Raw genomic sequence first — 288,358 nt, forward strand, 5'->3', positions numbered from 1 at the left:
GTGACCAAAGATTCAATGTCCATTTAGGAATCAGATGGCAGAGGGGGAGAAGCTGTTCCTGAATCACTGAGTGTGTGCCTCCAGGCTTCTGTATCCCCTACCTGATGGTAACAGTGAGAAAAGGGCATGCCCTGGATGCTGGATGTCCTTAATAATGGACGCTGACTTTCTGAGACACCATTCCCTAAAGATGTTTTGGGTATTTTGTAGGCTAATATCCAAGATGGAGCTGACTAGATTAATGACACGAACCTTATGACAGTATTTGGAAGTTCCCTCCATCTAGGGAGCAAGCATCTGTTTGGAACTGGGGTGGTGGGGGAGAGGTGGCAGGATGGAAACTATGGAGAATATGCGACAAGTACAGTTATTCAGATTGTTGCAAAGCTGAAACATTAGATCTTATGCAATGTTTTTACGTTAATTTCAAGCAAAGAATCTACTGTGTGACTTTCATTTACATCACAGATTGAAAATGCCAAAGCATTTTCCAGTTGATTCTTTTTTATTGCTACCTTAGTTTACCATTTAATGTGTTTTATTGTTTTCTTAATAAAAGAGAATTCCTCCATTACTCTTATAACTTTATTGTAATAGTCCCAAAAACTCTTCATTTTGCAATGCTAACCTCACTGGCTATCTCTGTCAATTTGCCTCTAAGTCCAGTTCAGCCAGAACCCATGTATTAAGTTCTACCCAGTTCTGCCCGGAGAGTACTCTCATCTTTGTTGACCTCCAATCAATTTGTCTGTGCCAGTGTATTTACTTTGGAATCCCCCAAGATGATTGCAGATTCATCTACGAGCTTTGCTCAGCTCCACTCACTGCAGCCTCCATGAGCCTCATGACCCAAACACACTCTCTATCCAACCAAATACCGACTTTTGGCAATTTCCCAGTCCTTCCAGACCACTCATTAACACAAAACCTTGTGACTCTTACTCCAGAATCTGCTTACTAAATCCCCTAACTTTTAGCATCACTTCCCAGCACGAAATATTTAATTAAAGCATACCTCTTTAACTGGGGATTAGGACTCTTGTGCTATGTTTAGTAACTGAGCTCTTTTGGGTGCATCAACATCAAAGTTTTCTGGTTGCTGTCAATGCTGGAAATGATTCCGATGATTGCATTGTATACCATTCCAATTCACAAACCTGTGCATCTCTGCACTATTCCTAACTCACTTTTCTAAAATTACATTTTTTGCACAAACCTCCTATGGAATATTTAAAAAAAAACACGCACACATATTTTCTCAGTACTTTAGATGTTACTTTAAATGTCACAGATTATAGTTTGTGGAAAAGTCCAATTACAGTAAATTTAATAAAAGCTTCTTGTTACCACAAGGTTCAGTTCAGAAAGAACTAATTCTTTTTGTAACTTATAATAGAAACCAGATACTCTTCAAATACTGATGCATCAGGACTAGACTGGAAGAATTCATGTACAGTCATTGTAGGAGACTTGCTAGTGCCATATTAATATATAACGTTAAACTTTAAAAGTGTCCCCAAGGGAATTCATGGCAATCTGCTATTTGTGCCACATATGGTGAAAATTGATAGTTATCATGGTCACTATTTGTGTTGACTTAACAATGTTCTTTTTTGAAAAAAGAATGAAGCATTTTCATTCTAATTGGGGGAAATAATTCCTAATTTTAGGCTCTTTAAAAGCTATAGAAAACTTTAACTGGTGAGTAAGGACTTTATACAATGTCTGTCTCACTCCTCTCTGAAGGGTCTGCTTCTTATGCGGCATTCAGCCAGACAGTGCCACACAAGAACCATCATCAAGAATCATAATATTTATGTGATGTTGCTTGAATGTAAAAGCTAGTGATACAATAATGTCTTTTATTACATATATCATCTGTGGACATATGGACTCCAAAAGTTTCCTGACATGGGGTAATTTGTGGGTTTTTTTAATTATTAGCAGAAAATATTTACTAAGGAACTTGAAGGGGAGAACTAGCATACATTTAATGGGGGGGATTATTTTGTTAAATGCTGCTTATAGGGAATATAGTATAAAGAGACAAGTATTGAGCATTACTTGACAAATTTAGATGTATTTATTGGATGCCATTTATTTCAACAACAAAGGATCTAATGGGTTAACAATGCACATAACTTAAAAATAATTATCACTTTGTGATAATGCAGATAAGAAGTTGATTCACATGAAAAAGAACATTTACAATATGTTAATTTTATATTCACATTGTCAATAATGCAAAAACACAATTATTCTTCATTTCACCAAAGGCAGAAATTTGTGCTTTCTGACGAGGCACTATGAAAGAAAGTTTGTTTTCAAATAGATAATATATGACAGGTGATGAATAAATAGACATACGTATATGCATTGTACTTTTAAAATCTGGCAAGACTATAGGCTAAAATGCCCACAGATTCACTTAAAATCACTGCACTTCTTGCAGTACAACAAAACTGAATAGGCAAGACTTAGCATCGACAATTTCCAGTACATATTTTGGTTAAAATATTACAAAACAAAGTGTCCTTATTAATGGAACAGTTTGTACAAAGTTAGCAGATGTAATTGGGTTTGGGAACTCTCATGTCACAATAAACTACACATAAAAAGAGAAATGCTAATTATTAGTCTATTTACCACAGCGGCAGTTCTTCTGTGATCATGTCTGTTAAAGATAAAGATCTGTATGAGAGCAGCTTCTTCTACTGTGCTAGCCTATATCCATTAACATCTGTTCATCCCTGAATAAATTCACTGCTGCTTAAGATCAAGTCTCCTGTTGGCAATCCTGAGATAAATTAGCTTGGGTTCCACTCCATGTCAAAGTAGGTGATCGTTTTGTCTTCCCATTTGAAATTTATTATTTCTAGCAGTTCATTTAATAAAAGTCACATCATATCTGAAGTTCTGTTGAAATTAAATATACCTTAAGATAAAAAACAGGAACGTTGTTAACACTTCCAACATGTTGAAAACATTGGGGAGAAATGTAGATCTGGTAGCATAGCTAAAGACAGAGGCAGAGGATCAAAGACCTGAATTCTGATTCAAGGCCATTAATCTGTTTCTCCCTCAAAGTGGCTGCCTGGCTTGCTGGCTATCTCCAGGGTTTTCTGTTTCGATTTTAGATTTCCAGCACCTTCAGGTTTTGGTTTTGCTTTATAGCAGGAGAGACTGCTGTTGCTTTCTTTAGAGGTGTTGCATGGTATCAGCGGTTACCAGCATTCAAGGGCATGGCATTCACTACATCTCTTTCCTGCTGGCAGTAGGCAGTGGATTGGGTTAGGGAATGTTAATAAGGAAAGATGAATGCATAAATGTTCCTCTTTGCACATATTTTAATTTTTTTTTGTTTAATAAACTGTCAATTTAAACAAAAGTACTGCAGACTGTGACCTCATTAAGCTTTTTGTTTGGATGGTCTGGTATGGCGTACATTCATATATACGGCACCCAGTGCTCACACTCAAGTTTGTCACACAAGTCAATGACAGAGGTTATATGAGAGGGCAGTAGGTGGTTCCTGCTGCAGGCTCGTGGCAAAATCAGTTTTGCTTCCATCCAGAGCTGACAGTCCAGCTCACACCTACATCTAGCCTCAAACAACTGAGCTGATATTCAGCAGCAGGAAGGTTGCTCATCAGTTCTATCTAAGTCATCTTGAAATCCTTGCAAATGTATTGCTGGCTGATCTTTCCCCCGATTATTTTACAAGTGTTTGGTCCTCTTAAGAGTTCTCGAAAGTAATTGAAGTCCACAGGGAGCAGTTTGGCAGGCTCTGGCGGGCTGGCTTTAGGCCACAACATAAATCAGTAGCTCCCAGGGCCAAAACATTGCCTTCTTCATGATGATTCATGATGGGGAGAATGTACACAGAGCATACAGTGCAGAGTTAGCAAGCTGCTAAAGAAGGGAGACAGAATGGGTGCTGAAGAGGAGACCATACCTCCCCATTGTACTCTCGGACTAAATCTGCTACGTGGACCATGCAGAAAATTCTCATTCTCATTGGAACCTGCCACTTGTTCAGGCCATAACCCCAATTTGCAGTGCATGTCTGCGGGTACTTCCCCAGAAGCCACTGAGGTCAACAGGACCGCTAACAGACTTGCGTTGCATCCCTTTCAGGCCAGAGTTGGAGACATTCGCAACACCTCTCAGTCTGATGTCAACTGCTGTGGAAGGACTCTGTTGCTGCTCTCATTGCATAGCGAGAGAGCAAGGGAGAGGTGGTGAAGGTTGGTGGGAGGAAGGTGTCAGGACTTTTCCTATCCAGGAATCACAAAGCAGAGAACATGGCCTTGAGGTACACTTACATAGATGTACTGTACACCTGTCTGCTCTGAAGTGCACCACATCCAGGAGGGATAACCTTTCCCCAGTGTTCGGTAGCAGGCAATGCAGCTAATGTTTGGTATCCTCTTGGGCCTGCCTGACCCAAGCCAAACCCAGGGCTTTCTGCTAAAGGCTTTGAAGCCCGGCCCACATGCATGTGGGCAGCGAGTACACAAGTGAGCTACACTGCCACAGGAATGTTGCTAAAAGCTGACCCTTTCCACACAGTGGCACCCCTTGCATCGCCTGCAGAGCCCTGTGACACTCGCAGCCAAGTGTCTCAGTCCGTGCAGGCTGTGCAGTCTTGTTGTGCTGCAGCCGCAGGCTTCGCCAGCAGCAACGTAGCAATTGGGAGAAGGAGCGGGAGGAACCAATGCAGACGGGGACAACTCGATTGAACCGCGTCTCCGGATAATGCAATGACTAGTTGCCATTCATCAACCGTCCCACATCTTTCCTTCTGTAACTGGCCGCATTTCGATACAATGCACAAATAAACACACTAAACCTACCAAATAGATTTATACATGCAGGGAAGCTATATAGCACCTCCTGAGCACATGCTTTGCATCTCATGCTTTTGCCCGACAGGGTGCTACCATGCACTGCTCCCCTCGCGAGCGTAGCAGGGATGGCGAAGAGCGGCTTGACCCCGACCACTTCACGGTGTCAGCAACGTGGCTGCAGATTGCACCTTCAGGTCACGTGCAGGCCGGCAGCTGGGCTTCCCTTTGCTCTGCCCCGGTTGCAGGACACACCCTGTGTAACAGAACCAAGGCAGATCCTACCTCAAAGTTAACCTCCAGGTTAACCCCACTGTGCTGGTGGCTGTGGATACGACAGTAAGTGATGTTCTCCCTTTGCTATCACTCTCTTCCTTGTCTTATACCAACGACTGGCAGTTCTCGGCTATGTAAAGTGAGGGGGACATGGTTATGTCATGGTGCTTGTCTATCCGAAGAGATTGTGGAGTGGGACACCTGAAGGAGAATACTGGTGACATCAGACCTGTGGTAACAGCTGTTCTAAATGCAGTTTCTTCCACACTGTGCACACTGTGTTATGTGTTTTGGATGGTGTTCCCTACACAGAGAGTGGCTGATGGAGCATCCAAGTTGGGCACTGTGGTGTGAGGCACACAGTGGGAGGATGACAGGAACCTTTAAATGTGGTGTTGCTGATTGACGTCAGGTAAGTGGACGGTGTGATGAATTGAGCAATATCTGCCCCCAATGGTACTGCCGACAGGAAAAAAAATGTGAAGAAGCGTTTTCTGCCTTTGACCACACTGGGAAGTGGTAAAAAAAAGGGTGTGCATGTATGAGAGAAACAGAGAGACGGACAGACAGACTGACCTGACAGAGACAAGGACAAAGCAGGGGAAGACAAATCTCTCGACTGAATGAATTCAGAATTTGAATCTTGGAATCACTTAATCAATTCTGCACCAATCCAAAAGCATTGCTTTAAGGTAACAGAGGGCAATTATGATGAACATGTTGGCTATGAAATGAACTAAACATTCTTAATGTCCTACTGTTTTTTTAACTTTGGAAATAGTTCATTCACAACCATGCACCAAGCATATAGACTACAATATGGAGGTTTTACATATTAGTCTATATGCATTAAAACATCTCTCCAAAACCAGCAAGTCTCAAACTAATTATTGTGCAATTGATTATTATTATCTAATCAATGCCCTATTTATTAATGTTTTTCTTTTTCCTGATTAACTCATGTGGTTACTTCAATCCTATTTGCACATATCTCCATTCTGATTCGAACTGCAGTGTCCCTGGGCATTACTGAAATCCACACATCCCTCTTTTGACAAAATATAATACTTGGTGCAAATGATACAGCTACCAGATTCACACAGCACCGAACAACAAATCTGTAAAATTAACCATGTTCCAAAGATATATTTTGTGTTTGCTGATTTTGTTTTCTCTTTTGGCAGTGGTGTTTTCCTCTTCTTGAGAAAAGTTCAAACCCCAAATATTTTATGGTCATGTGACAGGCAGCCAAGTTAAAAAAAAATCAGAACAAACTGAGAAAATAAATAGGAATTACAAAAGCTTAAAGTCACCACACCCCCTTTGCAGACAGCTTTGCTTGAGCCAAAACAATTCATCATAAAGTGATTCTGAGGACAAATCTAGGTAAATCTTCATTTTACATTTCAATGAAAATCAGAGAACTTTTGTATGGAGAGATTTGTCCTAGGCAAGTTCTGAGAAAGTGTTCTTTTCCAATTTGACCCCAGTGTTCCTTTATTTAAGTCTTAGTGCAGGATTAAGTTAGTGAACAAACTTTGGAGTTAGTTTAATCTTTCCCAGTCTGTAAGACTCAAAACGTCTGTGGAAAAAAAATTATTTCTGAAATTCCTCACCAAGGCAACATTAGATTACACCTGCATATTGAATACTGTCGTACATCAAATGCACTTAATGCATAACGCAAAGCTGCACATTGAATTGTCAACAAGCTTTTATGTAGGTATGCATTTGTGGGTGTTTCACATTATTTCTGGTCGAGCTCTGGAGGTTTGGCTTTGGTTTTGCTGAGGTTTTCCTCTCCCGCCTCCATGGAGTACATCTCAGAACCTTCCTCACTGTCGTTCTCCTCAGGCTCTGTGAGCAACTCTTCATCCTTATATTCCGCAACATCTATTGTGGTTCCCAAGTGCTCTTTTAATTTACCATGATGCTTAACATGGTATCGCTGGTTCTGAAAAAATTTGATAATGGTGTGCTTGGGCAAATCCAGCTGGGCAGAAAGGGTCTGGATAGCCTCTTGGTCAGGGTACAGGCCCACGTCATGGATGAAGCTCTGAAGGATGCCCAATGCCTCCACGGAGATCTTAGTACGTGACCTGGGTTTTTTGGCACAGTTATCCTCAGCAGCAGCTTGTGGCTGAGTGCCTTTCTCCTCTCGAGGGGGTGAACTCTCCTTCGCAGACTGGGATTGCTGTCTGTGCAGTGCCTAAATTATTGAAGAAACACAAAATTACTTTCTGACCCAGTTCGTGTTGTTTATTCTTTATCATAAGCACTTCATCAGGGCAAAGAGATTTTTGCTTCTCTGCCTTTGATTTGGACTTTCTTCATTTTAATTGTAATGCAGTTGGCTAGGAGTCATTTACACAAATGGTCCTGTAATCATTCAGTACTTCAATACAGTAATACTATTACGTGAACTAGATCAGCTGGTAAAAAAGGTGGTCAAGTATTACGGACTGGTCCACCTTTGGATTCGATATTTAATCCCGTTTGCACAGACTGATGGCATGGCAGTGAAACTTATCCTTGGGTCTTAGCTAAATTTAATTTCCTTTCAGAAGCTGCAATTATCCCAGTGGAGCTCCCTAACCTAATCCCCTCCCCCATCTCCACGCTGCTTTAAGAACAGCTCCATATGCCTTGGCCCACAGAACGGAATGTTCCCATCACAAGTTTAGGATTGTTTGATTGTAATTTTGTGACTGATTTTTTTTTTGTGTGTGCTGTGGCTTCTCCCTTCCCGGACCTGTGACTCCTCACCTGTTCTCACGCTGAAGTACAAATGATACATCCCCTGTCCAACTAGAGTTTTGATTTTACATTTCATTTCAATGATCGGTGAATGAGCTCCACTGCTGTGAGTGATACCTAAAGATGGCAAGAGCTATGATTATCTGAATCAGTAATATATAATTAGAAGGAAGCCCTTTGCTTTTCTTGCCTTCAGTATATATTCACTCAGATTTTACACGTTCCTCCTTAGCTGTGTCTTTCATATTGTTCCCAGAATCTGACCTGAAATCTCCAGCAGTTTACAAAATGTAGCATAGCTTTGGGACTTGATTCCTAGGAATACAGGCTGCAGAGCCAAGCAAGAGAACTTGCCCTCGGACTGCAGGAAGTAGGTGTTAATCACATGCTGGGGGAGCTCAGCAGGAAAAGAGTACAGTCAACATTTCAGGCCGAGGTCCTTTGACTGTACTCTTCTCCATAGATGCTGCCTGGCCTGCTGAGATTCCCTAGAATTTTATGTGTGTTGATTGGATTTCCAGCAACTGCAGATTGTCTCTTGGAAGCTGGTGTTAATCAGTGTAGTGGGACTATATTTCTACCAATCAAAGCACTTGACCCATGGCCTGATGTGGGTCAAAGTCATCACACTGGATACTCCCAGATACGGTCCTGACAGTGAGATACAGTGGACAACTTAGTGGTAACAGATTAGCCCAACCTTATTGTCACCAAGTATGCCAGGGTGTTCATTTCCAGACAGAGTAATAGATCACCAACATGCACATCTTCAGTGCTTTATAAAAACTCAGGGCTCAGAAAAACTCAGAAAATATTAGGACAGGCAACTGTAAGTTTGGTCAAACCATGAGAGAAGTGAAATTTGAAAAGGTGGAATGGCTTAAGCCAAAGTGAGTGCAGAGAGAGTGGAATGGATAACATATGACTAGTGAGTGTTTGATGGTTAGTGTTAACTTATTTGAGTCTGTTTTGTTCTTCATGATTCCAGGACTCTTGGAAACACCAAAACCCTGGAGGGTGGTTAGGATGGCGAAGATGACAGACAGAATAGAACACAAACATAGGTCAGTTTTAGGTTCATGGCATGAGGATAATTCCAGTACTTTGTACAGTCTCTCTTCTGAGACCAGATATCTCAGTGTGGAAATCAGTTTTAAATGAGTCAATGACAAACTGCCTCCCCACCAACAGTGTTCCACCATGTCACAACTGAGGACGTGGAAGAAAAATCTTTCTATCAGAATTACTTTCAAATTTTGTTGAGTTTTCCTCAACAAACTCTGCTTTTGTAAAGCAACCAATTTAATCCTGCCTTTGCTAATTGTACAGCTGTATGAATTTTGTTCATAGTTCAGAAGTGACATTGTCTCTATGCACCCAAGGGCCAAGAGAAAGGGCAGAGGGTTTGGAAATTGACAAATAATTCTTCTCATGGAGGGCTAGAAAGGTTGGAAAATCATCATCCTGGTTTGTCTCTCACAGTGTTGAGATGGACCTAGGACTTGGCAAATTATCCGATCACTAACTAAAACTGCATTAGATAGATAATATCTGAGGAGAGTGGGATAAATAGCTGATGCAAAGCGCTTTGAAATAACTGATACCAGATTATAGAGACAACTTCCAGGCTGGGAATGGGCTCTGTTTGTACAAAAGTCCATAAGCCAATTTTGTCCATAATTTGGAAAATACACAAAAAGCACTAGAAATGGTAAATATACCTAGAAGTAATGTAATGAATGGCATCAAAAACACATAAGATTGATAAAAAGGAACAATTACCACAAGCAGAGAGAGAGAGGGACGTCAACTGTTTATTCCGTCCCTAGATGCTGCCTGATTTGCTGTGTTCCTCCAGCACTCCATGTGTGTTGCTCAAGATTTACAGCCTCTGCAGAACTTCACATGTTTAGAGCTCGTCTGTTGCTTGTAGGAACAAACATATGTATGGATATATGTTGGACTTTTAAATTTAATAATCTGAAGGGAGCTTGATCATACATAGGGTTCTATGTACATTAGATGGGCATTTTAACCACAGGCGGCCTTTACAGTAATTTCTGCACAACTACAACATCATTGCATTTACATACCATCTGAACGAAACATCCCAGAGGCTTCACACAGGGGTGCTATTGCATAAAATTGCCACTGAAGCATAACAGATGACATTAAGATTGGTGACTGAAGTTTGGTATACGATGTCAAAGTGCTTTGCTGTCTCTGAGAGATTTCTGGGGGGCAGCGAACACTGGCATCAAAGCAAGAAGGCTGTGGAGGGTGCTGGAAGCCGATGTTTGACTCCATTTGCTGATTTAAACTTCATTATCGTGTGGGGAAAGGGGTACTTGGGGGCCGATGTTCTTGTTGCATTTCATGCGGGGGGGGGGTGATAATCATTATGCCATTTCACCATGGGAAACATCCTTTCCACATCTACCTTGTCCAGGCCTTTCAACATTCGAAAGATTTCAATGAGATCCTCCTTCATTCTTCTGAATTCCAGCTAGCATAGACCCAGCGCCTTCAAACGTTTCTCATATGGTAACCCTTTCATTCCTGAAATCATCCTTGTGAACCTCCTCTGGACCCTCTCCAATTCCAGCACATCTTTTCGAAGATGAGGGGCCCAAAACTGTTCACAATACTCAAGGTGAGGTCTCAGCAGTGCCTTATAAAGCCTCAGTATTAAATCCTTGCTCTTGTATTCCAGACCTATTGAAATGAATGCTAACATGGCATTTGCCCTCCTCACCACCAACTCAGCCTGCAAGTTAACCTTCAGGGTGTTCTGCAAAAGGGCTCCCAAATCCCTTTGTATCTCAGATTGTTGGATGTTCTCCCCATTTAGAAAATAGTCTGCACATGTACTTCTACTACCAACTATATGACCATGCATTTTCCAACATTGTATTTCATTTGCTACTTTCTTGCCCATCCTTTTGCATTTTATCTGTTTCCTCAACACTACCTGCCCCTCCACCAATCTTCGTATCATCTGCAAACTTGGTAACAAAGCCATCTATTCCATTACCAAAATCATTTATATACAGCATAAAAAATAGTGGTCCCAACACCGACACTGCGGAACACCACTAGTCACTGGCCGCAACCAGAAAAGAATCTTTTTATTCCCACTCGCTGCCTCCTACCAATCAGCCAATTCTCTAACCATGTGAGTAACTTTCCCATAATACCATGGTAAAGGTAAGCAGCCTCATGGGTGGCACCTTGCCAAAGACCTCCAGAAAGTCCAAATATACAACATCTACTGCATTTATCCATCCTAGTAATCTCCTGAAAGAATTACAACAGGTTCATCAGGCAGGAATTTCCCTGAAGGAAACCATGCTGACTTTGTACTATCTTGTCCTGTGTCACCATGTATTCCATCACCTCATCCTTAACAATTGACTCCAACATCTTCCCAACCACTGAGGTCAGGCTAACTGGTCTAAAATTTCCTTTCTGCTGCCTTCCTCCTTTCTTAAAGAGTGCAGTGACATTTGCAATTTTCCAGTCCTCTGGCACCATGCCAGAGTCCAGTGATCTTTGAAAGATCATTTCCAATGCCACCACAATCTCTAATGCTATCTGTTTCAGAACCCTAGGGTGCAGTTCCTCTGGTCTGGGTGACTTATGTACCTTTAGGTCTTTCAACTTTTTGAGCACCTTCTCTCTTGTAACAGTAATTGCACCCACTTCTCTTCCTTCACACACCACAACATCAGCCATGCTGCTAGTGTCATCCACAGTGAAGACTGACACAAAATACTCAGTTCATCAGCCATTTCCTTGTCCCCTATTATTATTTCTCTTGCCTCACTTTCTAGTGGTCATATATCCATTCGCATTTCTCTTTTATTTTTAACATACTTGAAGAAACTTTTTACTATTCACTCTGATATTGTTTGCTAGCTTGCTTTCATATTTCATCTTTTCCCTTCTAGTGATTCTTCTAACTGTTCTCTGCAGGCTTTTAAAAACTTCACAATCTTCTATCTTTGCTATATTTGCTTTGTTGTATTCCCTTTCTTTTGCTTTTACAATAGCTTTGACTTCCCTTGACAGCCACGGTTGTACTATCTTACAATTTGAGTATTTCTTCATTTTTGGAATACACATGTCCTGAACCTTCCTCATTTTTCCCAGAAACGCACATCATTGCTGCCCTGATGACATCCCGGCCAGCGGCTCCTTCCAATTTACTTTGACCAACTCCTCTCTCATACTACTGTAATTTCCTTTACTCCACTGAAATACTGCTACATCAGACTTTATGTTCTCCCTATCAAATTTCAAGCTGAACCCAATCATATTGTCATCACTGGTTCCCAAGGGTTCTTTTACCTTCAGCTCCTAATCGCCTCCGGTTCATTACATAACACCCAATTCAATATAGCTGATCCCCTAATAGGCTCAACGACAAACTGCTCTAAAAGGCTATCTCTTGGCATTCTACAAACTCACTCTCTTGAGATCCATTACCAACGTGATTTTCCCAATCGACCTGTATGTTAAAATCTCCCATGACTACCATAACATTGGCCTTTTGACTCGCCTTTTCTATTTTCAGTTGTAACCTGTGGTCTACCTCCCAGCCACTGTCGGGAGGCCTGTATATAACTGCCAACAATGCCCTTTTACCCTTGCAGTTTTTTAACTGAACCCACAAGGATTCAACATCTTCCGATCCTATGTCACATCTTTCTACTGATTTGATGCCATTCTTTACCAGCAGAGCCACACCACCTCCTCTGCCTACCTTCATATCTCTCCGATATAATGTGTAACCTTGGACATTCAGCTGCCAACTACAACCATCCTTCAGCCACGATTCAGTGATGGCTACAACGTCATACCTGGCAGTCTGCAATAGTGCAACAAGATCATCCACCTTACTTCTTATAACTCCGGGCATTTAGATACAACACCTTGAATACTGAATTTGCTATCCTTTCTGATTCTGCATCCCTAATGATACGCTACTCAGCTTGTAGGCTGCAACTAAGTCCCATCACCTGCTTGCCCTTCCTGACAATCTGACTGCACGCTATCTTTACTTGTTAATCATCCATCGTGTCCTGAGTCTCTTCACTCTGGTTCCAACCCCCGCTGCCAAGTTAGTTTAAACCCTCCCAACAGCTCTCCCCAACATGAATACCCATTCCACTCAGTGCTTGTCCAACAGTCCATCGCAGTTTTGGTCTGACAACAATCACCATAAGTAGCCATTAAAGGAACAGCCAGATTCCACATAGAGGTCAGTTATTACAAAAACATCCTAAACTTGGTACTCAACTCTGGAACTGACTTCATGCTCGTTGTGAAAGACTTGTTAATAAAAGTTGTTTAACTGCATGGTAAGTATTGCTGGGCTTCCCTGCAGGTTCATCATATTTAAATGAACATTGCCAGTTCTTGGTATTTCTTACTGCTGTGTGGCGAGATGTTATGGTTGTCACAAGTAACTCAGCAGCTGGTCTCTGAAGCCACCCCTTGAAGAGGGAAGAAAAAGTATAAACAACACGTTTCTGGGGAATGTTGATACTGAATGAGTAAATCCTGCAATGACAGGAGTGGGAGGAGGTACGTCTGAGCAACTTGACTGGCTGGTTACGAACAGTCCCTCATGTTTATTGTACATAAGTGGTATGAAATACCCCCACTCCTTGCCCCGGAGGCACAACCAGGCAGTACTGGCAGGAAGTGTTCAGGTCAATGCAGTCATCAAATCCCCATCCTTTGGGAAAGTTTGCAGGATATCTGTGCTCATTCTGCTTGCTCTTGTAGATCAAATTAAAGGTGTGCGATGTCTTCTCTCTGTGATTACAGCAGACAGCACCGATCTACGGGGTGTGGTAGGGATGGTGTGAGGGAGCTAAGGGCAACAATGAATGATCAGCTGCAACAAGGACCCAACTTCACTGCAGCATCATCAAACAAAAAACTGATAATGGGGCAAGTCAGAAATTTTATTTTCATTCACTTCCAGGATCTGGACATCGCAGACAAGACAAATTTATCGTCCTAGAGGAATCAGTCAATATTTCGGGCCAGCAAACGTCATCAGTTCAGATGAAGGATCTTGGTCCGGAATGTCAACTGTTCACCCTTTTCCATAGATCGTGCCTGACCTGTTGAGTTCCTCCAGCATTTTGTGTGTGTTGCTTTGATTTCCAGCATCTGCAGATTTTCTCTTGTTTGAAATTTATTATCATTCCTTTATTGCCCCTGAGAAGAAGGTGGTGAAGCACCGCTTGAACCACTGGTGAATTTTCTCTTGTAGTGTGTCGGGGCGGTGGGGTGGGGGGTGGGGGGGGGGGGAGGGGAGGCTGGCCATTTTAGTGGCAAAGGCACAGGGAAGAGTTCCAGGATTTAGATTTAATACCAATGAAAGACGTGATGTTTTTCCAAATTAGGATGGTGTGTGATGTTGAGGAGCTGCTGTTCCCAAACCCTTGGTGACTGAGGTTAGAGGTTTGGGAGGTGCTGTCAGAACAGCCACGGTGCACCGTGTGCCAGCAGCGGTGGGAACTTATGTTTAAAGTGATAGATGGTTCCGGGGTGGAGGCTATTTTCCCCTCATTTCCTCTCGGGGTCCAACCAAAGGTGCACTTTTGAAAATGTGTTTTGTATGATTGTAAGACTATACTGTACTCCGCTACAGTAGGTCTACCACATCACTCGTGTGTTCATTGTTCGGAGCTGCTGCCCGGGGTGTCAAAGGAGCCAGCAGATGAGTCGGAAAAGGAGAAGCTGACGCTCTGCTGAGAGAAGGAGGAGCTGGTGGTCATCCAGGAGAAGGAGGAGCTGGTGGTCATCCAGGAGAAGGAGGAGCTGGTGGTCATCCAGGAGAAGGAGAAGCTGGGGGTCGGCCAGGAGAAGGACTAGCTGGTGGTCATCCAGGAGAAGGAGTAGCTGGTGGTCATCCAGGAGAAGGAGAAGCTGGTGGTCATCCAGGAGAAGGAGGAGCTGGGGGTCGGCCAGGAGAAGGAGAAGCTGGAGGTCGTCCAGGAGAAGGAGAAGCTGGTGGTCATCCAGGAGAAGGAGGAGCTGGGGGTCGGCCAGGAGAAGGAGGAGCTGGTGGTCATCCAGGAGAAGGAGGAGCTGGTGGTCATCCAGGAGAAGGAGAAGCTGGAGGTCGGCCAGGAGAAGGAGGAGCTGGTGGTCATCCAGGAGAAGGAGGAGCTGGTGGTCATCCAGGAGAAGGAGAAGCTGGGGGTCATCCAGGAGAAGGACTAGCTGGTGGTCATCCAGGAGAAGGAGTAGCTGGAGGTCGTCCAGGAGAAGGAGAAGCTGGTGGTCATCCAGGAGAAGGAGAAGCTGGTGGTCATCCAGGAGAAGGAGAAGCTGGTGGTCATCCAGGAGAAGGACTAGCTGGTGGTCATCCAGGAGAAGGAGGAGCTGGTGGTCATCCAGGAGAAGGACTAGCTGGTGGTCATCCAGGAGAAGGACTAGCTGGTGGTCATCCAGGAGAAGGACTAGCTGGTGGTCATCCAGGAGAAGGAGAAGCTGGGGGTCGGCCAGGAGAAGGACTAGCTGGTGGTCATCCAGGAGAAGGACTAGCTGGTGGTCATCCAGGAGAAGGACTAGCTGGTGGTCATCCAGGAGAAGGAGGAGCTGGAGGTCGGCCAGGAGAAAGACTAGCTGGGGGTCGGCCAGGAGAAGGAGGAGCTGGGGGTTGGCCAGGAGAAGGACTAGCTGGGGGTCGGCCAGGAGAAAGACTAGCTGGGGGTCGGCCAGGAGAAGGAGAAGCTGGGGGTCGGCCAGGAGAAGGAGGAGCTGGGGGTCGGCCAGGAGAAGGAGAAGCTGGAGGTCGGCCAGGAGAAGGAGGAGCTGGGGGTCGGCCAGGAGAAGGAGGAGCTGGGGGTCGGCCAGGAGAAGGAGAAGCTGGGGGTCGGCCAGGAGAAGGAGGAGCTGGGGGTCAGCCAGGAGAAGGAGAAGCTGGGGGTCGGCCAGGAGAAGGAGAAGCTGGAGGTCGGCCAGGAGAAAGACTAGCTGGGGGTCGGCCAGGAGAAGGAGGAGCTGGGGGTCGGCTAGGAGAAGGAGAAGCTGGGGGTCGGCCAGGAGAAAGACTAGCTGGGGGTCGGCCAGGAGAAGGAGGAGCTGGGGGTCGGCCAGGAGAAGGAGGAGCTGGGGGTCGGCCAGGAGAAGGAGAAGACAGTAAGCGCGTTGGAGAAGGAGAGGCCAGCAGCCGGGTGGGAAAAGGAGAAGCCGGCAGTCAGGCTGGAGAAAGTTCAGAGGAGCAGACTGCACTGCTGCCTGCTACTCAAAGACATCGTTGTTGGTGCACCAAAGCAGTGTTCCGTGTAACCACGAGTGACTGTCTTGGACCTTTCTCATGCAATCACAAGACCCTGTTGAACACTGATAATGTGAGGTGCTGCAGGCCTGTTTCCTTGTTTGGTGGTGAGACAGGTGATGAGGCAGTAGCGTGGCCTCGGTTGTAGCGAGCTCTAGACCTCAAGTGGGCTTGCCTGATGCTGCAGTCCAGGTGAGACAATGCTGAAGGAGGTGTAGCATGAAGTCTGTGCTCATTTTGGAGCCGGCCTCTCCCATCGGTGCTTTTCTCCAGTGTTCAACTGGGAGAAGGACAGGCTGGATCGCCAGGAACTGTACCATCAAGTTGCATGTTACTCAGGCTCTTGTGTTCTCTTGTGTAACAATATGTGTTTCTCTCTCTCTTGCTATTTTGAACGTATATTATGCACTTGGGCCCCAGAGGAATGCTGTCTTTTTCGACTATATCCATGTATGGTCTGAATGATAATTAAATTTTGATTTGATTTGATTATGTCAATTTTTTGTGGGGCTGTTAGTGCTGCAATCATCCCGACAAGTAGAAAGTAATCCATTACAGTTCTGATTTGTAGGTGGTAAATGCTAGAATGGCTTAGGAGTGTCAGGAAGTGAGTCATTGGCTGCATTACCCTGCCTCTGAATTGTTCTTATAGCTACAGGATTTATGTGGTTGGTGTAGATAAATGACTGCCACCGCCACCCCCACCCCCCAAAAGACGCTGATGGCGAGGGGCTCTGTGATCAAAATGGCATTGAATGTAGAGGGTAGATTATTAGATGCTCTCTGTTAGCCATTGCCTAACAATTCTGTTACACTAATATTACTTTTCATTTATCAGGCCATTCCTGAATCTTCTCTAGGCCTTGCTATATGCATGTATGGGCTTCTTTGTGACAGAAAATTTGCAAATGGAAGTTGGGTGTCCATGGCTGTGCCTTGAACACCCCCCAGAGCAACCTCTGCTGTGATCTCCTGAGACAGAGATGGTCAATCTCCAATAACCAGAACCACTTCCTTTTGCCCAAGGTTTGACTCTAATGACTGCAGTGTGATGCCCATTGACTTCAAATAATGGCACTTTGATGCCACATTGGTCAAATGCTGCCTTGGTGTCAAGAACACCCATTCTAACCTCACCTTCAGAGTCCTTATGGTTGCAAATACTTCCACCAATTTTTTAAAACGCACACATTTTAAGGCCTTGCTATTGATCAGGATGGGAACGTGCTTGGAACCTCTTTCACCTGTTGGCTGTTTAGTTGCCCACCACCATTCAGGACTAGATGTGGCAGGTCTGAACTGATCCGCTAGTTGTGAGACCATTTATCTCCATATATTCATGCTGCTTTTGTTTTTTAGCATGCAATCTAACCTATACTGCAGCTTCACTAGGCTAGCACATCATCATTGGCATGTTCCTCATCCTGCTCTCAATATGACCGTCTACACTCTTCTCTAACCCAGGGGTGATCCCTGGCTTTATAGTCATGCTAGAGTGAGGGAAATGTCAGGCCAGGAGGTCACAAATGGTGATGGCAGTCATTCCTGATGGTCCACAGCACCTCATGGGTGCCCAGTTTTCAGCTGTTGGATCCATTTTGAGTTCTTCCTATTTAGCTTATTTGTAGTTTAACATTAAACAATGGATTGTATTCCCAGTGTGACGGCAGGATTCTGTCTCTGCAAGGACTAAGTGGTAGTCACATCACAATTCTATCACGAATAAAAGCATTTCCCTCTGGTAGCTCGGCGGCAGTGAGGTCAGGTTGGCTGATCCTTCATGATACCTGCCTCAAATTCAGATTAGCCATGTCCAAGAGTCATCTAGGTTGATCTGTCAAACCACTTGATGATGACACTGAAGTTCCCCAACCACAGCACATTCTGTGCTCCCCTTAGTGCTTTTTACAAGAGTTGTTCAACATGAGGGAGCACTGATTCATCAGTTGAGAGGGAATGGTAGGTAGAAATCAAGAGGTTTTCCTGTCTGTGTTTGACCAATATTGGTGCAAACAAGCAAAAGCTTGTTAAACTTAACTGGTATGACCTGGTTTAAGAGAGGAAAGAGCGACGGAGAAACAACGAGGTTGAAGAGGGAATTCCTGAGCTTACGAATCAAGTAGCTGAAGGCACGATTGCTAATGGTTGAGCAATTAAATCCAGGATTTTCAGGAGGCTCGGCAAAATCCGGGCTGCAAAGAGTTCGAGGAGATTATAGTGATGTTGGGGAGCAAAGGCATTGACGGATGGTACAGCAAGAGTGACAATTTTAAAATTGTTACCCAATTCATTTGGAAAACCATTGCACCAGTAGGCAGTATCAGGACATCAGCCCAAGAGATGAGGACTGTCTTGCATTTATAGAATTGTTTTCCTTCAATCAGTGACTGAAAATATTTAACATCCATTTTATTACTGTTGGGCATGATTAATCTTGAAATTCTGAAAATGCCATGAGTGACCTTTGAGTAACAAAACAGACAACATTTAAAGAAATAAGATGATCTGTTGATCTCTTCAATAACCACACCCAGGATCTCCAAGTGAACCAAGCAAAGGAAAACACTATACCCTCAAGATAATTACATAAAGAAAAATATCAACATTACATCCCAGGAAGATAATGCCTGAAAGACAATGCCAAAATTGAAAGAAAATATCAACATTACATCCCAGGAAGATAATGCCTGAAAGACAATGCCAAAATTGAAAGAAAATATCAACATTATATCCCAGGAAGCAGGAGATCTGAATGCAATAATGTATGAGGGTCCTCAAAGACAATCATACCCCAATGTCCTCAAGAAAATCATATTTCCGCAGAGTGTATCTCCAACAATGCTAGGTACTCCAACGAGCTCTATACAAACAAAGGCTAGCACCTTCCAGTGAACCTTACAACAGAACAACATACAAAAAATGCTGGAACAATTCAGCAGGTCCTGTTGAAACTTCTCAGCCCAAATGTCAACCGTTTGTTCCCCTCCTTAGATACTGTGTTCTCCTCCATTGACCTGCTGTGTTTTCTCCAGCATTTTGTCATACCGCTCAAGATTTTAAGCATGGTCAGAACCTTTTGTGTCAACTTTATCATGGAAATGAACAGGATTTACAGAGTGTCATTAGTCAGAAGTGTAACTTGTTTCACACATACCATATTGACAGTAAAAATTCATGATGAAGCTATGTACATCATCCTTTAGGGTTTGAGGAGGTAACTGTCAATCCACACACATGACTAACACAACTGACTCCTGGCAGCATGCTGCCCTTCCCTGCCACAATGCACAAAGATCCAATGGAACACCAGAAAGGCATCAATCACTTAAGTTTGGAAGATATTTCTATTTATTTTCTGTATCAGATGTGCAGTCTGATGAGTACCGTGAGGTGACTCATGAATACTGAACACATACATGTATGGTGTACGATCTTGTATTATGTGTTCCATTCACCCAAGAACCTGGCCCAAAACTGGAATCTACATCCATCACATTACCCACAACGAAACTCCTATCCATGGGAATGATTTTTTCCCTTTTTTTCTGTTTTTTCCTGTATTTTCCTTTTGGATTTCAAACAGCAATGGCTGTGTAATTTTTCTCTTGTTTTCTAGTGACAAGAGGATAAGCTGAGACAGAGCCTCATCAGCATTTCTCATTGTTGTGATGAAACTCTTAATAAGTGCGGAATAAAGATAAGTTACAGAGGGTTTCACTATGGCAGTATGTGGACTGCAACTTTTCCCTTCTTTCTCTCACTCTTTTGCATATAATTGACATAATCTTCACACGCTGGAGGTCAAGGTTCTCTAGTAGAAAGGAGGAAGGAGGGAGATTGCAACATCCAGTAGAACATCACATAAATGGATTTGGCTTCAGGACTTTATTCTGAAAGGCACTGGAGTTTCAATAAGAAACTTCAATGCGATTCCAACCAAATTTGCTAAACAGTTTTCAAACAGTTCTCTCAAATCCAGTGTTGATGGCAGTGAGGCATACTACCAAAAGGAGACAAAGGGTTGCCAATTGCATCTTTAAGTAATCAACAAAAATATTGGGTGTTGCCAAAATAATTCAATAACTGCATTTAAAACCCTGGAGGAATCATCACAAGATTGGATTTATTCAAATTGTGGAGAGAAGGTGTTGTGTAATTGAAGACAAAGATTTCAGCCTGGTGTAGACGCTGCGTGCATTTTGTTTTTAGGCAGAGCTGCTGTACTGTGAGTGAAATTCCCTTCTTATGTTATTTGTCCCAAAATCACGGGCGTGGTAATAGTTAAGAAATTATTTATATATGCATGAGACAAATGAAGAGTGAGGGCTGCGCATTTTCTCCTTCAATAGCCATGAGTCGCTAAACCCATTTGGTAAAAATGAAATGTGACCCTTAACTAATAATGTACCAGGAGTACACTGATTGAAAAAAGATAAGAGGGGAAAAGAAATGAGATAAAGGGGATAATGTGCTGAAAACCACAATTAAAAGCAGCTGGGAGCCATGTGTGAAATGCCCGCAGGGAAGGAAGTAAGATATTGAATGATTACATTTAGGAAAGTTGTAATATGTACTGGAATTGTGTCAGTGATCTGGATTACTTTTCATACAAAGTGGGTTACTATGGAATTTTATATATGAAATAAGGAACAATCAGCGGGTGGCTTCCAATTTTATTTTGCAGGTGGGGTTGTTCTCTCTTAAAGGAGATTTCAAAGTGATGAGTGCTGAATTTCAAATTAAATTCAGGTGACTTCTTGCTTTAAACTTGGATGGGGGGAGAGTTGGGGGGGGGAACTATCATAAAACATTTTCAATATGACTCCCATAACCCAGCCTCACGTGTTCCTGCCACATGTGTGGTCTGGTGGGTTGGTGGTGGTTCATGATTGGTGCAATTTCACTTCTAACAGTTGCATGGCTTAACCCACTCAAACCTCGTTTGTGGCTCAATTAAAATCTGAGAGTCACATTCATTGGATTGTTTATGTTTAATCCTCTCTAATGAATCTGGTGTAAATGGAATACATTTCCATAAGAAATGTAAATGCATATATCATTTTGACATGGGATTGATTTGGATTTATGCCACGGCCCTTGTCATTCAAGAGAACCAAGTAGATTACATGAGGTTTGAGTGTTTATTTCAAGTGAATCTGAATCTTTACCATCATCCATTTTATGCATCTACATTGCCAATCTAGGCAAATGTTAATATACATTTTAGATCTGTCATTGCCCCAAGTGTGTTAGAATGGAGCATCTCATAGCTTTTTGTACAAAAGCCATTGCATTATAGAAGTGAAGGAGGACAGTCGACTCAAGAGTACATGTCAGCTTTTTCTCAACAAATTCAATCAATCCTATTCACCACTTCCTCCATTGTCCCATAAATGTTTTACCTTAAATACTTATCTAACTTCCTTTTGAAAAAGTACTTTCCAGGTGAAGACTATGTGCTGCTTAACAAGCCTTATCCTCAACACTACACTCTTTAAATCTGTATCACTGGTCTTTGGCCTTTCTCATCTCCATTTAACTCATCTAAACTTACTAAGATATTGTCCACTATAATAAATATTCTCTCAACTTCCACTGGCCCAAAAAGAATAATTGACATCAGCCATAGTATTTTTCTAGGAGAACTTTGTTGTATTCCTAAAGAGCTGGCTGGCCAGGGCCTAACAATGCTTTTATAAAGTTTAAATATAACCTCTTTGCTTTTGTGATCTGTGCATATACAATGCAGCTATAACTACTTTCTCAAAGTCTCAGCCATCTTCAATGACTATGCAAGTGTACAACCAGATCCCAGTGCTCCTGCACTCCTCTGGAATTGTCCCATTTAGTGCAGGTTGTCCCTCTTCCTCCTTCCTATAAAACAGACCAATTCTCTTCTTTGGATTTCATCCGTCATGTGCCCATGCACCTCATCATTTTGAAGACTACCGCTATCTTCCATATCTTTTACTACATTTCCAACCTTCGGGCCATTAGCAGATTTGGAAATATTATCCCACTGATCTATCGATGTATGATCAAAAGCACTGACTCCTGGGGAATGCCATGATCTATGTCTCTCTAGCCTGCAAAGTATTTCAGCTCTGCTCTTTGCCTCCATGAATTCATCATTTGACTGGACCCCAATCTGTTCCTCCTCTTCCCTTTGTGCCTGTTCACCATTCAGATCCAAACGTGAAGGAATCCCTTTTGTATTTATTGGGGCTGCTCTTCATGTCCGTAACCCAGCCTCTTATCTGTGCTGCCAACAATTGTTTTTCATAGGCTTTAATTTTTTTTAACAAGCTCTTTACAGGAGAATGCTTTCATATGGCAGTTACTACATAAGCTTAAGTAATCTTCTCTGTTACCTTGTTAGGAAGCTCAATTAGAAAAATCAACTTGCCTTGAACATCTGCCCTCTTCTTCTCCTCACCTGCCCATAAACTCCCTCTGGAACCTCTCCTCCTTCCACGATCCACTCTCCTTTCCTATCATATTCCTTCAGCCCTTCACCTCTTCCACTGTCACCTCCTAAATTCTTACTTCAATCTCCCCACTCACCCAACTTCCTCTCTCGCCTGGTTTTGCTTATCACCTGCTAGTTTGTACTCCATCTCCTTTCTTCACCGTCTTATTCTGGTGTCTGCTCCTTTCCTCTCCACTCTTGATGGACAGTCTCAGCCTAAAACATCAACTGTTTATTACCCTCCATAGATGCTGCCTGACCTGGAGTTCCTCCAGTATTTTGTTTATTGTTGTTGATTTACAGCATCTGCAGAATCCCTTGTGTTATTGTTGTTTATCATTTTTATTAATTTAGACTTCTTTAAGTGACTGTACTTTCCCTGAAGATTATTTAGAAATACTTCCCCATTCCTGGAGTAAAACTGACAGATAAATAGTTGTTGAGTTTTTTTCTTGCATCTCACTTTGAAGAAAGATCCAATACATGTCATTGTCTGGTCTCCTGCCACAATTCCTGCTTCTTGGAAAGACTGGGAGGCCTTAGTTAACCACACTTTAATTTCCACATTCAGTTCTCAAAATGATGTAGAACGTATCATACCCAGACCAGATGACATCCACTTTTCACATAGACTATCATTCCAATATTTCATCTGCCCCATCTATTTCCTATGCCTCCCTTCTTTACTAAATGGCAGCATTCCATTCCTTGGTAAATACAGTACATATATAAAATAAGTATTTCTGCTTTACCCTCCTGACCAGTTCTCTCCTCTTCGTAACCTTTCATTGTTAGGATATTTACAGAGGATTCCATTTTGTCTTAGCTAATAATATGTCGTGACACATTCTGCTTGTCCTTCTTGTTTCTATTTTGCTTCCCCTCTAACTTATCTGGATTTGCTAATTTTATACTTTCCCACAGTCCTCAGCTCAGAAAATTGTTTGCACTGGAAGTATGCACAAATAGTGGATTGAAGGGTTCAGGGACTTTGGATTCATAACAAGGCATTGGGAATCAGGGATGCAGAAAGAAAGGAAGAATAGAGAAGAAATAGGCTAAATAAAGTCAAATTAGAGGTAGAAAGGGATATAGACTGTAAAAATGATTGGCAGAGGAAAGTCAAAAGAGACAGAAAGGTAAAAAATTCCAAATATTAATTTTTTAATATCTCTTTTTACAAATTTCATAATTAGAGCATATTGATGTTCTTAAACACCAGTGCTAACTTTCAGCAGTGGGTTTATTTGGTGATTGATTCATGACTTGATTGTTTGATTGTCCATCATATTTGCTAATGGCGGTTATGTTTGTGCAGTTCTGTTGAGCGACATAGATGTCCACAATAAGGACATGAAAACTGTCTTGGATCTGGAAGTGGAGCTGCTGCTATTCTTTCCTTCTTTGTTGGGCAGCAATTAGTACTGCTCGACGTCTCTCCTCCAGGTTATTGTGAGCGGTTCTAACCGTGGATCGCCAGCCACACTGGTCTAGCATAATCTGTTCCAGCCATTTTAGTACAAGCCCAGCATGTGCAATCTTTTCTTTATTGCAGTCTTTGGAGTTCTTATGGGGCTCACCATACACTAACCGCTTGGAGATTCGGGAATCCTTCATGTGGATGACATGCCCTGACCACTGAAGCTGTGCTTTTACCATCATGGCCTGAACACTCATTATCCCTGCCTTGTCGAGGACCTCTCATCTCATCCCTAGGTTTAACTGGTAAATTATGTAGAGTTGCTTGGAATTCACACGAGGTTAATTTTGAGCTGCTATTCTCATCGGGTTTATGGGAACACTGTAAATTCTTCAGCATTTCAATTTCACCAAGGTATAGTTGAAACTTCTCCCCTACCACGTAATCTCAAAACTTCTAATTCAGTGTTAGTTGGGAGTTAAATCAGTTATCGGAAAATAACTTGTGCCAAAAGGGAGCAAATAGATGGAGGATATCCAATGACAAAACATAGGAAGCAGTTATTCCAAAAGTGACAATAACTGAATAATTCAAATAACAGCAATGTGAGTCAATTGTATCTGAGTTTGTCAGAAGCAATGTCATCATAGAAAAGCACCAGAGATTTTCTGGTTCACCATGCACAGGTCTGTATTGTGCTGTTTACTACTAAGTATTTTCTTCAATATATAGCTGGATTCAATAATGAAGTTTTAAAAAAATGTAAATTTAATTAATTTGACGTTATTGTATGCTGGTGGATTGAAAATGCAAAGGATGTTCCAAAAGTGCTGACATTTCATTTGTATTTCAAATGCCATTTGTGATGACCAGTACGTTTGAGTTAAAAGATAATTAAAGTTACATTTTCAGTTATAGACATAAATATTTTAGTATCTATTTTAGAGTTTAGCTTTGTTTGAGACTGAAGACCTTTAGTAGGTTTCTGTGGAGTTTAGTTTCGTTTGAGACCTCGTGTCAGACAGAGGAGCAGATTGCCTTTGAGGAAGGAGGTAAACTGCTCTTTGAGGTGGATGCAAAAGCTTTCACTGCACTGGTGCAATGGAGAGCAAGTGCAATCCCCCCACAGTCTTGGGAAACATTTACTCATCTCCCTTACCCCACACCCCAACAACATCACAAAAGAAGGCAGTTCCTTACCAGGCTGATTCCTGTCCTATCTTGCTGTGCACACATTGGCTGTCAGTTTTTATCCCTACAATGACTACCCTTCAGGCAGTAGTGAACTGGTTGTTAAATGCTTTAGGATGATCAGGGGCTTTGAAGACAATGATAGAAATGCAAATTATAGGATTGTAGAGCCACACAGCACAGAAATAGGCCAATCAGTCCACTCTATTCATGCCAGTCTCCAGGAATCCACATTCCCCATTCCATTTACCAGTATTTGATTCACAGCCTCCTTGACAAGCATTTCAAGTGCCTGACAGGTACTTTTCAAATGTTGTGAGAATATTTTCCTCCACTAATTCATCAGGCAGAATGCTTGGTGGCAACCATACTCTGGGTGATTTTTTCCCCCTCCAATTCCTTCTAATTTCTTTCTCTTCATATTAAACCTGTGCCCTCTGGTTTTAACTGCCACTGTTATGGAGAAACGTTTCTTTCTATCTATTCCATCTATGCCCCTCACAATTGCATATACTCCATCACATCCTCTTTCAGCCTTCTCCATTGCAAGAGAAAGACAGCCTATCCAGCCTCTCCTAAAAACTGACATGCCCCATCCCTGTGAATCCCCTCTGCACCCTCTCCAGTGTAAACCTACCCTCCTATTGTGTGAAAATCAGAACAACACACACTACTTCACCTGTGGCCTAACTAAAGTCTTTTATTTCTTCACGACTGCTGCTTGCTAACTTTAAGAGCTATTTTTTCTCAGTGTTTTCAGTGAAGTGACTTTGGTAGGTAGAGGTTAGGAGAACAGGCCCAGGACCATCACCTTCATAAAGAATCAACCATTGATTAACAAAATAAAATTACTGCGTGAGTAATTTATTTATAAATGTAACTGCTATGCATGAGCCAGCAAAGAACACAACTGGTACTCTCATATATGTGAAATTCCAGATTTCACCATTGCTGTTTGCAGCCTTGTTTTACTGGAACACTTTGCTAATTTACGGCTGTGCTTTGTAGTCAAGATTCAGGAAGCAGAGCCATTGCATACTGCATGACACGGCTGTCTGCCTCCATATGAGGCAGGGACCGAGGGCACTAACAGCTGTACCCACACCACCTCGAATAAGACTGCCTTCTTCCATATCTACTTGTGAGCAATCCACTCGTTCACTGATACAGCTGATGCAGCTATCGTAATGATTTAAAACCTTAATCTGGTGATTCATTTTTGTTCACTTACAGAGATCCAGCACATCTTGCAAGCCAGCCTCCCCTCCGTTAACTCCATCTACGCTTCCCGCTGCCTTGGGAAAGCAGCCAACACAATCAACGATCCCTCCTATCCTATTATTTGCTCTTCTCCCCTCTCCCACTGGGCAGATGATACAAATGTTTGAAAGTACATAGCACTAGATTAAGGATAGTTTCAATCCCACTGTAACTAGATTCTTGAGTGAACCTCTCATACTCTGAAGATAAATTCTTGATCTCCCAGTATACCATGTTAACACCCTTGCACTTCATTTGTCTAACTGCACTGCACTTTCTCTGTAGCTGCAGCATCATATTCTGCATTCTGTTCCCTTTTTTACCCCCTCAATGTACTTTGGTATGGCATGACCTGCCTGGATGGTGTGCAAACGAGCTTTATCATGTTCTCTTACTATACATGATAGTGATAATAAACCAATATTCCAATCTGCATTATTGTCAACCCTCCCTTTCCCAACACAAAATAGCTCACCTTTAAGCATCCTCCTTCAGCTGGAAGTGTGGGTGAATGGGTCACTGACTCTCTTATGACTGCCGATCCCAGTGGCACTCCGTGCTCAGCTGATCTAATGTGGGCTTGCTACAGAAGGAAACAGAAGGCCAGGATTTACCCTTGAGTTGACAATGGCTTCATGAGGAGACCCACCAGGTGGCTGATTGGGAGCAGGCAGAACTTAACGCAGTCAGCCAGCGGAAGTGGTCCTCTTATCTCAATGTACCTTCAAAGTAAAACCATTACCTGATACATCAGCAATTTCATTGCCTCATCAAACCAGACTTTCACTTCATGCAGAAAAAGGGACATGGGCTAACAGACAGGGTATCTGCTTTTGAAGTACACATCAGTAATCAATTATGTCAATGAGTTGTAATTGACAGTGACAGTAAGAATATTTTACATGCTCACCTATCATACTTTTTTTCTGTAAAAAGTACTTTCCTTTGTATTCCCCTTGAAAGGTATATTCCATACAGCCATCCCACCACTCTTCCTGCTACAATCAGCAGGTTGTCTGATCTATACATATGTGGTGAAGATACATTGACTGATTGCAAAAAGGCCTGGTATAGAAACACCAATGCCATTAAATGGAAAAGCCTACAAAAGTAGTTGCTATGGCCCAGTCCATCTTGGGTAAAGCCCTTGCCTCCATTGAGACATCTACACAGAGTGAAGTCACGAGAAAGCAGCATCCATTGTCAAGGACCCCCACCATCCAGGTCACGCTCTCTTCTCACGCTATCAGGAAGAAGGTACACGAGCCACAGGACCCACACCACCAGGGTCAGGAACAGTTATTACCATCAACCATCGAGCTCATGAACCAGAGGGGATAACTTCACTCACCCATCACTGAATTGCTCCTACAAACTATGGACTCACATTCACATTACATCATGTTCTTGATATTCATTGCTTGCTTGCTTGCTTGTTTGTTTGTTTGTTTGTTTGTTTGTTTGTTTGTTTGTTTAGCTATCTATCTATTTATTTATTTATTTATTTATCTATTTATTTATTTATTTATTTATTTTTCTTAGCTCCAGCTGGTAAAACCTGAGGTATGGGCATATCCAAGCACGCTCATTTGTCAATTGCTAGGAACTTTCCAACTATTCTAGCAGTGTTTAGTGTTGTGGCTTTCTGAAGATTTACATAGATTTTACTGTGTAGCCCAAATTGTTTAATGCTATTGTGTAGTGCCTTTGGGGTGGCACCAGTTGTGGATATTACTGTCGGAACAATGGATACCTTGTACACGAGGTAAAGTCTTTCAGTTTCCTTTTCTAATTCAGCATATTCCTGGCATTTTTCACTTTTTGGTTTCTATAAGTTATGTGTGGTTGAAAAGGCTACATCTATTAAACAGTTCTTGCTTGTTTATCCTATGTTATTATATCCGGAGGGTTATTACAGATTGTCCTATTTGTAATGACTGATTGGTCATATATAATTTGTGGTATTCTGACTCTAAAGCTGGATCACGCTTGTATTTATAGTAAGGTGTGATTTCTTTTATGAGTTTCTAGTTTACGACAAGTTTTTGATTAATGATGTGTGCCACTTGATTGAGCCTGTGTAAGTAATCAGATTGAGTTAAACTTGTACAGGACCCTGTAATGTGTTGGGTTGCTTCTGGTTTTTCTTGGCATTATCTACATTTATCATCTTGAATTTGTTGATTTTTTATTACGTATTTTTGATATTTTTGTGTTAACCATCTGGTCCTGTATTGCCACAAGGAACTGTTGTGTTTCGGGGAAGAGATCTTCAACTCCGAACCAGGCGTTCAACGCTTTCTTGTTGGCATCAAATCTGCTCAGTTCATGGGGATGTCTTCCCTGGAGGGTCATGCTCTTCCACTGGTTAACTTTTTCTTCTATAATGATAATGTCTTCATTTTCTGGGTTGTGCTCTCATTTAAGTTTAGTAGTGTGTACTTCTTAGCAGAATTGCATATGCTTGCACAGAGCGCTGATTCCTGTTTTTGTTGATCAAAATAGATCCATATTATTATTATTATTATTATTGTTTTTCTTTTTTGAATTTGCAGTTGGTTGTCTTTTGCAGATTGATTGTTTGCCCATGCTATTGGGTGAGGTCTTTCATTGATTCTGTTTGTGTTTCATGGACTTACTGTGTATGCCTGCAAAAAATGAAACTCAGGGTTGTATATAGTGACATATATGAACTTTGAGCGAACCACATATTTCTCCCTCTCCCTCTCACACACACACAAACTTTTTTTAAATAGTAGTGAAATTGTTCCTTAGCAAACAGTAACAGAAGAATACTACCTGGATAACTTAGCCAGTGTAGTGAATTCATATTAATAGAGTTAACAATCCAAACTCAAACTACAGCAAATGCTGGAAGCTGAACTAAAAATAAATACTGGAAATACTCAGCAGTTCGAGCAGCATTGGTGAAGAAAGAAACAGAGTTAAAGCTTTGGATCAGTGCTCTTTCAGTTTAGAAGATACGTCTATAATTTTATATTATACATCAAGTTCACTGTAAAAACTGATCTAACGCACACTGGGGAAAATTAACTACTGATTGATTCAAAGATTTTCTTATTTCATTAAATTATCATTCATAAAGTTTTACACAGAAAGTTACCTACATAATGTTGCATATTGGTCTGTGGAGCACTGGTTGACCGCTACAATCCCAGAGCATGACATTGTTTAACTGGGCACTGGGCAGTAGAAGGTGGACTGCAGGATACTGGGACACAAAATACATCTATATGAGTGACCTATAATAGAATCAGAGTTATACAGCATGGAAACAGGGTCTTTGCACAAACAAGTCCACAACAATTCTGTTGTCTACTTGAGCTAGCCCCACTTTCCCCACATTTGGCTCATAGCCCCCAAACTTTTCCTATCCATGAAATTACCTAAATGTGTTTTGACGTGCGATTGGACAGAAGATTGGCACCAAAGTACAAAGACTGCACACTCAGTTAATAGATGTTATTGCTACATTTATAGAAATGCTCGCAAATAAACTTCTATTAATAATTACTCAGAAATCACTAAGCTTAAGGTCTAATAACATTTGATGTTCCATTTCCAATAGTCCATGTGCTAATAATAACAGAAACTTCTAATGGTTACTTTAAAAGAGGAAAAGTAACATTTTAATAAAGAGAGAACTCATGTAAGAATGGCAAGAGTATTGAGATGATGGGAACACTATTTGCTCCAACTCACACTGCGTGCTGACTTGGACGCACATCATTCCTTCATTTCAACTGTGACAACATCCTGAAACCTGCTATCGAACAGTATGACAGCACCATCATCATAAATATTTCAGTGCTCCACTGCCTTACAGAAGGTTACTTTATAGAAAGTAAGGTCAGAGGATAAAAAGGAGCTTGCAACATCACATTACCCAAGAACAAAACAATCAAAATAAACAGTATTTCTGTAAGAATAGGTTTGGGTTCACATAGGTGTGAAATATATTCTAAGACAATGTGATTCAATTTACACTCCCACTTTGCATTCTACACTTGGTGAAACAAGCTAGTTGCTGGAAGACCGTGGATATTCGAAGATTGCCGAGACTGAAATAACATGACATTTTGTTAGGTGAAGGTATTGAATGATATGGCGTGAAATGCATTCATTGTAGCTCAGGCTCAGATCATTTGTGGTTGAACTTGGATAGGAGCTGCTCTGGGGTCTACCTGGCCTACTCCTGTTCAACACATCAGCAGTATTAGAACATAGAACAACAGTACAATTCTCCTGAAATGCTTTCTCCGCGTATCAAGTTCGGGCTTCCGCAGTTTTTACAAAAGTAATTTCACCACTTTAATTCAAGTAAATAATTTATTACAATTAACAATTATCTACAGTTGATGAGAATTAACAAAATTAATTACAATCGGGATGGCACAGTAGCATGGTGGTTAGTGTAATGCTATCACGGCACAGCAATCACCGACGAGAGTTCAAATCCTGCTGTTGCCTGAAGCAGTTGGTACATTGTCAGGGCTTTCCTCAGAGAGCTCTAGTTCCTCCGAAAGACATGCGGTTAGGGTCAGAGAGCTCTAGTTCCTTCGAAAGACATGCGGTTAGGGTCAGTGAGTCTAGTTTCATCCGGTTAGGGTCAGTGAGTCTAGTTCCTCCGAAAGACATGCGGTTAGGATCAGTGAGTCTAGTTCCTCCGAAAGACATGCGGTTAGGATCAGTGAGTCTAGTTCCTCCGAAAGACATGCGGTTAGGATCAGTGAGTCTAGTTTCCTCCGAAAGACATGCGGTTAGGGTCAGTGAGTCTAGTTTCCTCCGAAAGACATGCGGTTAGGGTCAGTGAGTCTAGTTTCTCTGAAAGACATGCGGTTAGGGTCAGTGAGTCTAGTTCCTCCGAAAGACATGCGGTTAGGGTCAGTGAGTCTAGTTTCTCCGAAAGACATGCGGTTAGGGTCAGTGAGTCTAGTTTCTCCGAAAGACATGCGGTTAGGGTCAGTGAGTCTAGTTCCTCCGAAAGACATGCGGTTAGGGTCAGTGAGTCTAGTTTCTCCAAAAGACATGCGGTTAGGGTCAGTGAGTCTAGTTTCTCCGAAAGACATGCGGTTAGGATCAGTGAGTCTAGTTTCTCCGAAAGACATGCGGTTAGGATCAGTGAGTCTAGTTACTCCGAAAGACATGCGGTTAGGGTCAGTGAGTCTAGTTTCTCCGAAAGACATGCGGTTAGGGTCAGTGAGTCTAGTTTCATCCGGTTAGGATCAGTGAGTCTAGTTTCTCCGAAAGACATGCGGTTAGGGTCAGTGAGTCTAGTTTCATCCGGTTAGGATCAGTGAGTCTAGTTTCTCCGAAAGACATGCGGTTAGGGTCAGTGAGTCTAGTTTCATCCGGTTAGGATCAGTGAGTCTAGTTTCTCCGAAAGACATGCGGTTAGGATCAGTGAGTCTAGTTTCTCCGAAAGACATGCGGTTAGGGTCAGTGAGTCTAGTTTCTCCGAAAGACATGCGGTTAGGGTCAGTGAGTCTAGTTTCTCCGAAAGACATGCGGTTAGGGTCAGTGAGTCTAGTTTCTCCGAAAGACATGCGGTTAGGGTCAGTGAGTCTAGTTTCTCCGAAAGACATGCGGTTAGGGTCAGTGAGTCTAGTTTCTCCGAAAGACATGCGGTTAGGGTCAGTGAGTCTAGTTTCTCCGAAAGACATGCGGTTAGGGTCAGTGAGCTCTGCGCTTGCTATGTTGGAATCAGAAGAATGACATTGCCTGAAGGCTGCCCAGCACCATCACAGATTCAAAGGACATTTATTATCAAAGTATGTATCCTTGTTGGTTTAATTTCACAGTGTGTTTCAATGTACTTTTGATGACTAAAGCTAATCTAATCTAAGGTGACATAGCTCTTGTCAATGAAGCTAAACAATGGTTCATCATCTGATCTTTTATTTATTACACACGCACAATGCTGGAGGAACTCTGCAGGCCCGGCAGCATCTATGGAAAAGAATAAACTATCGATGTTTCAGGCCGAGATCCTCCACCAGAACTGGACACATTTCTCCTTCTCATTTACTGGTTTGGCCTCATTGTGGTGAATCCTGTCATTAAAATTATAACCAGTTTGTGACCTTACCACACAGATGGGAGAGATAAAGTGAAGGCCTAGTTTGTAACGAAAGCAGCAAACTTGTCATTTACAACACAGGGGTGGCAGAGGAATATAAATCTGATTTTATATTTCAAGACATTTATATTTATATCTTTTGCACAGACAATTTTGATGAAGGGCTTATTACTTTTAGTAGTTAGCAATCAGTTGACCAGTGATAAGTACAGATAACCTTAAGGGTAGAAATGGAGGAAAGCAAAGATTTTAGAGGTTTGGACACTGGGCCACAGAGGAGAGTCTGTGAGGTTTAAGGGAACAAGGATGAGAATTTTTAAATCAAGTTGACAATTCCCTTGGTGCAAAGGGGTTCACCAGGATGTTGCCTGGATTAGAAAGTATTAACTATAAAAGAGTTTAAGTTGAACTTGGATTGTTTACTCTGCAGCACTGGAGGATGAGGAGGCTTATTAGCAATATATAGAGTTATGAAAAGCATCAATAGGGTAATTGTACTCTTTTTGTCCAAGTTGGAAATGTCAAAAACTACAAGGCATAGATTTAGGGTGAGAGAGTGAAGTTTGAAGGCTATTTGTGAGGCACTTTTTTTTTACACCGAGCATTGTGGATGCCAAGAGAGTGGTTGAGCAGACAGGATAGCAGCAGTTAAGATGTTCTAAGACAGACACATGAACAAGCAGAGAATAGGGGGGGACACAGACCATATGCAGGCAGACAGGATCAAGGCTGAGACGGTGGGTCAAAGTACATGTTCCTTGTCTGCACTTCTCTACGTTCTATGTTCTGCAAATTATTGTACATTTCCAAATTTTTAGTTTAAATCAGCCTTATTGCCACAAGTTCTGCAAATAATAATTGATGGTATCAAATGTTTTCAAAAAATAAAACTGGTTCTATATTTATATTTATAGCTCATTCTAGTTAATGCATTTTGCTTGTGTCTCAAAGGCTACAGTAAAACTGGGTCCTCAAATGCAGCCACATAACACACTAGTTAAAAAGATGCAACTGCAAAGATGTAGTTGTACTAGTTGAAGTCATAGAACATAGAACTATACTGCCAGGAATAGGCCCTTCGGCCCACAATGTCTGTACTGAACACAACGCTAAATCTCTTCTGTCTGCACGTGATCCACGTCCCCCTCACCATTCCAATTTCCCTCTCTTCTTGTACCTCCTTACCTGTCCATCACCTCCCCCTGGTGCTCCTTTTCTTTCTTCCATGGCCTTCTGTCCACTCCTATCGGATTTCCCCTTCTCCAGCCCTGTATCTCTTTCACCAATCAACTTCCCAGCTCTTTACTTCATCTCTCCCCCTCCCTCCTCCCCCCCCCATTTCACCTTGTGTTTCTTCATCCCTTCCCTCCACTTTCTAACTCTGACTCCTCATCTTTTTTTTCTCCAGTCCTGATGAAGGGTCTCAGACAGAAATGTTAAAAATGCTCTTTTCATAGATGCTGCCTGGCCTGCTGAGTTCCTCCAGCATTTTGTTGTGCTGCTTGGATTTCCAGCATCCGCAAATTTTCTATTGTTTATGGTATCTTACTGTTTGCTAATTATTAAATGATCCAGCATAGAATGAAGACAATTTATCCATCACATCTTCAGCACAGCTATCCAATTAGTATCACTCACTTTGAACCTGCAAATATTTTTTTCTTCAAGTATTTATCCAATGTTCTTTTGCTCATACAGAATCAGCTTTAACTACACTGTGATGTATGAGTTAGGAAGCACTACTTAAGATTGGTGATTGACTATTTCCTACCTGATGAAAATGTGTCAGGTTGTTATTCTGACACTGTACTTACAATCTTTTGACAGTGATTTCTCTTATAAGCAGACACATCTGCCTGATAGTCCTAGGTTAAGTGAGGTATGTAATACCTCACAGTAGAAAGAGAATCTGTATATAATAGCTCATTGCATTAAACATTCTCAAGTAATTTCTAAATTGTTTAGCAATATCCACATAAACTTCAACAAAGCTATTCGCAAGCTCAAACTTCTCTGTTCTAAGACCACCACCAGCTCCTCCATCAGAACTCCCTTTTCACCAGTACCATTTTAATTAATCAGCAGCCTTAATATTCTTCATTAAGATAGTCTACTCCACACATGAGCACCATGCAGCAAATAGGCCTCAATCTGTGTTTTATAAACAAAAGCAAAATACTGCAAATGGCAACAAATCAGAAAATGTTGGAAAGATCATACTCATGTGAGAGAACAGAGGTGACATTTGATGAATCTCAGTAAAAGTTAAGGATGTTACAGGTTTTAAGGACAAACAGGACAGGGAAAAAGGGGATGGGAGGAAATATGAGAAAAAAAACTTGGCAGTGTATTTGACTATACTCTTTCTTCAGAAGCAATAAGGAATAGATAGTAAATACAGGCATTGTGATATTAAAAAAAATCTATGACTCAATAAGTAAATAAAAGATTGGCAGGAAATGATTAAAAGGGAAAATGGACAATGGTTGGTGCAAGGCAATAAAAGGCTGCAATGGGACAAGAAAAACAAGACAAATCTGGAGGAGCTGCAAATGACAACAGCAGAAGCACGTACAGTAACCACGGCCTGAGATACGCCTGCAGTGGACTGTTGTTGAGGGCAGGATAGAATCCAAAAGCCCTCAAGGTCAACATCAAATTCAGAGAGCTACAAAAGTTACAGTTTCAACATCCTTTCATCAGAAGCAGATAAGATTAATCAAGTTTAAATTTAGAGAACATGGGAGGGAAGGACAGAATAAACGAGAAGATCTTTGTTCACATGGACGACAGAAAAAGTTAAATGGCAAAAAGGATGGTAACACAGGCAAAAGGGAATAGTAATGGGGCAGGTAAAGGAACAAAGTTGGGGCAGGGCAAGGTGAAAATGGGGATGGCAGAATCATCAGAGGAAATTGCTGAACTCGGCTGAGTCCAGAAGTCCGCAATTTGCTCTTTGGCAAAGACTGATTAGTTGTTCATATAGCTTATTGCTAGCATCAATGGAACATGACAGGAGAGCAGAGACAGAGAGGTCAGAATGGGAGAATTAAAACAACCAATGTGTGGTCATGTTCACTGACGTGCCCCTGAAAGAAGTCACAACCAGAACCTTAAGTGGTTGTGTGGAGATGATCAAACCATAAGCAGAAAATGCTGAATACTAAGTTGAAAAATGTGCACATAACTCATTGTTTCATCTGGAAGAAGTTTACTGGAGTCTGGGTATTAGAGAGAAAGGAGATAAATGATTTTGTGTGACACTTCCAATGCTTTTGTGGGATGGTGTCATGGGGAAGATACTGAGAGTTGATTCTGACGGAAATGTAGATCTGGGTACAGTGCTTTTGCACTGTTGATGGAAGAGGGAATGGATGATATATCAATGACAGAAACTGTGAGATGGCAGAAGTGGAGAAGAAAGGTCCCACTGAACACTCAGCTGGAAGCAGAACTCTGCCTTGGTGCTACAAGGAAGGTGTGATGGCAGAGCTGTGGGAAATGGGAGAAGATGGTTGATGACCCATCAGAAAGACCGGAATAAAGTCCCAAAACTGATTACAAGAGAAATATATCACAAGCACTGCTTGAAACCAGTGGAGGAAACTCTTGCTAGATCATGATGGTCTGATGGGGTATTGGGATCTTGGCTGAAAGAGAAGCAGATAGGTAGTCATGAAGTCAGCTTTCACCTTCTACAAATTAAAGTTGTTTTTCAGAATGACATCAGCAAGGTAGTTGTTAACTGTTTAATGGAATATCAGGATGGGGCCTGAGAGGCTACAGAGATGCTAGTTCTTGGGAGGGGGATTAGTACACATGAGGTAGCGAAACTGGAAAGATCGAGGCCATGCTGGCACTTCCAGATGAACAGATGCAGAGGAAGAGAACTCAGAGGGAGCTTTGAATTGGAATGAGGGCTCTGGCAGTCTGCTGGACAGGGAAATGTCTCCAGGTCAGAGAAATAGAGATGGAGGCAGAAATAGCAGCAAGACGCCTTGACAAAGGGAACTGGCATCATGAACCTGAAGCACTAATTGGGCCTCACTCTCTCCACAGTTGCTGCTTCCTGGTATTTCCAGAATTCTGTGCTTTCATTGTGGCAGGACAGTTCACCATTGTGCCAAGCAGCACATGCATTAGGACACCTCCGTCTGCAGGTCCCCTTCCAAGCTGCATGCATTGCTCTGATGTCAATTCCAATTCCTGCTCAGGAGCACTCTTGGACCAACCTCAGCAGAAACACCACAGTGGCTCAAGAAGTAGCTCACCACCTCTTAAGGAAGGGCAATAAATAGTGCTTTGCATGGAAGGCACAGATCTCAACAATTAACAAAGAACTGCATGCATATTCTTATATGCTGTGAAATTATGTCTATGCTTCACAAAGAATATTTTATTAAACTACTTTTCCCTTTAAAGGAGCTGTGAAAAATATTTATGCCCTCTAATTAGCTAACTTATTACTAACTGGAAAGATATTGCAAAGGTATAAGCTTTTGTAGTCAATCTATTATACTTGCATGAAGTATCTTCTTAAACTTTTAAAATACTTCATTCTAGTTGCTCTTGACTTCTCCCTTCTATTTTGTATTTATTTCTTGTCTTTTCTCCCTTCCATTTTGTTGTCCACAAATTATAGAACTGTTCCCCAGGGCTTTGGGCAGAACTTGGACACCATCGTTTCCAGTAAGAAAGTGGTTGGCAACTTGTAGAGCTGGCCATGATCTTCACTGGATGACCAAAATCTCGGAATAAGCAGAAATCATCCAATGTTCATTGAGAGCTGTGCTGTCCAGGCAAAGCAGCAATGTTCCAGCAGCTCTGACATGGTCACTTGACAGAGGATTGCTTCTACAGACAAAAGCACAGAGATAATTAATGGTTCATAAGTGCCAACGGGCACTCGCCTGGGTTCCAGCTATGCCTGCCTTTTAGTCAGGTATGCTGAATAGACTATGTTCCCCAACTTTTTCTACACTAAATTGACGACTGCATTGGTGCTGCTTACTGCACCCATGTGGAGCTCGTCAACTCCATCAAATCTGCCTCCAACTTCCACCCTCGCACCTTCGTGATTCCCATGTTCATTCATCCCTTCCCACTGATCTCTCTCCTGGCACTTATCCCTGCAAGCATTACAAGTGCTACACCTGCCTCTCTACCTCCTCCTTCACTACCAATCAGGGACCCAAACAGTCCTTTCAGATGAGATGATACTTCACCTGTGAGTCTGTTGGGGTCATCTACTGTATCCGGCGCTCCTGGTGTAGCCTCTTGTAATTCGATGAGACCCAACATAGATTGGGAGACTGCTTCACCAAACCCTACACTTCACCCTCCAGAAAAAGCAGGATCTCCCAGTGGCCACCCATTTTAATTCCACTTCCCATTCCGACATGCCAGTCCATGGCCTACACTACTGTCGTGATGAAGCCACACTCAAGTTGGAGGAGCAACACCTTATATTCCATCTGGGTAGCCTCCAACCTGATGGCATGAACATTGATGAAGATGATTTTAGATTGTCACATGAACACGGAAGGGATGAAGGGAGATGGATGATAAACAGGAGCTGGGCATTTAGTATGAATTGGCATCAAGATTGGCACAACATTGTGGGCTGAATGGCCGGTCTAATGACTATGTTCTTCAAACAAGTATTGCGTGGTAATCAAGAATTAACTACCCAGGAGTAACAGATGATCTCTTTAAAAGGCTCAAAAGGAGTGACTTCTCCAAAAGGAATCAAACACCTGAAACACCATCTGAGCATAAGCACATCCCATCATTTGTATCATTGAATCAAACTTGGACCGGAATTCACTGTTACAGATCGAACCCACCACCATCACACTTGCAGCAGCTCAAACTGTTCCATGGTAGTTACAGAAAACAAAGGGGTTTGGCATCAGCACCAACAGCAGCCAACAACAATTAACTTTTACACCTGAAATATTTTCGGCGGCATATGATTATGAAGAAAAAGATTTGGAATTTTCTCATTTTCAGATCTTAGGTCAGGTGCTTATACAATCCAGTATACAATCCAAAGACACAAGTAGCAAGCAGGCTTTTGGCCAGTTACATTTGTGCCGATCCTTAACCATCCATTTACACTAATCCAACATTAATCTCATTTCTTATTCTCCTTACATTCTCACCAAATCCCCACTCACTTATACATTTAAGGCAATTTACAGAGGACAATTAACCTCCCAACATGCACAGCTTTTTAAAGAAGGAGGAAACTAGAGCACAGGGGAAAATCCAGACAGTCACCGGAGTCTTTGGTGTTTTGAGGTCGTTGTCCTTCTAGCCGTTTGCTTGGCATTTTAAGCATGCATTAACCTATGTATTTTAATTGATTAATGCCTAAAAGAAAATAAACCTAAGATGAATCCCTTCTAGGGAACTTATCAACAATTAGCAACTATACCCCTGTAAAACAATGGAGGTTATTTTAACTTGGGTCACAGGATACAATAGGCCTTACTGCATTGAGTTACCTGCCTAATTTCATCCAGTAATAATACTGAAAGAGGAAGAATAATGCGTAATTTCTCATGGGCAAACAAAATTCATCATAGTCCTGACAAACTGCATTCCATCCATCAATGCATGGAATTTTGTTGTTATAAAGACAATACAACATAGTTAACAATCAGAACATAGGATGGAGAAAAACATTGAAAATATGACAGTGGGAAAAGCTTGGAAATTGAAAGCGGGCAGAAGAGCTTGTGTGGTGATGGAGCTGGGAACAGTATCTTCTAAATATGACAAAGCATGGCTCAGAATGCTTGGCAGAAGTCCTAGTTTGTAAATAAGCTATTGAAATGCCTCAGTTATAAATTAGAGGTTAAACTTTAACAGCAGTGGTTGATATATCCTTATAAAAACTGTTTAAAATTCACACCCTCAACACTCATATTATGCACAGCTGTGTGCAAGTGTGCAAACCGAAATCAAGTTGTGTGCTGTACCCATGGCAGCTTCAGCCACAGGCTGGGTCCCGGCTGGAGTTTCACATTTTCCCCTCCAAGTCCAGATCCAGTGGTGGCCTCCAACTTTGTCACGATTTACTGCTCCACAAAACAATTCTACCTATTCCCTGGATCTTTGGTCTCATGAGAATAACTTAAACCGTGTGGCCTTCACTATTCTACTCTTCAACCTATGTCTACTTGCCCGCTGTATCATCCTCAAAATTTCAATAGCGCCTTGCCAGTCCTTCAAACTACTACAATTATCATAGCTATTTTGACATTAGGTCTGAACTCCCTCCTATTGTCTCCTCTCTATTTGCTGTCCACTTTCATGACAAATGCCTCCCACTGAAGCCCACGGAGTTACCGGTGGAATATCTCATTGGATCTATACCTGTCCTATTGTTCTATACCTGTGTATTGTTCTTTGGCAACATCAGCTCGACAAGAGCTCGAAATACATGCTAACGACAACAATTCTGACATCTCGGGAGGATGTGTGCAAGGCCTTTGATGAATACACTGCAGTTGTTTTCACACAAGAAGAGGGATGTTGCCAGTGCTGTGGTTAAGAAGGACGAGTGTGAAATTTTAGATAAAATATTATAGTGAAAGAGGTGGTAATGAAGGATTTAGAATCTTTGAATATGGATAAATCACCTGGCTCAGTTGAGTATACCCAGGCTGTTGAAACACAGGTGGAAATTCTGGAGACCCTGACGACCATTTTCATTTATCGCTGGCCATAGGCATAATGCCAAATGATTGGAGGTACACTAACATTAGGGTACCTTAGTCAGAGGGTGGTAAATCTGTGGAGAAATTACTTTAGTCAGAGGGTGGTAAATCTGTGGAATTTGTTGCCACAAGAGGCTGTGGAGGCTAAGTCATTGGGTGCATTTAAGGCAGAGATAGATAGGTTCTTGATTAGCCAGGGTATCAAAGGGTATGAGGAGAAGGCAGGGAAGTGGGGATGACTGGAAGAATTGGATCAGCCCATGATTGAATGGCGGAGTAGACTCGATGGGCCATATGGCCTACTTCTGCTCCTATATCTGATGGTCTTATGGTCTAACATACCATAGTTTACAAAAGCAGGAAGGAAGAGACAAATAATTGCAGGTCACGTTAACTTTGCATTGGGCTAATTATTGGAATCCCATTATAGGCACACAGTGTACAGATCAGCATGGATTAACTCTTAGCAAGGATTTATCAGTAACAACATAAGAAATATGTGCAGGAATAGGCCAAATGGTCCTCTGAGTCTGCTTCACCATTGAGTAAGATCATGACTGACCCCGCCATAGACTCGGTTCCACTTACTTGCCTTTACCCCATAATGCTTAATTCCCCTACTATGCAAAAATCTATCTGTCTCTTAAATATATTTAATGAGATAGACCCTACTGTTTCTTGGGCAAAGAATTCCACAGATCCACTAGTCTCTGGGGAAAACAGTTCCTCCTCGTCTCCATTCTGTCTACTCCCACAAGTCGTGGTGCTATCTCCTCAAGTTCTAGTCTCACCTACCTGTGAAGACAACTTTTCTGTTTCTATCTTATCTATCTCTGTCATTATTTTCTATAAGATCCCTGCACATGGCCTAAGTGCTACAGCTGCCCATGTACATCCTCCCTCACCCCCTGTCAGGACCCTAGACAGTCTTCCCTGGCGAGGCAACACTTCACCCGTGAATCTGCTGGGATCATCTAGTGTGTCCAATGCTCCCGATGCAGCCTCCTCTACATTGCTAACGACCATCATAAATTGGAGGACTACGTCTTTGAGCACCTCCACACCATTCGCCACAATTGGCACTTCCTGGTGGCCAAACATTTTAATTCCCATTCCTGTTCTGACATGTCGGTTCATGTCACGCCTCCCCTCAGCGTGGAGGAGCAACACCTATATTCCATCTGGGTATTCCATCTCCAACTTGATGGTTTGCATATCGATTTCTCCTTCAGGTAAACAACTTTCACCCCCACGTCCTCTATTCCCCACTCTGACCATTTACCTCTTCTCACCTGCCAATTACTTTCCCCTGGGTCCCCTCCTCTCCCATTTCTCCTATGGTCCATTCTCTTCTCCCATCAGATTCCTTCTTCTCCAGCCCTTGACTTTTCCCATCCACCTGGTTTCACCTGTCTCTTTCCAACTCACCTCCTTCTGGTCCACTCCACCTTTTTATTCTGCCATCTTCCCCCTTCCTTCTCAGTCCTGAAAAAGTCTCTTCCCAAAATGTTGACCATCTATTTACTTCCATAGATGCTGCCTGATATGCTGAGTTCCTCTAGTAGTTTGTGTAAGTTGCTTTGGATTTCCAGCATCTACAGACTTTGTTGTGTTTATAAGATTCCCTCTCTTTCTTCCGAATCCCAGCAAGTATGGTCCCAGGAGACTCACCACAGGCTAAACCCAGTGAACCCCCTCTACATCATGTCTAAAGAATGTAAGGATTTTATCTGATTGACATGATTGAACTATGGTCTTTGAGGGCAATGCATTTGACATAGTCAATATGGATTTTAGCAAGGCAAGATCCCATATGTTCAAAAATGTAAAAGCCTATGAGATTCAAGAAAGAATACCAAACAGAGTCCAAAATTTGCAGAGTGACATTAGGCAATGGGATGTGGTTGAAGTGTATTTATCAGAATGGAAGTGTGTTACCAGTACAGTTCCACAGGTCTGACTATTTGGGTTACACAAAGTACGCTACAGATGCTGTGGTCGAATCAAGACATACAAATAAGCTGGAGGAACTCAGCAGGTCGGGCATCATCTGTTGAAAGGAGTAGTCAACGTTTCAGGCCGAGACCCTTCGTCAGGACTGAAGAAAGGGGGGCAGTGGCCCTATAAAGAAGGTGGGGGAGGGTGAAATGTGCCAGGTGAAAAACCAATCAGAGGAAAGAGAAAGGAGTGGGGGAGGGGGAGCAGGGAGGGGACAGGCAGGAGAGGTGAAGAAGGGGAAAGCACTATGGGTAGTAGAAGAAAGCAGAGTCATGAGAGAGGTGATAGGCAGCTAGAAGAGGAGACAGCGTGAAGGTGGGATGGGGGAAGGGAGAGGGAGGGAATTACTAGAAGTTGGAGAATTCAATGTTCATACCAAGGGGCTGGAGACTACCCAGACGGTATATGAGGTGTTGCTCCTCCAACCGGAGTTTGGCCTCATCATGGCAGTAGAGGAGGCCATGTATGGACATATCCGAATGGGAATGTGAAGGAGAGTTGAAGTGAGTGGCAACCGGGAGATCCTGTCTGTTGTGGCGGACGGAGCAGAGGTGCTCGAGGAAGCGCTCCCCCAATCTGTGTTGGGTCTCGCCAATGTAGAGGAAGATGCACCGGGAGCACTGGATGCAATAGATTACCGCAACAGACTCGCAAGCGAAGTGTTGCCTCACCTGGAAGGCCTGTTTGGGGCCCTGAATGGTGGTAAGATATGAGGTGTAGGGACAGGTGTAGCACTTACGCTTGCAGGTATAAGTGCCGGGTGGGAGATCCATGGGGAGGGACGTGTGGACCTGGTCGTCACGGAGGGAATGATCCCTGTGAAAAGCAGAGAGGGGTAGAGAGGGAAAGATATCCTTAGTGGTGGGGTCCTGTTGAAGGTGGCGGAAGTTGCGGAAGGTAATATGCTCGATCTGGAGGCTGGTGGGGTGATAAGTGGGGACAAGGGGAACACGGTCTCTGTTGTGGTGACGGGAGGATGGGGTGAGGGCTGTAGTGCGGGAAATGGAGGAGATGCGGGTGAGGGCATAATTGATGACGGCAGAAGGGAAACCATGATTCTTAAAGAAAAAGGACATTTGGGATGTCCTGGAACAGAAAGCCTCATTCTTGGAGCAGATGTGGTGGAGACGGAGGAACTGGGAATAGGGAATAGAATTTTTGCATTTGGCAGGGTGGGAAGAGGTATAATCAAGGTAGTTATGGGAGTCTGTGGGTTTATAGAAGATGTCAGTAGACAGTCTATCTCCAGAGATGGAGACCGAGAGATCGAGAAAGGGGAGAGAAGTACCCAAGATGGACCAAGTGAATTTGAGGGCTGGTTGAAAGTTAGAGGCAAAGTCGATGAAATTGACGAGCTCAGCATGGGTGCAGGAAGCAGCACCAATGTAGTCGTCAATGTATCGAAGGAAAAGTTGGGGAGCAGTACCAGTATAGATTTGGAGCATAGACCGTTCCACATAACCCATAAAGAGGCAGGCATAGCTAGGGCCCATGTGAGTGCCCATAGCTACACCCTTGGTCTGAAGAAAGTGGGAAAAGCCGAAAGAGAAGTTATTAAGTCTGAGTACCAGTTCCACCAACCTGAGGAGTGTGGTGGTGTTGGGGAACTGGTGAGGTCTATTGTCCAGAAAGTAGCAGAGGGCTTTGAGGCCTTCTTGATGGGGAATTGAAGTGTATAAGGATTGACTATTTGGGTTCTTTCTTTCAGTAATCTTTCATGATCTTCATCTAAATGTAGGAGACGATATGAAGAAAATGATACAATAAATGATCTTCTGGTAGATAGTTGTTGTTGGGGTTAAATACTGCACTTAGTGCTCCTGGTAAGGCCTCCTTTATATTGGTGAGACCTGACATAGATTGGGCGACAAAGATGTGCAAAGAGTGGGAAATTGTAGCTATGTGGAAAGGTTGAAAAGGTTAGGGCTGAAAGGAGGAAGCTTAGGATACAATTAATTAAGATCTATAAAACTCTGAGGGATCCAGACAGTACTACTGGTTAGGGCTCATTTACCCTAACAGAGAGGATCGTAAGTCAGGTACATAGATTTACGTTAACAAGGAGAAAATTAGAAGGGAGTAGAGATATACTGAACTCAATAAGTGATAACGGTCTGGAACTCACTGACCAAATGGATGGGAAGGCAAAAAACCTTATGCATTTAAAATGCATGTTGATATGTACCAGAGATCTGTGACCGGCAAGACTACACGCGTAGTGCAGGATTACAGATTAGACAGTGCCACTTGCTCCCCCGGCACTGATATGATGGGCCAAATGGCTTCTTTCCATGTCAAAAATGTTCTATTACTGCATGATTCTATCACCAACTTTCAGATTCCTTCAGCCATCTATCAATGGTCATACTTCCTTGTTCCACATTACCTGTCGTGGAGAAATTTCCTCAAAATAATTCATGGGGAGACAGAATCCATTATTTTCAGTCTGCAACATAAATCCCTTTCTGAAGGTATAGAATCCATGCCTGTTCGTTGTAAATGTCTGCAACTGACCTAGGCTCTTTTCTACCTCAGTGTCAATGTGTAGCCCTGTTAAGAGGTTTAGACCCATGTACACACATCATTAGTAAGACTGCCTATTTTCACTTCCATATCTTCAGACAATTTTTTGCCTGCTTCAGTTGCTAAACCTTTAGGAATACGGAATACCATTTCTCTGTATATATTTTACTGTTCCATTGTATTTCTGGTCAATCTTGCTCACTTTATCCTGAATAAAATTGGAGGCATCCAAGACCCTGCCTCCTGTGCCCTAAGCCTTGTAACCATCACTGGCTCCCAGTTAAGAACCCCATAACCTTAAAAATTCTCATCCTTGCTTCAAATTGCTTCATGATTTTCCCCATCTCTGAAAACACTTATAATCCCTTGAGAAATTTTCACTCCTCCAATCTGACTTCGTGTTTAATCTTATTTTTAACCAATCCATAATAGGATGCCATTTTTTCAGCTACCAAGGCCTTAGGCCCTTAAATAGCTTCCTTAAACCTTTTGGCCTCTCTGGTTCTCCTTCCCCCTTTAAAGAAGCTCCAGAAGACTTATCTCTTTGAACAATCTTGTTGTCATCTACACAAAATATCTCCTTATATGGCTTTGTGTCAAATCTTGTCTGATTATGCTTCTGTGAAGCACCGGGGATTATCTGCTACAATAAAAAAGCAGCATACAAACACAGGTTTACTATTGCCTTTGCCACAATTCCTGGGGAAAACTGCACATTCATACACTGAAACCACATTGTAAAACAGTATTAATGTTCAGTTCGGTGGACTAATGATAAGAATCCCAAAGAATTTAGATGCAACCATTTGATTAGTGGCATCATATCATACTGAAATGTTAGTGTCAACAAATTTCCACCGTAAATGTAACATAGTCTGCTGAATGGTTCCTGACAGTCACCAGCCATATTAAGGTTGTGTTCAATTAGCTTAATATCACCCAAGCATTCTTTGGTTTATAGCAAATAAACGTTTGGAATTGACTTCTACAAAGACGCTATTTTAAGTGCTGATGGAAATGTGCCATTTTATACTGGTCTCATTAGCCAAAAGAAAGATTCCACCCAATAAAACAGTTCTCAGCAAGTTTTCTGAACTTTAGGCTAAACCACCAATCTGGACGTAGACAAGCAAATAGGACAAGAAGCCTGAAAATGCTTCTGTTGCAGACAGCCATTGCTGAAGAGAGTAACATCAAGGTTTCAAAAGAAACAAAAGAGGAAACAATTCTTATGCCATCTTAAATTTTCAAATGACCGGGTTTTATAAATCAATTAGATATGCTTTAACTAAACTGTTTTTTATGCAATAGCCCTTCCACCCTGTACTCCCTCCCACCGCATCAACCACTCACCAATAAACTGCAAAAGATATTCTTGGTATAGTGACAGGGTACACACAGCAAGGATGCAATGGTCAAACCTAGCTGAGACCTTTCTAAAAAAAATTCCAATTTGAAACCTGAAATCTACAGAGAGAAACTAGTAATTACTAGCAAGGGCGTGTTATATGAAGGATATTGACTTCTTTGGCACAATGACAACATTGGGTGCATCGTGCTCCAAGTGGCTGAGTATTTCAAAGTGCTTTAAGATATTCAGTCATCTAACTTGAAAATGCAAATTTATTTGGCCAAGATGACTATGATTAAACAGAACAAAATGAAAATATTAACACAGGCAAAGCGGTTCAGCCTGATATCTGATCAGCTAATCACAGTTAGATAGCGCTCAGACAGAAAAGGGAGGCATTGGATAAAAAAATACTTTTTCATACATTAACTCCAACCAGGCCATTTTGTGAGCTTTCATTATAATTGTGTGCTTGAGCTATCACCGTTGGTCCCACTTTTCTTCCTCCTTTATGATTTATGCATGTTTCTGTTAAAGCCAGACCATGGAACATATGCAGATTTTCCACATCTTTTTGAATGATTTTCCTTCACACATCACTTTGGATTTGTGTTGTGTGTACATACATGTGCACGTGCCTTGTCAACAGCTAATTTTAAATCACTCAGACAAGCGTGCTCAACTTTTTCCTTTTCACTTCAGCTTTCATTCATGAACTTAACAGTGGAGCACCGCATCTCAATGTCTGAGCTATAAAAAGATTGCTCAGTAAGCCTGGCAGTCAGAGGGTTAAAGAAACAGTGTAATGGGGAGCAATTTCAAGAATTTGGCATTTCCTCATAAACTCCACAAAGCAATATCTCCGTTTGATCTAATAAACAATTTACAAAGTGAAAAGCAGATAAACTGGTCAGGAAAGAACACTTCAACTCCATTAGAACAGTCGCTGAACAGATTGTAAAATGGCTCCAAAAGTTTAAATTTAATTGAACAGTAAAGGCCACTTTAATTAAAACGCTGTCAAATAGGATTGGATTAAATCACAGCACATAGAAGAACTAAATAAGCCAAGTTTATTCAGTAACCAGAAATCCTACTTTTATTGAATGAGTCTGAGGATGACCTAACATTCCTGGTCCAAAGGAGTGTAACCCTGTCTCTTAAATCAACTCTGCTATAAAATGTTGTGTTATCTTTGTAGGACAATATACATTCAAATAAGAATGGTGGAGGAAGCTGTTAATGTGGGAAATATTAATGAGTCAGAGGGATCTTAGTAACATGAACAGTGTGATAGAATATTCTCTAGGTACCTGGAGAACTGTATCTCAACCAACACTCAAGAAACTTGACACCTTCTAGAACAAAATAGACCACTTCACTGGCACCTTATCCTGAACACAATTGCAGTTTCTACCATATTCTTCACAAGAAGCTGAGAAGCCATTTCAGTTCATCAAGTACGTAAAAAGCATAAGAAATAGGAGTACGAGTAGGCCATTTGGTCCATCAAGTCTGCTCCACCATTCAATAAGCTTATGGCTGAACTAGCTGTGGACTCAGCTCCTTTTCCCAACAGCTCTTAATTCCCCAACTATGCAAAAATCTATCTAACTGTGTCTTAAATATATTTAATGTGGTAGCTTTAATTGTTTTCCTGGACAGAGAATTCCATAGGTTCACTGCTTCCTGCATCCTAAACCTACTCCCATCCTACTTCAGGCTAAGTTGACTAATTCTTGACTCACTAACCAGTGGAAATAATTTTCCTACTTCTATGCCTTTCATAGCTTTATATGTTTTTATAAGATCCCCAATTATTATTCTGAATTCCAGCAAGTTTTGTCACAGGCCACTCAATTTCTTCTCATAGTATAACCCTGATATCTTTGGAATCAAATCAGGAAACCTCATCTGCCCCACTTCCAAAGCCAGTACATCTTTCCTCAAGTAAGGAAAACAAAAAATGCACACAGTACTCCAGGTGCAACCTTACCAATATCCTGTACAGCTGCAGCAAAACCTCTAGCAACCAAAGCCAACATTCCATTTACCTTTTTGATAGCCTGTTGCACCTGCAAACCAAACATTTGCAATTCATGCACTAGCACTCCCAAGTCCTTCTGCATGATAGCATGCTGCAATTTTTCACCATTTAAATCATAATCTGATCTATTTTTTCTTCCAAAGTGGCTAGCCTCACATTTGCCGACTACCACATCCTTACCCCCTCGCTTAACCTATCTACATCTCTCTGCATTCTCTGCACGATTTCCTTTTCCAATCAATTTAGTCATCAGTAAACTTAGATACTCTACACTCGGTCCCCTCTGCCAAGTTGTTAATGTATATCATAAACTGTTGTGGGCTCAGCACCGATCCCTACTTGCCACTGATTGCCAACCAGAGAAACACCCACTTATTCCAACTCTCTGCCTTCTATTGGTTAACCAATCCTCTGTCCATGCTAATACATTACTCCAACTCCATGCACCCTTATATTACAGGCAAGTCTTCGCAGACTTGCAGAAGTGTCTGCTGACTCAAACAATCCTATTACACATTAATTTTCCCTGTAACTATCTTCTCACACTCTCACCACTCCCTCCAGATTCTACAATAATGAATTCTATAATTCCCAGTAACCTGATTCCTTCATCTCTATCCGTCATCTATCTGAAACACTAGATCAAAAATATTTTTCTCCTTTTTCCATCTTTGTTCCTGCCTGGGAGTGGTGGGCACGTCCAGCCTGACCTGCTGGTCTTATCCTCCTGCTCTGCATTTTGCAACTCCCACATTCTTTTGTTTAGATTCTTTAATATTATGTTCTCACCATCTAACTTCTCCCACTCACTCACTGACCAGATAACTTTGTTTACAACTTATCTCCATGGCCACCGTGCCTTTACCCTGTCAGTGGCATCCCCTCTCCCACCCTCCCTGCTGTTTTTCGAGATTCATTTATCTCCTTTTCAGTTCCGAAGGAGGATCTCTAACCTGAAGTGTTGGCTCGGTTTCACTTTACGCAGATGCGGCCTGGGTTGGTGAGTTTGGGTGGCTGTTGACTGGAATGTGATCACAGGGTGCTAGGGCGTGAAGGGCCGCTTCCTGTGCTGAGTCTAATACTCTATGAAAGGCTGGCTTTTTGTAGTCTGGCAGTTACAAACTGCCACTAGTAAAAATGGTACACACTATAATAATAAAATGCAGCCGTTCATAAAATAGTTTTAAGGCTGTGCCTCGCTTTGAGAAGGTTATGTCTGCCACAGAGGTGACCCTCTATCAGAGAAACATTTGCTTCCTTTCACGAGCTCTCTGTCAACCGTAAGTGTTGTCAGCAGGCTATACATTCTACCAACTGGGCCACCTCTGACCCTAAAACCTTGTTGCCTTGCAAAGACACTAGCAAGCTTTAACATAGTTACAGTCAGGATTTCAATCAGTTAGTTGCTGTGGTTTGATCTCAATGAGTTTTAAAGCATCTTTTAAATTAGCTTTCAAATAATGCCTCGCTGTAAATTAAAGGCATCTTGCATTTCAACAAAAGCTGTAAATAGGCTGATTATTTATTCCTTTTTGCAGGACATTTTTTGCTCTTTGAAGTAATCCATTCATGAACTAACACCTACACGGAGTGTTGTTGCAGGAAAGCTGCATCCATCATCGATGTCCCCCACCATCCAGGTCCATGCTCTCTTCTCTCTGATGACATCAGGAAGAAGGTACAGGAGCCTCAGGACTCACACCACCAGGTTCAGGTATAGTTATCACCACTCAACTATTGGGCTCCTGAACCAGAGGGGGTAACTTCACTGAACTTCACTGGCCACATTACTGGAGTGTTCCCACAACCTATCGAATCACTTTCAAGGACTCTTGAACATGATATTTGTTGCTTATTTATTTATTAATAATAATTATTTATTTTTCTTTTTGTATTTACACAGTTTGCTGTCTTCTGCACATTGATTGTTTGCCTATCCTGGTAGGGGTGGTCTTTCATTGATTCTGTTGTGTTTCTTGTATTTACTGTGAATTCCTGCAAGAAAATGAATCTCAGGGTTGTACATGATGACATATATATACTTTGATATAAAATGAACTTTGAACTTTGAAATTTAAAGTGTGCTTCAAGGACCTAATTTCAAAGGACTATTTTAAAGACTATCCAAATAACATATAGCCAAACTATAACAGGAAAGAAATTCCATAGCAACCACGTAGCACTTTACAAAAAGTAACCCTTGCATTTGTTTACAAACGTTTGACTTTGCAATGCCTATAGACAATAGACAATAGACAATAGGTGCAGAAGTGACCATTCGGCCCTTCGAGCCTGCACCGCCATTTTGAGATCATGGCTGATCATCTACTATCAATACCTGGTTCCGGCCTTGTCCCCATATCCCTTGATTCCCCTATCCATAAGATACCTATCTAGCAAAATAACAATCAAATATACACTCAGTGGCCACTTTATTAGGTACCTCCTGTACCTAATGAAGTGGTCACAGAATGGACGTCCATTCTCTTCTGCTGTTGTAGACTATCCACTTCAAGGTTCAGAGTGCTGTGCATTCAGAGAAGCTCTTCTGTACACCATTGTTGTAATGCATGGTTATTTGAGTTACTGTCACCTTCCTGTCAGCTTGAACCAATCTGGCCATTCTCCTCTCATCTCTCCCATTACCAAGGAGTTTAAGCCCACAGATTTGCTGCTCACTGGATTTTTATTGACTTCTACACCACTCTCTAACTCTAGAGACTGTTGTGCATGAAAACCCCAGGAGATAAGCAGTTTCTGAGATACTCAAACCACCCTGTCTGGCACCAATAATCATTCCACAGTCAAAGTGACAGTGTCTTTAATATTTCAGTAATAGTTGAGAGTTGAGTAATATTGTAAATATATTGTTTGATTAAGCATCCTTTGTTGTTTAAGTAATTCATTACATGTTAAATATAAAAGAACATGTATGGCATACCATTATACAACCACTTCATAGGTATGGACCTTATGTAAAGCAAAAACAAACTGAGACGTTATTCCGGGGTCTATATTCTTATTTTGATTAGTTTTCTGTTTTGGACTTACAAAACATAACAGTGGCGAACACAAGATGATTACCTACCTGTTGAAGTGCCAAGAGACGTTCACATTTAAAAAGTGCACTAAGAAACGGCACAGTAAAAAAAGACAGCACAGCACATGTTTCACTTAAAGGGACAGACATGGCCGAGTTTAAAAAAAAGGTAGGAAACCGATAAATTAATGGGTTCATAAACAGTGGATACCATGTGATAATAATCATAAATTTTAAAACGCAGAAATAGCTGGCTACATCGGCGAGATAGACACATTTGATGACACAAGGGATTACTGATTATTGTATATTGAGCAAATTGAGCAGTAGTTTGAAGCAAATTAAATAGCCAATGAGAAGCGGGTGCCAATTTTTCTGAGTGCATTGGACTCAAAGTTTGACTGCTCCAACCAAACCAGAAGAAATAAGCTTTGCTCAAATCATGAAAGTAATGCAGGAACATTTAGAACTGAAACCATTGTTGATTGCGGAACACTTTAGGTTTCGTAAGCAGAATCAAAAGGAATGGGAGTCCATTTCAGCTTATGTAGCTGAATTGAAGAAGTTGTCTGAGCATTGTCAGTTCAGTGATGGGCTTAATGACGTACTGAAAGATCACTTAGTTGGTGGAACCTTACAAGAAAGCATTCAAAAATGGCTCCTAAAAAGCACAACTTTTTAAAGGAGCTGTAGAAATAGCTGTACTGATGGAAACATCAGACAACTGAGTTGCAGTCAGGAATGAAAGTGATCACAAACATCTGAAAAGAAGCCAGTCTGGCCAAACAAATGCTCTTCCTGTTGCTGCAGGGGCTCGCATACACCAGACCGATGCAGGCTTAAAGACAAAACTTGCAGAAATGCAACAAAGTATGACACATAGAAAGAGCATGTCAGGCAGACAAACATAGATGGACTACACAGGGAAGTGTAGTTAAAACGTTAAAATGTCAAGTTGCAGTTTCAAAAAGAGCACTAGTCTGCATGCTACTGATGAAACATCTGATAACGATGAGAGTGACTCAGGACTGGGTAGCCTCGAGAATATGGCTTACACCAGAAGTGAACGGCAAATTAATTAAAATGGATTTGGACACCCGCTCAGCTGTTACACACATTCCATAACATAAGTTTGAACAGCATTTCAAGGATACTAAACCAAAGTCCGCAGATATCCAACGAAGAACTTATACTAAAGAAAAGATAATGGCATTTGTAACTGTGAAATATGACAACCAACAAGGCTTGTATGTGTAACAACAGGAGGGCCGGCATTGTGGGGCCATGTGTGGCTAAGACAACTACAACTTGATTGAAGATCCATTCAGCATTTTCATGCTACATCCCCTACAATAAAGCCAACAGAAAGTGAATTAAGAAAGGTACTGGATGATGCCACAACTGCCTCATGATGTACACCAGGAACCACTGCCCAACAGAGGGCAAACAGGTGTTGGTGCCAGCCTCTGTGCCTCTGGTTGGAAAGCATATTGGACCAAGGAAGGATCGTGCTGCTCAGAGGAATCATGAAAGTGATGAAAGCAGTAATCTGACTTCAACACTTTTTGTAGGCAGTGTATCTGAGAAAGCTTCTGATATGTTAATTAGGCAATTACTTGCAAAATATGGCTTGATTGTAAACTGGAAGAGAGTTCACAGAACTTTAGGAAAGTTGTAAATATTCGGCTTCTGTGAGTATAAAGAACCAGAATCTACTCTGCATGTATTCAGATTATTGCATGAGCTTCAAGTGGGAGACAAAAAGCTGCTTGTAAAAGTAGATGCAAAGACCAAAGCACACCTGGATGAATGGAAGATCAAAAAGAAAGGAGTTAAGGAGAAAACAGAGGGTTCATCATATGATGTTGTGGACAAGGAACCAAAGAGGAGAGATCAGATTGTAAAGGGACTAATAGATGGATTTTAAACATGAGAAAGTCTGCAGATGCTGTATATTCAAAACAATATGCACAAAATGTTAGAGGAACTCAGCAGGTCAGGCAGCATCTATGGAAATTAATAAACAGTCATTGTTTCGGGCTGAGACACTTCTTCAGGACCTATGTTGCCCACAGAAATGGTTGTAGTTGGACTACTGTTTTCATCACTTTCACGATCCCTGTGAACAGCATGGTCCATCGGTCCAAAATGCTTTCCAATCAGAGGCACAGAGGTTGACACCAATGCCTGTTTGCCCTCTGTTGGGCAATGGTTCATGGTGTGCAACATCAAGACAGTTGTGGCAGGGTCTTTGCCTGAAACATTGACTATCTATTCCTTACCGTAGATGCTGCCTGACCTGCTGAGTTCCTCCAACATTTTGTGTGTGTTGCAATAGAAGGATTAATAAGAGAATACTCCATAAGTGCAACTTCCCAAGATCAAGATGCACATCCTAAGAAGAAGAAAAAGGATAAGATGATGATGACATAAGTGTTATGGAAATGAAAGGAGATGAACAAGAGCTAATTTCTCAAAAAATTAGCAAGTGCAGAGATACCCATGGGAAACAAGGAGAAGAAAAAGGAAGATGAGAAAAAAAAGACAAGAAGTTGAAAAGGAGAGAAGAGATCGAGTGGAAGAATGTGAGTGAGAAAGAGAAAGGCATGAAGGACAGAAGGAATGCGGTAACAAAAAAGAGTGAGATAGAGAGAGAAAAAAAGCTGGGACTGGGATAGAAGCAAGAATCAAAAAGCCAAGAAAAGAAGAAAGGTGTCCAGAGCTGTCAGAACCACTTCCTTCAGTCTCAGAGTCAACTTCTACAACCACCCAGAACCTGAGATGGTTTCACAGCCACAAGTCTCACCTGCCAAGCAGAGTGACCTCCCTTGTCAGGAAAAATGTTATCCCAAAAGAGTAAAAAATCCTCCACAGTGATTAAATCTTTAAACCTGAATGAGATAATTTAAAATTTACTATGCTGTAGATGTAGTTGTATTATATAGTATATTGTATATATAGTTGAGAGGTATTCTATATTGAGTTGTAGCTAAGCAGAGAGTAGTGTTGTGTATTTAATATTTCAGTAATATTTCAGCCACAGCTCTACAAACCATCCTTGCACATCTGGAGAAGAAGGATGCTTATGTAAGAATGCTGTTCTTGGATTACAGTTCAGCACTCAACACCATAATTCCCTCCAGGCTCGACAAGAAGCTCAGAGACGTCGGCCTTCACCCTGCCTTGTGTAGCTGGATCCTGGATTTCCTGTCAGTTCATCAGCAAGTGGTTAACAATGGGCTCCCTTCCCTCTGACCCTCAACACAAGAGCCCCCAGGACTGTGTCCTAAGCCCCCTCCTTTACTCTCTGTATACACATGACTGTGTCACCACCCACAGTTCCAATCTGCTAATTAAATTTGCTGATGATACTACAGTAATTGGCCTTATCTCAAATAATAATGAGGCAGCCTACAGAGAAGAAGTTATCATGCTGACACAGTGCTGTCAACAAAACATCTCCCTCAACATCACAAAAACAAAGGAGCTGGTTGTGGATTACAGGAGGAATGGAGACAGGCTGACCCCTATTGACATCAATGGATCTGGGGTTGAGAGAGTGAACAGCTTTAAATTCCTCGGCATAAACATCACTGATGACCTCAGCTGATCTGTACATACAGGATGTGTGGTGAAAAAGGCACAATAGTGCCTCTTTCACCTCAGAAGTTTAGCATGGACCCCCAAATCCTAAGAACTTTCTACAGCAGTACAATTGAGAACATCCTGACTGGCTGCATCACTGCCTGGTTTGGGAACTGTACTTCCCTCAATCGCAGAACTCTGCAGAAAGTGGTGCAGACAGCCCAGCACATCTGTAGATGTGAACTTCTCAATATTCAGGACATTTACAAAGACAGATGTATAAAAAGGGCCCAAAGGATCACTGGGGACCCAAGTCCCCAAGACCCAAGACCAACCACAAACACTTCCAGCTGCTACCATCCGGGAAATGGTACCACAGCTAAAAAACTAGGATCAACAGGTTCTGGGACAGCTTCTTCTACCAGGCCATCAGACTGATTAATTCATGCTGACACAACTGTATTTCTATGTTATGTTGACTGTCCTGTTGTACATACTATTTATTATAAATTATTATAAATTTCACATTGCCCTTTTAGATGGAGATGTAATGTAAAGATTTTTATTCCCCAGCATATGAAGGATGTAAGTAATAGAAGTCAATTCAATTAATATGTTTATTTATCTCCATAGATGCTGCCTGACCTGCAGAGTTCCTCCGGCATTTTGTGTGTGTTGCTTTGTAAGTATATTGTTTGATTAAGCATTCTTTGTTGTTTAAATAATTAAGTGTTATATGTAAAAGTGCATGCATGGCATACATAATCGGGCCACCACGTCATACATACATGCCTTGCTTAATGTAAAAATGAAATTAAAGCATTATTCCAGGTTCTGTGTACTTGTTTTGAATAGATTTATGTTTCAGAATTTCAAAACAACAAAAGTCAATCAGATCACATTTCTTCCCCATTCTGATGTTTGGTCTGAACAAAAACTGATCTCCTTGACAATGACCGCATGCTTTTATGCACTGATTTGCTGCCACATGATTGGCTGATTAGATATTTGCCTTAATGAGTAGGTGTAGAGGTATACCTAATAAAGTGACCAGTGAGTGTATGTGACCTCATTTATTTAATTTTTCTGTATGTGAAGTGATTCATTTGGCCAGTCTATGCCAGGGGTCACCAACCTTTTTTCGCATCGCGGACCGGCTTAATATTGACAATATTCTTGTGGACTGGCCGACGGTGGGTTGGGGGGGGTGGGGTGTTAATCACAACCAGAATATAGGTGATAAGTCAACTATAAGTCACTTATAAGTGGCTAATACACTCAATTTTGTTTCTAAAAGGGCTTATCTAACAAATTTAATATTAAACACACAGCACATATTTTCCTCGCATGAACATATAAAACCATTGTAACACACCAGTGAGAGGACAAGGTAAGGGCCGGAGGTCCCTGTGCCGGGGCTGTGGCGGTCGCAGTCCAGAGCGAGCAAGGAGTGCAACAGGGTGCGTGCCCGCACCCCCTTGTAGGTAGGTAGGATTTATCGGCCAACTAAAGTTTGGCTCGAGGGATGACTTTCAGTAGATCGCAGCGAGGTAGCTGCTCTGCTACTTATGAAACCCTGAACCCAAGTGAGGTCGTCTGCGAATATTTTAGCACCGGGTTCCCCACGAACATTCGGTGTGGTAAACAGGTTTAGAGGCGGTGCCCATCTGTCCGCGCTCCAGGCCAGTAGCAACGGCACTTCTTGTCGGCCGCACAAGGCCACCCAGTGATCCCTGGCACGCGGGTATCACTGCGTTTAGGCAACTGATGACCTCGCATGGGTAATGACTTCATGTGTGTAATGACCAGTCACGTGTGTTCAAGTTCAACAGTGGGCGTGACAGGGAATGAGGAAAGATGCAGCTGACTCATATCATTTCATATCGCCAGATCATATTGTTTCCTCGCAGCCTGGTAGCACATGCTTTGCGGCCCGGTGGTTGGGGACCACTGGTCTATGCCACGAAAGACTAAAGAATGCACAATCTATTTCCAGCTCTGTAGTCAGTTGAAAAAGAGGCAGTTGCTATCTGGAAAATGATTACAATATAATGCCAAAAAGGAATTGCTTGCAAATTTAGCCATTGGGAATCACACACAACTTTCTTTACCATGAGGATGGTAACTGGGTGAAAAATATACTTTCACTACGAGGATACATTTGCACTTGCAGAACAGAGAACATTGATCATGGTTTCATCAGAGTACTACCTGTGGTCCATAAGTAACAATGTGGCTTTGAACTGTAAACATTATGCTGTGTGAGGTGCTCCTGTAGGTAAAGTTAATATTGTGAAACAATTTCCTAATACTTTAACGTGGATGTTTGCTTCCTCTGCAAACCCAGTTCCTAGTCTGATTTGGGGAATTTGGCTCCATTCTTTTCATTTTGTGCCACATCATTTCCAAAGATAAAGTGCCAGTGGTGTCCCAGTGTCAGCCTTCATTCAACATCCAATAGGAAGCACACCCCTACCTGGCATTTGCCAAGTTCCAACACGAGCAATGAAGTAACCAACATGAAATGGGTACCCACTCTCTTGACAGGCAACTATACTACAGATTCATCTCAAAAGCACCGATAACCTACGAGTCTCACTATCCATTACCCAGAAGCTGAGGAAGTTGCTAAGTTTTTCTTCAACATGGGCACTAGATAGTGAACTAGCAATCTGCTTCATTTGGATGAGTAATGAGCTGTATGGTACTGGTCAATATACTTGTGTGAGCTTGTCTGAATACCTTCTAAATCTTTACCAACAGTTTCTGCTCCACGTGTTCTGATTTTCTTCTTCAATTGTCCCCTTTTGAATTTCACTGATATCCTCTGTAGTCTGATTTGTGAACCTCTTCAGGTTTGTTTCTGACTGCATGAAATACAATTCCACCAAGAACCAACTTGTAAATAGTTCCCTGGGTCCAAATGGCAGAACCTCAATTCAGTGTCCAGTTCGTTACACTGTATTCTTAAAACATGTAACATGTACAGCACTCAACAGGCTTTTTGCTGCAGTACCAGCTCGTACACAGCACAGCAACAGATGCTTCAGACTTTACCAAACATGATTACCTCTTCCACCTGTCATAGAAAACCTCTTTAACCCTACCTGGCTTCATCTGTCATTGGGCCAATCCTTCCCCTCCCCCACACCCTTACTCTCATTTCATTCCAGTCCTCATGAAGAGTCTCAGCCCAAAACATCAACTGCATAATCCTCCCACAGACGTTGCCTGACCGCCCTATTTTCTCCAGCACTGAGTTTGTCAACCTAAATGCCTTCTGTCTGTTCATGATCTATATCCTTACATAGTCACATTTAATTGTCTTTGCTTTCACCACTACACCTGGCAGCCCATTTCAGGCATCCACCATATTTTTTGCTGTTAAAATCTTGCCTCACACATCTGCTTTAAACATTTACCCTTCCTACCATAAATGCTTATAGTCTGGTACTTTATATTTCTACCCCAGGGGAAAAGATTCTGACAGTCTATCCTAACTATACTGAACCCCTCAAAACATCACAGTTCCCAAGAACTGGCAAGGCAATAACGATGGATGGTGAACCCATGTCTACTTGGCCTATTGCAGCTGAAGCCAGATTTCTGCAGACAGCCTACCCAAACCACATTGTTCACTGCATTATCACCACAATAAAAGCTAATACTGGGAGTGGCTGGCACTAGTTGAAGTTAATTGCATAATTTAAAGACAGCCAACTCCTCTTAAAGGGGAGGTGAGCCGTGGGTGAAGTTAAAAGCAAAATCTTGGAGGAAGTCAGCAGATCAAACAGCAACCATGGAGGGGAAAGGAATTGTCAACTTTCTGAGTCAAGACGCTGCATCAGGACTGAGAGAGGAAAGAGTAGATAGCCAGTGTCAAGAGGAGAGGGTTAAGTCATTGTTGGACATTGGGGAGAAGGGTTGTGGTGGCTGGTGAAGGATGATGGGAAGATGGAGCAAGTGTGGGAAGGGGAGGGGTGGAGTTGGGAAACAACTTGGGAGGTGGAAGAAAAGTGGAGGCAAACAAGGAGAAACAAAGGCAAATGGTGTCAGGGTGGGGAAAATGTGAGTAAAGATAGAGACAGCTGCTGGAGGAAGTTAAGCAGGGACATACAGGTGACCAGTGCTGGAATCTGATGAGTAAGGAATGTGATAATTGAAACCATTAAGCGAGAGATTGAAGGGCAGATGTACCCAGATGAGGGAGGGGATTAGATGAGTAAAATATGTAGGTGGGAGGTGGATAACCCAGAAGGCAGAGGATTATTACAAAGGGAACAAATTGAGAGGATGTTTGATGGATGGGATTTTTTTTTTGGGGGGGGAGAAGGAGAAAGAAAGAAGGAAAGAATAAAGAATGCTGTTGGACACAGGATGTAAGGGTTCCCTGAAACTGGAAAACTTGGTGTTCATACCACTAGGTTGTACACTATGTAGTCAGAATAGAAGAGGCTATTCTTTTAGCAAGCATTTGGGCCTCACATTGGCAGTGGAGAAAGTGGAGGATGGACAGGGTAGTGTAGGAATATGAAGGGGCTTGGAAGTGATCTACAACCAGGAGACAGGGCCGGCTATTGCAGACTGAGCATAGGTGTTCTCCAAACTGGTTGCAGAGTCTGTACTCAGTCTCATCAATGTAGGAAAAGGTCATCAGGATCACTGAGCACAGTAGATAAGGTTGGAGGAGCTGCCTGAGCTGGAAGATCCCATGATGGTGATGAGGAGGGGGAGATGCAAGTGCAAGTGTTGTACTTCCTACACTCTCTGGGGCAAGTGTGTGTAGAGAGGGAAAAACGGACCAGGGAGTCAAGAAAGTGGAAAGCAGAGTGGAGGGGAGGATGTGGCATGCACTGGGATCTGGTAGCAATGATACAGGACAGATCTGTCCAGAAATGGAAAAAGCAAGGGACAGAGTGTTAACAGTTTTTGAGGCTGTACTGTCATCCCTGGCTCTTTAGGCAAGAGGAGGAGAGATTCCCTATTTCTAAAGGGGGTCCAGCACCCCCCACCATCTGCAACCTCATCACGGCACACAATCAAAAGGTTGTGGGAGGAGAGATGGGTGGCTGGTGCCAGAAGTCAAGCCCCAATACATGTGGATGGGTACCAGAGTGCTCCAAGTGACTCAATAACTTGACACACAAGATCAAGGTCAGTGAATGCATCACAAAAAGGCCACATATCAGAAACATTGTACAGTTTGTCATTTTCTGACTACCTGCCAACAATCTGGACTCCAATTAGTTAATTTATTTTCATCTATTCAATGAAAGACTCATTCTGTATGCTCTATTGTACCCTTATACACTGAGCACTGCTGCAGCCTCATGGCCATATCCCACACCCTGCACACATTGCTTGCTATCTTGCCATTGAACCAATAGAAAGAAATGAGTAAAAACTTGAAGATGTGAAGGACTATTTGTCGGTGCCCAGCATCGCATGGAGTATGACTGGCCTTCCAATAGGTTGAAGAAAAGGTTAGTCGAATTTGTTGCTTACTTACTCATTTCTACATCTGAGACACCACAGTGTCGAGATTGAGGTTCAAAGCAGTTTGGAAACAAGAGCTGTGATGCACTTGCCATTTGTGAATGTTAGACCTGAAGACCTAGGAGCAGAATTAGGCCACTCAGCCCATCAAGTCTGCTCAGCCATTCCATCAGGTCTGTTTTGTTATTCCAGTCAATGCCTCTCCTGCCTTCTCCACATTATCTTTGATGCCCTAACCAAGAACCTTTAAATACACTCAATGACTTGGCCTACGCAATATTCTGCTACAGGCAGTAAGGAGCACATAACTAGCAGGAAATGCTATTCCACTCCAGGGAAGAACTCAGAGCCTAAAGGAGAGCTGAACCACTGAATGCCAACCCATACATACTGATCAACAGCAACTCATCTGGAATGCATTCTGGGAACGTTCAGATTTACTGCATAAAATTAATCAGAGGACAAAGGCATCATGAGGGGAATTCTACCACTGTGCAAAAGAATACAAATGCATACAAGTTGACAGCCTGGTTTAAAATGATTTAAAAAGAGTGCAGACAGGTTGGAATGGGGAGAAGCTTGATTGGGTGTTGTTTGAAGATGGACTCTTGCTGGAGTTACTAAGGCGTCACAGTTTAAAAGATATCTCTGCAAGGTTATGTGACAATGATAAATTGCCAATGTCATAGTTGTTTCGTGTTTCCTCCTAATCTACAGAATCCATGCAATGTTGCAGGACATATCAGCGGCCTCATGGATGAGAAGGGGCTCTAATAGTTGGAATGGTGATTATTGGTATGGGTGATCAGCAGGGTGATGGCTGGTAGATAGTTCAATCGGCATGGTGATGATTGGTGCTCATATAAGAAAGGGATTGATCGTTGGTGTTCAGAGATTTGGCCCAGGTGTAGACAACCAGGAAGGATGACAACTGGTGCTCATGTGAGACAGGATAAGATTACTTGCATGAATGTGTCAGGTCAGTGAGAATGGGTGCCTGAATTACAGGGTACCACAAAGGCTGGTACTCAATTGGGAAGGGGTCGGGTGCACGGTGTGGTGGCATTTCTTGCGTGCAATGGGACATTGATGGGCGCTGCATGTGTGGGTTAGGACATTGATAGTTGGTGCTTCATTGGGATGTGACACTGGTGCTCATGAAGTTGTATATTGTAATGAGACTATAAATGTTGTTTTAGTAGAATGAGATGGTTATTGTGCTCAGACAGGCTGGGTCATTTGTTGCTGGTGCTTGAATGATGCTGCTATTTGGTTGGGTCAAGAAAATGATTGTTTATACTTGACTGGTGGGGATGGTGATGGTTAGTGCTCAGGTTGGAAGGGGAGGTTAAGGGTTGTTGATATAAGAAGACCGGGTTGGTAAGAAGGGGATTGATGGTTGGTGCTTGAATTGCAAACACTCATAGCTATCTGAGAGAAAAAAGTTTCACCTCATCAATGTCTCAAATGGGTGACGAACTACTTTTAAATAGTCACTAAATTCTCCCTTAAGAGGAAACATCACCACATCCCCCTTGTCAAGACCATTCAGGATCTCATACATTTCAATCAAATCCCTTCTCACTCTTCTAAGTTTCAGCAGGTACAAGATTAGCCTGTCTAACTGTTCCTCATAAGACAGCCCATCTGATTTGAGTATCAGTCGAGAGATTTCAACTGCTTCCAATGTATTACCATCCTTCCCACGGTAAGGAGACAAATGCTATATCCAGTATCCAGATATGGCCTCAAGAACAGAAGCTTAATCTTCCTTTCTTTATTCAGTTCTTCAGTAATAAACAATTGCATTCTGATAACTTCCTTCCTTACCTGCAGTACCTGCTAACTCACCGTACACTAGGTGCACAAATCCCTAAGGATCTCTGAGCTTTACAGTCTCTCACCTTGGAGATAGCTTACTTCTACCCAAATTAAATACTTCATTTTTTCTTCTTAAACTTATGTTTTCATCAAAACTTAATTTCCTACCTCTCTTTGAAAATTTAGCCTCTGTACATTCAGTGCTTTCATCAAAGTAATCTATTTAAATGGAAAAGCACTGAGGCCCCAGAACTGATCTTCATAGCACACCGCTCATTATATTGTGCCAACCAGAGAAGGGTCTATTTACATTTGTTGTTTCCTATAACAAAACCAAACTTCTGTTCACACCGATATGTCATTACATACACCATGAGGTTTTATTTTCTGTAATAATCTATGATGCTGCACCTTATGAAATGCCATCTGGAGGTCTATGTGTAGTGCATCCACCCGGCCCAATGAAGAGTCTGCTGGAGGAACTCGATGGGTCAAGCAGGATTTGTGTGAGGAATGGAATTGTTGACATCTCAGGTCAAAACCCTGCATCAGGACTCTGTTCCCCTTTATCCACAGCACAAATTACTTCTTCAAGCAACTCCAATAAAATTGTCAAGCATAAATCCCCTTTCACAAAACCATGTTGACTTTGCCTGAGTACCTAATGGCTTCTGATTTTTTACCAACAGCAAATTTTAAGCTAACTCATCTGTAGTTTCCTGAACAAAGGAATGATATTTGCTATTCTCCATTCTAATAGAACCTGATGGAAATGAGGGAACTTCTGAAAATTTAAACTAATGCATCAACTATCTTACTAACCACTTCTTTTAAGACCTTGGCCTGAGGTCCTTCTTGTCAGCCCACTACTCCAACAAATTGCTCAATATCACTACCCTAATAATCAGAGCCTTCTGATTACATCTTTCCTTCCATCTCCAGGTTTGGAGCTGCTTTTGAGATGTTACTTGTATATTGAAGGTTGATGCAAAATAGCTGTTTGCTTTATGCATCATCTTTGTTTCTCATTATTAACTCCACTGACTCACTTTCTATCAGGGCAACAAACACCTAGTATTTTCTTTATATTTGTAGAAACTCTGACTGACTGTTCTTATATTTTTGGTTAACTTTAGCCTATACTCTAATTCCTCAGTTCTTATTAATCAATTAGTCATTCATACTGTTTATTGTACATTCTGTCCAAACTTCTGACCCACGGCCTGTCTTCATGCAACTAGTTTACTCTGGCAAATTCACATTCAGTGCTCTAACCTTCATCGAGCAAAAGGCTTAAGCCTCCCACATTTGCATCAGAATTGTTTTATTTATTTAATGCAGGGCTTTACCTGAGCTGTGCTCCTATAAATGATCCAGTCTTCCACTGGACAGTTCTCCAGAATGCACATTACTGCATCAATATTTGACTTTATGCCACATTCCCCTTGCCCATCAGCTTGTTATTTCAGGGTTGCAGCTGCGACCTCTTATTATTGCTTAAGTAATCTCATTACAGAAGTGCAGATCCTGTTAGGTATTAATAGGAAAATAATGAAATTGCATTTAATGAGCTTTGTTTCTGGTTCACCACTTCTATTATCCCTATTTTCTGGTTCTCAATCAGGAAATCTTGCCTGATGCAAAATCTATAACAACTTAGAAGATGGCACTTGGTTACTTTGGGTGGAGATGGAGCACAACCTTTAAAAAGCTACCACAATGTTCCTTCAGCCTCTGACTCAGCTTTCTAAGGAGCACCACAAAAAAAACCACCTACTTGTGGTTTTATTTCTCAATAGTGAACTTTTGTGCATTTCTCGATGAATGGTGGTGACGCGCAGAGTTGGTGAATTTGGCTTCTTTATCATTTAATGGGGTTGGTGAATGAGTTTGCTGATTCCACTGTGGAAATGAAACAGTTTCGACAAGTAAGGGCAGTGAGAAAATTATCGGTAATGTAAAATGGGTGATCTTGTTTCAATCAATATCCTGCCCATTCTTTAACTCAATTACCTTGCAACACCAGGCAGACCATGTAACTCCCAGCTGATGCAGTAATGCCCATTTAGAACACCAACCAAGGTATATTTCTATTCAATATTTTATGAAGTAGAGTCATTCCACAGAAATAGGCCCTTCCACCCATGTTCATGCAGACTTCTCTACCCACCTACACCAATCCAAATCGCTCACATTAAGTCTGTATCATTCTGAGCTTCCTAGTTAGGTGTCCGTCTAAATGTCTTTTAATGTAGCGGTTATATTTAAATCCATTACCTCCTCTTGACAAGTTCCAGACTTCAACCAGTCTCTGTGTAAAACATGTAAAATAAGAACTTGGGAGAGTATTTTGGGAACAGATTTTCTCTGGGAAATGTACAATGGTAATGTGAAGGTTGTTTCAGTAGCACTTGAGTGGGTTTTTGAGTAAGTTCATCCCATTGAGGAGGGAAAGGATGGTAGGATGAAATGAAAGGTGGAACGAGAGGAAAAAGGAAGCATACTTAAGGTTTAGGAAACAAGGATCAGACTGAGTTTTTAAAAGTTATAAGTTAGTCAGGAAAGGAGCTTAAGAAGGGACTTAGGAAAGCTAGAAGGAAGCATGAGAAAGCCTTTGCAAATAGGATAAAGGAAGACGCCAAGACATTCTACACATATGTGAAGAACAGGAGGATGACTAGAGTGCAGGTGGAAGCAATCTTGGATAGAAAAGAAAATGCACATGAAGTCGAAGGAGGTAGGGGAGGTTCTTAATGAATACTTTGCGTCAGTACTCACCAGTGAGAAGAACCTTAAGGAACATGAGGTCAGCATAGAATAGGCTTATTTGCTGAGGTTAAGAGTGTGGATTTTTTTCTGAAAAACATTAGGACAGATGAGCCTTCAGACCAAATGGGATATATCCCAGGTTGATATGGGAAGAGATTGCTGCACTGGTGCTGATGATCTCTGCAGCCTCACTGCCCACAGGAGTTGTACAGATGATTGGAGAGTAACAAATGTTATTCCTTTGTTCAAGATTTGTAGAGCCTTACATCAGTGGTGGACAAACTAATGGAGAGGACTCTTAGAGACAAGACATATGAACATTTGGAGAAGCATAGTCTGATTAGCAATAGTCAGCATGGCTTTGTGAGGGGCAGATTATGCCACACAAGTGTGATTGACTTCTTTGAAGAAGTGACAAAACAAAATAAAGAAGGTGTGGTGGTGGATGTGGTTTGTATGGATTTTAGGAAGGTGTTTGACAAGGTTCGCCATGGTAGGCCCATTCAGACAGTCACGAAGCATGTAGATTCAAAACTGGCTTTCCCACAGAAGGCAGAGGATAGTAATAAAAGGAGTGTATTCTACCTGGAAATTAGTGACCAGTGGTGTTCTGCAGATATCAGTTCTGGAACTCCTGCTCTTTGTGATGTTTATAAATGACTTGGATAATGAAGTAGAGGGTAGATTAGTAAATTTGTAGAAGACACAAAGATTGGTGGTGTTGTGTATAGTGTTGAGGGTTGTCGTGGGTTACAGGATGCAGGGTTGGGCTAAGAGGTGGTAAATGGAGTTCAACCTGGAAAATGGTAATGCAGTATATTTTGAAAGGTTGAACTTGAAGGCAAAGTACTGTGTAAGGTTAATGACAGGATTCTTAACAATGTGTAAGGAACAGAGGGTCTTCTGGTCCAAGTCCATAGATCCCTCAAAGTTGCCACACAAGCTGATAGGATGGTTAAGAAGACATATGGTGTGTCAGCCTTCATTAGTCCGGGATAGTCCAAAAGCTATGTGGAAAGTTGCAGCTTGATAAATCTCCGATTAGACCACAGTTCTGCTCATCTCATTATTGGGAGGATTTAGAAGCTTTGGAGAGGGTACAGAGGAGATTTACCAGGATGTTGCCTGGATTAGAGAACATGTTTTATGAGAAAAGGTTGAGCAAGTTACTGCATGGAATGCACTACCAGAGATGGTGGTAGAGAGAGATACTGTACATTGGGAGCATTTAAGAGAACCTTAGAAATGCACATGGATAGAAGAAGAATGGAAAGCTATGTGGAAGGGAGTGTTAGAATGATCTTGGAGAAAGTTAAAATATCAGCACAATATTGTGGGCCAAACAGCCAAATGTTTGGCCAAATGTGGGCCAAATGTTCTATGTTCCTCTCCAAACCTTTTCAAAACTGCTCCTTTTCACCTTAAACTTAAACCACTTTGTTTTCAATAACTCCACCATGGGGAAAAAAAGATTCTGCCTATCTCCCCTACGTAACCCATCTAAATTTTATAAATGCTCATCTGGTCACCCCTCAATCTCCTTAGCTCCAAGGAAAAGAAGGCTAGCCTCTCCAATCTCTCCTCATAACTAGTCTTCCAATCCAGACAACATCCTGGTGATTCTGCCCTGCGTTCTCTCCAGTGTAATCACGGCAGGTTATCCTTGTTTAGTTATCAACCTAAATAGTCCTACTGCTGAATGAAATCCTTTCCATTTCAGTTAGCCAGAACTGACATCAGATTTGCCACAATTATTTTCATCCTTTCTCCAGCAGGTCCAGGACTGAGTCTGCCCAAACCACCAGCGGGCAAAAGTTCGTATTTAAGCCCCAGGTGAAGGAGGACAATCCACATCCTGTCATAGGTTTCTGAGTTATACCTTACGATTTTCTTTGCCAACATATCCCCCTGGTAATGTGCAGTGTTGTTGGCTACTGGACTGAGGGAGCTAGTTCAGTGACAATGCTATTGTGTTGTAACCATGACCTTTATGTTTCTAGTCATCTGTCACTTTAATTCCCAGCACATTCTGAATCCACTCTCCACCTTCTGAATGCGCAATGATTTCTGGTTAATGATCCTCCAGAGCCAACCTCTGACAGTCTTGATGAAGGGTCTCATCCTGAAATGTCAACTGCTTATTCTCCTCCATAGATGCCACCTGACCTGCTGAGTTCCTCCAGCATCTTATGTGTATTGCTCTGGATACCCAGCACCTGTAAAATCTCCTGCCTTTATTCTTTTGACGGTTTACCAAGTTCCATTTTTCATTTAATCTCTTCTCCCTGGGGACCAGCCTTTCCAGCTGTTCACCTGCCTTACTCCCTTGCATCTGCAAACTTCGCACATTTTGACTCACATTTTTTTCAAGATTTGCTGAAAGATCATTGATTTGAAATGTCATTTCAGTTTCCTGCTTAACATATACTGCCTGATTTATTGAGTATTTCCAGTATTTTCCTTATCTATTGCCTTCCTTATTGTCAACATAGTACATAACCCATCAGACACATCACCAGTAAAGTGAAGCGTCCATGCATTAAGGGTCACAATAGCAAGATTTTCCAGTCATGTTCAGCCTTAGACCTGACGTCTCACACAGAGAATTACCTTAAGAGCTAAATCAGCACAAAGGGTTATCCCACCTGGATAGGCTCTGGGGACAGCTGGACAACGTGCTGCAAACGTTCATTGTGATGATGCCGTGATTCCTCCTCATAGACAATATCCCTCTCAGCTTGAGGAAGACTCAGGAAGCGTAGGATAGTGCACAGGTTCTCCCACAAGGTTCTGTTCTCTGGAGTCGGGTTTTCTTTCCAGCGGAGCAGCTCACACAACCAGCCCTGAGGCAGAAAGATGGAGGTATGAGATGAAGCCTTTGAGGGGAAAATTGTAATGTTCCACGCTTACACCAAAAGTAGTAATCTATTTCAATCTGTCAAGCCTATGAGTTAAAAAATTGCTCTGCACATCACAAACTCTGGACAGCTGTTCAAGATAGATATAAGTACTAAAGAAACAGTGTTCTGGGTAGAAATTGCTTCAGAGTCTACAGGCAGTCAACTTGAGAAATTGCAGGTCACAATGAAACTAAATCAATAAATCAGTTAATTTTGTTTGCCGTGCAAATAATGCTTGGTTTATCAATATTTTAACACAGATTGACTACACTCCCAAATGAATTTTCAATGATGATTTCTTTTTGACAATTTGATGCAATTACAATTTAGCAAGGTGAAAGAGAAGTGTGTTTTTCATCAAGCCGCCTCATCTTACAATGTGACTTTAATTGAACACAAAGTGAAGATGGCCTTTTGGAGGGAGTCCAACATGGAGGTAGCCACAGAGACTACATAATAACAATATTTTATGGGCTGTTTCAAAAAGATGCAATTATCTCCCCGCCCCAAGAGTTGGGCACAAGTCATTTCTGGCTCACAGTTTCGGTTTGCTTCATCAATTATTGCATCATATAGTTTAACCACGCACCCCAAATCAAAACTATTATTAATCCAAAACATCAAAGGCTGTTATACCTTTACATGTTCTTTATTTACAACTTTGCACTTCTTCATACCATTGCTTTAGTAACTCTGTTCCATGCAGTCTTGCATTGACTTGTATGGTCAGACATATATTATGCACACATTTCTCCTCCACAGGAACAGCGATATGAAATACAAGCAGTTCCCTGTTTACGACTGGATCCCGTTCCTTGGAACTGTGTGTAACCCAAACCCTTTGTAAGTCAGAAATGAACAAAACCGTGCATGCGAGAGGATCCCAGAGACAGCTGTGGCGGGAGAGTGGCCACCAGTTAATCTCAGCGACTCCTTGGCTGAGCAAGTGAGTCTCCTCAGCTCTCCTATCTCAGCTCAGCTCAACCTAGCCCACGACAGTTTGCGGGCTGGAGTGAGGAAGAAACTCGGCCGAAGAAACAGCCATCAAATCCAACCCCGTCCATCCCACAGGTCTTCAAAATGATCATTCAAATGTACAAGATATCCATCTGTTGGGCATTCTTAATCTGGGAGAGCCTAGATTGGTGGCTATCTAAGCACTGGATGTCTAATCTTTCCCAGCAAGTACTCAGGCTTATAAAGATTAACCTTTGATTTTAATGTGATATTTGCCTTATGAGAAATCTCCTCCCTACTTTATATGTCTATTTTTAACTGTGGTTATGATAAAGTGACTTTAAAAAATATTTGCTTACTCACTGGCAACTAATGATACCATTTTACTTAGAAACCCCCCAATTATGTTAAATATACTGCACAGAGTCTTAATAATATTTGCAATGGTCCTATCCAGTATGAGGAGAACTCTCCTGTACTTGGGGTCTGATTTTCAAACTCCACAAAATGCATGTTGCAAATACATAATCATCACCCCAAAATTTTACAATACATTGTATGTATACCACACATCATCATCACCACAAAAAATTTACAATATATTGTATGTATACTACACAGATTTCTTGGGGGGGGGGGGAAGAGCAGGCCATTCATTCCTTACGACTCCTGCAGTTTGATACATCATGGCTGAAATGAGGTCAAGTCCATTAAAATGACTCTAATTCAGAATTATTTTCACTCTTTTGGAGCTGGGAATTCCAATTCACCACTCTAAGGGGATAAAGGTTCAATTTTTCCAAAATCCTGTGACTTTATGTTAATCTTTAATGGTCTCGCTCTAATCTTAAGATTTGTGACAACTTGTCATGTATTCCGTACGAGGGGAAAATCTATCTATTGGACCTTTATTTGATTTTAAGTAGAACCGATCGAATTATTCATGAAGCTACTGTAATTAAGGAATTGCAAAACAATTTTATAGCACCTGCCGTCAATATGTATCTCCTTTAGCTCTAGTGGTATTCAGGCGAATCTGTCCTGTGTGACTGATACATCCATCCTGAGACCCTGGATCTACCTGTGACTGTCAGAACACAGTACTTTAGCCACTGTTCAGCTGAAGTATTTTTTCCACTCCATCCTTTCAGATAAACCATATACAACTCATTAGCCTGGTTACATCTGCCTCTGGCAAATCAGAATCAGGTTTACTATCACTTTCTACGTCGATTTGCTGCAGCAGTTCAATGCAAAGAGGTAAAATAAATAAATGATGCAAAAAAGAATAATGAGGGCAGGTTCTTGTCCTCTCCAGAATGTCTAATCTCTTGGTATTAAGAATTTTTTTCTTGTGAACAATATCAATTATCTCACTCTTTTCCACATTGGATTCCATCTGCCACAAACCCTCTCACTGACATGATATATCTATGTCCCTTTGTAATCTACAAAAGAAAAGTAAAACAGTTGCCACACATCTGAAATAAAGAACACACCAACAGAAACAGAATTAACGTTTCAGGCCAGTGGCCTTTAATGAGCAACTTCCTATGTAAGGCTTCTGATTTGTTTCTCTGCTGTTAGCTCCCCAGCTACAGAGAGGCATAGGGATTTAAGTACATAGTTCCCTGAAAGTGGTGAGACAGAGGGACAAGGCAGTGAAGTGTTTAGCTTCATCAGTCATGGCATTGAGAACAGGAGTTGGGATGTCATACTGCAACTGTACAAATTGTTGGAGAGACCACATTACAGGAAGAATGTCATTATGCTGAAAAGGGTATAAAAAGGATTCACAAGGCTGTTACCAGGACTGGATGGCTTAAGTTACGGTATGAGGAGAGGCTGGTTAAGCTGTAGGTCGTTTTCCTTAGGCAAAGGAGGCTGAGAGGTGAGGTTGAGGTCATGTATACCCTTCATCCACATGAAGGGTCTCGACCAAAAGCATCGACTGTCCATTTCCCTGGCCAACTGAGTTCCTCCAGCCGCTCATTGTTAAATCTGCTCAGTTCACTATCCCGTGATACTCAGGGAGATGCAGAGGGCCTGTGAGATCTATGAAATCATGCCCAAACAATTACAGGAGAAGACAGTGGTTGGGGGTGTTGGGGAATTGAAAATACTAAAAGACAGTTGAATAGTAACAGAAGAACCATACATGTCATTACAGATGAGATACAGAGGCACAGCTTGCTGACACCAGAGAACAGAATTTACAAATCCTTCTGATAGAATTCTGTGAAATTGGAGCCTAACTCATAAATGTATAACAAACAGCGCAAATTTATTCCCTCTATTTCCAACTGATAAACCTTTATGACAGTTTTTCTGATGAAAATCTGTGTTGATGCACAGCCAAGCATCCGAGAAATCACATTGACAAGTTCGGCAATGACTTGACAGTGATGGGACTCATCACCCACAACGATGAGACGGCCTACAGAGAGGAGGTGGAAGAGCTCGAAACCTGGTGCCAGGCAAATACCTCTTCTGCAATGGCAACTCAACAAAAGAGATGGTTACAGACTTCAGGAGAACTCTCATCGCTCTTTACGTCAACGGCACAGCAGTGGAAATTGAGCAGTTTCAAATTCCTGAGCATGCACATCACGCACAACCTTTCATTGTCCCCGAACACATTATACACAATCAGGAAAGCTAATCAATGCCTCGACTTTCTAAGTAGGTTGAAGAGAGCTGGATTATGTATGTCTATACTCACTTCATTCTACAGATGTACAGTTGAAAGCATCCTGTCAGGCTGCGTCACGGCTCGGCGCGGAAGCTACACTGCGGTGGACTGGAAGACTCTACAGCTGGTAGTCAAAAGTGCTCGACGCATCCCCAGCACCAGCTTATCCGCCATCAAGGGCATATATTCAGAAAGGTGCCAGGAAAAGGCCAGAGTATCATGAAGGATCCCACCCACCCTGCTCCACCATGGACTGTTTGCCCCACTCCCATCAATACGCAGCATATATGCCTGGACCACCAGACTCAAAAACAGTTACTTTCCCCAAGCAGTGAGGCTGATCAACACTTGCACTCACGAACCCACCCCTCCACACCCCCAAACACAACTACTTTATCATTTTTTGTCCGTCACCTTATGTACAGACAATCCTGTGCCTACAATCCATCTATGTCTATAAGCTATATTTTTTTAGTATGTATTTATACTTATTGTGGGCTTTTTCGTGCTGCATTGGATCTGGAGTAACAATTATTTAATTCTCGTTTACATTTGCGTACTGAAAATGATATTAAACAACCTTAAATCTTGATTAGTTTCAGTAACACCTCTGTTAAATTTGGCAAGATTAGGAGTAAAGACCAAGAGCTGGGAAGTGGGATGAGGTCCATTTTGAGTGTGCAGGATCAAGTGGTCTTGCTGGGGCTTTAGTTGTCATGATTTTATGGCTCACTGCCAGCATTTGCCCTGTAGGAATTGAGGGTGATGATAATGTGAATCTGCAGAGGGAAGGATGTTGACTTCAAGCTTAGACTTCAGTTATGCTCTTGGATTTCATGAAGTTAATTCATATAATAGTAATAACTGGGATTTCAGAGCTAGTAATCAACCCTGTTGTACAATTAAAGCTTTGTCCTAACTGTCAGACCAGGTATTAGAGAATGTTAGTTAGCAGAGAGAAAGAGAAGCAGTGAGTTGGCTAAGACTCTTGTTGTCAGGAAGTAATCACCCTTATGATGGTAACAGTAATAAACAAGCAATCAACAAAAATTGCAAGTTGTATTTTTATTTAATAGGTTAAGATAATTCCAAATTTTGTGCTGTTTGGATATTCCCAGGGAAGCATACTAGACAAACTAATGTTGATTGACTCCGGAAGATATCCAACTTGGTGAAAGTTGCTCTTTGGACTGCTTGAAACTTGTTGGTTTTCCAGTGCAACGAGATGTGCACAAGTACATGCTGTGGACTGACACATTCTGCAGTACAGATGTACGTGCTGAGGAACGCAATGCAAAGACTCTGTGGGGAAGGACCACAGCTCAGCACTGGATAGCGAAACAACCACTCAAGCATTTCACTGAGGCAATATTTAACAATGAAATATTAGGGACTTTGACACATTTCAAGGGAATGTATTGAATTGCTTGGTACAATGAATGTAGATAATGGCATATCACAATTGTATTTGCTTATATACCTTTTGAACAAAATATATTTTTGATAAACAAGTGCCTTCATGGAAACTATATGTAACATACACCGTACAAAGCAAATTTGAATGATAACAATATAATAATATTATTGTTCTATTTGTGGGAATTTGCCAGTTCTTTTCCAAATATGCAGGTACAAATTTTAATAATTTTTAATTATCATCAGGCGTGATCATAATACCAAACTACATTTTAATCTTGCATATTCAAAAAAATTCTCCCAAACATGCACCTTGAGTGTACCGTGTAAGGAAAAGTATCACATTAGTGATGCTGTAAACATATTGCCACTTCAAAAAAATCAATCTCTGTAATTCAATTAGGAAATCAAGATAAAAAATATTCATATGATGTTTATATCCCCAAGTGAAAGATCCATCTCAATTACTACCAAGATAAAGATGGAGTTAATTCTGAAATGCTAATACGTAGCATTAAAAACTGCAGTTTAAGATGAAAAGACTGAAATAAAAAAATTTCAAAAATAGCAAGATAATTCAGCAGGTTGCAAATATTCACTGTAATTTTGTATAATTCCCTACTTAATGGGGAAAAAATTCCTCCTATGTAATGCCTTATGCACTGGAAACAAACTAAGGAGAGATGCCTTTGTCTCATGAAACGCCGTCTAGTCTTCCACACATTGAAATGTTGTGGATATATCAGTTCCACAGAGGCAATGGGTAATAGAAAGATGTTTACCTAAACGTGATGTGAAATGTTCAGTAGCATTCAGATTTTTCAAATAATTTGCCCAATATCTTCAATCTTTTTTTAAAATGTATCCCCTTTTTTCTGGCAATGTATCTTCCTTTTTAGTTATAATTTATTGTTTTGCATATAGCTTAGGAATTGGTATTGTGATACCAGTGTGGGAATGATTGCCAACGTAAATAATGTTTCTTGCACATGATAAGAATTTCTATTATAATATGCAATCATTTCCAGTGGACAGTACAAACCATCTGCAAGTCGGAAGGAGGCAGCGAATCAAGATACAGTGGTGGGGTGATATCCAACTTGGGCTTTGAAAACCTGATGGTAATGTTAAAGAGCAGGCAAGAAGACTTCTCTCCTATAACTGCAAATCTGATGTACTTTCAGTATAACATTATATTACTTTGTCAAGGTTTTGAACATCTGCATGGTATAAATCACATCTCTTTGTAAAGAGGGAAGTGCAGGTAATGTACAGGAGAGGGAATACCCTCTGTCAGCCACAATAACATCAAGCATCATGCTTGTCTTTGCTAATGATCACAGCCACAATTATCACTACAGGAAATTCACAGTGCAATCATTTTCCTCGCTCTGAAATGGGGACAACTCTTTTTCCCTTATAAGGGAGACAGCGAGAGCCTATGGTATGTCAAATTACTGGGTGAACGAGTAGTCTTTGGGGCACTGCAAGTCTGTCTTTATTGATGCTTTGCTGCACGCTTGCGTGTTCGGTGGAGGGTGCCAATGCTTTTTGCTGATGGGGGGGTTGTTGCTTGTGCATGAGAGGGGGCTTTGGGGTTCTATCATTTAACTGTCATTCATTCTTTGGGGCACTCCTCTGTTTTCGTGGATGTTTTCGAAGAAAAAGAATTTCAGGACGTATTCTGTATATGTATGTTTCTCTGACATTAAATGTACCTGTTGAAACCTATTGAAACATCTAATAGAAAAGCAGCCTATATTAACATAAAGTCGGGTATGGCCAACATTCCCCACACTCACAGAGTTTAAAGACTCTAAAGAGACGAGAGAATTACATTGTGTGGGAAATGATAGGTCATCCAAAGAATAATTTGCATCCCCTGTTCAATGCACTTTGCAGAGCCACAGGTGGACTACAGCAGAGAAGGGTAAATTAACTTGGTTTACAATGTGGAGATCACCAAGGAAGAATAAATATGAAATAAGAAGATACAAGAAGTGTTGTGAGACCTATTACATAAATGAGCCAAATTGGACTAATCAATAAGTTTGTTTAAAAGAAATCTCAATTGTGCATTCCCCGTGAAACTTTTGTATAATTGGTTACTACTGAGGTACCCCACCCTCCCAGAGTGAATTTCTCAAACAGATGGGTTCTTTGTACATGAGTGGATTGCATAGTTTATGCCCAGTGATTTAATATTGCCAGAGTTTCAAAAAAAATAAGATTAAATATTTATACCAATGAAACAACTCAATACTATGTATTTGTGTTGATTAAAATCTTGCAATGAACCCTGAAATAAAAACTGAGCAAAAATTTGTCCATGATTGCTGATGCTAATTGACTTCCAAAATGGTCAACAGATCTGAATTTGGGAAGCAGAATATAGTTCTGGGCCTTATGATATTGTATAGGTTTAAGCAAAATTTCTAAACTCAATATTCTTACAGTGGAAATTAAATAACTTTAAAATGTACACTTCTATTCTTAGTAAATTATGTATGGAAAAAAGTGGCATATTTTGATAAACATTTATGTAATGTATATTTTGATTGTCACTATGTGCATCATTTCACCCCTGCCAAATTCCTCCTGCAACATACATCGAGAAAACAAGCTGTTCATGTAAAGTTGTTGCAATGTAACTCACTCACGATTGGGATAACTTCACATGAGTATTTCCCATAATGCATTTGTTTGGAGGCATTTATGCCATTAGGAGCACAACATACTGAATAACATTGCCATGGGAATACTTATCTAATTATCCACTAACCTCTAAACCTGCTTCGCCTAAAGACATTTGCATGACATCATGGGAGATTATTTAATATTTGAGTGTTTGGGTCACACTTCAAATATCATACTGTTGTGCAAATTTCTACAGTGAACCTTAAAATGCAAGTCTGAACAAGTGGAAGAGAGACAGTCATTTTCCACTGAATAATAGAGGCAAAAGCTTTGCCAAGAAATTAATTCCTGGTAATGATAAGTGCAACATATGGTACTGAAAATCTTTACTGAAATCCCAACAATGGAACTGAATTTTGGAGCCAGAGTGAAAACTTCTATTGCTTCTATAAACTGTGTTTGTAGATATTTGCATTTCTATAGCACCTCACAGGATATGCTTGAAAATAATTCATGAAGAGAAAGTAATACTCTGACCTCTTACTAACCTGCAGATTAGCCTAATTGAACCTCCAATCGGTTGAGCAATGCCGTGCACTCTAGGTGCTTAAAGGGATATATCAACATACATACAGCTGTAATGTGACAAAAGATCACCATACCAGTGCAGATTTTGTTGACAAATATTCTGAATGATGCATATGGTTTTTTGTCTACAAGTTGGCCATCATTAATTTGGTGAGGAAGAGGTACCCTGTGAATTGCTCACTGATAGTACAGGGTAGATACTCTTAATACTGATATAATTGTTAATGACTGCTGATCGATTTCTCCATCAGAATGTGAACTTTTGCCAGTGCAGTTTCATTCCTTCAAATTATAAATTGTTTAAAAAATAGCTTCAGAAATATCAAATTTTGCTTTTTTGTTACTTTTCCTTTCAGTCTCTTCTCTCTCAACTAGTTTCTTCACCTCATAGTTTCTCTTTTCATGCCTAATTTGACATGATTAATATGACATTGAATTTCCTTGATCTTATTGAAATTCTGTTTCAATTCTATCAGTTATTTTCTTAGTACTTCACCCTTATTTTTTTATAAAAAAGCATATTTCTCTCATCACTTGCCAAGATCCCAGATGTTCTTTTGCCCTCACAGAGCCATTAAGAGCAAATATCTGCAGTAACTATTCATGAGGGTGAAGGTATGCACGTATGAACTCATAGTCATGCTGCAAGATCTCTGCACTAACAAAATCTGGTCCATTGAGTGTTACATGGTCAAATATTGTGGCCTCATAAGACGACTAATCCGTCATCTTCTCACAAGCAGCACCAAAGGAAGTTACATATGATTTAAACATTTTACTTAAATCTGGTTATCACCTTGTTGGTGCTTGTGGGGCTTTTCTTAGACATTTGGCTGTCATGCCCCCTTACCTCACAACAAAGACTGCACTTCAAAAGTGGCCCTGAAGTACTTTGACAGAAATTAAAGGACTTGCATTTTTATACTAGCTTTCACAACCTCAGGATATCTCGAAGTTCAGTGCCCAGCTGTTGCATTATGGGATTGTGGTGTACAAGCTTTCACATTAAGTAATGTGACACTAATCGTCAAATACATTCTGAAGAGATATTTATTTAGAGATAAGTAACGCACCTGCTTTTCTTTAAACCAATACTACTGGTTCGAAGAAAACCAATGCAGGGACCACTTCCTTAAAGAGCATGCAGGAAACCTAAGTAAAACTGATAGAGGTGGGGAGAAGGTTCCACAGTAGTGTAGTGGTTAGGGCAACTTGGTGCTATTACAGTTTGGGGCATTGGAATTTAGAGTTCGGTCCTGGCTTCCTCTGTAAGGAGTTTTTGTACATCTTCCCTGTGGAATGCATGTGATTTCTCCAAACGCTCTGGTTTCCTCCCACATTTTAAAGACGTATCAGGTAGGTTAATTGGTCATTGTAAATTGGTCCATGACTAGGTTCAGGTTGTCAGGACAGTGTGGCTCAATGGGCTGAAAGGAAATACTCCACACTGTATCTTCAAATAAATAAACTATGACATCTTTTATTTTTACCTTTGTGATGTCCTGAGGATGTGGCAGAGTTTATCCATTTTTTAACTCCCTTGATAGGACTCAACTCTGATTATGACTGAGGTATCACAACTGCCTCTCAGCTTTTATTTCATCATCCGGTGACACAACTCCTTCAGCTGACTGAAAACTGGGCTTACCAAAACTTATGCCACACCGTAGTAATCATCAATCACGTTTCATAAATGGAAGGTTTTTAGCGCCTCTTTCCTTCTGGATTTAAATCGCTCTGAAAAAAAAAGGCCAAAAGATTTGCTCCACCCTCCCCTCACCTCTATCAGTTTTAGTTCAGATTCCTGTGTGCTTTTTAACGACTAGTGAACACTGCATTATCAAGGTGTAGTGCTCACAATTCAGTATGGGCAAATGCTGTAACAGAGAGTAGCACATGGAGCTATTTTTTTTGGGACTTTCGAATAGTTTGGTGCATCTAATATCACTTTCACAAAGTTACTTCGAAGTTTTGTATTAAAGCTGAGACATAAAAGATTGGCATGTTGTACTTCGGACGGTTGTTTGATGTGTTGATGGGACAGAGTGGATGGAAGAAGCCAAAAGTGATGGGATTGCATTTAACATTGAAAATATCATGCGGCTGGACGAAACATCCCTGGATGTAAAAGGCTGTTCACCATGGCTGTAATGCAGAACTTATGAAATATCAGTACTAATCCCAGCATCAGCAGGCCCTTTATTGTTTGACTTGTTCTTGTCTCTCCCTACAGCAGAAATACAGAGATTTGATTATCTCTGCTGCAGCAGCCAAGATAGCAACACCAGCTGTTCGCATTGTGCAGCCTCATCCTCACAGCCTACATGTTAATAACCTGATCATTCCATTTTCTCCTTCAACTGCCGGCTGCAGCACGTAGGAGAGACAAAACCTTCTTCCATCTGCAGCAGCTGTAGGAACTGAACTGTGAAGCCACTGGGGATTTATAAACTAATCTGTAACACAACACTGCCTTGTTTTTACATGTACAGGCCAGATTCACACAAACCTGAACTGCTCTCTTCAAGCAAAGAAACAGGCGAAGTAACAATGCCTGCAAACAATCTAAAACCAGGAAACCGCCACAGTACTTTGTTCTGCCTTTCCTCCCGTCACACCCCCACCCCCAACCCATCAGTGCCCTGTGGAGGGGTCACTCATACTATGAACTTTTACTTCACATTCTCTGGCTATTAATAAAGACAGAGTGGAGAGTTTAAAAATAAATGAGTATTAAGCTAACTTTAGAAGTTCCTGTCAAGAACTGGGGATGCCAGATGTGCACCTTGTCCCACCTGAAAGAAGAAGAGGGTCAGTCACACTTGCAGCTGATGGGCAAGGTTTTCAATCAGCCCCAAGACGACACTGTGCGAGGGCTGCACATTGAATGTAAACCTATGCAAAATAAATCACTTGTAATTTGCAGCGGTGGCTTCTTTTTAAAAGAGCATGCTGCAGGTCTCAGTGTGCATTTTGTATCTTCTGTCAACTGATTTTAAGAAAGAAGGTATTCAATTTGTCCCCAACATGGTAGGTCCTGACCTTGGAGCTATTAAGAGGCAGATTATGTGCAAGTGTGACCATGTGTGCAGGCGTGTGTAAACAAAATTATTATCTGGCAAAAGAGGCACCAGCCAGGATTCAGATTCAATGACATCATGATAATCGAGGAATTCCCTAATGGGAAACCTAATGGCATCTTTTTGGGAAGTCTAATATTCAAGGTGAAGTAGATTCACAGTAATTAGAGGATTATTAATCCTGTTTTCCCCTAAAGTATTTGCATGACTGATCAGATTAAAGGATCTACATTTCAACAACATGCCCTTCCCAAAAGAGCTGGTGAAATTTGTGACAAAGCACAGACTCTGACATATTGAGCTGTGTGTATCCAGCTGGTGTTCTAATCACCTGTATTAATTTACTGATCTGCTTTATTTTTTCATTTTCAAAAATAATTAAAAATGCTTTGCAGGCAGAGCATTCCTGAATAAGACGATGCTCTTGGAACCAGAGCCGAGAACTCGCCCACTACAGTATAAGACAGCAGCTCCTCTGCGAACGGGACGGAGTTCGAACTCCTGAGGGCTCTGGGCCCAAGTGCAATATGCAGATCTTCAGTGTGAAACAAAGAGTGGCATATTTAATGGATTTGGATGAATTACTCTGTTTACTCTATGGGGTGTTCTGAATAAGCACCCAGTGCTGTGGATGGTGTTACTGGGTGGCTCATGTGGAACAGAATAATGGCATTTCACACCTGTGATTGAATGTTTTGCCTGCTTTTACTGGTGTGAAATACTTCTCTTAGTCATGTGAAATGATCACTCATGCTCAGAAAACAAAACCAAGCAAAATACATAAGCATTATTACAACTAAGAGGTCTGCATAAGTTACCCATTTGTAGAACTGAAATTCTTTTAATGTGGGAATTTCACTGGATGAAGCAGTGAATCTGCATTCAACAACAACAAGGATTTGCCATTATATATTACCTTTGTAAAAAGAGGCCAATGTTCACACACACATATAGTATAGACCTTTTATGGTCTCAGATATCCCAAAGCATCTTGCAGAAAATACAAAAATCTTGAGGCTTGGGCAATTTTCATACAGCAGGTTCCCAAAGAAAGGCACGAGGTAACAACCAAACAAATGTTTCAGTGGTTGAAGAGCACTCAGAAGAATTCCCTCCTTTTGGAATACTACAAACAACAGAATCCTACTAGGAAGACAGACAGGACACAGATTACTGAGTGTCTCGTCAACACTTCCAACAGTCATGACCTTCCCTCAGTATAACCGGCAAACTGCAGGGCTGAGATTCAAACACCCAACTTTCTGACTCAAGGAGTTACAGTATGATAATGAAGCTACCCTGAGGAGTTTGACGAGAGGAAATTTGACCTTGGGCCAAAGGAGGAAGTAGGAAAACTGATTTAGTCAAAATGGTGGCTTTTAAGGTGAGCTACAAAAAAATGGGTGAGAGGGGCAGTGGAGACATTTGTAAGGATAACTTTAGCGCTCACAGCCCAAATAATAAAGGCTATATCTGGTACATACAGTAGATTATCAAATACCTTGACAGTGGCAAGCAAGTAGAATGCTATATCACAGCTCCAGTGCCACGTGTTGAACCCTGACCTTGTGTGATTTATTTATTCAGAAATACGGTGTGGGGTAGGTCCTCACAGTAATTCAAGCCATACTGCTCAGCAAACCCCTGATAACCCTGATTTAACCCCAGCCCAATCTTGGGACAAATTACAATGACCGATTGATTTACCCAGTACGTCTTTGGACTGTGGGAGGAAACTGGAGCACCCGGGGAAAATCCACACGTTCCTCGAGAGGATGTACAGATACTCCTTACAGAGGATGCCGGGATTGAACTCTGAACTCCAGTGTCCTGAGCTGTAACAGAATCATGCTAACCACTACACTACCGTGGCACCCGGCCACGTCTGCGCATTCTCCCTGTGACCACCAGGGTTTCTTCTGAATGCTCTGGTTTCCTCCTACATCCCAAAAGACATGGGGCTCTGTAAACTGCTCCTGGTGTGTTTGGATCAGACCTCAATTGATGGGAATGTGAGTAAAGAAAAATTCAGATCAAAGCTGTATTGATGTCAACAGGCACAACATCACCAGATTATAAGATAAAATACGATGAGTTTTATTCATCACATGTACATTGAAATAGTGATTTGTTGTTTACGTCAAAGCAAATCAGTGAGGATTGAGCTTCCAGTGCCAACATAGCAAGCCCAGAACTCACTGACCATAATCGTATGCCTTTGGAATGTGGGAGGAAACCAGAGCACCCGGAGGAAACCCATGCACTCATGGGCCAAATGTATAAATTCCTTACAGACTGCAGTGATAATCAAACCCCGACCCTACAGCTAGGGCAGTAAAGAGATGTGCTATTCTCTATTGAGTGCAGACAAAGTGATTCAAATGGGTCTGCTTCCATGCTGTATCTGTCTTTGACCCTGTGCATGGTTCCCTGGGCTAAAGTAAAGCCAAATTGGGGAATGGTCTGAAGTGGTGAAAATAAGGAAGATGAAGACAAGTAGGAGTTTGAGTGGAGGAAAGACATTTATAAATTACTAGCCAATGATTGTAGGCCAACAAATACACTGTTGATGGTCGATGGACTGGATAGATGTGGGACAGAACATGGAAAGTAAGGGTGGATGGTTATAACTTTATGGTGGTTGATGTGAGTTGGGAGAACATTGAAATGGTCAAGTGGGAGAGACCAAAGAATGGATGAGTATTTTAGACAATGGCTGTGTTCTTTCCAATACTTGTTAGGTAATCCTTCCCAAACTACCTACTGAACAAGCAGAGTGAAAGCACTGAGAGAACGGTGCCGTCAAAAATGCTGACATGTGGAAATCTGGTACTTGGGTGACCTTACTGAGGGCAGCATGAGGCATAATATGTCAGAGGGGCTATTGTCTTGGTTTTGCTGTGTGAGTGAGAAGAGAATCTACAGCTGACTATGACTTGGAAGGCAAGAGTGAAAGCAATCTAGGGTAGTCATAATTAACTAGACAACGGATGAGTGGTACTGGAGTGGGAGGATGTAGTCAAGTATCCTACAACATAGATTAGAACAAAGAATAGTACAACAAAGGGACAAGCCCATGATATTGGTCAAATAATTAAGCTAATGGATGCCTAATTAAACTCATTCCTTCTGCCTGCACATGGTCCATATCCCCCCAATCTCTGCATATTCACTTGCATATGTGAATATACAGAGAATATAAGAAACTTTAACATGCCTCTATCATATCTACCTCCACCACCACTTCTGCCAGTGTATTCCTAACACCCACCACTCTTGTTAAAAAATTCCCTACAAACCTTTGAATTTTCTTCCTCTCACCTTAAAAGCACTTTCTCTACAATAAGACATATTGACCCTGAGAGAGACAAAAAAAGATACTGGCTGTCTGCTCTATCTATGTCGCTTCGAACAGGTCTCTTCTCAGCCCCCGCCACTGCAGAGAAGACAACCCAAATTTGCCTAGGTCAAAAAGAATGAAGATGGATAATACACCTCGCTTGCAGTCACTACTATGGCGTTTATAGCTTGCCATTTATTGGTGCCAAGATTACAAGCCTTAATAAGAGAGGGAGGTCAAATAAGGGAGATGCATCAACATGAATTTGGAAGGGATTTAGTGGCTGATGATAAAGCCGCAGTTTGAAAGGAGTAAGGGATCTGCCTGGGCATTTTCTGTTGGGGTTTTGTCAAGGTTTTAAAGATATCAAAGGAAAGGAGACCTTTTACAACGGAAGGGATTAGATTACCCGAAGTTTGGGGGAAATAGGATCTATAGAATGAGAGTTATATGAGTTCATCTTCACTCTAAAACATAAGGTTAGAAGGTCATGAGTTCTGGGCTGGGACATGGCTAGGATGTCGAGTGGAAAGTCATTCAAATATCCTGCTGACACATGGGCATCATCAGTGTGAATGGAGTTCTGGGCTGGGGCATAGACCGTTTTAACTCTCCGGCCTCATTACAAGTTGGCAGAGCCACCTTCTACCCAATGCCAGAAGTGAAAAGCACCAACGATCCGATGGAACTGTCCCCTGGAATAAAAACCAGGGCTTAGAAGGAGTTCCCTATGTTACTCATACAAGATAAAACCAAGGCTGGGGAAACTCAACATCACCTTGTTGGTCCCAGGAGCCCTTCATGATCCAAAAGGGGGTTTCATTAAAATCTAGCAAAAAATAGGTAAGGTGTGTGGGTTCTTTGGTAACACAACAAGCATGTGCCATCATCAGATTTGATCTCACGAGTGCCTCTTGATGTCCTGAGATAAAATTGCACTGCTGAACCAATGTTTTTGAAATGTAAAGACACCCTGTGTGTGAATAGAAGGGAGCTGTGAGTTACAATGGCTGGCTACAGGAAAGCAAGGCAAAGCATCTGCTAATACATGGCCTGCACCCTGTTCCCCACTCTCGGCTGGCCATTTGAACACAATATCCCCACTCAACTTACAGGGCAGCACGGAATATTAGAAAACAGGGAGATCCATTCTGATTTAATACAAGTGCCACTGTTCATTTTAGATAATTACTATAGCAAATCTACAGCCACTTTAATTACTATTTTTCTTCTACCATGCTATTTTCTTCAAACGTCTGCTTTCTTCTAAATGTTAGGATGCAGCCCTGCCAGAATTGAGTTGCAAGACGATGATGACCAATTTTGCAGATTACTCAGAACAAAGTCTGGTTTGTTCTGAGGTGAACATTATCTGATTGGTCTCACTCAATATCTGAGAAAGGTGATTAAAGGCAACAGACACAAGGTAATGATACAAATACAAACCCCAATAAATTACTGCTTGTATTGTTGCTCAACTAACTACGCACTGACTACAGTGACGACTACACAAGCCTCCCTGACTTGGTCTTAGGCGGAAACGGGCGAGGCAAGGTAGGTTTAGGTTTCAGATTTTCCTGTTATTTGAGGAAAGGGGGAAGTATGAGTGTGAGGGCAGCTTGTTGTTCTCGGTGTCGGATGTGGGAGTCCTGGAGTCTCCTGGCCTCCCGGACGTCCATATCTGTGCTGCGTGCACCGAGCTGCAGCTCCGAAGGGACCGTGTTAGGGAACTGGAGCTGCAGCTCGATGACCTTCGTCTGGTCAGGGAGAGTGAGGAGTTGATAGAGAGGAGTTACAGGCAGGTGGTCACACCAGGGCCAGGGGAGGCAGACAGCTGGGTCACGGTTAGGAGAGGGAAGGGGAAGAGTCAGGTACTAGAGAGTACCCCTGTGGCTGTACCCCTTGACAATAAGTACTCCTGTTTGAGTACTGTTCGGGGGGACAGCCTACCTGGGGGAAGCGACAGTGGCCGTGCATCTGGCACAGAGTTCGGCCCTGTGGCTCAGAAGGGTAGGGAAAGGAAGAGGAAGGCAGTAGTAATAGGGAACTCGATAGTTAGGGGGTCAGATAGGAGATTCTGTGGACGCAGTCAGGAGACCCGGATGGTAGTTTGCCTCCCTGGTACCAGGGTCAAGGATGTTTCTGATCGCGTCCAAGATATCCTGAAGTGGGAGGGTGAGGAACCAGAGGTCGTGGTACATATAGGTACCAATGACACAGGTAGGAAAAGGGAAGAGGTCCTAAAAGGAGAATATAGGGAGTTAGGAAGGCAGTTGAGAAGAAGGACCGCAAAGGTAGTAATCTCGGGTTTACTGCCTGTGCCACATGACAGTGAGAGTAGGAATGGAATGAGGTGGAGAATAAATACGTGGCTGAGTGATTGGAGCGGGGGCAGGGATTCAAGTTTCTGGATCATTGGGACCTCTTTTGGGTCAGGTGTGACCTGTACAAAAAGGACGGGTTACACTTGAATCCCAGGGGGACCAATATCCTGGCGGGGAGATTTGCTAAGGCTTCTGGGGAGACTTTAAACAAGAATGGTTGGGGGGTGGGAATCAAATTGAAGAGACTAGGGGAGAGGAGGTTAGTTCACAAATAGAGAAAGCTGGTAGACAGTGTGTGAGGGAGGATAGGCAGGTGACACAGAAGGGGAGCGCTCAGACCGAAGATGTAGGGGAGAAGGAAGAAAAAGATAATAAAGTTGATCGCATCGTTAGGGATAAACAGAGAGGAAGGGGTGGAGAATTTCTTAAGTGCATCTATTTTAATGCTAGGAGCATTGTAAGAAAGGTGGATGAGCTTGGAGCATGGATTGATACCTGGAAATATGATGTTGCAGCTATTAGTGAAACATGGTTGCAGGAGGGGTGTGATTGGCAACTAAATATTCCTGGATTTCGTTGCTTCAGGTGTGATAGAATCGGAGGGGCAAGAGGAGGAGGTGTTGCATTGCTTGTCTGAGAAAATATTACAGCGGTGCTTTGGCAGGATAGATTAGAGAGCTCATCTAGGGAGACTATTTGGGTGGAATTGAGGAATGGGAAAGGTGTAGTAACACTTATAGGGGTGTATTATAGATCACCTAATGGGGAGTGAAAATTGGAGGAGTAAATTTGTAAGGAGATAGCAGATATTTGTAGTAAGCACAAGGTTGTGATTGTGGGAGATTTTAATTTTTCACACATAGACTGGGAAGCCCATTCTGTAAACTGGCTGGATGGTTTGGAGTTTGTAAAATGTGTGCAGGATAGTTTTTTGCAGCAATACATAGAGGTACTGACTAGAGAAGGGGCAGTGTTGGATCTCCTGTTAGGGAGTGAGATAGGTCAGGTGACAGATGTATGTGTTGGGGAGCACTTTGGGTCCAGTGATCACAATACCATTAGTTTCAATATAATTATGGAGAAGGATAAGACTGGACCCAGGGTTGAGATTTTTGATTGGGGAAAGGCTAACTTTGAGGAGATGCGAAAGGACTTAGAAGGAGTGGATTGGGACAATTTGTTTTATGGGAAGGATGTAATAGAGAAATTGAGGTAATTTAAAGGTGAAATTCTGAGGGTACAGAATCTTTATGTTCCTGTTAGGTTGAAAGGAAAGGTTAAAAGTTTGAGAGAGCCATGATTTTCAAGGGATATTGGAAACTTGGTTAGGAAAAAGAGAAATATCTACAATAAATATAGGCAGCATGGAGTATATGAGGTGCTCAAGGAATATAAAGAATGTAGGAAGAATCTTAAGAAAGAAATTAGAAAAGCTAAAAGAAGATACAAGGTTGCTTTGGCAAGTAAGGTGAAAATAAATCCAAAGGGTTTCTACAGTTATATTAATAGCAAAAGGATAGTGAGGGATAAAACTGGTCCCTTAGAGAATCAGAGTGGACAGCTATGTGTGGAGCTGAAAGAGATGGGGGAGATTTTGAATAATTTCTTTTCTTCAGTATTCACTAAGGAGAAGGATATTGAATTGTGTAAGGTAAGGGAAACAAGTAGGGAAGTTATGGAAACTATGACAATTAAAGAGGAGGAAGTATTGGCACTTTTAAGGAATATAAAAGTGGATAAATCTCCAGATCCTGACAGGATATTCCCTAGGACCTTGAGGGAAGTTGGTACAGAAATAGCAGGGGCTCTGACAGAAATATTTCAGATGTCATTAGAAACGGGGATGGTGCCAGCGGATTGGCGTATTGCTCATGTGGTTCCATTGTTTAAAAAGGGTTCTAAGAGTAAATCTAGCAATTATAGGCCTGTTAGTTTGACGTCAATGGTGGGTAGATTAAGGGAAAGTATTCTTAGAGATGGTATATATAATTATCTGGATAGACAGGGTCTGATTAGGAATAGTCAGCATAGATTTGTGTGTGGAAGGTCATGTTTGACAAATCTTATTGAATTTTTTTAAGAGGTTACGAGGAAAGTTCACGAGGGTAAAGCAGTCTATATGGACTTCAGAAAGGCCTTTGACAAGGTTCCACACGGAAGGTTACTTAGGAAGGTTCAATCGTTAGGTATTAATATTGAAGTAGTAAAATGGATTCAACAGTGGCTGGATGGGAGATGCCAGAGAGTAGTGGTGGATAACTGTTTGTCAGGTTGGAGGCCAGTGACTAGTGGTGTGCCTCAGGGATCTGTACTGGGTCCAATGTTGTTTGTTATATACATTAATGATCTGGATGAGGTGTTAAGTATGCAGATGGTACTAAGGTAGATGGCGTTGTGGATAAGGAAGTAGGTTTTCAAAGCTTGCAGTGAGATTTAGGCCAGTTAGAAGAGTGGGCTTAACGATGGCAGATGGAGTTTAATGCTGATAAGTGTGAGGTGCTATATTTTGGTAGGAATAATCCAAATAGGACATACATGGTAAATGGCAGGGCATTGAAAAATGCAGTAGAACAGAGTGATCTAGGAATAATGGTGCATAGTTCCCTGAAGGTGGAATCTCATGTGGATAGGGTGGTGAAGAAACTTTTGGTATGCTGGCCTTTATAAATCAGAGCATTGAGTATAGGAATTGGGATGTAATGTTAAAATTGTACAAGGCATTGGTAAGGCCGAATTTGGAGTATTGTGTACAGTTCTGGTCACCAAATTATAGGAAAGATATCAACAAAATAGAGAGAGTACAGAGAAGATTTACTAGAATGTTACCTGGGTTTCAGCACCTAAGTTACAGGGAAAGGTTGAACAAGTTAGGTCTTTATTCTTTGGAGCATAGAAGGTTGGAGGGGACTTGTTAGAGGTATTTAAAATAATGAGGGGGATAGATCGAGTTGACGTGGATAGGCTTTTTCCATTGAGAGTAGGGGAGATTCAAACAAGAGGACATGATTTGAGAGTTAAGGGGCAAAAGTTTAAGGGTAACACGAGGGGGAATTTCTTTACTCAGAGAGTGGTAGCTGTGTGGAATGAGCTTCCAGTAGAAGTGGTAGAGGCAGGTTCGGTATTGTTATTTAAAGTAAAACTGGATAGGTATATGGACAGGAAAGGAATGGAGGGTTATGGGCTGAGTGCGGGTCAGTGGGACTAGGTGATTGTAAGCGTAGGCATGGACAAGAAGGGCCGAGATGGCCTGTTTCTGTGCTGTAATTGTTATATGGTTATAAGGCATGCTGAAATAGTAAGACCAATCTGGTGGCTAAAGGTTTCTTGTTGATATAACATTTGATAAGCAAATACCCTAGCAATACTCAGTATAATTAATGGAGTGCATTTTTTTTGTATCTGTTCACAATACCAATCAATGATAGTGAAAGTTTTGCCTTCTGGCTGGAAAAATCTAAGTTTGTCCTAACTAAGCAACAAGAGTCAACAATGGATTCCATTTCCAGGCCATTTTCTATCTTATGCATCCATTTTGTAATGTTTAATTTTGCAGTGTAGTGTTGACTAAGTAGGGAGCTTCCTGAGTCTTTGTTCACCTAAAACCTCACTGCATAGTTCAGTCTTTGGAGAGGGGCTCCAAGCCTGAATCCAATCAGATAAAAACCCCCTTAACAAATTATGAAAAGTTAGTAAAGTAAGTCTCAGAATCAGAATCAAGTTTATTCACGGCATGTGTCATGAAATTTGTTAACTTAGCAGCAATTCAATGCAATGCATAACATAGAAGAAAAAAATCATAAATAAGTAAAGCACTTACAGTATACATATATTGAATAGGTTAAAAATTGTGCCAAAAACAGAAGTAATATAGAGTTAAAAAGTGAGGTAGTGTTCACGGGTTCAATGTCCAATAAACAGGTTTAGGTGAAGCAGTAGTGCTGTACTAAGTTGCCCTATTACTTTGTTTCTACTTGTTCATACTATTTGCTGAATTGATGAAGTTTACCATTTCCACTTTGAAAACTGTACGTTGTTCACACAATCCTCAGTTATGTTGGCCTGGGTGGATGTTTGCATGTAGTTGCCAGAGCTAGACAGGGCATGAACCATCTCATCTATTAACTCCCGGAACCAATGAGACTGGTGATTTGCTGACAAATATGCCACTGAGCTGCAGTGAGTGTCAGGATCCCTCAGGATATCTCTCAATCAAGTTCCCCTTCACTCTTCCGAACACTAATGAATATAAGCCCAGCTTGTCCAGCCCCTCTTCCTAACACAACCCAACCATTATGTATCATCCAGTAAACCTTCTCCACACCTTCTCTTAGCTGCTTCCATTGCATCTATACTTAGGCTTCCAATTTTGTTTTACACTCCTCTTAATACTTCTGACAAACCAGGGCTTGGAAATGAGGTAAATAACCTTCCCAATGGGATGCAACACTATAACACTCCTATACAAGTTGCACCCTTGACACACACACACACACACACACACACACACACACACACACACACACACACACACACACACACACACACACACACACACACACACACACACACACACACACACACACACACACACACCCCCCCCCCCATCCAATTCACAATTCTCCAGACTCACGCCATGTCCAATTAGTAGTTTGCAGCCTACACCCAATCCAATCCACATCATACCTGGTTTCCAATACATGAGAGCCACACACAATCTGGCCCTCACTACATTCCATAAAGACCAAGTCATTTACACTATGTCTGATGTACAGTCTAGTCCTGTTTACATACGCTGTTCAATTTACAATGTGCAAGTTACATCATGTCTGAGTTAAATCTTACCATGTGACAAATTTATGTCATTTAATTTCAACGCCATCTGACCTATATGTACTTCAATCCACTCTACTTTCTCACAATTTACACCCTCTGACTGTTTACTCCTTTCCATACATGCTGCCTGGCCTGCTGAGTTCCTGCAGCATTTTCTGTGTGTTGCCTTGGATTTCCAGAATCTGCACAATATCTTGTTTGCGTCACTGATTTAAATCATGTGTTACATGCTATGCTATTCAAATCTCACGGTCTGAATGGCACCTCACAAATCTATCCTTAAAGTGTATGCCCAGGGTTGAGTAGTCAGTGAATTCAGTCAGGGGTCTGGCTCTAGATAACAGTGGCAATACTCAAAATAATTCCTTCATGATTCCTTGGATATCCCTCAAGCATACTAGTGCTCCTATTAAGGTCATCTGGTGGATAGAGATCTGTTGTAGATCCAGTGGCGATTCTAACAGAGAAGACATATAGCCAATATGATGCAAAGTTGAGGACCAAAAGTGAAATCTCTAAGGCTAAGTGGCATGGTTTCACTGTTAAATACCTTTGTTTCATATGCAAATGAGGAATCAGTAGGCTGAAAGATTTTACGGTCTCCTTCAGAAACCGTCTGCTCATCCGTGTTAATTCTACAGTTTGCAAGGTTGACAACCTGTACCGATGGACGTGGGAGCACATCGCTGCTGGCCTGTCGCTCGTACAGGTCATGCTATGGGTGACGTGTCTGGTGGCTTTTCACCTCCACCTACCCCTTCCTTTCACTGTAGTTCAGCCAGGGTAGGTGCAGGAACTGGTGTTAATGTTTCCCACAACTTGACAGAAGTGGAAATAGTTATGAGCAGCCCTTTCTGCACTATTGGTATCGGTCGTGGTGTACACACTAATCCTGGAAAACCTTAAGCTGACATTGAAGACACTAAGCACTGTGATCAACAGTCACTAAACAGTGCACCCTGATTCCTTCCCAATCCTGGTGGGGACCTTCAACTGGGTCTGATTGAAGAAGTTTCTAACAAACTATCACCAAGATGTCAGCTATGGAACCAGAGAAGCCAACACACTTAATCACTGTTACACCACCATCAAGAATGCTTACTGTGCCATCTCATGCCCACACTGACACTTTGGCAAATCTGCTCACATGGCTGTACTTCTACTCCCAGCATACAGGCAAAGACTGAGGACCACAGCACCAATGGTAACTACTGCAGAAGTATGGTCAGGGGAAGCAGGCGACTGCTTTAAGTCAGTGGACTAGACCAAATTCAGGGATTCACCTTCAGATCTGAATGAATATGCCTCAGCTGTCACTGACTTCATTGAGACCTGCATGAATGAATGTGCGTCTTTGAAAACACACTGAGTTCTCCCAAACCAGAAGCCTCACATGAACCAGACCTGCAGTCAGCTGAAGGCTGGAACTATGGCAATCAAGACTGGTGATCCAGAATCCTACGAGAAGTCCAGGTATGCTTCTGCAAATCCCAACAGTATCTGGTGACACTATTATCCCTGACTTGGAAGCCAATGTGAGAACATCCTTCAAGAGGGTGAACCCTCGCAAGGCGTCAGGCCCCAATGGTGTACTTGGCCAGGTTCTAAAAACTAATGCAGACCAACTGGCAGGAATGTTCAAGGATATTTTCAACCTCTCACTGCTACGGTCTGAGGTTCCTACCTGATTCAAAAGGGCAGAATCATACCAGTGCCCAAAAAGAGAAGGAGCCTCAATGACTGTCACTAGGTAGCACTCACACTTTATGATTATGAAGCACATTGAGAGATTAGTTATGGCTGGAATTAACTCCTGTCTGAACAAGGACCTGGACCCACTGTAATTCACTTACCACTACAACAGGTCTACAGTGGCTGCAATATCTCTGGCTCTCCACTCTACTTTGGAGCACCTCGTCAACAGCAGACCATACAGCAAGCTGCTGTTTATTGATTAGTATGTCACCAAAGACTTTTGCAGACTTCCACAGATGTACATTGGAGAGCATTCTGACTGGTGGTGTCAAGGCCCGATATGAAGGCTCCAATGCACGGTCTGCTGAAGGCCCCAGAGGGCCGGTGACTCAGCCAGCACTATCCTCAAAGATGTCTTGAAGAAATGATGCCTTAGGAAGGCACCATCCATCACTAAAACCCCTCACCATCCAGAGCATGCCCTCAATTACTCACATCAGGGTGAGGTACAGGAGCCTGAAGATCCATACTCAACGATGCAGAAACAGCTTCTTCCACTCCACATTAGATTTTGGAACAGTCCATGAACATAACCTTGCTATTCATGCACTATTTATTTATTTTATAATTTAGAGTAATTTTATGTCTTTCCACTGTACTGCTACTGAAAAGCAAAAAATAGCACATCATATAAGACAGTGATAATTAACGTGATTCTGATGCTACACCTCCATGACAAAAATTGGCAAAATATCCCTGTGGGTAGATGATTGAAGAGGAAAAGGCAGGTACTGTAGGTGGAGCTAAATCCATGGACAGATATCAGGCATGATGTTTTTGAATGGCCTATCCTGCTCCTATTTCTTATGTTCTTACGTGTTGCTGTAGATTCCAGTACCTGCAGTCTCTTGTGTCTCTGGAAACACACTGCAGGTCAGGCAGCATCCATAGGAAAAGTAACTGGCTAATGGCTCATGTACAAGACCCTCCAATTCTGACAAAAAGTCCTTGACTTCAAAAGTTTATCTTTCCACAGATGCCTCATCGCCTGCTGGAGGACTCCAGCATTTTCTGTTTCAGATGAACAAAGTGCAACCTCCTGAGAGTCCATTGGGCGATGTGGAGATGGTTAGAAATGTGAAATCAGAAACATCAAGTGACCAGCAGAAGAACATTGTGCATTGAGGGTGAAAAGGAGCGCTAGACAAAAGTTGGTATGATCCCAACATGAGCTATTGTACGAAGCATGGACACTGTTGGACACGTTGCACAGAGTGAAGCAGGAGGATTGGGAGGGCAATGGAATATGTGAGATCAATGAAGGAAAATACTGCACCAGGTCAGTACAGGCAGGCTGATGTTATTATCGGTGTCACTACTGCCTGGGTAAAGGAACCTGTGGTGTCACCACCAGCTAGAGCACAATGCTCCTTGGACCTTGTTAACATCCCTACCTTCAGCATCAAGTATGACAGACTCCAGTACACATTGCTTGTGCCAATGGATAAACAACACTGTTGGCAGCTTGGCTATATTGTTTCACTGAGAAACGTGCAAACACCTCCATCGGTTGGAACTATTCAACTCGGGTGTAAATAGCAACATTGACACTTCAGGGTATGAATAGCTGGGACATGGGCTTGAATACATCTGCTCCCCTTGGTACTTCACGGATTCTAGTACTAATTCAGCACATCATGGTCGTCTACTTGATTTCAGAAAATCTGGTTGGTGACAGTTGGAAAACATAAGCTCAGTACCCGACTATCCAACAGTTGAGGAAGGTTTGAGAAAGTACCCCTTCCCATCCTGTGTCCATGAGCAATTGGCAACCTGTCTCTTGGCAATTTATCCACACATGGATACTGATCAAATTAGGGAGTCCAGGTGAACCATATGGTACATGGGTACATGGACTGTGTGATTAAGTGACAGGTTGCAGAAGGGTCTCCTCAATCCAGGAATCAATATTATAAAATTCTTGGTCTCACATTAAATCTTCTAAATTATGTTTTTCTGACACCTTTGTAATTTTTCAAGTATTGCTTGCATTGTAACCTTGGAAAGTCTTCCATGTAATTTTTTGATGTGTATTTATTTTGCCACAAAACCAACATCAAGTCAAGTGGGTATATTTAAAGTGGAGGTTGATAGGTTCTCGGTTAGTAAGGGTGTTAAAAAGTTACCGGGAGATGGTAGGAGAATGGGGTTGAGAGGGAATGGCAGAGTAGACTCAATGGGCCAAATGTCCTAATTCTGCTCCTATGTCTTATGGTCTTGTACATTATGGCATGAAGCTTAAAGGATGAATTTTAATACCAAGTCTTGTCTCATCAAGATAAAAAGATCAGATGTCATTTCAATAGTTCCATAGCTCTATTTAATATCAGAGAAATGTATACAATGTACATCCTGAAATTCTTTATCTTTGCAGACATCCACAAAACAGAAGAGTGCCCCAAAGAATGAATGACAGTTAAAGTGTTAGAACCACAATGTGCCCAGCTCCCCCTTCCCACGTACAAGCAGCAAAATAATGACCCTCCCCAAATCCCACCCACTTCCACAAAGAAGCTTCAGCACCTTTCACCCACCAAGCATGCAATAGTAAAGCCCCCAATAAAGACCATGATCTGCAGTACAACACGAACTAACTGTTCATCTGACAACTTGGCGTACCACAGGCTCTCTCTCTCTCTCCCTCTCAAGTAAAGGGAAAAAGAGGTGTCCCCTTTCATAGCAAAAGGGGAGACACAACAAAACAACACGCTGATTTGCGGCATTAAAAGTCTGTGTGTTCTCTTTCCACACATCCATTGATTATTACCAGCGTGCTTCATTTTATTTCAGAGAACAACACACACATACCTGTATCTCTGTGGAATCCCTAGGTTATCCCTTGAAAATACTAATGTCAAGGTTGCTAGTAGTCAAACATTTTCCAACATGATAAGACTAATGTTGCAGGTCATCCAAACCTCAACTACTGTCTGATAGCAACATAATAAGACTGATTTTGCAAGATACCTGTCACTTCAACTCTTGTCTGATACCAAATGAGGCTATTCAATAGTTTGAAACAATTCACCCGTCCTTGAAGTGGCAATGTATCAATTTTTCCTGGCACTCAAACCAACTCAATCCAGTGCCTCATCCATTAACCTCCACCCCTGTATGAGGAATCAGAACTTTCTTATGCACACAAGAGATTCTGCAGATACTTGAAAGCTTGGGCATCACACCCAAAGTGCTGGAGGAACTCAGCAAGTCAGGCAGCATCTACGAAGGTGTACAAACAGTCAACACTTTGAGCTGAGACTCTTCACCAGAACTTTTTAACTTTTAAATTTTATTTTAGTGATACTGCACAGAGTAGGGCATTACGGCCTCCAACAAACCCAATTAACCCTAACATAATCACAGGACAATTTACAATTATCTATTAACCTACCCCGTGGGATGAAACCACAGCACCCGGGAAAACCCACATATTCCACGGGAGGATGGACAGAGACTCCATACAGAACAGCCCCGGAGTTGAACTCCAAACTCCGAAATTCCCCGAGCTATAATAGCTGGACAGTAAAGTTGAGACATAACCGTATCATCCTATTGAACATATATTTCATCCAACTTACACCTTGTCCGATGTACAACTTATCCAATGCCCACTCCGTTTTATGACATCCTTTCCAAGTTACATCCTAACTGAGGTACATCTCTCTACACCCCACCAGAACAGTTCATATCATGCCCATTTTACATAGCATCAACGTTCTAACTTGTCCAATTGATAGCCGATACAAATGACACAGCCCATATCTTACAATTTAATCTGCACACAATCTGAACTTCATCTTTTGCATATTTTTACATATCTTTTACATCTTCATCCTTTACATATTGCTGGTTTATATCCCAGCTCAGCCATTTATATCCTTCCAAATGAGTTTGCATCCAATATACACATTCTCATTTCTACCCCACATCATACACAATGTTCAACCTGTCCAATTCTAAAAATACAAAAAAGTGGATGTACATGTACAGTTACAATCAACTTGATTTGTAGATTTTCCAATTTAAAATCTGATCTGATTTACATATTTTCCAAGATATACCCATCCGACTGGCACCCAAGCTATTTTTATCTTGCCAGATTAATTGCCAACTTAGTTTCCAATGCTGCATGTGACATCATACACACTTCCATCGCAAGTCTCCAGACTTAACATCCAAATGTGTTCATTGCAGTATTGGAAGACTTCAAACATGTTTCTCACTCGACAATCCTACCCAACTGCAATCAGTTTGCCAAGTGTGATACCAGAGAAAATAAAACACTGGATCTCTTGAGTGCAAACATTAAAGATGCATACAGCTCCACAGCTCTCCCCTCCGCCTCCATCAGGCTCAAAAAACTGATTAAAACAACTTATTTTTTATTCTTTCTACTTCTCTTCTAATATTTATATCTGTGCACGTGTAATGCTACTGTGACACTAATTTCCTTTGGGATCAATAAAGTATCTATTCTGCAACCTTCTCAGTTACAACTCACTTCTACACCTTGTCCTTCGAATTTATATCATAAAGGAATCACCCCATTGAAATTTTAACTCGTTGGATTTAAAGTTTTAGAGAGAGCTCTGGTTAGGCCACATCCAATTCAATGAATATTTAAGTTACAACCAATCTCATTTACAGACAGCTCAGTACTCACTCCATCATTGATTTACACACCATCCAGTACACTGCACATCTCACCCATTTAGACCCTGTCCCAGTTACACCTTGCGTCATTAACAGCAACACATTAAACGTTGGAAGAGCTCAGCAGGTAAGGCAATATTTGTAGAGGAAATGGACAGTCAACATTTTGGGTTGAGACTCTTCAACTGGACTGAAAGACATGGGAAAATAGTTAGTATAAAAGGGACGCAAGAGCATCAGCTGATAGCCAGATCCAGATGAGGGTGGACGACAGACAGATGAGACTGGTGAGAAGTCTTGCCTCAGTAATTCCTCATCTGATGTAGGCTTGTCCAATCCATAGATCATGCAATTTGCAATTTGTCCCATGTATACCATGCCAAATTCATGAACTATCTCATTCGCATCTTATCCACTTCATACATTGTGCAATTTGCACTCCATCTAATTCACGCTGACTGATTTATACCTTGTCAAATCTACACATTATCCCTTCAATATTCAGTCTGCTTTGCATCCAGGCTGGTTTGCAACATTCACATTTAATTTACAACTTAGCCATTGATCTAATTCATATCTAATCTGGATTTTACACTGGATTTCTGAATTACAGAAATTATATGTAATTTCTGAATTACATATAACTTTATGTACAACCCTATGCCATTTATTTCTTGCCTAAATTGTAAGCCATAGGTCTTAAAACCAGCACATCTAACATCATGTCCATTTAAAATGTATCCAGTTCATTTAGATTATGAAATGTTTCATTTACAATTTATTCATTTGAGAAAATGGCAGATTAGGGTCTATCTGAGTTGCAGGCATCCTGGTTTACAGCTTGCTTAGTAACATCTTGTTCAATTTACACCCCAGCCCATTTAAAAATTCTTATGGATTATGCTTCACCTGAAATAGGTCCAACTATTTTATACCCCCTCCAAATTACACCATATCGTATTTACATTCCAATCTCCATCTGATTTAGCTGCAGCTCATTTTGTTCTCCATTTAGTTTTCACCGTATCCAATACCAATCTAGTCCCTGTTCCATTTACACCTTTCCTCATTAATAGCAAGTCTGGAGAAACAAGAGACTGCAGATTCTGAAATCGGCAACAATGCATAAAACACTGAAGGAAGTCAGCAGTTCAGGTAGCATCTATGGGGGGAAATGTTCTTGGTTAAGACTTTTCCATCAGAGCAAGTGTAAGGGTCTTGACCGAAAATATCAACTGTGCATTTCCCTTCATTAATCCTGACCGACTCATTGTTTTGTGTGTTACTCCTTTTTATACTTTGTCCAGTTTACACGTTATTTGTTTCACAAGCACTGTTCCCTCCTAGCTGTGCAGGTGCACAGCCGCGCAGTAACTGAAATGCTCCCGCGCACATAGCCTTTGTTGCTGTGCAGCTGGGAAAAGTTTATGAAACGTGAAAGGTTTTCTTTGTTGTTCTGTATTTTATTATACCCTTTAATCAATAAATAATATCAAAGTATGTGATTTTTCAATTTTCATTTGAAATGTTCGTAGTCTGCATATTACAGAAAAACACATTTAAAATGCCGCAGAGTTTTCAGTTTGTGTAAAAATTTCCTACTCAGAGCAATGGTTGCTTCATGCAGCTGTAAAAAACTTAGAGGGAACATTGTTCACAAGCTATATTTTATGAAGTCTGTCTTTATACCCTACATATCTACATCTTGATTAATTGGCACTCCATTTGATCACCCATCCTGTACACAACTATTTGTTTTACACCTTTACAGAATTAGATACCTTCTGATTTACATCCAGTCCTATTTATTGATTCATAATTCATGCAATTTACACTCCATCTCTAACCCTCACATCTTGCATACCATTTATATATAGTAACTTGCGCTCCAACCAATCTGCAACTCACTTAAGTTACAACATGCCTAGATTGAAAGCCTTTTGATTTACACCCCACCTTACTTGTACCATCAATGATTTAGACTTCCCTGGTTTACTTCTAATTGGCAGCGTAGTGGTTAGTGCATCACTCTACTGTGATCAGCAATTGGGGTTCGATTCCTGCCACTGTCTGTAAGGATTTTATGTGTTAACCCTGTGACTGCATTGATTTTGACCACGTGCTTCGATTTCCTCTCACATTCCAAAGAAATTAATGTTAGTAAGCTGTGGGCATGCTGTAATGGTGCCAGAAGCATGGCAAGACTGCTAAGTGGAACCCTCGCTGATTTGATTTGATGTAAATTACACTTTTTACTGTATGTTTTGATAAACATGTGACAAATAAAGCTATTTAAATTATGCCGTGTTTGATTTAAAGCTCACCTGATTTTCTTCTCACCAATTTAAAGAGCATGAGTCTATGTTGCTCAATTCACCCATTGTGACAAGTGAGCCTTGCTGATGATCCACACATATCCAATGTACTCATTCCCATTTTATGTATTGCCAATTTTCTTAACACTGAATTATATCCATTTCAATTTAAACCCCAAGGATATACAACCTGCCCAATTCAAATGTTTGATTTACACCAGGACTGATTTTCAGTCAATCCATTCCCTGTCCAGTTTACACTCTTCAAATCAATCCAATTTTTAGCCTTCTGAGTAACACTGTCCATTTTTATACCTTGGTAAATAGATCTACATGTAATTTTCACTCTCTCCAATTTACATAATCAATTTATTCCTTGCCAATGTACTTGACATTGCATTTACTCTCACCAGGAAACCTATATCACATGCACAAAATTTACAATTTGCTGATTTCTTCTATAACTTTGTCATTTTATATCACATCGCACCCCGTCGGAGTAATCTGGGACTTGAGTTACAATTACTCTACCGTGTGCTCTGTTTGAGTTGCAACTCAGTTTATTGTTTTACACCTCTTTTCAATTTATAAACACAGAGATTATGCAAATGATGGATCACACAATTTACATTTTGTCTAGTTTACATCTCACTAATTCACAGAAGAGTTAGACGAGAAAACTTTCGAATTCTGCAACCAGACTGATTCAAATTGTGGACTGTCTGAGCTGTGCCACCTCTGAGTTATACTCCATCCAATTTGCAATGAGCACAATTCACACCCTGCATTTTTTACACCTTCGCAGAGTTACAACCTGTTAGATATGTAATTCATCCAAATTACACATTGTACAAATGTTATAATTGCCAAATTAATTTCCACTCAATGTCCAGTTGCCAATTTCCACATCCAATTTATGCATCAAATTTACATTTTGGCCATTTACAATCTTGCCAGATTAATTCTTATCCAATTTACACTTCTTCCAATTTATGTCTAATCCAATTCACACCCAATCTGTTTTAAACACTATCGACTAGAACTCCTGCAATCTTCATTTTAATCCATGTTTGATTTCTGTTGTGTCCAGTTTAAATTCTACAGAATTTGCACATTCAAATTACACTTTTCTCATTTTCAATTAAACTAACTCCAATCCTATGTATAGTTATTCTAATTTATCCCTGTTTTAATTTACACTCAACTAATTTACACCCAGTTTAATTTACTGTTTACAATAAACAAAACCACTTTGCACCAGAACCAATTCACACCACATCCCAATGAAACTATTTTCAGTTTTTAGACCACTGATTGAGCCTCATTCAATTTACCTTCTGCTCAATTCAACCCTCATCTTGTTTACACTTAGCCAATCCTGTCCAATTTGTACACTACCTACACCATTTGTTTCACATCCCTTCTTACTTACCACTATGTGCTGAAGACAAACCACCAGTTTAGTTTGATTTAACAGATGGATAAAGTGCACACTATTTGATTTACAACCCACCTGACTTAAGCCTCTTTAATTTCCACACTGTCAGTTCACACATTGTCCAATCAGATTTACAATTTTACTCAGTACAATTTCACCCTCAACTATTCCATCCAATTAGTTACACTTGGATCTCCGCTTTACCCAGTTTTAACACTCCGAGGCTTTGTTCAAGTTCCACTGTTTTACACTCCATTTGGTTTATGCCTATAAAATTTACACCAAGCAATTTATATCTGGAGGAACTCAGTAGACCAGGCAGCATTTTGTACGTAATGCTTTGATTTCCAGCATTCGCAAATTTGCGATAATTTGTATCTGTCATGGTTTCTTATCTATCCAATGTAGATTCTACAGTCTTGAGGACAAGCTCATGTATGACTTCACACACAAAATGCTGGAGGAACTCAGCAGGCCAGGCAGCGTCTATGGAAAAGAGAACAGTCGACGTTTTGGGTTGAGACCCTTCATCAGGACATGCGAGGCTTGGTTTCTTAGGTGAAACATTGGGGAACTAAGCAGGTCACTTTGGATCCAATATTACATAATGAAACAATATTAATCAATGAATTATCTCAGAGTAAAGAGGTCCATTTAGTGGTGGGGAGGAGATGATCAATGCATGATATAATTTCAAACTCATTTTGAGGGGTCTAAAGTTAAATAAAAATAAATAAATTTAAATAACAAGAGTCCATTATTAAGGAAGTAGTAGTACCAGAGTATTCAGAAGCTCAAAAGCTCAAGTTCAGGGACTGTGGATTTATGAAAAGGAAATAGTGTGTAATGTTTACCAGGCTTCCCTGTGAATGTGACACACAAAGAAGCATGGAGTTGCAGTAGATCTAGATTTCCTGAAAGCATTTGATAAGACTCCTTGGAGGTCACTGCACTAGACAAGGGCTGGAGGTAAAATTTGGCCAGGGACAACAGGATAGCTAACTAACAGATGACAGAGACTTGGAATAAATGGGTCATTTTCAGATTGGCAATTGGTAAATGATGAGATGAAACAGGAATCAGGTCCTCATCTATTATCCACATTGGATGAAGGAAATGAGTGTGCCATAGGCAAATCTGCTGAGGTTGCACAGATTTGCTGAAGGTTAATAAAATATGTTTGTTAACCAATAATTAACCTATCTTTATCTCCAACAAGCTGCAGATAAAGATAAATTAAGTGATTGCACAGAAATTTGGCAGACAAGTATAATGTGGGATGTTGTATGATTATCTACTTTAAAAGAAAGAATGAAGAAGCAAGTTTTATTTAAACATAATTAGATTATAAAATGTTCAAAAGGGACCTGGTGCATAAAGCAAAGAAAGCTACCATTCAGGTATGGCAAGTGATTAGGAAGGCAGATGGAATGTTGGCTTCTTCTCTGTAGCTGCAACACTACATTCTGTATTCTGCTTTTGTTATAAATACGTAGGACACAATCTGTCTGAATGGCCTACAAACTAATGTTTTTCACTATATCTTGGTGCTCATGTCCAATACCAATGCAAATACTGTAAGAGGGGTGCAGCATAAAAGCAGAGAAGTTTTGATGCAACTTTGTCACTGTCAAGGGAGAGTCAGCATGACTCTGTAGCAGATAATGCCTCACAAACATGATAGAGTTTTACGTGACCGTGAGGATTGAAAAGAGCAGAGGGGTGGTTATTGTGTATATGGACTTTAGCGAGACCGTTAACAAAGTCTAGCATGGTAAGCTGGTCTAGAAGGTCAAAAGGATACCCTCTTCTCGCAACTACCATCAGGTAGGAGGTACAGAAGCCTAGGAGGGGCAAAGATAAGGTGGCTGGTCTTCATCTTTTTTACCAGGGCAGGGAAGTCTGAAACTAGAGGACATAGACCTAAGGTGAGATGGGAAAGATTTTAAAGGGGAAATGAGGGTTTTTTTTTACAAGGGGGGTGATGGGTATATAGAACAAGCTACAGGGGCAGGTTGTAAAGGCGGGTACAATTACAACACTTGAAAGACAGGTTAATGGATGTTAAAGGCATAGAGGATTGTAGGCCAAGTGCAGGCAATGGAGTTAACATAGAAATGCATCATGGGGCATGGACGAGTTGAGCAGAGGAGCCTGTTTCTGCACTGTCTAACTTATTTATGAATTTGCAGATACCACACCTTGTGTACTACAGTATATACAGTCTTTACCCCCATCTTTAAGGAAATATACATTTGCATTGTAAGCTGTGCAGACAAGGCTAACTAGGGTGGTTCCTGAGCTGAAGAGGCTGACATATGAAGAATTGTAGAGTATATTGGGCTTACATTCATTAAAGTACAGAAGAGAAAAGACCTTGTTAAAATAAAAGTAAGAATCTGAGGGGTACTGACAAGGTGAATGCTGAGAGAATGTTTCTTCAGGTGGGAGCATCCCAGAACAAGTGGGCATAGAGACAAGACAAATGTTGATGAGGAGGAATTTCTTCTCTCAGGGGTGGGCGGGTGGTCATGAAACTTTGGAATTTCCTACTCCAGACTGTTGTGGAGGTAAAATTATTCAAATTTATTTTTTTTTAAAAGCAGAGGTCGACAGACATTTAAACAAGCTAATCAATGCGTATGAAACTTTAAGACATAGGGAGGAATATCAGGCTATTTGGCCCATCATGGCTGCTCTGCCATTCTATCATGGATGATTTATTTATTCATGAGGGACCAGGAAATGCTGAGTCCAAGATTGGATCAGCCATGACCTCACCAAATGGCAGAGCTGACAAATCTACTCCTGTTCCTGTTTCTTATGTTCTGTATGATTTATAATTGATTTGCATTCATCTAACATTCTGCACAACTTGGTCTATTCAAGTTACAGCTGACCTAAGTGAAATTGCATGAGCTACTGTACATTCAATTTACATATTATACCATTTACAGGAAATTCAAAATACACTATAAAATTTACACACAACTGACATCTCATCCTGCATTATCTACAATTCGCTTGTTGTTTGTACAGTACAATATATAGACCATCCCGTTTACAGACTGGGCACATCACAATCCATGCTGTTTGCTTTGCCCACTCTCCAATTTATACTCTATTTACACTCTCTATGGCTTACACTGCCTCCGATTTTAGCTCCAGTACATCTTTTGAGTACATTTGATTTATATGTTGAATAGTAAACAATCCATGCAATTGTGCATTTGTATAATTTACAGTTAATGTAATTTTTAATCTGTATGATTTACTCTGCCTTCATTTACATCCTGTATAATTTACCCTCTACCAGATTTATGCATTCCATGATTTGCAATCCATTTGTTTATATCCCTGTATGATGTACAGTATATTGGACATACATCCTGCATTTTTTAATTACCTCTTATATGATTTACACCCATTTGATTTACACTTTGCACGATGTGCTGTCCATTCTCCCTACCCTAGCTTCCAATTTAAACACAGTATGACATCCAGCTTATGCTTTATACGCTTCCATTTTACATCCTAATATAATTTACAACCCGTTTGAATTACACAGCAACACTCCATATACCTTACACACAGTACGAGTTGTGCTCCATCCAATTTACAATCAGAATCATCAGCTGCATTCCCAATATGCTATATACACCCTCCAATTTATCCAAGCCTAAAGTAGTCAGTGTGATACACTCTATCCAATTTACACCTTGCATCATCTATAGTTAATCCAATTTGTAATTTTTTGATTTACTCCTGTATGATTTACAGTCCATTTGATTTGCACTCTGCCTAATTAACAGCCCATCCAATTCACAGCCTTTAAGACTTGTAACATTTCTTTTCCATTCTGTACAATATTCACACCACCAATTCACACTCTGTTAAGTTTCACACCTTCCAATTAATATCCTAGAATGTCCAGTTTGAATTATTGACACTCCTCTCAATTTACAGTCTTTTATCAAAAACCTATTTGATTTACACACTTTGATTTACACCATCAAATTTACACATTCAGAATTGCTTTCTGTCTGATACAAACATTGTAGGAGTCACGATCCATTAGATTTAACTCTGGAATGATTAACTATCCACCCAATTTCACTTTGTATGACTCAGTTTATTTGATTTGCACACTTTCCAATTAACACTAAATCCAATTAATCCATTTGATTGACTCATATTTTATCCTATATGACTCTCAATCCCATTGATTCACACATATATTACATTAAAGTAGACCCTGTAAAATTTCCAGTTGATTTGATTTACATTTCATCCAATTTGCACCATGTACAATCTACACTTCAACCAAGTTATACCTTCCATGAACTACAATCATTCAAATGCATAAAACAATCTCATTTGAATTACACCCTGCATAACTATCACACTTACATATTCACATTCCTCCCAAATTCCACCTTTTATAATATAGTTAATTTGTAGAATTTAACTTTAAATTTTCACTTCAAATCCTGAAGCACTCAATTTACAGCCAGTTTGGCTAACACTCCATTCAATACGTAGACTGTATAGTTTACACACCATGAACAACCTTATATGAGTTACAGTTAATTTTAGCTGGACTATTTGATTAACTATTGTACTTTCCTATATACACACTATTTTCGGCCCATTTCGTTTTCAGTCTGGACGATTTTCACTCCATACAATATGTGATACACAATTTATCATCCAATTAATTGTAGTTCATACTATTTACACTAACACTTTATATGGCCTACACTCCACTGAACTAATACTATGCATGGCTTACAATCTATCTGATAGACAGCCTGTACAATTTACACTCCATCTAATTTGAACGACACCAGTATGACTGAAGAATAACCTTTTGTATCTTATACTTTTTCTAAAGCATTCACTTTACAAACTCTATGATTCATATTCCATCCTAATTATACACCACTCAATCTATATTTCATCCACTGTACAAGCTCACTGTGATTTTCAACATATTTAGTTGACCCTGCACAAGTTATGGTCCTTTTGATTTAAACCCTTAACATTCACAGTACGTTGCACATGAACCAGTAGCAGGTGGGGGCCCTTCTGCCATTTAATGAAATTATGACTGATCTATTTGGAACTTTAGCTCTATAATCCTGTCAACAATTTGGCATTGTTTTTTATGAAGCTATCTATCTGCCTTAAAAGTTTCAAAGATGCTTTTTCTCCTCCCTTGGATGAAACTAATATCTAAAGAATAATGACCTCAGAAAAAGGAGCTCCATTGCATTGCTATCCAGGGATGCCCTGCCCCCATTTTCTTTCCGTACAATGATTCTAGTTCTAGATCCTTCACAACCCTCATGTCCAGACTCAAATGGATCTCATTTATATACAGTCTGATTTACACTTTATCAAATTAAAGTTCTGTACAATTTACACATTTACTCTAATCCACTTGATTTACACACTGCACAATTTCAATTCCACTCAATTTGCACTTTGCTTTATTTAGATCCATTACAATTTACATTGCATCCAATTCACACTGCACAATTTACAGTTCAACTTGTATCATACAACATTTACAATTAAACCCTGTGTGATCTACATTAAAATCTGAATGATAGCTGTGGATCCAATTCACTTTCTAATTGATATGCAGGTTAAATTCTATTTGATTATATTCCATTCGAAATACACGCTCAAAAAATTATTCAGTTTACAATGTACAGGATTTATAGTCCATTTAAATGAGACCTTACCTGATTCACATACCATTGCATCCCATCCCTGTTGGATTTATAGCTATTTGACAGGTGTCCTGTAGAATTTACATTCTCTCCAATTTACCAATGCACAGCTTTTATGAATACACTGCATGCAATTGCACTCAGAAACATAATACAATCTAGTTTACCTCCTATAGGATCTATGTCCTATTGGACATTGTATGATTTACACTCTACTCAATAGAACCATGAATATTTTACATTCTGTTCTATTTACAATCTACATGATTTAGAGTCCACTTGATGTACACTCTGCACGATTAACACCCAATGCAACTCACTTTATGCATAATTTACACCCCATTGAATGTCTTGTGATCTGCAGTCCATCAAATTTATGGACTGCCCACTTTTCACCTTGTAGTATTTGCATTTCATTCAGTTTACTGCACAATTTACTGCTGTGTTGATAGAGATCCGGTATAACTTACTGACCATTTAATTTATGTACTGTGTGATCTACACTCCATCCTGTTTACACCCTGAACATTTTGCATTCATTTGACTTGCATTCTACAATATATATTATTTATAATACATATACAATATAATCAATCTGCCTGCTTCACAATACGTCTATTTCATACTTCTTTCTCCTTACGATTATTATTTAGAATTCATTTCTTTTACATACAGCCTATCTAATTTAAACACTATTATTTACATTCAACCAATTAATAGCCTATGGACAGGGTTCTTGAATTATAATATATACAGTTCATGCACAACCTCTTTACACAACAGAATGAAATACACTATTGGTACTGTGGTTAACATGGTGTATTTATTTTATAGCCTATAAGATTTACACTCTATTCAATTTTATACCCTGTATTAAAGAATACTAAATCAATTAACACTCTATACAATTTAGAGTCCATCTGATCCATAAACATTGTGACTTACAGTCCATCTCATTTATATGTGGTATAATTTACAGCTCATTTGATTTGCAGCCTAATACAAACTCCACTCAATTCAATCTACATCACTCACATTGCTTCAAGTTTGCACCCCTACAATTTGTTTTCATTCCATCTGCATCCAGCATCACTTAGATTCCAGTTGAGTTTATAGGCAAGTCTTTTTACCTAGAAATCCAATTTGCAGTGTACAATTTACATTCCATATGATTTGGGCTCTATATGACTCACACACTGTGCAATACACACCTTCAATGATTTGCAGTCCGTTTGATATATAGCTAATAAATTTTACAGTCCATAAATTAGCACAGATTAACTCAGGGTTTTACACTCTGTATAATTTATGTCCTTCCTATAATATTCTGCATATGGTTTAAAGTCCACTTAATTTGCACACTGTATGGTTCAGAGTTCACTTAATCTTTACTGTATGAATTAGTTACTATTTTATTTTCATACAGTACACCACATCCAATTAACACATCCTGAGACACCAATTCCTTTCTCCTTCGCAGATGCTGAGCCTTTAACAGATTGTTTGTTACACATTATAGAAATCTACAGTTCATTTCATTTGCTTTACACTCCATCTTATTTACATTGTACTATTTCCAGTCTAATATATCTACAATTTGTAAAATTTCCATTCAATCCAACTAACACCCTGCACAATTTACTCACCATCTAATCCACATACTGTAAAATCTATCATCCATTTGAATTACACCTTTGAGCCAAATCCAATTACACCCCACCCATTTTTGGTCAGTTACGTTTTGTACAATTCAGAATCCTATAGGTTTACAATCATCCAATTTACACCAGGTTTGATTTACAGTTCATTTGATTTACATTCTGCTTCATCTACACTCCATCCAATTGGCATTATGGATAATTTTGTTTTTATTTCATTTACACCCTGTCCAATTTATGCCCCTTTCAATTTATCTTCCAGTCAATTTACAACTTGTAAAATTTAAGGAAGAGCTGATTTACACATTGTATAACCTACACTCAATTTAACAATCTGATTAAAACCTTGTGTGATTCATACATTATCCAATTTGGACACAGATTATTTGCAGTGGATACAATTAACACCTTGCACAATCTAATTTACACCCTAAAATATTACAGCCACTTAATTTACACCCAGTATGAATTACACTCCTATCAGTTCATATCAATTTGATTCACAGCTTACTTGTTTTGCACATTTTGATGAACACCCCTTCCAATTTACACTTGGGCAGATTTCCTGATCATTTCATCCAAACCTCGAATGATTGACACTCAATGTAATGTACATCCTGTTGGATTTACAGTCCACCTCGTTTACAAGCTCCATCCCCTTAAGGTACAACCTGTATGATTTACTTTAGGCCCTGTAGAATTTAAAGTCTACTTGTGATGATTTACCTTCCTTCCGATTTGTATCCTGTAAAATTTACTATTCATTTTGTTTGCAGCCCTTATGGCTGTATACCCCTTACGTAGAATTCAGTTTATACTCCATATGGTTATCATAAAGTCATAGAAAAGTACAGAGCAGAAACAGGCCCTTTGGCCCATCAAATCCACACCAAACCATTTAAACTGCCTATTCCCAGTTTATTTTGTTTACACACAGCAAGTTACACTCCACCTCATTTCCATCCTGCAGGTTCCAATCAGATTCAATTTACACTTTACAAAATACAGAACTTCTGATTTACACATGACACAACTTATGCTCCTTTCCGTTCATAACTAGAAATCTGTTTGATGAATGCTCTGCATGCTTTATGTGGAATGCAATTTACCCAATGTACTTTTAATTTCTATCTATGATTTACACAACATTCATTTTACAAGCTGTATGATTTAACACCCTTTTCTCTACAAACTAGATGGGTTATACTGATACGCAGACTGCAAACCATTTAATTTATAACCTATTTGATGTCACACAGTATTTCTAGTTTACAGGCTGTAAGATCTAGTGATTGTTTCACTTACATTCTGCAGAATATGAAGTTAAATTAATTTACATGCTAAATTTATTGATTATCTATTGATTTACATAAAATGCAACTTATACCCTGTACAATCTATGTTTTACATCTTGCATGCTTGACAGTTCATTTAGTTGACAACCATCCATTTAGTCCTTGTACAATTTACACAACCCCAATTACAATTATGCACAATTTACATCCCATCCAGTTTACACCATGTATGACTTTCAATACATCAAATTTACTTCCTGTATGAATTCAACACTGCAAGATTTACACCCTTTTTGATTTACACCCTGCTCAATTCACAGTCCATTTAACTTACACCTTGCAAAATTCAAAAACTAATTTCACTTACAGCATGTGCCTTTTGATTTAGGCACTATATGCTTTGCATTAAATTCAATTTACACTCTGCTGCATTTGATTTACACCTGGTACAACTAACACTCCATCTAATTTGCACCCTGTACAACTTGAAGTTTACACCTTGCATAATATACTGCTAATTTGATTTACACCCTGTGTGACTCACAATTTATCCAATATATGTCCTCCACAAAATATTTTGCAACTACTATATAAAAGAAAATTTAAACATAACAACTCTGGAGGTTTGAGGTTGAACTGGCAGAGAAAAAAAATCTGTACTTTCAGAAGGAATTCTACAGGGTGCCATTCTACAGGAGTTTAACAAGTTCAAATGGAGTTTGTGGGATCAGATGTAACATATTGGTGTGAGCTGAGGATTGTTTAATAGTAAACAAACAGAGAATAGGTGGAAACAATCATTTTCAGGCTGGGAGTGGTGCAGTGCTCACTGTCTTGTGTGATCACAATCTATTTCAATGATCTGAATGATAGAATGATGGGAAGCACGTGTAATATTTCCAGGTTTGCAGATGACTGGAAGCTAGCTATCAAAGTGGTCTGAAAAGAGGATACAGGAGCATATGAATAGGCTAAGGGAAAGGTTGAAATGTAGTAGATGGGATATAATGTGAAAAATCTGGGTCATTCCTTTGGTAGAGAAAATAGAAAGGTAAGTTTTTAAACTTCTGCGACATTGAAAAGCATTGCTATTCAGATGGATTTAGATACAAATCATTAAAAGTTAGTACATAGATACAGCAACAATGAGGAAGGGAAATGCTACGTTGGCCTCTATTGTGAAAGGAGTTCACTGCTAGTGTAAACGTCTCTTCCTGTAGTTATACTCAGGCCCTGATGAGACAGGACTTGGAATATTGTACTGAGATTTACCCTAAGGAAGGATATACCTGAATGAGTTTCACCAGATTGATTGGGTTGGTGGGTATTTTGTACAAGATTACACTCACTCGAGCGGAGGCGATCTCATTGAAACATACATACAGGTTTGGGGTGCTCAGCAGGGTAGATGCAGGAATGAGAAGTTCCCCATAGCTGTTATGTTCTAGAACCAGCTTCAAAGTTAGGGGAACTTCAATCAGCATGGAGGCGAGAAGGAATTCCTTCATCTAGAGGGCAGGGAATCTTTGCAACTCTGCCCAATAAGGCAATGAAGGCCCACTCACTGAATAGCTTCAAAACTGACACTGGGAGGTTTATTATGTTGGTGAAGTAAAGTGGTACAGGAGCATAGCATCACCATGATCTTATTGAATGGTAGAACAGCTTTGGGAACTCTACCACTAATTCAACTTCTGATGTTCTTTTAAATGTACTTGGAGTCTTGTCCAAATAAAGTTATATCTGTCTGATTTAAGGGCATGTGATTTACACCCGGCAGTTTTTACAGTCCATTTGATTTCACCTGTGCAGCATGCAGTTCACTGTATTAATTACAGTCTGATTTCAACACTATACAATTTATCCTCCATCCTAATTGTACCCTGCATGATGTACACTCAATCTAGTTTACAGGCTTTGAGATTAGAAATAATCTTCCTGTCAGCCTGTATGATATAGAGACCTTTTGATTTAAATGTTGCACATTCCTCACGAAATGATTTACACACCATATGATTCATGTTCTTTTTTGGTTTACATCATGAACAATTTGACAGTTCTACTATTTCAAATGTTATCGAATTTAAACTCCATGTGATTTGCATATTGATGATTTATACCCTGACTAATTTATGATTTAAAGTTCATTCTGTTTACACTCAGTTCAATTCAAAACACATTTGTCTGGTGCCCTGTATGACCTACATTCCATTCAACTTACTACCTGAATGGCATGTTGTTTAATCTGCTCCCTGCGTGATATATTGTCTATGTGGTTTACCCTCTATAGGCATTTCAGTCCATCCAATATTGCGCGATATCTTACACAAATTCTGGCCTATTTCATTTACATTCTGTACAGCTCTAGATATGGAGTTGATTCAACCTCTATGATTGAGTCCATTCAATTTACACAATTACAGGAAATGCAGTCTCCATCCAGTACAATTTATAGCCATGCTCTGTAAAAATATACATTGCATCCAAGTTCTTGCTCACATAATTTTTGGCTGATCTAATTCATATGCTGTGCAATTACACTCCATTGAGTTTCCATCCTGTAGAAAATAGAATTCATCCAATTTACACAATGACTTTTGATTTTCACTATTCATACCTTACATTCAAACTAATTTACACCTGTGACAACTTACACTACCCAATTGACACCTTTAGTGAAATATGCATCGTCTGATTTACAACTGGCAGAACTCACAACCCATTTATTTAGTTTTCACACTAACCAATTTATATGCTCTATGATGTATTCTCAAAGCTTAAAGAACATTTATTTTTATATTTCATATACATTACCATATAGACCCTGAGATTTGTTTTCTTGCGGGCATACACAATAAATCCATAACAAAAATAATGAAAGACCGCACTCAACAGTGAGAACAACCAGCATGCAAAAAACTAACTGTACACATAGAAGGAAAGAAAATATTAATAATAAATAAATAAGCAAAAGTATCAAGAATATAAGGTGAAGAATCCTTGAAAGCGAGTCCATAAGTTATGGGAATAGTTCAGTGATGAGGTGAGTGAATTTATTCCCTTTGGTAAATAACTGTTCCTGAATCTGGTAGTGGGGGTCATGAGGATCCTGTACCTTCTTCCTGATGGCAGCAACAAGAAGAGAGCATGGCCGGAATAGTGGGGGCCCTTGACGATGGATGCTGCTTTACTGCGATAACGCTCCATACAGATGCTCTCATTGGTGAGGTGGGCTTTACCTGCGATGGACTGGGCTATATACATTACTTTTTGTAGGATTTTCAGTTCAAGAGCATTGGTGTTTCTATAGCGGGCTGTGATGCAGCCAGTCAATATATTCCCCACTACACACCTACAAAAGTTTGTCAAAGTTTTAGATGTCATGCCAAATCTTTGCAAACTCCTAAGGGAGTAGAGGCACTGCCATGCTTTCTTCATGATTCTACTTACAGTTACAAGGGGTCCATAAACGATCTCCAGAAAGCCACCTCATGGGTGAAGTTTCAATTCTAGTCTGAACTTGAATCAATGAAGGATGCTCAACTGTTCAGGCAGTGGAGTACAAATACCTCTGTGTTATTATTTCAGAGGCCTAGGACTGGTCCGTCCCACTTCTGATGCTCCGATGAGGACTGGCTCATAGACCCCTGGTTTCCTCCTCCTGCAGCTCCTTGGTCTTGTTGGCATGGAGTGAAAGGTGGTTGTCGTGGTGCCATTCAGAAAGATTCTCTACCTCTCTCTGAAATGCTGACTTGTCACCACATTTGATTCAGCCAGTGACAGTGCTGTCAACAGCAAACTTGAATATGGCACTGGAGCTGTGCTTAGCCACACAGTCATAACCGTAAAGTGGGCTGAGCAAAAGGCTAAGCACACAACCTTGTGGTGCATCTATGCTGTAGGAGACTTAGAGGAAACTGGCATCTGCACGTGAGAAAATTGAGGATCCAATTGCACAAGGAGGTATTGAGGCCAAGGTTTCATAACTTATTGATCAGCTTTGAGAGGATAATTATGTAAAATGTTGGCCTGTTGTCAATAAAGAGCATCCTGATGTATGTATCTTTGCTGTCCAGGTACCCCATCTAGACTGGATGTTTTCCGTGTATTCACCATCATAAAGGATGCTCTCACATCGGTCTCAGAGACTGAAATCACAGAGACATTGGGAGCTGTGGGAGTTTGTGATGGTTGTTCCATGCTTTAATGGTCAGTGAGCACAAAGCATTGCACTCATCTGGAAGTAAAGCCCTGTTGTCACTAATATTGCTTGATTTCCCCTTTATAAGCGGTGATAGCATTCAAGCCCTGCCTCAACGGCTAGGCTTCCTTCATTCATTCAAGTTTAGTCCAGATTTGTCACTTTACCTATGAGATGGCTTTCCAGAGATCATACCTGGACCTCCTGTAAACTTTTTTGGTCGCCAGAATTGAAAGCTTCTTTTCAGTTGATGCTCTATCATTATTGCCCATTTGGTTCACAGCCTGCATAATTCATAATTGCAATACACCCATCCAATTACAACCTGAATGATGACTTGTCCATCTTATTAATACCCAGTTTGATTTTCACCCCATCTATTTCTCTGAACAATTGGTTTAATTTCTGCACAATTTGCAATCCACCCGATATACCAAAGAATGAATGATTTTTCATTCTTTCCAATATGCACATTTAATCATCTGCAGATTATTTGGTTTTCATATACAATTTGATATTTTTGCCCTACTTATTCATTTTTATGTTCTTTATTGTAACTTTTGGGAACTTTTGTATGTATTTCACCGTACTGCTGCCACAAAACAAGTTTCAGGACAGTGCCCTGTACAGTTTGCATTCTATGTGATTATAAATGGCAGTCCATTTGGACATTCAATGATCTGCATTCCATTGAATTTCTGGTCTGTACCAGTTACAATATTTAAAATGCTCTGTACAATTAATGCTCCATAAGGTAAACATTAATACCGCACATGCATATTCTTTTTGATAATGTACTCCATTTACTCTTTGTACTGAATCCTATTATTCTCTATATAATTCAAGATAAATCTAATTTACAAGATGAATAATTAATAGTCCAATTGATTTATAACTTAAAAGATTTATACTAAATCCACCTTAGAGTGGGTGATTTGATTGACACACCACCCAATTTACGCAGCTGGATCTATTGACCATTGGATTTATACATTACAATGTTCAGGTTCTGCTTGATATATGCAGAATATGAGCCGTAGAAAATCTGATTTAACTCTGATTCCCTCCATCCAGTTTACACTTTGCACAGTTTTATTCCACACTGCAAGATTTACAGCCAAGTCTGCTTTACATCATGGAAATCAAAAAATATCCCGCAGGTGCAAGAAATCTGAAACAAAAACATAAAAAAAACAGGGAACACTCCACAGGTCATACAGCATCCAAGAATAAACAAATGGGATTAAAATTTCAGATCAATTACCCTTTCTCAGAATGGTGATTTACACCTGATATAGATTGTACTCCTTTGATAAAAACTTTGATATTTACATTTCAGCTGATATTACTTGCATAATGACACTCCATCTGTTGATATGCTACACATAAGGCAGTTCTTTAAATTGTCAACCTTACAGTTGATAGTCCATTTAACATGCATACTATGATTTAGATGCCATCTAATTCATACTCTGTACTATTTACCATTGAACACAGTAGGTAGAATTAGAAGTGGACTTTTTGCTCTGTGTCTTATCTGCTTTTAAGTAAGATCATGGCTGATCATCAATCTTGGAGTCACTTTCCTGCACAGTATAGTTGACGACTGCATTTTTAAAAATTCCCCACACTTTGCATAAACAAACTTTTCATCTCAGTCCAACCCATTACTGACTCCTGGTTGCCAACAGGAGAAATATCATTCCTGCATCTAATTGTTAAGCTTCTTAAGAATTTAAAATGTTTCATATAACCATATAACAATTACAGCACAGAAACAGGCCATCTTGGCCCTTTTAGTCTATGCCAAAGGCTTACTCTCACCTAGTCCCATTGACCCGCACTCAGCCCATAACCCTCTATTCCTTTCGGGTCCATATACCTACCCAATTTTGCTTTAAGTGACAATACCGAACCCGCCTCTACCACTTCTACTGGAAGCTCACTCCACACAGTTACCACTCTCTGAGTAAAGAAATTCCCCCTCATGTTACCCTTAAACTTTTGCCCCCTAACTCTCAAATCATGTCCTCTTGTTTGAATCTCCCCTACGTTCAATAGAAAAAGCCTATCCACATCAACTCTATCTATCCCCATCATAATTTTAAATACCTCTATCAAGTCCCTCCTCAGCCTTCTATGCTCCAATGAATAAAGACCTAACTTGTTCAATCTTTCCCTGTAACTTAGGTGCTGAAACCCAGGTAACATTCTAGTAAATCTTCTCTGTACTCTCTCTATTTTGTTGACATCTTTCCTATAATTCGGTGACCAGAACTATACACAATACTCCAAATTCAGCCTTACCAATGCCTTGCACAATTTTAACATTACATCCCAACTCCTATACTCAATGCTCTGATTTATAAAGGCCAGGATACCAAAAGTTTCTTCACCACCCTATCCACATGAGATTCCACCTTCAGGGAACTATGCACCATTATTCCTAGATCACTCTGTTCTACTGCATTCTTCAATGCCCTATCATTTACCATGAATGTCCTATTTGGATTATTCCTACCAAAATGTAGCACCTCACACTTATCAGCATTAAACTCCATCTGCCATCGTTCAGCCCACTCTTCTAATTGGCCTAAATCTCTCTGCGAGCTTTGAAAACCTACTTCATTATCCACAACGCCACCTATCTTTGTATCATCTGCATATTTACTAATCCAATTTACCACCCCATCATCCAGATCATTATTGTATATGACAAACAACATTGGACCCAATACAGATCCCTGAGGCACACCACTAGTCACCGGCCTCCAACCTGACAAACAGTTATCCACCACTACTCTCTGGCATCTCCCATCCAGCCACTGATGAATCTATTTTACTACTTCAATATTAATACCTAACAATTGAACCTTCCTAACTAACCTTCTGTGTGGAACTTTGTCAAAGGCCTTACTGAAGTCCATATAGACAACGTCCACTGCTTTACCCTCATCAGCTTTCCTCGTAACCTCTTCAAAAAATTCAATAAGATTTGTCAAACATGACCTTCCACACACAAATCTATGTTGACTATTCCTAATCAGACCCTGTCTATCCAGATAATTATATATACCATCTCTAAGAATACTTTCCATTAATTTACCCACCACTGATATCAAACTGACAGGCCTATAATTACTATGTTTACTCTTAGAACCCTTTTAAAACAATGGAACCACATGAACAATATGCCAATCCTCTGGCACCATCCCCATTTCTAATGACATTTGAAATATTTCTGTCAGAGCTCCTGCTATTTCTACACTAACCTCCCTGAAGGTCTTAGGGAATATCCTGTCAGGACCTGGAGATTTATCCACTTTTATATTCCTTAAAAGCGCCAGTACTTCCTCCTCTTTAATTGTCATAGTTTCCATAACTTCCCTACTTGTTTCACTTACCTTACACAATTCAATATCCTTCTCCTTAGTGAATACAGAAGAAAAGAAATTATTCAAAATCTTCCCCATCTCTTTCAGCTCCACACATAGCTGTCCACTCTGATTCTCTAAGGGACCAATTTTATCCCTCACTATCCTTTTGCTATTAATATAACTGTAGAAACCCTTTGGATTTATTTTCACCTTACTTGCCAAAGCAACCTCATATCTTCTTTTAGCTTTTCTAATTTCTTTCTTAAGATTCTTCCTACATTCTTTATATTCCTTGAGCACCTCATATACTCCATGCTGCCTATATTTATTGTAGATATTTCTCTTTTTCCTAACCAAGTTTCCAATATCCCTTGAAAATCATGGCTCTCTCAAACTTTTAACCTTTCCTTTCAACCCAACAGGAACATAAAGATTCCATACCCTCAAATTTCACCTTTGAATGGCTGCCATTTCTCTGTTACATCCTTCCCATAAAACAAATTGTCTCAATCCACTCCTTCTACTATTGTCCCAATCCATTATCTTCAGTGAGATAATTTCATATTCTTTGAACTCAGGGACTATAGGACTAATCTGCTTTACTTCTTAACTTTGATTTACATTTAGCAATATTTACTCTCCATCCAATTTAAACCTGTTACCATTTGTACTCCATCCAGTTAAGCACCCTGTGTAACTTACAGACCATCTGATTTACTACATGTACAGCTGACAATGCATATCCTGTATGAAATGACAATTCACCCAACTTACACCCTACATGCCTGAGACTCCATCTGATTTAAGATGTAGACAATTTTCTGTTCTTATGGTTTATACTCGAATAATATACATTCTTTTTGATTTACACTCCGGCTGATTGATAGTCCCTTTATGTCATTTACGGATCAATGATATATCTGAATTACAGCCTGCAAAAATATTCCATCCAGTTTACACAATGCATGAATTACCATCCAGCTGATTTAGATCTTGCAGGAATTACAGTTCATTCACACACCATATAATTTACATGCTATTCAATACAAGCATTTTTATACTTTATAATCCACCAAATTTGTACTTTCTATAACTTATTACCCATTTGATTCGTATATGATCTGACCATCATACTCATCTTTCTGCACACCTTACATGCCATCCTATTTTCTACCCATCACAGAACATTTCATTTAGATTCCATACATGTTATGCCAAATTCAATATATACACAGCATTTAATCCTTTTGACTTGTAGCCTTCATGGATTACCATTTGCTTGCTATATACACATGATATGATTTATGTACTCTAATTTGCACACTGCACAGTTGGCACTCTGTTGAATGGACATCCTGTATGATATACAGATCATTTGGTTGAGAGCCTGCTCCAACCAAATTTGTGCTCCATTTACACCCTGAATTGTTTTCAATCCATTTGCTTTACACAGTGTACAAATTAGAGACTGTTCAAATTACTAAACTGTTTAGTTTCCAGTTTACACCCAGTTTAATTTACAGTTTTGTAAGGTTTACATTCCAATTTAAATTCATTCTCATTTAAACTCTGTGCAAATCACAATCCCATTTACACACTGTATGATTTAGTAACTCTTTTACACACTCTGAGTTCCAGTCCACTTGATTTACAGTGTATACTCAATTCAATTCACACTCTACACCATTTACTCTATCTGATTTACAATCTGCACAAATTACAGTCCATTTGATTTACAGTCCATGATGTGCAGTCCATTTAATTTGCATGCTGCAAGATATACAGCTATTTGATTTGCACTCTGTTTGATTTACATTCCATCATTTTTTCTTCTTGCACAATAACACTCCATTCAACTTGCAGTCTGTCATTTACAATCTATTTGGCTTGCAGACTGTATCATTGATAGACCATCCAATTTACACCCTGCATGAAATGCAGGTCATTTGTTTTACACATTAGATGATTCACACTCACTCAATTTACAACCCAATGCAATTCACAGTCTTCCTGATTTAAACCCTATATGGTTTTATAGTCCATTTGTTCAGCGTGCTCTATGATTTTCACTCCCATCTGATTTACACCTTGTATGGTATAGTCACCACTTGATTTACACACTGCAAATAACACCCTATGCAATTCATAGTGGGCATGGTTCACACCATGAATGAAATAAAGTCCTTTTGATTTTCATTGTGTATCGTTTAGACTTATCTTGTATAATTGGTGCTCCACTCAAGTCACACTATGCACAATTGACAGACATTTTGATTACATCTTACATGATCACAGTTGCTGCTGGGTTTGCTCAGGTCCAGTCACTATAGCCCCGGTCAAACATGAACCAAAGAGATGAATTCTAGAAGTGGGGCAAGAGGGATCAAAACAGCATTGTATCGAGAGTGGCATCAGAGGGGAAACAATCTAGTGGTTGAATCCGTACTTTGGACAGTTGTGGTTACTGGAGGTCAATCAACCCAGCCCCAATCCATCACTAAGAGTTGCCCTAGGCCCAACCATCATCAACTGCTTCATCAATAATTTGTCTTCCATCATAAGGCCAGAAGTGACAATTGTACAATATCCAATTCCATTTGCACCTCCAACTCATGTCTGCACACAGAAAGATCTATACAACATCCAGGTGAGGGCTGATAAGTAACATTTGCTCCACTTAAGTGACAGATAATGAGGATTTCCAGTGAGAAAGAGATTCACCACGTATTCTTGCCACTCAATGGCATTACCACCATCGTGTCCCATCACCATCAGTATATTGAACAGAAATTCAAATGGACCAGTCATTTAAATAGCAGTTACAAGAGCTAGTTAGAGGTTGAGCAAGTGATACATCCCAAAGTCCACAAGGCACAAGGCAGGAGTTTTGGATTTATACATCATTCAATTCTCATCCTCTACAATTTAGATTCCATTCAATTTACAAGCTGTACAATTTACTGTCCATCTGATATACAGCTTGCACAATATGCAATCCGTTTGAGTTATCACAGAAGAGCAGAACCATCAAACGGTTACAGAAGACAAGGGGGCTTCAGCGTTCTTATTTTAATGCTAGCTCTCTACCAGAGCAACTCTGGTTTAACCTGCCAATCCTTTTCCTGTAGCACTGCAGATTTTTCCCCACAATGCATTTATCCAAATCCCTCTGGAAGGCCACAATGGAAGCCATTTCTACCTGATCTGCAGGCAGTACATTGCAGGTTTCAGCCACACGATGCATGAAAATCGTTTTTCTCATCCCATTTCTTTTATAGGTTTGGAAACAGCCTGCCAGTACCCTCTCCGTCCATGCCCCTGAGCATCTTATGTTTCTATCAAATCTCTTTTTAGCCTTCTCTCCTCTTCTCTGATCTTTCCCATTTAACCATGGTTCCTCATCCCAGGAACTATTTTATTAGAAGGATCCCTTCTAATTCCTTCACATCCTTTCTCTAATATGGGAATAAAGTTGAATACAGTATCAGAACAACTTATCCTAAAGAGTCCACATCACTTCTTTGCTTTTATACACCACTGCCTCTGTTGATGGCACCTGTTGTTGTATACGTTCGATAAGCCATTTTCATAATGTGCCTTGCTATTTCCAATGATTTATGAATACATGTCCTCTGACCCTGCTCCATTCTAGACCCTGAAAGCCCAGTGTATTGACAACCTGCACGATTTATGGCTTGGGTGTCACGAGACAAGTGATCCAGCTCTTGAGGCCCCAATTCCTTTCCTTCATCCACAAAGCATTAGTCAGGGGTCATGTGAAAGACTCTTCCCTAATTCTTTGTAGATTCACCAACTTTCAAAGAGTTCAACACTATCTAAGACAAAACAGTTATTTCATCCACCACACAGTTACTTACTTCCACTACTACTGGTGTGTAGTCACTTCACCATGCACCATCTATACCACTGCACTGACTCTCTTGGGCAATGTGGCAGCATCTCTCATTACCAGCACCAAAAAAAGACCAGGGCAGCAGATACCCGGGGATACCATTACCTGTGAGATCTCCCTTCCTAACTAAATACCATCCAGCTGGGGAAATCCATCATCAATCCATCATTACCGGATCTCTCAAAAGGACAGTTTCAGCACATCTCTGCCTTCTTAAGAGCAACTAGGGATCGACAATAAATGCTGCCCTTGCCAACAATGCCCAGATACCCCCCTAAAAGAATAAATTAAAACAAAACAAATAGCCCAATTTGTAATCTAATATGCATAGTGTTTGATTTACAGTATAGCCCAACCAGTTTACAACCATGCAGATTAACTCTCAATCCAATATTCACCTTGCCAATAATCACTCCCCAATTTATTTCATTTGTCCCCTATCTAATATACACAGTGCATTAATGGCACACTGCCCAATTCACAGCTATTTGACTTGCACAACCAGAATTACAACTCACTGATTTATACCTGTCCAAGTTACGTAACATAATTTTGATTCCCCATCCAAATCACATCAAGTCCATTTCACAAACATCTGATTCACACACCTGCCCAATTTATAGCCCATCCAATACACATCATATACAATTCATATGCTGTGTAATTCATACACTGCAAAATTCACATCATCTCAACCCCACCCTGCTGATACACACACACACTACCCCCAGTTTTACCAATGCAGTTTACACAGTCTAATTCAATCTAAGCCCAGTTCATCACAAATACAATTTACTGTGGATTCCAGTCACATCCCTTCCAACTCACATTCCACACAAATCACACTTACAATTCACGAGCCATGTGATTCACACCACATTTTGTCCAACACATTGAATTCACAACATCCAATTCACAAGTGGATCCAATTATTCTGTCTGATTTATATCCCAATCTACTTGCACTCTGACTCACTTGCACCCACTCTGATTCACATCCTGATCTACTTATTCCTACCTCTACCACCTGTCTCTTTATGGCAATTCTCCTTCACCTTTCCTTAGTCCACCTATAACTGATTGACTCCAGCTTCACTCCTCCCCTCTCCCTCTCCTCTTTACACCAAATATCTTCCCCCTTAAATCTCACTACTGATTCTTGAGCCGAGATGTCAAAAGTTCCCTTTCCCACCACAGAAGCTGCTTGGCCCATAGAGTTCCTCCAGCAGCTTGTTTGTTTTAACAGAAACTTTCTTTTCTGAGCTGAATTTTGCAATTTGGCTGAATCCATTACTGCTATCCATGTGCTTGCTGCATCTCCTCCGGATCTGAAGCACAAATAACCAGAGTTCAGTTCCCACCCTGGCCCATAAGACATAGAAGCAGAATTGGACATTTGGCCCATCCAGTAGGCTTCCCCATCCCATCATGGCTGAGTTATTATGACTCTCAACTCCATTCTCCTGCCTTCTCCCTGTAACTATTGTCACCCTGATTTATCAAGAACATACCAACCTCTGCTTTAATATACTCAATGATTTGGCCTCCACAGCCATCTGTGGCAATGAATTCCACAGACTCGCTATCAAGAGAAAATCTGCAGGTGCTGCAAATCCAATAAAACACACACAAAATGCAAGAGGAACTCAGCAGGCCAGGCAGCATCAATGAGAAAAGAGTACAGTCAACATTTTGGGCCAAGATCCTTCATCAGGACTGGAGAAACAAAAAGGATAAGGAGTCAGAGAAAGAAGGTAGGGGAGGGGAAGAAGAAACACAAGGTGACAGGTGAAACAGAGAGGGTGAGGGAGGGGTGAAGTAAAGAGCTGGGAAGTTGATTGGTGAAAGAGATACAGGGTTGGAGAAAGGGCAATGGGAAGGTGAGAGAGGGAAATTGGAAGGGGGGAGGTGGTGCATTTCTGGAAGATCGAGAAATCAATATCATGCCATTGGGTTGGAGACTACCCAAATAGATCATAAGGTGTTGCTCCTCCACTGTGAGGGTGGCCTCATCACGACAATAGAGGAGGCCATGGACTGACATGTCGGAATGGGAATGGGAAGTGGAATTAAAATGGGTGACCACTGGGACATCCTGCTTTTCCTGGCCTCCTGTATATCAGTGAGACCCAACAAAGATTAGGAGACGGCTTTGGCGGGCACCTATGATCCATGCGCCAGAAAGAGTGGGATCTCCCAGTGGCCACCTATTTTAATTCTACTTCCCATTCTGGCATGTTAATCCATGGTCCTCAATGGTCACAATGAGACCACACTCCGGTTGGAGGAGCAACACCTTATATTCCATCTGGGTAGGCTCCAACCCGATGACATGACCATCCATTTCTTGAACTCCCGGTAATGGCTCTCTCCTCTGCTTCACCATTCCCCATTCCCATTTCCCTCTCTCGCCTTGTCTCCTTACCTGCCCATCACCTCCTTCTGGTGCACCTCCCTCTTTCCTTTCTTCCATACCCTTCTGTCCTCTCCTATCAGATTCCTCCTTCTCCAGCCCTGTGTCTCTTTCACCAATCAACTTCTCAGCTCTACTTCACCCCTCTCCCCCCTCCCAGTTTCACTCATCACTTGGGGTTTCTCCCACCACCCCCCCCACCTTCTAACTCTGACTCCTCTTTTTTGCCTTCAGTTCTGATGAAGGATCTCAGCCCGAAACGTCGACTGTACCCTTTTCCATAGATGCTGCCTGGCCTGTCGAGTTCCTCCAGCATTTTGTGTGTGTTACACAGATTCACTACCTTCTGGCTAAAGAAATTCCTCCTCATTTCTGTTCTAAATAAGGCTGACACAATACCTTTAGGAAACATCCTCTCTATGTTGGTCTTTCAATATTGGATAGATTTCAATGAGATCCTCCCTCTCATTTTTCTAAACTCCAGCAAGTACAGGCCCAGAGCCATCAAATGCTCCTCATTCATTAACCCTTTCATTTCCAGAATAATTCTCGTGAACCCCTGTTGGACCCTCTTCAAAACTAGAACATCTTTTCTTAGATTAGGGGCCCAAAATACTCACAATACTCCAAGTGCCTTATAAAGCCTCAACATGACATCCTTGCTCTTATATTCTAGTCCTGTCAAAATGAATGGTAACATTGTATTTGCCTTCTTTACCACTGACTCAACCTGCAAGTTAACCTTTGGGGAATCCTGCACCAGGACTCCCAAGTCCCTTTTCACCTCTAATTTTTTAATGCTCTCCCTGTTTACAAAATAGTTTACACCTTTATTCTTTCTACCAAAGTGCATAACCCCACACTATGTTCCATCTGCCACTTCTTTGCCCATTCTCCAAATCTGTCTAAGTCCTTCTGCAGACTCCCTGCTTCCTCAGCACTATCTGCCCCTCCATCTATCTTTGTATCATCTGCAAACTTGGCCACAAAACCATCAATTTTGTCATCCAAACCACTGATGTATAAGATGAAAAGAAGTTATTCCACACTGATCCCTACAGAACACAACTAGTCACGGGTGGCCAATCAAAAATTTCTCTCTTTATTCCCACTATTTGCTTCGTGCCAGATAGCCAATTTTCTCTATCCGTGCTAGTATCTTTCCTGTAATATCATGCACTCTAATCTCATTTAGCAGCTTCATTTGCAGCACCGTGTCAAAGGCCTTTTGAAAATCCAAGTAAACAACATCCACTGACTCTCCTCTGCCCATTATTTCCTCAAAGAATTCCAACAGATTTGTGAGGCATGATTTCCTCTTAAGGAAACAATGCTGACTTTACCCTGTTTGATCACATGCCTCCAAGTACCCTAAAACCATATCCTTAATAATGGACTCCAACGTCTTCCCAACCACTGAAGTCAGGCTAACTGGCCTATCATTTCCATTTCCCTGCCCCTTTCCTTTCTTAAAGAGTGGAGTAGCCCCAGGAAATACCACTAGCTACTCGGGATGGGAGGTCTACCATGCTAATAGTAAAGGGGGGGGGGGAGAGCCACTTTGGAACGAGATCTTGTGTAGTGCCGCAGTGGTTCACAAAATCGTAATCGAAATATTTTAAAGCTAAAATGCAGTATCGTGAAAATATCCACAGAGGGAGTGGCATTACTGTATTATTACAGTAAATGCTGGGCAAAAATATGACACTCACCTGACTTTTATTTGCTGCCACTTTTGCAAACAAGGCCTGAGATACCTTGGCCCGTTTCATCTCCTGCTGGATCTCCTCGTAAATGGCTGACGAGATGTTCAGGTTTGCATTCTCCACTTTAACTAGAAGATCTGGTGTTGACGCGGAGGTCTTGGCCTACCAGGAGGGAACCAGCCAAAAAAAAATATTAGACTCAAAAACTGCTTTCAGCAGCCATCTGTGCACAAATCATCAGTGGATTTCAGTCAGCTGATGCCAAACTACATTAGCTGTGGAGGACACTTCCTGTCCATTATTCTAATCAGGTTAATTGTGATTAGAACTAATTGCTGTTCAGAAACAGAGCATTCCTGTAGGACATGCAAACACAGTAAAGTGCTTTCTGTGCTGTTTACCAAATCAACAAGGCAGTCTGCACAAATCATGGGAAGTAATAACAAAATACTCATTGGAAGCGAAGAGAAAACCTGATTGAGTATTACGTACACAGGTAAATACAAATGCATGACTGAGAGGGGATGACACAATACTCCGAAAGGGGAAAAATGAGTAGGGACCCCTAAAGTATAAATTGTTACTCATTTTAATGTTTCTCAAAAGTTGAGCTCATCCTTTATTAATCTTTATATAAATCAACATGGTATGATCTGTATACTATCATTATCATTGTTATGCTAGCCATGGATGCTGACAATTTCACATAGGAAATCACAGCAAATGAAAACGAATTAAATTTCAAGACTCACTGAATGAAATGCAAGCTGATTTGATGGTTTAATTTCCTTGATGCCTATTTACATTGATGTATTCTGCCATGTTCAATTGAAAAGGTGTGCATGTCTGCTTTTAGCTGCTGCATCAATAAAAGAAGAAGCTTGATGGAGGACTTTGGTCTTAAGTACCTGAGAGGTTCGAGAAGAGCCTGGGCTGCCTGCTGAAGGCGAGACCATGGAGATGTTTGGGTTCATGCTTCGTTCCCTCTCCTCCTGGTAGATTCGGTCACGCTCTGCCTCGGGAAGGTTCAGGAAATTCTGCATGGCTCTGAGATTTACAAGGAGTGACTGGGATGCTGTTCTAGGATCCTCCTCCTTTCGGAGGATCTCCGATAGCAAGCCCTGGTGTGGAAGGCACCCAGCGTCAGTAAAGAAAATAAAGCGAGACTAAAGACCCTGACCCACACAACTCCCAGATACACTGCAACATTTCCAACATGCTTCTGCCTTTTGGCGGAATAACAGAAGCAGCTAATGTCAAGACATCAAATCATTGCAGAAACAGTGTTAGCAACCCAATGATAGAATGAACACATTTTGAATTTGCTTCCTGGTTGTGCTTGTTGACGGCAACCATGTAAACACAGAGATTAGCTCAAAAACTTTACAATCAAAGCAGCTTAATGGTGGGTGCCCAATCCAAAATGGTGAAAGTGCTCAATATGAAAATCTCACAAATTAAAAATCAATGCAAATTCATTTGTTAATTTAAAATCTGGGACTGACAGTACTTGTTAGGAAAAGTCAGTGATGTGAGATAAGCTCACAATTTCAATGATGAGCAAGCAACTGCAGCAGGTTAGCGTGCTCATGCCAGCTTTATATCATGTAAACTACATCCTCCTTAAATCAGAAATCAATCTCAGTACTATTTGCATAATTTTGAAAGATCCCTATTTCAATGTTTAAAGAGACACGATAACAGGAGCTGGATAAAACAGGTGATGAAACATGACCTTATTGAACAGTGAATCAGGCTGGAGGGATCCAATGGCTTACTACTACTCCAACGGTCTTCCTATCTTTGCAAAGGAGGAGGTGCATTCTCATGCTCCTTTTAATCATCATCCTGGGATCAGTCAGGACGATGAATCTGGTATCCAGGTTGAATGGCAAATTTAAGTTGGGTGCAGCCTACAGGTTATGAAATGGGATGAATATAGAAGCCAGCATGAGCACTGCAGCCTCTTTTGCTTGTTTGCCTGTCAATAGTTTATCCACACTCCTAAAGTTAGCTTTTTCACTTAACCCAACCCCCCTACTGATTAAAAAAAAGCTAGGTAGTAGCTAAAATCCAAATCAGGAAGAAGATCACCTGTAAGTGACTCATTTGAGGATAAATAGCTTTCTTGACCACACAATGAACAAACAATAATACTGTTTAAACGACTTTGTTTAATAATACTGAACTCAGCTCACTGTACACATGCATAGAAACAGACTTAGACCCTTTATTTATGGGCATATTTAGAGTGGAGGTTGATATGTTCTTTATTAATGGCAGAGCAGACTTAATGGACCAAACAGCCTAATTCTACTTCAATGTCTTATAGTCTTTACAAACAAAACATTAGTCCTTCAATGTGCAAAATAGCTCAAATATTTTGTTATTTATCATGATTCTATTTAATTGTAATTCAAAATGTTGCAATCTAATTTTAAAACCCACAAATGCATGACCCTGAACCGCATCATCGAGTATGTATAAATTTGTCTTTAAAAATAGGCTGCAATTTCCAACAGATTTCCCGCCTAACAACTGCCAGTCTGGGAATTTTATCATATATACATATACACAACCTTTGTGCACTTAATAATTAGATCAGTTGTGGTTGTAGGCAAGTTTAATACGGCCTCTCTGATTGGTGACCTGGTGGAGATACAATTATTTCACTCATTGCAGAGTCCATGGATGGGTATCTGTGTTGAATTAGATGTGTCCTCTCAGCTCTGAGCAGCTGTCTGCAGTTGGAACTCTCTTGTCCTTACACAGTGTGGATCCAGAACTATCAGCTTCTTGGCTCCCTGCAAGTGCCTCTCATCAATGCTAGGCTCCTGCCTCCTCTCCAGATTCCACTTCAGGACAATTCCAGCAAAAAGCAGGGTGAGTGAGCTCGTAAATGACCAGTGAGGTGCTGAGATGCCCTGCAGAAGATCTAAGCCAATGGCAAGTTTTAACTAAAAGAATGACTGAAATCACAAGCCAAACAAGCGAGGGAGCTGAAGAGGTGGAAGTTAAAACACAAGTAAAGTGACCCTCCCTAAGTGATTCTAGACCTGAACCTAATCAAGTCCCCTGCTCGAACCAACTGCCAAGTACCAAACCAGAACCAAGGATATCTGACAATACACACAAAATGCTGGTGAAACACAGCAGCCCAGGCAGCATCTATAGGGAGAAGCACTGTCGACGTTTCGGGCCGAGACCTTTCGTCAGGACTAACTGAAAGGAAAGATACTAAGAGACTGGCCTGCTGTGTGCCAGCAGCATTTTGTGTGTGTTGTTTGAATTTCCAGCATCTGCAGATTTCCTCGTGTTTGAAATCTGACAAGTTTCCTCTGGTGTCAGGTCTAAAGCCACGAATGAGAGAGAAAGTTCAATGGGCAGGGGCGAGTTGGTGAAGCTCTGTGAGAATTCTACAACATTATGAACAGGGGAGCAATTATGCTGGTGAGTATAAAACAATGGCATCTAATTTCAGGGTATGAAGACAGTAGTATTTTCCTGGAGCTATGAGCTGGAAGGTAGGGTAGGGTTCAGCAACATGAATAGAAAACAAGCACAGACTTGAATAAACAAACTTGTACACACAAGAGATTCTGCAGTGTTGAAAATCCAGAGCAACACACACTCAGCAGATCCGGCAGCACCTATGGAAATGGATGAACCATTGATGTTTTGGGACAAGACGTTTCTTCAGGACTGGAAAGGAAGGGGGAAGATGCCAGAGTAAGAAGGCAGGGGAAGGGAAAGGAGGATAGTTAGAAGTTGATATGTGAAACCAGGTAGACAGGAAAAGTAAAGAACTGGAGAAGAAGGAATCTGATAGGAGAGGAGAGTGGACCATGGGAGAAAGAGAAGGAAAGGCACAAGAGGGAGGTGCTAGACAGGTGAGGAGAAGAGGTAAGAGGCCAGAGTGGAAAATAGAAGAAGATGGAAGGGGTGGGGGGGAAGGAAAAAATATTACAGGAAGGAGAAATCAATGATCATCCCTAAGATTGGAGACTACCTAGATGGAAAATGAGCTGTTTTTCCTCCATCCTGACAGTGGCCTCATTGTGGCAAAAGAGAAGACCATGGACAGACATGTTGGAAATGGAATGGGGACAGGAATTAAACCCATTGGCCACTGGGAAATTCTGCTTTTGGTGGATGGAACAGAGGTGCTTGACAAAGTGGTCACCCAATTTATGTCGGCTCTCACCAATGTTGAAGAGGCAACATTGGGAGCACTGGATAAAATAGACAATCTCAACAGATTCATAGGTGAAGTGTTCCCTCACCTGGATGGACTATTTGGGGCCCTAAATGGATCTAAGAGAGGAGGTGAATGGGCAGGTGAAGCATTTCTGTTGCTTTCAGGGATATGTGCTAGGGAGGAGACTTAACGGGGAAGGACAAATGGGAAAAGGAATCACAGAGGGATTGATCTCTGCAGACACTGCAGGTTGGGGGGGGGGGGAGGCAAACACACGTTTGATCCTGTTGAAGATGTCAGAAGTTGCAGAGAATGATGTATTGGATGCGGAGGCTCATGGGGTGAGAGGCAAGGACAAGAGGAACTCTATTCCTGTTAAGGCAGCGGGAAGATAGCATAAGTGCAGATGTCTGGGAAATGGAGGAGATGCAGGTGCAGGCAACATCAATGGCGGAGAAAGAAAAGACCCATTCTTTGAAGAAGGAGCTCACCTCTGGGAACATATGCAGTGGAGATAAAAAAAACTGAGAAAAGGAAAAAGCATTTTTACAGAAGGCAGGCTGGGAAGAGATATAATCAAGATAATTGTGGGAATCAGTAGATTTATAAAAGTCGATATTTTGTCTCCAGAGATGGAGACAGCCAAATCAAGACAGGCAAAGAAATACCTGAAATGAACCAAGTAAATTTAAGGGCTAGGTGGAAGTTGGAGGCAAAGTTGATGAAATTGATGAGTTTAGCATGGGCATATGAAGCAACACCAATGCAGTCATCAGTGTAGTGCAGGAAGATTTGGGGAGCATTACCATTGAGGGCTTGGAACATGGACTGTTCTATGTAGCCAACTAAAAGGCAGGCATAGCTGGGGCCGATGCAGGTACCCCTTTTGGAAGAAATGGGAGGAGCTGAAAGAGAAATCGTTGAGTGTGAGGACTAGTTCTGCCAGACAAAGGAGGGTTGTGGTAGAAGGGAACTGGTTGGTCTTTTGTCGAGAAAGAAGTGAAGAGCTTTTTGATGAGGGAATAGAAGTGTATATGGACAGGACACGTGTGGTGAAAATGAGGCGGTTAGGACCAGGGAATTGAAAGTGGTTGAGGAGATCAAGAGCATGTGAAACATTGAGGATGTAGGTGGGAAGGGACTGAAGCAAGGGGATAGAATGGAGTTGAGGTACGTAGATACGAGCTCAGTGGAGCAGGAGCAGTCAGAAACAACAGGATAGTCAGGTTTGTGGATCTTGGGTAGGAGGTAGGAATGAGCAGTGTGGGAATTATGAACTCGGTGGCAGTGGATTAGAGTTCGCCAGAGTTGATGGGGTTGGTGATGGTGTCACAGATAATTTTCAGATGGTCCAAATTGGGGGCCTTTTCAAGGGGTAGATAAGAGATTCTGAGAGTTGCTGCCTGGCCTCAGGAAGGCAGAGGTTAGTCCACCCTTTTGTCTGTGGGTTTGGTGGTATCGTTGGGATTGACGTGGGGAGAGTGGGCAGTGCGTTCAGAGGGTGTAAAATTTGAGGAGAAGAGAGGAGCAATTAGAGATGAAAAGATCCAGAATAGGTACAGAACCAGAGTGGGGTGTCCAAGAAGAGGAGGAGGGTTGGAGACAGGAGAAAGGGTCATTGATAACAGGTGGGGAACTCATCAAAGAATTGGTCTTGGAGACAGAGGGGACAGAAGAAGAGCTCAGCATCGTGGTGGGAGCGGAACTCACTAAGGTATGGGCATAGGGGGACAACAGTAAGGCCCTTGCTGAGAAAAGAATGTTCTGCCTCAGAGAGGGAAAGGTTCGTGGGAACGGTGAAGACATGGCAGAGATCAAAGCTGGGATCAGACTTGGTGACATCAGAGGAAGGGGGAGGATTGGGTTGCTCAGGGAAGGTTGGATTGGAGAAAAATGGAGTTTCCAAGGACCCAAGGGGTGACAGGGGAGCCTCAGGGAATTGGAGAGTGGCAATGGGGGAAGGGGAACACAGGGGTCCAGTAGCCGTGAGGAAGATCTCAGCCTGAAGCTGGTGGCAGCCGAGGTCTGGGCTGGAGCTGGAACTAGAGGCAGCGTAGTTCACAGTGTGAAGGCATTTGGGGTCATTGGAACTGGAGTTGGCAGTTTGAAGCCACCCGAGGCCGTTGGACCCAGAGTTGACAACAGTGGTAACCACAGAGTGGAATTGTCACTTGTATATTGGAGAAACTAACTTGCATTTATCAGGGCTTCACTGCTGAGAAAAACCTGCGCCAGTGTCTTTGAATAGCCTAGACAAATGAATTCTTACTCTAACCTTACTATAATCAAGAAGAAGAATTGCGTCCCAGCCAAATCTAATCACATTAATTCTGGATGTTTTCCTTATAGTTAACAACTGGATCCATCCCTTAATGAGAGCTTTACTTTCAACCCCTCAGGAGGTGGTTTCTGCTTACAATAAGTAGCTGACGCTACCTTTTTACAATAGGCCGGTGTTATCACTAATGGTGTATTAAAATTAATTATTTTATTAAATTATTGCTTAAACTTGTTACTTGCTTGAAATCCTGTCATTAACATTTGTCTAAAATCGGTGTGCATTTTTTTTTACAGATCTTCCTCAATACCACCAGCTTATTTATTTTTTTGTAAATTCAATATCATCTATTGATTATCGTGTATTAAAGTCCTCTCTGCATGACAGAATCAGGAGAATCTCTTGGCTACAAAGTGAACTACCCTTCATCTAATGAACGGATATTTTGGGCAGCTTAATCAAGAAGTTCCCCACTCCTTTAATCTTTGCCTCTGATCATATAATATTACTCATCATAAACCCAAAAAAATCTGCAGATGCTGGAAATCCAAAGCAACATGCGCAGAGTACTAAAGGAACTCGACAGAACAGGCAGCATCCATTGAAATGAACAAACAGTTGACTTTTTGGGCTGAGACCTTTCTTCAGGACTTGACGATTATATTACTCATCCTTTAGACTGAGAAATTACACATTCTTAAGCCATCAAATATATGTTCAGGTTATCTCCATTCTCTTTGAGTGCAGTTATTTTATAACGTGGTGACGTAGGGATTACTCAATTCCAAAATTTACTGAAGCCAAGTCAGCAGGAAGAAGATGGACTTAAAAGTCAGAAGCCAGATCATGAATAGACAACAGGCAGGATTAAATGGAAAGGTTTTTTTGAATGATTAATTTTAACCCTCAGCTAATAATATGGGCTAGAATTTGACTGCAACCTGACCAGTCATGACAAACAGTCTTATCAGTTAGGGAAGACAATGAAAAGGGTTAATTTTCTATTCATGTGTTTAAGTGCTGCATGATAGCCTTAGGAATCCAGTCAACGATAATGCTTAAAGATCATTAGATAATCTCTGTGAGAGGTAAGTGACAGTATAATAAAATGCAAGGCAATAGGAGTGAGTGAACTGAGCTACAGGCATATTTAGCAAGCATAAGTGTCTCAAATTGCTGGGTATTAACAGGCCAGCAACATCATTGATTTGGACCATTAGGAGGGGTTGAATTCTACTATTATCCAATACAACTAATCTCCATAATGGGTAACATGCTCCCTTACACAGTTCCAGGCTGTTTTTTAAATTATCTGAGAGGGTGGGTGTAGGAGATGGAAAGAATATTTTTAAAATAGCTTTACCTTCACATTTGAATGAGATCTTATTTCACCCATCCTGCCTCTATAATTGTCCAGAAGAGCCAGTTTCCATTGGCATTAAGTTACACTTTTACACAAACCCTGCTGACAGGAAACACAAGGACCCAGCCCTTCTAACCTGTGTCAGAATCTGTACTTATGTGTTACTTGTCTCGGGTAAAAGAAGAAGAAAGATTCAAACAATGAAGAAGGGATTGGCCTCTCATTGGCTGCATCTGTTCAGCATGGATGTATTCATAATGTATATGTGGATTTATTTTAAAAAGCACCCTGGAATACAGACATAAGGGATAGTGCAGATGCTGGAAATCTTGAGCCACACACACAAAATGCTGGAGGAACTCAGCAGGTCAGGCAGCATCTAGGGAGGGAAATAAACAGTAATTACTTTGGGCTGAGACCCTTCATTAAGAGTCCTGCTGAGTTCTTTCAGCATTTTTGTGTGTTACCCTGCAGTGGGGGCAGAGATTATATTATCAGTATGTGTTTCACACTTCTCTCCTTTGACAGTGATATTAGTGGCAATGAAAATGCTCCTTCCAACTTCAACATTTCTGCTCCCGAGTTTCTTCAACATCAAGAACTTTCCAAGTATAATACCACCTGTTAAAAACAGCCTCAGCAAATTGAAATAAGCATTTCATACTAGTTTACATTTTGGGACGAAGTTATAGATGATCAATGTTGATTAAAAAATTGGTTTCTTTCTTTCTAAAGCTCTTGCTCTTACCAGCGCTGGATAAAGCTTTCTGATTGAGTTATACTGCCTCATACATCAGCAGGCATGATTGCTATTCACAGTTTTACGAACTTGTTTACAGCGGTGCTTCACCGCCAAGAGCGAAAAGGGCACACACACCTGTGTACGGTTGAAGGCAACTCGTGCGAACACGGCTTGTGATACGCTGGCTCTCTTGAGCTCGTCCCGGACTTGCTGGTAGATCTCCGGAGCGACCTCAACTGAGGAACTGGCAGGCTCAGTGGGCTTCACAGTCCTGGGGATGGGTGGGTGATTGAGGAACTGCTGGTTGATGGACTGCGGGTGCTGGTGAGCCAGCAGCCTGCTGACGGCGATCTGCTGGTTGATCAAGTGGGCCATGGCGAGCTGCTGCCTCACCAGCTGAGGGCTGAGCTGCGGCGACAACAGACTGGGGCTCATGATCGGCTGCAGGCCCGGGGCCTGGCTTCTGATGGGTGGGCTGTGATGGAGCTGGCTGTGCGGAGACTGCTCACTGCTTTTTGCCAAATTTGCCAGTTGACTGATGTTCGTCAGGTGGGATGGCCGCTGTCCTAGGACACAGTACTCTGATAGATTTTCTCTCTCCACTATATTAAAAAAATAAGATGAACATGTAACTCTCTTAGTAATCATCAGCAAAATTATGAACAGAATAATCAGTACAAACCAAAACTACTTCATAAAAGTTCAAAAGGCACCATTGCCCTACATGGCTTTACCTGGAAAGTAATAGAAAAGAGTCTGCTGCATTAAAGAAAAGCTAAAAATGAGCTTATTGTTGCATAAATGGAAGCGAAACCAAGTAAACTTTATTTTCATTTTTACATGCTTCTGGTGTGACTCCTGTGGTACAATGACATGTCACCCAAGTCACCGCCCCTCGATATAATTGAACTTGTTTGTGCTCATTTGTGAGGCCCAAGTTCCTCTGTTCGGATCATGCAGCAAAGCTTCTTGCTTATACAACCGGCATGTGGAAGGCAGTAAGGTGGAAACTTTTGCTGCCGTCTTTCTCACCCATGTGCAGGACGTTTGATCAGACATTGACAGATGCTAATTTGCCATCATGGCTCCTGCCATGCTTTTGAAGAGGCGGTAACAGGGAACGTGTCAACTATTTGGTGTAGAGGTGACACTGTTGTGGTGATTTAATCAAGGCACAATGCAAGGAATGCTGTCAGTTAAGAAGGCAGCCTCAGCTCTGACCAAATTACAAAGCAATACTCACACAAGCAACATAAGCCAATCAGGGATGATTAAAGAATTGACTCAGAATGCTGCTGTTATGGGTTATAACTACATGTATCTTAAGGTGTTTCTTTTGTAATGCCTATGTGTTTACGAAACTGAAGAGCAGCAAACAGAATCTTTTCCCACTTTACTGTATATCCATTGGTAAGTTGAACCAAAGGGAAAGCAAGTTTCCTACCATAATCCTGCCAACATAGGTGAACCTCAGCTTCCGAGTCACATCTATGGCTCCCCTATTGCTTACTCTCTTCCCTTTCTAACTTAATGCACTTCACAGCAAGACATCATTCTAAAGTTTTTGTACCTTGAGCAAGTATTCCCTGGCAACTGTGCCGAGATTTGTTTTGTGTATATACCCTTTCCCTAGCATTTTACTTTTTGTTCAGGACATACCATGGACTTATTATAGACTGAATGCATTGATTAAATTATTAAAGAAGTGGACACAGCCTGGTTGTGGCTTTACATAGACGAAGGGCAATATGTGCCTTTGATGCACGTTGAAATTGTAAAATAAAGACACCCCATTGTCACTGTATTTCTTTTATCTGTTTTGGCCCCGTTCTCTAAAATTGTTCAGGGAATATTCTGCTTGTAAAGCACTAACAAGAAATTATAGCATAATTGTTCAGGAGAGGCTGCAAAATAAGAGAGGTTTCTAAATTCCAGTTTAGACCAACACTCAATGTTATCGCCACATCACTGATGAAGTCATGGCTTCATTTTCTTCCATTTATGATAAGGAGCATATGGTCAATTGTGGGCACTGTAGAACAATGGATAGGTTAATTTAATGTTTATTAATCACCCAGCTCTTATCTCTTCTATTATTTTTAAGGTAGAGTAACAACTTAATAAACAAAATTTCTGCAGAATACAAGTGAATGCTGATGAAGTGGGGTGGTAGTGAGGTTGGGTGGGGAACAGTATACCTTTTAATAGTCTGTTTGATTGAAACATTGAGGGAACCCAGTCTTGTGCTGACTCTGAGAGAGTAAAAGAGAAAGATAATAAATATGCAAGTGAAATTCTAGCAATAAATAAATAAATAAATAAATAAATAGATGTAAGGACATTCCTGCTACTCCAATAGGCACAAAAGGCTTCCTGAAGTCTTATGATCCACTTACCTTTCAAAGGGAAGGAATACAAAGCTTGCTCCATTTATCAAAAGCTAACTCTGTTTAAATAACAAAATATTCATAAGGATCAATTCCTAAAGATTTCCTAGCAAAGTCATACTGGCACAGGACTTGTATTAAGAATGGTAGGGCACTAGACAATCTAATGGAACAGAGGGAATGTGAAGTACCGAGGAAATGCCATCACAGGTCAACGGGGTGGCAAAACAGGATTCAGCCCCTTATCAGTCAGAGCATTAAGCTTTGGAATTGGTTCACTACATAGCATTTGCATAAGTAATTGGTGAGGCCACACTTGAACAACGGTGTACTCTTTTGGTCGCCCTGTTGTAGGAAAGGCGTGGTTGAACTGAAAAGAGGGCAGAAAAAGGCTTATGGAGATGTTGCCAGGACTGGAGGGTCAGAGTTTTATGAAGATGTTGGCAGGTTTGGTCTTTATTCCTCGAAACATAGGAGAATAAGGTGGATGGTGGCAGTCTTTTCCCCAGAGGAGGGGAGTCCAAAGCCAAGGGCCACAGATTTGGGGTGAGAGGAGAATCATTTTAAAGTGCCCCAAAGATCAACTTTTCACACCAAGCATGGTGAGTATATGAAATAGGTCACCAGAGGAAGTGGTTGAGGCAGGTACCATGAAATCATTTATCAATAACTTGGATAGATACATGCAGAAGCAGGGCTCAGGTGGATATGAACCAAATGCAGGAAATTGGGACTAGATGGACGGTCACTAGATGCATGCTCAGCATGAACTTGTTGGGCTGAAGGGCCTGTATGCATGCTGTACTGTTCTATTTCTCTATTACTTATGAGTCTATTCAGACAGGGATGTAGTCAATGGACTATATTTGTTATGAATGCAATTTTAGCTTACTTTACATACATATTTCATAATATTAATTAATATTAATACATAGAACCTGAGGAAAATAATAAATAAAATGATTTTAATAATTCATGGAAAGGGAAAAAATAGAAACTATGTTTATCTCTGTGTAGGAGACAATATATACAAAATAAAAAATGTTAATAAAGGAATTCTCAGAAAAAAAGTTCAAATGAACATTAGGAATTAATCAGAGCTGTAAACATGATATAAATTATTTAAAAGTTACTTACATTTTTTGCATTTTATTTTAAAAGTTAAGTCTTAGTATCTGTGAATCAACTCATTAAAATCTCAGGTAAAAGCTAGATTCACATGTAGAATATTTTGGTTCAAAATTAGACATTTTTTCACTTCATTTATTCCATGATTTCCTGGTAATTTGTTGAACAAGGATCAAATACATATTGTAGTCACGGAATATGCACATTTACCTTATGATAAAGAGAGGCATTTATTGTTCTTAATTCTAAATGCAGACAGCAGGAATTCATTCAACATTACCATACATCAGAAGAGAAGAATTAAGAGAGGGCAAAAATGTATTCTATGTGGCTCTTGGATGGATGCCTTAACAATAAGATGGGCCCTGAGAATTTGGTGGAACTTGAGCTAAATTTGGAGATTTGATCCCAAATAACCAGGCTGTTTTTGGAGATGCTGAGTGTGAAATGATCAATATAAGCTTATGTGAGTTTATTCATAGCAGTTCACAGAAAGAAATAACGTTGTAGACTATGATAAAATCCGAGATAGGCAAAATGTCTAACGTGGGTTTTTGTTTTGTTGTCTGCTGAGCAAATCCACCATCATTTGGAGTTTCCATGACAGTAGCACTGACGTGAGTTAACCTCCAGAAGTCACAGCTGTAGGCCTAAGCCACAGTCACCTTCAGCCCTGCCACTTCGTCTGCTGCCTGCCCCTTTGTCCAATTACCTCTGGACTCCTGCTTACTAAACTTGTCCTGGATTGAACCTAGTTCAACTACAGTAGTAATGAACAGAAGTAATGTTCATACAAATGAACAGGAGACTTTGACTGCCAGGACAAAGTTACGGGAGTTGCTTACGAGGTTAGTTTTAATATTTTTAAGAAAGTTCACTGTATCTAAAAACAATTTTGCGTTATTAACAAAACTTTAATTTTTAATGAGTTCCAAGTGTCACTGAAAATTGAAGATTTTCCCAAAAGTTCAGAAACAGTGATGGATTTGGCAACCAATGAACCTGGAGGTGGAGTCTCATTGGCTGTCAAAGCCATTGTGTGGACACAGCGGGCTACCTTCACTGAGGCGTATACTGGAGCCAGGCTCCCTCTAGAAAACACCATAAGTGGTCTTGATGGAACTTGGTTACCAGCTACGTGTCCCCCGCTTTATGAATGTTCGCTTTACGCCACTTCGCTTTTACAAAAGGCCTACATTAATAGCCTGATTTCGCATTGCAAAGAGGGTTTTCGCTTATACAAAAATATTTCCCATATAAATTAATGGTTCTTCACTTTATGCCATTTCGGCTTAAGAAAGGTTTCATAGGAATGCTCTACCTTTGTAAAGGAGGGGACACCTGTATTTCAGGATGAAGAAAGATCAGCGTAGTTATACTCTGCACACATTGAGTCATTTCATAGTTGAAGAGTCAGTGAAAAATAGTAAGAAGCAATATTGCAAAACTCCAATAATGCATCATACTTTGGACCTTGACAGTGCCATGCCACCAGAGTTTCCAAACGATTGTTTAGTATTCCTGCTAAAACCCAAACATATTTATTTCACTCTTTATTTATTTCACATGTTATACAGACAGTATCATAATTTTTCCAGTGAATCTGTGAACTTAAAGGTATAGGAAATATGAATGCAATTTGTACCTTGGCATCTGGTTCGCATTCTAGTCTAATGTGTGAGCCAGATGCCAGAACATCAGGATTTCCAAAGAACTAAAGTCTTACTGTACTACAGGGACAACATGGTAGCTTAGTGGTTAGCACAATGTTTTATAGTACCAGTGGCCCTGATTCAATTCCTGTTGCTGCCTGTAAGGAGTTTGTGACTACATGGGTTTCCTCCCGGTGACTTGGTTTCCTCCCACAGTCCAAGGATGTACTGATTGGTAGGTTGACTGATCATTATAAATTGTCCCATCATTAAGCTAGAGTTATATTGGGGGTTGCAGTTCGAAGGGCTGGAAGGGCCTATTCTGTGCTGCATCTCAATAAATAAATTTATATCTTTTTTTTAAATGTTCAATTTTCAGAGGATTTCTCAAAAAGTAACCAGAAGATATAGGAGCACCAAACAACGTGCTGTTGAAAAATATAGGGGCTGACAAAGTTGGGTGATGCACTTTGGCTATGTAATGGTCTTGATAATATTGTACCTTTCAATACAGCAATAAGAAAGGTCAAATTTGTATCAAACAGGGCTGAGTAACACAGACTCTTGCCAATAATTTGGAAATGTCTTTACCTCCAGGTTGTCAGGACTGGCATTTAGAAATCAGGACAAATGGGCTTATAAACAAGAGAGTTTAAAATCATTAGAGGGTGTAATTGAAACTTACAAAATTCTGGCAGGGCTGGACAATGCAGATGCAGGAAAAAATGGTGGTGACAGCTTAAGGATACAGGGAAAGCAATTTAGGACTGAGATAAAAAAAAAGAGCAGTAAGCTTGTGGAATTTCTATCATGGAGCCAAATCATGAAATATGTTCAAGAATAAATTGGATATAATTTTTATGAGAACAAGATGGGCAAGCATTGAACACTGCACACTTGAATTATTCAAACTATTTTCAGCTATATTGAGTGAAATGTCAAATGAAGACTTGAAAAATGAAAATGGACTATTATTATGAAGGGCTATAGATGTTCACCTGTCTAACTTCAGCACCTAATTAAATTACTGACTGCAAACACCTATGGTCTATGGTTGCACCACAAGAATTAGGATTGTCAGGCAGATCTTCTTAGACAGATCCTTGAGATTAGTAATAACTAGCTGTTGTTTAATGTGTTTTTATGGGTTATGAGATGTAGGGCTCATTGGCCTCATCAAACCACGTCAGAACTGGTAATTCCTCCATGTATGGGGCAGAAGGTGCAGGTGGGCAGGTGAAAACTTTGTGAGTTGGTGTCTTCCTTTTGTTGCTCATGCTGGACATTTATATGTTTCCTGCGCATGGACTCAAGGTCCTTGATGCCATCCTGAATGCTCCTATTACACTTTGAATGTTCAAGGGCCAGTGGTTCCTGGGAAGCAGCGGGATGTTGCACTTCTTCAAGGAAGTTTTGACACACCCCTGAATCTTTTTCTCTGTCAATCTGACAATTTCCTTCCATGACAGTGCTCAGAACAAGCTGCTTGCTTTGGGAATTTGCTGCCCAAAGTAGCAGCTAGCAATAGCCATAGCCTCAGTGGTGGGGACATCTGCCTGGGAGAGGACACTGGCATTGACTGACTTATCCTCCCACAGAATTTGGAGGATCTTGTGGAGGCAGCATCGGTGGTATCCTTCCAGTGCCCTGGAATGACTGCCTCAGGTAATTCAAATCTCAATGGAATACAGGAAGGCATATAACACATACAGTCAGATATAACAGGCAGGCCCCAGAATGAAGAGTAAAAGTTCAATGGGACATATGAAGGATCTTTCATTTTGTCTAAAGGAAATTCAACAGTAAGACAATCTGGGTTAAAGTGCAAATCCAAACTGCACAATTCCTGCAATTAATATTAGCAATATTATGCACAGAATAAATTCCATTGACAACAGAATTTATCCTTGTTTGTTTATGTCAATAACTTGGGTGTGAAAAAGCCTTAATTTCATACTGGCATATACGTGGGTCCGTGTGCAGAATGTGTTTAAGTGACAAAAAGAGGAGCAAAAATTCTTAATTAACCTATGCAGTGTAATCAAATAGCAATACAGCAGCTCCTCATCATGATGCCTGCTAAGTTCTGGAAACACTGCAGCACTGGTAAATAAGAGGCAAGGTCTGGGTCTCTTACTCATCCTGTCTTCCTCTTTAACTCGACAGGACATGTGTTCCTCTTATTGATCAAATACTGAACCGGAAGGGAAACCCCACCCAGAGGAGCATATGGGTTGGAGAGAAACTATTTCTTTGCCATGAAAATGTAACCGAATGTGTAATTTATTATCAAAATATTGTCACAATATACCGCAAGAAAATGATTCTCAAGGTAGTATATGGTGACATTTACATACTTTGACAATTAATTTACTTTACTTTGACTTTGACGTATGTTAACAAATCTAATGCATGACATGAAACCAAATGTGACTTATGAAACAGCCCAGGACTTCCCATTGGTATCACAATACAAACTATCGGCAGATGTCCAAGTGAGACACAATTTCTACTGAGCACAAACAGTAAGTGGAGATTGGAAGAATCTAATTACCTTTAATCTTTTTGTATTTTTTGTACCACCTTCCAAACTCCTGGCACTTGGCTGATGATACATTGGCATAGTAAGTGCTGTTCACGATGGAGGAAATCATGCTCTGGTACCGAGAATGAAAAGAAAGTGGATCGCAAATTAGAAACAAATCCAAATAAAATCAATAAGCAAAGATGAAGGCGGAGCAGCAAGAGACTTAAATACACCCGAGCACTGGAAAGACACAGCAGCAAGTCAAAACCTCAACTACCAACAGAAACTAAACCATGCATAGAGAGCAATGAACACGTAAATAAAGAAATAATTCCTCTGTTTGAACCTCAGATGTCAGCCTCTATTCAATTATTATTAATACATTTTAGTGCCAGGATTTTCTTTTATTAACAATTTAACAATTCTATTCTTAACGTATTTTTGAAGGAACACTTTGAAACATGATGTGGAGGTTTATCTAGGATAAGGCAAAATGTAACTGAACCCTTGAAGGGAGTTTTTGTTCTATTGATTTTAATTGTCTCATTCTACTCTTCAGAGTTGCATGTAAAGCATGGAAGAAAATCTTCTGTCCTTGTCCTACCAGTCATTCAAAAATTTAAGCTGAATGGGCTCAGAGCTCATCAAATTTAAAATCATTGAGTATTATAGCACACACATCTTAGCTCACATAATATCGGTAAAAGAAATGAGTTTGGAGCTCAGCCCAGCCCTCAGCCCGACATCAAACTATGCCTATCTGTATGTAATCGCACGTGGCATCATAACTTAAACAGGGCAGCTTTCAGGACCAACCTCTGTAAAGAAAGAAGAGGATACGGGAAGTGGCCCTCTGTTTCAATGGAGTAGTTACTGTTGGTTACAGGCAAGCCCAGCAATGATAAATTGAATGAATAAATTTCAGACAAATGGAGATTCCTTTCCAACCATCTGCCTGGTTTTGTGTCACACCAGTCCATGAAAGAGTCCTCCATACAACCCCCTGAATGGTTTCTGTATCATCTTTATCCTGATAATAAATCATCTGAATGATGGAATTACATGGAGAAGATGTGGTGAAATTGTTGGTTAGAATTGAAAATTGAAAAAAAACCAATGTTTGGTGTAAGAAAACCAAATGTAATGGTCATTTCACAAACTCCACAACAAATATGATAAAAGTAACATGCTGAATATGAATACATTCCTGACAGATTTAAGAATTAATCCAATCGCTGCACAGGGACAGCCAAATTGGTCCTCTGATTTGTGCTGGATTAGTCCATCCCATCTGCATGTTCATAAATCATAGGAGCAGAATTAGGCCATTTGGCCCATCAACTTCACCATTCAATCGGTACTGATCCTTTTTTCCCCTTTTCAAACCCACTCCCCAGCTTTCTCCCTGTAACCTTTGATGCCATGTCCAATCAAGAACCTATCAAGCTCTGCCTTAAATACACCCAATGACCTGACCTCCATATACCACTCACATCACTCTGGATTAGGAAGAGAGTTCTTAATTTCTGACCTCTTTAAAAGTAAGTTTTCTAGGAACCGGGTGAAATCATACCTGTGGTCCCTGTTTGTAGTGTTTGTCTAAAGCCACTGTAGGGGCAGATACATCAATACTGGCTATTTGAAGTCACATCCCAATGCCAGACAATACCCAGAGACACAAGGGGAGAAAATTGCCAAGAAGGAATCTTATCTAAAATTGTATACATTCAAGCCCTCCTAGTCACTACAAACACAGAAGAGAAAAGGCTCAAGTACCTCCAAATAACTAAAATTCTAGCCAGAAAGTTTGAGAAACCAAAAATTAGGGACAGAATTATCAGTCACTTGGGCAAGTGTGAATTGATTAAAGAAAACGAGTATGGGTTTTTTTTTTAATGACAATAGAGTATTTTGATGAATAGCAGAGAAGATCAAGAAGTGGTTGATGTGGTAGAAATGGCATTTGATTAAGTGTAACATAATTAACTGAAGCCTATGGAATGAAAGGGATAGTAGCAGAATGGATAGAAAATTAACTAACAGGACATATAGTAATAGTGGAAGGGGTCACCAGGGTTTCAAACTATTCTAAATATGGGTTAATGATTTGAACATGGGTGTAGTACAAGGCATTTTCCAAATTTATTATGATAAAATACTTGAATGCATTGTGAGACGATTGTACTCAACTTGAAGGCAGCTTAGAGAAATGGACAGACAGGTGGTAAATGAAGTTTAATGGTGAGACATGTTCAGTATTACATTTTGATAGAAAGAGGCATAATAAATTCAAGAGCATAATTCCAAAAGGGATACAAACACAAAAATGACCTGGGGGTATATGTGTATAGTCCATTGAAAGTGGCAGGGTAGGTTGAAATGGCAATATACAATCAGTACAGAACCCTAAGCTTTATTAATACAGGCCCTGAGTAAAGGAGAAAGGACATTTTGACAAATCTTTATAGAACATTGGCACAACCACATGTATTGTGTCCAGGTCTGGGCACTGCACTTTAAGAAGTTACAGCGAGGCTTACCAAAATGATTCTAGCAATGCTGGATTTTAGTTACACTGATATTCAGGAAAAGCTGGGATTGTTCTCTGAGGAACAGATAAAATTACCAGAGGGTTGGATAATGCTATCTAAAATAATGATGCTATAAACAGAGTAGATAATAAAAAAATACTGTCCTATAGGTGGAGGAATAAACAGCCAGGGAACACAGGATAGACAGGATTAGGAAAAGAACTAGAAATGACACAAAGAAAAATAGTTTTCACAACGAGTGAGTGTTCAGTAACTAGGAAGCACTGCCCGGGAATCATAACAAAGAGCTTTTACAGTTGCTGGAAATCTTGAGCAACACATATAAAATGCTGCAGGAATGCTGCAAGTCAGGCAGCATCTATGGAGGGGAATAAGTAATTGACTGTTTATTCCCTTCCATAGATGTGCTTGAATTGCTAAGTTCCTGCAGCATTTTGTGTGTGTAACTGCCAGGGAAATCGTGGGAGCAGTTTCAATTGCAGCATTGAAAAGCGAGCTGGCAAAACTTAAAAGGAATGAATTTGCACAGCTCTAAGATGGGAAAGGACAATGAGACTAGTTGAATTGTTCTTGCATGGAGCTGGCTGACTCAATGGACTGAATGGCCTCTTTCCCCGCTGAAGCCACTCTGTATCTTTGACTTTTCAGACCACTTGCCTAATTAGTACGAGGTTGTAATTTCAGAGGGAAAGTTTCCTGTGGGATTGATCCTACAATTACTTCAGATATCTTTGTATGTTCAGCTGTAAAATTGGAGACACATAGATTGCAGTCATGGGTAATACCATGTTTGATTTAGCAGACACTAGACATGAAAATAGAAGCTAGAGTGTAGCCTAATTGTACCCTCCTTCTTTCAAGTGGTTACATGGGTTGACTGCACCACATCAAGAGACAGCAAAGACTGTCCCAGAGTGGGTAAAACAATAAGACAATCCAAATAACTTGTTCACACTATTAGGAAAGGGAAGAGAAGAAAGCAGTCTGTAGCAACCAAAAATATTGACTGAAAGATCCTGTGCAAACTAATTTGGGGGGGGGGGGGGTGGGAGAAACAATCTTTTTTCTACAATACCGTCATGTTTTTGAGCATCTCTCTTTTCCAGTCACAGTCTTTCTTACTTCACACTAAAATTATTATTTTTGTATTGTTGGTTATACTGGTCTCCTCCTGTTCTCCCTAAGTTCTAAACAGGCAACCTTCAAAAGTGGTCCCATTGTTAGCGCTCTCCTTTCTGCATTAGGAAACTGCAGTTTGAGTCTCACTCCTGAGGGTTAAGTACAAAAGTCTAGGCCAAGTACAGAATGCATGAAGTGCTGCATGATTGGAAGAATGATTGCCAAAATCCCCTAAAGGTACAGAAATTCCAACACCTGAGAAAATTGCATTGACACTGGATAGTTATTTCCACTAAAACCCGTGGCAAGATGGCAGCACAACGCAGCACGTGGTGGCCACTCCAGGAATGAATATCTGTTATCTGTAAGTAGGGGCCGTGTACAATCCTGATTTGATGGAGACGGACGTGTGAAGCACGGAGGAACATCTGGTGAAATTTTTGAAATGCCTGAAATCGCTGCTACTGTGCGATCGGAAAAATCTCCGGAAGAAAGGCCCCAAATCCTTGGCTTTGCCTGTTGCTTTGCGGCTGGTGCCGGGGTCAAAGCGCTCGGCAGGGACGGTGCTCGGTGTTAGAGGGCTGGTCGGAGGCTCGAAGTTTTCGGACGGACTCGGAGTTGGCTGTGGTCGGAGCTCCCAGAGTGCTGTATCGGCAAGCTGTGGCGCTGGAGGTTCATGGCAGGAAGAGTTTTTCTTCCTTCTACTGTCTGCGTGAGATGATGGGCTGTCGGGACTTTGAGACCTTTCTTTTAAACCGGGCCACGGACTGCTCTTTATCAGATTATGGTATTGCTTTGCACTGTTGAAACTATGTGTTAACTATAACTATATGTAACTATGTGGATTTGTGTAGGTCTGGTAGCCTTAGGTTTGTCTGTTGTGTTTGTAGTTCCTTTCCAGGGGACATGCTAAGACGGTAGTGCGATATTGATACGCAGCAGCCTCTCCCAATGCTGGAATGGGGATTACCAAATGTTATGTGGTTTTTCTTGTGTGGTCTGTTTTGTGCTTTTTCGTGATATCATTCTGGAGGAACATTGTCTCATTTTTTAACTGCATTGTATTTGTGGTTTCTAAATGACAATAAACTGAATCTGAATCTGAGGTCTTTCGCAGGTTACTAAGCCCAACTTATGCATAGCCATTCCTTCCAACAAGTGCCCGAGAGACTGGGGTAGTAGATTTGCCAGCTGCTGCCATGTGAGAACACAACTGTAAGAACATTTCTGACTTGCAATCTGCCTGATTACAAACAGTTTATGGAAATGAAACTAGTATACTGAGGAGGACCTGCCACTGATGCCTGCCCTCCTATATTCTTCCAAGACCTACAATAAGCACCAGTAATGCACGAGAAAATACCATCGGCACTGACTCGCCAAAATCTTCCAAATACAATAGGAGAAGGAAGTCAGCAACCTCCCACAAATTAGTATCTTTAGTACTGAGCCCCTATTAGCAGATTTTGGCTATATTGGGCACGCCAATACCAGACTCCCAAAATCTGAGCTCTGTCTGGGGAAGAAATTCCAAAATGATCAGAGAATGAGATTCAAGAATATGCTCAATGCTTCCTTGAAGAAATACAACATCCCCATTGCCCCCGGTGATCTCCTTCCCCACAACTGCTCAAGCCTGATGCTGGGAAGGCAGATGTTTTTTGAAGGTGGACGGGGTAAAAATGTGTCCAGTATCCTGAATGGGTGAGTGGGAAGTTCTTGTTATTTGAAAGGAAGGAGTGAAAAGGAGGCTTTTTGAAGTATTTTTGTGTATTGTTTCTGAAAGGTCTAGGGTACTGCCTTTAGCATTTAACTCTGAATAAAACTGCAGTCTGTTGAAAGACTGATAACACCTCTGGAATGTGTAACTGGAGGTTCCCTATTATATTTTCTTGTTCTCTTTAACTATTTAATTCATACAATATCCATGTTTACAATACACAGTTCAGTCTACTTGGCTGTTCTACTTGCAGGATCTTCTGTTAGCAGTAGGCCTTGTTGTAGCTCAGTCCATAAACATCCTACCTGTACAAGCTTTGACCACAAACACTGACCAGAATAAACTCCACCAACAACACTACATTGGCAACCCAAGTTGCAGGTAACATTCTGGTGGTTGTAATACTAGGCCAGGAGCCTGTTGTCTTTCACATATTTGTGTAGAAGCTGCCCTGCACAACTCCAAATAGAGCAAAGGAATTATTCATCACAGACACAAGAGAAACTGCAGTTGCTGGAATCTGGAGCAAAAACAGACTGCTGGAGGAAATCAGTGGACCAGGCAGTATCTGTGAAGAGAAATGGACAGTCAACCTTTCAGGTTGAGACCCTTCATCAGCAGTGGATCCATCAGACCTGTGCCACCATTTTACTTCAGTCCTTAGAATTGACTATCTGGTCTTAGTCACACTGCAATTTGTTGGTGATAACTGCACATAATAGCTGCATTGCAACACTACAATAGTCATCACACTTTTAATGTACAGCATTGACTATAAAGCATTTTGGAACATATTACGCCAGTGCATGATGCTGAAGAAATGCAACTCTTTCCTTCTCACTTCTCCCTACATCCTCCATGTGTTTCACAGTGATCCCATGCTCCACTTCTCCCCTCTTAACCTCCCCCCCTTTACAGGGCTTTATTGAACTCATTAGCTTTCTCCAGCTTCTTTTCACCTCAAACCTAAAGAATCTCTGCATATTCATTTACTTTTTCTTCCCTAGTGAGATCAGGCCTTCATGCATTTCCCAGTTGATTGTCCCATATCCTACTTTCTTAGCTCACAAATGGATTCAAATCACCCCACGTGAATTTGTTCATTTTAACCACTGAAGTGATGGGGAACACGACCACTCCTCCCTAGCATCTTCAAGGCCAACATAAAGTCACTGGGCAGCAAGATAGAGGGCCTGAGGGCAAGATTGCTGTATTGGGGGATTGTCACATTCTCTGTTTCACTGAGGTATGGTTCGTCCCCCACACTCCAAACACCAAGCTCCACCCCGAGGAGTTCTCAGTCCATCAGATGGACCAGTTGAGGGCATCAGGATTGGGAAAGGTGTTGGTGCCTGCTTCCTGATAAACAAACCGTGGTGCTCGGACATAGCGGTCTCATCTCACTCTTGTTCTACCGAATTGGAACAGCTAATGATTAACTGTGGACCATTTGCTTTCCAATAGAGTTCTCCACTGTGATCCTAACTATGGTTTACATACTATCAAAGCCAGATGCCAAGTAAGCAATCGACATACTGAGTGCCATGATTAACAAACAAGAAATGGCCTACTCTGATGACTTTCATATCCTTGTCGGAACGTCAATCAGGATAGCTGGAAGAAATCTTTGTCCAGCTACAGTAGCACACGCCTACAGCACCAGAGGACCCAACGTACTCAGCCAGTACCATACTACCATCAATAATGCCTACTGTTCGATTCCTCAGCCAAATTTTCGGTATGTGACCATCTAGCTATTCTTCTACTACCTTTATATGGGCAGAGACTAAGGAGCAAGGCACCAGAGGTAAGGACAACAAATAACTGGTCACGGGAGGCAGAGGAGCGGCTACAGTTCAGCTTCAAGTTGGTGGATGGGGCCATGTTCAAGGACTCACCAGGGGACCTAAATAAACACGTCACGGTAGTCACAGGCTTTATGAATCATTAGGTGTCTTCCCCAAACAGAAGCCCTGGATGAACAAAGAAATTCACAGTCTGTTGAGGGCTAATTAGGTGATGTTTAAAACTGGCGCTCTGGGAAAGTACAAGAGGTTCTGGTATGACCTGAAAAGTCATTTCATATGTGAAGTGTGAGATCTTGGACTAAACTTATATCATAAGACACCGCTTGACAACTGTTGTTCTCTTGAGATAAAACTTGGCTCAGCAATGCTTAGACCATGGGCCCAGACAATGCTGCCAGATACCAAGCCTGTGAATCCACATTAATTGTTCCAGACCTTGCCCATGGCAGATTTGTCATGGCAACATAAATTGTTCCAAAGGTTGAAGTAATACCACAAAGTACTAACAGCTGGTAAAACACTTGGCTGGACCCACTTGTAAAACTGGGCATCAAATGGGTCACAAAATGTAGAACTGATATTATTTTGCAGTCATCTGAATTATGGGTTACAGTGAAAGAACTGACAATAGATGATTATTGGATTAAAGTCTTAAAGTTCACTAATAAACATAATTTCCTATTTATTTCTGCATACAGAGTCCACACTGGAAGTGTATATTCCACCTAGTAATGGCAATGCCTTGAGCCTGAAGCAGTGAATTTACTGATTAAAGCATTAAAGATGCTAGCAGCAGAGTCCAATACAGGAAGTAGTGCAAGCAGAGCAGGATACACATCGCAATGCTGCAGAGAACACTGGAAATACTCAGCAGCTCAGGCCGCATCTGTGGGTAGAGAAACAGAATTGATGCTTCAGATCAGAGAGAGAAAAGAATAAATAAAAACAAGTTGAGCTCATATGACAGATGGATGACTGGTACAGATGGAGAGTTCAACGTGGAGTCTGAACGGCTGCAACCCCTGGCAGAAGACAAGCTGCTGCTCCTCAAATTTGCACTGGGCATTGCTGTAGCAGGACAGGGGGCTACTGACTAACAGGGCAGAATTGTAGTGGAATAGGAAATTGAGGTGGCAGGCAACAGGAAGCTCAGGGTGACCCCTGTAAAATGAACACGACTGGAGCAATGCTGGTATCAGTATGTTGCTAGACTTGTTCAACTATTTCTGCTGTCGACCTTAGCTTTGGCCTTTCTCGCTCTCTTTCCCCAGCTGGTACATGATCAAAAACCTGACAAGAATCATAAATCCGGCTTCACCACCAGCCTCGCCTGACCCGCTGAGCATTTCTATTTCCTGCTTTCTTGGCTTTTGATTCTGTATTTTCAGTCAGTGCGGTATTTTATTTTCATAATGACAATAGAAAGCGGAATTTCAACCTGGGAGAGAGGGCATTCTTTGGCCAGGGTGCTCTGGTTCATTTCCTTCAGCAGCTCCTTCAATGCGTTCCGAACAGTGGCATGGTTCCACTGCTCTGCGGGAAGGTCCTCAAACTTTGCACAGCTGTGAAGCGCAGAAAAGTAAGAGCTTTCAAAAAAAAGAAACAAATCTTCACCCATACCAAGCCTTCGGCCTAGTAATGCCGAGCAAATATTTCTTCCAGTCTGGTTCTGTTTACAAAACTAGCCTGAGGCACAACAGGGCAGGCAGAAGCTGCCAAGTCACATCAATCCCTTCTTTTTTTCAGAGCTTTTTACATTGGCAAATATCCCCAACCCCCAAACCTGCCAAGCTCATTTTAAAACATTTTCTCCTTTTTACTTGAGACTTCAAAAGGGAATACTTATTGAATCACTAGATTCTGAGTTCCTGTAGAATTATTTTACACCATATTGTTGGCTTCTGCCAATGACAGATGTTTGAAAGCACCCACCTTTGTAACTGGATTTTCAGCGTCACAACATGATGGACATCCTGTAACATGTCAGCTACAGTTGCATCTGGTGCTTCAGTGAGATAGTTCAGGGGCAGAGGGCTCCACTTTCCAACCTTGATCATGCCTGATTCAATTAATGACAAAATCCATTAAAGATCAGCAAAATGTACGAGGCAGCACAATGAGCAATGAACAGTAAATACATTTAAGGCAAGGCTGGATAGATTTTTGCATGATAGGCTTATGGGGAAAAGGCAGGTTGATGGAGATGGGTTTATGGCCAGATCAGCCATGATCTTATTGAATGGCGAGGCAGTCTCAATGGGCCAGATGGCCTACTCCTGCTCCCATTTCATCTGTTCTTATGTAACACCTTTTTACAAGGGAGATCCTGTGCAGAAAATCCATATTCTTTTCATCATCAATTCTACCTCAGCATTCCTGACAAATGAACATTTGCCCCAAACAACCTGATGAAGAACTTCTTAAAGTTTATTACAGTCATTATATTCCTCTTAACACTAATTCTGAGCACCAAGTTAAAAGTCTATCGGACGTGTTTGTAAATTTGATGAAACTACTGTTGTTGGCAAGGTATGTATTCCTCACAGTATTCCTCACTGTGTGGCAGCATAAGTGATTACAAAACACGGGTGAGGTGTCACAGTACGGTAGGGTAAAAATAGAACTATTAGTTTTTATTTAGGAATTATTTTCAAGGATGCAATGGCCCAACTATAAAACAAGTTCAAAAAGAATTGCTTGGTTTGACTTCGATAGGTTCCTAACGTTAAACAGATAGCAAACAGTGGTCTAGCAAAAACAGCAAAAAGCTGGTTCAGAGGCCTTACACTAGCAGATTCCAAAGATTCAAGGAGTAATGGACAGCTGAACAGGTTGTTGCTAAGATAGATCCCTCCCTTATGAGCTAGCCATGGGGGAGCACGTGATTGATATTAGACAGTTCCTAAACAATGGTCCAGAGTTTGGAAGGGGTTACAAGGGAAAGCAATTTAGCCACAGGAACAGGGAACAATACTTAAGGACGAACTAGGCTAGTGAAAAGTCATCGATCGGGTCCTGCTGATGTGCTGGATGGTTGGAACTGGCAAAGTGTCATTAGTCTGCCTTCCAGTAGGAGACTGGATGAGGGCTTGGACTAGTGGGTTCATGAGGGGTCAGTCCAAGAAGTAAACAAGCCAGCACTGGTAGGCAGGTTGGATTCATCCATAGGGCCAGGAAACAGAATTAAAGCTTGGCCAACAAGTTAGTGAATCAGTCAGGGACAAAGCTGATAGGCACTTATGGAGGGGCAGTCCATGGACATTGAGTAGACGATGGGGTTGGGTTGAGATCATGAATTGGGGAGGATGGAATGGTGGGGTGTAATTCCAGGGAAGTGGCAAGACGAGTATATTGTATGACGGGATATACCTTGGACAGGGTGTGAATGCTGGACAGCAGAGGAGAGGCTGAGACCCAGGCACAGTTACGTCCATGGACAAGTTGCAACTGAATACAGCATCGGTTACAAATCAAATCCATTCTAACCCACCTGTGCTAGAGGATACAGGTCCTATATTCAGCTCATCAGCCAACTCAGATCATACAGAGCTGTACATCAGAGTACTTTCAGGTCCATGGTGCGACCCATAGCTGAGTGCTAATCTTGGTATGGATGTCCAGAAATATGACCAAAGATGCTGACATTTCAAAGGTAGTTCCTGTTAACTATATTTGTTTTATTTGCATGAAGGTTGGTTACATCCAGTTATGAAAACACATTATGGACAATTCGGAACATCCCGCAGATGTCCTTCCTGTGTTTTTTTTAATTAATTGAAACATTTGTTAGTGACTTTGCATGCTAATTCTAAGAGCATGAATCTAATAGATTTAATAGAAAGGAGAAAGAACTTGTTTGTAAATGTAGGCTTTCACTACCTCAAGGCAGCTATTGTTCTTCAGAGAATGAGCTATTTTGGAAGTGAGGTCTCTAGTTTTAAGCAGGAAATGCATGCAGCAAGGTTTCTCATCAGCAACATGATAATCCTTCCACTGTTTGTTTCTGCACTATGGGAGGTCTTTGGTGGAATGGCTTTATATTGCCCTGTGCAAGACAGAGCCTTTGTAAACCAGCTCATACAACTCAAAGAACTGTCAATTTAGGCAGGTATGTCACACCTCATGGCCACATACACATTACATGGGATAACTATCAAACAGGTGCATATTTACATTTTCTAATATAAAATCTCCCCTATTTTAATGCTATTTCTGAAATTTGACCAGTACAATCAATGCACAGCATAAGAAGCAGCAAGATAGAGACTGAACCCTTTTCTCTGACACTACACTGTGAAAGGTTTGGATGTGTGATTCCACAGTGACATGTATATAGCTATTGCTCCAGCTAATCACTTGGTCTGGGGCCATCTAGAAGGCCCTTGGGATGGAGCCCTAAATCCTGGCTTCCAGCTACAGTTGGCTGACTGCAGAAACTGTAGGTCCCAGAATACCATTTATACTTCAATCCAGTAAAACTAATTCACTAAATGCAAGCTCGGGGAAATAATGTTTCACCCAAGCAAATGGCAGAGCAGGAAATGAAGGTGACATTACCAAGTACAATGAATTAGATAGATTGATCTCAATTACAGTGGAACTGGTACCATTTGTCCTTTAAAAACAGATACATATATAACGCAGACTAGGTGAATGCTGAGGCCAGACACATGGATCTTACATACAAAAGAAACAGTAATAGATATACAACCCTTGAGCAGGACCTGCCAGCCAGTAACTTTGTGGCTGATGTTTTACCTCAGCATAATCTCCTGTACTATCTCTATATCTCCTGATCCCCCCCTCCAAAAAATCTAAAAACGTATCATAAACACAAGGGATTCTGCAGATGCTGGAAACCCAGAGCAACACACATAAAATGCTGGAGGAACTCAGCAGGTCAGGTAACATCAATGGAGGGGAATAAACTGTGAATGTTTCAGGTCGAGATGTCAACTGCTTATTGTTCCCCTCCATAAATGCTACTTGTCCTGCTGAGTTCCTCCAGGAGAGGGAGAGGGAGAGAGTGTGCATGTGTGTGTGTGTGTGTGTGTGTGTTGCTCTAAATATATATCAGCTTTTCTTTGTCTCATCAACGAAGATTCACTGCTCTCTGATGAAGAAGTTTCTTCTCATCTCAGTCCTGCTATGATTGATACCCCCTCATTTTAAGATTGTGACCCTGGACCTAGGCACCCCGGCCTGTGTTTACAAGAATCTTCTTCCATTATCCTCAGGAAACTAAGTTGTCAGATATTCTTAGATGCTAACTAAACTTGTAGGGTCAGTGGGAAGATTGGGAAGGGGGAGAGGGAAAAGATGGTGGAGAATATTAATTATTTGGACCTTCTACGCCCATGGTTCCCAAAGAAGAATCCATGGTACCTGTGCTGTCTTTACGACAGTTATTTAGTTTATAATATTTTCGCTTAGTAATTCATTCAATAGTATTTTCTAGTTAGAATTAGAAGTGTTTAAAGTGTATTCATTGCATGTAAAATATATCGGCATGCGATGACGTCACATCCGGTTTCGCCGCGTCTTGTGGGAAAACACCGGTTTGAAATTAGCGCGAGGGTGGGGGCTTTCCACGAGGCTCACCTGAGCACAAGCAGTTTTGCAGGCATGAGAAATCACAGTGAGAGCAACGCTGTAAGTTAATAGATAATCGATATATTGAACTAAGATGTTAATAGTGATCCTGTTAGAGGTAACGTCGGTAGATAATGTTTATGCTTTCGTTAGTTAAAGAGTCGCGGATAGTTTGCATGGAAGTGTATTTAAAGTAGTCAATGGAGCAGGTAAACTCTCCCTGTATACTGCACCTTAGTGTAATGTAGTTATAGTCACCTTTGCAAGTATTTACACTTGAAATGTGATATTAAGGAAGGAACAAATACTGTATCAATCTTGTATTGTTTTATCAACAGTTTTCACCATATGTTAATGTGAAGAGTGAACAGTAAATGGTTAATCTTACTGCGATCTGGTTCTTATTAACTGTGGTTTATCCGGACGTTAAATTCGGCGTTTCGTTACACCCGAAGGAGAACGTGACAGTGAAAAAGCGGCATTTTCAGGTGTTTCAAGTGCTGCAATGTCAGCTCAATCCAGCATCAAGTCGACGCCGCCCAGCGACAAGGGCAGTAAACCGACATCAAGTAAGCCCACCCGGGCGTTATCAGGTGTTCCAAGTGCTGCAATGTCAGCTCGATCCGGGATCAAGTCGATGGCGCCCAGCGACAAGGGCAGTAGAACGACATCAAGTAAGTCCACACAGGCAAGAGCCAAGGCAGAAGCCGCCAAGGTGCGACTGCATTACGCCAAACAAGAGGCAGTTTTGAAAATGAAACTGGCCACCAGAGAAGCCGAAATCCAGAAAGAAAAGGCTGCCAGAGAAGCCGAAAGGGCCGCCAGAAAGGCAGAAGCCGCCAAGGCGCTACTGCGTTACGCCAGACAAGAAGCAGTTTTGAAAATGAAACTGGCCACCAAAGAAGCCGAAATCCAGAAAGAAAAGGCTGCCAGAGAAGAGGCTGCCAGAGAAGCCGAAGAGGCTGCCAGACAAAGAGAAGAGGCCGCCAGAGAAGCCGAAACCCAGTTGGAAATGGCAAAAATATCGAGAGAGTTGCATGTGCTGCAGCTAGAAGGAGAAAGAGAAGCTGCCAGGGTGGAAGCAAAGTACATAGAACAAGCTGAAGGGTCGCGTGATCTGACCGAAGTAAGATCTACTTTAGAAAGGACCAGACTGGAACGCACGAGCGACTATGTACAATATCAAATAGACAGGCAGGCTCGTCTCCCCTCTCCATACGTATTCGATAACTTCCCCAGCTACGAGGAACCTCAGAGAGTCACGATTGCATCACATCCATACGAGGAAGGAAATTTACCCTCACGGCTCCGTGATGAAGTCAAGAATGAAAGAACCGACAACGCTCCTTCACCCCCACAACAGGACGGCGGGGAGGGAGAGGTTCACTCCAGGACAACAATTGTCAGCTCGAACTGTACAGAAGTTTGCGGTCAAACTCAGTCAAGCCGTTCTTGTTCCGAGATCTGCCTCACTGAGGTGTACCCTAAAGAAGCACAACAAGGCGTTAACAAGCGCGAGGCAAGCGACGAGTCGCTGGGCCAGTCAGTCTTCGCTCTAACGAAGTATGACAACAAACTTGCACAATCAGCTCAAGATACCATTTCTTTAAAACCCAAAGACACCAAGGTCTTCAGAGATGAAGCAAATAATGGGGTTGCCCCATTGCCAATCAGAGAACCACGCCAGCGCTCACCAGATAACAAAGAGCAGGCAGTCAAACGGTTCACGTCCTTACGGAAAACCTGGAAAAGGAAACCTGAGATACAGCAACGCACCCGATTGGCCCACGAGGTACTGTGCACCCTAATGGCAGAAGTCACAGCCATTATAAACGCACAATCATTCCTACCTGTGTCTTCTGACCCAGAAAACCCCTTTATACTTTCGCCATCAACGCTCCTTACGCAGAAGGCAGGAGCACCTCCTCCACCAGGAGACTTCTCAGACAAGGATTTGTACACAAAGCAATGGAGACAAGTCCAGGCTCTGGCAAATCAGTTCTGGCCCCGCTGGAGACAAAAATATCTACCTTTGTTGCAACAGAGACAAAAGTGGACAGAACCCCGTAGGAATCTTCAAGTTGGAGACTTAGTCCTGCTCAGGGACAAGCAAGTCGCTCGCAACAGCTGGCCAACGGCCAGAATCACTGCTACATTCCCTATCGAGGATGGACATGTCAGGAAGATCGAATTGAAGACTACCGACCAAGGCGATGTGAAAATTTACCAAAGGCCAGTTACAGAAGTTATTCTACTTCTACCCAATGACTGATTAAGAGACTAAGTTTTGTACTCTGCTCATTGTGACCTTACGAAGGTCAAGCGGGGAGTGTGCTGTCTTTACGACAGTTATTTAGTTTATAATATTTTCGCTTAGTAATTCATTCAATAGTATTTTCTAGTTAGAATTAGAAGTGTTTAAAGTGTATTCATTGCATGTAAAATATATCGGCATGCGATGACGTCACATCCGGTTTCGCCGCGTCTTGTGGGAAAACACCGGTTTGAAATTAGCGCGAGGGTGGGGGCTTTCCACGAGGCTCACCTGAGCACAAGCAGTTTTGCAGGCATGAGAAATCACAGTGAGAGCAACGCTGTAAGTTAATAGATAATCGATATATTGAACTAAGATGTTAATAGTGATCCTGTTAGAGGTAACGTCGGTAGATAATGTTTATGCTTTCGTTAGTTAAAGAGTCGCGGATAGTTTGCATGGAAGTGTATTTAAAGTAGTCAATGGAGCAGGTAAACTCTCCCTGTATACTGCACCTTAGTGTAATGTAGTTATAGTCACCTTTGCAAGTATTTACACTTGAAATGTGATATTAAGGAAGGAACAAATACTGTATCAATCTTGTATTGTTTTATCAACAGTTTTCACCATATGTTAATGTGAAGAGTGAACAGTAAATGGTTAATCTTACTGCGATCTGGTTCTTATTAACTGTGGTTTATCCGGACGTTAAATTCGGCGTTTCGTTACACCCGAAGGAGAACGTGACAGTACCCTTGTTTAATGGTATCCGTCCATGGCATAAGAAAGGCTGGGAAGCCTTGTTCTACGCTTTCACTATCCACCATCCGTTCTTTAGGTCAGACATCTTTGGTTAAGTATGACCTTGGCCTTCATACAGCAAGTTCTTCTTATCCTACAGTGTCTGTCACTTGCAGTTAATTAGCTCTTTGAACTCTTGGTTATCTCACCTTCTTGGTAGTATTTCTTGATAAATGTTAATTACGGTGGATTTCAGTTCTGTTCATATATTGTGGATGCTGTGCAGCTTCTGATGGCTCAGAATCAAGTGATGGTCTTTAAGCTGCTGTCAAGAGATTTATCTTTGTGGGGTCCTTAAGAGCATTGACATTGGAATTGCTTTATTATTGTCACATGGACCAAGATAAAGTGAAAAGCTTGTTTTGCTTACCCCTCATACATGGCGTATTGAGGCAGAACAAGGTAAAGCAGTAACAATGCAGAATAAAGTGCTACAGCTACCAAGAAAGTGCAGTGCGGGTAAACAATAAGGTGCAAGATCATAAAGAGGTAGATTGTGAGGTCAAGACTCCATCTTATCATACTAGGGAACCATTCAATAGTTTTATAACAGTGGGGCAGAACCCTCATTGAACCCTCTGGAATGTGTGTTCAAGCTTTTGTATCTTCTCCCTGATGTGAGAGGGGAGAAGATAGATTATTCAGGGTGGATGGGGTCTTCGATTATGCTGGCTGCATTACTGAGGCAGTGAGAAGTACAGACACTTCTCTTGAAGGGAGGTTATGTTGTGCTGTGTCCACAACTCTCTACAGTTTCCTGTGGTCATGTGTATAGCAGCTGTCAAACCAAAGCATTATGCATCCAGATAGGATGTTTTCTATGGTGCATTGATAAAAATTCATAACGATCGACAGGGACATGCTAAATTCCTTTAGCCTTTTGACATTCCTGTGGCAGGATAAGTGAATCAAACTCAGCATCCTCTCAGAGGAACAACATCCCCAGAATTTACGCCTAGATTGAGACAAATCAGTCCTGTTGTAACCTGACACTCGACCCCTGAAAGAGTAATTTTATCCCAGTCACAAGACGAGATTGCCCTATGGACAAAGGATTCAGGATGTCCTCAAAAACCTCCTTAAAAATCTGTGTCGTCATTTGTTTCTGACATCACTCAAAATGGAGAAGGAACATTTAGGATTGTACTGAGAAGCTTTAAGTTCATGTCTCAAGATAACTCAGATACTCAGTACAAATGGAAGAAGGGAGCATCTTTCACAAATTATCCATCAGCCCGCCACCTCAGGCATCAGCTGTCCCATCGATGACATGGTCCAGGTCCCACATTGGCCTCATCAGCCATCTTGGTAGCTTTAGAAATGGGCTGGAATTGTATCATGCCGAAAACCAAGGAGCCACCAAAGAACAAATCACCTCATCTCACAAACCTCCATTCATACACCGTGTCCCTCGTGAGATTAAAGAGTGACAGCTCTTGCCATCACTCACCCCTCCTTCTCACCCCTAAAAATCGATGTCTAAGTAGCTTCTACCATCATGGAGGAAACAGGAAGCTCCCTGAAATGGCAAAGGCCTATTACGGTAGACGTCACAATTTTCTGGAGACTACTGGTGGTCTCCCCTGCTGGCAACCCTGTCTTTTTTAAAATGAACTCAGCTAAATTAACTCTGCTGTGTTCTCAACCCTTGACAGTGAACATTTATGTGGAAGGATACAAATCTCATGGAAGTCAAAAGGAAACTGCAGATGCCAGAAATTTGAAATAATAACAGAAAATGCTACAAATACTCAGCTGGTCAGGCAGCATCTGTGCTGAGAGGAACAGTTAATGTTCCAAGCCCAGGATCACAGGCTTTGTTGTTTCCAGGCTTGAAACAATAGCTACTTCCCTTTGTACACTGTCCGACCAGCTGAATTTTCTAAGGTTTAAAGTTTTGTTAAAAATAAAGCTCATTATTACTTTGGTCCCTAACTCAAATCCTCTAACTTATGAATCAAGAGATGACTGTAAGCAATGCAAATACTGTATACTATTTTTTTGAGCTGCTTCAGGAAGGAAGCAAATGAGTTAGAGCCAACAAAACAAAAAATCTACAAGCCAGTTGGTTAACATTTCCTTTCTTCTTTTAAATGCCGATAAATCTGCTCCACATATCAGATACTTTCTGTTTTCTAAACAATGTGTCGTGTGAGGCTCGGAATTTAAGGGAGGTAACAACACTGAATGAAGGGTAAACAAAATCTTTGCCATTCCTCTGTCCACACCTTCCACTGAGGTGTCAACCTGCTTAAAATAATTGGTTCATACCTCTTAACATTGCAGGTTGATAGTTTTAATGAGCACCTGCCAGCTTATCATCAATTCTGCAATTGGAAATACATAAATCATTACAGCATAGTACAGGCCCTTCAGCCCACAAAGTTATGCTGACCCTTTGACTTACTCTAAAATCAATCTAATCTTTCCCTACTACATAACCCTCCATTTTTCTATCATCCATGTGCCTGTTTAAAGTTTCTTAAATGCCCCTAACATACCTGCCTCTATCATCACGCCTGGTAGGGTGTTCCACCCACCTACCACTCTCTATGTAAAGAACTTATGTCTGACACCTCGCTACTTTCCTCCAATTCCATTAAAATTATATTGTTCTTCTGATTTCAGTCTATCAGAACAAAAGAATGATTACACAATGCAAAAGTAAAAATATGTAACAAAGCATCAAAGAATGGGGCAGATACATTTTAGGCCTTCATCTAGACCAGACTGGTTGCCAGCTGCTAACAAGGTTTATATTTTAACTAATTAAATATATTATTTCTCCAATTGCCCTGTAAATGTTCAAAGCCAGCCGGAAGATTTTATTTTCTTGCGGGTTTTATTGTTGTTCTGACACAGATGATATGGCTCTCTCCCCAGTTACCAAAAGGCAAGTGAGAGCCTTTCCTTCACTCAGTGCATTGTAAATAAAATGGAAACCACTATCAGAACGATGGAACAGAATCAAGGCCTGGCAGTTCACCCGCAAACAGGCAAACAGTTCACAACAGAAACCACATTTGTACACTGCTGTCCAATCTAAGGCATGGGAACTTCAGTTTCAGTGTATAAAGTCAGCACTGGTCTAACCCAGCTATCTGTTATGGTTCCAAACACTGGCAACTTCACAAGCACAAGGAGACAGAAGCTCATATTAAATCAGCTACTGCAATCACAGTAAAGAATCAAAAAGCAGATGCAGCCAGTCCTGAAGGTAATAATACTTCAAATAGACAGAGATAGATAGATAGATAAATAGATATTCTATTGATCCCAAAGGAAATTACAGCATCACAGTAGCATTACAAGTACACAGATATACAAATATTAGAAGAGAAGTAAGAGATAATTTAAAAAATTACCTCAAACAGTCTAATGGAGGAGGGGGTCATCACTTCCCCAGCTATAGGTTGACTCATTATAGAGCCTAATGGTCGAGGGTAAGAATGACCTCATATAGCACTCTTTGGATCAGTGTAGTTATCTCAGTCTATTACTGAACGTGTTCCTCTGATCAGCCAAGGTGACACGCAGAGGCTGAGAAACATTGTCCAGAATTGCTAGGATTTTCCATTGTTCTACCACAGCCTCCAGTGTGTCCAGTTTGACTCCTATAACAGAGCCAGCCTTTCTAATCAGTTTATTGAGTGTGTTGGCATCACCCATGTTGATGCCATTGCCCCAGCACTCAACTACATCGAAGATTGTACTGGCAACAACAGACTAGTAGCACATGTGAAGGAGAGGCCTGCATACTCCAAAGGACCTCAGTCTCCTCAGGAAGTAGAGGCGACTCTGGCTCTTCTTGTACACAGTCTCTGTGTTGATGGTCCACTCAAGTCTGTCATTCCAGTGCACCCCAAAGTGCTTGTAGGTCCTCACCAAATCCATATCCTCACCATCTATAGTAACAGGAAGCAGTGCAGGTTTAGTCTTCCTAAAGTCCATCACCATCTCCTTTGTCTTACTGATGTTGAGCTACAGATGATTCAGCTTGCACCATTTGACAAAGTTCTCCACCACAGCCCTGTGTTCATTCTTCTGACCTCCCTTTATTCACCCAACAATTGCTCAGTCATCAGAGTATTTCTGCCGACGACATGACTCAGGGTTATCCCTAAAGTCCGAGGTATACAGGGTAAACAGGAAGGAAGCAAATACAACCCCCTGTGGGGCCCCAGCACTGTTTATATCTGACGCACAGGTCTGAAGCAGTACAAACTACGCTCTATCAGTCAGGTAGCCCATTATCCAGGATACAATGGAAGTGTCAACCTGCATTGAACAGAGCTGTTCCCCTGCCATTGAAGGCACTTTAGAGATCAAAAAAATATGATCCTCACAGTACTATATAGCTATAAATTAGGCTGTAGCTCAGACATCACATCTATTCCACTGAGCTAAGGTAAAATATTTCCAGAGGCTGTGTTTTAACAGCATATTTGTAGACTAGCTCATGGAAATGAATGCTCATCCGACACACCTCTCAATGCAGTTCTCAGGAATCATTAAATCATTAAAATTTTATTCCACACCCATTATCAGAGCAATCAGACTGGTTCTAAAGGCATTTTACCCTCCCTTCCACCTGATCTGATTATTACTTAATGATGGTCTTTGACTGTGCTGATTAAAACTATGTATGTTTTGTATATATCTGGCAACGTGAGTCTATTAAAACTTTGACAATCACCTTGAAGTTTTCTCAGTGTTGTGCATGGAATTCAACCACCACAAGATGTTACATTACATCGTTAATAGAACAGCTTTCAGAGACCCAAATGCAAACTGAAATTGCTGGAAGTGCCCAGCAGGGTAACTCAGTGTTCCGCAGCAATAACTCTTTGTCATAAGAGATTCCAGAGAGACTGGAAGCCTGGGTCAATACACTTAAAACCTGGAGGAATTCAGCAGGCCGAGCAGCATCAGTGCAGGAAATGAATAGCTGACATTTTGGTTCTTCATCTGGACTGAAAAGGATGGGGAACAAGCCAAAATAAAAGAATAAAAAGAGGGGAGGAGCAGGAGCTGTCAGCTGAATCCAGGACAGAGTGGGAAGGAGAAACTATGAGAAGGCAGAAGGTAATAGGCATGGAAGGCCAAAAGGGCTGAAGATGTAATCTGACGGGGGAGGACAGCAGATCGTTGAATGAGAAAAGTAGGAAGTGGAAGGTGATGGACAGATCGTAAGGGTAGGAGAGGGAAAAGAGAAGGGGAAATGGGGACACAGGGATAAGGGAAAAAAAGAAGAGGAGAGTGGTAACGGAAGATAGTGAAATTGATGTTCATGCTGTCATGTTAGAGTCTACTAAGATGGAATATGAGATGTTGCTCCTCCAAGGCTACATTTAAATCAGGGGGATTACTGGGCAGCCTGGCTCCAAGGGCCAGAAAGGCCTAATGCATGCTGTACCCCAATAATTAAATAAATAAATACATCCACGTCTGGCTTCAACATAGCAGTGGGGGAGGCCCTGGACAGATAGACAAGCTTGAGAATGGGACGTGGAATTAAAATGGTTGGTCATCGGAGATCTTGGCTGTTGTGGTGGATGGAGCAAATGTTCTCAACAGAATGATCCCCCAACTTGTGTGTCAGGTATCACCGACGTAGAGGACATCTTACCAGGAGTTCTGGCTACAATAAATGACACCAATGGATTTAAAGTCTCATCTCTACCTCTTCTATCTCCCAGAAGGTAGACATGTCAGAAAATTGTGCACACATGGTAAACCTGAGGAAAAGTAGGCAAGCAGTTAAAGCCTCACTGCTAGTATATCCAAATAACTCAGCTGAAAGACTAAATTCAGCTGAACTGGACTTAATTAAGCAAAGGGATGAAGACCTGTTTTGACTGACATTTCAACTTCAGCACTTCTCCTTGTCCTATTCTGTCCATTACAATAGCCACCATGCTGAAGCAGTTTATTACAAGAACTACAGAATCCTGGTGGGAATAGAGAAGGATCAAAGTCTAGCAGCTTAATACCAGTCTTTCATTTTGAACTTTTAATACCAAAAACTTCCGTGTGATGCAGGGATATCTTGGCATTGGAAAGCTTTCACACATCTCCAAAAATCTGCATTTTGCTGTTGCTTCAAGTCAGATGAATCTGGTGAAGAGTGATTTTGCTCATATTTCTGGGTACTTTAGCCCAGGTTGTCAAATTTGTTTCCATATTTTACAGTAGAATTTTTGTTGTACTGGCATTTTTCCCACTATAGGCTCCTCTAGATTTCCTCAACAATAGTGAAAAAAGCAAAATTCATTTGCACTGAGGTATTCAGCCTCAATCTACTGCTAAAAACATAGTTCTTACTTAGATGAAACATAACCAATTTTTGTTGATCTTAGTTTCCCTAAAGCCTAGAAAAGCCAACACCTAAAATAGGTTTTATGTCCTTATTGTGAAATCTGACCTCCTGTTGTCTCAAACACAACCTTATAACTGTACCTTGACCACTCTGTCCTTAAAGACCAGGGTCACAGTTATTCCCAGTTTCCTATCTCAAGAACCATTCCGCTGCTGATTCCATTACCGGGGATGAAGCCAGACTAAGAAGGTGGGGGGAGAGGTAGGAGGACAAGCTAGAAGGTAATGGGTAAAACCAGGTAGGTGGGAGAGAGAGAGATGAAGTGAGAAACTGGGAGGTGAAAAGTGAAAAAGGTCAAGGGCTAGCAAGGAAGGAATGTGGTAGAAGTTGAGATTGCCTGATGGGAGAAAGGGGAGGAGAGGGAGTACCAGGGTTTCCTCCCCCTTCCTTTCCTGTCCAGATGAAGGGCCTCAGCCCAAAACACGACCGTTCATTAACTTCCATAGATACTGGCTGATTTCTGCCAACGTGAGGCATTGATCGTGTGGATAGTCAGAGGCTTTTTCCCGGGGCTGAAATGGCTGCCACAAGAGTGCACAGATTTAAGGTGCTTGGGGGTAGGTACAGAGGAGATGTCAGGGGTAAGTTTTTTACACAGACAGTGGTGAGTGTGTGGAATGGGCTGCCGGCAACGGTGGTGGAGGCGGATACGAAAGGGTCTTTTAAGAGACTTTTGGATAGGTACATGGAGCTTAGAAAAATAGAGGGTTATAGGTAAGCCTAGTAATTTCTAAGGTAGGGACATGTTCGACACAACTTTGTGGGCTGAAGGGTTTGTATTGTGCTGTAGGTTTTCTATGTTTCTAACACTTCGTGTCTGTTGCTCTAAATTTCCAGCAACTGCAGGATCTCTTGTAATGGCATGTTCCATTAAGAGCTGCATTTGGAGGGTGAATACAGCGTCAGTCGCAGGATGATATTACACAGGAAAGACTGGCCACCTGGTCTGTGAATCTACAGTTCGCACATTTTTATACAAAATTAAGGTGACCCATAATGCTGCTTCAATGCTCATAAAATAGCATACAACCATTTCTAAGTTCTTGAATTGTAAGTCTTTTTAAGTCAGTGGAAGAAGAAATAAGGAGCTCACTTGGGTTGCCATCAAGGGCAGGTACTAGGGCGCCTAGGTGCGACGCGAGAAGCAGCAGTACTCTCAATAGATACGATTAAATATTCCCGTTTCAGCCTGATACAGCTAAAATGCACAACTGCTTCCAAGGTCAGTAGAGTCGGCATAGATGTCGTAATGTGTTTAAACAAACTATTGCTGCTTAAAACTGACGGAAACAACACCAATTGTGGCTGGAAGCGCCCATGTAGGATACCTCGAAGGAAGCAGGGGTGCAGAGTGGGATTAAAAGTGTGCTTAAGGAAATGGGGTTTTAAAATCTCTACACCGACTATCTTGCTGGCAAACGTGCAGACTCTGATGAATAAAATCAATGATGTCAGAGCCAGGGTGCTGAATCAGAGGGACATTAGGACCGCGTGTGTTCTTTGTTTCACGGAATCCTGGTTAACCCCTTCTGCACCGGATGCAGCAATTGGGATGGACAGGTTTACTATACACCGTCAGGATAGATCAATAGAGTCTCTCAAAAGCAGAGGTGGACGAGTACGCCTCATGATCAACTCTTCTTGGTGCACAAATATATCACTGCTGCCCCAATTCTGCTCACCAGACCTGGAATATCTAGCGGTAAAGTGCCGTCCTTTTTACCTACGACGGGAGTTCTCTGGGTCATTTTGTTAGCAGTATACATTCCACCTCAGGCCAAGTCAAACCGGCTTTAGATAATCTGAGCAATGGGATCAACATGCACAAAACAGCACACCCTAACGCCTTCACCATCGTTTTGGGAGATTTTAACCAGGCCAGTCTGAAAAAAATCACTAAGCAATTACCATCAACAGATCACTTGCAATACCAGAGGAAACAACACACTGGACCATTGCTACACCACCATCAAGAATGCCTACCGTGCTACTCCACGTCAGGATGCTGTTCATCAACTATAGCTCAGCATTTAATACCATCATCCCACAATCCCGATTGAGAAGTTGTAGAACCTGGTCCTCTGTACCTCGCTCTGCAATTGGATCCTCAACTTCCTAACTGGAAGACCACAATCTGTGCGGATTGTTGATAACATATCCTCCTCGCTGACGATCAACACTGGTGCCCCTCAGGGTTGCTTAACTCACTGCTCTACTTTCTATATGCACACGACTGCGTAGCTAGGATTAGCTCAAATACTATTTATAAATTTGCTGCCAATACAACTATTATTGGTAAACTCCCAGGTGGTGATGAAAAGGCGTACAGGAGTGAGATATGCCAACTAGTGGAGTGGTGCCGCAACAACAACCTGGCACTCAACGTCAGTAAGACAAAAGAGCTGATTGTGGACTTCAGGAAGGGTAAGACAAAGGAACACATACCAATCCTCATAGAGGAATCAGAAGTGGAGAGAGTGAGCAGTTTCAAGTTCCTGGATGTCAAGATCTCTGAAGTTCTAACCTGGTCCCAAAATATCGATGTAGTTATAAAGAAGGCAAGACAGTGGCTACACTTCATTGGAGTTTGAAGAGATTTGGTATGTCAACAGATACACTCGAACTTCTGTGAACATACCATAGAGAGCATTCTGACAGGCTGCATCACTGTCTGGTATGGGGGGGGGGGGTGGGGGCTACCTCACGGGACAGAAAGAAGCTGCAGAGGGTCATAATCCAGTCTGCTTATATTCTCAGTGTTAGTCTTTTGGTCCTACCGACACTATCTTAGCTAATGTAACCACAACTTTGCCCCCACAGTGCTTAAAGAAGTGTGACAAGCCCGAGTTAGAATTGGGAACATCAGTTAAATCTCTGATGAAGGGGAATGGACCAGAAACACCAGTGCACATAGAGAAGTCTAAATAATTTTCGTAAAGGGGGTTGACCTTTTAGTAAGTGGGAAATGACAGCTGAGAACAAGGACTGCATTCCATTTCATTGGTACGGTACGATACCGTTTTTGATTAGTGACACCTGATTCTACACACTACTACCCAAAAAGCAAAATAATTAATAGGTGAGATTGCAAAAACATTCCAATCAATACCAATAGTTGTTCTCACTATTATTCAATTCATACCAATGGTTAAAATAGCTGCTGTACATGAATGAACTTGCTTACAAATTCCGGTTTGCTTTCCTAATCTGATTTAGATTAAAGCAATATCTGTATTGGAATTCAAATTTCAAAGGTCAAAGTAAATTTATTATCAAAGTACATATATGTCACTGAATACAACCCTGAGTTTTGTTATCTTGCGGGCATACACAGGAAATCCAAGAAACACAACAGAATCAAAGAAAGACCACACGCAACAAGGTGGACAAACAACTAAGGACAACAATTTGCACAAATACAAAAGAGTGAAAATAATAATAATAGATATATAAGCAATAAATATCGAGAACATGAGATAAAGAGTCCCTAAGTGTGACTCTGTAGATTGTGGGAATATTTCAGTGGTGGAACAAATGAAGTTCAGTGATCTCCTCTGGTTCAAGATCCTGATGGTTGAAGGGTGATAACTGTCCCTGAACATGGTGGAGTGGGTCCACAGGCTCCTGTAAGCGAGCATGGCCTAGGTAGTGGGGGGTCCTGACGATGGATGCTGCTTTCCTGCGACAGCACTTTGTGTAGATGTGCTCAACAGTTCAGTGATAGGCCAAGTGAAATTGAATGAAGTTATCTCCACTAGTTCGAGAGCGTGATGGTTGACGGATAATAAATGATCCTGAGCCTGGTAGTGTGAGTCCTGAGTCTCCTGTGCCTTCTTCCTGATGGTGGGGGTCCCTGATGATTATTGCTGCTTTCCTGCGATGGCATTTTGTGTAGATGTGCTCAATGGAAGGAGGGCTTTACCCATGATAGATTGGGCTGTATTCACTACCTTTTGTAAGATTTTCCATTCAAGGGCATTGGTGCTTCCATTCTCTGAAATGATAACACCAAGGAAAGTTAAGCTGCTAACCCTTTCCACCTCTGATACCCCGATGAGGACTGGCTCATTGACCAGTTTCTTCCTCCTGAAGTCAATAATCAGCTCCTTTGTCTTGCTGACATTGAGTATGAGGTTTTTGCTGTGACACCACTAGGCCAGATTTTCAATCTCCCTCCTATATGCTGATTCATGACCACCTTTGATTCAACCGAGAGTCCTGTTGTCAGCAAATTTAACTATGGTATCGGAGCTGTGCCTAGCCTCACAGTCATCAGTGGAAAGCGAGTAGAGCAGGGGTCTAAGCACACAGCCTTGTTATGCAACTATGCTGATGGAGATCGTGGAGGAGATGTAGTTACCAATCTGAACTGACTTGCACAAGGAAGTTTTGAAGACAATATCTTAAAGCTTATTGAATAACTTTGAGAGGATGGTAGTATTGAATGCTGAGCTGTAGTCTATAAAGTGCATCCTGATGTTCACTGTCTGGGGATGAGGGAAGAGACAATTAAACGGCATCTGCTGTGGACCTGTTGTGACGGTAGACAAAATGCAGCAGATCAAAGTCACTTCTCAGGCAGGAGTTGGTATGTTTCATCACGAACTTCTCAAAAAACTTCATCACTGTGGATGTTAGTGCTACTGAATGATAGTCATTGAGGCAGGCTAACACACTCTTCTTAGGCACTGGTGTGATTGAAGGCTGCCTGAAGTAAGTAGGTACTTCGGACTGCTGAAGTGAGAGGTTAAAGAAATTGGTGAACACTCTGCCAGTTGATCAGCACAGGTCTTTAGTATGTGGCCAGGTAGTCTGTCTGGCTCGGATGCTTTTCGTAGATTCACCCTCCTGAAGGATGCTCTCACGCCAGCCCCAGAGACTAAAATCACAGTGTCATTGGGAGCTGTGGGAGTTCATAAAGTTCCTCATGTTTTAATGGTCAAAGAAATCATAGATTGCCACATCACGTGTGAGCTGGATTTCCAGAGATTGTACCTGGACCTCCCATATCTTATTTGGTCATTTACTTGAAATACCACTGATCTGGCCCTTAGCAAATTGAAGATCTCATGGTTCATCCAGGGTTCTGGTTGGAGAAGACTCTGAATGATTTTGTGGTACACACTCATCCATGACTGTTCTAATAAAGTCCATGACAACCATAGTGTATTCATTCAGAACACAGCCCAGTCCATTGACTTGAAGCAATCTGGTAGCCGGTCCTCTGCCTCCTGCAACCATCTCTTCATTGTACTCATCTCTGGAGCCTTGCACTTTAGCTTCTGCCTGTATGCAGGCAGGAAAAGAACAGCCAAGTGATCGGAATTTGCGAAATGAAGTCTAGGTATGGAATATTAGGCATTCTTAATCACAATAGAGCAGTGGTCTAGTGTGTTGGAACCCCTGATGATAATTGGGCAGAGATTTCTTCAAACAAGCTTGATTAAAGCCCACAATTGTGAATTGAAGTGCACCAGGGTGGGTAGTTTCTTGTTTGGTGACGGCAGCGTTCAATATCTCAAGTGCCTTGTTAATGGCAGCTTTTGTTGGTAAATAAATTGCGGTCAGAATCAGGGAGGAGAACTCTCTTGTTATGTAGAATGGTCGGCACTTAATCATTAGATGTTCCAGGTTGGGGGAATAAGTATATGACAAGATCAAACCCACTGCGTCAAAGCACCATGGAGAGGTTATTATTAAACACAGACCCCCACCCTTTGCCTTCTCTGAATCAATAGTTTAGTCCATTCAGCATATCGAAAAGCCCTCGTCTGATCACTGAATCCAGCATGTTCAGCGTGAGCCATGTCTCCATGAAACATAGACACAACAATACCTCATTTCCCTCTAGTACAGCAACCTTGCCCTTAGGTCCTCAGTTTTGTTCTCCAGTAACTATACATTTGCTAACAAGATGTTGGGTAGAGGGAGCCTCATTCCTCGGCATCTCAGCCTGGCTTAGTTTTCTCCTTCTCCCTCTCTTCCTGCCATGCTGATGTACCTTCATCGGCTTAAAGGTGCTGTACCTGCATCCTTGAGAGTTAAGTCCACCAAGCCCTTCAGAATATCGTGAAATCAGTCGTTTATTAAGACAGATCAAAATTATGCTGCTTAAAGGGAAATGACGAGCTTCAGATTGCAACTCGCAACACACTGTCATGGTTTACCAGCGTCATCTTGGCAATTCAGCTTAAGTAAGTTTATTAACGATGTATATATGCATCATCATATACCACCTTAAGATTCATTTTGGCATTCAATTAGACATCCAGTGACATCAACCTAGCAGCATAGCTAAAAGACAGAATTCTGAATTTTATAACTATTAAAACATTTTACAAATAATAAATGGCAGGTTGGCCTATCTGTGGGGTTAAAAACTGAAATGCCATATGTAAACGTAACAGGCATATTTTTAAATTATTCTAAAAACTGTGTAATTTTAATTATTCCAAGGAACATAGTCCCATGGATGTTAAAATATGAGGTTCAGGCCAGGGTGGTTTTTCATCAGAAAGTAAGGTGTGAAACTGAAGAGGTTCATATTTACCTCTACAAGGGCAGTTTGAAATGAGTAGCAATGCAGTTGGTGACAGATGGGCCTTAATTTACTGTGTTTTCTCTTAGTGCTACACTGAAATATCATCCTTGATACCATGCTCAAATCATTTGGAGAAAGCCCTGAACTGAAGGCCTGCTAACTTGGAGGTCACAGCACCTCCCAGTGAATTCTACAGGGTGTCAGGGAGTTCTTCCAGGTTAGCTTTTACATTCTGCTAAAAGACTGGAACCACAAATCTGCTCACCTGAGGAAAATGTAGGACTTTCTTCTCTAGCAACTCCACATTTCTTCACTATCATTGGCCCAATTTTCAATATCATACAACATGTACTTTGTGCAGCAAACACTCTTGTCACTAAAATGACCTGTTTCCCACCTCTCCATTTGCCTCAAAGTGAAACCACATTACCATAGTGCAAGGAACCAAAGACTGGAAATAGGAAGCTGTCAAAGTGGAGATCCATTGCAGTTCAGGATTACAATGATAGGCAGCACACGTGTGTTTGGTTTTGTAAGTGCAAAGCAACCTCCACCATAAGCAGAAAGCATTGGATAGGATGATGCTTAAATGGCCTGTGTCAAGTTCACTCACAGCTACAATAACCTTTTCCACTCTTGTAAATCCCAAAGTGAGGTCTTCCTGCTGCAGCCATCCTGAAAAGTCATGGCGTTAATCACCATGGAAACTGGCCCTTTGATCTAACCCAATGAGGAAATTCACAAGCAAGTTTTTCATGATACCAGTTTCACACCGCACTCGTGCATGTGATAATAAACTCAACTTAACTCAACTTGACTACATTATTCAAGTTAATTCAAACATTAATGTTAATCAATAGTTAAAAAGAACTTCATTTATATTTTCCTTCCTGACCAGTTACTACATTAGAATAAATGGGCTGCACTACATATATTAAATATGGCTGGAGAATAGCTGAGGGGCTAGATATAAAGGGCATCTAGACACCCACCTGAGAATGTTGCAGAAGGGGTGCAGCAAAAGGACAAATGTGCCCACACCTGATTCCAGTGTGCTTCTAACTTCTGCTCTCCAACGTCCAAACACAGAGGTGCAGAAGATGCTGACCCATGCACTGGACCTAGCAGGTAGCTCTTTGTGAATAGCCAGCTGGCTGGCAAACCAATTCACCCATTAATTTATAACAGATGGAGATATTCCTGCCTCAGTACAAGGCAGTGCTTAGAGGATCCCATCTAACATCCATTTTCCTTTACTTAGCTCCTTCCTTCGCTCTGATTATATCCCTTTAATGTGAAGAAGGGTCTGGCACCAAAGGGTACACCCATCCAACCTACACTCCATTGCTGTCTGTCCATTGGAAACAGTTTCTGCTGCTGTTTCTTAATTTTACATGGTTGACGAGTGGGAAAGAAATGTCCACTGTAGGCATAGTAGAAAACTAGGAGAATTGGACAGGGTTTTGCTAGGATCCAAATATATGGTCAGAGTATTCATAGAAATGACCAAAAATAACTACAGCACTAAGACAAACTCTGTATCCCTGTCACTGCAATATTTGAAGCCACACAGATGGCCCAAAAGTGAATGAGGATCTTTAAGTGTTTGGGCCTTGGCCAAGGTTGCAGCCTAAGGAAAGGAAGAGATGCCCATGATGGTTCGGAGCCTTCATCACCACTGCAGCAACCTGACATATACACAACACAGAATCACAGAACTCCCCATGGAGCTTCATCGCAATTTACGTTCAGACTCACATGTACGTCGGCAAATACAATGAGATATGTTGTTTGTGCTAACAACCCACACAACCTAACGATATGCTAGTGACAGCTTCTAGACAACTGGCAGACCCAGGGCTTCGCCATCAGGCTTCGACTTCCAGACTCCAATTGACCTAACAGCTTCAATCTTCAGTATCAACTCCAGGACCTGCCCCAAACTCTGGGCTCACCAAGAGGGTCATTGGCCCATGTGCCTCCTGTCTACAAGGACAGCTGATCCCAAAAGCTGCCAAAATGGGGGCTTGCTGACCTCATAAGCCAGCAGCTCTGATCCTTGCTGGTCTTTCACTGGCCAACGAAGATGACACAATGATGATGCCATGGCGTCAGACAAAAGGCAGCACCAACCCAGGTGCTAAGTAATGGTCCTATAGTGATTGTCAGTTCAAAGCATTCAAAGTCAAATTTCTACCATGCTACTTTAATGAAAAATAAGTCAACATCCACTTTTGCACCAATCCCCCAGTTTTCTCCACAAGGAGGCTGTAGAGTTGGCTTATACTCATTTACAAAGAAACAGATTCTTGGTTCCTGGTATGAAAATTAAATTTTTGCCACTTTGGTGGATACGGGTGTAACAGGAATGAAGGAAGCAGTTTAAGAAAAACTGGTTCTCTGCATCTGTCACCATTCAATGCAGGATCCCAATCCACGTAGTAATGCCACACAAAATATCAGGGGATATGTGTACACCAATACTGTATGAAAGGTTTCTCATACTTAAGAAGGAATATTTAGCAAGGTTTGTGTTCATTTGTTAAAAAAACTTCACTCTGATGTGAACCATACTTTGACACAAGTCTTTTTTCAGTCCATTTTAGGTAGGATTGCTGGTCACAAAGAAGGAAACATCAACAAAAAGCATACACCATGTGACTTCAAAGCATTCTATAAAATTAATAGTGGACCCTACATTCACCAGCATACCAAGGGTGTAACTGAAAGGAAATGGGATGTGGAAGCCAGTTGAAATGGGATTTTGCCCTATTTCCAACATCTGGGGGTTATGGTAGGTGTCATATGGAGCAATCCTCATCCCTTCCATGAAATTGCTGAAAGGGAATTCCCAGGTATTCCCGGACATTCTGAATAAGTTTGAATAGACCTTTCACGGCCAAAGTACTGTCTTGATGTCTGCTGAGACTTTCTAAATCTTCCCCTATATAATCCAACTTTAAAGGGATTAGCTATCTCCTTTATTATATTATGCTTCCATCTAAAGTGTAATATATAGCCAGTGTCAATTATGTTATTGTTGACTCTATTCCAGAACAACCCAGGACAAATCCATCACCCAAGCTCTCTCTTTAGCCATCTATTTAGCTATGGATTAAATGTTATTTTAAGGAAGCAAATATTCCCAGTGATCATTACCCAAGCAGACTATTTTTTTGTAAAAAAATTCCTCCTAACCTTTCATTTCATTCTTCACTGACATGAGATGACATAGCCTCTCTATCAAAGTCCTTCAAAATTAATAAAAATTCTTACTGCTCCTCCACGGAAAACAACCCTACTCTCTTCATGACTGTAGTTTCCTCATCCTCGTATCACCCTGTGAATCAATATTCCACATTCTTCAGCTGTAGTGCCCTTCCTACACACAAAGTTACTTACACGTTTTCCTATTAGCTCTTTGTTCCATTTTCAAAATCCAAATTTCTAATGCTATTTCCATAGGTTCATCCAGTAGCATTCACACTTTCGGGGTATTATACAAACCAATGATTCAGGTGATTTGTTGCATATACAGTATTCCTTATATTGCCTTAGTTTTAGTTTATAGACTGATATTCTTTGTCTTGATTTTTCAGAATGCAAGACTTCCCATTTCTTTATGTTATTATGAACTGGATCATACTCAATCTAACCCACCATTGCCAGCTGTCACTACCCCTGTGCACATTCAGCAGCCACAATAACCTTTTGTGGCCACAAACCTCCCAGCCATCTAAAGATCTCAGTTCTACAACTACTCCAAGAGCAGTTCGACCATACCCACGCCTCTACTCAAAAATCTCAGTACGTCCGTCCATTATATCATCCATCATTCTGCCCACTCCATTCACTGTCTCAGTCTTTGGTAGAGCACTAAAATCCTTTCCATTACCTGACAAATACCTTACTTTTTGCATCAATCTCCAGGTATTTCTCCTGTACCAAACCTAAATGCCCAGATGCAACATGAATTACAGAAGCTCCAGCAGCAACCTCTGGTGACAAGTATTTCTCCCCCTCCACCATTCTCCCACTTAGGCCTTCTATCTTATTCCTTGCTCCACCAATGTTCGCACATTTATTTCGATGCTGCAGCTTGAAATTCCTGAACAAGTCTTTGAAGTCAGAAACAGGCCAAACCATTATTCAGTCCAGTCCCTTTGACCCACACCTGGTCCATAGCCCTCTGTACCACTCCCATCAGTGTACTTATCCAAATTCCTCTTAACTGTTGAGATCGAACCTGCATCCACCACTTCCACTAACAGCTTGTACCACACTCTCACTGGCCTCTGAGTGAAAAAGTTACTCCTCAGATTCCCCTTAAATATTTCACCTTTCACCCTTAACCATTGACCTCTAGTTCTAGTTTCACACAACCTCAGTGGAAAAAGCCTACATGCATTAACCTTGTCTATACCCAATATAATTTTGAAGAACTCTTATCAAATCAACCCTTGTTCTCCTATGCTCCAGGGAATAAAGTCCTAAATTATTCAACTCTTCCTTGTGACTCAAGTCCCAGCAAGAACTTTGTAAATTGTAAATGTGTCTTGAAAATCCATGTGTCCTGTGATATTGCAACACCAATGGCAGTCAGTGACTTAAATCAAAGTATCTTTAGATTATAAAATAGTTGTAGGAAGGATGTTCAGCAAAACAGTCTAATAATTAGCATAACTATTTAAGCCTGAAAGATTGTGGACATAATCTCTACTCTTTCAAAAGCCTGAAGTGCATAACACCTACTGCCATTAAAAAAACTGCCTTGATTTTTCCAGAAATATTCTAATCCTTCAAATTCTCTCTAACTAGCAAGATGTACACAAACATATCTCTGCCATTATTTGTAAAAATAACAAAGCAAATGAGTTTCAGCCAAAGTCTGACCATGACTTTAACGATTCCTTCTCACAGCTCCAGCTTTTGCTAGACAGTGCTCAGGTGATGCAACAATCAACTGATCTGCGCCCCCCAAAGCTTATCAAAAGAGGTGCCCTGAAAAACTTCTTGCAAACTCTCATAGTTTCCTCTCAAAGTAATGCAGCTTATAATCAGGGGCAAGGTTTGGAAGCAATCAGAGGTGCTGCTCTACCAAGCTTACACTGGGAGGATAGAGAACCAGGAACACGATGCAAATCAGTGCACCCCACTACTATCCTGACTCACAGCTACATGGACCTTTGAGGCTGTACAGGCTGCAAGGCAGACTGGCTCCAGCTAGTCAACAAACGCTGAGCTTTGCATAGGACAAGGGAAGGTTGCTAGATTCATTGTTGTAAGTGGGTCAATGCTTCATTGCGTCATGTGGTTTAAAATACAGATCCCAGGCATTTTGAGTGAGTAACTAATATGCTTTGTGTCCTGACATTTTCTTGAGCTTTAGTGGCACAGAACTGACAGCCTGGTTGCTGAGCAGCTTTGGTTTTGCTAACCAACATGAAAGGGGATCAGGAGCAGCTTGCCAGCAACTTCACGATCCTACCCCCTCAGTTACATGGGCCAACTTCTGACAAATGCTCATCTGTCTGCACTGTCTTACCCATTAACCAGGACAGAAGCTCAGAAGAGCCTAGGTGCTCTCAGCCCCATCAGGTCCCTTCCCAGAAGGTGTGGCCCTTTCACGCCTGTGCCGGCCTTCAGCCTGGTGTGTAGTATTTCTATGTGTGTTCTCACACATGTTACAAATGTGCACAGTTACTGTAGAGGGCTGACATTGCTTCAGTCTAGCTAATGGTTCAACAGAGATACAACCACTGCCCTCCTGGCAGATCGGCCGATCTCTGCCCTCCCCTGCCATCACCCGCGATGGAGAGCACTTGGCGGACTGAGAGCTGATCCTATGAATGGAGCTGCAGGTATGCTGAGCTCGATCTCTCCCCGTTCCTTCCCTGAACGGAGTCACTAACTCCAAAGGTAAGCACAGGTAGGTGGATAGCTTATTTCCTTATTCCAATTCCTGTTTACGCTTTTGATGGATTCTTCCCAGTTTAAGGAATTTATTCCTAGCTTTTGGACAAACAAGAGGCTGCAGATGCTGGAATCTGAAGCCACAAACAATCTGCTGGAAGAAATGATACAGGGTTTCAATTCTCCCCTCACAGATGCTGCTCGATCCGCTGAATTTCTCCAGAAGATTGTTTGTTACTGCTGGGCTTGTAGCCCAGTGCAATCTAAAAGTAACACAGAAACCAGCTATAAAACATAGTCCTCTAGCACGGCTCCATCTCAGTAATGTGCCAAGAATGCACCAGTCCTCCTCGTACAGCCTCCTGACCTACGATCATATCTGTTGTCACCAACAAGCTGTCCCTGGGTAATGAATGGGTTCTAATTTTGACAGGTTGACCAACAATCAATTTTGTCCATCTGAGAAGATGCACAAAAATCATTCAGTGTGGTAACCATACCTCCACAGGATCACAATGTTAAAATAAATAAAAGAACATCAGATTGATGAAATAGACCAATTACTACAAGTCAAGAGAGAGGGGAAACTTTGTAATTCTGCAGCTTGTAGGACATACATTAAACTTTTGAACTTTCTATGGTTGGAATTTGTGGTATGCATGGGTGTTATAAATTGAGAATTGTACCCCAAAAACAGCCTCTATACAATAGCCACTATCCAGCCACTATCCACTATCCAGTTAACAGGGGATCTATATGTCTGCAATACTTCAAAAATAAAAATCTGATAAAACTCTCACCTCTGAAAACCTGGCTTTGATTAATGACCTCATTTAAGCAACATAAGTCTGAATTGTTAGAACAATTGTGCTGAACTATCTTTTTGCTGAGGCTTCATCGGACACCCCTTGCACACAAAAGATAGATGATCCCTTAACAATATTTTTATGACAAAATTGTTATCCATCGAGTTTTGACCAATAATTATAGATCAAAGAGAAATTATCACATTGCTACTTGTGGGAGCTTGCCTTTTAGAAACTGGCTGCCTTGTTCCTGGGATCACAACAGTGAATGCAATTCAGAATCAAGTTCAATATCACCAGCGTATGTTATGAAATTTATAAATTTAGCAGCAGCTGTATAATGCAATGCATGATAATAAAGAAAGACAAAGAATAAGCAGATCAATTACAGTAAGTATATATGTGTGTGTATATTAAATAGTTAAATTAAAAACAGTACAAAAACAGAAATAATATAGAAACAAAAATATAAGTGAGGTGGTTGAGTTCATGGGTTCAAATTTCATTTCAGAATTGGATGACAGAGGGGAAGAAGCTGTTCTTGAATTGCTGAGTGTGTGCCTTCAGGCTTCTGTACCTCCTTTCTGATGGTAACAGTGAGAAAAGGGCATGTACTGAGTGATAGGGGGGAAGGGGAGGGTCATTAATAATGGATGCCACCTTTCTGAGGCTAGAAGAGGCTAGTACCCAAGATGGAGCTGGCTAATTTTACAACTTTCTGTAGCTTCTTTCGGTCCTCCCCATACCAGACAGTGATGCAGCCCTCCACAGTACATCTGTATAACTTTTCAAGTGTTTTGGGTGACAAACCAAGTGTCCTCAAACTTCTGAAATATAGCTACTGTCTCGCCTTCTTTATAGCTGCACAGATAAGTTGGGACGAGGTTAGATTCTCAGAGATCTTGTCATCCAGGAACCTGAAACTGCTCACTCTCTCCACTTCTGATCCTCTATGAGGATTGGTATGCGTTCTTTTGTCTTACCCTTCCGGAAGTTCACAAACAGCTGTTTGGTCTTACTGATATTGAATGTAAAGCTGTTGGTGTGACACCACTCAACTAGCTGGTATATCTTTCTCCTGTACACCTTCTCATCTCCCTTCTAAGATTCTGCCAACAATGGTTGTATCACCAGCAAATTTATAGATGGCATTTGAGCTATACCTAGCCACACAATCATGGGTATAGATAAACTAGAGCAGTGGGCTAAGCACACGTCCCTGAGATGCACCAGTGTTGATTGTCAGCGAGAAGGAGATACTATTACCAGTCCACACAGATTGTGGTCTTCCGGTTAAGAAGACCATTTGACAAGGTTCCACATGGTAGGCTTATTCAGAAAGTCAGAAGGCATGGGATCCAGGGAAGTTTGGCCAGGTGGATTCAGAATTGGCTTGCCTGCAGAAGGCAGAGGGTTGTGGTGGAGGGAGTACATTCAGATTGGAGGGTTGTGACTAGTGGTGTCCCACGAGGATCTGTTCTGGGACCTCTACTTATTGTGATTTTTATTAACGACCTGGATGTGGGGGTAGAAGGGTGGGTTGGCAAGTTTGCAGACGACACAAAGGTTGTTGGTGTTGTAGATTGTGTAGAAGATTGTCAAACATTGTGGAGAGACACTGATAGGATGCAGAAGTGGGCTGAGAAGTGGCAGATGGAGTTCAACCCAGAGAAGTGTGAGGTGGTACAGTTTGGAAGGACAAACTCCAAGGCAGAGTACAAAGTAAATGGCAGAATACTTGGTAGTGTGGAGGAGCAGAGGGATATGGGGGTACGTGTCCACAGATCCCTGAAAGTTGCCTCACAGGTAGATAGGGTAGTTAAGAAAGCTTATGGGGTGTTAGCTTTCATAAGTTGAGGGATAGAGTTTAAGAGATGCGATGTAATGATGCAGCTCTATAAAACTCTAGTTAGGCCACACTTGGAGTACTGTGTTCAGTTCTGGTCGCCTCACTATAGGAAGGATTTGGAAGCACTGAAAAGGGTACAGAGGAGATTTACCAGGATGCTGCCTGGTTTAGAGAGTATGGATTATGATCAGAGATTAAGGGAGCTAGGGCTTTACTCTTTGGAGAGAAGGAGGATGAGAGGAGACATGATAGAGGTGTACAAGATATTAAGAGGAATAGACAGAGTGGACAGCCAGCGCCTCCTCCCCAGGGCACCATTGCTCAGTACAAGAGGACATGGCTTTAAGGTAAGGGGAGGGAAGTTCAAGGGGGATATTAGAGGAAGGTTTTTCACTCAGAGAGTGGTTGGTGCATGGAACGCACTGCCTGAGTCAGTGGTGGAGACAGATACACTAGTGAAGTTTAAGAGACTACTAGACAGGTATATGGAGGAATTTACGGTGGGAGGTTATATGGGAGGCAGGGTTTGAGGGTTGGCACAACATTGTGGGCCGAAGGGTCTGTAATGTGCTGTACTGTTCTATGTTCTTAAGAAGTTGAGGATCCACTTGCAGGAGGAGGTACAGAGGCCCAGACTCTGTAGCTTGTCAATTAGGACTGTGGGAATGATGGTGTTAAATGCTGAGCTGTAGTCAATAAGCAGCATCCTGACATAGGTGTTTGTATTATCCAGGTGATCCAAGGCCATGTGAAGAGCCATTGAGATTACATCTGCTGTAGGTGAAGTAATTAATTAGATGCTAAACACTTGGGAGTATCTGAAAATGTGAAGTTTGCTGCAGAAGGACAATTCCACAGAATGCACACTCAGTGACCACTTTATTAGATACCTTATGTATGTTCGTGGTCTTCTGCTGCTGTAGATCATCCACTTCAAGGCTCGTCGTGTTGTGTATTCAGAGATGCTCTTCTGCACACTTCTGTTGTAAAGCATGGTTACTTGAGTTACTGTCGTCCTCCTGTCAGCTTGAACCAGTCTGGCCATTCTCCTCCGACCTCTCTCATTAACAAGGCATTTTCACCCACAGAAGTGCTGCTCACTAAATGCTTTTCACTCCAATCTCTAGAAACTCTAAAGACTGTTGTGTGAGGAAATCACTTTTTTCTCCCCATTCTGATATCTGAGCTGAACTTTGTCTTGCATGCTTTTATGCACTGAGTTGCTGCCACCTGATTGGCTGATTAATATTTGCATTGATGAGTGTACCTAATAAAGTGGCCACTGAGTGTAAACAACAAAGTGCTTACGAGCATGAACTGAACAACTGCTGCTCGAGGATCACCCGCACTTAGGGACTTTAAAAAAAATCATGATTGGCTCTGTAATTTTTTTGACGGCAAATATTTGCTGCACAGAAACTTAAGGTTTGTTGTCAATTAGAACAGCATAGGTGCCTATCCTGGATTATACAGGGGCAGATGAAAATTCAGTTTCATTTTATCACGTGTACATTGATACATGCAGTGAACTGCGTCATTTGCATTAACAATCAATGCAACCTAAGAATGTGCTGGGGACAGCTCGCAAGTGTTGCCACGCTTTCAGGCACCAACATCACATGGTTACAATGCTCGGCAGAACAACACAGAACACAACAAAGCAACAAAACAATACCAGCAAAACGAGCCCCGTTCCTCCTTTCCACCCACATACACAGTCCTCCAGCCCCAGGAGAGGCTGCATCCAGCCTCCGTCGCCCAGGGGCCTACAGATTCACAAACATTAGGCTTCAACTGCCCCGGTGGACTTGCAGACTCAGGGCTACGACCATCCAGCCTCGACTTCTGGACTTGCGATCAATCTTCTAGCTTTGCAGTATCAATCCCAGCACTCGCTAATAGTGAATAAGGACCCTTAACTTCATCTCAGCTATAGCTTTTCGGGGCAGATTAATTGGGGCATCCTATGCTTGTTTGCTCCCACTTGGGCAAAACCCTGCATCTTGGAGAATAATTTTAGTCCATCTCTAACTTTTCGCTCTTTTACTCCTTATTTTTTAGGCCCTGCCTCTCCCATGGAAGCCACCTGCAATTTCACCGCAGAAAATAGCTCATTCTCTTCCTACCCAATGCCGCGCATGCCGAGCACACAAATGGTTGCCAACAGGTACTGGTTTATAACAGTTAGAAAGAGTTCTGATTATCATACTATGCACAGTTCCAACTATATGGCTCCAGCTGACATCCTGATTGTGACGAACACCTTCAGCACACAGCCAGGGTCAAAGATGGGACAAAGTACAATCTTTTGTGAGTGACAGAATGGCTGGGTAGTTTAAGAATTTGATAATCAGAAACGCACCCCAAACACTGAATACATGGACAAGATTATTGGGAATGTTAACATTGAAATCTCTCTGAGGAGGTCTTATTAATGGAGGGTTCAAGATTTTAATGTAATTAATTACTTAAGCCAAAAGTAGGCTTATATTAGATGCTGGTGAGACCTAATTTGGAGAATCCTGTGCAGTCTTGGTCACCTATGTACAGGAAAGATGTCAATAAGGTCACATCTTAAATAAGGTACTAAGAACATTTATAAGGATGTTGCTGGGTCTAGAAGACACGAGTTATAAGGAAAGATGGATATTGTCATTTAAGGTAAAATTGGATAGGTATATAGACAGGAAAGGAATGGAGGGTTATGGGCTGAGTACAGGTCGGTGGGTCTAGGTGAGAGTAAGCGTTTGGCACGGATTAGAAGGGCCGAGATGGCCTGTTTCCGTGCTGTAATTGTTATATGGTTATATATAGAATAGGTTAGGACTGTTTTCCTTAGATTGAGAGGAGATTTGATAGAGGTATACAGAATTATAAAGAGCATAGATAGGGTAATTGCCCAATGACTTTTTCCACTGAGGTTTGGTGGGACTACAATCAGAGATCATGGGTTAAGATAGATAGACAGATAGATAGATACTTTATTCATCCCCAAGGGGAAATTCAACATTTTTCCAGTGTCCCATACACTTATTGTAGCAAAACTAATTACATACAGTATTTAACTCAGTATAAATATGATATGCATCTAAAATCACCCTCCCAAAAAGCATTAATAAATAGCTTTTAAAAAGTTCTTAAATAGTTTACTAAAGTGCATTGAGTGGTAACTTAAGCTCAGTCCTAACCCCGGCACTTTAACACGTCTTGCCCCTGGTGGTTGAATTGTAAAGCCGAATGGCGTTGGGGAGTAATGATCTCTTCATCCTGTCTGAGGAGCATTGCATTGACAGCAACCTGCCGCTGAAGCTGCTTCTCTGTCTCTGGATGGTGCTGTGCAGAGGATGTTCAGGGTTTTCCATGAAAAGTGTGAAAGGTGAAAAGTTTAAAGGGGAAACATGAGGGGAAACTTCTCCACTCAGAGGGTGAAACAAGTTGCCAGCACACGGGGTGAGTGTGAGCTCTATTTCACCATTTAAGAGAAGTTTTGATAGGTACATTAATGGCAGGGGTATGGAGGGCTATGGTCCCAGCGCAGGTCAAAGGGAGTAGGCTACTTACATGGTTTCAGCATGGCCTAGATGGGCTGAAGGGCCTGCTTCTGTGCTGTACAATCCTATGACTCTATGACTCCCCAATAGATAGTAGGAGCAGATACAGAAGCAACTTGCAAAGGGGAATTGGATAAATATTTGAAAAGGAAATGCAAGTGAAGAGAGAGAGAGTAGAGCTAATTAGATACTTCTTTCATAGAGACAGCACAAGTACAACAGACTGGATGGACTGCTTTTATCTGTATGATTCTAATTATCTAATATTCTTTGTACAGAATCATGTGGCGTTTTATTGTACTCCTCCCTGTGTTTTGTCTGTCATTCGTAGCCAGACCCTGAAATATCAACCTCTATTTTTGCAGTACTTTGTTCTATAAACAGTAAGGTTACCGCTTCTATTTAAGACTGTGGCTTCTCAGAGACACTTATTGGGCTAAAGACTGTTCACGTTATTTTTTAGTACAGAACACAGTGTTCCACCACCAGCTCGTGAATTGATCATAACCAGACATTAAGGGCACTAATATTTACACTTAAATGTTGTTATCCTCAAATTGATCTTAAGGACCACCACCCTGGATTGAGCCCTGAAAGCAACTGTGTGTTTATCTACTCTACAATTACTAAAATATTAACCATCCAGTTTCTAAATTAAATCTGTATTTAATGTTTGCATTGTAATGAGTCATGGATTGATGATATTACCTCCAGCAAATGAATTCCCCTTCCGTACTGTAATACTATTGCAAAGAGAAAAATAATTTTGCCACATCATGTACAGAAGGCAAAAAAACAAACTCCAATCATAAATAAAGCAATGGAGACTTGTTTCATTTGTGACTAGAATGGCAGTTCCTTTTAAAATCTTCCTCCGAGTTTAGAGTGTAAAGGCTTCCTGTTGTTCCCGTCAACTATTCCATTCATAAAAATCAAGGCCACAATTCTGCCCTAACATGTCCACCAGGAAATGAATGGGATTGGGTGCAACAATAAAAAGCTTGTAAAGCTTTTTTTTAAAACTATGAAAATGAATGGCGAGTTTTATTGGTCATGGTGCAAAGTAAATACTAAACCCAACTTTTGGAATTTCCATCCAGCTAGTTGCCCATGGGTCTCTGGATTTGTAATATAGAAGTGTCCATGAGCAGGGCAAAGTTAAGGAGAAGGAAAGTTAGTCCCAGTATTTAGTTAAGACATGAAGAGAGTGAGGATATACAGTGTTGAGAGAAGATCTTTTCCTCAATGTGAAACTCATTATTAAAGATTTCCTCAACATCCAGCAGAAATTCAGTTCAGGATATTTTGAGATGGTTTTTCTGTAAATTCAAACATTAGGTTTATTAACTTTATTTCTCACATTTACATCAAAACATACAGTAAAGTGTGTCTTTGCATCAAATCAGATCAGTGAGGATTCTGCAGGAGGAGTGCTGCCACACTTTCAGCACCAACGTAGCATGTCCACAACTCAACAGCCTTGACCTTTCCGTCTTTGGAAAGAGGGAGGAAACTGGAGTGCCCGGCAGAATCCCACCTGGTAATGGGGAGAATGTACAAACTCATCAGAGATAGCGGCAGGAACTGAAACTCAGTTGGTGCTTGCTGACACTTCAAAGCAATTGCTCTAACTCTTACGCCACTGTGCCGACATCAGACAGCCTTGTTCCCAAGCAGGCAGCATGCAAGTGAAAATGTAGTCAAGGACAGAAACCCAGGTTTGCTGTTACGAGTCAGGGGTCAATCATCCCAGACCCCGTGCACCAGTGGAGCCCAACAACCTTCAGCGGTTTCATTGGTGATGATCACAGGTGGTCGTAACTTCACAAAACTGGAAGCAATCAGTTTCCATGTGCAGCACAAACTCAATATGCTGGCATGGGCTGCAAGCTGACTGCTGATTTTTGGACCACATGAGATAGGCAATGCTCGTTCCCAACAAGCAAGAACATAACCACCTCATTATTTGTTCATTGGCTTCATTAGAGTCAAAACGATGGAGCAGAACTTTAACCAGAAAGGCCACTAAAATACCATTACTGCATGAGTAAGTCAAAGGTTGGATATCTTGCGGAGCAGAGGAACTGACAGGCATTGGTTGTGTGGAAAGTGTATCACTGTTTCTGTCCTCTTTCTGTAAATAATTCACTTTCAAAAAAAAACAAGAAACATGGGATATTTCTCACCCCTTATTTTTGCTACTGCCAATTTAAAGTGGACCAAACAGTTTTCACTATTGTACAGCAGTGTTTGCATGTCTGTTGATTCTTGATTCTTAGGGGCAGGGAAGTATTGGTCATCGATGAGAGGAGCAGAGGAGTTCATGATCAGCTTTTAGATCCAAGTACTGACTCCTTGCAACCTAATCATACTTCAGGTGCTCGTGTCTGGGAGGGACAGACTCATAATTCAAAGGACCAGACTAATAATCCCAGCAATGATCCCGAGTTTGTCCCACCAAAAAGGCAGCTGTGGAGCTTAAATTTAATTAATAACCTAGAATTTAAAATAAAGTCTTTCTGCTGCTGCTGATGATGATACCAACTACCAGACTGCAGCGTGTGGTCATCCATCCCATTTTGTTCACCTTCAGGAGGAAACCTGCTGCCTTCACCTGCTCTATATGTGGAATTAAATGATTCAGCAAGCCACTCATTGCAGGGTAATTAGGAATGACCAATATAATATATAATTCTTTATTTGTGACACCCAGATAGGGAAAAATGTTCCCCCGCTGCACTGTCCAGTATCTAGCCCATAACATGTCTTTGCACTAGTGAATCAAAAGCTGCTTTAAACTGTAGCTCAATATGTTGTTTTCAGCAAAAAAGTTCATCATTCTGGGGGGCTGGCTGTGCCCTTTACAACTAAAGAAATGATAAGGTAACCAGCCTATCTTCCTAACTGGTTAGAGCATGAAATACTCATATATATTTGTTCCTTTTTTCATCCATATACCATGAGGCCTGAAGAAGAAAGCCCAGTTGCACATCTGCATGGATCTGGTTTATTCCTGGAGGCTGCAATACAGCCTTTGGTCCAGCACAGTGTCAGCCATACCCTTGTAGGAATACAGTTGGAATTCGTCATGGAACTAAACTGTGCAATGTGGACTTCCTTGGATTTCCCAGTTATCTCTCCAGGAGCGCTGAGCCCATAAGAGAGTAATATGCGCCCAACTCCTTTCACTGGGAGCGGGCTACACAATCCTGGGCAACTCTGGGTGGGTTCTGCTCCCCCAGGTGAATTCTCCACTTTGGGCCACACCGAAGGAAAAAGCACAGGTGACCAGACACCAATGGACAACGGAGAGTCTGCATCAAATGTATCAGATGGCTGGTGGTCTATTGCTGACTGAAATTGGAATATAAGTATATAGAAAAAACAAAACAGAATCAGATCATTCGGCCCAATAAAGCTATACCAGCATTATCCTTCACACATTTTGTGTGCCACAGTTTCTGAGGAGATATCAGATTGCATAGAGTGAGAGAGAGTTTAAAAGAATTGAGTAGGGGCAGTTGACATATTTTTGTACACCACAGTTCCCCAGGAGACATTGAGTTCTACATAATTAGGCACTTGGCAAGGGCAATTAAAAGGTTGCTAGGTTTAAGCAGAGTGGCGATGATGTGAGTCAGTCCGTGTTAAGGAGTTGCAGCTGGAACTGGATGAACTCTGGATCATTTGGGAGGCTGAGGGGTTGATAAACAGGATATATATTACACCCAACATGCAGAACACAGGTAACTGGGTGGGGGTGGGGGTGGGGGGGGGGGAAGGACTAGGCAGCCAGCGCTGAGTACCCCTGTGGCCGTTCCCCCCAACAGCAGGTATACCGCTTTAGATAGTGTTGGGGTGATGGACTAGCAGAGAAAAGCCACAGCAGTCAGCTCTCTATCACAGAGTCCAGCTCTGTGTCTCAGAAGGGAAGTGGGGACACAAGATGAACTGTAGTCATAGGGACTCATTGTTAAGGGAAACAGAAAGGAGGTTCTGTGAATGAGAACCAGATTCCCAGATGGGATGTTGCCTGTCAGGTGCCAGGATCAGGGACATCTTGGATCAAGCCCACAACATTCTTAAGTGGGAGGGTAAACAGCCAGAGGTTGTGGTCGTGGTACCAATGATGTGGATAGGAGGTCCTGCAAAATGAGTTCAGTGAGCTAGATGTTAACAGGCAGGACCTCCAGTGTTGTGATCTCAGGATTACTACCTGTGCCATGTGCTGGTGAGGCCACGCATACGAAGTTCATAGACTTTAAAATGTGGCTAAGGGGATAGTGCAGGTGGGATGGTTTCAGACTTCGGGATCTCTTCCAGCGAAGGGGGGAAACCTGTACAGACAGGACAGTTTGCACCTGAACTGGAGGGGGACTAATATCCTAGCAGAAAGGTTTGCCAGTGCTGCATGGGGGAGTTTAAACTAGAGTTGCTGGGGGATGGCAACTAGAATGCCGGAACAAATCGTGGATTGGTTGTGGAGAAAGATGCTAAGCCAACAGAAAAGTCAGAAACGAAAAGGTTGAGCACGGAGGGACAAATGTTCCGAGTTGCATACATTTCAATGCAGGAGTTTTGTACAAAGACAAATGTGGCAAGGATAACAGGCTTAGGGTCCCTGGGTTTTCAAGAGATATTGAGGCCCTGGTAAAGGAAAAGAAGAGGTGCATAGCAGGTAGAGGCAGGCAGGAACAAATGAGGTACTTGAGAAGTATAAGAAATGCAAGAGAAATCAGGAGAGATAAAAGAAGGCATGAGGTTGCCTTAGCAGACAAGGTGAGGGAGAGTCCTAAGAGCTTCTACAGATATATTGGCAGCAAAAGGACATACAGGGACAAAACTGGTCCTCTGGAAGATTAGAGTGGTAATCTATCTGTGGAGGAGATGGAAAAGATGAAAGAGATGGAGGAGATATTAAATGGATTGTTTTGCATCTGTGTTTACTCAGGAGGTGGACACAGAGTCTATAGACATGAGGCAAAGCAGCAGAGAGGTCATGGACCCTGAACAGATTACAGAGGAGGAGGTTTATGCTGTCTTGAGGCAAAGTTGGAGTGCATAAATCCCCAGGGTCAGACAAGGTGTTCTCTCAGATCCTGTGGAAAGCTAGTGTAGAAATTGCAGGGGCCCTAGCAGAGATACTTAAAACTTTCTTAGCCATGGGTGAGGTGCCAGAGGATTGGAGGATAACTAATCTGTTTTTTAAGAAAGGCTCGAAGAATAAGCCAAGAAATTAAAGGCCAGTGAGCCTGACATCAGTAGTGGGAAAGTTACTGGAAGTTATTCTAAGGGACCGGATATGTGAGTATTTGGATAGACAGGGATTGATTAGGGATAATCAGCATGACTTTGTGTGATGTAGGTCAGGTCAAACCAAACATAAGAGTTTTCTGAGGAAGTTACCCGGAAAGTTGATGAAGGTAAGGCAGTGGATGTTGTCTACATGGACATTAGCAAAGCCTTTGACAAGGTTTGGCATGGGAGGTTGGTCAAGAAGGTTCAGTTGCTTGGTATTCAATATGAGGTAGTATTTGGATTAGACACTGGATTCCTGGGAGAAGACAGAGAGTGGTAGTATATGGTTGCTTCACGGATTGGAGGCCTGCAACTAGTGGCAGGCTGCAGGGATCAGTGCTGGCTCTGTTGATGCTTGTCATCCATTTCAATGATGTGGATGATAATGTGGTTAACCGGATCTGCAAATTTGCAGATAACACCAGGACCGGGGTTGTAGTGTGCAGTAAAGAAGACAATCAAAGCTTGGAGTGGGATCCAAACCAGATGGAAAAATGGGCTGAAAAATGGCAGATGAACTTCAATGCAGACAAGTGTGAGGTGTTGCAGTTTGAGAGGACCAACTAGGGTAGGTCTTAGATGGTGAGCAGTGTAGAAGAACAGAAGGATCTTGGAATGCAAATTCATAAATCATAGAAAGTAGCGTCAAGGGTACATAGGATCATAACAAAAATTTTTAGCATGCTGGCCTTCATAAATTAATGTACTGAGATCAGGAGATAAGATGTTATGTTGAAGTTGTCTAAGACTATGGTGTAAATAAGATTGAGAGAGTGCGGAGAACATTTAGAAGGATGATGCCAGGACTTGAGGAGCTGAGTTATAAGGAAGGATTGAATAGATTAGGACTTTATTCCCTAGAACATAGAAGGCTGAGGGGAGATTTGGTAGAGGTGTACAAAATTTTGAATGGTATAGATAGGGTAAATGCAAGCAGGCTTTCTCCACCAAGATTGAGTGAGACTACAACTAGGTGAGGACTAGATTAAGGGTGAAAAGGGGAAATGTATAAGGGGAACATGACGGGGACCTTCTTCACTCAGAGGGTGGTGTGAGTGTGGATGAGTTGCCAGTGCAAGTGTGGATGTGGGGTCGATTTCAACATTCAAGAGAAATTTGGATAGATACATGGGTGGAAAGGCATGGAGGGCTAATGTCTGGGGACAGGTTGATGGGACTAGGCAGATTAATTGTTTCATACAGACTAGATGGGCTGAAGGGCCTGTTTCAGTGTTGTAGTGTTCTATGACTCTATAACTATGACTTTACCTTCCTCCATTTCTATTTAATTCATCTCACCTCTTCAACATTCCCTCTACTTCTTTCCCACTAGTCAGAATATTTCTGCAACTTGTGCATGGAATAAGTTTAAATTGTCAGCAAATAGTGCTTTTACTATTGGTCATAATTCCCCTTAAGATTTCCAACCACAGCAGCATCGGATATTACAAAGCAATATCCCATGCAGTATTAACTTTCTTAGTGTACTGGCAGCAACTTCAGATCCATAGAATCCATAGAATTTAGCAACACCATTTTGGAAAAAGCCCACACTTTGCGGGAATAGGACCCGTTCTTGGGGTTTCAGGACTGGCAGTTGTTTGGCACGCCAAGGGTTCGGCCTGAGAGATGGCCTCATGTTTGGAAGCCTAAGATCTCGGGACTCTGGAGAAAGGCAGATCGAGGGTCCATGTCATGGCGGGAGACTCATGTGTCATCAGGGAGGCTGGAAAATCTTTCATTGTGGGCCTGAGGACCAGAGATCTTTGCGATCTTCAGGCACAGAGCTTGTAAAAAGCGACGAAACGGATTTTTTAACATTGTAAACCAGCGGGTTGTTGTTATGTCTCCCGCTCACTATGAAAATGAGGGACACCTCCCTCTCCCTTATTAGGGAGAGAGAGAACCTGTGGCTTGTCGAATGCCCGATGAAATGCAATAGTCTTTGGAGTAACTGCAAGGCCTGTGCCTTTGCTATGGCTTGGCTCACACTTGTGCTCAGTAGCGGGTACGCTTTTTTGCTGGGGGGGGGAAGGGGGTATCACCGCCTTCCTGCTGCTTACGTGTGGGTGGGGGGAGCGGGGGGGACTCTGGGGTTCTCACGTTTAACGGTCGTTCATTCTTCGGGGCACTCTTCTGTTTTTGTGGATGTTTTGTGAAGTAAAAGCATTTCAGGATGTATATTGTATGCATTCCTCTGACATTAAATTGAACCTTTGAATCTTTGAACTAGATAATGGCAGAAGAAGTTTTAAAATATTTTGGAGGGAGAAACCCCTATCAAACCTATCAAGTGTCTGGACATCATGGTAAGTTCAGGTGAGATGACAACAATCGCAGCGATTTCTAAGGGATCAACAAAGAGCATCATTATCTTTTCTCAAACATAATTTTTGCAGTCACTAGACCAGCTCGACATTAAGAACTTAAAGTTCTTAAAGGTCTACCCCATCTGCGAGTTCCTCATTGGTGGAGAAACTGAAGGAGATACATTTGTGTGGATTGTGCTGCTACCAACATCCGATAGGCATCAGAGGAACTGGTGCATGAAGGCGGAGTGCGGGATCTTCTTAATCATTTTTCTTCTGGTTGCAAGAACTTGTCAGACATTGTCATTGTGGAATGCTGCGAATCAGATCCACTGATTTATTGGCAGACGGCGAGGGAGTTGCATGGCCTTGGTTGCAGCGATTGCTAGGCCTCAAGCCAAAATGGTGCCTTATTATAGCTGCCCAGGAGAGAGGCATCAGAGTTGGTTCGCTTCACTGGAGGGGATGTTGCGCAGCGTCCGAGCTGGAGTTGGTGCTGCCCTCCAGTGTTCGCTCAACAGAAGACAAGCTGTTTGACCACAGACTGCTGCAACATTCATGGACTCAGGGTCTTGGACATTTTTTGTGTGACTCTATTTTACCGATATAGGTGCTTGCTTTCTTATTTGTGCTATATGTGTCTTGCGCTGTGTGTGACTGTTGGTACTGTGTTTTGCACCTTCACCCCGGAGTAACACTGTTTCATTGGGCTATCTTCATGAGTATTCATGATTGGCTGACTGATAATTAAACTTGAACTTGAACTTGATCTTGAGATTCCATAACCAGGAAGACTATGGACCAAGCTAGAAGGTAGAGTTAGTATCATAACTCTTTTAAGGTGACTTGTACTCAGTGGGCTAAATCATTTTTATATCTCATGCAAACTTCTGTGATTATTTAATTCATTTCCTTTGTGGACAGTCATCAAGCACGCAGCCCAGAGTATCCCCAATGGTTTCTATTCTTACACAGAACTGTTTGTGAAGAGAATATCACGTGTGATATACCGTGTAGAAACAGATCATTTGGCACAACTAAGCCAGGTCAGCATTTATACATCACTGGAGCCTCCTTGCATCTTTGCCCATTTAAATTTATCAATCGTTCTCCATTCATATTCCCTTTTCCACGCTTTGTCCAAATGCATGCAAACCACTCATCTGTCACCCCCTGCGGTATCAAGTTCCACATTCCCACCACTGCTTCTGACTTCTATATTGGATTTTGCACTGACAATATTAAAAAGATCTCTCAGTGTATCTTACTTATCCAGGTAAATACTCTATCAAAACCTGTTTGGGTTTCCCTCGCTTTTTCTCAAGAGAAAGCAGCCTCAGTCCATTCACCCAACCCTGACTGTACATTTTTACATCCTTGTGAATCTCTGCAACCTCTCCATTGTTTCTGTACCCTTTAGATGGGCATAATCCGGCACTCTTTTACAGGTTCTTCCTCCGATAAAGGGGCTCGAAGGAGGATGCACTAGCACAGCAATTTTACAATCAAAATAAAACTGCAGTTGCTGGAATTATGAAATAAAAACAATTGAAAAATCTGTAGCGGGGGTGGGGAGACAGGTGCCATTTTCAGTTTTAAAATCAAACCAGGGATATACATTTAGTATACTGTACTGGTAGATCTACTATCTGAAATCAAGGTTATTTTTCTAGAATGGAACTATGTTGTAAATTCCTCAGCTTGACACCCGAACAATGAGGGGAATGGTGAAGTGACACATGAGGTGAAATCTTAAGCTTCAGGTACAAACCTCATTCGTTAACTGAAATAAGAAAGCTTTTGGGAAGTTTTTCTTTCCATCCATTGTAAGAATTCAGCACTGGAGAGAGGGCTCAGTAGCATCTGTCCAATATTTTGCTATACCCAATCGATAAAAGCCAAAGGCTCTCATTCTGAGTACCTCCACTCTTTAAGAAGTGACAATGTAGTATTACACTGACACCATAGTGGTGTTGTGACTTCTACAATGGACTGACGCAAGTGGTCCCAGGTTCGAATCCACCGAGCTCCATGCACTCTTTCCATCCGTGCTTGGTTGAGTGCTGAGCTAGCAACTTAACAGACAAAAATGCCAAAGAAATGGCAAGGTTGTCCAGCCCTCCCCTTAATGTGCCACAAGGTGTGGAAAGGAACAGCAACAGCAAATATGTATATGCACCATGTACTACCTTAAGCCTAGTCTATTAAACCTTCCTCATAACCAGCACATCCATCTCTGGTGTTAGTGTAGGAAACCTCTGAACGTTCCAATTCATTAAAATCCTTCCTTAAAATAAGGAGGCCAATACTGTACAAAGTTACTCCAGATATGTTCTCACCAATGCCTGCATTACTGAAGCACAACATAACTATTTTTTTAATTCCATGCAGCTTTCAACAAATAATAATATTCTGTTTGATTTCCTAATTACTTGTGGTGTCCATCTACTGGCCTGTGAATCATGAAAATTCACAACCTGATGTTTCTACAACCCAGATCTCTACAATCTCTCACCATTTTGATAATATGCCTCTTTTTAATTTGCACAACAAAATGAACAATTTTCAATTTTCTACATTTTCCAAATCTTTCCCACTTAATTAACATATTTGTAGCACTTTTTTCTTCATCCAAGGTATTTATATGAATTGTAAAAAAACCTGAAGCCACAGCATTGCTCTCTATGCATTCCACTCAATATGAGTAGAAAAAGATTTATTTACGTTAATTCTATGCTCTATCTTCTATCCACACCAGTAAGTTGCACCGTATACCATGAGCTTTTCAGCAGTAGCCTTTGGTGTGGCATCTTATCTGTAAATTGGAGTTCATCCGCCAGTGCCCCTTTATCCAAACCAAACCTTACTACTTCAACAAACTTCAGTAAGTTGGTCAAACATGATTTTCTTTTCACAAAGCCAAGTTGCCTTCACCTTAACTATTTCAAAGCGTCCAGTTCTAACAACATAGTCATACAATACAGGAGCAAGTTCTTTTGGCCAGTCATCAAGTTCCTGTCTATACTAATGCCATTTTCCAGCACTTGGCCTATATTTTTCCAAGCCTTTACTTTTTAAGTGTTTGCCTTGGTAGTGCTTAAATGTTGTGAAAGTCTCTGCCTTCATCAACCCTTCATTAATAGTAGCTTTTAACACTTGCCCTACTACAGATGTTAAGGTAATTAATCTTTATCTTCATTGCAACTGATTTTAGGCAGAATGGCGGCATTACAAGATAGAAAGTAGACACTGTTCAGCTTTGTGTCTGCTGTGCCATTCAGTACAATCACTTTCTTGAACATAATATATCAAAACATAAAATATATAAAATAATGTATAATGTATAAAATGTATAAATATATAAAAACCTATTGACTGAGCTTCTTACGTAGACAATTACAAAGATGGGTTATCCTTGAGATGAAGAATTACCTTCTCATCGCTGATCTGATTGGCTGGTCTCTTTTACCATGAAACTGGGGCCCTGAATCTAGACGCCAGCTCAGGGAAACAACTCTTCACCCACCCTGTCAACCCTCCAAAAAACCTGTAAGTTTAATTAAACCACTTCTCGTTCTTCTAAGCTCAAGAGAGTGTAGGCCCTATCTGCTATATCTGTCCTCAAAGGATAAACACTCCACTGCAGCAATCAATCTGGTGATTTTTGTTGCACTCTCGGTTATAAGAATATCCTCCTTTAGGTAAGTAGCCCAAGCTTGTGCATATCATTCAGCTGTGGTCTCTTCAATTTCCTATATAATTCAGAATCTGAATCAGATTTAATATCACTGACATCTGCACAATACATGGAAAACACTATAAATTACAGTAATAAATAAATAAATAAATATTTAATGTTCAGTTATTTATTAGCAAAAATATCCAGGTACTCTAAATACCAACATTTAAATGACCTCTTTTTCCATCTTCCAGAAAATATTTTCAATTTGCCTTATCACTACTCCCTCTCTGCATCCTCTTCATAGACTACCCTGCAACCCAGCGCAAACTTGGATATATTGCACTTCACACTTTCAACTAAATCATTGATATAGTGGTGAATAGCTGAGGCTATAACCCAGCACCAATTAATTTATCTTTATCCATGCTTTGAGTTACAATCTCAAAATGTCTAAAAGATTGGCCAAATATAAATAAAATGCACAAAAATCTGAAGGCACTCAACAAGTCCTCCTTCCCCTTCTTGAGTGAGGGCACCAGGGTAGCACAATGGTACTACAGCTCAGGGTGTCAGAATTTGCAGTACAATTTCGATGTCATCTGTAAGGAGCCTGTATATCCTCCCCACGGAATGTGTGGGTTTTCTCTGGGTGCTCCAGTTTCCTCCCACAGTTCAAAGGCCCACCGGTTGATTGATTGGTCATTGTAAATTGTCCCATGATTAGGCAAGGGTTGAATTGGGGGTTGCTGGGGCAACACGACTTGAAGAGCAGATAGGGCCTACTCTGTGCTGTATCTCTAAATGAAATAAATAAAATAAGTCAGGTAGCATCTGTGGAGGGAAATGAACAATCGATGATTGAACCCAAGACTGTGTTGACCGCTCATTTCCATAGAACCTGCCTGGCTTGCTGAAACCCTCCAATATTTTGTGTGCGTTGCCTCAAGATTTCCAGCATCTGCATTCTCTCTTGTATTTATGGCCGAACATAATTTCCATAAATCCATTATGATGCTCCATGATCCTCACATTCTTTTCAAACCTTCAGGGAAACTGAGATCTTTTGCTCCACAAAAAGCTGGGCAAACAAACACTAGACCTCATTGAGGGGTCAGCAGTGGAAAGAGTGAGCAGCTTTAAGTTCCTGAATACCAGCATCTCAGAGGATCTATCTTGGAACAAGATATTGATGCAGTCATGAAGAAGGCACAGCAACAGATCTACTTCATTCGGAGTTTGAGGAGATTTGTGAAGGTATGTCGCCACAGACTCTTGCACATTTCTACAGATGTATGGTGGAGAGCATTCTGATTGGTTGCATCTCAGCCTGGTGTTGAACCTCCATGCACAGGATTGTAAGGGGCGGCAGAAGGTTGCAGACTCAATTCCATCTTGGGCACAACCCTCCTTACCATTGAGAATATCTTCAAGAAATGGTACTTCAAGAAGGCAATATTGATCATTAAGGACCCTCACCATCCCAACCATGACCAATTCTCATTACTACCACTGGGGAAGAGATACAGGAGTTTTAAGACCAACATTTTCTTCCACTCAGATTTCTGAATGGTCCATGAACACTATCTCATCTTTAGCACTATTTAGTTAGTTATTTTTGCATTTTATAGGTTTTTATGTCTTTGCATTGTATTGCTACTGCACATCAACAAACTTCATGTTGTATCTCAGTGATGATAAATCCAACTCAGATTCCTAACAATCCCTTCCGTTTGATATCCAAGGGAACAACGTTAATCAAGGTTGACAGAATTGAAATTCCAAAAATGTATACAATATTTGAAAGGGAAAAAAAAGCCCATTGTCTATCCAGCACCATTTCTGGCTTTACTTCCAGTCCCTGATGATTGTTGAAGCCCAAAATTGTGATCATTCAAATATAATTCATGTGTGTATTTCCTCCAGAGGCCATCATCCTGGTATCTAGATGGCATTTGTAAGCATAGTTTTAAAAATGTGCTTTCAATAACGCAAGTGTAATGGAAGCTCTCCCGTTCCTTCATAAACAAGTGGTATATTTTACGGTAGTTATACCTAAAAAATACATTATCTATTGGTATATTTGTTAGGTATAAATTTAAGCTGTAAACAGTGGGTAACGAAAGGACTCAAAAAGCTAGATGCCTTTGGTATAGAAAAGCTCTTTAAAGTCTGTCACAGAGATGTAATTAAGCTTCAAGACCCAGGCCTCTTAACTCTGTTGGCAACTAGATACTCGACTTTCTCACTGGCAGACCTCAATCAGCGAGGATTGGTAAACTGACCATCAACATAGGTGCACATCAAGACTGCATGCATAGCCCCCGTTTCACTCTTTCTACACAGATGATTGAGTAGCTAAGCATCGTTCCAATGGCATCTTCAAATTTGCTGGCAACACGAATCAAGGATTGATTGGATGAATCAAGGGTGGAAATGAGCAAGGCAGACCACCTCTTGTTCAACATCAGCAAAACTAAAAAGCTAATTTGTCACTTTAATGGGGTAAACATGTGACAGTCTACATTGAAGAATCAGCAATGGAGATAATCAGTAGCTTTTAATTCGTAGCTTATTAGATGACATGTCCTGGATCCAGCACATTGATGTAGCCATAAAGAAAGTGTGCCAACATCTTTACTTTCTTAGGAGGTTAAAGAGATTCAGTTAATCCAACTAACTTCTATAGACGTACTGTTGAATGTATCCGGACTGGTTTTATCATGGTCTGGTACGGCAATTTAAATGTGACAGAACATAAGAAGCAGCAGAGAGCAGTGAACTGTGTCCAATGTACTGTTCAATGTATCACAGGCATATCCCTCCCCACCACAGGTACTACTTATAGTCAAGTCAAGTCACTTTTATTGTCATTTTGACCATAACTGCTGGTACAGTACATAATAAAAATGAGACGACGTCTTTTCGGGACCATGGTGTTACATGACACAGTACAAAAAATAGACTGAACTACATAAAAAACAACACAGAGAGAAAAAAACAAACACGCAACAACTACACTAGACTACAGACCTACCCAGGACCGCATAAAGTGCACAAAATAGTGCAGGCATTACAATAAATAATAAACAGGACAATAGGGTAGTAAGAGGTGTTGCGTCAAGAAGGCAAGATCTACCATGGAAGGTCAGTCACCACCATATGAGCCACGTCGCTTTACCATCAGGTGAGAAAAGCCTGAATTCCTCAACACCAAGTTCCAGAACAGCTAATTCCCTTCAGCCATTTAACCTTTTGATTGACCAACTGCAAGATCCTAAACACTACATTTTGACTACTTTGCACTTTGGACTTTGTTTCCTTTATGCTAACTGTGTTTATTGTAAAGTTTGTGTATAACTTACGTTTGATTTAAGTTTTCCTCGTGAATGCTCCTTATATGATGCTATGCAGCGACGCTGCTGCAAATAAGAGTTTCATTTCACCTGTACACACACGTCCCTGCGCAATGACAATGAACACAACTTTGACTTTGGAATTAAAAAGCAACAGTGACAAGATGGTGGATCAGAGATGTGAGTTTTGGGGGGGGGGGGGGGGTAAAAGGCGACTTGGAGGTGAAAGGGCTGAGCGAGGAAATTCCAAAGACCAGAGCACCTGCAAGCACATCTGTCGATGGAATGGAGGAATGAGTTATTCATAAACTGCGTATGGAGAACTGAACTACCGGGAAGCTCAGTTAATTGTGCCTCAGAGTTTACTTGAGAGGAGGAGAAGGACCGCTCTCCTCCATCTTGATTCAGTGTCGTGTTGCTCAGGGAGACTGCACCTGCCCTCACTGCACCCCCCACAAACTCCTCTAAACCCAGTCCTGGGTGAGAGCTCTGTTCCCATCCGCTGCAGACTCAAATGCAGGTATGATTTAAGTACATTGAACATTAAGCATTTCTAAATTTCATCCACGTTAGGTTTAGTCGGGCCAGCTCTCTATGCAGGAAGAAAGTCGGTGAAAGAGTGATAAGTATGTGCAGGTGTATTGTTAATCACATCTGCGTGTAAGAGCAGAACTTTAGTATTTATGCTGCTTTAGAGGTCTTCTTTGTAAACGCAGTGGTCACGATATTTTGTTCTGGAATTGCTTTACTGGCAGTCCCCAGGCTGGAGCAAGGCTCATTTCTTTGCAAACCGAACTGTAGGCAAGTCGGAAATGAACAAAGACAGTGTGTGGGGGAAAATCAGAGAAACGGCTGTGCCAGGCGGGAAGAGCAGCGGCCAGCTGGCCTCGCTGACTGACCAAGTGAGTCGGCTCAGTCTCTCAGCTCTGCTTGGTTCAGCCAAGCCCCTGACTGTTGGCAGGTCAAGGTCGGGGGGGGGGGGGGGGGGAGGTTGGGAAGAGAAGGTACACAGAAATTCCACTTTCCTGCTGAAATAGGACTCGTTTAGTCTCCACAGCAGCCAGCAAATCCATCCCCATCAGCAAATTCATCTTGCCGATCTCCCAAGTGGGTTGTCCATGACTTGTGGAGCACCTGTCTTGGATTGGACTTTATCTCTTGGCATATCTCTGATTCACTGCCACCACAAGATCGCTCTCTGTGAGCCTTGGTGCTCTCTGTAGGGCTTTCCAGCCTCTCTCTCCTCCATAACAACTATAACATGTGCTGCAATGACACTGCTGCCAAGGAGAATGCCCCTTTAAGACCTGGCACCTCTTTCCAGTGCCATGCAGTGAAGAAGGAGCAGCTGGATAAACTGGATGCACCAAGCATTGTTGCATTCTTTTGAAAGAAAGCCACACGAAAACTAGTGCAGAGTTGTTTGCAGCTGATTGAATACTACTATTGGAGCCCAGTTTAGTACCAACGTTACATCCACTGGACAAATAAAAATGGTGGAATTTAGTTTCTAGACCTACATTTATTAAAGGTCTAATGTGATTTTAGCAGGTGTCAGAATGGGGCAAAGGTGAAAGTGCAAAGATACGTCATTTGTGTAAGGAACAACACAAAAAGTGGGAGGAACTCAGCAGGTCAGGCAACCATCTACGGAGAGGAATGAACAGTTGATGTTTCAGGCCGAGACCGTTTATCAGGATTTATCAGTAATTGGTGTAGGGTGCAGAATGCAATGCTTTAGCTCTTTACTTCAGTTATGTACTGTATCCTTAAACCATGATTTTAGTTCATTATCATTTGTTCACTGGACATGGATGATACTGGCACTTATTGTCCAAGCCCTGCACTGGAAGAGTCAGCCTGGTTGCTGCGTCCTGAGTAGGCCAGGCACATTTCCTATTAGTGAACCAGCTGTGTTTATTGCCACAACAGTCTATTAGTTACATGATTACCCAGTCCTGCTTTCATTGCAGCACCAGATTTGTTGAATTACTTAAAGTTACTTTTCTAACAGCCATAGCGGGATCCATGGTGCTGCAGGTGCAGTACCTTAACTACAGTGCTACCATACCATCTGGCACCGGGGGGGGGGGGGGGGTGGCATTGAAGAGGAGTCTAAACCAGTCAGAGACAGTGAGATCCTCATTGATTAGCTCCCAATGCATTCACCGGACCCAACTTGTACCGGGCAGATTCCTGACCAGTCCCCCTCCCGCACCATCACTGTTCCAGCATTCCCGGGCTACTTGCTTATTTGCTCTGATGTCCCACAGGCAGAACTGCAGAGAGTGGGAGTGATCCTCCTTGAATCTCAGCCATGTGTGGTACAGTAGTGTAGTGGTTAGCATAACCCTATTACAGGCCCAGAGACCTGAGTTCAGTTCATGCCACTGTCTATAGGAGTTTGTACCTTCTCCCCGTGACCATGTGGGTTTCCTTCAGGTGTTCTGCCTTCCTCCCACACTTCAAACACTTATGGGTTAGTAGGTTAATTGGTCACATGGCTGAAATTGGGCAGTGCTGGCCTGCTGGGCTGTAAGGGCCTGGTTCAGTGCTCTATCACCACTCCATCCAGAGAACCAGATAAAGGCCATGGAACTGGCTCCTTGAGGCAAACAGTACGGTTGTAGCAGCCAAGACTAAATAAAATAAAATGTCATCCATTTCCCTCTTATTGCTCTGAAGCTTGGCACGTTCAAGAGTCAAACTTCCCATTGACCAAGCCACCTCTTTGACCAACCTTTCACACATTCTACAATCTTCTCCTTATATTCAGGATTAATAGTTCTGCCCTCGACAAGGAGTCAAGGGATAGTCAGCAAGGTTAAAGGAGGAAGTTGGTGTTTTTAACAGTAGGGATCTCAATTTGAACCTGATCAGTATGGGCACCCACTGACAATCTGTTCCTTCAGCCTGGATTGAATGCACCTGCACTACCCATCAACCCAGCCAGGGGGACCGGCACCAGCTGGGACCTCCATCCAGAGGATCAGATAAAGGTCATGGAACTGGCTCCCTGAGACAATCAGTATGTAGTGGCAGGCAGGACTAAAATTCAACCAGGGACACTTAGTATACTAGTACTGCAGAGGCAGAAGTCTTGCGTCAAGACTCCGCATCAGGACTGTTACTGTCTGACCAGCTGACCTGCTGAGTCTTAAAAAATTATTTAGGGATTCGTCATGGTAACAGACCCTTTTGGCCCAGTTACACCCTAGTGACCAAATACCCTACCGGCGTGTATGCCTTCGGAATATGGATGGAAACTGGAGCACCCAGAGGAAACTCACACAGTCACAGGGAGAATGTACAAGAGCCCTCCATTCACCGGTGGGAGTTGAACCCAGGTCACTGGCACTGTACTGGTGTTACATGAACTCCTCTGCTACCGTGCCTCCCTCCAGATTCCGGCATCTGCAGTCTTCCATGTCTTTAGGACACAAGCTTAGTCCCTCACTGGCTCAAGGAATAATCAGCAGAATAAAAATCTACCATACTCACCCCAATGAAGCATACTACAGTCACACTAATCATACACCGCATTGGTTACAAGATATAACAAAGCCTTGGATCATCTGATGCTGTCCAGTAATTATTTTTGATACTGTCGAACATGTTAAGTCAGTTTATGATTGATATGGTTATGAATGATATGGTTATTCAGATATAACCATATCAATCATAAACCAGATCACATGAAAGACATAGAGTAACCCCTCACTGTACAAACAAACCAACGTGTACATAGTGACATGTGACCTCCATCTTAATGCATTTAAATGAATTCTGCATCCCAAACTCTTCCACCAATAGTAATTAATACCTGTTAACAATGATTTAAGGAGTTTGACTTATGGTCATTTAATAAAGAAACAAAACACTACATTTGCACAATACAGAATATTTTAAAGGTACATTGATATAAACTTTTTATGGTTGACTTTGCAAGTGTGCACACTAGTTTCTTAAACCTTACCTATTTCCAAAGCACTGTTATGTTGCTGTATTATAGTCAGGCTCTGATAATGCACTCGAGCTTACAACAATGGACCTTTGCACCAACACAGCCGTTCTAGTGAAAATTAATCCTGAACCACTGGATGGTGCAATTTCTGAGAATGGCCTGGTCTGCTAGTCATAACTGGGTTCTTTCCTTCATAAGGCGCTCTCCAATTATTTCAAAATGGTTTGTTATACTGTATGTTTAAAGAAATAGCAGAAGATCTTCCTGCACAAGAATTTAAACAAACTCCTCCATATTTCCAAATTATACTATCTGTTTTTGATGTTAATATCTTGTTAATGATAGAACCAGTTATGTTCTAATCAAGAAGCATAAAGTTAGGAACTTTCCCATTTTAAATTACTATTGGATGATTTCTAATTCTATAAACAATATATTGTAATGATTACAACCCCCATATACAAAAATAAGTCTTGTGGATATGAATTTTGTGATATTTTATCAAGGTGAAGTTAAACTTAATTTCAACAGAGAACAATTGCTGACTGCATAGACAAGTTGTCTTGCCATGAAACTCAGCAAGTTAACCTTTAAACACAGTAACAGATGCTTTTGCTCTCTTCAATTTGTGATGCGAGAATTCACAATGAAATATCTCACCAAATTAGAGAATACATCCAAGGAAAAGAAAGTCAATCCTACCTTGAGCTTGTGCTGCAGAACTGTGGGAATATCCAAGTGATAATAGGGCCGTCTCGATAAGCTGATTGAATAACACGTCTTTACGGATCAGCACAAATTCAGCATGCTCCTCTTTCCCTTCACTCTCCACAGGATTGTCTGACTGCTCCACCACACAAAACACCGGCAGGGTAGACCCTGAATAAGGAAGAAACAGAATCCAAATAATACATAGGCTTTGGTTTCGAAAGGAGTCAGGTCTGATCACAACCTAATCACTACTAACACTGTTTGACAGGATGAATATTTTGTTCGTTGACTTGTTTATTAATTCCAGCAGTACATCATTGGCTTTGGTAATCAAACCACAGTTCAGAACTCAAAGGCAGTCCTTATTGCATCCATCACTAAAAGCCACTAAGGCAACTGTTTTACCAACATTTTACTTTCAGGATAACCCCAAAATATTTCTACTTCTCTTCGTTTGAAAGCATGACAGTTTGCTTAAGAACTACATTTGTTGCATGAGATCCCCAGAGTAGATCTGGAATTTCAAAGTCCTCTGAGCAAACAAATCAATTGCCTTGAGATTGCATTGCAAAGAAAATGCCTACCATCCTTCCCAATTCTTTAAACAGAAGCAACAGCCTTCATCTAAAAGAAAGCAACCATTTTTCAAACAAAAAATATCACACCCTCATTAGGATTTCACTTCCTTCCGTTTAACTTTGATGCCCATCTCATCCCTTATAGTCCTTGTTTTGAGAAATGAATTGGGGTGTAGCATATGGTAAGAGTTTGATTATGGATTTGCAGTATCTTTGGATAGAATGATAAAAAAGAGATGATTAATATGTTTCAAATGTACTGCTTTGAGCTATTGGAAGTATCTTTACCCATGATCGTTCTGAGCTCCTACAGCAACAAGCTCAACAAATTGAAATGCAAAGATTTCTTCAAGATTATTCACAATTAAGAAAGGGGTGTTGGAAAAAAAATGAGAAGAAATATTTCCAAAATTGATGAGTTCTTTTGGAGCAAGTTTGATTATTAGAGAGAAATTGCCTGCGACAGTGTTCTCTAAATACAGGCTCAGGTCTCAACTAAGATGTCAGATACAAAACAAAACAAATAGAAATAATAAGGCTAAAATGCAATAGCTAATTCCATTCATGCCAGTCTCCTTCTATCTTAGTCAAGCCAGTGTGTAATTTAACAAAGCAAAAGACAAGAAGGCAAAAATATTCAATCCTGAAACTCATCAGTGATTTAAAGTTTGCATTCAGCCCACTATCTGATATATTGGGCTTTTACATTTGTTAAGTTTACCAAAAGAATTTAACATTGCATTCCATAAGTTTCACTTTTCACTAAGATAAAAACACAATCTGTTGCGATAATTAGAGAAATTATGTGCTAAAAGGGGCGTGCTTCAATGCATCACCAAAGCTTGACTAGTTCTGTGTTTTATCGATAAAATCTTAAGCAGCCATGGTGGAATGGTGAAAGTATTTACTGGCAAGATGGAAAGGAAACACGGCGGACTGAAAGATCATAATGTCTTCTGCAGATAGGTTTAACAAAATATGGTTACAAAAATAAATGTGTATTAAACCACTGTATCCAAAACAACGACAGTCTGTAATTCTGAATGATTAAGAATCATTCTAATTTGCTGATGGTAAAACTGGTAATCCCAGCCATAACAGCATGATATATTTTGCAGGTTATTTTATTTATTTACTTTTATGTAGAGATGCAGCACAGATCAGGCCTTCGAGCCGCGCCACCGGCAATCCACCAATTTAACCCACGCCTAATCATGGGACAACTTACAATGACCAATTAACCTACTAACCAGTAAGCCTTCAGACTGTGAGAGGAAATGGGAGCAGCCGGAGAAATCCCACACATTCACAGGGAGTTCGTACAAACTCCTTACAGATGATGTCAGAATTGAACTCTGACCTCAGACATCCCAAGCTGTAATGCTAACCACTATGCTACCGTGGTGCCAATTCCACATAATGAAACAATTTGACCCATGTATGTGTCTTAAAATTTGTACCAAATACTGTTTTGGAAATTGTTACACTGATAAATATTCTTCAACTGTATTACTCTGGCTATGAAAAATATCTTTATCTACCATAATTCTGATCCCTCAGAGTGCTTGGATACATATAATTCATTTATCTTAGATATTTTTGAATATTGCAAGTTATTGACATTTATTTTCAATTCACAACATACTTGCATATCCTTTCAATATATGTAACACTGAATATTTTATATTTCCAATATAATGTCATTTTACTCACTCTAAGCTTTTCTGCCCAAGCATTTTAATAGTGCAATAATCACACTAAACAGCCTTTCTGTTTAGGAATCTTTATTAATCTAGAGACTTTGTAGTTTGATTAAAAATTTGTAGATTTTTTATAATTTACTTTCAAGATTATTTGAATTTTATTCCATAATCTTTTCAAATTATAATTGCTGTGATTCTAATTAGAGTAAAGGCATTCTAAACTATATGAGGGGTGATTAATAAGTTCGTGGCCTAAGGTAGAAGGAGTCAATTTTAGAAAACCTAGTACATTTATTTTTCACCATAGTCCCCTCCTACATTTACACACTTAGTCCAGCGGTCGTGGAGCATACGGATCTTGGACCTCCGGAAAGTGTCCACAGCAGGGGTGATTGATAAGTTTGTGGCCCAAGGTAGAAGGAGATGAGTTATACAGCTCTCGTTAAATGTACATGCAGTTCAACTCTTTGAGTGATTATGCGGAAAGTTTGAAGTTAATAACTCATCTCCTTCTACCTTAGGCCACGAAATTATCAATCACCCCTGCTGTGGACACTTTCTGGAGGTCCAAGATCCGTATGCTCCACAATCGCTGGACTAAGTGTGTAAATGCAGGAGGGGACTATGTTGAAAAATAAATGTGCTAGGTTTTCTAAAATTGACTCCTTCTACCTTAGGCCACAAACATATCAATCACCACTCGTACATTGATACAAAACTTATTATAGTTCAGCAAAAAAATGAATACCTCATTCATTCAGAATTTGACAGCGGTTATAGTTAGATTAATTATGAGGGCAAAAATCGAAATATCTGAAAGCAGAATACCAGAGTATGACGAGCATGTTGAAATATAATGGAATGATAAGCAAGTACTCCAACAACACAGACAAATGGTTAATTCTTATCTTGGCCGCATTCACAAAAGAACAATATTACAGCCGCAGACAAAATACTCTGGGAACCTAGTCCACTCACCTCTTGGAGGGTTCATAGGACCTGAGAGCAATTAAGACATGTTGGGTTTGACCTAAAATTGAATCATTTCAATGACCTTTTATTTGGGGTTGCTTTTATTTTATTTAGAGATACAGTGTGGAACTGGCCCTCTGGCCCAACGAGCCACGCCACCCAACAACCCACATATTTAACACGAGCCTGATCACAGGACAACTTACAATTACCCTACAAATCTGAATGCTTTTGGACTGTGGGAGGAATCCCATGCAGTCACGGGGAGGACATACAAACTCCTGACGGATGGCACTAGAATTGAACAAACTCCAGAATGCCCTGAGCTGCAGTAGCAGTGTACACTACCACGGTTACCATGTTTGTAACTTAGCCTGATTTCCCCGTGTAAATTAATTAAAGTGACTCTGCTGAACAAAGAAACCTTGGGATAGATGAATAGAGATCTTGAAACTGATGAAAGGATCTGATAGAACAGATGCAGAGTGACTGTTTCTCTGGGGAAGAGCATTGTTACAGACTATTATAGCAAAATAGACAGCAGGAAATCCAGTAAGAATTCCTACCCAGGGAATGATATGCATATGAAACTGGCTAGCAGAGAGAATTGAATGGTTGAAGGGAATAGAATAAATAATTTAAGAGGGGAATGGACTAACAGGTGGGAGGGTAGAGAATGGAGGTTTCGACTGACAGATAATGATGGGGAAAGATGAGGACTAAGACTAGTTGGGCTAAATGGGCTGCTTCTCCCCTGCATATTCCACATATAGCCTATGCAAAATTACCAAAGGTTCAAAGTAAATTTTTATCAATTTTTACGTCGCCATATACAACCCTGAGATTCATTTTCCTGCAGGCGTTCATTGTAAATATAATAAATACAATAGAGTCAGTGACCACACCCAACAGGATGGACAAACAACTAATGCACAAAGGACATCAAACTGTGCAAATACAAAAAGAAATAAAAAAGAGATGTAATAATAATAAATTAGCAATAAATATCGAGAACATGAGATGATGAGTACTTGAAAGTGAGCCAATCGGTTGTGGGAACAGTTCAATGGTGGGGCAGGTGAAGTTGAGTGAAGTTTGTGACCCTCTCGTTCAACAGCCTGATGGTTGAGGGGTATTAACTGCTCCTGAACCTGATGATGTGGACCCTGAGACTCCTGCACCTTCTTTCTGATGGCAGCAGCAGAATTTTCCCTCCTCATAAATAAAATGAAATCCCAGGTTATTTGGTCCCAACACTACCCCACATCCAGTCCAATAGTGGGACGGTGTTAATGGACGTTTCAGAGAGAATAGGTTACAGGGGAAATAAATGCATTGATTGAAACGTCCTGAGAGCTGGCATGTATGTCCTAAGAAAATATGAATTATTAAGTTACATTCCCGTCTCCCGTAAGTATAACCCAAAGTTCACCTCAGTGCTCACCGCTGCTATCTATCTCAGTAATCTGTGTAATGGATTGATCTGTATGAGGGGTAAGCAAAACAAGCTTTTCACTGTTTCTCGGTACATGTGACAATAATAAACCAATTCCAATTCCAGTGTAGGAGGGCAGTACAACTATGACTTTTGCATAGCAGCAGGGTGGAGGAAGAGGCCATCTCAGACCTAACTCTTGCCCTGGACTTCCTTGAAGGATACGAGATAGTCAAGGAGCTCCGGAACATAAGAACGGCTTGATATTTTAAAGAATAATTTGTTCAAAGGTGACCAAATCACATCATAGTGGCAATGAATCTGGTGCCCTTAATTAGCCACAGGAATCAGGCCAGGGTGTGTGGACCGTGCCTGCCATTTGAAGGTTGAGCCCCATTCTTTGTGTCACGGCAGTGTCCCTGACACTTTCCGTGAAAGCTCTCCATTCTCCACCCGCACACGCTGTACACACGTGGATATGGAGTACGGGCTGGTTCCATGGACAGAGAGACACCTTCCTTAATTTATTAAAAGGGACAACATTGCACAACTGGGGCGTGAGCAACGTGGAGACCACTGGCTGACAACGATTCCTTTGAAGCTCCCCTCTCAGAGGCTGTGAGTGTGAGGGAGAGACAGGGGAGGGTGGGGAAATCCCTCGCGTTTCGTACTGACTGGTCTCCAGGGGCAAATAGGTACAGGGCAGGACAAGTGGCAATCGGCCGCGCTTCTTCCTGTAATCCTACACCGAACTCACGCACACGGTTTAATCGAGATGAACCCTGACTCCTGGCATGAAGTGTGCCTCTGCTGTCAGTTCGTAAGCGATTGTTGCATCCTACCTCCCAACGCCTTGACGGGGGAGCCGTTGGATTTTCCTCTGCCTCCGTCCGTCGGGCTACCGTTCGGCTCCAGCCTGGCCTTCTTACCGGGAGGTGGCCCTTGCGCCTCGGGGCTGGTGCTCTTTCTCTCCGGGCTGTCCCGGGGGTGGGGGTAGGGGCAGGGGCTTGTGGTCCTCATTTCCATCCTCCGCCACCAGAGAGTCGGAGCTCCCAAATATCGCTCACCGTGGAGAGTACATGGACCTGAAAGAAAGGAGAAAGCGTGGATCAGGTCTCCTTACGATCACGGCGCACGAACTTGCTCCACCTCGGAAGAAAGCGAGCACTTTAGCCGGTGTATTTCCACAGGTCACACGAGCGGAGATCTGCGCGATTCCTTTTATTAGGCGTAACTTTCAAATAAAGTCGGGTTACTACTTAACGGCAGCGAAGGGGAAAGGCAACTAAAGATGCTCTCTCACACGCAGACACACTGACATCAACATAACAATATTAACATATATTAACTCACCCGGCGCAGGTCTGGTGTTTAATTTAAAGTCTCGGAAACCCTGCAAGTATTCCTATCAGGCTTCTCTAAGTGTAGCATTGAAAGTTAAGACTATGTAAACTCGAGTGAACGTTAACGCCTTTTGATGGACTGCGAGAAACTAAAACTGGGGCCATCAAAAGTCATCACAGAAAAGCTTGCACTTAAACGAACTTGTCACATTACAACGCTCCCGCCAGCTGTTGGGATATTTTAAAAACCAGACAGGAGCACTTTTTTGCATCAACACTTGGGGGAATAGCGCCGTTTAAACGCACCTAAACGTGGTAATAATACGCTCGGCAGGGCACGATTGACTTATGACATCGTAATCATATTTAATGCATCTATCAGTCTTTCGCGGTTAAAATCCAACTTTCAACTGCTCCTCGACTGAAGGTGGCTACTTCGCTGGAGACGAGGCAATTCTTTCTCTTTCTCTCTCTCTCTCTCTCTGTCTTTCTCTCTCTCTCTCTCTCTCTCTCTCTCTGTCTTTCTCTCTCTCTCTCTCTCTCTCTCTCTCTCTCTCTCTCTCTCTCTCTCTCTCTCTCTCTCACTCACTCTCACTCTCACTCTCCCCCCCCCCCCCTCTGCTGCTGGGCAGTTTGACAACAATATCTCCCCCTGTGACCTACTATCTGGGATGTGTCTGTTGTCAGGATGTGCTGAGATGTTTTCTCTGTCTGTGTACGAGGACCAGGGGATCCAGGTCTGGAGGTTGAACAGACGGGCTGTAGTCAGCGGCTCAGACCGTGTCTCTCTAAGCCGCCGCTCTAACGTTCTGCTATTGGATCCCGTAGGACGAGGGAGATGGATGGAGAGGAGAGGGGGGTGCAAAAGAAAGTGGAACTCACATACACTCTGCACTCCAGAGAAATTCCCTTCAAGCGGCCACTCCTTGTCACAAATTCATATATAAATCATCTTTAAAGAACTATGTATTTCGAAAACGAAAAGAAAATTTAAAATAATCACTTCGAAGATGCAATATGCAAAAAAGGGGGTGCTGGCGTTCCGATCTAAAAGAGAAAAGCCACCCGTGTCACTGATCATTTCTCTCCGCGATCGAAGCCTTGGGACTGACAGCGACAGAATGAGAGAAATTATTAGTTGCGTTGACTCATCAGCGCTCCTCGGGGTTGTCCTCCTTTTCCTAATCCCTGCTCGCTTCCGTTCCTGGTCCGAGACTTTTATTTTGCATTCAAGTGCAAGGGGTGATCGAGCCCCAAGGTGAGGGAGAGAGGGGGATTGGTGAAGGGGGAGGGGGAAGGGTGGGGGTAGCGACTGAGTCTTGCTCTCTCCGCCGCCTCTCTCGGACAGCGGAGCTCAGTTTGATAAAAGAAATAACACGCGAGGAAATTCACACCCCTCCCCAACCACACACACACACACACACACACACACACACACACACACACACACACACACACACACACACACACACACACACACACACACACACACACACACACACACACTTTCCCGTCTTGGCCGCGCAAGAATTTTTAATCAGCTTGATTACTGTAAGACGGTTCGCATTTATTACAGATAATAACACCACATGACCAGATCATTAGATGGCTGGTTGAGCCTTCTGAATAGATGCGCTGATTGCAACACACACACACACATCACGCATTTACAAACACACGCGGAATTCAAAATCACAAGTGCAGAAACACACTAACTGCGACACACGTATGCACCTAAACAGAAACGGGTTGTTATATGAAGCACCTCAACCCACGTAGATGCACACGATACTGAGGCACAACTCCCTACATACGGAAGGTACTGCACTCCGGTATTACTTAGGACTCAAGTAAGTTCCCTGTTAAAGGGAGATGCGTTTAAAACTTAATTTTTCCCCAAGGCGTTAACAAACAATCGAAAGCATAGAGGTCTTCTTCCTTTTTTTTAAAGAGGCGTGGAATAAACAAAGCAAGTGCACTGCCATGTAAAATTAGTTAATAATAAACTGCATTCTTGATAGACAGATGCTTTCAGCTTTTAATAATTTATCAGAACGAACGTAAATTTGTCTAGGAGCCTGCACTGAATATTTAATAAAGTCAACAGTTCCTTTCACTCCCCACCTCTTTTGTCTTTTAAACCCGATTATTTGAAGATGCCACCTAGCTCTAGGTATAGTGTTCGCGTGAGGTGTCCTGGGTGCCCTTGGAGAGATCGTTGGGGAACGTCCGTTGCCGGGAAGGTGGAAGTAAATCGCCTTTGCTCTCGCTTTCTCACTCTCTCCTTGCATTTGGCAGCAGACGGCTGCTCTTTAACCCTCTGCAGAAGAGGGTCCAATGAAAGAGTCACTCTCCTGCACCTTAAAATATTTGTCTTTCTTAATGTTTATTTACCAGTGCCCCCACAATGGAATTACATTATAAATTCGTAGTTTTGGACTCAACGTATCTAACCACACAACACTCACACATAGTTATGACCAGACAACAGAAACTTGCTGGCATATTTTGTTACTCGTCTATGCGGGTGACCCAGTCGAAGAGTTCGCAACTTAAGGTGGCTCCTAAACGTTAACAACTTACTGCCTCCATTCCAGGAAGCAAAGTGCCTAACAGAAACTAGCTTTAAAATTGCTGTTTACAAGCATTAATGTTGTAAAATAAATAACAATTTTTCACATTCTTAATCTTCTAGTTTAACTAGTCAAAACGTGTGATTTAAAGGGTTAAAATAATCATTCTATATAAAATTAACCACGGATATAAGCTTATTTTAACACCGGACTAATTGCCAATTATTAAAAAGGACAAAGAAAAATCCACATAAGTATTTCAATACGGTATGCGAACCCACAACTTAAGCTATCTACCTCCTCAGCATCCAGACGCAAGACAGACTCCTCAAGAAGCCAACTACATTCTTTAGCGTCACGGCGGCTCGTTGTACTGAACCCTGGCAAAACGTTTTCTCTGTCAGTCTCTGGTTCATCCCCAATAGAGTTCCATGAATCCAACTGCTTTTGTTTCTTTTAGCATTTAATGCAAGTACATTTAATAATGCAAAATGCAGCAATCGCCTATTCCATAACAGCTAAATTTCCCAGTGGATATATCTTTTTTTCTCTCACTTGCAAATGCTTCTTTGCATTTTCAAACAACAAACGGTTAATAGCTGCTCTGCCTCTCCAGCCCGGCAGACCAGATCCTCCTTAAGTTCAGGAGGGAGCGCTGCCCGTACGGTGGCGCCACTGTGCCATACATTGGCAGCAAAGCGTAACCGGATCGCACAACTCGAAATTTCTACTTGCTCCGGCCTGCCTTGGCCACCCATTCATATGTCAATCGCCCTCATCACCTCGAAAATAAAATAAAGTAGGGCCAATCGCGAATTGGATAACCGGTGGTGGTGGGGGTGGGGGGGGGGGGGTGAGAGAAAACACAGAGCAGAAAGAACAAACATTACCTTGAGCCAAAGGCGAATCGTCTGGAACAAAGACAGGACGGGGAAGAGAAAGAAAACTTGAAGGCAGCCGCGGATCTTCCAAAATAAAGGTTAAATCGTCCCGGAGAGTTATGCGAAGTGAGCCAGCCGCAGACGCCCAGGAGTCAGTGAGTAAAGCCCTCCGAAACTGCGCATCAATTGCCTGATAATATCTATCGTCGGAATGATAAGCTTGTTTGCAGTCTGGGTCGATATTCATTGCATTTTAATTGGTTTTATTATAGATCTGCAGTTTAATGCTCCTCGGACGCATCTGCCGACAGACACATAGGGTACCCGTTCAGTAATTTCCAATTGCAGCACGCTGCGATTTGCTTTTGCCCTCTTTCTTTATATAAAGCGCCGGTGGAAGCCAGTCTTTACCTCCAGTGTGGTATCATTTATTAACTATTTAATGCATAAAATATGACAGCTGCTTTCATGGGGCGGCAATTAATCGCTCAAGTTTTTTTTTTAAAGTGGCGTAAGTTTGACAATTCCGAGAAAAAAAAGTCCCCTGAAATGGACAACCCTGCAGACGGAACCGATAGAAAGTTGGATCATTTTTTTCAGCCGCCAGCCATCCCTCACCCACCGGCCGGTTCTCCCTGGAACTCGGCGGTGTTCAGAAAGTAAGATAAAGTGAACCGGTCCTGCTATGCCCCGAATGCGTACAGCCCAGTTACTTTCAGAAATTAATCCGTTCCAAACCTTGACCAAAATTAGAACAATCGAGGACATAAAATGTATAACCGGGCACCAATGAGACACGGCTTGGCGAATTGCGGAAGGACGTTCGAGAGTCGGCCAATATCATGCTTGTGAAATTACACTGTGTGTAATGTAACTATACCACACTGGCCGTTCTGAGTACGTCAGCCCGGGGTCAACTATCAATGGCAATAAAGTCCACCACAATCTGTGACAGATTCGCTTAAGCTGCCAGACTTGAAAGCGTATATTTCAGGGGAGAAAGACAAGGCACGAAACGACAATTAAAAAATGGATCCAAACTGAACAGTTTCTCTTTCTGATACTGTGAAAATTGTGGATAAGGCTGTTTCTATCCACACACTTTGCACAAACTTCAGCTGAACAGTCGCCTATTTTTTTTCCAACGAGCAATAACTTCTCTGTTTATAATGATGTTTTATCGTAAAGATTCAAATCATACTTTGAATTTACGAAACTGACAATAAACTGAAATTAAGTCGGGGGCCGGCGGGTGAAGGCTGCAGTCTGCTACTGGTACTTGTTAAGTCCCACAGCACCGCGGCTGGTCAGGGGAAACGGAAAAGAGCGTCCCAGCTACTCACCTTGTTCGACTAAGTACAAATCACGGCTTTCCACAAGATCTCGCTAAGACTGGAATTGCTGTTTTTCTATTGAAATGTTTCCGTAGTAGAAGCGGTATATTAGACGCAGCCGTTCGAGAAGCGTTCTGTAACATTTGAAGTGCCAAGAAGCTGCACCGCGTCCTTCTGGGACAACTTGTCAATGTAAGGGTCAATTCCTCAAATTCCCAGTGAGGTGACTTGCTGAAGTGTCTGGGAATATTGCAAGGAGATGAGGCCATTGAATAGATTGTAGCAGTGGACAAGCGGGGGCAACTTTACAGAGGAGATTGCTTACTGTCCGTGCTTTCAATTTTCAATTCACTGAAAAGTTTATTGTAATAAAGTTGCATCTCAAAAGGGTTTCGAAACCACTTAATGTGTTTATTTTTATAAAAACTGTCGTCAGTAGTTAGAGCACCTTTCTTTTTGATGCCAGAAGTATTTGATGTTAACTATGCATTTATCATTGACACTTTGACAATAAAAACAGTGACAAATTAATCTGATGGTGATCTTGTCTTTGTGAACAACACACACAAAATGCTGGAGGAACTCAGCACCTATGGAAAAGGGTACAGTCGACATTTCGGCCCGAGACCCTTGTGTTTGTGAAGATCAGATATGGTTAGTTGTGTTTCTTTTGCAGTAGTTAATACCAAACGTGCAAAAGCCTTGGCTTCACACAGGGGTCGGTGGAAGTTCGTGGGCTGCTTGGAAGGGAACTCACTGGCCGAACTGGAGCCACGAATTGGAACGTTCTGTGCAAAGTGTTCTCGCACATCAGTTCTTTCATCTATTAACTAATGTGCTTCTCTTCTCTATTTCTTTTCGAGAAGTCCGAAGTAGGGGACCAACGAATTCCGGCTCTTTCACTAACTACATATGCTAGAAATCTTGAATAATGCACACAGAAATACTGGAGGAACTCGATGGGAAATGTCGTCTGACTTGTTGAGTTCTTCTAGTATTTAGCGTGAGTCCTGCTCTTTCACTTGCTGTTAAATGAATGGTTGTCACATGGTGGTGGGAAACACCAGAACGGTTTTGCTAATAATTAAAAACAAATGGATGGTATAAACAGTTCTGAATGTATTGACTTGGTGGGGGACGAAATTTATTATAAGAACCATACCATGTCCAAACTGGCATAAATATACGTGTGTGCGTGCTTTCAATGTGCGCCAGTGTGCCTGCGTCTGTATGCTAAAACGCATTTCAGTATACATACAGAACTGTGCAGGTACTTAGATATTATGTGTGTGCCCTTTGCATTACATCAGTAAGATTCTAAAAGTTTTTCTCCCGTTTTATATCAGAAATTTAGACGCCTGCACTAATCTTGTCAGTAAGTATTTTCTGTACAATTCGACTTTAGGTATTTGGTTTGATAATACCATAAATTTCTGTTGCGATGGGTCGAATGAAAAGTAAGGAAAAGTAATTAATCCACAATAGTTGGGAATTGATCAAGGAAGAAACCTTTAACTTCAAGATTTAGCATTTAAAGTCAAGCCGTCGATCCAGTAGCCCAGCTTGCAACCCCTCGGATCCACTGGTGCTGTTGAATTGTGTTAATGTTGCATCGAATAATACGCTTAATTAAATAGGCGGTCATGCAGAGAACTTAAAACTTCAGAAATGGCCTATAAAGATTATTTATTAACTTTCACATTAACTGTACTAAATTTACAAATCCGGTCAGTTTATTTAATATCTGTTTCAGATCGGATGGAGCATATTTTGTGGAATACCGTGTTCAGATTGTTAGTCGCGAATATAATAAATCAACTTGTGTTTTTAAAAAAAATTGTACTGAATCTAGGTGCATCCAGAAACAAACCTTTATCCTTAATTAGTGGACGAATTTACTACCCCCTCCCACTTCCCATCCCACTCACGCCCTCCCCAACATGGGTGTGAATACGTGCATTGCACGGTGGCAGGTTACAATTTAGAGTTCTTTAGCTGCTAGCCAATAGATTTATTTTGGAGTATTGTGTTACCAAGTTCCCATCTCGGCCGGAGCTCTTTAGTATTGTCTGCTAGAGCTGTCCCAACAAACTCCGACACAAGCCACAAAACGTGTCGAGGTAGGGACAGCATCAAACTACCAGGCCGAAAGTGACGCCGCACGCTCCGGAACGGTCAGGAATTGTTTCCAGAAAACAAGTTACAGTATCTTTAAAATCGATACTCTCATCCATTCCTACTTAGATTTAATACATCAGAGATATTTTCTATTTATTCGTTTCATCAAAAAAGGTTTCCCCAATACAAATAGGTGGTAAAATACTCACTAAAACAAACCATTGATATCAATTTAGTACTAAATAATGCTAGACTAATGGGAGCGCATTAAATAGTTATTATTCTGTGCACTTCCACACCGGACTTCTCATGGTTAACGACCCTCCTCAAAAATATTGCTTAAACATTATGGTTGAAATTAGATATTCAAGTCTGGTTTGTATTCAGCTTCCCCCGCCCCATCCCATTCCCTGAGCAGCCTTTGCTTGTACTCTGCCTGGTGAATTCGGTGCTCAGAGCGCCATCTGCAGGATCTATCATACTCATACGTCACATAAAAAAATCATAATTCATGAAATGGAAACGATTGTATTAGTATGACCATCAATCCTGATTTAGCCATTCTATTTCAAGTTAACAAATTCGCAGGACTGCACGAAACTTCGGGTGCCCCTTCAGTGAACCTAGCCAAGGTTGTAAAACATTTACCGTTCGTTTTCTTTAAGAAATTTTAAAAGTTCGAAGTATACACTTTAAGTGATACACTTTAGTGCTTGATCACTGAAAACATGGATTTTCATCAAAATATCACCCAAAAGGAAACAACTATAAATGGAAGCAGTACTGTCTGCATCAATGTTAAAAATGTGTGACCTTCGTCAACAGGTTTCATTTAATGCAAAATCTGACGTGACAATCGTGTAATCTACTAAATAACACTTGTTAACTGCGAAAAAATGAATTTATAATATGCACACCTTTATATTATTTAAAGTCGTGCATTTTAGCAACACTCAGATTGTGCTGATACAGCAACTTAATAAACACGAGTTACTTCTTGCCACTGTTATCGACTAGTTTCGAAATGCGCGGGGCTATAACCCTGGCCTGTACTTAGTGGAACCAGCACTGAAGGGTTGTGTTTAGAGCTGGAAACCGTGCGGTGTTCCGCGAATAGACATTGAAAAGTCTACCATTTACTCTTCCTGTTTAAAACATGTTTTTATTTGGCAGTTCTTTCTCTTAGCCTCGAAACATTGACATATTGAGGTGCTTCTGGGTTTATTGAGTTCGGGCTACGGATTGTGCAATTTCAATTTCGAACTGTGAAGAGGAATTGTGTGTGTGTATGTAGGTGCCCCTGTGGTGGTGTGTATTTGTGTGCATGCCTGTGGCATGTGTGAATGTGTATTCATGTATGCCAAACAATTTCTTTTTAAAAAGGAAGAAGCCTTTCTTGACAGAAATGCGACAAATCTCGAAAACACGTTTTAATTATTTTCATCTTTTCAATTAAAAATATAGTCCGAGTTCCAGAAAAGTGTGCATGATCTTTACAATAACAATATAATGCTGCAGATTATGTCATTCACAGAAATGGCAAAGGCGTCACTTTACTCAATATGACTTAGTCCACGAGCGATTATCTTTTAAGTAACTTACATAAATCAAACAGCTATTTAAGCATAACCGAGGATATTTTTATAAAACAGCCAACTGCACCAAAATTAATCTTAATTATATGCCATAAGATATTATCCGACTTGGTCCTTAGTTTTCTAAACGTTAACTGAAAAAAGTTGTGTGGATTTATTTAGGTTAGAGGGAGAAGTTTGAGTGTAACAATCTTTTCTCAGTTTGTTTCTCCCCCACATAGTATTAATTCCCAAGGACAATATAAATGTTCCTTGAAAGGTATTTGGAATAAGATAGGACATTAGGGTAACGACTTGCGTGATAGTATGTCCTTTCAAGACTGCAATTCCTACTTGTTTAGAATCTCCTGGGAACGTACGGCCCCTTTCCATGTGCACCTGTATAGCAGCGAAATAAACACGTTCATGGTCAATCAGATGTCGGTTCTTCCAACACAAACAGGCAACCCACGAAATGTACGAACCCTATGGGTTTCCCTAAACATTTGGTATATGTAAGCGTTTATGATACATTATATTTGAAAGAAAATTATTTTGATTGCGGATCAGTAAGTATCTCTGGTTATCGATCAAAAGATGTAAACATGTACCACTGGCTATGAGTGTTATCTGTACGGGTAAATATTTCATAATGAACGATAATCTGTCCAGTTCAGGTGGAAGCCCGGGGCTCGGTTCCAACTGGCGCGCTGGACTAAAATTAACTAGTGATGTTATTAATTTATATTATTAATATTATTGCAATGTAATATAAATTTATTAACCTAATTCGAATAATTATATCATCATAATATCAGTTATTTCAGTTTATATTAATTATAATATAAATTGGACAGTCTGCCCTTGTCCGAAGAATAGACTGTGGTCCACATGTGTTGTTCCAATGTCTGCAAATAATCAATCTTTCTCTAGACTACAAAGAATACAAAGACGTTTAATATAATGCCGTTTTGTTTCTCCTAAGATTTGCCTAATAAAGGAACAATGTTCTCTGAATTTCTCATCAGTAATTAAAACGTTTTTCATATTTTAGCATATTTAATTTTTATTAAGGTAGTTTAGAACCACTTAGACTTGATAACAAACCGCATACTAAATACAATCCCATCAGAAATCAGGGGTCATCGAACTCTTTATTATGTGCCTTGAGATAATGGACGATTGGAAAAAGGTTTCCTGGATATTTCACACTTGCGGCCCAGCAAACAGATTTATGTGATAAACAACAAGAGGTTATATATAGAGAGTACAGCAATGCGTATCAGCCCGTCCACAGTCTGCATTAATCCGATTACAAACAAGAAGTCCTCATGCCGAGGAAGCGACCGAAGGAAAGTTCCGATACTGGTTAGGACGATAATGCACCACGATACTTTTGTAGGTTTTTTTTTATGGAATCGAGAAGTAAAAATATTATACTTTAAATGAGAATTCTTCTAAAACAGTTTTATTGAACAAATAAAGGCAATTTTAGACTAGATTGATGAACGGCTGGAATGCTTGCAACGCGTACCTTATTGCGACTAATGTACTGTCTTTGTCCACAGGAATAATTCTGTTGAACCATGAGGTCTAATTTTATTTTCTTTTATACTTCTACCTTCTTATTGCCTCCACTGCGCCACTCAAAAGTTATTCAACTTCGCGAATCAGAATTTTAAAAATGTTATTTAAACAAATGGTTCCGGCAAGGGCCTTTTTAGCCCTAAATCCTCTGGACTCTGTCGACACAAACCGCCTGTGACTTTCCCGAGCTTCAATGTTCGGAAAGGATAAACGCTCGTTTGATATAATTAATTTGACATTAACGTTTTCCATTAAGACTGTTTTTTAATAATTATTTGGAAACTTTCGGAGAATATTCAGTTGTTGCAACTAGAGAAAAATTTTTTATTAAAATTTAGTTCAGGATTATCGATAGCCATTCCGTCCTATTCTCAATCTTTACGTTTCTATATTGATATATAATGATTTTTTTTTTCAAAGGCGCATTTTACAATTGTTCGTAAACCACGACCGTAGGTAGCCGTGGTGTGGACTCGTCATTTCCCTGAGCAGGGACTGAAATTGCAGGGTGGTGATAACCGAGGTTAAAACACGGGTTTTCTGTGATTTCCTGTTGAATGGGGCAAACATAACGAATACTTGTTTCAGCTGGAATCTGTCACCAATCAATGCCGGACACAGCACAGTAATGTTTAACGGTCAGCGAGGGAAAATATACCCAGGCATTTGTAATTAGCAACAACCTTTGCATAAAATATAAGGTGGGTGGTGGGTGGCGTTTAATTGCGTTCGTTTTCAATTATGACCAGCTATTTATCTTATACTTATCCGTAACCTCAGAGCTGAAACGGAAGCTCTGGAATACCGCAATACCAACACTCCTGACCACTTTTATTAAGGGATCCTTTCTGGAAACGCCTGAATTGAGTCTTGGCGTGTGTTCGGATTAGCAATAGAGACGGGACGGGACGTGGAACCAGGCAGCGCAGATCTGGGCTCTTTGACTCTTCTGCCTTTAGTGTGATCGCCCGACCAATTCACCCTTACTGATTCCAAGTGGTAAATCACCCTACTTATGTCCCTTCACATTTCAGAATTCCTTTGTCTCGTCAGTTATGCCAAATCCTTCTCACCACATCTCCAAGTCTCTCAAAGTCACCTTCACGGCCAATCTTTAAAACTGAATCTACTGTGATCTAAAGTGGCAGATTCCCTCAATTCACCCCTTCGAGGGGTTTTCCTCCAAACAAGTGTCTTATAAAGGCGGGAGAAGCCGTTGTTTGGAACAACCTGGACCGGCAGATCCCCCTTTTCTCCTCTGCACTGGTTTCGGTAACGAATTCGTCCAAGCACTAAACCGCTTTAAGGAACCTGACACGGTTAATATTAAGTAGAAAACGGGAGACTTGAAGCTTCATACATAACCTGCTCTGGGGGAAAAAAAATGTGATTTAGGGCCAATCGACCCCCAAACCCAGCTGTGACTTGTAGTGGGAAAAAACTCTTAAAACAGATAACGTTTTCCGACGCTATAACTTTTAAAAATTAGTATTACGAATTAATGCATTTCAAAATTTCTTCGAAAGAATTCGTGAAGTGAAGAGGGATGCAATTTCTCTGATGGCCGAACAGTCCCCCATAGGGCAGATGGGAGAGGGGTTGACTGGGAATTGAATGCCTACCAGAAAGTACTCCAATTGGACTCATTTAACAGAAAGATTTACAGGAACAAGGATACCTAGCAAGGAGAAAGGGCGTCGGGAAAGAGAAATGGATTAAAACAAAACAACCCAATTGGAAATCTCTACAGGCGCTTTGGAGGAACGATCTATTTACCTCAAAGGTTCGATGCCCCATCGAGACAGATACCGCGCTCAGTATCTGCCTTCGCAGCTAATCCCTTTGTGCTCTCAAAAGTGACTTTCAACAAAAACTCAGTTGATCTCAAACGTAAAACAAACATGATCTAGTTATTGGCCCCCGGTTACTTTCCTCCGAGCCCCTGGAGGATGTGCCTAGCATCTCTCTCCGTACAGGTGTCATTGGTCAGTTCAAGGGGCACACAGCGGAACCGGCGTATTCCTGCAGTAAGATCGTCTTTAATGGCCATTTGTAACAGCTGAGAATTCCCGTCACCTGACCCTTGACCTTCATCTGTTTGATTTTACACTTCATACTGAAAAGTTGGTTTTTTGCTCGTAACTTTATATATATGTATGTATGTATGTGTGTGTGTGTGTGTGTGTGTGTGTGTGTGTGTGTGTGTGTCGCAAATCCAATCGATACTAAAATTTCAATGAACCTAATTTATTTTTATCGAATCGCATAACATTCTGGCTGACATCTGTCCGTCACTTACTAACAAATTTTGGACGAACGGATCTAACAATGGTTGTCTTTTTCTTACTGCTACTCAAGGAGTTACAGTTTTTTTCTCAAGTGCTTGCCTTAATGAATAAATCTTCAACTTTACAAGGATCTACACATGAGAGAAATCGGTATTATTAAATATAAATTTTAAACTATAGCAGCTTCAATAAAGTGTGACATCTCCGTCATTTGTCACCGAGTCGTAAAAGCGACAGGCGGGACACTCCCGCAACATGGAATTGCTGGACCGTGTGCGTTAGTCTAATCATTTCAATTGGGTCCAAAACAAAAGCGAAAAGGAGCGCAGCGGGTAAATTTCGTCCTTCTTATTCGTTTCACTCCCCAAACACGGAGTCAATCGCAAGCTTTCGGCGCTGGACTTTCATTAAGTTTGCTGCAACGCCGCATTCCGAATGAAAAGTTCACATTGCCTGCCCGGCACTTTTTTCTTAACTTCACGTGAACGAAACAAAGATTAAAAACACTGCCAATCGTGAGCGCCTAAGAGGCACGAACACCCGACATAAACACCTCACATGGCTTCAGAAATCATTTTCGCAATAAACCCGATTTCGATTAATATTCAAGCAAGTGAACACAACTTACACCCGCAAAGTGCTGAAGGAACTCAGCGGGTCAAACGCCAGACAAGGAAGTGAACATTTCGGTCTGAGCCCCCTCACCAGGGTGCAGCATCTGCAGAATTTCTCATGTTTGTTACCTATTGAATCCAGGCCGCGTTTCTCTAAGTACTAATCTGCCTCGGCTATTCATACTTGTCAATTCGTGGGGAATTAATTTGGACATTAGAAATAATCTGTAAAAATATTAATCTTTTAATATTAAAATAATATAGTAATCTTTTAATATTAAAATACATTTAATAGATAATTGACAAAGAGTGTCAACGCTACCAGTATAAACCAAACGAACCACTGTCCGGAGCCCTTTGCAATAAATTAGCAACTCTCTGTGACGCTATTTCCATTAAATGCTATGAAGATACAGCGGTGGGATTGGCCGGTTTCATTTCTTTATGAAAGAGCAGATCAGTTTCTATCGAACCCTGGTCTACCAGTTCTGTTTGGATGGAGCCGTTTTTGGTAATGCAGCACAGTGGCTATCTACCCTGTTTTCTCATAGTTTTTTGGGGGATAAAAAGCGAAACGTGCATTTTAATAACTTTGTTTCAAAAGCAAAACATTAAAATTAAGCATTGCTGCAATTTGCTAATCTGCGTTTTGGCACCCGCTACATCTTGGGCGGTACGACTGAAAAGTAGGAAGCAAGCGGTGTGAGCTGCAAGGCAGAAGAACGGGCTGAGCTGTGGGATTATGGTGGAATAGAACGGGACAGCCGGTCAAATTAATAACTTTCGTTATTGTATCATGAGAGTTATGCAATGCCCCCTCCCCCCTCGTAATTGTTACTCCCACTTGACAGCCGTATCTAAGTTTCTAGAAGCATCAGTTTATAAATTTACATTATTGTGACTCGTTTTAATTCCCCCTTTCGGTCATGTCAGCTAAGACCATTAAGTACTTTTGAAGGGTAGTCAGTCTCTCGTGTATTCTAAGAATCACAGCAACCAATTACCGTTCAGCAACCTCATACAAATAGCAACGTGATACTGACCAAATAATTTGATTGAGAGATAAATATTGACCAGGATAATTTTCCTGTTCTCGGTAACAGCGCAACAGGATCTTTTACGTCTGCTGGACAGAGTAACCGGTTTCACATATCAAGGACAATGTTTTTGGAAACGTTGCACTCCCTCAGGACTGAATTAGTGTTGGTCTGCATTACAGTACTGGAGAAGAACTTGGGCTCTACAAACGTATGCAGCGTTTTTTCCCTCCACTGATTGTCCAGAGTGCTTTGCCTGCGAAGGGAGGTCAACGTCATTACCAAGATCGGATAACCGGTGACTACAGCAAGAATGAATATAAAATAAAGTTGGATTCAAGCACAGGAAAGTATTTCACAGAACATGACGAATGCTTGTTATATTTTGACAAAGAATGCAATGTTGCTTTGTTTAAAGTGCAATCAATGTTCTAGCGGCATGAGCTAAATTGTCAACTTTAATTTTTCAATTTTCTTATATTCGTAATTAAATCAATTTTCTGGGGGCCTCAGTGGAATTCCTTAATATCTCATTATGAGTAAATGCCGGAGATCATGCAGCATCTATGGAGAGGAATAAACTATCGCCGTTTCAGGTCGAGACCTTTCATCGGGACATCATTATAATCTCATTATGGGTCATTTTATATTTTCTAGTTTCTTGGAACCCGACTTGTAAATTGTTGAAATACGCACGACGTTAAATCAAACCGGCACGCACCACGAGGTTTTGCTCACCCGAATCACTTAGATCTAACATGCGCAATAGGTTTCTCGTATCAATTTTCTGGTGAAGAGGCTTTCACCTGAAATTTCAACAGTTCTTTCCACAGATGCTGCCCGACCTACTTAGCCGTTTTCCCGGTATTCTCTCTTTTTTGTTTCAGATTTCCAATGCTTGCCGTTCTTTGATTGTCAATCATTTATGCCAACATTTAACATATTACAAATATTGGTGAAATAATACATCCGGATCAACAAACCACCGTCTGAAGGAACAGCGCGGTTCCAACAGCGTCTGCGGTGCGTAGGGGTGCAGAGGAAGAACGTCGACATTTTGGGTTGAAATCCTGCGTCCGGACTGTCCTGATGCAAAACTTTGACAGGTGGAGTAACCCCCAAGGGACTGGCACATCGTTTGCCATTGTACTCTGCACTCATATCAAACTGTGAGGAATGTTGATATGATTTGCATGCTTTTGCATATGACCTTCAGTTAGAGGGTCAACTGTCACCAGCTTAGCAAGAAACTTCTAGCTCCTAAGTCCCTCTCTGGTACTGTTATCCAGACCAACACTCATATCTTGATTCATAATATGTTATTAACACTCTCTTGAAATCTAATTTTATTAAGAACACAAAAAAGTGGAAAAATGCTATTTAACTCAGAATGCTGGGTCATTGAAACAAAGAACATAAAACATAGAACAGTACAGTACAGGAACAGCCCATGATGTTGTACCAAACTAATTCATCTCATGATGCCTGATTGGACTGACCCCGTTTGCCTGCACATGGGTTACGTCCCTCCATTCTCTACATATTCAGAATCAGAATCAGGTTTATTGTCACCAGCATGTGTCCTGAAATTTGTTAACTTAGCAGCTGCAGTATAATGGAATACATGATAGTATAGAAAGAAAAAAAAGGTATAAAAAAGTGAGGTAGTGCCCAAGGGTTCAATGTCCATTTAGGAATTGTATGACAGAGGGGAAGAAGCTGTTCCTGATTCACAGAGTGTGTGCCTTCAGACTTCTTTTCTGTACCTCTTTCCTGATGTTAGCAATGAGAAGAGGGCATGTTCTGGGTGACTGGGGGGGGGGTCCTTAATAATGGGGCACTGCTCCTTGACGATGCCTTGGATCTATGGAGGCTAGTACTGAAGATGGAGCTGACTAAAATTTACAACCTTCTCTAGCTTCTTTCAGTCTTGTGCAGAACCCAGCCCATACCAGACAGTGATGCAGCTTGTCCGAATGCTTTCCACGGTAGCTCTATAAAGGTTTTTGAGTGTTTTAGGTCACAAACCAAATCTCTTCAAACTCCTAATGAAATATAGCCGCAGTCTTGCCCTCTTTATAGCTGCATTGAATTGTTGGGCACGGGTTTGATCCTCAGAAATCTTGACACCCAAGAACTTGAAATTGCTCACTCTCTACACTTCTGATACCTCTGTGAGGATTGGTTCATGTTCCCTTGACTTACCCTTCCTGAGGTTCATAATCAGCTCTTTCACCTTACTGACATTGAGTGCCAGGTTGTTGCTGCGACGCCACTCCGCTAGCTCGTTTATCTCACTCATTCATTTGCAATATACCTGTACATTGCTGTCAGCTTACAAACTAAACAATGCAATGTTATATCCTTCATCAAAATACAACAAACATTCATTATTTCTATGTTTCCATATGTTTCATGTTTCATTTCCATATTTATGTCCAATTTTAACTTCACTTGTTACCCATTCTTGATTTACTTTGTAGTAATATTCTTAGTTTATCTCATATAGTATATAGCACTCTGAGCAGTTCCTGTAATGTTATACTGTAATGGCATCAACTGAAAGGGAGAATGCAAATTAAAGAACTAGATATGTTTAGCGACCTCACCTTAAACTCCTGGAATTACAGTTCTCTCCACTGAATGCCACACTTTGAGTCACAGTGATTAATGTCACACAGAGCAATGGAAATGCACTCGCATTGATTGGATGCTGAAATAATTGATCCTGAAACTATTGCCAACATGTTCTGAATGAAGTAACAAGTTGAAAGCTACCATTGAGACCTTTGCAAAGTTAATCTGTTGGAAATTCTGTTAGCCATCATAGAGTGAGACGGAGTGTAGTTATACAGCATTGAAAGCCTACGATTGATCATTCCAGCTGGAAACACTACAGTTCCACTACAGACAAATCAACATTCCTGCTGACACCAGCACCCTGTGCAGGCATGGTTACAGTTTTTTTTGAATGGCACTACCGGCAGAAATTAAAACTGAAATATTTTGAGACAGGGTAGATGCAACCAAAACCCCTGAAGCTTCAAAATAATCTTTTCCTTTTCAGTCACAATGTGTCTGGATAAATGGATTAACTCAGCACTTGATAAACTCAATCATCATTACAACAACTGTTTCAAATGAGCCTCTCTGGAGAGAAGAGACCTGGGTCCTGAGGTACTTCACTAATTCAGTAGAAACCTTTAATTTAGAGTGATGCAAAAGGAAAGGATTAGTGATTCTGCTGAGGAACAGCTGACATACTTTGACTAAAATTATAGTATCTGCAATGGAGGTTAAACAAGCGGCCTTCCCTTCTAAGCTGTTGTTCAATTTATGTAAGATATTGCCATATATCCATAATGTCATTATGTCAACATTACTATGCTCCCACGTATCCTTTACCATTGGTACAGATTCAAGGATTTGCAAAATCTGAGAAACACAACAAAGTCTCTATGTCTCAAAGTCACAACAAAGTCTTTCCCAAAGAGAACACAATATATAATCAGATATCTGTGATGCATATCATCTCCTCTGTCTCCTCCACATCGCCTTCTAGAACAAAACCAAATAGCTCATAGTCCTATTTGGCTTTGAGATTGGGTTTCCCAGTTAACTATCTCTATCTTTTCTCCCCACCGCCTACTATGCCCCACATCTATAGTTGCCCCTTCCAAGCCTACCAAGTTTACCTCATCTCATCCCATGAATTGTATAAATCTATGTTATCCATGAATTTCATTGTCTATTGCAACTCAGCCACTGACCAACCGTCCTCCATTCCTAGTCCCAGAGTGAGCAAATGTGACTCCCCTTTCCCTGCTCCAAAGTTCAAAATAAATTATTATCAGAGTATGTTGTTGTAGCTCCTTTCCACACCTTGTGGTGCATCAGGCAGCAACCTTGCTGTTTCTTCAGTACTTTTGCCTGTTTTTGATGAGGCTGAGTTGCTAGCTCAACACTCAACCCAGCAAGGATAGAAAGCATGCAAGGAGCCAGCTGGATCTGAACCCGGGACAACTCGCCTTGAAGTCCAGTGCCACCACACCACTATCCGGCAAAAGAAGTATGTATATGTCATTATATACTATCCTGAAATTCATTTTCTTGCAGGTGTTTCACAGTAGATCAATGAAAAACCATACAGAAAGGCTGACAAACAACCTTTGTGCAACAGAAGACAATCTGCGAAATACAATAATAATACATGAATAGATAATACTGAGAACATGATCTGTAAAGCCCTTGAAAGTGAGTCCATAGGTTGTGGAATCAGTTCAGAGTTGAGGTGAGTGAAGTTATCTGCATTGATTCAGAGTGTATACAATGTGGACATAAAATGTGTTATAATCACCCCTCTCCATAAAAATTAAACCTTCAAGCTTCCTTCCTTGCAAGTTACCTCTCCTCCTTCAGCCTTTCTGTCCTCTCTAGGGTTCTTAAGCAAAGTTTGTTTTCACAGGTCTTTGCCCATCTTATTCAGATATGAATCCTTCCAAAAGTTCTTATTTTTCTGTGACAGGACCAAAACAATCTGAGTAAGGTCAATAAAACAAACTATATAATTGTGACAAATATAACCTTTCTCAGTTCATACTTAGAGTAATACAGCATAGAAACAAGCCCCTTGGCCCAACTGATCCATATCAACCACAGCATCCTCCCTGCTAGACCCAGTTGCCCACATTCAACCCATAATTCTCCAAGACTTACCCCTCCTTGTACCTATCCAAGTGCCTCCAATGTTGTATTTGTACCTGCCTCGACCACATCCTCGGGTAGTTCATTCCAGGTACTCATTACACTCCGTGTAATGAAATTCTATCCCTTTGACAGAATATAACTTGCTGTCTCCAAGTCTCTGTTCCATCAACTGATGGCACCAACCTCTTCTGCTTTCCAAATAGTTAGAATTTGTTGTTGGGAATGAGAAATGATTTTGAATTATGTTTCATACCAAGCATAATTAATTTGTGTTCGACCATCTACTTCATCCTTAGGAACCAGAAGGAAGTCCTGCTAAAGGTCATTGCCCGAGATGTCGACTGTACTCTTTTCCATAGATGCTGCCTGGCCTGCTGAGTTCCTCCAGCATTTTGTGGGTGTTGCTAAGAAGTTCTAAGAGCCTGCTGGAGGCAAATATATGCCTTTTTGAAGTATATTTAAACCTAGGTCTGACAACGGCATTATGCTATTTGGCTCTTTTCATTTGGTTTCCTTATTCACACAATCTACATATTAGTTAAAATCTTGTGTCAGTTTGTAGCACAATCCTGTTGTTCAATGTGGTTCTCCACATTCCAGAGAAGTCCCATTGGAAAACTAACATTCTAGAATTCGCTTGTTAGTTCACTGATAGCAGCACTAAGCAGCAGTTTAGACTCAATGGAGATGCAATCTTATTGGGAATGACCAGATAATACAATGACTTTCTTTATCCATTCTGGTTCTTTCTCCCCCCCCCTTTTACCATTTTATGAATAAGCTTTGAAACTCAGCTCACCTGTTGTAGATTTAACCCATCCCAGATACAATAAATATTTAAGTTTTACAGACAAGCATAACTGAACTATCTGAAAGAAGTACTCCGGGGATGACTTTGTTTATACCAATTGATGTAGATATTGTTGCATCCTAAATTAGAAAGAACATTAGATATAATCAGATCTTCTTTTCAGAAGCTAAGTGTAATTTTACAACAGGACTACGGACCTGGGGTCAGTTTGCATATATCAGAAGTTCGTTTACGTCAGAGGCTCACTGATGAGAGGAACTGAGGAATAACATATTGACACAACTATCTGACCTTTGCTCACCATAATTTAAGCAAATCAAATTACTGTAAAAGTTTTCAGAAAAGCAAATATAAGGATATATATATCCCTTACTATGAACAGTCAGGCAATCACTTACACCATAACTAATATAATTAAATTTGCTTTAAAGAATTAATCTGCTCCAGAAAAATGCTTTTCTGTAACATGTTCATTCATGAGGCCAAACCACATGGCCTCAGCTTTGAATCAAAAACAAATTGATGTCATTTCAGAAGGTGACAAAAATATCTGATCAACCGCAGATTTTCTCATGTTTATAATCCAGTCCCAGCAGTTAGTGCATTTGTAAGCGTAACATTAGTTTATCTAGGAAAGATAGAGTTGCTCAGAATCAGAGCAGTCTAGAATCACAACATTGATTCTTGGGATGAGGAATCTCTCCCCCAGAGAAGACAGTCAGTTAGATGTGAGCATTCAGAAGACAGATAAGTGATATATGAATCTCGAAGGCATTGACTAGGTAGATCCCAAGCGATCATTTGTTTCAGCTGAAGAGGCTGGAAATACTGGGCAGCGTCTCAGGATAAGTGGGCTGGAAATTAGAACAGTGATGCTCTTGAGTTTATTTAAGTAGGAGGCTACAGGATTTGAAATTTTCTACATCAAAAGGTCCAGCTAATGGCTGAAAATGACAGGTTTTATTCGACATAAAATGAAACAGGAAATTTGGCATAAGAACAGGATCAGTCAAGGTCTAACTAAATGAAGGAGCAGGTTGGAGAGGTCATGGATCCTGTTTACAATATTTTCCTTATATCTGTGTAACGCACTGTAAGGTTTCACTGCTAATGTAATGGTTTCACTGTAGCAGCAATGTTTGGGTTATGACTAGAGATCTTCTTCTGCTGTCCATCGATTTTTGATGATAACTGAGGCCTGGGCAAGGTTGTATGGAAGACCTGCAGTTGCCCATGCTGCAAGTCTCCCCTCTCCACGCCACCAATGTTGTCCAAGGGAAGGGCATTAGGACCCATACAGCTTGGCACCGACATCGTCGCAGAGCAATGTGCGTTGCTCAAGGACACAAAACGTTGCCTCAGCTAAGGCGCAAACTAGAGACCTTCAGATCACTAGACCGATGCCTCAGCCACTTGGCCACGCGCCACACTATACTAGCGATAACGGGGCTATCCAATGAGAGGGATGTTGTTCTTTCTTGTGGGTCTGAAGCAGGGATTTCATGGTCTTTTGCCGGGGAGAGATGAGGAGAGAAGACACGAATGGAGAGAGTTGGTAGACCGCCGGACGGAATGGACTTGGAGCGAGGGTCTGAAGGTCTGGGATGCTCAGAGGAGGTTGATGGTGGACGAACGGCCTTATCAGTCAGCTCCAACATTGCGCATTAGACTGTTTCATGAGAATGGGCTCTTTTTCTTTTTTTGCTTCTTTACTAACCATATAGTCAAATTAAGAATTACAAAGCTCAATCGTTTAATCACATATTGTGTACTGTTTGTTATTTTGTGGTACTAATTTGTTAACGGGACACATCGCGCAGCATCCACCCAAACAAGATTTCTTAAGTTTGGCCAGGCAAGGGCTGTCTTCCCTTAGATTAAGCCTCTTGCCGAACCATGAGTTACATCTGTTATAAATAAGCTATCAGTGAGTGACAGTGGATTGGATTATTACCTCGTTACTGATGATTGAGAGTAAACTGAGGGATGGACTAGATTTGTCTTGTTATTCATGGGTGGGGGAAGAAAACACGTGGTTAAAAAATTACATTACTGCGGTCGTAATTTTACAAGCTGTCCGGTGGAGCTGCTAGTTCTGGAGTGCTATTCTTTCGAGCTCAAGCTTGGATGCAGTCTGGTGTTACAGGCTTTGCTGTCCCAGACAGTCACAACCTATACTTGTCATGTGGAGCAAATGAGGATGTTTCAGGACTGACTTTCTGGATATTCCGGGTCTCAGGAGGAAGCTGAGGCTTGTTGTTTACCTAGCCCACTGGCAGTCCATAGTTGCAAAATGCTTGTCTTGTCTTTACTACTCTCATGCTAGGCCCAGTCACTGGAAAATAGGGATCTGTGTGGCTTTTCCTCCTTCTCTGAGCTGTTAGTTGTTTATTTGTCTACTACGATGATTGACTGAAAAGCATGTGGTAATTTACATAATCCAACTCCAGATGTTCTCCCCAGCAATTAGTAAGAAATGCAAAGTGCATGAGTCATGTCAAGCATTTTAATTGCCGGACACTGTAGTAGAAACACGAAGCATAGGGTTCACAGGTGAGATACAATGTGCAATGGTAAAAACTAATCTTTGCTAAATTCTACCAAGGAAAGGAAGAGATTCAGAAGGACACTGCCAGGACGGTTTGAATTATAAGGGGAGACTGGATAGGCTGGGCATGTTTTTCTTGGAATATAGGAGATTGAAGGGTGACCTTACAGAGGTTTATAAAATCCTGAGGGGCATAGACAAGGTGAATAGTCACAGTGTTTTTCACAGGATAGGGGAATCTAAAACTAAATATAAGAAATAGATTTAAGGCGAGAGAGGAAAGATTTAGGAACAACTTTTTCCACCCAGAGGTTGGTGGGTGTATGAAATAACATCCAGGGGTTGCAGAATTAAAATGTTAACAAGATGTTGGATAGGAAATGATTAGAAGGATATAGGTCATATGCAGGCAAATGACAGTAGCTCAGGTACACCACTTAGTCAGATTGAACATGTTTGGCTGAAGGACCTTTTATAGCTTTATGGCTCTAAAACTCAGAAGACAGATTTGATGGGTTAAGAACTGATGTACCTGTATCTTCTCTTCAAAAACTGAAATGGATTTAATTATGATTAATGACATCACAAAATATACATTATTCAAAGTTAATATTGACTGAGTGTGACTGCACGAATATATCTTTAAACATGCAGCTGCTATTTTGGTGCTTTTGCTGATACTAATAGAAACAATTAATTTGTGTAATATACTTTACGTAAGTGGACCTCAAACCCCGCTTGTATTAGAAATGTCAGCTTGCGACATGCTACTGCTGTCGAGCCTTTGCACCATATAAGATTCACCCAATCAGAGAAAGCCAACTCACAATCACAGACCGCAAGCACTTATTCACTTCATTCCTCAGCAAGCTGCTTTGGAAATCCGTGGTGTCAGCAACGCACATTTGAGCCAGCAATCATAAACATAAGATATTCTGCGGTTGTTGGAAATCCAGATTAATACACACCAGACTTCACCTATCACCTCCGAACTTGTACTCCTTCCCCCCCACCCCCAACCTTCTTATTCTGGCTTCTTTTCCCTTCCCTTCCAGTCCCGATGAAGCTCAGATCAAAATGTTGATTCTTCATCGATGTTGTCAGACCTGCTGAGTTCATCCAGCATTTTGTGTACATTTGAGCCCGGCTCTGATTGCACATTAATTAAATGGATTCATTTACAGAAACTATATGTCATACTATATAAACTGCACAAGCTTACATGCAATGACTACATCAATCTTCTGATTTTTTTCTAAATGTACTCTATGACAGACAGAAACATAGCTAACCTCTTCAGCGCCATTCTGTTGTACCTGTTTTCAGTTTTGCTTCTCCCACATGATCTAGTTCCTGAGATCCAGCTTCTTCTCCTTCACTGGGTGAAATGCTGGGCCGCCTAAAAGCACAGTTAACAGGTTAATGTTTCCTCTGATGGTCTCATGGTTTCATTTCCAGGTTCAATGATCTATACACACTGTAGGTGTTATTCGCTCCTCTCAAATTCTTGGCCTAAAGTACTCAATTTAAAAATTGAGTACTCTTGAAAGGTTTGAACATGCATTTTTCCTGTCTAAATTAAGAATTAATTTATGTGAAAGAAGTCTGCAAATTAGGTATTATGTAACTGTAAATCTGTATTTTTTACCAGATATATAAGGAGTGTCAGAATCTCTTTAGGACAGAGATGAGGAATGTCTTTAGCCAGTGGACAGTGACTCTGTGGAATTCACTGCCACGTGTGGCTGTGGAGGCCAAGCCATTGGGTATAGTTAAAGCAGAGTTCGATACGTTCTTGGTTAGTAAAGGCATCAAAGGTTACAGGGAGAAGGTAGGAGAATGGGGTTGAAGGTGAAAATAAATCAGCCACGATCAAATGGGACAGCTGACTCGTTGGACTGAATGACCTAAATTCTGCTCCTATGTCTTACAGCCTTATAGATTTGTGGAGAAGTTGAATCCAAAGGTCAAAGAAAACATTAAGATTTATGGCAGATGCAGATACTTATGTGGAGTTATCTGTTCCTCAGCTGATCATCTCTCAGCCTAACTCCATATTGAGGCTGTCCCAAACAAAGTATCACTGATGCTAACATGTGGTGTCCCGGGGCATTAAAAACAACACTGTTGAAGTTTCCAAATCAGTAGCTCCCGTGCATCAGTATTTGCCCTGGGTGATGCTCTATTAAAACTTGCTCTTTGAATTGACTTGAACTTACAGGTTCACCTGCATTGTAACTTCAACATAACCACTAGAATATCTTGGATTTATAACCTGAAACAGCGATGCACCTGTGTCAGGTGAATATTACTCTTCCAGCTGAGGCAGATGAGTCCACCAGAAACTGGAAGTTACACCTAAGCTTCTCATTTTAGTTCTGATAAGCGCAAAACTTGATTCACGGTTTCTCTGAAAATGTAACAGTAGATTTGAACTTAATCCTCAAACGCTACTGAGGATATATTTTAAAGCGAAGATTTCTTTGAAGATTAGACGTGATCATCAATACAGTTTTAATTTTAACCACTTGTTCCTTATATCCACTTCCTTCAGGTTCATTGCAGGACTTGCCTCTGTCAGAAACCTACTCACCCTGAACACTCAAGAACAATAACCTAAGCTGATCAGCCAATGAACACTGATGGATCAGAGATGCTGTTTTTCAGATGAATTGCCAAATCAGTGATAGATCCATGTCACAATCGCAATGAGGATTATCGTATCCTGACACACCTTTCCATCGTCTTTCATTCAAGCAACAATACAACAACAGATTGTTATTTTGGGGAGCTTGACACTATCACACTGTTATCCTGAGTGAGGGGCATTTGAAATTGGCTACAATACATACAGTGTGCTAGAGGAGCTCAGCAGGTCAGGCGGCATCTGTGGACGGGAATAAAGAGTCGACGTTTCGAGCCAAGATCCTTCATCAGGAGTGGAGAGGAAGGGGGGAAGAAGACAGAAGTCAGAGTCATTGGTTGCAGCCTTAAATATCTCATCAGCTGGGACATCCCGAAGGAGACTTGACTGGAGTTAAATAATAAAAGATATCTGCATTTCTTTCACTTCAGTGGTCCAATATATATAATTAAAGGGGATGGTTACAATTAAGTTAGGAGATTAGTTTTTATAAATAAATTGCTCAGATTTGCACATCTTTGAAAAAAAACATATTACATTGCAAGCAACAAAGTAGTGCTATTTACCCTGCAGAGATGATAAACGTAGACCACTGTTAGTTCACACAGGACAACCTGCTCAGGACTGCAGGAGAATGCTGTTGGTCAATTTGCTGCCTCATATCTCCAGCAAAGCAGGCTTGATCCTGACCTTGCGTTAATCTCAGGGTGCAGTTTGTATTTTCTCCCTGTAGTTTTCCCCCAGACTCTCCAGCTTCCCTCCACATTCCAAAAACATGCTGATCATAAGGTAAATAGAATACAATAAATGACTCCGTGTGTAGGTGGGTGGTAGGAAAATCAGAATAAAGTTAATGGACACGTAAAAGAGAATAGATTACAGAGATATGTGTGGGAGTTGGGAATGTGTTAGGAGCTAGCATGGTCTTGAGGAAAGGAGTGGCCTCATTCTATATCACATTTATCTGATGATCATGAGGCCTAAGTTCAAATCTAACCCATGCATGTAGGATATTTACATGTATTTACTTAAGATAACTCTGGAATTTATCTAAACAAATCTAGTTTCATTACTGGTAACTGTGAAATTGTGGACTGTTCTTTAGAATACAGTGGTTCACCCTGGTGCATTTGACAGGAAATTTGCCATCCTTAGCTGGTTTGGCCTACACGTGATTGTAGAGCCACACAACTTTGAGTTGCCCTCTGAACTTTTCCTCCAACCCATTCATTTCGAGGGTGCTTTGGGATCAGCAGTAAATGCCTTCTTGCTAGTGACAGCCAGATCTTGCAAGTGAATAACAAAAAAAATCTGCTTTAGTAAATGGATTGATCATTATTATTACATGAAATGAATATAGAATACGCTAAAATACCCAGCAGATCGGGCAGAGACAGAAACACAGTTAATGCTCCAGGTCAGTGACCTTATCAGAATTTTAACAGTCATTCTGATTTTAACCACAGTCAACCTGATCAGGAGAAGTGAGAGGGGCTGAATCCATGGAAAAGTATCTTTTATATTCCTGCTTGATAATCAGGAGGAGCAAGAAGGTTTCCTCCATTCCAAACAAGCTGCCTATTAAATTTGTCTTCCCCCCCCCCCCATCCCTCAAATCACCAATCCATCCACAATCACTGTTGTAGTACATGCCTAAAGCCGAACTTCCCCAAAACAGGGCTCTCCACAAACCCATTATTACTGCAGAACCTCCTCCCTTCTAGACCATCCCACCATCACCACCTCACTCACTCCTGCTACAGGCTTCAAAGAGACATATTGAAATCAGCTTTATGTGTCACTTGTACATTGAAATAGCGAAACATATGGTTGGAATGCGCTGTTTGCATCTCATGTCAAATCAGCGAGGATTGCGCTGGTGGAAGTCACCATGTTTCTGGCATCAAAATAACATGCCCGTAGCAAACTAACTCCAACCCATACATCTTTCACATGTGGGAGGAAACCGGAGCACCCGGAGGAAATTCATGCAGAGAACATACAAACACTTTACTGATAAAGATGAGAATGAAAGCCTAATCAGTGATTGCTGGCACTGTAAAGCGATTGTGCTAACTGCTACACACTACACTATCATGCCATTCTTTCTCCTTGTGGAACAAGCTTCTTGCCCTAATGCCCCCATACCAGCCAATCAAACACCCTGGGAGTGAAGCGCCACTGAAAGGAGGCTGGCTGTCGGAGTTTGAGGTGCATACAGGATCGCCAGCCTCACAAACCATTCCATACAGAACTCACATCCATGCAAAAGGCCTGGCATTTGTTTTAGTAATATTCTCCAAATAACTGACCGATACTTTCTCACATCTCTTATTAAGGGGAAGCAATTTCTCCCTGTAGAATATCTACTATTCACTGACTGAAAATTAAGAACTTTCTTTTGGGCAATGTATTTCAAACAATTAGGTCAGTAAGTAATAAATTTGATGTTTAATCTGCTCCCAGGGTATTCCTTGTGCAGAGTGTCAATAATTCCTGTCTACGCTGCCCGACTAATTAGATGGGACTGAAATACTGAAGTGGTTTTTAAAGCATTCACAAACTTGACATATTGCAAACTGCATCTTGCAGGTGGAATTGGCTTGTATTTAACAAGTGCAAAACAGTTGAGGCTGCAGGCAACCGAAGCAGTGAACTGAATTCAATGTTTTACAGAGCAGCTGGCTCTCAAGATGTGCACACACTGTCTTATATCTCCATATCAGGTCCTACCCTACATCCGAATGAATCAGGCACCTGAAAAATACTCAAGGCAGAAAACTGTATTGCTTAGCTTTTCAAAGGCAAATATTAATTTAACACAAGGTATGGATGAAGTCTCACCCTTTGAGAAAGTGGACTGGCACTTCTATTCATGTTACTGCACATGGTGATTTCCCCACTGTTCGAGATGCATCAGATGACTCCCTTACACATGTGATGACTACTTCTGCCCTATTAAATGCAAATCTGAGCAAAAAAAAAGCATTTTGAACACAAGGAAAACATAAATTAAACATCAATTATCCAAAATTTTACAAGAAATAACACGATTAGAACAAAAAGGAAACAAAATCTGTTGTAGTGCAAAGTTATCATGGCGTTGTTGTTCCGAGGGAGTAAATGGGGCTCTACCAGTTAGTTCAAGAACTAAATAACTGAAGGGATGTAGCTGTTCTTGAATCCGGTGGTGTGGGAATTTAATCTTCTGTACTTCCTGCGGCTGGTAGCTGTGAGAAGGTGGCATGGCCTAGATGACGGGGATTGTTGATGGTGGATTTCGTCTCCATGAAGGAGCATACCATGTAGATACTTCCAATGGTAGGCTGAGACATGTCCATGCGGTATTTAGTCCACTACCCTCTGTACATTCGAATAGCCATAGCAGACCATGATGCAATCAGTCAGGATATTTTCATCAGTACCTCCGTTAAAGTTTGTTAGTGTGTTTATGACAATCCAAACTTCCTTAACCTCCCAGAGTCACTTGCATTCACTTTGTAATAGAGGGGAGTATTTCACTTTCCTTTTTAATTACTTGCTATACCCGCATGCTAATTTATTTTATTTCATATATGTGGACACCTATGTCCTTTGGTACAGCGTCATCCTATGGTCTCTCTCTATTGAAATAAAATCCTGACTTTCTATTCTTCCTGATTTAGGTTCTTCTCTCCATTTTGCTCTTAGATTTCTCATTGTTATTGTGAGGTTTTTCCACATTTTCTGCAGTGTAGACCTATACAAATATTTGTTCAAAGTCTCAGCCACTTGCTTACTAACGATCGTTCATTCATCCTCCAAGTCACCAATGCTTACCCTACATCTCCCCAAGTGCCTTCTAATCACCGTTGTTGGATCTGCCTCCAACACTTGGTGTAGAGTTCGTTTGGAAAAGCAACGACAGGGAAGAACAGTATTTGCATCGGCCTGGAGCTCACTCTGACATATCCAGTAACTTCTTAAAGTTGATTCACTCTTTAGAGTTTCTTGCTCTTGGAGATGAAAATCCTTGTCACTTTCTACAAGGCTTTTTGATTTGCGAACCTACTAGGTTCCTGGCTCATTTGGTACACAGAATATCCTTCGTCTTTCTGTCTTCTGCACATGACTCCAACTTCTATTTAAACAGATTGTGGATCCCTCTGCCCATCTCCCCCATGCCAGCTATAATTGTGCGTTGCAGCCACTTGACCTCCATGGGTGTATGACTTTGGGAGCCGACTCCCTAAAGGTGTTAGCAGGTGTCAGAAGTCGTTTTGAGGAGAACGTAGTCCCATAGGCAATGTGTGGGCCCCATGTTATTGTGTGCTTCAGGATTTAAAGCATCCTCGTATTTCTAAAAGTTATTTTGGCCAATGTTTCAATTTGTGGGGTTCTGATTCTGTTAGTGGCTTCACAAACAACAAAACAATGAGTAAAAATCTGGTTATCAGGTTCCATTATCTCGATTGCACTTTGCACTGGTTCCACTCTGGTTAATGCTTCAAAGTGGCGAGAGTATTTGCATATTCTTTCTGCTAATATTTTGCAGCATTGCTTTTCAGTAAAAACACGTGAACATTGCAATTTGATATGGAAATTATCATAAGGGATAAGGTGGTAGGTTGCCTTGGGGTTAGAGGACTGTGTATGTGCAAGTGACAGTGAAATGGTCCTTGCTTTGCTGTTTTGTTCTGTGTCGTTCTGCTGAGTACTGTGGGCATGCTATGTTGGTGGTGGAATCTGCGGTAACATTTGCCCCCCCACCCCTGTCCCCTGCACACCCTCGAGTGTGTTGGTTGTTGACACAAATGACAAATTTTACCATATTTTTCAAAGTACAAATAATAAATTATCTTGAATCTTGAGAATCTTGTTTTTGAATCAATTGTTAATACAGCACCATTTGAAAAAAAAACAGATGAACAGTGTTTTAGACAGGGTATTAGTGATTCACTCTGTATATTCAAAAACACATTCTGGTCAATTATCACTCTTGCTGAATATATGCTGGTAACAATTGTACCTTGAGAGGAGTTAAACCGCCTTTCAATTAGGCTGTTTGATTTCAGGGTTCAGTACAACATCGGAGCGCAGGCTCCAGTTTGTAAATACTGGGGATCACAATTAAATATATACCATTTTGTCAATGCTAAGCAGCTTACTGCTTAATAGCAATCATAAAAATAATCTGTAAGAAAGAAAAAGTTAGGAAAAGTTCAAATGAATCCCATACAGACTAAGGAGAAGTTACATTGGACACTGGAAATGGGTAAGACATTAAACAAATTTTCAACATCTGGCTTGAGGGAAGAATTCACAGAAACTTTCTTGCAAATAGTGGAAAAAAGCTATGATTATTATTGGTTTATTATTGTCACATGGACCAAGATAACAGTGAAAAGCTTGTGTTGCTTATTGTTTATTCATATCAAATCATTACTAGAATAATGTAAAAAATGTCAATGCAGAATGAAGTGTAAAAGCGACAAGAAAGTGTAGTGTAGGTAACTGATGAAGCGTGAGATTATAACCAGGAAGATCGTAAGGCGAAGAGTCTATCTTATAGGTCAACAGACCAGTTTCAGGGTCTGATAGCATTGGGATGAACGCTGCCCTTGTGCCTGTTGGTACGTGTTTGCAGGCTTTTGCATCTTCCACCTGATGGGAGGGGGAGAGGGGAGAAGAGAGAATATCCAGGGTGAGTGGTACCTTTGATTACGTTGGCTGCTTTACTGAGGCAGCAAGAATTATAGACAAAGTCTATAGAGAACAGACTGGTTCCTGTGATGTGGTGAACTGTGTCATTAACTCTCTGTAGTTTCTTGCAGTCACGTGCAGAGCAGTTGCCATACCAAGCTGCTATGCATCCACTCAAGGTGCTTTCTATGGTGAATCAGTGTTGAAGGCAACAAGTAACATTTCTTTTGCCTGCTGAGTAAGTAGAGGTGTAGGTGTTTAGAATGAACAAAGAGCTGAAAGTAATTAATACTGGTATCAAATTAATAGAGGAGAAATTAAAATAAGTCAATAACTCCCCAGGACTTCTACAAGTCGAGAAAGAGGTGATTATGAAGATAGTGGATGTCCGGTTGTCACCTTGCAAAATTTGGAGTAGTTCCCACAGACTGGAAAAGGATGCATAACACCATTATACTTAAAAAGGGAAGAGAAAGGAAATGGGGAACCAGATAGACTGACACTGGCAGTGAGGAAATGGTAGATAAAATGGTAAAGATTTTTTGCACTGCACCTAAATAAACTAGGATTGAGAAAGTCAGAATAGATTTAAGGATGGGAAATCAAGTTTGACATTTTTGGGTTGTAGCTAGCATTATTCATAACAATATTAAAGAAAATAAGAGCACTTGAGATTGGGAGTAATATACTGGTATGGACTGAGAATTGATTTTACGGATAGAAAGCAGAGAACAGAAATAAGCAGGTAATTTTCATATTGCAATGTTGTAGTCTGTGGAGTGCTATAGGGATTGGAACTGGAATCCAGCTGTTGACAATCAAGTTTAGTAGTCTGGATGAGGAGACCCAGTATAATTTTTCCCTATTTGCTGGTGACATGAGCTCTAGAAGGTGGTGTGGATTGCAAAGACGATGCGGAGAAGTTTAAGGGGACATTTGACAGGTGAAGTGAAAGGACGAGGATCTGTCAAATGGAATAACGTGAGTAAAATAGTGAGACCCACCACTTGGGTTCAGAAAAATATGGAACAACAGAATATGTTTTAAAGTGGTGAGAGTTTAAAAGATTTTGAGTTTCATAGGCAAATAGCTGTACTGCTAAACACATCAAAGCAAGCTATCATGCAGATCCAGCTAACAGTTTCAAATAGCAAAAGGCATTTGGGTTTTCCTGCAAGAGGATTTGAAAACAAGATCAAAGTCTTTGTACTGCAATTATTACAGAGCCTTGATGAGGCCCCACCTGAAATATTGTGTAAAGGTCTGATCTACTCTAGTAAAAAAACTATATAGTTACAACAGACAGAGGGCAGGTTAGGTGAAAAGTTGATGCTAACCCTGATTGGGTTGTTTGGAACCCAGAGTCACTCTTTCTAAACAAAGGGCTTGCCAATCTGAATATTAAAAGAAATTGGCAAGCATCCAGGTTAGTGAATTCCAAAGATTTGTCACGCTCGCCTCAGTTGGAAAAGGTGCCTATTTACTGGCACCTTGTCCTTTGGTTCCAGGTTTCTCAGATGGAGGAAGCATAGTCCCTGTTAACCCCGTCAGAATTCGCTAAGTTTCAGTGAAGTTACTTCTCATTCTTCTGAGCTCTGGAGCAAACTCAGTCTCTCTCATCTCAGCAACTAGTCGAGTGAGTTCTTGCAGCAATCCCTCTTTGCAAAGTATATCCTTTTGGGTAAGGAAACCAAAACTGTGAATAGCACATCAGCATGCTTCTACATATTTTCAGTGACAAGCTCTATGTTATTGGCTTGTTGTTGTTACTGGATTGGTATGGAGTTAGTGGAAGTCATGGAGAGTTCTCTGACAGATGTGCAATTCTTTCCCCAACCCACCATCCCATCAAATATTTCTGTTGTTACTGTGAACTGTGGACCATCAGGTGTTGTGCACATGATGCTGGAATGCTGTGGATGGCCATGGAGAGCACTGGAGTACTTAAGCTTCAAATTAGGAAGTGCAATGAGGAGAGGAAGATGTGGAAATCAGGCAAATTCCTAACGGGGAATGAACAACTGGTCACACTGCAGGCAAGAAAGCTCAGCCCAGTGCCAGGCGTTGCACTCAAACTTTACACCTCTGGGCTTAACAGCTGGGAGATGGGAAAACACTTATGTCTGGAAATTCACCCTTTAGTAAACCTGAGCTGAGGCACTTGCCCCTTAAAGTACATTGCCGTGATGTCAATACAATGGAATTTCAGAAGCCACCACTACATTCTGCATTTAGCACGGTTGACCAGGAAAGCTGTGGAACTAAGGTACTCAGGTGCCTGTCAGAACCAATATCTGGTCGAAAGGAAAAGAAAACCTTTGGGGAGTACAGAGGTGGAACTGCAATAGTAAGCACTCGCCTCTCAGCTGGGAGTGCCAAGGGATTGAACAGGACTGAATACAACATTGGTGAGGATGCAGCTGAGGAACAATCAAAGGCAGGAGCATTCACTCTCATCCCATTCAGCCTGTGCTTTATGATTTTAACCACCATGGCCCCAGATGTTCAGGCTAAGCATTAGTTTGATTGGCAGGACACGAGCAAGGAGAGGTGAAATAGTTGAGAATGGATGTAAGTGAGAAAGCATTCCCACACAACTGACCTTTGCTCTCATAACTTCTGATTAGCGCGCCTGAGCTCTTCGTTGCTGTAATCCTTTGTTTGATTATCTGCTCATACAGGTCTGGAGAAGAACCAAGTTCTGAGAACAATGGGATCTGGTCAAATATTTTGTTCAAATATTCCAGTGACTGAGTCACAAGTCTGAAGTCCACTGGGAAAGCTGGAGGCCTGTTGTCCACCAGTCTGCCAGAGGACAAACTGCCTGTCCTGGGGTGGAGGACTATCTGCGTGGGTGGGTGGGAGGAAAGGAGCTTGTTTTGCTGTTGCAACACATACAGAACGCTCAGCAGGCCAGGCAGCTTGTGGGAAAAGAGCAAGCAGTCAACGTTTCACGCTGAGACCCTTCATCTAGACTGGTGAAAAAAGCTGAGAAGAAGGAGGTGGGGAATAGAAGAGAGAGAAATACTAGGTGGTAGGTGATAGGCGAAACCAGGAGAGGGAGAGGGATGAAGTAAAGAAAAGAGCTGGGAAAGTGATTGGTGAAAGAGATACAGGGCTAGAGCAGGGTGAATCTGATAGGAGAGGAGAGAAGATCATGGAAGAAAGAGAAAGAGGAGGAGCAACAGGGGAGATTATAGGCAGATAAGGAGATACGGTGAGAGAGGGAAACAGGAATGGGGAATGGTGAAGGATGGAGGTAATTACCAGATGGTCATGTCATCAGGTTGGAGGCTACCAGACAGAATATAAGGCATTGCTCCTCCAACCTGAGTGTGGCCTTATCACAGCAGCAGAGGAAGCCATGGACTGACATGTCGGAATGGGAATGGGAAGTAGAATCGAAATGGGTGGTTACTGGGAGATCCTGCTTTCTCTGGCATATGAAGCAGTAGGTGCTTGGTGAAGTAGTCTCCAAATCAACGTCAGGTCTGATTGATATACAGGAGGCCACACCAGGAACATTGGATAGAGTAGATGACCCAAACAGACTCACAGGTGAAGTGTCCCCTCACCTGGAGGAAGGACTGTTTGGGGCCCTGAATGGTAGTGATGGAAGAGGTGTAGGGGCAGGTGTGGTACTTGTTCCACTTGCAAGGATAACCACCAAGAGGGAGATCAGTAGAGAGGGACAAGTGGATAAGGCAGACGTGTAGGGAGTAATCTCTGCGAAAAATTTAAAGTGGGGGGGAGGTGAAAGATGTACCTGGTGGTGGAATCCCACTGGAGACAGTGGAAGTTACAGAGAAAGTTAGGGGAATTGAGAGCTATGGGGATAATGCAGATAGGTGGAGATCAGCCATGATCTTATTGAATAGTGGAGTAGGCTCGATGGACCAGATGGCCAACTCCAGCTCCTAATTTTTATCTTGTTATGTTCTTATGTAGAATTATGTATTGGATGCAGAAGCTAATGGGGTGGTAGATGCGGACAAGAGGACCCTATCCCTGGTGGGGTGGCAGGAGCAGAGAGCGAGGGGAGGCAAGCGCAAAATGGAAGGAATGTGAGTGAGGGCAGCATTGATGATGGAGGAAGGGAAGTCCCTTTCTTTGAAGGAAGACTTCTCAATAGTTCTGGAATGAAAAGCTTCATCCTGAGGATAGACGGGGTGGAGACAGAGGAAGAGAGGGAAGGGGATGGCAGTTGACTATAGAATGTTTTGATAAGATAGTTCATGCTCTCTCTAATTATTTCATAGACGTCAGAAATACACTGCCTCAGTCCTTGACAACAAACACATCTCTTGTCCTTCAATGTTTCACACTGTTGCCACAGCATTCTTCTCTCTAGAGTTTCACAGAGCAGAAACGGGTAGTTTAATACAACTGGCCTCTACTGGAGTTTGTCCTCCACTTAAAGCCCTTCACACTCTACAATCAGTTGCCACTTTGTTAGGTACTTTCCATACCTAGTGTGTGGTTTGTGGTCTTCTGCTGTTGTGGCCTATGCACTTCACGTGTTGTGTATTTTGAAACACTCTTCTGCACACCACTGTTGTAGTGTGTGGTTATTTGAGTTACTGTCGCCTTCCTGTCAGATTGAACCAGTCTGGCCATTCTCCTTTGACTTCTCTCATTAAAAAGGCATTTTCACCCACAGAACCTCCACTCACTGGATTTTTTTTCAATGGTTTTTCACACCATTCTATCTAAACCCTAGAGACTGTTGTGCATAAATATCCCAGGAGATCAGCAGCTTCTGCGATTCATAGACCACTCCTACTGGCACCAACAATCATTTCACAGTCAAAGTCACTTAGATCACATTTCTTCCCCATTCTGATGTTCGATCTGAACAACCCTGAACCTCCTGACCACGTCTGCATGCTTTAATACATTGAGTTGCTGCCAAGTGATTGGTTGATTAGAAATTTTCATCAATGAGCAGGTGTACAGGTGTACTGTACCTAATAAAGTGGCCACTGAGTGCATAACATCAGTGCTATATGGTATTTATCTTTTAAAGTATTACTTTAAAGTCTGTGACCTCACACAAACAGAGACTTCCTTCGTATTTCATCAAAGAGCATTTGGGGAAGCTCATGAGGGGATTGACAACTGAAAGGCACGTCATGTTAAAATATCCTCACTTATCACTCTCTTCTTAGCAGCTTGAATTTCAGAAATCTAATTGTGGTCTTAATTTGCTCAACATAATATAGGTGTCAATAATTCATTATACCCTGTCACTGCCCAGTGATCAGACAAAATTATTAGTACAACACCCATTGTGCTGTTAACACTAGAGGAAATTAGGGCTAGGTGGGCTGACGTGTTTTGCTTTGTAACTTCAATACATAAAACTAATTGAAAGAAAAACATGGGAGCTGGGAATAACTCATTTATATCAAGACACGGTGGCATGGTATTTTTACATATAGCTCATATAAACAAAGAAGACCATAAGACCATAAGTGATAGGAGCAAAATCAGGGCATTCAACCACTGAACCTGCTCTGCCATTTCATCATGGTTGATCCATTTTCCCTTTCAGCCCCTTTCTCCTGCCTTCGCCCCACAACCTATCACATCCTGACAATCAAGAAGCAACCAGCCTCTGCCTTAATCACACCCAATGACGGGGCCGTCACAGCCACCTGTGGCAACAGGTTCCACAGATCCACCACCCTCTGGTGAATCTCCTCATCTCAATTGGAAATGGACATCCCTGTACTCTGAGGCTGAGCCCTCTAGTCCTAGACTCCCCCACTATATGAAACATCCTCTCCACTATCCTCTACCTAGGCCTTTCAACATTCGATAGGTTTCAATGAGATCCTCCCTCATTCTTATAAATTCCAGCAAGGACAGGCCCAGAGTCATCCAACGTTACTCATACATTAACTCTTTCATTCCTGGAACCAATCTTGTGAACCACCTCTGAACTTTTTCTAATGTCAGCACATCTTTTCTTCGATAAGAGGTCCAAAATTGTTCACAGTACTCCAAATGAGGCATCACCAGTGCTTTATAAAGCCTCAGCCTTACATGCTTACTTTCATATTTTAGTCCTCTTGAAATGAATGCTAACATTGTATTTGCCTTCCTCACCACCAATCTGCAAGTTAACCTTTAGGGAATCCTGCACGAGGACTCCCAAGTCCCTTTGCGTCTCAGATTTTTGAATTTTCTGCCTCTTTAGAAAATTGTCTAGTCTTTCATTCTTTCAGAATGAGAATCAGGTTTAATATCTCCAGCATATGCTATGAAATATATTGACTTTGCAACAGCAGTACAATAGTAGTAGTGAGAGTAGTAGCATAATAGTAGTCAGAAAAAACTGAATTACAGCAAATATATATATATATATATATATATATATATATATAATAGTTAAATAAGTAGTGCAAAAATAGAAATAAAAAATTAGTGAGGTCGTTTTCATAATTTCAATGTCTATTCAGAAATCAGATGGCAGAGAGGAAGAAGCTGTTCCTGAATCATTGAGTGTGTGCCTTCATGTTTCTGTACCTCCATCCTGATGGTAGCAACGAGAACAAGGCATGACCTGGGTGATGGGAGTCTTTAATGATGGACACTGTCTTTTTGAAGCATTGGTCTTTGAAGATATCCTGGAGTCTATGGATGCTCGTGCTCATGATGGAGCTGACTAAGTTTACAACTCTCTACAACTTACATTGAACCTGTGCAATAGCCACCACCCCACACGATGCAGCCTGTTAGAATGTTCTTCATGGTACATCTGTAGAAATTTTCAAGTGTTTAAGGATACATACCAAATCTTTTCAAACTCCTAATAAAATATAGCCACCTTCATGCCTTCTCTGTAGCTGCATCAATATGTTGGGTCCAGGTTAGATCCTCAGAGATATTGACACCCTAGAATTTGAAATTGCTCATTCTTTCCACCTCTGATTCCTTTATGAGGACTGGTATGTGCTCTCTTGTCTTACACTTTCTGAAGTCTACAATCAGTCCTTTGGTCTTACTGATGTTGAGTGTAAAGTTGTTGCTACGATGCCACTCAACTAGTTGCTATATCTCACTCCTGCATGCTCTCTCATCACCTTCTGAAATTCTGCCAACAATGTTTGCATCATCAGTAAATTTACAGATAACATTTGAGCTGTGCCTAGCCTTACAGTCATGGGTGCAGAAAGAGTAGAGCAGTGGGCTAAGCACACATCCCTGAGGAGCACCAATATTGATTGGGAGCAACATAGCAATGTTGTTTCTGATCTGCACAGGTTGTGGTCTACCAGTTAGGGAGTCGGGGATCAGTTGCAAAAGGAGGTACAGAGGCCCAGGTCCTGGAGCTTTTCAATCAGAACTATATGAATGATTATATTAAATGCTGAACTCTAGTCAACAAGCAGCATCCTGACATAGATATTTGTATTGTCCAGGCTATCCAAAAGCTAATGAGATCATGGCCGCTGTCGACCTATTGTGGCAATTGACAAATTGCAGTGCGTCCAGGTTCTTGCTGAGACAGGAGTTAATTCTATCCATAACTAACCTCTAAAAGCACTTCATCACTCTAGATGTATGTGCTACTAGACATAGGCATTAGGGCAGCTCACCCTGTTCGTCTTGGGAACTTGCATAATTGTTGTCCTTTTGAAGCAGGTGGGAACTTCCGACCGTGGCAAGGAGAGATTGGAAATGTCTCTGAACATTCCTGCTGATTGATTGGCAGAGGTTTTCACAGCACTATCAGGTACACCAACAGGGCCTGTCGCCTTGCGAGCCTTCACCCTCTTTACAGACAGCCTGACATTGGACTCTGAGACTGAGATTGCAGGGTCACCAGGTCCACATAGCTGTAGTTTTATTCTCTTTTTCAAAGTGAGCATACAAAACATTGAGCAGTGAAGCATCACTGCCATTCATGGCACCAAAGTGCATGATCATACACTTCCTGACACTGTATTCCATCTGCCACTTCTTTATGCATTCTCCTAAGATACTGCGATACAACTACGAGATAGGCATGCACTGCATAGTAAATTTTGAATGATCCCATTCAGGCCTAAAGATTTAATTGTTGTGGAGGATTTCTTGCTCTTGTGAGATAACATTTTTCTTTACAAGTGCATCACTCTGCTTGGTTGGTGAGACTTGTGACTGTGAAACATTTTCTGGTTCTGGGGCCTCCTCCGTGGTACTTGTAGGAGTTGACTCTGGGACTATAGAAAGTGGTCCTGACTGCTCTGGGCATCTTTTATCTCTAACCATTGACTCTGCTCTCCTCAGCTAAATGATCAGTTACCTTTCACTTGGGTGTGGCATCTTCAGTTAACACTATTTTACCCTTGAGTTTTCCAATACCATCCTTAAACATTGCTGTGACATCATCCATTTCACTTCAGTTGACTCTGTTGCATGGATGTGGCATTCAAATAGTGGGTGGATCTCCAATCAAGTTATAGTTGTCTCAGCCACTCATGGCCTCACAATGCTGACTCTCCTATTCTTATCACGAACAAGCCAGGTGTGTTTGATAAACTGTGCAGTATTTCTCCCAAATATCCACTAAATTAGAAAAGAATGTTCCTGGAAAGGGTACAAAGGAGAAATGTGTAGTTCTAACATTGAAACAGAAAATGAAAATATGTAAAAGACTGGAAGTAGATGAAACTGTAAGGTTTTTAATGAAAGAATGCAACTTTGGTTCCTCCACAATTTTAGATAACTAAATTACAAAGTAGAAAGCTAAAGGAATCATTGTGAACTTTGAGAGTGATAAAATAGTTTGGCAATGTATTTAACGATTTATGCATTGAATATTAGTGCATTATGTAGAGTAAAGCTTTTCTGAGCAATTCTCATGCAATCAGTACATTCACCCCCACTCCCCATGGACGCTAGATGGCTGAGAGTATACCGTAAAAAGTTTAATACGTAATTATGCCAGTTTTTAATGCTTTTATCTGCTTAGCCCCAGTGTATTGTATCTGCTTTCAGGATTAATGAAGGTATTTTATTCAGAGCACCATGATAGATGTTTATTGGATGGTTTGCACATAACAGCCTGTCCTCTCCTTAGCTCCCTGGGAACACTTGCATGCAAGTAAAGCCAGGGCCTTCACACTCTCCAGCTGCAACCAATAAGTGACCAAAAAGAATACTCCAGCTGCCTGGGAGAACAGGTACGGTTTTATGGAAGCATGTGTTTACAATGCACAGAAACATCTGATGAGTCACATTAACAATTGCTCTTGAGGTTGCTAGGCTCTTGCCAACAATGAGCAGTTGTTGGATTGGATGTCACCAGCCTTACTGTGGCTCAGCCTGTGGTGTACTTTGACTCTCCCATTCTTACGGCAGGTGACTAGCAATGCATATCAAAGCCGTCACCGCCAGGCTAGCTCAGGGTGCTGTGCTTTTTGAGTGAACATATGAAGCAGAGGAGGGAAGCCCTTTGAATAGCAATAGAGGATCTATTCTGTGTGGTTCTGAATGGTCACTGATCTTTTGCCTCTACCACGGGGTAGGAGGTACAGGGGCCTTCGGTCTCATACCACCAGATTCAGTAACAATTATTACCCAACCACCATCAGGCTCCTGAATTGATGCAGATAGCTTCACTCACCGCAACTAGGAACTGATTGCACAACTGGCATACTTGCTTTCAAAGACTCCACAACTCTTGTTCTCAGTATCTATGTTTGTCTTTTACACATAGGGTGTTTGTTAGTCTTTATGTTTAGTTTCTCTCAAAGTGTATTGCACTGCTTCATTCTCCTGTAAATGCCTGTGAGAAAATGACTCTCAGGTCGTTTATGGTGTCATATACTGCACATACTTTGAAAATAAATTTCTTTAGACATATGAACTCTATGTATCACTTTGAATTGTAATAAAGAATGATGAGCACATAATGATGAAGAATTAATCAATTTTAAAATACTCTTCCAGCTCTCTCGTTTCTACGCAGATATTTCCCCCTACTGTGATAGATGCACTAATGGACTGGCCACACTAATTCATATGTTTTGGACATGTCTAAGCCTTGAAAATTTTTGGAAAGATGTATTTCAAACTTTTTCTGTACTCTTCAATGCTAGTTTTAAGCCCAAACCCTTGACTGCCATGTTTGGTATTGTTGAGGATAGTATTACAAAACTGAAACCAACTAATTTGCAGGTTTTGGCCTTTATGTCTCTTGTGGCCAGGAGGGCGACCTTGCTCAAGTGGAAGGAGGCTGCCCTGCCCACTCATGTTCGATGGCTATCTGAAGTTATGTTGTGCCTTGATCTAGAGAAGATTCATTGTTCAATTTCTGATTCTAAACATGATTTTCTAATGTTATGGGGACCCTTTCAGAGTTATTTTCATAACCTTTGAACTGTTATTAAAGCATGGATCTGAGCCATTATTATTATATTATATGGTAAGGTATCCTTTTTTTTCACCAAGCAGCTCATTTTGGTAGTGGGGGTAGATTTTCTTTTAATAAAATACAATTATTTTATTTCATTTCATTTCATTTCATAATTCAATCTTTCTTTCTACATGATTGATTTGGAATATGGGATACTGTGATCATATTACTGTGATTTAAATGTAATGTAATTCGTATTACTTGTATTCTTATGAATTTTGTATTTGTATTCATACAATATATATATTAATAAAAATATTGAAAGAGAAAATAAATTTACATTGACTTTGAGGTGGAGAAGGAAACATAAACAAAATAGAAACTGTTTTCTAGTTGCAATGTTAAAAGTTTTGATTTATGAAGTTGAAATTACACTTTCTAACAATGCCAACCTGGATCATTCATTTATGCTGGCGGCTGGAACTTGTCAATAAGACAATGGGTAGACCCTAGATAGACAAATAATTAGAACAAAAACTATTTTGTTGTGTGGGGTTGCTGATAAATACATGGGCACAAGGCACCAGGCATTCTTTTGGCTTTGACAATTCCTGCACGTATTTGAGGTGCATTTTCCAGCCATTCTAAAGAGTAGAGAATTGGCTGGCTGGGACAAGGCATCTACAGGAAAAATCCAAGGAGAAGATAAACCCAAAGTGGAGGGGATAAATGATGGATAGGCAGAGCCGGGGCAGGATATGAACCCCGAGTTCTGAGGCAAAGCACTGCATATGCCAGTGACATAAAACAACAAAGAATATGCCAATGCAACACGCACAATTCTGGAGCAGCACAGCAGGTCTGGCAACAACTTTGGAGGGAAGAAACAGTTGATGTTTTGTGCTGAAACTGTCCATTGGGACTCATATTTCTGCATCTGGAAATCTTGAGCAAATGCAAAAATTTCTGAATATTAAGTAAATTCATATATTTAATAAAGTATCTATCTGTACAAATTTTAAAGTGGGTGAAGGATCATGATGAAAGGTCTCAGCCAGAAGTATTATCTGTTTATTCCCCTCCAATGATGCTGCCTGACGAACTGAGTTCCTCCAACATATTATGAGCCTTGCTCCATATTTACAGCATTGGCAGTATCTATCATGTCTCAGAGTGTGTTCAAGTCATTCACTTGAACTATTAAACCTTCTCCCTTCTCTCTTCATATAACCCGACAATCAACAGGTTCCTGAACCGGCGTGGATAACTTCACTCATCTCAACACTGAACTGATTCCACAACCTATGGACTTGCTTTCAAATCATGTTCTTGGTATTGTTTATTTTTTTCATTAGCACAATTTGTCTTTTGAACATTGGTCATTTGCTCTTTGTTTAAATATATTTTTTTCATAAATCTGATTGTATTCCTTTAGTTTCCTCAATGTCTGCAAGAAAACACATCTCAAGGTAGCATATGGTGACATATATGTATTTTGATAATAAATTTACTCTGACTTTGAGCATGTGCAGGCAGAGGGGCCGCTAGCCGGCCATACTGATTCAAAGGGTGAGCAAGTGACTCTGCCCTGTCCTCTCTGCTCTGCTTGGCTCAGCTCTGATTGTTGAAACTCGAAGAAGAGCAGGCAGAAAGAAGATGCATTTAAGTGGCCCTGTTCCCATCCTTGCAGCCCTGCAACAGTTGGCAAACCTAACCCCTTGGTCTCCCAAGTGCTCACTCATACATATGAGCTGTACATAAGTTGGGCATTTGTAACCAGGAGAGGACCTGTAGATACTCCATGACAAGGCCTCATGAATCTTCAGCTGTCCCTTGCTTCTGACAAATCAACATATAAGAGGGAGATTGAAAACCTGGCTGAGAGGTGCCACAACAACAACCTCTCACTCAATGTCAGCAAGACCAAGGAGCTGATTAATGACTTCAGCAGGAGGAAACTGGAGGTCCATGAGCCAGTCCTCATCAGTGGATCAGATGTAGTGTCAACAATTTTTAATTCTTTGGTGTTAACATTTCAGAGGATCTGTCCTGGGTTCAGCACGTAAGTGTCATTATGAAGAAAGCACCTCTGCTTTTTGGAAGTGTGTTCAGATTCGGCATGTCCTCTAAAACCCAGACAAACTTCTATAGATGTGTGGTGGAGAGTATATTGACCGCTTGCATCAGAGCCTGGTATGGAAACACCAAAGCCCTTGTACAGAAAAGGCTAAAACAGTATTGGATAGAGCCCAGTCCACCACAGTAAAGCCCTCCCAACCACTGAGCTCATCCATACGAAGTGCTGTCACAGGATAGCAGGGACCCTGCCACCCTGGTCATGTTCCTTTCTTGTTGCTGCCATCGGGAAGAAGCCATAGGAGCCCCAGGACTCACACTACCACGTTCAGGAGCCTCAACCATCAGGCTCATGCATTGGAGGGGGGGCATCACTTTGTAACTTCATTCAACTTCACTCGCTCCATCACTGAACTGTTCCCACAACCTATGGACTCACTTTCAAGGACTCTTCGTCTCATGTTTTCAATATTCATTGCTCATCTACTTTTATTATTTTTTTCTGTTGTTTTTTGTACATCGGTTGCTTGTCCTCCCTATTGGGTGCAGTCTTTCATTGATTCTATTATGGTTCTTGGATCTATTGAGTATGCCCACAAGAAAACAAATCCCAGGGCTGTATATGGTGACATATATGTACTCTGATAATAAATTTACTTTGAAATTTGGTCCCACATTCTAATCCACAGTAACTGAAACATTAATGACTCCAAGTTCAGGGAAAATCACACGCTCAAAGGCTGGCAATATCTGCAGGCTGATTGTGGATGGTAAAAAGCAAGGGAAGCTGGGGGTTGAGAGATGGAGTCTGGGGTTGGGCTTGATTCAACCCGCACATCTCATCAATACTTCACTGTATAACAAATAGACCTTTTCTAAAAAGGAGGCCTCAGGAACAATAAACATAAAACTCCCTTTGTGTTTAGCTAATTAATGTTTACGCCTGGCTTCCTCTCTTCACTCTCCCAACTAATGTTGTATCGGCCCAGCTCTCTGGCTGTCCTCTGGGCTCCGCCTGAAGATGTGACTTCACTGTACTTATTTCAGGTCTGCCTCCCCTAACTCACAGCAGTTCAAAATAGTCAGGGTTATCTTATCAACATTTGCAAGCACCAAAGCATCTCCTTGAAGCTGGTATGTGGTCCACACAGAGCAGCTGAACTGGAACTGGTAACTGTGACCAGAAGAGAGTAAAAATGATTTGTCCAACCAACTTTGGGAAATGGAAGTCTGTGACACATTTTACTTGGAACTGTCAGAATTTCATCACAGATCCATTTCATTTTTAGAGCAACAAATAAAAATGCTGGAGGAACTCAACAGGTCAAGCTGAGTACAGATGAGGGATCTCAACCAGAAACATCACTTGTTTATTCCTCTCCAGAGGATTTTTCTGAACTGCTAAGTTCCTCCAGCATTTTCTGTTAGCTGTTCTGGATTTCCAGCATCTGCAGAATCTCCTATGTTCACTGTTACATCTCTACGCATTGTATGAGGTTTGTCAGTATCCCTTGAATGCACAGTTTCTTATACCCCGGTATCCCATTCCTAAGACTCCCACCATTCCTGCAGTTTTCTTATCCCCAGGATTTTGAGGAATAAATGTCTATAATACTCCTCACATACAAGGAAGATCTGGGGCAATAGGTGTAAACTCTATAGAGTTAGGTTAATGCAGCATGCAAGTGACTTTTCACTAGAGCAATGACTGTTGTTCATCACTTTACAAACAGAATCAAGCTTTAGCTAATCTCTCAAACATTTACCAGCTCCGTAGGGCCCTTCTGCTATTCTGGCAGCAGAGAAACAGAACAAAGGTGCTCTGGCTTCCAACTGTGGTAACCAATTGGTGTCAACAAACTTGGGTCCTCAATATAGATTACAGAGCTCCAGGACATCGGGTAATATTCTAGGGCTGTAAGAGCCAGTAATTGTTTGGATTCTCACTTCCCTGTAGCAGCATGGTTCCAACTTTATTAGATGGGGTACCCTAATATTATAAGTCAGCAAACTGACACGGATTTCAGACACTTTATTACCTTTGATTGCCATCAAGAAAGATAAACAGTCTGCAAGATATCAACACTACTTTCAGACCACAGCAGCCAGACAAGCAAACTTTAAACCAACGTCTTGAGTTTTTAAGTATATTGCTCAATATACTGCACCTTGCCACAATGCAATCAGCTTACATGCTATCACCTCTCCTGAGGTTCTCAGTGGGTGTCTGAGCTGACTGGATGAACATCCACTGGGAGTAACCTGCTCTCCATTCAACATGCAATGAAGCTACTCTCATGACCTCATTTTATGCAAAGGCTAGCTTCTGTCCGGGTTAAGATCCAATCAATCATTGCACCCTGTTTAGTGCAACTGGGTTAAAACACTTGTAACTCAATACATGATTAGGTAACACTTTGCAAAATTCAAAATCTCCATTTTTGTTTAAAGGGTCAAAGCATGGGTACTCCCTGTGGTAAACAGATGAATTGATAACAGGCATTTGTTACCACTTGAATCAACTTTACTCAGACATTGTGGGTCCACAGCAGATGCCATCTCATTGGCTCTCCACACAACCCTGGAACATCTGGAAAGCAAAGATGCATACAGCAGGATGCTCTTTATCGATCATACCTCAGCATTTAATACCATCAATGCCTTTGAAAGGAAAAACCTACAAAACGTAGTGGATTCGGCCCAGAACATCATGGATAAATCTGTCCCAATCATTGGGAACATCTACATGAATCACTGTCACAGGAAAGCAGCATCCATCATCAAAGATCCTCACCTTCCAGGCTGCGCTCTTTTCACGCTGCTACCATCAGGTAGAAGGTGCAGGTGACTCAGGATTCACAACACCAGGTTCAAAAACAGTTACTACTCCACAACTATCAGGATTGAGGATAACTACACCCATCTATTGCGATGATCCCAGAACCAGTGATCTCACTTTAAGGACACTTTATCATGCTCTCATTATTTATTGCTGTTTATTTATTTTTGCATTTGCACAGTTCATTGTCTTCTATGTGCTTGTTCTTCTATTGATCCTGTTTACAGATACTATTCTATAGATTTGGTGCGATGTCCACAGGAAAAAGAATCTCGGGGTTCTACGTGGTGACATAAATATACTATGATAATAAATTTTACTTTGAACTTTGATCTCCTGTGCTATATTGATCCAACTAATCCAATGTTCTACTGGCTAGATCCCATCTATCACCCTCTATTAATGCAAATTCCCTGATGCACCATCAATAACTCTCGGAGACGTCAGGCGAGATAGCAGCAAGTGGCCACCACACTACATCCTGGAGACTGAGGCCAGGGCTGTGCCTCCAATCGCCTTTATACCGGGGTCAGTGGGAGGAGCCACATGAGCAGTCAGCAGGGAGGGCGTGTCCAGACAGGTATATGTAGTTCACCACATTCCCATCACCGAATGCTCACTGTGGCCTACATTGCCTTTTAACCATATTATTTATCTCACCCCTTTAACATTTTCATCTTCAGGTTTGAATCGCTTCATGCTCTCTGCTCTCTCCACCTCTGTAATTCCCTCCTGCCCTGAATGAGACATATTTTCTCCTCTAATCCCAGCCATTGATCTTTGTTCTACCATTGGACCATGGTGCCTTCATTTGACAAATCCTTGAACTCTGGACTTTCATCCTACTACATGAGATGTAATAACAGCTTAATTACTAGTTTTTTCTTTTAATTGCCATTTGAGAAACCAAGTAACTTGCACTTTTTAACCATGGTCTATGTAAAACTTACAGATCCCAGCACTGCAGCTAGAAATATTACATGTGTGAAGTAGGACAAAAGGAAACTGTTGAGACCGCTAGTCAAAGTTCAGAAGTTCAAAGTAAATTTTATTATTAAAGTACCTATATGTCACCACATACAACCCTGAGAACCATTTCCCGTGGACATACTCAGCAAATCTATAGAATAGCAACTACAAAAGATCATCTAGAGTGCAAAAGACAACAAACTGCAGATGCAAATATAAATAGCAATAAACAATGAGAACATGAGATAATGAGATAGAGAGTGCTTAAAGTGAGATAATCGGTTGTAGGAACATTTCAGTGATGGGGTAGGTGAGTGTAGATATCACCTTCTGTTCAAGAGCCTGATGGTTGAGGGGTAGGAACTGTTCTTGCACCTGGTGATGGGAGTTCTGAAGCTCTTGTACCTCCTACCTGAAAGCAGCAGTGAGAAGAGAGCGCAACCTGAGTGGTGGGGATCTCTGAAATGGATGCTGCTTTCCTATGACATGTTGATGTGCTCAGTGGTTGTGAGGCCTTTACCCATGTTGTACTGGGCCAAATCCACTAACTTTTGTAGGGTTTCCCATTCAAAGACATTGATGTTTTCACAACAGGCCGTGATGCACTCAGTCTATATAATCTCTGCTACACATTTATTGCAGTTTGTCCAAGTTTTAGATGTCATGCTGAATCTCTGCAGACTCCTATGAAATTGGAGGTACTGCCGTCCTCTTATCACAATTGCAGTTACGTGCTGAGTTCAGGACGGGTCCTCTGCAATAGTAACACCCAGGAATTTAAACTGTCTCCACCTCTGATCTTCCAATGAGGACTGGCTCATGGACCTCTGATTTCCCTCTGCTGAAGTATATAACCATTTCCTTGGTATTGCTGACTTTCAGTGAGGGGTTGTCGATACGACACCACTCAGCCAAATTTTCAATCTCCCCCTCTCCCCATTGGCAATTCATCACCGTCTTTGATTCAGCCTACAACAGTGGAGTCATCAGCAAACTTGAATATGGCATTGGAGCCATGATTAGTCACAGGGGCTGGATGGTCTGCTGCTGTGGAACAGGATTCCAGCAAGAGTCAGCACCTTCGGGACTGAAGCGGGGACGTGGGAGTAAGCCTGTGGACCCATCACTAGGAAATGTCAGAGCAAAAAAATGAACACCTCAGAGCGAAGACACAGCTTGGAACAAGATGGAATTGTTCTGCCCTCTTGCACGCTCTTATTAGGTGTTAGAAGTGTGTGCACTGATGTACTCGACAACAGGCTGGCTAGCCTTAAAACAACTAACAGAGCAGACACAGAACAATTTGTTCTGACCATCTGGTGTTCCTGCCAGTTGAGCAGGAACAGTGGTGCTCGTCAAAGGGCTTAATATCATTCTGATTGAGAACCATATATAAGAAAGTGTAAAGTAGTATCTATTAAAGGAATGAATTGTAGAAAAACACATAACCACTGTGTTGTTTTAATCACAGAGCTACCTTCACTTTAAATCACTGCAAACGTCAACACAGAATATCAAAAGATGTTATATTGTAAAATATCCTAAATTCCAGTGGAGGAACCAAATTTGGAACCAACACTATTTTAGTGTAATAAACTGCATCTAAAATAGCAATGAATTACAAATGCCAACTTAATTTCCTAGCAATTATGAGAAATTACATTGCAGCCACTGATCTCAGCTGTCAGAACTGCGGAGCAGTGTCTATTCATAGCCTACTGTCTCTCTGGAGTACATCCTGTCCACTTGACTGCTTTCTGTGTGTCCACATTAAATGTTACCAGTGATTATATACCATTCATTTACAATATGGCACAGATTCCCACGAACCCCACCCCCAACCACCAACAGGAGGACGGCAGGAATCTTAGGGCACAGTTCTGTTGGCTTCCTGCTTACTTGTGTAACTTCAGCTGGATGAAAGACGTTGCTCAGTATATTTGTAGCAGCCAGAGTGATGCCAAGTATCCCATCAGGCTTTGGGGGGAGCTTTGCTGCCTAGGACAGAATGTTGGAAAAAGCAGGCCAAAGGAGTCACAGTGAAGGAAGGGCGTTATTGACACCTAGTTAGTCTCAACTGAGGGCAAGCTGAGACAGCTTGTGGACTATCCCACTGTCAGCATCCTACAGTAAGCTATCTGAAAGTCAAAACAACCAGTTAGTGGAATGTGATATCCTGTAGAATCTCACTGATGATATCACTGTTGGTAGAATCTCAGAGAGTGGTTAGGAGGTGTACGGGTTTGGCTGGTTGAATGGTGTCAACAACCTTGCACTCAGAGGCTGCAGAGGTTTGTAACTCCATCACAGGCAAAACCCTCCCCACCATCAAGGAGATCTTCAAGAGGAAATGCCTCAAGAAGGGGGTATCTATTACTACAAGCATTGATACCATCTGGAACATTCTCCCTTCTCATTACTATCATCAGGGAGGAGGCACGGGAAACTTATACTGAATAATTTAGGAACAGCTTCTGACCCTCCACCATCAAATTTCTGAACAGTCAATGAACCCATGAATACTGTCTTATTTTCCCTTTCCAGCAGTATTTATTTCTATAATCTGTAGTAAATTTTATGTCTGCATTCCACTGTTGCAGTGCAACAAATTTCTTGTTGTGTCAGTCAGAGATAATAATTCTGATCCTGAAAAGGACTCCCTGATTACAAATCTCAGATAAATACTCTGGTAATTTAGGATCCATACGGGTTAAAGAAGCGTAGGATGGCAGCAACAGCAGTTTGAAGAAAAGAAGCAACCAGATGCTCACTCAGATAAAGATTGATCAATGTATGGGAGGTATGTGAAGAAATGTATAAAAGGTTCCTTACAAGATGAAGCTGGCTTGTTCATCTCCAGAGACCAGCCAACCAGCCACTGAAGAAGATGACACAAAGTTAGAGTCTCAGAGAAGAACTTGCCGAGAGCAAGCCCTGGCCACATACATCGGGGGCGGGGGGTGGGTAATATCTGAACAGATGTAGTGAACTTTAGAATTTATGAAAATAGACTGAAGAGTTATGCAAGCAATGAAAAAAATGTGAAACTGAAAAGATAAGGAGTCTTGTTTGAAACTCCGTATTGAACCTTTGAGGTGTTCCACTCAATGTATTTACTTTTTTTTAAAATTTAGCAATACAGTGCCGAGTAGGTCTTTCCCGTTCTCTAAGCCATGCCATCCCAGTAACCCCCAACAACCCTGATTTAACCCTCACCTGATCACGGGATTGATCATTGTGTTCCTTGCCTCTGCATCGAGAAGGCAGATTGGTTCAATGGCTCTCCTTGGGTTTGTAAAATCTCTGATAAAAAACCTCAGCTCCAAGACAAGCAAGTGATTTCAGGTAGTCTTCAAAATCAGTCCAGACCATCTTTTAGATGCCATTAGGAAAATTCATGGCAGGTGCAATTTAATGTGGATAAATGTGAGGTTATCCACTTTGGTTGCAAGAACAGGAAAACAGATTATTATCTGAATGATGGCCGATTAGGGAAAGGGGAGATGCAACGAGACCTGGGTGTCATTGTACACCAGTCGTTGAAGGTGGGCATGCAGGTACAGCAGGCAGTGAAAAAGGCAAATGGTATGTTGGCATTCATAGCAAAAGCATTTGAGTACAGGAGCAGGGAGGTTCTACTGCAGTTGTACAAGGCCTTGGTGAGACTGCACCTAGAGTATTGTGTGCAGTTTTGGTCCCCTAATCTGAGGAAAGACATTCTTGCCATAGAGGGAAGTACAGAGAAGGTTCACCAGATTGATTCCTGGGATGGCAGGACTTTCATTTGAAGAAAGACTGGATCGACTAGGCTTATACTCACTGGAATTTAGAAGATTGAGGGGGGATCTTATTGAAATGTATAAAATTCTAAAGGGATTGGACAGGCTAGATGCAGGAAGATTGTTTCCAATGTTGGGGAAGTCCAGAACAAGGGGTCACAGTTTAAGGATAAAGGGGAAGCCTTTTAGGACCGAGATGAGGAAAAACTTCATCACACAGGGAGTGGTGAATCTGTGGAATTCTCTGCCACAGGAAACAGTTGAGGCCGGTTCATTGGCTATATTTAAGAGGAAGTTAGATATGGCCCTTGTGGCTAAAGGGATCGGGGGTATGGAGAGAAAGCAGGTACAGGGCTCTGAGTTGGACGATCAGCCATGATCATACTGAATGGCGGTGCAGGCTTGAAGGGCTGAATGGCCTACTCCTGCACCTACTTTCTATGTTTCTAGGAAAACAGCTGAGTGTGGTGTTCACTGGTTTCGAGCATGTCTCTAGAAAAAAAACGTCAAAAGGCCAGGAGTGTCAAACAACATCTGCTTTGCTCAGCTGGACACAGCATACCAGTATAGAATCAGCATACTCAATTCATTTTAGGCCCTTAGGTGTTACATGGTTGTGTGTGAAGACATTCCTTTGATTCAATTTTTGCACATGGAGAAATTCTCAATCTGGAGAGGAAATATAACAGACGGTGAGAGTCAGACCATGTTTTCCTTTCCACTGAGAGATTCTGAGTTCTATTTTCCTTCTTTCTACCTGAAGCACATTTGGACCAGCAAATGAACAAAAAGCAATAGCCAGCACCCCGTAACCTGCATTTACTCATAAACTTGACCAATAAAGTAATTGGGCATATCATCCAAAATCTTTTGATTTCTACTTCATAGTTGCACAATTGAGATAACATACATAGTGTGTGAGAGTGTGTGTGTGTGTGTGTGTGTGTGTGTGTGTGTGTGTGTGTGTGTGTGTGTGTGTGTGTGTGTGTGTGTGGTGTGAGTGTGAGGTGAGTGTGAGGTGTGTGTGTGGTGTGAGGTGTGTGTGGGGTGTGAGGTGTGTGTGGTGTGAGGTGTGGAGTGAGTGTAAGGTGTGTGTGCGCGTGTGTATTTGCACTTATAATGAATTTGTAAGGTTTTCTCCAATTTCCAGTCAATGCACAGATACCTCACTCAGCTATTTAGATTTACATTTAAAACACAGAACATAGAACACATAGCAGAGTCCGAGCCCTTCACCTCAGGATGTTGTACGTCATATATAAACATACTCCACGATCAGTCTAACCTTTCTCTCCTACATAGCCCATAACTGTCCATTGTTCTTACATTCATGTGTGCATTTAAGAATCTTTTAAATATTTCCATTGTATCAGCCTCTATAACCAACTGCTGGAAGTGTCAGTCACTTACCAATCTCTGTGTAAAAAATCTATCTCTGACATCTCCCTAAAACTTCCCTCCACTCATTTAAATGGATATGCTCTGGCGGTGGCCATTGCTACCCTGGGAGAAGGTGTGGGCTGTCTACCCTCATGGGTTCATACACCTCTATCAATTTACCTCTCTCCCTCTGTCACTCCAAAGATAAAATCCCCTGCTCACTCAACCTCTTCTTGTAGGACATGCTCTCTAATCATGGAATATCTTGGTAAATCTCCTCTGCCCCTCTCTAAAGCTTTCATATCCTTAGGAGTCAGGCTAGGGTTTAGAAACAGGGATGAGAGAGTTAGATTTCAGGGGCAAGAGCTGGTGTTCAGAGTCCTGTCAGAATGCTCCGCGCTCGGAGGTCAGGTCTGTAGGTGCTGCTGAGGAGACAAGCAGTCCAGTTGGCAAGTTCCCTGTAGGCAGAAGCCACGAGCCAGGTAGCACCCCTCCCCACACTCCCCCAGGTTACCAGGGTCGGAGGTCCATGCGATCTGCATCCAGCAAACAGGACTGAATTTAGTATGCTAAGTGTGGTCTAAGCAAAATTTTGTAGAGTTGCAATATAACCTGTGGCTCTTGAACTCAATATCTCGACTAATGAAGGACAACACACCATGCAGCTTCTTAACCACCCTCTCAACTTGCATGGCGACTGAAGGATCTTGTATTTCAACCTCAAGATCCCTCCACACTGCTAAAAATCCTGACATTAACCTGGTGCTCTGCTTCATGTTCATCCCTCAAAAGTTCATCACCTCACACTTTTCTGAATTGAACTAATCTGCCACTTCTTCAGCAAACTCTGCACTCTGTCTATATCCCACTGTAAACTCCAACAACCTTCTACACTATCCATGATACCACCCACATTTCACTTTCAACTTCTAGTCCCTAGCCTGGAGTCAGAGTCACAGACTTCAGACAAGCCAATCAGGATCTTCAACCTTTGGGCCCCTATGTCCTGACTTTGGTCTTTGACCTTTGTGGTTCTACCTCCAGACTCACTGAGCTCTGGACTGACCTTCAGCTTTGGCCTCCAGACTTCGCTGACCTCCGAGTATCAACCCAGGACACTCGATCATGGTTTTGATATTTGGCCTTCAAGGGCTGGATGCAGATCGCATGGACCTCCGACCCTGGTAACCTGGGGGAGTGTGGGGAGGGGTGCTACCTGGCTCGTGGCTTCTGCCTACAGGGAACTTGCCAACTGGACTGCTTGTCTCCTCAGCAGCACCTACAGACCTGACCTCTGAGCGCGGAGCATTCTGACAGGACTCTGAACACCAGCTCTTGCCCCTGAAATCTAACTCTCTCATCCCTGTTTCTAAACCCTAGCCTGACTCCTAATTCCCAGCACTGACCACAAAAACCATCCCTACATCCTAATAAACAACTCGGCCTGAGCGATGACAACGACAGACATCACAGCTCAGTGCCATCTTGACCAGAAGTACTCTTGTCAACCACAGTTCCTTCACTCTACCTTCCTTACAATTTACTTTTGTTTGGATTAGAGAGATAATTTATATGTATTTAACTATCTTCCAATTAAATATAATGAATGAAAATTGGTCTATTTTCCGTTGACATTAATCAGCACTGCTGACAAGTGATTGCTTCACACTGCATTTGTTCTTCTCCTCTGGATTGTTTTAATGGACTAGGTGGAACAACTTCCCTCGTGATTCGGAGCCATCTCATTCACCCAGAAAACAATACCAATGCTCAGATAAGTTTGTCTTTCATTGAAATTGCTTTATAACATAGAAACACAGAAAAACTACAGCACAATATAGGCCCTTCGGCCCACAAAGCTGTGCCGAACATGTACTTACTTAAGTTACCTAATTACCCATAGCCCGCTATTTTTCTAAGCTCCATGTACCTATCCAGGAGTCTCTTAAAAGACCCTATTTTATCTGCCTCCACCAATGTCACCGGCAGCTCATTCCACGCACTCACCACTCTGCATAAAAAACTTACCCCTGACATCTCCCCTGTACCTACTTTCAAGCACCTTAAAACTGTGCCCTCTCATGCTAGCCATTTCAGCCTTAGGAAAAAGCCTCTGACTATCCACACAATCAATGCCTCTCATCATCTTATACACCTCTATTAGGTCATTCTCATTCTCCGTCGCTCCAAGGAGGAAAGGCCAAGTTCACTCAACCTATTCTCATAAGGCATGCTCCCCAATCCAAGCAACATCCTTGTAAATTTTCTCTGCACCCTTTATATAGTTTCCTTCCTGTAGTGAGGTGACCAGAACTGAGCACAGTACTCCAAGTGGGTCCTATATAGCTGTAGCCTTACCTTATGGCTCTTAAACTCAATCCCATGCAAGCCTTATGGTTGTCTGCAAGCCAACGAATCTTAAAGTTGTATACTTTATACATTCTTTGATAATAAATCTATCTTGAATCTTTGAATCCTTTGAAATCCTACAGAATCAATATTCTCTGATTTTATCAGAACATTCAAATCCTTTGGAAAACAGTGAAAAAGAATTCTTAGATATTTTTCTGAAATACTTATTTCTGGTTACAGCAATCCTGTGGAGTTGGCAGTAGGTCAGCGACAATGGGATATAGCTCTAGACAATTTAGATTTTGCAAGATGATTTCTGACATGCAGCTTTATGTTAAAAAATCTTTTAAGTGTTATATTTCATGCATGCATTGATAATATTGTGATAAAACCTCTTATCCGACAAATTGATTTTATTTGTCCTTCTGTCCTGCTCATCCTTGAAATCAGAAATTAAACATGTCTGTCAATTTATTTCAATAGGATCATTACAGCCTGAAGTCCACCCTCTTCAAAGTTAGTATAATGAGTTTTCTTGCTTCAATATTTTAATCTCCAGTAAATACCTGGATGTTTCACTTTTTCCCCATATACTTGCAAAACTATCTTGTGTAAAAGTGAAAGCCACTTCTCAAAAAATCCAGTTACAGATATAAATTATATTCTAGTTTAGAAAACTAAATAAACACACATAAAGGATCAATAGAAGAAAGAAAATAAGTCTCCCAACAAAAATAGGAAAATCTAGAACTAAATAGCAGATTTTTAAAATCTGTAAAGAGGCAAGTTAATATGCCAGGTGTAGACCATTCAATCAGCTCTGATGAATGGTCTACGTCTGAAACATTAACTTATTTTGTTACTTTACAGATGCTGACACATACATTGTCTATTTCCAGCGCTATGTTTTTTTTATTTAAACTGGTAATCAATCATTTCTGTATTTCTTTTTGACATAAGCAATTGCTATTAACACGCAATGTGTGTCTACTGGGGTTAATTACTTCAGCATGAGGAGAGAAATGGACATGAGGAATAGTTTTGGTCTTTGTTAGAGCATATATTGCATATTTACTTCCAAATTTTACAACTATTCATAACATAAGCAAAATGTCTAAATACAGAAAGTCAGTGGGATTAGTTAATCATAAACACAAGAAAATCTGCAGTTGCTGGAAATCCAAAGCAACGCACACAAAATACTGGAGGAACTCATCAGGCCATGCGGCATCCATGGAAATGAATAAACCGTCAAAATTTCTGACCAAGGCCCTTCTTCAGGACTGGAAAGAAAGGGGGAAGACGCCAGAATAAAAAGGTCGGGGATGGGAAGGAGGATGGCTAGAAGGTGACAGGTGAAGCCATGTGGCTGGAGAGGAAGGAATGTGATAGGAGAGGAGAGTGGGCCAGAGAAGAAAGAAAAGGAGGAGGAGACCTAGGGGAGATGATGGGCAGATAAGAAGCAGTAAGAGGCTAAAGTGGGGAACAGAAAAAAAAGGGGCAGGAGGGAAAAAAATTACCTCAAGGAGAAATCGATTCATTTCATCAAGTTGGAGGTGACCCAGACGCAATATAAGGTGTTGCTCCTCCAGCCTGAGGGTGGCCTCATTGTGGCACAAGAGGAGGCCATGGACCAACATGTCAGGATGGGACTGGGAAATGGAATTTAAAAGTTTTGCCACCAGGAAATTCCTCTTTTGGTGGATGGAGTGGAGGTGCTCGAGTGGGATTAATTTCAGATTCAGATTCATATTATTGTCATTTAGAAACCACAAATGCAATGCAGTTAAAAAATGAGACAACGTTCCTCCAGAATGATATCACAAAAGCACATGAAAAACAGATTACACCATAAAATCCACATAACATTTGGTAATCCCCAATTCAGAATCTGGAGAGGCTGCTGCGTATTATTATGCGTATAATTTGAAGTTATACAAACAAAATAACACAGCTGCAACAGGCCCAATGATCACTGGTGCTACAAACTACACAGGCTCTTTTGCTCTCATTCAATGTAATGTATTAGCTCAATTTAGCAAATAATTTTGATTAATCAACATAAATGTGGCAATGAAGTGCAAATCTGATGTTGGGTAAATCATTTATCTCCTTAATTAGATCAACTTAGACTACAGTTTCAATTTTAATCAAATAACAATAAACAGATTAATAGTGTTCCCTGTAAAATGACAGCATTAAATACACTCTGATTACTGACTTTAATATGTATGACCATTGGTGTCCTAGACTTCCACTACAAATGAACCTGTCGCTGGATTGTAATGTGACAAGGAAGTCGTTATGGGCACTAATATGATAATGATATGAATGAATATAAGACAGGTCATTAGTTTCCATTCCAGCTTTAAATAAATACCTGAATGAGTAGCTATATGTCACTTGGCACAGGGCACACAGCAAAGAACCTCTCGGGAAATGAATGGGGAGTGTCATGTGCTCCTCCATCTCCCTCAACAATAGAAGGGAACGTGTTGGTTCTTGTTGAAGTTGATCAGGCCCAACATTGTACTAGAGGAGACCACAAATATAGAAAATTATTCAGTTACAAATGTCATCTTCTTTAATTCGATAGTTTCCAGAGCATCTTGTCCTGGATGGTCAATGCATCAAGAGCTGCCTGGCAGGTCTATGGTAGTTATACTTTCACCATCTAGACCCAGTGATGATGGTCCCTTGCTCTGGAACATGACGCTAAATAATTGCCAAAATCATAGTTCAAAACATGTCACACATGCAGGTTACTTGGAGGAATATTTTTCAGAGACCGGATGCTAAGTGTGCAAAGCAGAATTGATTATTTGACAGCCATTCTCGGGCCAGATACAGTCTCCAAAGGGACTTCTACAAACAATCTAGGAAGCCAAAGTAGATGAATATTCCAATGATATCCCTGACTCTTTTCAAAGCAAAGCCAGATTCTGTATTGTTGCCACAAAGGCCTTCCCCTTAGACCTTCCTGAAATGGCAACATCTCCTTACTAGGTGGATGGTGGAGCACATTCAGCTTCCCAGCTCACTTCTGGGCCATCTAGTGGCTCTTTCGTTTGTAGTTGCACCATCTTTTACCTGGCTCCTCCAGTCAACAGTTGCAAGTAGTGTTCTCTCAATTACACAAGGCAACAATGACTTTTTCAAGAGCTTGTTGATACTTCAGAATATTGGTCATCCACTGTACACAGCAATGCCAGACACCATCAATAAAAATGTTAAGTGACCTACAAACAAAAGCCTCCAATGCTCATGGGATCTATTGAATCTGACTATTGAATAGATGACTAGCTATTGAACTCTATTTCTTAACCACACTAAATACCTTTTAGCAATGTGACCATTATAAAATGCTGATCTCATTTCCAGTTTGAACTGAACTATTCTACTTACTTTATATCCAGTGAATATCAAGTATACAACCTGATTACTATTTTGTTGTATTTTTCAGGGCTTTAATTACAGAATCCTGTTTTTGTAAGTGGGTAGGATCTGAGGAGGATACAAAACACCATAGACATATATTTTTCAACTAAACTAAAAGCAAACACTAGTGTAAAAATAAGCAGCAGCAGCACATATTAATTAGCATACCTAAATCAGGAATGAAAATTATAACCATGGAACAAAAAAAAATATATTTCCTTGACCATGTATTCACGGTAGGCTACATTTGTGTCCACCATGAAAATTATTTTAAAAAAATGAAAAGTATGCTACTGACCAGAAAGACCCATTTAATTGTGCATTATGGTTGCTGATCTTTCCTGGTTAACCTAACGTGTAATTAGTGGCAGAGAGGAGGATGATGGTCAAACTAACCAACAAACAACGTCCTGATGAAAGGTCACTGACTTCGTTTTAACGTCAACTCTGTTTCACCCTCCACTCATGCTGCCCTGATCAGCTAGATTATTTCCAGTGTTCATTGTTTTATTTCAAATACCTAGTATTTTGCTTAATTTTGGGTTAAGTTTCTGTCACTGCCCTATATGGAGCTTGTACATTCCGCTCTTGACTGTATAGGCTTTCTCTGGGCGCTCCGATTTCCTCCCAAAGTCCAAAGGCAGACTCTTTGATAGGTTAATTGATCATTGTAAATTGCCCATGATAAAGCTAGGGTTAAATTGAGAGATTGCTGGGCACTATGACTTGAAGGGGGCAGAAGAACCTGTCCTGAGCAGTATCTCAATTTAAAAAAATATAAGGCTCTCCTACGTTGAGTTTAACACTGACTGGCAACTCCTGCGATGCTGCTGGTGCCGAACTGTATCGGTCTCTGCTGTTCCTTTTGATTCATGTGGGGGGGGGGGGCTTGCTACATTGGCAACAGCTTATTCTCCATATTGTATTGTCCAGGGCTGTGTATCTGGGCAACTAGGATGCAACATACATGATGGGCCCTGACCAGTGGAGGTCCATACCATTGTCAGATGCAGCATACATAGGACAGAGTAACAGAAAACATTTTCTTTTCTAATGTACTGCAGTATCTTCAGTCATTTAATATTTCAGTGCCTCAACCATACCTCTCTCTGTGATGGTGAAACCCCTTTAACACAATAGCAGCAATAAATCTCTGGACTCAAATTGATGATCTGACTCTGACTGCACTAAAGATAAGAAGTGTAAGATGCATGTCCAAGAGATAATTTTTACACCAGTTGGATTCTTCATAGGATATATTCATTTAGATTTGATCACTTAGGAACTAGTTGTTGGGTGTTTACATAGCTAAGTGAAAGCCCAGTTCTTATTCACACATGAACTGTTTGAGAGTATGTGGCCTCTTACTCTCCGTCATGGAACATCTAGGCCAACAGCTCTGAGTTTACTTCTTCTCTAACCATGAAATTTCTATCCCTTTATAAACATTTTTGCCTCTATATTTTATACATTACTGTGGTAGTTTGGACATCTTGGTCTGCAATTAGGTGAGGGCTTTGATCTTTAAATATATTGTGTGCCCAGTTCATTTAGAAACACAGAAATCTCCAGGTAACTTCACTTAAAATAACAACTTATTTAATTTCAGAGTTTTGAATAACAACCTTACAATCACTTGTTGAATATGCACCCATTTGATAAATGTGTTTAATATCCCATCTTCAGACACATTACCTCTTTTACTTGGCTTCTGGATAGAGTGGAGTGCCTCAGGGAGGACCTCCTGCCATCGAGAGACCAGCAACCCTTTTGACTTAAGGCCACTCTATCCGCTCCCTGTTATGTACGTCCACCAATGCCACCCCTCACAAGCACCTATTCTCTTTTCCCAGGAAGTCTGTCACTGGGACCACCCTACCAGTTTGGCTGACGTCCCCAGGGCCAGTGCTGCTCCGGAAACATGTGAGGAGTAATAAATACTTCCCGCTGGTCGAGAGGGTTCACCTTCTACATGCGAACTCCCAGTATGCCTACGTGGTCTTACCTGATGGGCGGGAGGACATGGTCTCCATCCGCGACCTGGCGCCCGCAGGAGCAGCAGGCCACTACCCCGAACACTCCGCGGTAACTATGAACCCTGTACCCAAGGTGACACCGCGCACACTGAGCACTACACAGACTCCTCACGACACTCCTATACCGGGCGTCTCGCACATGCGTGAGGGATCACTGACGCCTAGTGGGTTGACACCTCCAGTTAGGCCGGAACCAGCACAACCACCATCTCTGGTGCAATCACCACCGGCACCTGTGCAATCACAGCTGATGCTACGTAGATCGCAGCGACAGATTCGACCACCTGATACACTTAACCTGTAAATATACTTGTGAGAAACTTCGCCCCATGGGGACTCTCTTTTAAAACAAAGGGGGGGTGAATGTGGTGAATTACATATACCTATCTGGACACGCCCCCTGCTGACTGCTCTTCTGGCTCCTCCCACAGACCCCAGTATAAAGGCAATTGAGGTCTGAGCCCGGCCTCTCTGTCTCCAGAATGTAGTATGGTGGTCAACCACTGCTTGTTCCTTCTTCCAGTCAATAAAAGCCGCTATCTCGCCTTTACGTCTCAGAGAGTTATTGATGATGCATCAGAGATAAAACATTTGAGAAAGTTCCCCATGATAGGCTCATTTCGAATGTCAGGATGGATTCAGAATTGACTTGACTACGGAAGGAAGAGGATGGTAGTAGGTGGAGCATATCTTGCCTGGAAATGGTAACCAGTGGTGTTCCACGGCGATCTGTTCCGGGACCCCTGTTCTTTGCGATTCTTATAAATGAATTGGATAAGAAAGTGGAAGGGTGGGTTAGTAAGCATACAGATGACACAAAGGTTGGTGGTATTGCGAACATTAGAAGGTTGTCATAAGTTGCAGCGGGACATCAACAGGATGCAAAGTGGCAGATGGAATTCAATCCAGATCACCATGAAGTGAACCGCTTCGGAAGGTCAGACAAAGGCAGGTACAAGGTTAATAGCAGGATTATTAGCAGCATGGAGGACAAGAGGGACCTTCAGATTGATGTCCATAAATCACTCAAAGTTGAGATGCAAGTTGATAGGAGGGGTGAACAGGTTTATGGTGTGTTGGCATTCATTAGTTGAGGTAATGTTGCAGCTCTATAAAATTATAGCTAGACCACTTGGAGTACTGTGTTTATTTCTTGTTGTCTTATCATAGGAAGGATGCGGAAGCCTTAGAGAGGATGCAAAGGAGATTTACCAGGATACTGCCTGGATTGGAGAGTATGTCTTATATAGAAAGGCAATGGCTTTTCTCTTTGGAGTGAAGGAGGCTGAGAGGTGACTTATTAGAGGTGTATTAGATGATGAGGTATAGATCGACCGGACAGCCTGCACCTTTTGCCCACAATAACATGGGCCAAAGGTCCTGTACTGTGCTATACTGTTCTTGGTCTTTGTTTATGTTCTATTTCTTGGCCTGTCTCACAGACCAAACTTTGGAATTGCAACCTAACCTCCTACTTTATTCCATGGATTATTTAGAAGCATTGCTTTGAGTTTATTTTATCTCTAACCTAGCCCTATATTGTGTGCCAGCCTCTGTATTTTATCTATCACTGGCTAGATTCTTCAACAGTTAATCCAACTGGATATATGTAAAGCCACAATGGGGAATCTGAATCTAAAGGAAAATTTATTTAGGAGCATGTGAGGGAAAAAATGAAAGCAAGGTTCCAATATTTTATTGTTAACTTTGTTTTGCTCAGTTCACAAATTTAATATTCTCCATTTTGCTTTTGCATTTCTTCAACTTTTTGCTTTGTTTGCTCCTTAATCACTTTTCTCATTGAGCAGTCTAGGTGATGCGGAAGGTCACTGGACACAATTTTAATGGAGGCAAGTCGAAAACTAAGACCACTATGAGGAGCAAAAGCTGACTCAGTCAGATAAAGTGCCTGAGTGAGCCTCTGAACCATTCTGACAATCAGCTCCATTAACCACGCCCAATGGAATACTCAGAGTTTCTGGTGGGGTGGGGGGTGTGAAAACAGAATTTGTCCATGTTGTGAAATGGAAATCCATAGTGTATCAGCGGGAGGGCTTTTCAAGCAAAAATAATGTTAAAAGTAAATAGAGGCTGCATCATGAATCCATTTACAACATGAAAATCTTGTTTCTAAGTTGTCATAATGGGCTGATAATTTCAGCTACAAGTTGAAATTATTGATTTGTAATGACAATTCATAAAGAAAAGTGCACGAGGGCTGTTCCAATGCAGCTACAGACGGCATTCAGCAAATACCCCGCGACAGTCATCAAATAGTCATCAGATCGTATTTTTACTGGCACTGATGAAAGGACCAGGAAGTTGGAGGTACAAAAGAAAACTTTGCTCTGCTTCAATTGTGAGTGAGAAATGTTTTCACATCACCAAATAAAACATTACACAGTTGAAAATAAAACACAGCACCGGACAGGCCTTTTGGCCATGATGTTGTGCCAAGCTTGATGGCATTAATACCACGGTATACAGTATGTCCTCTGCTGAGTATCATCTACATCCCTCCATACTTATGTGTCTACCTAAAAGCCTCTTAAACTCCCCCAGTCTGCCTGATTCCACAACTACCTTTGGTAACCTGTTCCATGCTCCCTCATCCATTCTTAAAAATAGCCTCTAGTGTTTGACATTTCTACCCTGATGAAAAGATTATGACCACCAACTCTACCTATGCCTCAGGGATTTTAGAACTTATATCAGGTCTCCCCTTAGTCCTTCCCACTGATCTTGTCCCTCCTTACAGATCTACCTCTCAGCACCTGTCCCTTCCTCTCTTGCTGTCAATCAGGATCTCAAACAGTCCTTCCAGGTAAGGTGACACTTGATCTTTAGTCTGTCACAGATGGTATCCAGTGGACCCAGTGTGGCCTCCTCGACATCTGCGAGACTTGACACAGATTGGGAAACTTCTTTGTCGAGCACAGAATGCCAAATGCAGGATCTCCGTTCCGGTGCCTACCCATTTTGATTCAACTCACTGTATGAGTAACACCTCATATTCCGTCTGGGTCATCTCAACAACTGAAGGCATGAACATGATTCCAGTAATTTATTCTCGCACTCCTCTCTTTTAACATTCCCCATTCAGATTACCTTTTCTCCTTACATCCTCAGCATGTCTGGTTCTCTTGTTGCTTCCTTTACTCCATTGTCCACTTTCCTATAATATTAGATTGCTTCATCTTCACCCTATCACCCACCTGCTTCTTACTTCAACCTCCTGCTTCCCCTCCCACCCACTGTCACCCTCACCTGGTTTCACCTAACACTTGCTAGTTTGTACTCCTCCCCCTCCCCCACCTTCTATTTGGGGCTTTTCCCCCTTCCTCTCCAGCCTTGAAATCTCAACTCTTTATTCCTCTCCATAGATACTGCCTGAATTGCTGAGTTCCTCCAGCATGTAGTGTGTGTTCCCCTTAGCCTCTAACACTCTAGGGAGAAAAACCCAGGTTTGTCTAGCCTTCCCTTCTACTCATACCCTTTAATTGAGGCAGCATCCTGGTAAATTGCTTCTGCATCCTTACCGTAGTCTTCACATCCTTTCTATTGTAGAAGCAAACTAAAAGGCTACACAGAGTTGGCGTTCAAAATAACTGGTGATTTGTTAAAAACTGGTGTATACCAGGAGACCAATCAAAGCTTATCTACCTGAGGATTTCGGTACAGTTTTCACTTTCTCAGTTAATGAAATAACCAGTAAATTACACTTTGATAACAAAATGGTGGCTACAGGAAGACTTAATTAAGCAACAGACTAAGTCTTGATTATGGAATAAAACGATTATCCACAGATCTAACAGTAAATCCAATTTTCTATTACACCAATGGGTGCACAGTATAATATAATTAGTGAAGTTCTGTGTCTCTAGTTCAAGGCTTTGTCTGTGTTTTCCTGTAACCACATCACAAGAATCCACATCTCTTCTTAACTAGCTATTAGACCTCACTACTCCAATAGCCCTCACTAAGAATGCTGGAGACCAGATCAGTAGATACATAGGAGGTAAAGTTGATTCGCTCCTCTCTCCTCCTCAAACTTTACCCCTTCTGAACTCTCCTCTCTTCTTTGAACTGTACCCTTGAATGCACCGCCCTCCACCCTCTCGGCACCATCAAACCCACAAGCAAGAAGTTGCTGCTGTAGTGTGGTGGACTGACCTTTACCTTGCTGAAGCCAGGCAGCAATTCTCAGATACGTCTTCATACCTGCCTCTGAAGGGGACCCACTCCTGCCCCATCAGTAAAATGACACCATCACTGACCTCACCAGCTCTGGAGAACTCCCATCCACTGCCACCAAATTCACAATACCCATACCCCACACCGCTCACTTCTACCTCCTACCCAAGATACACAAACTTGATTGTCCATTTATACCCATTGTCTCTGCTTGCTCCTGCCCCACTAAGCACACATCCCCATCCTCACCTCTATTCTATTCCCCTTGGTTCAGTCCCTTCCACCTACATCTGTGACACTTCTCACACTCTTGATCTCCTCAACCACTTTCAATTCCCTGGCCAATTACCTCATTTTGACCATGATGTCCAATCCCTATTCTGTCCCCCATCAAGAAGGCCTTAAAGTTCTTTGCTTCTTTCTCAAAAGAAGTACCAACCAGTTCCCCTCCACCACTCTCCTCTGTCTTGCAGAACTGCTCCTCATCCTCAACAATTTTTCCTTTGCTTCCTCCCACATTCTCCAGACTCGAGGCGTACCCATGGGCATCCACATGGGCCTCATCTATGCCTGCCTTTTCGAGGGCTACGTACAACAGTCCATGTTCCAAGCCTTTCCTGATAATGCTCTCCAACTCAACCTCTGCCACACTGACAACTGCATTGGTGCAGATTCATGCACCCATGCTGAGCTCGTCAATTTCATCAACTTTGCCTCCAGCTTCTACCCTGCCCTAAAACTCACTTGGTCCATTTCTGGCACTTCCCTCAATGTCTGGAGGCAAACTGTCAAATGGCATCTTTTATAAACCTACCGATTCCCAGGGTTATCTTGACTATACCTCTTCCCACCAAGCCTCCTGTAAAAATGCTATTCCCTATTTTCAGTTCCTTCCGCTCCACCACATCTGTTCCTAGAATGCGACTTCTCACTCCAGGACATCAGAGATGTCTGTTTTCTTCAAAGAACAGGGCTTCCCTTCTTCCACCATTGATGCTGTCCTCACCTGCATCTCCTCCATTTCCTAAACATCTATGTTCACCTCATCTTCCTGTCACCTTAACAATATCCTTACCTACCACCTCATGGGCCTCCAGATCCAAAACATCATTCTCCACAACTTCCACCATCTCCAACGGGATCCTACCATCAAACATATCTTTACCCCCCCCCCCCCACTTTCTGAAGAGATGGCCCCCTCCATAATTTCATTGTCTATTCGTCCCTCCCCACTAATTTCCCTCCAGGCACTTATCCCTGCAAGAGGCCAAAGTGCTACACCTGACCATCCATCACCTCCCCCACCTCCATTCAGTTCCCAAACAGTCCTTCCAGGTGAGCCAACACAATTCACCTGCAAATCAGCTAGGGTCATTTATTGTGTGTAGTTCTCCTATTGCAACCTCTTCGACATTGCAGAGACCAATCATAAAATGGGGGGCTGCTTTATTGAGTATCTTTGCTCCATCCACCAAAAACATAACTTCCCAGTAGCTAAACTTTTTAATTCCAATTCCCATAACGAGATGTCAGTCCAAGGCCTCCTCCTGTGCCACAATGGCCACCCTCAGGGTGGAGGAGCAACACCTTATATTCCATCCGATAGCCTCCAACCTGATGGCATGAATATCAATTTCTCCTTATGGTAAAAATGGCTTTGCCTCCCTCTCCCCTCTTTTTCTATTTTTCACTCTGGCCTCTTAGCTCTTCTTTCTTACTTATCACCTTCTCCTGGGTCCCTTCCTCCTTCCTTTCCTCCTATGATCCACTCTCCTCTCTCCTCAGATCCCTTTACCTTTCCTCCCCACCTGGCTTCACCTATCACCTTCTAGCTATCCACCTTCCCCTCCTCCACCCACCTTTTTATTCTGGTGTCTTCTCCCTTCCTTTCCGCTCCTGAAGAAGGGTCGGCCTGAAATGTTGACTGTTTATTCATTTCCATAGATGCCGCCTGACCTACTGAGTTCCTCCAGCATTTTGTGTGTGTTGCTAAAGATGCATATACATTGGAGGAAATCAGATTTATGGCAAACAGGTGCTGAAGAGGAGCTGATGCCAGCATGGATTATCTACGATCAAATTGAACATTAGGTCAGACTTGAGGGGCCTGGAGGCTCACTGATGCTCCTATATTTTCGCATCTTGGCTGTTAGTAAAGTTGCCATGGGACAAACTTGCAGCATAAACACCAAACAAAACTTAAAAAGTGAAAAAGAACACTTTTTCAAACTGAATGCCCTTGTTTACGGAAGGTTATAGATTGAAGGTGGATATGAACCACATGATAGTCATGCACACCATAAAGCCAGTTAATTATTATGTGTCAGGAAGTAGAGTTAAGCTTGCTTTAACCCAGAATATGCCCTATGCATCTATTAATGAGTTCAATAGATACACAATTTTCCAGATTACATTCATATATCGTTTAACAGAACAAAAATAAGAAATATAATTCTATTAAATAATCCTGTACATTTAGAGAATTAGGGAAGCATTATACTTCAGTGATCAGATTTGGACCAGGGCATCCAAAGGATAAACATTTAAAGATCTGATGTGTATTGTTAACTCTGCATTACTATAAACAGGGAGACAGGTACATTCTTGCTAAAGCAGAGTTTTACATACCAAAATGCAAATTTGCGCATCAGCTTTGATCTGTCAACCCTCTGCTAATATTAGCAATATTCAAATATAAATTTGTAATGATAATACAGGGAATGTCAGTCAACTTCCAGAATTTCCATCTCTCCAAAATGGACAACATTGGAATAACCATCTGCAACACAGCAAACCTTAGTGATGTCAGCAAGGAAAAGACCAGCCACTCCACGATTGGCCACCGTGCACCCTTGCTAAAGTCAAATTTTACCCAGGAAGTATTTTGCGTAGCGAGAGTACAGTGCAAAAGATTGCAGCTTCAAATATTAATGTCACTAAATCTTCACAGTTAAAAATCTGAAAATCAGTTATGTGGTTATTAAAAGCTCCAGGGAAAAACATCCCAGTGTATCCAGACTTTCTTTACAACCCAAGCCCACCAGTCCTGATTACATCCTTGTTTTTGTTCAGATAGTTGTAATAAGGTTACAATTGTGGGATTTTAAAATATACTAAGGTTGTTTAAATATGTAATAGAACATCATTTAGACAGTTTAATAGTAAATGCATTCATTTGACGGACAGTACCATAGTCCAATAGGATGCATCTTGGTAGTCCCAATTCCTTTCAACAGTTCTTGAGTTCAACTACTTTCCCAGCAAGAAGAGTTAATGACAGGTCTAACTGGAAGTGCAGTGGAGGATATCCTGGGTTACAGCCTGCTCTGAGCAGATCTTTGTTAATCCCAAGTGAAAATTCTACAACTGAGCTATGCAACTCGGGGTTGGAATATAAAAAAAAACAAAATCAGCAGCATTTGTCCTAATTGTCAGCGACTTTGTATAAAATGTTGATGTCATATGAGAATAGACTCTGGCCTTGCTGAGACCTCCTTCAGGGTTGTACAACCTATTAATAGTGTTCACATTTACTCATAAACAATGGCCACAGGATGAATTATCAATGGATGCCAGGCAACTCTGGATTCATATCTCAGGCAAGTCAGAATCTTTAGAACACAGGAGAAAACTGGGGAAAGTAAGGACACACTAGAGGTTTCCAATAATATTTGCCACATTAGCATAATCATATTGCCATTTTATGGGGATTACGTAGGGTGTGTGAATTTAATATGGTTTTCATAAAAATAATTTTATGAAATCAGATTACTTACCTTCTCATAGCATTAAAAAAAGAGAGAACTTCTGTACCTTAATGATGCAATCTGGAGTCCCAAGAAGAAAATGGATCAGCAAATTAACAATTCACACAGCAATGATGCTGGGACCAATTCAAAATTCCTTTGAAAGGCACAAAACATTCCAACATGGAACAAATGCTTTAACTGAGAGCTGCATCAAGGAGCACTCGCGACTTCTAAAAATCCTGTTTTAGCCTTGATTTATAATACTTCTGAATCTCATGAGCTTTCTAAAAGAGAAATCTGTGCAGTTCTGTCCAGTAACTTATATGTACATTGCTGATGACACTACGAGACTACTAGTGATTAACATGAGATGCAGTACGATAAAGTTGGATAAGTTTCCGTGACCGGACGGGATGTACCTCAGGCTACTGTGGGAGGCGAGGGAGGAGATTGCTGAGTCTCTAGCGATGATCTTTGCGTCATCAATAGGGACAGAAGAGGTTCTGGAGGATTGGAGGGTTGTGGATGTTGTTCCTTTATTCAAGAAAGGGAGTAGAGAGAGCCCAGGAAATTATAGACCAGTGAGTCTTACTTCATTGAATGCACAGGAAATTATATAAAAGATACAGAAATAATTTTCACACATTTCCATTCGAAATGAGCATCCCTTATCGATCCTCTCTGTCACTCTCTGATGACGAGGAGAGATACTCTGTCAAGGTGCTCCACAAATACCTGATCGTATTGGTAAGATGGAGAAGATTCTGAGAGGCAGGATTTACGAACATTTGGAGAGGCATAATATGATTAGGAATAGTCAGCATGGCTTTGTCAAAGGCAGGTCATGCCTTATGAGTCTGACTGAATTTTTTTGAGGATGTGATTAAATACATTGATGAAGGTAGAGCAGTAGATATAGTGTATATGGATTTCAGCAAAGCATTTGATAAGATACCCCATGCAAGGTTTATTGAGAAAGTAAGGAGGCATGGGATCCAAGGGGACATTGCTTTGTGGATCCAGAACTGGCTTGCCCACAGAAGGCAAAATGTGGTTGTCGACATGTTATATTCTGCATGGAGGTCGGTGACCAGCCGTGTGCCTCCGTGATCTGTTCTGGGACCCCTACTCTTTGTGATTTTTATAAATAGCCTGGATGAGGAAGTGGAGGGATGGGTTAGTAAATTTGCTGATGACACAAAGGTTGGAGGTGTTGTGGATAGTGTGGAGGGCTGTCAGAGGTTACAGCAGGACATTGATAGGATGCAAAACTGGGCTGAGAAGTGGCAGATGGAGTTCAACCCAGAGAAGTGTGAAGTGGTTCATTTTGGTAGGTCAAATATGATGGCAAAATATAGTATTAATTGCAAGACTCTTGGCAATGTGGAGGATGAAAGGGATCTTGGGGTCTGAGTCCATAGGATACTCAAAGGTGCTGCGCAGGTTGACTCTGTGGTTAAGAAGGCATACAGTGCATCGACCTTCATCAATCATGGGATTGAGTTTAGGAGCTGAGAGATAATGTTGCAGCTATACAGGACCCTGGTCAGACCCCACTTGGAGAACTGTGCTCGGTTCTGTTCACCTCACTACAGGAAGGATGTGGAAACCACAGAAAGGGTGCAAAGATTTACAAGGATGTTTCCTGGCTTAAGTAGCATGCCTTATGAGAATAGGCTGAGTGAACTCAGCCTTTTCTCCTTGGAGCGGAGGATGAGAGGTGACCTGATAGAGGTGTACAAGATGATGAGAGGCATTGATTGTGTGGATAGTCAGAGGCTTTTCCCCAGGGCTGAAATGGCTAGCACGAGAGGGCACAGTTTTAAGGTGCTTGGAAGTAGGTCGGTACAGAAGGGATGTCAGGGGTAAGTTTTTTTTTTAAACATAGCGAGTGGCGAGTGCGTGGAATGGGCTGCCAGTGGCGGTGGTGGAGGCGGATACGATAGGGTCTTTTAAGAGACTCCTGGATAGGTACATGGAGCTTAAAAAAATAGAGGGCTATGGGTAACCCTGGGTAATTTCTAAGGTAAGGACGTGTTTGGCACAGTTTTGAGGGCCGAAGGGCCTGTATTGTGCTGTAGGTTTTCTATGTTTCTAAAGCTTACACATGGTATTGCATTGTTACAACTTGAAGGAGTTGTGGGGCTAGGAATTTTATTAGTAAATCTTTATCCAAGTAGCACAGTACTCAAACAAAGGCAAGTGCAACCACTGGGGAGCCTCAATAGTGGGTGGGTTGAAAGAAACAAGGTGCTATCCAGACATCTCTCCTACCCATTTTATGGCAAGGACTCTCCACTTTACCTACTCCATGAAATTCCTTTCTATCAAGGAGTGTACCTAACAGCTGAATAACTTGTTATTCTCTTTAGCAACTGGAAATGACACCCTGTATCCTGAGTAAAACCTCCGGCAGATGAACTGCCAAGTCACACACTGGGGAGATCAAAGAGTTTTCAAAACCATTTGTACAGACCAGTGGAGCAGCTTGTAGAGCCACAATGTCATGGCCTAGTGACTGGGGATCAAATTGAACCTCTGGTGCTGCGTGGAGTTGGCATGTGATTGCATGGGTTTCCCCAGCTGCGTCAGTTTCCTCTCGCATCCCAAAGACGTACAGGATGGTAGTTTAAATGATCATCATAAACTGTCCCCACTGGATGGGTGAGTGGTAGAAATTGGGGATGGGAAGGTTGATGAGAATAGACTGAGAAGAAAATCAGATAGAAAGCAGTTCCTGCAGATATGGGTCCCTGGTGGTTGGTATGGACTCAATGATCTGAAGGATCTATTTTGGAACTGTTTATCTCTATGACTCTTATGACCTGTAAATATTCAAGTATTCATAAGCCACTGTCTTCAGAAAGAGAGGAAAAGACCTGGTCAGTGGTGAAGCAATGGTGCTTGGCACTGAATTCATAGGAAGCTCCCCATAAAACAAGATCAAAAGATCTGTCGCAAGAACTTTTTTTCCATCCCAGTAAGGCCTCTATTCACATTTATCAATGGTATTCATCAATTATTGCACCATCAAGCTTGTTAAAAAAATCAATGGCATTAAGGAGTTCTCACAGCAAATCAGAAGGGAAATTTTACACTTGTTACAGATTGTAAATATAAACACACAGAATTAACGCAGAACCTGAAATTCTTTTAAAGATTTAATTTTGAAAAATATTCGCAATATTAGAAATGTTTGTGAGGTAATTAAAATTCACATTGTAGTACTGTTTTAGTTAAGGTAGGAATCTGTTCAGCAGCAAGTTAAGAATTTTTAATAACTATAATAAATTATTAAAAGTTTAATTAGTCCTCAGAGAAAAGAGCATAACATTTGCAGGCTGCTAACAGCAAGAGTTGTTTGAATGTAGCTTCTGTTAAGTGATTTCCCCTAATACCATTGGAGAAGGTTATACACAATCCTGCTTGCCCGGAAGACAGAATCACAGACAGCATCTTCAGATTTCCACATTCACCTAAGCCGGATTCCAAAATCTGAGCACGGATTTTCCACGATGCTGACACTTGATCGTCCTAATCTGGGTGAACAAATAAGCATATCCTCCCAACACCCACAAAGTGTCAACAGTGGCACTGGCTTTCTTTGGAAACTGGTTATCCATCTACCAGCTCAGGGCATTTTTTTTTCTGTTTTCACTATCTATTGCAGATGCCAAACTTTTGCAAACATTTGTTCCCACTCATTGATCTTCTTATTCATTTTCCAAGAACATGATTACAGACTGATAGTATCAATGTTATTGTACAGAGGATCATCTATGTGATGAACTCAGCACTGCTCCTCACACTAACAAACCTCCCTTACATTGTAATGACCTTGCGCTTTTTCCAGAACTCTCCAGTCCCTTCCCGTATAGCTTGTTCTGCTAATCTCTTGCAATGCTCAGGTGTGAAGCCAACCAATGCAGTGCCCACTGTTGCAACTCCGAGGTTTTCAGCCAGTTCTTTAATCCGCTTCTCGATGGAACTTGGAGAGAAGTACGGGTATTCTTCACCCTGAATGAGGTAAGAAATATATTTCCCCCTTTCTTCTGTCACAAGTGGTAAAGGCTCATCTTTAAAGCTTTCCACATTGCAGGCTATCTCCATGGTACCCTCATGAGGAAAGGCCATTGCCTGGATGCCCTTAAGGCCACCAACATTTGCTCCACGGATGGCACCAGCAATCTGTTGTCCGACATTCAGATCCTGTGTGTCTATAGTCACATTGCAGTTCATAACATATGGGCTGGCACCAATACCTAAAAGGGCAAAAAAATCCATTCTTATTGGATGCCACTTTTCAGAAATGGTAAGTAGCTTGGTTTCAAAATACATCTTTATCTTTCCCTGGTTCACAGAAGTGCAGTAGTTAGTGCCACTGCTGTACTGATCCTGGTTCGATCCTGACCTCTGGCATTGCCTGTGCACATGACTCTGTTGGGTCCTCACAGGTGTACCAATTTTTTCCTGCAAGCCAAAATTGTGCTTGTACGTTAATTGGCTAAGGTAAATTACTCCCAGGTGTGAGTTTATAGCTAAAAGGATTCAAAGGGAATTGATGGGCATGAGTAAAAGAACATGAGTTGCAGAGGTATAGAGATATAAAAAGAGGGAGAACAGGACTGCAGGGATTGTTCTAATGAAAGACAGCAATTAACCTGATATGTTCTAAAATTAACAACTTGCAAAGGGTTTTTACAAAAACTCGTCAATTGGAAATATTAAATCAGTTTTGGTGTCTATAAATTTTACCTAACTGCTAACTATTTCTAGCATTTTCTATCTTCTCTTGCAAATGATAAGAGGGAAGAGATGTAGAGTGGTGTAACGACGTAGAGAGGGAACTTTGGGGTAACAAGGGTTAGAGTCACCAGTAGCAAAGAAAAAAGTCAAGAATGCTCAGGATATCGTCATTAAAAAGCTGGAGAATTTCAAAGAAAATAGTCATGATAGAGAAAGTTAAAGCTTGTGATCTGAAAACATTAAAAATGACTTTAACAGTCATGCACATAAGACAGGCTGGAAGGAGGTTGAAATACAAGACATGTGATGAATAATGTCTGGCTGATGAAGTATGCAAAATGGGAGATCAAAGCAATGTGAAGTTCAACAGGCTTGTCTAAAAGTGGCAAAGACATGATTGTGAATTTCAACAGCAAACAGGGTGGAAATAGAAAAGAAGAAATTGCAAAATTAGTGATGGACTAATGACGGGGTTGGAAGCTTATGAGATACAAGTGGTCAAATAGAGCAGCTAAACAAAGCAGGAAGGCAAACTTTGAGGGAAGATGGGCATCAGATGCAGATTCCTTATATTCCCCTTTTCTACCCTTAGGGTGATTATTCCAGGATTATGACCATGTATGCTGTCTAACTATTACCTAAAATACTCAATTTCCTTTTTTATTCCACTTTATTTTTGCTTGGAATCCTAGACAGATTTGTCCTTCACTTAGCCAAATATGATGAGCATCCTCAACTTCACCTGCTCCATCATTGAAATGTTCCCACAGTCAATGGACACACTTTCAGGGACTCTTCATCTCATGTTCTTGATATTTATTGCTTATTTATTTATACTATTGTTTCTTCTTTTTGCATTTGCACAGTTTGTCGTCTACTGTACTCTGGCTGAAAGCACGAGTTTGGCAGTCATTCACTGATTCTGCTATAAGTTACTATTCTGCAGATTTGTTGAGGTTGCCCACGTGGAAATGAATCTCAATGTTGTATATGGTGACATATATTGAAAATAAAATTACCTATAACTTTGAACTTGAAATCCTATCAGAGCTGGAAACTATAAACACTCTACAACTATCCACGCTTGCAGTACATTGTCCCAAATGTTCTCAAAGGTTGAATGTGATGCAAATTAATTAATTAAGAGAAACAATAAGCACTTCATTTATATAGATTCTAACACATTTTGGAATTCAGATGTCATGAAGCTCAAGTTTACACTGGTAGAAATTCAGTTTTGAACCCTTTTCAATGAATAAGTTGGTCTCTGTGTTACCAGTTAAAACAGATACTATTCAACATCAGTGATATTAATTTGTGTCATGGGAAAGTAGTATTTGAACCAAAGAACTTTCCAGGCAAGCTCCAAATCTAGATGAAAATGGAGCTCTGATTTAGCATTTTAAAATCAAATGCTAAAATCAACAACAGTAAAGCCCACCTGATTTAAAGGTACAGGAACATTAACAACATAGTTAAGCAACTCAGAGACAGATGGTGCAATTTGTATCAACTGAGGCAAGGAGGAATAGAAGTCATAATAATGCTAAGCCAAGATGGATCAGCGGAGATAAAGACAGTGTTTGTGCACTTGGGAACCTAGAGCTTTTCTGACTGCAATCCTGACACTCACTTATTCACTTCAATCACATAATGTAGATTCCAGTTCAGAATACCCACCTGTTAAACCACATCTGGGAGAAATTGCAGCTCCCACATCTGGCTTTCTTTCCTTCACCTTTAAGCTGCTCCTGTTAAACCAGTTCAGTTCTTTCCTGCGCTGGACCAGAGTTCGTCTGAGAGGTCGATCAGCGTATCCAAAATAAAAGAGACTACAATCTGGCACATCGACTATTAACTTTTCAGCAATATCTGTGAAGAAGAGATATATTTTATTTATGAATTTTTATTGAGAGATATAGTATGGAACAGGCCCTTCTTGTCCAACGAAATGCAACCCACCTATTTAACACTAGCTGAATCACAGGTCAATTTACAATGGTCAATTAACCTGCTAAATGGTACATTTTTGGTATGTAAGAGAAGACCAGGCATGTAAAAACCAGAGCATATGAAAAAAACCATACATAAACCCTTGACTTACAGAATCTGCTCTGGTATCTAGCTATCATACCAATGTGTTATTTAAATGATAAGTTTCTGCTCTGAATCAAAGTACAAAAGAATACACAAAAATGGCCAGAGGAAGATTAATTTTGTGCTGCTTTTAGATAAAAGGTCTTCACTTTTCACACTCTGATGTGAACATTGGCAACTTTATCAAGAAACGTGAAGTGCTTTGTTTACCACCATGGGAGCTTGCCTCAGGACTGTACCACTAAACGCTGCTCATTACATATGCTGAGCACATTACGTTTGTACCTTTTCACTCCTAACATAATAAATCCTTGCTAGTTATCTATATTAGATAGCTCACTCAACTGGTTGTCCTAGAACATGAGATGTCCTTTTTTCAAACAGCCGTTTCCCTTCCACCACCATCGATGCTGCCCTCACCTGCATCTCAATTTCCCTCACTCCTTCTTCTCACCGTCATAACAAGAATAAGGTTCCCGAGGGCAATTTAACATAGTGGGGTGACTCAAGGTACTTGACAGCAAAGTTGGACATGAGATCACACGAGTAAATTTAGAAAACAGCATAAAACTTAATCAAAGCAACCTGCCTAAGAGAATCCTAAATTATACATTTTAAGATCAAGTCATTATTATACAAATCCAATGTGTGTACACGTAATCACAGGGCTGATGGACAATCAGAACTGTGTGCAAGGTAGGATATGGACAGCTGAGTACTGGTGTAGAATCAGACAGAAGAGCATTGGAATCTGACATTACAAAGGCATGGATGAGAGCTGCAGCAGAAGGTAGCTGAAGCAGAGATTCTGGTTGATATTATGGAGCTTGATAACAGTTGAAAGCTCATTGAAGGACTAATGTAACATTGAAGTTGCAACCAGCATGATTCACCTATAGACAACACACAGGGAGAAGGATGGAGCCAGCGGTTAAAGAACTGAGGTTGCACCAAGATCCAAATGCAAGGGCTTCATTAGAGCAAGTGCCTTCCTATCAGACAAAACGTGTGACAGATCAGACAACCTGGCCCTCAATGTCAAGGAATTAATTGCAGACTTCAGGAAGAGGAAGTTGAAGAAACACACACCAGTTCTCATTGAAGGATTTGCAGTGGAAAGGGTGAGCAGCTTCAAGTTCTTGGCTGCCAACATCTTTGAAGATCAATCCACGGCCCACCATAGTAATGCAATTGCAATGAAGGCACAAAAGCAGCTATACTTTATTAGGAGTTTTAGGAGACTTGGTATATCACCAAGTTTCTACAGATATGCCATGGAGAGTGTTCTATCTGGTTCCATCACAGTTTGACATGGAGGGACCACTGCAATGGATTGGAAAAAGTTGTAGAAAGTTGCAAGCTCAGACAGCTCTATCACAGGAACTAGTCTTCTCAACAGAGGACACCTTTTTCAAAAGACAATGCCTCAAAAATTCAGCATCCATCATAAAGGACCCAAATCACCCAGGACATGCCCTCTTCTCATTGCTACCATCAAGGAGGAGGTACAAGAGCCTGAAGACACACATTCAACATTTCAGGAGAAGCTTCTTCGGCTCCACAATCAGATTACTGAATGGGCAATAAATCCATGAGTACTACCTCACTATTTATTTTCCTCATGTTGCACTACTTACCTATTTTTAAAATATACCTTATATGGTAATTTATAATTGTTTCATTATGAAATGCAATGTACTGCTGCCACAAAACATCAAGTTTCACAATATACTGTATGCCAGTGATATTAAACCTGATTCCGATTCTGACACTGGAGGATTGGGAAAGTGACAGTGGTGAGATTTGGGCATCTAGATTCAAAACTGTAATAGCAAGGGGCAGCCTATAGTTAAGCGAGAGGAAGGAACCACGTCTAGATCTATAGGAGCAGAATGAGGCACTGCAGAGGAACTGATGTAAATGCAGGAAGATAAGCCATTGCAATTAATTCTCAGGCTATGAGTAAACAGATAACAGTGGATGAATGCCTCCCAGTCAGAAGACAGCGGACAGATAATGGTGTGATCAACCATGTGCCTGGATACCTTGTCTTAATCATGGTTATAAAGGGTGCCATTTACAATAATAGCAACCAGAGTAGCCAACTTCCTCTGTGCATCAAGCAGAATAAATTCCCCTATGTAGATCTGCCAACAACATCTTCAGTGCAGGTCTTGGTGATCTGCATTGTAACCAGGATGTTGTATGCAAAACCAAGACAAAGTGACCTCACTGCCAACAGGATGCCAATTATCCATTTAATTCAAGTTGCTGGACGATTTGATTGATTATTGTAAATTACACCCAGTGGCCACTATATTAGGTACATCGGTACACCTGCTCATTAATGCAATTATCTAATCAGCCAATCATGTGGCAGCAACTCAATGCACAAAATCATACATACAATGTCAAAGAGTTCAGCTGTTGTTCACCTCAAACATCAGAATGGAGAATAAATGTGATCTAAGTGACTGTCGATACCAGTTGAGAGGTGGTTTGAGTATCTCAGAAACTGCTGATCTGAGATTTATATACACAACGGTCTATGGAGTTTACAGAGAATTGTGCGCAAAACAAAAAGCATCCAGTGAGCAGCAGTTTTGTGGATGAAAGTACTTTGTTAATGAGAGAGGTCAGAGGAGAATAGCCAGACTGAAGGAAGGCGACAGTAACTCAAATAACCACACATTACAACCGTGGTGTGCAATATCAAAGAGGATCTCTGAGCACAGAAAACAGCAAACCTTGAAGTGGATGGGTTACAGCAGCAGAAGACCATGAACATACACTCTGGCCTCTTTACTAGGTACAGGACAGGAGGTAACTAGTAAAGTAGCCACAGCGTTTATGTTAATAATGCATTCTATTTAAATGGATGTAAAACAATAGAGCAATACAGGTCCTTCAGCCCAACCAATCCATACCCACTAGGTTGTCCACCCAGTTAATCCCAGTAAGTCCAAGGCAGCTTTAAGGCAATGCCATTCACACAGCTATTCCCCGGTTACCCTCTCACCTGCTCCACAGTCTAAAGGGGTTGCTCTCCAATTGACTTCCTTGCCCACTTATCCCTCCCTACTGATCTCCCACCTGGCACTTAACCCTGCAAGTTACACCTGCCCCAATATGTTCACATGGATGCCTTGGTCAAGACTTATGACTACACACTACAATGACAATGTATACAGAATACTCCCCTTTCAGTCCTGTTACAGGGCTGTAGGCATCTTTTGCCATGTGGGAATCCTGCCTTAACCTGAGGACAACCTGTATATTTTCTGTCCATAAACACAGCGCTCTGAATCCTGGATGACATAGTGATGAAGAGTGTCCACCAAAACGTTGACTGTCTATTTCTCTCCATAGATGCTGCCTGACCCGCTGAGTTCCTCCAGCTCCTTTGTCTGTTGCTCTAGCATCTGCAATCTCTTGTGTCTCATTCTGTTTCCTTATTGAACAGGTAAATATTAAATAGTAATTATATCAAGTCATCCTGGATCAGAAAGCTGTGTTCAGAAGTATTGAGTTAATTATATGCATCATTCCCAGATTACAGCACGGTTCTGTTCCTGAAAACTGTAACCCGAGCAGTTTGCAAGTCAGAAATGCCACCAGGAATGGAGCTTCCTCACGGCAGATGATGCCTGTTGCTCTGCAGCCGCTGACAAATTCATCCCCACCATTCCCCAAATGCTCTCTCAAATGTATTGGCTGGGTATACTGCTAGTCAGACGTCCATAAGATAGGTAGGACCTAAGCTGTTAGTATGAGTGAGCTTTTGATATGTTAGGGTAGAAAGCATCAAACAGAGAATATGGATTAAGAGGTAATGCTCTGAAAAGTTGCAGTGACTCCCTGAAGCTCAACCTACCACTGTCCTTCAGGTAGGAGCCCATCATTCTCTCACCCTGTTACTCTACAGGGAACAGCAACCAGCTGGACCTCTGCTACCCATGCCCAGCTGTGCTGTCAGCAAGTCCAGTTCCTTGAGTCATTATCCAAGGCCATCTGGAGCCTCCTCTTGCTGAAAGACAACTATTTTCCACCAGCGATACCGATACTGCTGCTCAGGAGCACAACTTCTCATAAAAATCCGGCTTCAAATATATACTTTAGGTTTTAACCTTCTGATGAAGAAAGCATGCAGCAATACTTGGCGGACAGATGAGGAAGTACTGAATCGGAGATATACAAGGGGTTGGGGTTGCATTTGCTGGTTATGAGTGCATGAACTCCTCACAAAACAGCCTTGGAAGAAAAGAATCTCCAGCTTCTTTCCTCCATTCCTTTTCTCCACTCCTCCCGTCTTCAGCTGCTCAGAATACAAATGTCACAAGGGTAGTGCCTTCGTTATGGTGGTGCTATGCCACTTGAAATGGGCCACTAAACCGAGGGGGCTGATAGCGAAGGGGGGGGGAGATGCCTGAATTACGTGGGGAGAGGGTAAAAAGGAAGCCAGATTGGGGGGGGGGGGTTAGGTCAAGGGCTGAAAAAGAAAGACACTGATAGGACAGTAGAGTGGACAATCGGAGAAGGGGAAGGAGGAGACCCAGGGGAAGTAACGGCAGATGAAAAGTAAAAGGTCAGAAAGGGGACTAGAGGAATGGGGGGGGGGGGGATAATTTTGTTCACCGGAAAGAGAAATCGATATTCATACCTTCAGTTTAGAGGGTAGCCAGACAATTTGTGTGAAACTTGGTGTATATTGTACGTGTGTGTGTGTGTGTGTGTGTGTGTGTGTGTGTGTGTGTGTGTGTGTGTGTGTGTGTGTGTGTGTGTGTGTGTGTGTACGTGTACGTGCGTGCGTGCGTGCGTGCGTGCGTGTGTGTTGCCTACTGGAGGCCTCATCCAGATACAGATGATACAGCTTGTTGTCCCATAGCTGCCTTCTGGTTTGTGGTAAAGGGTCAAGTACAATATGTACCGTGGCCTGGTCCAGAATAAATACATTGTAACAGAAGTCAGGATACCAGGAATTCTCCATCCATGGTTAAAAATCAGATAAGCATCGAGAAAATGGAATCCATTGCCATTTCAGATTACATCGGAGCAGAAATATGTTACCACAAAGGTACACATCCCATCATCACACCACTGGTACCTTTGCTAAAGCTTGAAATCTCTGAAAACTCACTAAGATCCTTAGTAAGAGCCTCAGGTCCCACACCACCAGGTTCAGGAATAGTTATTACCCTTCAACCACCAGGCTCCTGAACCAGTGCGGATAAATACACTCACCTCAACACTGAACTGATTCCACAACCTAAGGACTCACTTCCAAGGACTCTGCAACTCATGTTCTCGGTATTATTTGTTTACTTATTTATCAACATGATCATTTTCTTGTATTTGCACAGATTGACTTCTTTTGCACACTGGTTGTTTTTCAGGCTTCGTGTGCAGTTTTTCATTGTTTCTACTGTAAATGCCTGCAAGAAAATGAATCTCAGGGCAAGGTATGATAGCATATATATACTTGGGTAATAAATTTACTTTGAACTTTGAAGGATATCCACCTGCTGGCCAGCAAAGACAATGAAATGTAGTGAGCTCTCATTAAGTAAACAATCACAATGAACCATTATAAAATAATGGATGGCAAAATGTGATCCATTGCCAATATCTCCAGCATCAGCTTACGAATGTCGAAGGCAATGCAGTCCTTGCCCTGCTCTATCGATACAGTCTTGGCTACAGAAGGTGGAAGTGAGAATATCCGAATGGAAGTACACACATCTCATACTGGAATCTAAGTTGAAGAGTGCTACCCCAAGCTCTTGTTCAACAGCCTCCTGCTGAGAGCTTCTCTTTCGCCTTTTCTAGCGGCAAGTCTTGCCTCCAACTCCCTGGTTATTCATGCAGTCATACAATATAATAAAGGAAGTGTTTACTGCTACATCCATTGCTGAGAGCAATTGGTGCAGAATTAATTTAGCAAGAAGTGATTCAGTAACCGTCTCAGCATTCCCTGTAGACTTGTGCAGTTTAAGCTAAACTTAGAAGGCACAAAACTATTGTCTAATTGTTGTCAAAACAAGAAAGAAATTAACCAGTCGTTAATCAGCAAATAGTTAATGATTCCTTTAAACAGTGTTATTGGGGTTCCCAGCTTACTGCAGATTCCTCCCCCACCCCCAAGTGTCATAGCACAAAACCTCAACTGTCCATTTCCCTCCATAGACGCTGCCTGTCCTGCTGAGCTCTTTCAGCGTTCTGTGTGCATGTTGCTCAACATTTTCAACATCTGCAGATTTTCTTGTGTCTTGGATCCATAAGAGTTCTTTCAGAATGCCAAAGGTGTGGGCTACAAATTCTTCTGTGTGAAGCTAGACCAGTTCTTCTGCAAACTTGGACTTAGGCTTACTTTCCCAAATCAATATTGCAAATCTCCTGCTCTAAACATGCTCACAGGTGTTCACAAGGGCAGAGATGTGTTCAGAGGCACAGTGGTTAAGTTGCTGGATCAACAGCCTGGCCTGTGTATGATTCCTACGCATGCAAATTTCTTAAATGCCTCCTCATTTCAGGGGCAATTAGGGACAGACTACAAATTCCAGCTTTTCCACATCACAAGAATGAATAAAAACCAAATATCCTGTGGCCGATTCACAGGCTGTGCAGATGCTACTCTAGCGCAGAATATTCCCAGTGCCCATTCCCTTCTGCAGACTCATTACTTAGGCAACTACTTCATTTTCAGCCCAAGAAAGGTTTGATTATTAATCTACAGTGGTCAATTATTGTTGTTTTCTGCATTGTCACCTTGGTGAAATAGTAAATGGTTTCAAAGGTGCAGGAATAGGTTTACAAAAGAAATTACAAAAGCAAATTGGGTGTTGGGTTCGCTATACAAAGGTGATAAGTACAAACACCATACTAAACTTGTATAAAACAATACTTTGAGCTTAGCTACTGTACTTTCCAATGATGGGCACCACACGATGGGCATGAAAGTTTTACTATAATGGTTCCAGAGGTGCAATAACAGTCTTACAGTCAGCGTCAGTAAGACCAAGGAATTGACTGTGGACTTCAGGAAGGGGGCATCGAGGGAACACACACACCAGACCTCATTGAGAGATCAGAACTGGAAAGGCTTTACAATTTCAAGTTCCTGGATGTCCACAACTTTGAAGATCTATCCTGGACCCAACATACTGATGCAGTTACAAAGAAGGCACGTCAGCAGCTATACTTGATCAGGAGTTTGAAGAGATTTGGTAATGTTAACAAAAG

The 288,358-nt window shown here is 41.4% G+C and overlaps 3 protein-coding genes and 1 long non-coding RNA gene across 27 annotated transcripts in view; 2 read left to right on the plus strand and 2 right to left on the minus strand.

Moving 5' to 3' along the window:
* Positions 1 to 2,078: 2,078 nt before the first annotated feature.
* On the minus strand, positions 2,079 to 231,336 carry LOC132392708 (DNA-binding protein SATB2-like). Of its 19 annotated transcripts, none has more exons than XM_059966975.1 (13): positions 230,107 to 231,336; positions 206,218 to 206,460; positions 200,679 to 200,855; positions 149,617 to 149,743; positions 149,123 to 149,246; positions 140,513 to 140,615; positions 134,990 to 135,043; positions 132,927 to 133,393; positions 125,119 to 125,331; positions 124,217 to 124,372; positions 67,628 to 67,825; positions 27,001 to 27,108; positions 2,079 to 7,332 (listed from the first exon to the last, which is right to left on the minus strand). In XM_059966975.1, exons 2-13 carry the CDS (start codon positions 206,399 to 206,401, stop codon positions 6,871 to 6,873), a joined length of 2,373 nt encoding a protein of 790 aa, XP_059822958.1. In that variant the 5' UTR covers positions 206,402 to 206,460; positions 230,107 to 231,336; the 3' UTR covers positions 2,079 to 6,870. The 19 variants fall into 19 exon arrangements, 18 of the variants coding, with proteins under 18 accessions (XP_059822958.1, XP_059822953.1, XP_059822954.1 ...); XM_059966970.1 differs by having other exon boundaries at positions 230,083 to 231,336; XM_059966971.1 differs by lacking the exon at positions 230,107 to 231,336 and adding an exon at positions 211,516 to 212,089.
* LOC132392243 (uncharacterized) lies at positions 153,172 to 156,043 on the plus strand. Its single transcript, XM_059966079.1, has 2 exons — positions 153,172 to 153,336; positions 153,615 to 156,043. The coding sequence occupies exon 2, from the start codon at positions 153,782 to 153,784 to the stop codon at positions 155,546 to 155,548; it is 1,767 nt and encodes a 588-aa protein (XP_059822062.1). The 5' UTR covers positions 153,172 to 153,336; positions 153,615 to 153,781; the 3' UTR covers positions 155,549 to 156,043.
* LOC132392711 (uncharacterized) lies at positions 210,125 to 233,894 on the plus strand. 2 transcript variants are annotated; one of them, XR_009511633.1, is made up of 6 exons: positions 210,125 to 210,327; positions 221,612 to 221,830; positions 223,792 to 223,901; positions 224,841 to 225,015; positions 225,728 to 225,899; positions 231,345 to 233,894. It is a non-coding gene; the product is annotated as an uncharacterized LOC132392711 (long non-coding RNA). The 2 variants fall into 2 exon arrangements; XR_009511632.1 differs by lacking the exon at positions 223,792 to 223,901 and having other exon boundaries at positions 210,126 to 210,327.
* A 43,511-nt stretch (positions 233,895 to 277,405) lies between these two features.
* The window catches only part of ftcdnl1 (formiminotransferase cyclodeaminase N-terminal like 1), a 25,746-nt gene continuing 14,793 nt past the window's right edge, over positions 277,406 to 288,358 (minus strand). For 2 of the 5 annotated variants that reach the window (XM_059966983.1, XM_059966981.1), the window contains 2 exons: positions 280,703 to 280,894; positions 277,407 to 278,538 (listed from right to left, as the gene is read on the minus strand). In XM_059966983.1, the coding sequence (XP_059822966.1) occupies positions 278,099 to 278,538; positions 280,703 to 280,894 (632 nt within the window). In that variant the 3' untranslated portion in view covers positions 277,407 to 278,098. Of the gene's footprint in view, positions 278,539 to 280,702; positions 280,895 to 288,358 lie in introns of all 5 variants that reach the window. The other 3 variants (XM_059966986.1, XM_059966984.1, XM_059966985.1) reach the window with 2 other exon arrangements.

This window comes from Hypanus sabinus, chromosome 4 (assembly GCF_030144855.1).
Source record: "Hypanus sabinus isolate sHypSab1 chromosome 4, sHypSab1.hap1, whole genome shotgun sequence".
In the NCBI taxonomy this organism is placed as follows: Eukaryota; Metazoa; Chordata; class Chondrichthyes; order Myliobatiformes; family Dasyatidae; genus Hypanus; species Hypanus sabinus.

Bases quoted from the DNA above. Each gene is read 5' to 3' on its own strand.
- LOC132392243 (XM_059966079.1), top strand. From the start codon at position 153,782: ATGTCAGCTCAATCCAGCATCAAGTCGACGCCGCCCAGCGACAAGGGC.
- LOC132392708 (XM_059966975.1), bottom strand. From the start codon at position 206,401: ATGGAAATGAGGACCACAAGCCCCTGCCCCTACCCCCACCCCCGGGAC. The intron at 140,616-149,122 runs GTTGAAATTCCG...TCTCGGTACCAG, and splicing joins AAGAATGCCCTCTCTCCCAG to AGCATGATTTCCTCCATCGT. The intron at 124,373-125,118 runs GTACTTAAGACC...CCCTCCTGGTAG, and splicing joins GCTCTTCTCGAACCTCTCAG to GCCAAGACCTCCGCGTCAAC.